At 45.9% G+C, this 288,358-nt stretch overlaps 1 protein-coding gene across 1 annotated transcript; it reads left to right on the plus strand.

Annotated features, from left to right (window-relative positions):
• The first annotated feature begins 2,601 nt into the window (after positions 1-2,601).
• AS3MT (arsenite methyltransferase) lies at positions 2,602-232,874 on the plus strand. The gene is made up of 11 exons (XM_086922705.1): positions 2,602-2,741; positions 19,253-19,307; positions 84,204-84,331; positions 89,304-89,454; positions 109,379-109,515; positions 120,678-120,747; positions 133,091-133,172; positions 156,039-156,170; positions 191,853-191,998; positions 210,085-210,222; positions 231,785-232,874. Exons 1-11 carry the CDS (start codon positions 2,716-2,718, stop codon positions 231,881-231,883), a joined length of 1,164 nt encoding a protein of 387 aa, XP_086778831.1. The 5' UTR covers positions 2,602-2,715; the 3' UTR covers positions 231,884-232,874.
• Positions 232,875-288,358: the final 55,484 nt, after the last annotated feature.

The raw sequence follows: 288,358 nt of genomic DNA on the forward strand, positions 1-288,358 counted from the left end.
TAGAGGCTGGTGCGTTCATAAAGTTCTGTAACAGACTGCGCCATGCCAGGGAGTGCTCCCTAGAGACCAGACTTTGGCAAGAAATATCGAAATACCAGACTAGCCAGAAGTATCTGCAACACCTGTATCACAGCCTACAATTACCATGAGTCAAAGAACTCTGTGGAACATACCCCTCCCAGCCGGTGCTAGAGGTTGCCATCAATAAGAGTGTGAGATTGTCGTCTTTTCATTCCGACAGGGCAACTCTGTCAAAAAGAAAACATGCCTGGACAGTAGTTTCCAATTTTAAACCAGGCGTTGAGTTGCCCCACTTATCAAGCATATTTGCACTCTACTGGAAACAAAAGTTTTTAGCTCTGAGGATGGGTTACTGGCCATTTTTAAAGAACCTGCCTGAATGGCGCCGCTCAGGCAATAGCATCGAATGCAGGATGTGCGGCTATCACTCCGAGGCAATGGAACAAATAGTATGTGCATTCCCCGCTATGCTTACAGACCGATGGTTAATATTGCGGGATGAATGGCTCAGGCTAGGAGTTCGATCATGCCCCCAGGCCATAATGGCTGCCCTTAATCCAGATAACATCAAGCTGAACATTGGGCTTACCAAACTTGTCAACAAGGTGTCAAAACTGTTGGGAGACATTAGTTCCGCCAAATCGCCCTTCCTTCAGCAGGGCAGCATTCAGTCTGCCGGCTTAACAACAGAACCCTAGACTGCTAATAGCAGCCGATTCGTTCCTAGCCTCCCAGGTGAACATTATCTGCCCACAATGTATTTGAAGGTTTTAAGCAATTTACAAGCTCTGTATTTTTTCAATCTATGTTTTTTTCTTTAAATGAATCGATTGTGTTTCCTAAATTGACCATTATCTGTCCACAATGCTATTGAGGGTTTTTACTCAGCGGTCCTTTTTATGAATGAATCAAACATGTTTTTAAATTGTAATGGTTTTTAACCAAGCAATAAAGTCTATATATACACTGAGGCACTAAGTCTAGAAGGTGCACAACATATTTACATACACAACTGCTGTATGGGAATATTACCAAGATTACTAGTAGTGATTTACTGTTGCACACCAACAGATTACCCCCACCCCATAAGTTACAAAATGGACCACTAAGGGGAAGGTTACAAGGGCAAGGCCAAACATTCACCATCTACTGCTGCAGGCTAAAACAGCAGACTAGAGACTTGTGAGTAAAGGCAAGGGCTGGATTGGGCTCATGGTGTGGCTGTGCAGTCTGCATGGAACACTGGCAGAAAAGAGACTTGACATGGGAAAAAACTGGTGAACTGCTGCACATTTATATTCCCAAAACACAACAGAGTGCGAATGGAAAGCACAACCCTTTTGCTAACCCCGATTCAAAGCTAGAACTGCTAACACTACTAGTGTTAAACCTTGGCATGCCAGGCTATGAACTACCTGCTCAGCCTTAAAACAATTTTAGAATTTACACTTTTTGTGACAAAATATGGAAAACTAGGAATCTTAATCATAGCCGCTGTTTTGTACTCTGATATTAAATTAGATTATTTGATCCATATGCTAGGTTTCCCAGTTCAAAAATAAAATACACGAGAGTGCACTAATGCTGGGAGATGCTTCCCCTGTCTGTATTGTTTATTTATTTATTTTTGCACCTTAATATAGCGCAAACTCGAAGGTATTAGTGCGCTTTGCAAAAACAAGCTACATAACACATTCATTTTACGGCAACGGGAGAATCACAGAATGCCTGAGCAGGCACCAAGACTCAAATCTGGATCCCCAACTTCAAAGTCGGCTGCCCTAACCATGAAGCCACATCCCCTTGCGCTGCAGAGACTGAAATTTACTTTCTACTGAATAGAGGAAGGTGAAAGCGACCGCGCTATGTTATAGTAATCTGATCCAGGACCAGCTGCCAGCCTGCGGCCGCTGCTCGCTCCCGAGACCCAAAGGCCATGGGAGTGAATGTTTAGAGGAAAGGCGGGACATGCACCTATCTTTGGCCATTTGCGTGTTTTCTTTATTGAAAGCCACATGCAAAGGCCAATGGAATGTGTGGGAGGCATTCAACCCACATGGAGAAGTCTCTGGGAAGTCTGGAGTGATTCCATAAGGCCCTTTCCTAGAGTAGCGCATGCTAGGCTCGACCTAAAAATGTCCCTCTGTGTTCTTCAGAGGGGAGGAGGTGTGAGATTTAACAAACAAAACGAAAACTATTTCCTGCTCTGCATATATTCCAACATTTGATAACAAGAGGAAGATGATGAAAAATAATCAGGAGAATTAATTTTCCCCATTTACTAACATTTAAACAGAGGGAAGGTTAGGCCGGCGGAGGCAACTCAAATAATGAAGACGGGTTTTTTTCGCTAAAAAATCGTGAGTCTCCCGCCTGAATTGAGACGGTTGGCATGAATGACTGGATTGAAACATCATACGCTTCGCTCTCGAAGAACAACATTCCTGAAATAAACGAAGAGGCAGCATTTTCTTGATTCAGCACTCTAAAACCACCCCGCCAGAGTGAAGTCCAACAACCTTTATCACCACTAGCTGCTTGCTATACAAGTTGCGAGTGACTGCTAGCACCCTCGCTGTGCCTCGCGATGACTCAGCAAGGGCGGGCTCGAGCGGAGCCGGGTGCCATGTTTTTTTTTTATTTTTAAAGGAGGAAGCAGAAGCACGAAAGAAAAGTCCTCTGCAGGGAGCCACCATGTCGCAGTGCTGTCGCCCCTCAAGGTAATTAAAGCGCACTGTGGCCAGCCCGAAGCACCGCAGGTTTAGATAGCGTTACTGCCATCTATCAGCATGCGGCGTAAAGAAATCTCAGCCGCCGCCAGACACTGTGCTGCCGAAGCATAACTAACTTGAATGTGCTTATTTAAAGGGGTAAAAAAACAAGACTTTTAAATGAGGGCTTCATGTCATGTGAATGTCTTTGATTGAAAGGTAAAACTTAACTGAGGGATGATATCGGAAGGACAACCATTGCACACGGCTCAGGGCCAGAGAAGGTTCATATCAGGGGTACTCATAGTACGGCCCGCGGGCCGGTGGCGGCCCGGCAAGCCTTCCTTGGCGGCCCGCCGGACCTTGCAGACATGTACCAATTTAAAAAAAAAAAATCAATAGTTTTAGTAAACACCGGCGTTGATGCAGCCTGACTCGGAGAGGCTCTGCTCTAGGGGGGCTGGGAAATTCCAGCCATAGAGTGGAGCTGCAGGGGCCTCAGAAGAGGTGAAACAGAACAAAGCCTCATTAACGATTTAATGGTCTTTTAAAGACCTGTGTAGTGCTACGGCTGTGTGCGCGCCAGGCAAGCTGACTCATCCCGGGCTGCCACAGAGGAGGGGGGTGGAGGGGGGGGATTGTTGGACAATTACAGTGATCAGGACAAACCCCGTGACTGATTGAACCGAGCCACTTGGAGATCACTCTGCGCAGCCTCGAGTAGCATTTGTTTTATCGACACTGAAGGGATGAAAGTCTGAATCAGCCCAGCCTTATTTGGAATCTCTGCCCTCCGGATTACACCTGATCTCTGCTGCAGTGGTCCAGACAGCTCTCGTGCACCCTCTACATTAGGGAGTCACTAATAATGTGCTGCAGATTTTGGGAAGGCTGGGGAAGGTGGTTCGATGTGTGCAGCAAATAGCTCTTGCTTTTCGTGATATTTCTAATAGAATTAATACACCTTGCCTAGACAGAGATAGGGAGACAGAGATGGAGAGAGAGGGCGAGGGAGGGAGACACAGAGGGAGGGAGAGTCAGGGGAGGTTGAGGGAGTGAGAGAGTCAGGGGAGGGCGAGGGAGGGAGTGAGAGAGGGAGGGGGAGAGTCAGGGGAGGGTGAGACAGGGGAGGTTGAGGAAGGGAGAGTGAGGGCGAGAGAGGGAGAGTCAGGGAAGGGAGACAGAGGGAGAGCCAGGGGGGTGAGGGAGGTAGAGAGAGGGAGAGTCAGGGGAGGGAGAGAGAGGGAGAGTCAGGGGAGAGGGAGGGAGGGAGAGCCAGGGCAGGGAGAGGGAGAGTGAGAGTCAGGGGAGGGCGAGGGAGGGAGAGACAGAGGGAGGGAGTGTGAGGGGAGGGAGTGAGGGGAGGGAGGTAGGGAGAGTGAGAGTCAGGGGAGGGCGAGGGAGGGAGAGACAGAGGGAGGGAGTGTGAGGGGAGGGAGGAAGGGAGAGTGAGGGGAGGGAGGTAGAGAGAGGGAGAGTCAGGGGAGGGAGAGAGAGGGAGAGTCAGGGGAGAGGGAGGGAGAGCCAGGGCAGGGTGAGGGAGAGGGAGAGTGAGAGTCAGAGGAGGGCGAGGGAGGGAGAGACAGAGGGAGGGAGAGTGAGGGGAGGGCGAGGGAGGGAGAGACAGAGGGAGGGAGAGTGAGGGAAGGGCGAGGGAGGGAGAGACAGAGGGAGGGAGAGTGAGGGAAGGGCGAGGGAGGGAGAGTCAGGGGAGGGCGAGGGAGGGAGAGACAGAGGGAGGGAGAGTGAGGGGAGGGAGGTAGAGAGAGGGAGAGTCAGGGGAGGGAGAGAGAGGGCGAGTCAGGGGAGAGGGAGGGTGGGAGGGAGAGCCAGGGTGAGGGAGAGGGAGAGTGAGAGTCGGGGGAGGGCGAGGGAGAGAGGGAGAGAGGGTGAGTCAGGGGAAGGCGAGGGAGGGAAAGAGAGTCGGGGAGGGAGAGAGAGGGAGAGACAGGGGAGGGGAGGGAGGCAGAAGCATAAGGAGGGAGGGAGACAAAGGGAGGGAGGGAGGGAGAAAGAGGGTGAGAGGGAGAGAGAGAGGAAGACAGGGAGAGAGAGGGAGGGAGACAGTTAGAGAAAGGGAGGGAGACAGTTAGAGAAAGGGAGAGAAAGGGAGACAGAGGGAGGGAGACAAAGAAAGGGTGGGAGACCAAGAGAGGGAGGGATACAGAGAGAGGGAGGGAGACAGAGAGAGGGAGGGAGACAGAGAGAGGGAGGGAGATGGAGGGAGGGAGGGAGGAAGTGGGAGGGAGTGAGGGAGACAGAGAGAGAGGGAGAGAAAAAGAGAGGGAGGGAGAAATAGAGAGGGATGGAGAGAAAGAGAGGGAAAGAGACAGAGAGGGGAGGTAGAGAAAGAGAGAGGGAGGAAGACAGAGGGAGGGAGGGAGACAGAGATAGGGAGGGAGGGAGACAGAGAGAGGGAGGAAGACAGAGAGAGGGAAGGAGACAGAGAGAAGGAGGGAGACAGAGAGGGAGGGAGGGAGACAGAGAGAGTGAGGGAGACAGAGAGAGTGAGGGAGACAGAGAGAGTGAGGGAGACAGAGAGTGAGGGAGACAGAGTGAGGGAGACAGAGTGAGGGAGACAGAGTGAGGGAGACAGAGGGAGTGAGGGAGGCGAGAGAGGGAGGGACGGAGAGAGAGAGTGAGAGGGAGGTAGAGTAATAGAGAGAGGGAGGGAGGAAGAGAAAGAGAGAGAGGGAGGGAGACAGAGAGAGAGATATGTGTGTATGCTCGGTCTGGTGGCTCAGTGGACAAAGACATCCGCTGCCAGGGCCTGTGTTCAACCTCATGGTCACAGTTTTTTTTGTCTCTAGCCCCGCCCCCTCTCTCACTGACCACGCCCCCACCGGTGCGGCCCTTGGCCACAAACTACACTGTAAATTTGGCCCCTTAGAGAAAGTTTGTGAGTACCCATGGTTCATATGATGCTGGAGAAGGATGTGGTGCATTTTCAATTGTCATGTTGTGGAGAGAGACAGCCCTGGCTCCTCCGTGCACGTAGCGTTGCTTTGAGTCATTCTGCTTATTATCTCCACTTTAATCCCCGAACTGTCTTTTGTTTGTTTTAATAACCCGAACTCTTCTAAATGTGCTCCTGCCAGGGGACACCTCTGGTAGGAATGGGAGGGTGGCCGTGCAAGGTGTATCAAGGGCAGAAGCTAAGAGGACTTAGCCCCCCCCCCCCCCCTTCCTCCCGTCAGCTGCTGTTGCACGACTGACTGGACTGCAAGACTTCAGGTCCGTCTCATCTGAAGTGTTCCACTGTTCCTCCAAAGAGTATTTTACAGCTTGATAGGGCTGCTTTTATTTTGTTATTGCTTTATGTGCACCCTGTCACCCACTCCCACAGCTTAATTTACTCTCTTGCAAGGTAACGATCAGCAAGGGATAGATCAGACGCACAATAAAAACAAATCACAGCAGTGGTGTCCTGTACACTTTGGAACAGATTTATCAATACTTGCTGTTGGGGTGTTACCAAAAGTTGCTCAAAGTATTGATGTGCACATTACTTTCCAGTGGGAAACGTTTGCTCTGGAACGTAGCCCAGAAATAACCTAAAGCAGTGCTATGAGTTTCTTTACACGACTTTGCTTTAAGGTGGCATGCCACGGGTGGTACTTGGGTAGTCCTGAGCAACCACCTATCAATTTTGACACACTACCCTATCTACTAACATTTGCACAAAAGACTTTGCACAAAAAATGTACAATTTAAGGCAGTCGTTAAAGTTGGGAAATACAAATATTGTTCCCTCCAAACTTTTTGCACGTGTGCTGTACTGAACTGTACAGTATCATTTCAAAGTTTTAAACTATAAGGGTAGAACTTTGTCCTGAAAGGTTATCTTACCAGTAGGAAACATATGCTAGACTTCACACAATTATTACACTATAGTGGAAGGGTGTGTGCGTGGTACAAGATAACCGACAGTGCACCACTGCTAGGAGAGAGAGCAACAGCTCCATATCTTACCAAATAATGTACTGTCCTGCTTACTCCCTATCATGCGTTGCATGAGCAAATCTGCTCATTTGACTACAACAAATTCTGATGGACCTCAAGACTCATGTGTGCCTTTCTGCCAATACCACTCCTTCTAGTTGTCAGGACAGCTTGGGCCAAAGTCATCCAAGTGGTTCTGAACTGGTCACATAGAGCATAGTATCCAGAAGGCTTGGGTTTGAGCATCTATCCTCCGATCAAGCTGCCTTTCCTGGAGCCTCCGCTGTGGGGACAGTGACTCATGTCAAAGAGTCAAGTAACAGACACAGTAAATCACTGTCTAGCCCAGTTCTTGTTTTCAGTAAAAGCAAGAAGTTAAATAACATGACAACAAAATGAAATACTATACAATTAGATAAGCCTAGAGCTACAGGGTATGTGATCTCTCCTAAGGGCTCTTAGTTGAGCACTTCACTACTTATAGGGCCACATGCATCAAGCTATTTAGGAATCGCAAACGGTGCGATTCGGTAAAATCGGCCGTTTGCGATTCCTAAATACCTTTTTACTATGCATCAAGCATTTTTGGAAAAATCGCTATTTTTAGCGAATTCCAGAAATGCGATTGCTCTTAAGGAATCGCAAATTTGCAATTCCTTAAAAGCAATGCATGATTAATATTAAAATTGCGAATTCGCAATTAGGGGGGGGGCAGATTACCACGAGGGTGAACCTCGTGGTAATTTACGAAAAAGGCTTAAAATGCTCAAATTAGCATTTTAAACAATGTCATGTTACAGACACACACGTCCTTAGGACATGTGTGTGTGAAACATCCATTTTAAAATACACTTCAGGGGTGCAGGGGGGGGGGTCCTTTGGACCCCCCCCCCTGCACCCATGGAATGCATTAACATTTTGCGAATTCCAATTTGCGAATTCGCAATTCCCATTGATTCCTATGGGCCTTTTGGCCCATAGGAATCAATGGGAATTGTGAAATCGCAAATTGGAATTCGCATAATATTTGCGATTCGGTAAAAATTGCGATTTTTACCGAATCGCAAATTTTATGCAATTTTATTCATGCATCCTGTTTTGCGATTCCTTATTTGCGATTCTCTAAAAATCGCAAATTAGGAATCGCAAAAACGGACTTTGATGCATGTGGCCCATAGTTCCTTCGCCTACTCCAGGGTGACACCCCAATATCTAGGTATCTAGGGCGCATTCTTATAGATATGGACATTGGTAAAGACAGAGTACAGGTACCAATAAAATGAGAACTTTAACTGCATCGCTGCGGCGGTTATTTTCGCGCTACGTGGCTTTTTTCTAAAAGCCGCGTTAGATGACGAGCTCAGCTCGTCATCCGCACACGCCCCCCGTGGCTGATGACGAGCTCAGCTCGTCATCAGCATCGAAGGGGTTAAAGATACACTCTATGTTATGGCGTAGGATTGTGCGCTTTTCAGGATCTCACTGTTGGTGGCTTTGGTCTCATGTGACGCCATGTGGCAGCCTCACTCGGGCCACTGAGTTGATCAGCATAGCAGACCTCATTGGTGAGAGCTGACTTGCAGCAGGTGTGGCATCCAGGCTACGGGGCAGGTTTTTAGCTTCGGTAGCGATAGTTCTTGAATCATGGGTGGCAGCCCTGATCTTCACTTCACTGTCCACAGAGGTGATCAGCATGGAATGCTTGATTGATGTGTGCTGATCTTCGGCAGTTCTGGCCTCCCAAGTCATGGAGCAAGTCTTCCACTTTGATCGCAATTACAGCTGTTTGAAGGATATGCCACATGTAGGGCGGTAACAGCACCAGTGGTTTGGGCATCCTGCAGGGATGCTGTATGGCACGCTATTTAAGCTTTAGTTATTTCATGCAGTACATCACATTAGCTACATTCAGGGAGACCATATGATGCCTCACAACTCTGACCAGCACCAGCTTTGCTCCTGGAGGCAGTTGACTTCTTGGTGCTTGGCTTCTTGGTGCTTGGCTTCTTGGTGCTCCACTCCAGTAACACGGCCGGACTTCCCCTTCTCGACAGCCCCTCTTTCTGCGGGGCCAGGTACTCTTGTTCTCTCTCTGATCAGAGTAAGTGTTAGGTAGACCCACAGCTTCTCCAGCAAGTTGCAAAGACTTCAGGTTGACGTCCTTTCACTGCATTGAGACTGGCTGTCATGCGGACATGAACTTTGTTGTCACAGCACCTCCTTGGCCAAAAAGTACTTGAATCTAGAGCAAAGTGGGGTGGTTTGGTTCCCATGTTTATGATGATTTTCTAGCCAGGGGATGTGGAGACACTGTCTATGGAACAATTTGGAGTGGTTTCCTTTCAAAGTCATTTTCTTACTGTAGTGCCGACACAGCCTTTGTGCACAGTCATGGCTCCCACATCAGTTAGTGATAATGCTGGCTCCATGCAGGTGTATCCAAAACAAGGGCACTATAAACTGTGCGCCAGATTGTCTTCGGCTTTCCTGAAGTAGCAATTAGGGCCCTGCCTAAAACCTTATGTTCACCAATAACAACTTAAGCTGCTGACTCACTTCCTTCACCCCAACCATCAACTAAATGTCAGTACATAGGAAAATCTAAACAGAAATCACTTGCTAAAAAGGTCCTCTTAAAAGGACCGTCCTGTTTCCATCCTTCCTCATTTAAGTGTCTGGGCTGCCATCTTCCAGCCACAAGAGTGCTTGCAGTACACTGCCATTGCCTGGTGAAGCTGCACCCACCCTCCATCTCGTGGAGGGCAATCCAAAATTGACCCCATTAGTCCCTGCAGTCATACATCTCACATGGAATCTAGCTGCCACTGTGTGCACTTATCCACCATGCATTACTAATGTGGCAGATACATGGAATGTCAGCTCGGGAATCTCAGTGTTATATGGAAATGGACCGTTACATGAGTATGATCGGATGCTACACACACATAGGATGTTATCTCAAGGGTCTCAGTGTTACAAGGAAATGGCACTCTACATGTGTGTGGCCTGTAGGCCGCACTCCCCTCTGACAAAGGTATAAAATCTCTTCAGACCAATAAATTCCATAAAATTGGTATACTGCCATCACTAGTTCATATCATCAATCCAGGTCATTAGCATTAGTTTTATGTTAATTAAAGAGGGCACAGTTGGTGCCCATTTCCAGAGCCATGCAGTTCTGAACGGACTACTGTCAGCAGGCACCATGGGTCCAAAGCACATATCCGTAGAACCACGCAGCACTTAGCGGACTGTTCTCAGGGGACACCATAAGGCTTTTGCTCCAGCCAGAGAGCCATGAGCTCTGAACTGAGATCTGGCAGTGAGCATGATGACCATATTGCAACCTTCAGTTAAGTTGCCCAAATATCTGACATTGTGGGGTATGCAGGATGCACAAACGCTTATAGTCGGCTTAAGAGAAATGCTTTCCCATGACCATTTGAAGTGCATTTAACATGATGGTACATATATATGTATTATACTATATGATATTTAGTTTCTCTGCAGAGATCATATACTTTATTCTAACAATAATCAAATCAAAAATACACCTCCTAAAGCAAAGTAAGGTCACCTCAAAGCACCGAGAGTGGTGCAAGGGGCAGGAGAAATAGAAACGAGAGTAAGGAGGAGAGGGCCGGGAGACACAATAGAGCAATTGATGAAAGGGTCTTGAATGGAGTACAGTGGTCTTTCCTATAACAGAAGAAACAGTGTTCCGTGGTTAGCCCGCCCTATGCATTTGACTCACAGGTAGAAGGGAGGAAAAGGAGAAATAATAGGAAAGAGCAGATGTTAGAATGAAAGAGGAGTGGGAAAGATGTGTTTTTTGACAGTGAGAGGAATTGGGATAAGAGTTAGAAATTCAATTATCGTCCAAGAGATAATGAGGAAGACATAAAGAGTCACTGAAAGAAACTGGAGGCTGTCCACCCGCTCCACAATATTAGCATTGAGTGTCCACATGGTCCTCTCTCTATGACTTACATTTTCCTTTACGCCTCCAGCTGAAGAAGCGAGTGGGAGCTGGGCTGCTGTGAGAACATAGACGACTGGAAAGGAGAGATCAGTTATTTGGCAATGTTTTAGGATGATTAGGGAGAGAAAGTAATCTTAACAAAGTGACGCCATTTCAAATGGAAAATGTTAAGTGCAGGTGATTATTGTGTTAGAGTAGCTGCTTCTATATGAGAATATCCAGGATTCTGGCTCTAAATGGCAAATGCGATTGGGATTGCTGGGCCTCTTTCATGTCCATACTTCCCTGTATGTTGTACCAGGGTAGACGCTTGCATGTCTACAACCTTTTTGAAGAATTTTTTCTTATTTAGTTTAGCCCTAGCACTCTTGTTCAAAGCATGGTTTATACTTTTCCCATTAGTTCTGCAAGTATTTGTTACGCCTCTACAGGGATTCCCCTATGGTTGGTTAATTTGTATTGCTAAAGAATCCTAATAACATACGCTCCCTATACTATCAACATTTCAAAAGCTCAAATTGTACATGATTTGTTCTTCATGTGCTGCCAGCTGGTCTTTGACAGTGGCACTATTTTATATTATTTGCTACCAGCGTTCATGGGTTTGTTGCAAGTTTGGGTATCTGTTGTTGCTGTGTGGGCATTTAGGACACTGACACTTTGTGCTTGGTTTCTGTGCTTCCTGTTGTTTTCCTGCCAAAGTCTGTCCAAATGTGGGTTTGAGTTCAGGACTAATCATATCGCAATCAATAATATTTAATGAGAGCTAAAACTTCTTTTAAAAATGTTTCGTGGATTGTCGGATTTTGCTAGATTTTACACCTGTGCATTGATTGTGAATTTCGGATTGCCACACTGGGTCGGACAAAGTAAAAAAAAAAAACTATTGTGTTTAGTTTAAAAGTAGCAACTTGGGGGGGGCGTGGCTAGCGGCCGAGTGTGATGGCCGTAGCCTAAGTGAGCTCTGCTCGACCCGTGGCTCAATATCCCGATACAGCCTGAAGATCCGGGCAAATTAGAGCCGCGGCGGAGCGATCTAATGCCTGACACCGCCTGGGAGGTTCCGGTGGGAGATTTGCGGGGCCGTGGCCCCCGGGAGGTGATGAGCGGGCTCTTGTAGGGCAACGGGGTTGAACTGCACAAAATGGCGACGCCGGCGTGAGCACCGAGCTTGGGTGCGGCCAGCTCTACAGGAGACCCCTCCTCTCCCTCGGCTACTGATTTTCACTGGTCTGACTCCCTGGACGTGGGGAGGCGACATTGAGGGACGGCGGGGGACTGACCCCATTGTGGACTCCCGGACTCTTTAAGGTGCAGATGTGTTGGCCTGGGGAGCGGAATTAATTGAGGCCCCGGCATCAGGGCCTAGCGCTGGTTGGCACCGGGGGGAGCGCCGAGTGAGGGCGTGGCCGGACTGGTGTGGGCCCCCTCACCCCCCCTCTGACTTGAGGACCTCTTTCCGCCTGGACCCGTGGGCGCGGGGATGCCGCGGAGGGGGGCTGTGGATACCGGCCCCTTGCAGGAATTCTCTCCTGCTTTGTGGAGTCCAGAATTGTTGGCCAGGGGCGCGACACTACTTGCGGCCCCGGCTTCGGGGCCTGATGGTGCTCGGCGCCCGATGTTGTGGGGCTGAGGGGAATTGAGGCCGATAATGATGCAGCGGGGGGCCAGATTTGATGCGATTTGGTGCCGACCTTGATGCACGGGCCCCCCGACTCCTGCAGGGCCCTGGGCGGCCTACCGGTCCCTTGTGGCGCTGCCAGGTTGCTTCCCTGAGATACCGCTGCAGTCGCCTCCCCGGGCCGATGGCTCAGCGCTGAGTGGACTTCTGTGCACTTTATGGTTGTCGGCGGGGGTAGTGGGGCTGAGCTTTTGGGACCAGTGTGCCATGCTACAGCGGCCAGGGGGCAACTGATGTCCCCGCCTCCCCCCCCTACACACCGGACTAGTTTCAGCCCCCTCTCTTGATGGTGACATTCCTTGCGGGCGTTCTCCTACATTCCTGCCTGTGACGGAGTGTTGATCGGTGGGCCGGAGTAAGATTTGGCGGCTTGATCTGTGACGCCAGTGTGCGGGGTGCCGGTGTCCGCCCCCACGTGCTATCTGCGCATACCCTGACGTCGATTGCTACTGGTGAGTGCGACCCGGATCTGAAGTGCCGCAGGTTACCCGACGAATACAACAACGGCCTGCTAAAGGTAGCTATCGGCCCCACCAGGGGGTTGTAGACCTGGTGGACGACTCGGAGGGGCTGGGGCTATTATCATTGTACGTACCCCTGGCTTGCTCCCCATGACGACGAAGAAAATGGCGACGTGGGGCAGAGGTTCCAGGAGTACCAATCAGGCATAGTTGTCTAAATTTGCCTGGAACAAAGGAGGGGACAAAGGCGACTCGCCCAGAGCGGACAAAGAGGGCGCGGAAGTATCGCCCACCCTGGCCAAGGAACCAACGCTTCACGACGTCCTGGCGGCCATAGGGGGAATGCGTACATCAATGGACTCTGTTACAACTGAGGTCTCCCTGCTCCGTGCGGATTTCAAACAAATGAATGAAAAAGTGAAAGAGCTCAAGGTGGTGACGGCGGCGCTACAGGACACCTCTGAGTTGCAACGTCAAGTGTCCGGCCTGAAAAAGAAACAGACTCGCATGGCGTAACAACTGGATGATTATGAAGGGAGGGCCCGTCGGAACAATATACGAATCCTTGGGGTTCCGGATAAAACAGAAGGGCTTACTGTAGACCTCTTTGTGGAGGAGTTGATCACGAAACATCTGAAGCCTAAGGCGCTCTCCGCTTATTTCTCCATTGAGCGAGCTCACAGAGTGCCAGGCGGGCGACCCAAGCCTGGGGCTCCGCAGAGACCCCTGATTGCAAGAGTTTTTAATTTTAGAGATAGGGATAATATTTTGCAGGCTCCAGGGCGGGTCCCCCGCCCTGGATTGACAACTATGAGGTCTCCTTCTTTCCTGACTTTACGGCACGGGTCCAGGCACAAAGACGCTGCTTCCAGGCCGTTAAGCAGGAACTCCGCAGCAGGGAAATCAAGCATGCCATGCTCTTTCCGGCCAAATTGTGAGTGGAGTGGGACGGTAAACAGTGTTTTTTTGACTCTCCTGATGCAACTTGGGAATGGCTGGAGGGATGGACAAAGTTCGGCGACGCAAGAGGTACCCGCCGAAACAAGGCAGATCGGAGGAAAGGTGGGGAACCTGACATTCCGGCGACAGAGGCCGGGATGGAAACAAGTGGCTTGGACGAGCAGGAGTGAGCGGCATTCATGGCCACCTGTCGGACGGACCTATGATGACATTCACAAGTAACGGGCGGGGGGATGTATTGGGGGGAGGGGGGCTACCTGACGGGGGAGTGGAATTTGGGGGGTGCCTGAGCTCAATGTTCCGGTTATGTAACAGGTCAGATTTTGCGATTTTCGTAGACATGTTATGATGTTGTTCTAAAGGTTATGTCTTTAAATGGTAAGCGATATTCTGTTATAGATAATGCGATTGCCACGGGTTGGGGGGAATCGCTTCACCTCTACGTGTTTAGCATGGTTGGGGGAAGTAGAGGCAGTCTGCCATGTTGGGGGGTGGGCAGTTCGAGGTCCACAGGCAGGGGAGCAGGGTGGGGTTGGAGGGGGGATTCTGGGATACGGGAGATTGATGGTATTGACTGCTGTGACAATGTGCGAATTGTGCTTGCAGTGGCGGAGGGGGGGGCAGGGTTTGTTGGTTTTGTTTTTGTTTTTGGCTATGGGGTGCATTTCAAAGTTCTATATGCTAAGTTGCATGATACAGTGATGGGCTCCCAAGGATGTTTTGATTGTGATGGCAGACGAGGAATTGGGTGGCACAATAACAGATGTTAGCGCCCCGGTTATGACCCCGGTGTCTCCTATGACCTTGCTTACTTGGAACGTGCACGGGTTGGGGGATAAAATTAAGCGGGGATTGGTACTGCAATATCTACGCCGTACAGCCCCGGCACTTGTATTGCTTCAGGAGACGCATTTGGGGGCGCGGACTGTAGGGCTTTAGACCGCTGGGGATACACAATGGTAGTTCACTCTGAATTTTCCACTGGCTCTAGGGGGGGGATTTTGGTGTGCAAACGTTTTCCTTTGATTGTACAGCAGGTTTGGAAGGACACACAGGGGCAATTTGCAGCCATCTCCTGCTTGTGGGAGGGGAGGAAGTTCAATGTGGTGACAGTGTACATTCCACCAGCCCTTCATGCTGTTGCATTTCCCGCCCTTAGTGCTTTTTTGTTGACGTTGCCGGAGGGTGAGCTCATACTAGGGGGCGATTTCAATGCGGTTGTAGACGATGGGCTGGACCGCCATCCCTGCAGAACGCCGGGGTCGGGTAAGTCTTGACTGGCTGGTTTAACAGAGGCACTAGGCCTCACGGATGGGTGGAGATTTAAACATCCCAGGGAACGTGGGCACACTTTTTATTCGGGGGTACACAATAGTCTCTCTCGCATCGATTATTTCTTCCTCTCAGCTGATAGTCTACCCCATTTAACGGAGGCACTGATAGGCCCTAGAGGTATCTCCGATCATTCCCCGGTCTCCCTGACCTATTCCTCTTATTTTAAAGCCCGGAGGCGAATTTTCCCGATCTCCCCCGGCTATTTACAGATCCCGCAAATTAGAAAAGAGCTGGTCACGGTTACAAAATATTATTTCCAAGAAAATCTGGATTCGGTTCGCTCGCCAGGGGTCCTGTGGAAGGCGTATAAAACGGTGCTAAGGGGCCAAGCGATAGCTTCTATAACGGGTCATAAGCGAGCTGTGAACTCTGACCTCCGGGTGATCGAGGCTGACCTGGCTGTGCTACAGTCACGACACGAGGAAGACCCTACTGAGGTGGCTGCGCAGCAGTTGCACCTCAAACAGGCTGAATTCACTGAATATCAGCGGGCTCAGGTTCGACAGCGGCTCCTGCGCACGAAGCACACTATTTATGAAGTTGGGGGATAAGGCGGGGAAACTCCTGGCCTGGCTGGAAAGGAAGGACAAGGCCCAAAGGACGATAGCGCAGCTCCGCACCCCAGAAGGTGGGGTAGTCACCACTCCCGCGGACATCGTAGATATCTTAGCAGACTATTATGAGACGGTCTATACCCCCACCGCCCACATGTCAACAGAAGGTGCGCAGACTTTTATCAAGGATATACGAATGCCCTCACTGTCAGACTCCGAAGCCACAGTCTTGGAATCTGAATTCACGAAGGATGAGGTCCTGACTGCGATACATTCCTTGCAATCGGGTAAGGCCCTGGGAACGAACGGAGTCCCTATAGAATTTTACAAGCGAGTCTACGACCTCACGGCTCCGCATCTTTTGAAGATGTTTGTGGATAGCCTGAATAAGGGGGAATTGCCGCGGGACCAGCGGACAGCCACGATAATCACTATACCGAAACCCGGCAAGCCTCCGGACGAGTGCACATCTTATCGACCGATTTCATTGTTAAATGCGGAGGCGAAGGTATTTGCGAAAATGATAGCTAGTCGACTGACCCCGCACTTGGAGGCGCTTATCCACCCGTACCAATCCGGGTTTATGCCAAACAGGAACACCGCTCTAAATTTGAGATGAGTCCACGCGGTAATGGCACAGATACCTAGTCTTTCGGAACCGGCAGTGATTCTTTCATTGGATGTCCGAATGGCATTCAACATGGTCGAATGGTCTTATCTGTTCGCGGTTCTTCGACATCTGGGACATCTGGGCTTCGGCCCCAAGTTTTGTGCTTGGGTGAAGTTATTGTATACAAAACCCCTCGCGCATGTAGTGGCTAATGGCCATATCTCCAGGGACTTTCAACTTAAAAAAAAAAAAAAAAAAGTAGCAACTTGAGGTGTGCTGGTTATTTACTTTGAGCACACATATGGATCTGAGCAAAGGTTGAAAGTGTGCTGCTCAAAAGAAGCTGATGTATTCTAGATTAGTTGTGAAATGACCAAAGATGACTAAAGAGATTTAAAAAAAACCCTAGCACAGCACAGCAATAAAGTTGCTGCACTGTGTTATGCTAGGTCTGGGGGAGAGACTAGACAGCATTATATCTTCTAAGATTGGCACTGCTTCTCTCTGCCAAGTCCCACACACACACACATCTTGGCACAAAAAAACAAAGGCGTTCGTTAATGTGCTTGAATACAAAACCTTTATGCTAAGACATACTTTAAAACTTCAATCATTTTATGTGTGCTGTACAGTGCAGCACACATTCAAAATTTGAAACGTTTGGAGGAATAAAAAAAATTCTCCAAATTAATGCCTGCCTCAAGGAGGCATTGTTTTTTTTGGCTCAAAGCCCTGTCTACAAATTTTGGTACATAGGACTTTGAATAAAAAAAAGTTAGTGCTAGCATGGGAACACTTTTATGCCACCGTTGAGACACCCCCTTAAATTTAAGTAACGCTAAGTAGTGCAATTTACTTATGGGCACAGTTCCAGCTCAAAATAAGTTCTGCGCATCACTGGCGCAAAGTATTGATAAATCTGTCTCTTTATGTCTTCTGTGGAGGGTTATTTTTTGTCTCTGTGCTAATTTTCTTTGATGATCCACTTGATTCAGAGCTCTAATAGCCAGGGCATCCGCATATAATAGATTCGCGATCTGTCTTTTCCCCCCATTTTTGGCTAATGCGCTAAATATTGTGTAGTAAACTACTTCACGGAGAATACAGATAAGACATTTAAAAAAATATTTATTTAGGAAAGGTAAGCCATATTAGTAGATTTTAGGAGATAAACCCAGTGGCAGGTGGCATTTGAAGGCGTTGGAGGGGCCGGGTTGCGGAGGGGGGGGGCAAATAAAAAAAAAATGTAATTCACAATTACCTGTCTGCCACCCGCTTGCTGGCGCTGCCTCTCCTCAGTCCTCTTTCTGGCATCCAGGACAGGAACCTGGATGCACCCGGCTCCCAGCCCCCTGATAGCCAATCACAATGCTGCAATGCAACGTTGTGATTGGTCTGAGCACCGTGGATCGCCGCTCAGCTCGAGAATGGGAGGCTGGGCATGTTCTCCATGCAGGCTGCAATGATGCAAAGTGCGCATGAATGTTGGCTGGGCCCAGAGGACTGGCCAACATTCATGCACACTTTAGGGAATGTAAACCACTCCTCCCCTGCTCTGTCAGCTCAGCAGCCACACCCTGTCCAGCCCGCAAAGCAGCATAGTTACACTGCTTAAAAGCAGTGGGGCGACGCTACTCCTTAGCAGAGGAGCCGCCACTGCATAAACCAGTGGAGGTGGTTAAACCATATGAGTATTTGGGGATGAATTTCAATTTGAAACTAAGTTGCTCCCTACATAGGGAATAATGGGGATTCTTGGGCCCTTTAACCATCTGCAGGGCTTCTGAAATTTAAAAAGCTATGGTCCCCATGTACCGAGCGGAAGTACTATGCCTTAGCTCAGACCCTAATTGGGATAAATTGAAGGTAAATGTTTGAAAACGTATGTGATTACCGAAAGGGGGGCTTAGGCCAGGCTGTATGGATTGAAGCAGTTACCATCCTGGCATTACCTTGCCCCTAAATCATCATTAAAAAAAATAAAAAATGTATTGGTAGTATGCATGTGAGGATCAATGTACAATCGTTAACCATCTGTAAACAGTAGCTTGGCGCCATTCCCAGCTCATAAAACGCGAGCCATAGGAGGTGCCACAAAGGAATTGAAGTTACAATGTAACTTAAGCCATATTGCTTGTACAATTTTCCAAAACAAAACCAAACAAAAACCAACAAACTTCTATGCTATTTGACAGCCTCTGGCGGATGGGCGCCCCTCGCCTCTAAATCATCATTGAGTTTTGGCGGGAATCTCTTTTGTGGGGAAGATTTAAAATCACCTCTCTGTGCCAAAGATATTGAAATTAGGGACCTAATGAGGGCGAGAGAAGTGTGGAACATATTGGCAAACATGGCTCAAAAATTACATATTGTAGGCTATAAATCAGCATAGCCACCCCACCCCAGCTGTCGACGAGGAAGGAAACCTGTGAGAGGAATCCAGGATCAATAACTTCCGCTATTTATCGACAAAACCAGCTCCAATTTATATGTTGGAAACTTGACAGAAAAAAAGGTGGGTACCCGTATTTATCTTCGTCATTCAACCCCCACCTGTGCTCGCTGCTGGTAAAATATCGTGTGGCTTTAAACTTGCTGCTTTTAAACGAGGAACAATATTCGTGCTTTCCTGCAGGACAGAAATGTAAATGTGGCCTAAGGTTCAAACGTTTTAATATGCACTTATTAGTTGACGGTTTCTATTTTCTAAGAAATAGAAGGTGGATTTCAAAACCAATCTTTTTTAAAGTATAACATTCAGCAACGTAGCAAGGCGATTTCACTCATTTTGAATATCAAATCATTTCTTGTTGCATGCTCGGTGGGAAGCTAGGTTTTTAAAGGTTATTTTTGGCTAGATGCGCGAGTTCTTTTTGATCAGCTTGTTTTAAGTACTGTTTTGGCTTATAGTATTTATTGTTTTTAATAGACCAAGGTCTAAATAATCTTTTTATTTTACTATCTGTGTGATAATGCTCTTCTTTTTTGTCTGCAGTGGAGCAGCACCTGGCTGTGGAGCTCAAGGCTCGGAGATATACAACGATGTCAAGGTAAGAGGCCTGACTGCAGATGGTCAGTGGAATGCATGCATGTTATTTCAACCCATAGTGAAGCTTTGGAGAAAACTTACTTTACATTTACGAAAAGTATGTTCGATAAAATGAGTCCAGGTCAGGTTTATGAAGAAAATAAGTATGATTGCGCCTGCTATTTTCTTAAAGTGTTCTTTTTTTAGTTTCTCGAAAATCCTAAAGTGTATGCACAGATAAATGATTTTCAAGCAAGTGCAATGTTTAGTTTAACATTAGCACTACCGATTGTCAGAGAGACCAACATCGCACCCAACAGCTGTCTCGCCGCTGCTGGAGCAAAGTCACAAAAGATCAGCTTATTACCACCCTCTCCAAGAACCCACCCACTGACCCCACCAACCCAGACGCTGCAGCCTGCAACCTCAGACAGTGGATCAACGACTGTGCCAACACCCTCGCCCCACTGAAGAAACCCTCCAACAACCACGCCAGCAAGAGAGCCACCTGGTTCCCCGACGAGCTCCTGGCCTCCAAGCGCGCATGCCGGAAACTAGAGAAGAAATGGCTCCACGAACGCACACAAGACAACCACGCAGCCCTCAAGGACGCCACCCGCAGACACCACCACCTCATCAGAGCAGCCAAGAGATCCTCCTTCAAAGACCGCCTGGATAACAACGCACACGACAGTAAAGAGCTCTTTACTGTCATTGTAAAAGAACTCTCCAACCCCAGCGCCAACACCAACGACATCCCGCCCTCACAGGAACTGTGTGACTCACTGGCCATCTTCTTCCACCGCAAGATCGCCGACATCCAAAGCTTCAACACCACAACTCACCCGACCACGCCAGACTCCACCCCTCTCCCGAACACCAACAGCACCAACCGCCTGACCTCCTGGTCCAACGTCAGCGACGTCGAGACACGCAAGGTCATGAACTCCATCCACTCAGGATCACCGACAGACCCGTGCCCACACCACATATTTAACAAGGCAGACGCAGCCATCGCACCCCAACTACGGAAGATCATCAATATCTCCTTCGAAACAGCGACATTCCCGGAAAGCTGGAAGCACGCCGAAATCAACGCCCTCCTCAAAAAGCCCAAGGACTTCAAGAATTTCCGGCCCATCTCCCTGCTCCCGTTCCCAGCGAAGGTCATCGAGAAAATCGTCAACATGCAACTGACCCGCCACCTCGAAGACAGCAACATCCTGGACCCGTCCCAATCCGGTTTCAGATGAAACCACAGCACCGAGACAGCCGTCATCGCCGCGACAGATGACATCAGGTGCCAATTAGACAACAGCGAAACATCTGCCCTCATCCTCCTGGACCTCTCGGCCGCCTTCGACACAGTCTGCCATCGCACTCTAAAAACACACCTCCAAGAAGCCGGTATCCAAGAGAAGGCCCTCGACTGGACCACATCCTTCCTCTCCGACAGATCCCAGAGCGTCCGCCTCCCACCTTTCCGTTCCGAAGCCACCGACATCATCTGCGGCGTCCCCCAGGGCTCCTCCCTCAGCCAGACGCTGTTCAACATCTACATGGCCCCCCTCGCACAAGTGGCCCGCCACCACAACCTCAACATCATCTCCTGCGCTGACGACACTCCGCTCATCCTTTCCCTCACCAAGGACCCACGCACCGCCAAAACCAACATTCACGACGGAATGAAGGCCATCGCCGACTGGATGAGGAGTAGCCGTCTGAAACTTAACTCGGACAAGACGAGGTCCTCATCCTCTGACCCAACCCCTCAGCCTGGGACGATTCCTGCTGGCCAACCACTCTGGGGACAGCACCGACATCCCCCGACCACGCAGGCAATCTTGGATTCATCCTCGACTCCTCCCTCTCCATGTCCTCTTGCTACAACACCCTCTGCATGCCCTGCAGGATCTACAAGTGGATCCCGACCGAAACAAGAAGAACGGTGACGCAGGCCCTCGTCAGCAGCAGGCTGGACTATGGCAATGCACTCTATGCCGGAATCCCAGCCAAACACCTACGACGACCACAGCGCATCCAAAATGCCTCCGCTTGACTGATCATCAACGTCCCCCGCCGCAGCCACATCACCCCCCACCTGAGAAACCTACACTGGCTCCCCGTCGACAAGAGGATCACCTTCAAACTCCTCACCCACGCACACAAAGCACTCCACAACGCCGGACCAGCCTACCTGAACAGCAGACTCAGGTTCCACACCCCTCGCCCCCAGCTCCGCTCCGCCAGCCTCGCCCTCGCCGCTCACCGCCAAGGCCTGGAACACCCTTCCTACCCACCTACGGCAGACCGAAGACCTACTCGCCTTCAGAAGGCTCCTCAAGACCTGGCTCTTCGAACAGTAGCAAAGCTTCCGCCCCCCCCCCCTTGAGACCCTCACGGGTAAATAGCTCGTTCAACAAATAGATTGATTGATTGATTGATTGATTGATAGGGCAGTGTTTTGCATTGTCATTGTTTGCGCCCTGCTCACCCTCTAAATGTTGCGGAAGTAATGACACTGCGCCTCATTATTGTGAATGCGCTACTCCCAGGGCAGCTGCAACCTCGCGCTGGCCTGGTGGTAGTCAAACCCACCTGTACATTTAAAGGGGGTTAGAGATCATTTCAGGCGGGTGCAGTTGGTGCCTGCACCCGCTTGCAAAGGGATGTCTGGAGGGGTCCATAGGACACCCTTTCTACCTTCCTGAGGGCTGCTCTCAGGGGCGCACTCACAGTTCGCCACCTAGAAGGTAAATTCACGCATCCAATTGTATGTGGTCTGACTAATTTGAATCAAAAGATTTTTTTTATCACTCCATACGTGGATGCCCTATGCAAGTTGATTCTAAAAACTAATTTACTATGGCTCATGACATCGACCACTCTGTTTCCCAATTAATACCTACTTACAAAGGTCATAGTTCTTCTAGTAGAATTTATTTATTTATGAAATATCTAGAGGTTTTAGTCTCCTGTATGTAGAGTTCAAAGTAATCTCCCATTGTCTGAGTGACACCTAGAAGGTGGGGAACTGCAACTCTGAGAGCTTCTTTGCCTTGAGCCCCTGTCTGTATTATATAAGGAAAAACAACGGTTCCTGTGGATTGATAAGATACCTTTGTAATAAAGGAGGCAAAATTGCAATATTTTAGAGGGCACTTCTATGACAGAGGACGAAAGAAACACTAACACAAGAGAATTCATGTAACATTTTGATACATCTTTGGACCAGGATGGTAAAACTGCTTCAATTCATACAGCCTGGCCTAAGCCCCCTTTCAGTTTCACAAGACTGCCCAGTTACATCCTCAGATGTCCCTTCATCGTTAGTCCTGAAGAGACCCCACACTGACTATAGAGTCGAAACGCCGTCGACACACAGAAGAAGCAAACCATTACACAGCATATGCCATTGCATATTGCTGCTGTCTACATAGAGATTATTATTTTCAAATTATGTTTATATTGCTAAATTTTCAGACCAAAAGCAATATAAACATAATTTGAAAATCAAAAAAACATTAGTGCAATGTGTCCCAAGTGAGAACGGGAACCCAAAGTTAAGGGACAGTGTGAATTTCTATATACAAGGTTTCCACAATTTTTTAAGTCGACCATTAACAAAAATAATCTCTATGTAGACAGCAGCAATATGCAATGACATGTGCTGTGTAATGGTTCGCTTCTTCTGTGTGTCGACGGCATTTCGACTCTATAGTCAGTGTAGGGTCTCTTCAGGACTAACGATGAAGGGACATCTGAGGATGTAACTGGGCAGTCTCGTGAAACTGAACGGGGGCTTAGGCCAGACTGTATGAATTTAAGCAGTTTTACCATCCTGGAATTACCTTGCCCCACTGTCCCTTAACTTTGGGTTCCCGTTCTCACTTGGGACGCAATGCACTAATGTATTTTGTTTTTCAAATTATGTTTATATTGCTTTTGGTCCAAAAATGTATGAAAATGTTACATGAATTCTCCTGTGTTAGTGTTTCTTTCGCCCTCTGTCATTGAGTTACCCTCTAAAATATTGCAATTTTGCCTCCTTTATTACAAACAAAGGTATCTTATCAATCCACAGGAACCGTTGTTTTTCCTTGTATAACTATTACCCAGGTTCCATAGTGAGTAGGGTTCCCCTGTTTTCCTTTCATGTCTGTAATATGGCACGGACGCAGAGGCAAAGGAATTCCCTTATTTGCATAGGGCACACCCCCTTGCAAATGAGGGAATGCCCCCTGATGGTAGCGCAGGCCATTTATTTATGCCTGCACTATCAGTATTGCTGAATGGGACACACAAGCGTCTGCGCCCCCTCTGTATTCCGAAAGTTCGCCGGGGTCGCGCAAAGCGGCATAAACGGGCAATGTGCCCCTGCGGAACGTATTGTAATATGTCTCATGGTAGGAGAAGTATTTGATTGCTCAATTACCAGATGGGACAATCCCTTTCAATACACCCTGCAAAAAACGTGGAAGTTTCAGTCACTATGCCACCTTAAATGTACCTAACTCAAACTTATTTTGGTGTAACTGTGGGTGCGAATTTACGTTATGAATACAATGGAAATGCTTGTTTATATCTATATAGTTTAAACTTTTTTGGTGTTCGCCACATGTCTTTAGTCCACTATGCCCCATGGTACATCTATTTTTGTTGCATCTTTACTATAGATGGAAATGAGGAAAGCCTACCCAACTGACAGATTTCCCGTTTCTTAAGTAGGGTACGTGTTCAGCAAAAAGTCCTCATTCATTTAGTTTGTTGGAAAAAGTGTTGTGTAGCGGGCTTCTCCTGTATAATTCCCTTTAAACATCAGCAGTTTATAGTGTATGGTCGTTCTTCTATTTTATCAAAGAGCTTTTGCATGGTATTCTAAGATTGGACATACTGACAACTATCTGTGGCAAGAAATCTCCTGAGTTCCTTTCAGGCCTACATGTACTAAGGGTTGGGTGTACACTGTTGTGGTGCTGCACAGTTTTGTGCTGCTCCTGCAGGTTTATAACGGTAAGTAAATCAAACTTAGATGGTATCACAGGCTTGATTGACTTGGGAATTGCAAAACAGATGCTGGTGCTGACGTACTGGGGGAAAGCACTTATGGGATGGACTCCCATGATCTATGAATCCAATACCTTTCCTCCACCCTATAAAGGTGGAAGGAAGGCGACCCCAGGGGTCTTAAAATTCTATATTGGAAAATTGCAGGAACGAGATCAAAGATATCTAATGCCGACTGGTCGAACACCATTTTAAATTGATGTAGTTTGCTGTCAGGAAACGTGGATGCTTGAAAATGTTTGCATTGATGGGTTTATGTCATAATGCAACCCCTCGGTACAGTCCTCAGCAGGGCGAGGAAATGACTTATTGGCAGTGTTTATTTGACGGGAACCAGTGTAAAGGTGTAAGTTATTAACAGTACTCCGTTGTACCAAATGCTGCACGTTGTATGGTCCTAGTCATTTTAATTTTATTAAAGTTAATTATTATTATTATACTTTCGATGATAGACACACACATGAGGATTTTGTAACTAAGTTTGTGGAGAAATTTAGCTCGCAAATATTTATTATATAGGCTGGGGATTTTAATATTGCATCATGTAAATTCATGCATCCAAGTGTATGTGATCTGACTAATTTGAATCAAAATATTTTTTTTTACAATTTTAACCACTCCATACGTGGATGCCCTATACTAGCTTGTTAGAAGGAGGTTCTGACCATCTGAGCCACCCAGATTTTTCGCTAAGTGAACACCTAATTGTTGAGCTTTTACTGTGGGAGAGCCTCGTAAGTTGGGACTCACCCACAGTGAACTCATGATGAAAGAGACTTCATGTGGATTTTACCGGTGTCCCCCTGGTGAGAATTGTCCACTGCGCTGCAACCGGAGTAAGGTGCACCAGTCTGGTTACATGTAGGCACGTGTGTACATGTGGGTGCACGTGTGTGGGGGCTGCGCATGGAAGATTCCTGGCGTACACAGCCCAGGAGCAGTTACAGATTGAATGGTGTGACAGGAATTATGCAGTGCTGGGTGGTGACATGGAATAGGCTTTATACAATGGGAAGAGACATGTAAGGGAAAGTCAGTGTGCTTTACTGTTTTCACTGAAGGACCACTCCATTATTCTCCTATGAGGATGGGGATCGCATGGGATAGTTTTAATTCCCTAGGGCCTACAAATTCCAGACCCGCACTAAAGTCCACTATAATATAGGTGAGAAGAAGTATTCTGTTGAGTTCAAAACCATTGATGTACTGCTAATGGGCCATCCAGAAATTGTGTATCCCTCGGACTCCGCTCATAACCCAGAGCCTGACTGAGGCTGACCCTGCCAGGCTGGATAAATGACCTTCCTCCCCAAGCTGTAGCGTCAGAGGCCTAGCCCTTCACGACAAGCATTCCAAGGGTGAAGGTCTCTTCTCCAAAAGGGAGAGAAGATCGGTGGAGCTTCACAGTTATCCATCAGTTGCTGTCACCTGGTGCTAGGCACCAAGCTGCTCTGGAGAGAAGGCAGCAAGGGGGTAGGGTCTTTAAGAGACCATGTGGCATGAGACCCCTGGATGACGCCATTTTGAACTAACCCAGAGGCCTGGGCAGGAAGGAGGGAGCAGGGAAAAAGAGGTGAGGTGTTGCTGTTTGATAGGGCAAGTAGAGACTTCCTGCAAGCCCCTCCAAATTCTTTTTAGAGAGCTTGCACAGGAAGAGGAGCTCTCTCTGTGGTGTGGTCTGCTGAGCCTGGCACCATGGACAGCTGGAAGGAAGAACCTCCAGACTGGCCCAGGACCCTGACTTGTCCCACAAGGGGAGACCTGGACCAGGAAGCAGAAGCCTGGGCCTATGCGCAAAGAGAAGAGAGGCCCAGGAGGAGAGCCAGACGATAGGCTGGCGCAGGGAGCCAGTGACGACCGCTCCTGGCTGAATTCACCCTCCTTGAGACCAGGAGTCAAGTCAAGTCAAGTCAGACAATTTATATAGCGCGCTACATACCCAGAGGGTCTCAAGGCGCTTGAGGAAGGGTGGGGAATTATTGGTCGAATATCCAAGTTTTAAGTTGCTTTCTGAATGCTGGATGGTTTTGAGTGAGGCGAAGGTGAGTGGGAAGTGAGTTCCAGGTTTTAGCTGCCAGGTAGGAGAAGGATCTTCCTCCCATGGTGGTTTTGTTGATGCGAGGTACAACAGCAAGGGCTTGGTTGGAGGAGCGTAGGTGGCGGGAGGGGGTGTAGAAGGAAAGTCGTGTGTTGAGGCATTCGGGTCCAAGTTCGTAAAGTGCTTTGTGAGCGTGGGTTAGGAGGCGGAATGTTATCCTCTTATTGACGGGGAGCCACTGGAGGTTTTTCAGGTGACCAGAAATGTGGTCTTTACGCGGGATGTCTAGTATGAGTCTGGCTGATGCGTTCTGGATGCGTTGGAGTTTTTTCTGATTTTTTGCGGTAGTACCGGCGTAAAGGGTGTTTCCGTAGTCCAGGCGGCTCGTGACCAGTGCGTGGGTGACCGTTTTTCTAGTTTCGGTGGGAATCCAGCGAAAAGTTTTTTTGAGCATGCGAAGAATGTTGAAGCAAGATGATGAAACGGCGTTGACTTGTCTGTTCATCGAGAGTGAGGAGTCCAGGATGACGCCCAGGTTTCGTGCGTGGTCCGTCGGGATGGGTGCTTTTCCGAGGGCCTCTGGCCACCAAGAGTCATCCCAGGCGGAGGGGGAGGTACCTAAGATAAGGACTTCTGTTTTGTCTGAGTTCAGTTTCAGACGGCTGTGTTTCATCCACTCGGCTACTTCTTTCATTCCTTCATGTAAGTTGGTTTTGGCGGTGTTCGGGTCTTTGGTGAGTGAGAGGATCAGTTGGGTGTCATCAGCGTAGGAGATGATGTTGAGGTTGTGTTGGCGTGCGATGGTCGCGAGGGGGCTCATGTATACGTTGAAGAGGGTGGGGCTGAGTGAAGATCCTTGTGGCACGCCGCAAATGACTTCAGTGGCCTCTGCTTTGAATGGTGGAAGGCGGACTCTCTGAGTTCTTCCGGTAAGGAACGAGGAGATCCATTCCAGTGCTTTTCATTGGATTCCGATGTTTCTGAGGCGTTGTAGTAGGGTGCTATGACAGACTGTGTCGAAGGCTGCGGAGAGGTCAAGGAGGATGAGGGCGACTGTGTCTCCATTGTCCAGTAGATTACGAATGTCGTCTGTAGCTGCGATGAGTGCGGTCTCAGTGCTGTGTTTTGCTCGGAATCCGGACTGTGAGGAGTCGAGGGATTTGTTGGTTTCGAGAAAGGCGGCGAGCTGGTTGTTGATAGCTTTCTCGATGACTTTGGCCGGGAAAGGAAGGAGCGAGATGGGGCGGTAGTTTTTGAGTTCGGTGGGGTCAGCTGTGGGTTTTTTCAGAAGGGCGCTGAGTTCGGCGTGTTTCCAGATTTCCGGGAAGGTGGCGGAGTTGAGGGAGCAGTTGATGACGTCTCGGAGGTGTGGTGCAATGATGGAGTCTGCTTTGTTGAAGATGTGGTGGGGGCATGGGTCTGTGGGGGATCCTGAGTGGACGGAGTGGCTGGGGCATGCCACCAGGAGCAAGAAAAGGCCAGAATGAGGAAGATCGATCCCTTGGGGGCTGAGATATGCCCCCCAGAAGGTAGGCAACCTTTGACCTCTGAGAAAACCAATAACGAAGCACGTGCGGCTCTGCCGCCGATCTTAAATATGCCCCCGGCGTGGGTCAGGTCCTGGGGGCTGCCCCCTCAAGAAGTTAAGTCGGGGAGCGCCGTTGCGCTCCCTGTGAAAATGCCCTAGCGGGTTGCCAAGAGCCCACCCTGGCCCGAGGAAGAGAAAGTCGGGGAGCGCCATTGCGCTCCCCGTGGAGATGCCCAGGTGGTACCAGGAGCCAACCCTGGCACCCAAAGAAGCGGAAGCCGGGGAGCGCGAAGTGAGCTCCCGGGACACCCAACTCCAGGCCCCGTTGGCTGCGGAATGGAGGGGTGAGTGCCGTCGCACTCCCCCGATTGGGATAAGCTGAAGCTGGGAGCACCGTCGGGCTCTCTGTGAAGATCTCCGAGGGGTCCGGGACCCCCAACTCTGGGCTCCAGTGAAGCCAGGAGGAGGGGGGTCGCCGCACTCGCCCGCTGCAGGAGGAAGGCGGGAGTGCCGGAACACTCCCCTGAGTACCCGCCGGTCTGTATGCAGCCGCCATGTCTGCCCGCCGGAGCAGGCAGACTAGAAAAGGAGCGCTGGCACCCGCTGCCGAACACGAGGGTGCGAGTTGGACCGGGAGCCAGCCGGAGCAGCCAGGGTGGGCTCCCCGGGCTGCGATCACCTCCCATTGTGCCAGAGAAGAACAAGTCTGATTGTTAGCCCCTAAGATGTAGAGGTGTTTACTGTATGGTCAGTATGAGATGCTCAGTCAGGGTTATGTGTCACCATGACAGGTTTGCCCATTTTAAACGCTTGTTGAGATAAGGGGATGGGTCGCCACTGGGATGGTGCCAGTGAGCAAGGCCCTTTCTCCCTGTTATGTTTAAACCCACTGCATTAGGGGGCAAGATGATGTGCATACATAGGAGTGGTGGTACGAGCTACAATGGGGTGATTGGTACCCAGTGACGGACAAAGGTAGTCATGTTATTTGTGCAGGCCTCACAGACACTGCCTCGTTTTCCAACAAAGCTGATTCTAAAAAGTAATTTAGTATGGCACATGGCATCGACCCCTCTGTTTCCCAGTTAATACCTAGATACAAAGGTCATAGTTCTTCCAGTGTGTGTGTGTATATGTGTATATATATATATATATATATATATATATATATATATATATATATATATATATATATATATATATATATATATATATATATATATATATAATCTCTACAGGTTTGAGTCCCCTGTATGTAGAGTTCAAAGTAATCTCCCATTGTCTGAATGATAATATCCCATTGCTTTTGGTTATGAACCTTGATCTGATTGAGGCGCATGACCTCTCACTGAACAGACCCATTCATTTCACAAGTAAAAATGTTCTATGCGCCAATTGGTTTCCACCTAAACCACTAATGTTTTTTTGAGTAAATTGATTTCAGATAATGGCCCTGCTATTGAAGCCTGTTTGTCATCTGAAGAGGATGTCCGTACTAACGTAATAAAGAGAATAAAATGAACATTTCTTGTATGTGTTAAAATGTAATCTAAAACCTAAAACCCTAATGCTGACTTCTATGCACTACACTGAGAGAACATGAAAAGCAAAGCAACCTGCAGTCTAGAGTTTCTTATGGAGAAGAGAAGTAATGCATCCCTTGTTGAGTAAGTAAGTCAATAAAAAGCTCTGGCATCCTTAGAAGAAGCCGTACAGTATATTTCTGTTTGGTGAGGGACGAAACCTTTTCCAGTATTGTGTCAGATTAGATTGAGATTTTATATGGAAGGGCATCATAATTTGGAGTTGGAGTAGGAAAAGCTCCAACCTCCCCATCTCGCTTTATTGATTCTAGGTAAGGCTACCATCTTAGCTGGACTAGAACCGAATGTCACGACCGGACACATGCCAACAAAATATTTTTTTTAAGTATTGAGAGTCGGTCTTGTGAAGCTCTTTGTGAACCAGGGAGAGGGCCTTAAACCTGATCCTCTCACGAACAGGCAACCAATAACGGCCAAAAATGCTTTGAGAGACAGAGTTACAGTTTGAAATTTTCAAAAGCAGCTGCACTGCTACCTTTTGCAGGGATGAAAGTTTATGTGGTAGACACTTCTGCATGCCCATATACAGAGCATTACGGTAGTCAATTCTGGAAATGACAAGGGACAATGACCAATTTTTGCAGATTTGGGGGGATGTATGTAAAGACCTTTTTCAGAATCCTGAGCAGATAGAAACAGAATCCGAAAAACAAAGTTTTCCATCAAACAACACCCCTAAGTTCTTAGCTTTCTGTACAGGTGTAGGAGCAGGGCCAAGATTGGGAGGCCACCAGGGAATGTACCAAAAGGTGGAAGAATTACCAAAAAGGAGCACCTCCATGTTCTCAGAGTTCAGTTTCAGACAATTCTCATGCATCCATGTAACAATTTGCGCCAAGCAGTTGTTAAATTTGTTGGCCACCTCGTTGACATTGGATGACACTGACACTACTATTTGAGTGTTGTCAGCATAGGAGACAACTAAAAAGCTGTGAGATCGAATACGTTTGGATAGAAGGGTGACATAGATGTTAAATACCATAGGGTTTAACGAAGAGCCCTGAGGCACCCCACATGGGATAGAAAAAGGTGCCAAAACAAAGTTTTCCATCAAACAACACCCCTAAGTTCTTAGCTTTCTGTACAGGTGTAGGAGCAGGGCCAAGATTGGGAGGCCACCAGGGAATTTTCCAAAAGGTGGAAGAATTGCCAAAAAGTAGCACCTCCATGTTCTCAGAGTTCAGTTTCAGACAATTCTCATGCATCCATGTAACAATTTGGCCAAGCAGTTGTTAAATTTGTTGGCCACCTCGTTGACATCGGATGACACTGACACTACTATTTGAGTGTTGTCGGCATAGGAGACAACTAAAAAGCTGTGAGATCGAATACGTTTGGATAGAGGGGTGACATAGATGTTAAATACCATAGAGTTTAACGAAGAGCCCTGAGGCACCCCACATGGGATAGAAAAAGGTGCAGAAACACAATCTCCAAAGACAACCACTTGCTCTCTTTCAGAAAGAAAGGATCTGAGTATGGCAAGGGCTGCGCCTTAAATACTGATTCTCTCAAGCTGGTTAAAAATCAAAGAACAGTTGCTGTATCAAATGCGGCTGAGACATCGAGAAGATGCAGCTCAGCCCTTCCTCCCCTATTGCCCATCATTCTGATATCCTCAGTATCACCGACTAAGGCTAACTGCGTATATTGATATGACCTGAAACCATATTGGATGGGTCCAGGAGGTGATTGACATCAAGAAAGGACATAATGTTCTCATTTATAGCCTTTTCGGTACCTTGGCAGGCAGTGGAGGAGGGAAATAGTCTGATAACTCTTCAATCATCAGCATCAAGGGAAGGTTTTTTAAAAGAGGAAGCACTGACTCCTTTTTTCCAGGCTGTCGGAAAGTGACCTGAGATCAGTATGTTATTCAACGAATCAGTAAGAGACTGAGACTGTAGAGAAAAACCTGTAAGACACAAGGAGGGCATCAATCAAATGGAGAGCCTGACTTGAGGGTTTTAATAAATGATGCTACTCTTTCTTCTGAGAGGGGGGCCGAAATTGGTGAGAACATTAGGAGGCAAATCAATACTTAGTATTGAGGCTTCTGAAGCTCTAGGAACAAAGATAGGGCCTTCTATAGAAGTGCCTACTCTGTTGGAGGTAAAGTCATTGAAAATTATGTTCAGTTTTGACTGAAAACAATCTGCAAGCTTATTGCAGAAGGATTGATCCGTAGTAAAGATTTTACTGTTATTAGAGTTTGATAAAGTAGAGACCGTCTTAAATATTTCCTTAGTGGAATCTTTAGAAGTGTTGATTCTTACAGTAAAATATCTTGTTTTTTCAGAAATAATGAAGGCTTTTGTAATCATTTAATGGAAATTTATATTTATTTTTTTCTTCAGGTTGTAGTCTTTCCTCCACCTATATTATTGAGCCATACACTTTTGTTAAAGTTTTTTAGTATCAGGCGAGTACCAAGCAACAGACAGTTTCCGTCTGTGGTTTGTCATTGTTTTTTCAGAAGCCAATAAAGTGACTGCAGAATCAATCCAGTTTGTAAAAGTAGTGGTTGCAGATTACGACTGGAGCTTGTGAAAATGTTGTCCAATTCTATTTTTATCAATTTTCTACTGTGGATGAAACTTAAATGATGTGGAAGAATTCAATTTAAATGATGTATTGGTGGGAACTTTAAGGTTGAGAAAAACAGCTTTATGATCTGGCCAAGTTAATGGTAGAACTTAAGGTCAGAGTTGTTAATGGTTGGCCTGAGGGGTAGGAATATCAACTATCTGAGTAAGGTTGAACTGCAAAGGTAATAAACTAAGTGATGATTATCTCTATTTTCGGCGAGCTCTGAATGAAAATTGAAATCCCCCAAGATAGTGAAGTTGGGGAAATCCATACAGGATTCAGTGTAAGTCTGCAGGGACTAATAAATCTCTCTTTTGGTCCAGGTGGGCAATACACCAAAAGCCATTAAAAGTATGAGTGTTATTACACTTTAAATTAAACTAAGAGCTTCACCATCCAACTGAGAGGCAGGCTGGGATATGGCCTTATGGTGGTTGTGATAGATGATCGCAATCCCATCTCCACGTCTTAGATGCCTATCTACTCTGCAAATATCGTATTCATCTGGAATTTCCGCTTTTAAATCCGAGCATGACATAGTGTCAGACCATATTTCTATTACAAACATTTTATTAAGATTATTGAGATCGACAAAATCTGCAAACTCAATACTTATTTTTGATCAGCGATCTTGTGTTCAGAAGAACACACATCAGTGACTCAGGTAAATGCCTTAGCTCTGCAACTGCAGGAGGTGGGAGGTAAAAATATGTTACCTACTGGAAGGCTAGTAAGATCATGGCTTAACACATAGTTACAGACAGAACAGCAATTTGGACGAGAGCTCACATTAAAAGCATGAATGTTACTATGTTTTTGCCTACCCGAGCAGCGGAGTTCCAATTATGAGTCTCTCGTATACCCCAAATAAAAAAAAAAGGCCAGGGGTCATGGCGGACAGTGCATTCTAGCCGCGAACGGACACAGTTAGCCTTGTCTTTGACGCAACAGCTGTGTGGTCACCACCAGTGTTCAATTTAAGAAGACTTTTAAGCTGAAAGACTAGACCAGCAATAAAACGATATGACGACTGGCACCTGCTCGCTCTAACTGACAAGTTAGTAAGAACTAAAGTGCAGGCGTGCAGTACAAATGATAAAATAAAAGCAGTGAGTGTTTTTAAAAGTATCACCCTGTTTTAATGCCCCAAATACTACTGCAAAATCTTTCTGAGGGATGCGTGGCTGCAGTAGCGTTCAACTTATGTAGACTTTCACGCAGAAAGACTAGACGCCACTCAGCCAATATGGTGACCAACACCTGCTCGCTCTAACAGGCGAGACAGTAAAAACTAAAGTGCGGTGCCAACAATAAAAACATCGAGTTTTATTTTTTAAATTATCACCCCATTCTAATTTACCCCCTGGGGAGGCTATCAAGTGCTCACCACAAAGGGCAAACACACTCTGCGGTCTTACTCCGGGACTAGCCGTTATTGGCGTGAGGTGAGATAAAGCTTCTACGAAATGTGCTGGCAGTAGGTGAGGCCGTCTCTGGCACAATCTCGGGCGATGAACTGGGCGAAGGACCTCTTTGGACAAGTGGTAGTTCTTTTATACTAAATCTTATCAAAAAGTGGAATTTCTGACATCAGTTTAGGAATGTCTGACAAAGACTATGCGCATCAATGGTGTGCCGACCAGGCGTTTCCTTATGAACATAAAAGCTAAAAGATAGTCAATTCAGAATTCACTATTTTGGTTATATGACTGTATATGTTCTTATTTAACCTTTACACACTGAAAAGTAGACATTTGACCCAGATAAATGTTGCATCAGGCGTTGGATCTATGTCAGCAGTTGGATGGCTTGATGATTTCACACTTTTTAGAAACAGAAGGTCATACAACATCTGCATCTAATGGCAGACATGTCAATGATTCTGCAGAAATTGGGAAAGATGGTGACTTCCATTGTTTAAGAGTGACAAGATGGCAGCCTTCATGAAGCAAGATGGAGAAGAGTACATTAGAAGGAGTCAGACCTTAGGGGCTTTACGCCATGTGTGTCTGAATGTGACTTCATAGAGGCATATCTAACAAATAGGGATTTATCCAATGTATAGGGAAAACCATGTGTAAAGTAAGTGCAAACGAAGTTATATCCAAAAAAGGTTTAATAGTAGGTGAAGAGGCACAGAGCATCCAGATAACAGCAGAGCAGGATTAAACTGCCAAACAGAGAATCTGGAACACAGAACCAGGGAGGCTCACGCAGGAGCAGGGTTCTAGTTCCAACAAAGAAAATAAATAAATAACAAGGAACAGCACAGAAAGGAAAGGGTGGAATGCAACACATCTCCTTCCTATAAAACAGACAAAACTGTATGTTGAAGGGGAGAATTAGGACAGAAACCTAGAAGGTATAACAACAGGTCTGGCATTGGTTTTAACCCTATGAGCCACAGACTGAGAGGGTAGAACACAGTCGCTGTCGTCATGAGTAGGACTCTGAGCAGAACTTTTGTCATGAGGAAGTATCTGAACAGAACCAGGAGGAACAGACTTACACTTTGCAACCTTCCTTATGTTCCAGGCTCTACCATCTTGAGTAATGACAGAGTTCCTGAAAACTTTAACAATCTTAATGGGATTGCTGAACTTAGAAAGACCTTTGAGAGTGAACCCAGGTTTCTTGATCTTGACCCACTCACCCACAACAAAATCAGGAACTTTCACATTCATTTTGCGGTCAAACAAAGTTTTCATAGTGTTCTGCTTGGTTTCAACACGATTGGCCACTTGCGAAATGTCCAAGTGGTCAACCTTAACATCCAACTTCTTAACCCACCAAGGACAGATATCGGAACTAGGAGTTCTCCCTCTCAGAAGCTGGAAGGGACTGACCTCCGTGACAGCATGTGGGGTGATGCGATACATCCAGAGTCTTTCCCTTACCACATCCCTCCAAGACTCACCCGAAGAACAAGCAAGCTCCACAGCATTTTTAAGAACACGGTTAAACCTCTCAACCTGGCCATTTTCCCTAGGCTCATACAACGAGGTAGTGTGATGCTTGATACCACAAGAGACAAGAAAATCCTCCATGTCCCGGGAGATAAGTTGAACGCCGTTATCAGTAACTAGGATTTCAGGAGAACCCTCTCTAGCGAAACCTTGGTGTGATAGTCAATTAAAACCAAAGCAAAACGAGCATTCTCAGGAAGACGATGGAATGGACCGGAAATGTCAAAAGCTAATTTTTGCCAGGGATGATTAGGCCAAGGAACAGGACAAAGAGGAGCAGAAGACACCTTAAGCATCTTATCACTACTGACACAATCCACACAGTCACGGACAGTTCTGTCTACCATCTTGTCAAGACCAGGCCACCAAAAGTTGGTCCTAATAAGGCGTTTCATAGAGGACATTCCAATATGAGTTCTATGGGCCAAGGAAAGAATCTTGTTATACAAAGAAGCAGGGGGAATCATTTTCCCAGCCTTAAACAAGATCCTACCAACAGCTTCAATTTCAGACGAAACCTGACAAAAAGGAGCAAATTCAGGCAAAACAGATTTATCTTTAGGCCAACCTTTTTCCAAACAGAGAAAAATGAATGAGAAAATAGGATCCTTCTCAACCTCAGACATCCACTCAACTTCAGAGATTCCCTTGAAATCACTAGAAACATAGTCATAGACCACAGAAACAATATCAATTTCACGATTATCTGGATTGGTACCAATATCAGGGCAAGGCAACCTGGAGAGAAAATCCGCCGTGACATTACTTCTACCAGGAACATACAAAACCTCAAAATCATACTCCTGCAACTTAGAAGATAAACGTGCAATGCGAGCAGTTGAGTTCCAACCGCCCCCAGGAGACAAGATTCCAACCAAGGGCTTGTGATCAGTTTTGAGAATGAACCTGTTTCCCCAAACATAATTGCGAAAATGCTCAACAGCCCATGTACAGGCTAACAATTCCCTTTCAATGACAGCATACCTCCTCTCAGTGAGAGATAGAGTCCGAGACGCAAAAGCAACGCACCATTCTTCCTTGCCTGAAATCTGACCTAACACAGCCCCAAGGCCATAACAACTGGCATCCACGGTGATGATGCACTTCTTGTTAAGGGAAAAGGATCTCAAAGTGGGAGCATTCACAATATCTTCCTTAATAGAACAAAAGGCAGACTCTTGCCTATCAGACCACACAAAGTCTGAGGACTTCCTAGTAAGCTCCCTGAGGGGTTCCATTTTTGTGGCGAAATTGCGAATAAACTTACTGTAGTACTCGCATAAGCCAGCAAAGGAAAGCAATTTCTCTTTGTTATCAGGGGAAGGGGCTTTCACAATGGCATCAACAAGGGAACGCTTGGGAACCACACCATCAGCAGATAACGTGTGACCCAAATATTCCACACTCTTACAAAAGAACTTACATTTGTTAAATTTAAGGGTAAGACCGGCATCACATAACTTGCTGCACACATCCTTAAGATGGACATGATGATCATCCACATTCTTAGAGAAAATGAGGATATCATCCTGGAAACACTTCACGAAAGAGCAAACATCCTTAAAAATGTGGTGCATAGCCCTTTGAAACACCGAAGCGGCGGAGGCTAGGCCAAAAGGCATCCTCTTAAATTGGAAAAGGCCAAAAGGAGTGATGAAAGCGGTAAAATGCTTTGCATCATCAGTTAACTCAATTTGGTGATAAGCGGAACGCAAATCAAGGGTAGAAAAGATGCAAGCACCATCCAATAAACATACCATTTCGTTTATATTGGGAAGAGGGTGACAATCAGTGATTAAATTGGCATTGAGAGCCCTTAGGTCCACACACAATCTGATACTTTTATCGGGTTTCTGAGCCAAAACGATGGGCGAAACCCATTCAGAGGACTCTACTTCCTCAATAACACCTCCAAGAATCATGTCGTCCAATAAGATTTTGAGTTCAGCTCTAATACTAATGGGTACACCCCTCAATTTTTGTTTGACTGGGATAGCACTACTTTTAACTTTAATTCTATGGGAAAAACCTTTAAGTTTGCCAAGTTTTTCAGAAAAAACTTGAGGAAATAACAAAGGGAGATCCTTCTCAAGATCACACACATTCTTGGAAGTTTCAGAAGCAATCATACTATTATCAGACAGAAGAGTATTACCACCACAGGAAGCAGTGTTGTCTAAAGGTGAAGTATCACAAGTAATGGCAACCACAGAAATAGGATCTTTGTTCCTGGGATTTAAGGTAATTCCAAGTCTGGCTTGATCCCTCCAGCCCAGAACATTCACACCTTTGACAGCAATGTACATTTTGATCCAAGCATTATTTCTCCTAAATTCAATAAGGACTTCTTTATAACCAACAACATTAATGTAAGATTCATCAAAGTTTTGTGCAACAATATCAGGTTCACATAAGCTAGTTTGATCAACAAGGTCCCCAAAAACTTCATGGCAATACAACTTGGTAATAATGGTCCACGGAGAACCTGAATCAGCCATAAGTTTGAGTTGTTTTCCTAAAATATTAACAATACAATCCGGAGAACTCAAAGTTTCTGCAGATTTGATATCAAACATATTGCGGATAGATACAACAATACCATGTTCAAGGTCTTGGGATGATGACATACCTTGTGACACAGTAGAAACTTTGCCTTTAGAGGAAAAGGATGAATCTTTTCTAGTACTAGGGTCTTTGCACATTTTTGAAAAATGACCTACACGTCCACACTTGGTGCACTCTTTTCCAATAGCAGGACAACGAGGATACGAAGCAATGTGGTTGGGATTACCACATCTGAAGCAGTAATAATTTTTAGAGTTGGACTGAGTCTTCGTATTGGTGTTAGGCTTGCCATTGGAAAATGAGCCAGAAGGGGAAACAACATTAACATTACCCTCATCAACACTAGAAGATGACTTACTAACAGTACCAGAAGAAGTTTTACTTTCAAGAGTTTTCATCCAACGCTCAGACTGTTCAAGAGCTTTGGAGGTACTGATAGTCACTTCTAAACTGGGATCACCCAAGATCCAAAGTTGTTCTTGAACCTTTTTACTTCTCACGTGTACAATGATTTGGTCCCTGAGCATTTCGTCAGTCATTAACCCAGTTTATGTGCTGTCCCACTGTGTAGCAGCCATTATTCAAAAAGTGAGCATCCAGTGCTTGCTGTGTTCAGATAGCCAAGACTGTATCATGCAGGTTTGTTCAGCTGGATACGTATACTCCATGTTGTCAATTTACTTGTTTTAACAGGAGAAATATGATACTACAGGCAATTAGCAGTATGATGATTGGGAATGCTCCAAAAAGGTTGGAGAACAGAGAATGAAAAAATGACAGAATCAGTCTAAATACTGCTTTAAATCCAGTCCCCAGACCAGATCCAATAGTCTTAAAAAGATACCAGTGGTCACAGACAAATTAAATATTGTTTGTACGATATTTGCAAATTGCATGGGGTATTGTGTGTGTAACAACCTTAGAATTTCTGAAGTAGTTCTGACTGCATATTATAGACTTCAAAGCTGAAGTCAAAGGGCCTTCTTTTTTCAATAGAACAGACAATCGCTTGTTTGAATTGGCACAGCGCATGGATTTCATGCTTATACTAGGGCAAGGGGTGTTCCTAATGATATTTCTAGGCAGAGGATACCAGGTCCTTCAACAACACTGTCTTGTTCCTGAAACTGTTATCAGGTATGGCTGGCAGGGTTCCAACCCACAGCAAGTAATGTTTGTTAAAAATAAATGGTAATGGTTATTCAGAACTTTATGATGTGTGGGAAAGGGGGAAGCAGATAAAATACAACTTAACCCTGGCATCAAAGCACCACACATTCCATGCAATGATATGGTGTCACACAGAACGGAGTGTCCAAAAGGAGTTCTACAATTTGCTGTACTGATATACACAGAGCTGTCTTCATTTTTATTTAAACTGGTGTGAGGAAAAAGCGAATTTCCATTAATGGAATAATTGTGAAGTGTACATGGTTTCATACCAGCCAATGGGTTCATATTTCTGACAGTCATGAAAATAAAAGGTTGTAATGGGTAATGAGATCACACAGTGTATTAACCAGGTAATAGGCGGAATGTCACTGACTGTAAATGGTACATCTTCAACTTGTTCCATACTTAATTGGTTCTATGTAGATTTGTTTGCCATTGTTTTTAGCGTGAGCGTCAAATTATATGGTTCAAACAAGATTGTTTTATTGAAAAGTTGCCACACGCGTATTGCCCTATTTAGTTGTATAATTGCTCTTAACTGCGCCTGCCTGTGTTGGTCTCCTTTCAGGAGGTTTAAGGCTAATGACAACAAGTTTTTTTGGTGAGTACACTCTTTTAGAACGCATGTGCATTCCATTGTCTATAACTTTAAAAACAATTTGCATGTTTTCTATTTGTCTAACTCCTTCTTCAGCTTCTTTCTTTGAATATTTGTTTACTTAATTATAAATTGCATATATTTCTGTGGCAAGCAATCTTTTATTTCTTTTGGGTTGTGGTCCCTGGAGAAAGTCAGAAAAATCCATGTTCTCATTAATTTAGGAAAAGTGTTCTTTCTCGGCTGAAAGACTAGAGTGTTCCAACCATTGTTGGAATAGCTTACTTACACTATATTTGGTAACTACTATAGATAGGTGTTTGTGTATTGTACTGTGGGTCAAGCCGATTAATTTTAGGTCCAGGAGTGTTGGAAAGAAAACACTTCATACAGGTGTTCGAATCATAATGCCATAAGCCTAAACCCTCGAAGGAGCTCGAGTCAAATGATAGATTTAATTATGAGTCATATCATTTTTGTCCATTTAAAACATATTTATTTGAAATTGACAATTACTGAACATGGTCAGATTGATTTTTGAAATTGAAGTTTTTTTTAAGTCCTTCATTGTTCAGAATTCCATACAAGTAGTCTACTGGATAGTTTTTTTTGTAAATATCTTTTTATTGCAGCATAACAGGTGATGTAATCCAACATTTGCATCATTTCCACTGTTGTCTCTTATGCATATAGACCTCCATCCTATGTATAACACAGCCATTGAGCTCACAACCCGGGGGTCGAGCGGCGCAGTAGAGGATAGTGGCCTGTGGTGGAGGATACATCATGGTGCAATGACAACCAGTCAGCTTGGAAATGGCAGTGCCGCTTTTCTAGCCTAACAAACCCCCCTCGTGCACAATGTCCAGTAGGATCAGTAGCCTTTCCTCTCCTTTTCCGAACAACAACCCCCCGCCCCACCCATTCCTCCCAACCCCTCCTGCCCCCCTCTCTCTTCGCCTAGAGCTGCTCCCCCCACCCCTAACCCTGCCTCCCACCCCCCTCAGACGTGCCAGTGTATCACCAGTGCGAGTTCTCATGCATTCCGACTAGACCTGACCCGAAGCAGGCCATCAGGAGCAGTCAACAAACCTCATACAGTCATCACATACGAAGTAGGGGAACAAGGGAGGAAGATTAGGCCATCATCTCTCCAGGTGGGTGCGCTGCCGGGGCAGGGCTATGCGCCGGGGTATCCTCTTCATCCATGCCCAAGAATGTGAGGTCCAAGACCAAGCTCTCCCATGCTCTGGCCCTCTCCAGAGCCGCGTCATTGCTCGCTCTAAGCGCAGCCTGCATTCGGAGCTCTCCCTCACACCGGGCCCATTTGAGAAGTTCGGTCTTCCACTTCTCCACCGCGGGGCCCCTGTTCGTCTTCCATTGGGACGTTATGGCCCGCTTCGCTAGAATTAGGCCTAGGTCCAGAAACTTGCTAGTGATCTTGTTCTTCGATGTGTGTGGGAACCAGTGTAGGATGCAGTGTGCCATGGTAGTTGCAAATCTCTCTCCATGACCTTCCTCAGGATATCCACTACCTCCCGCCAAAAGGGACCCAACTCGGGGCAGGACCAGAACATGTGTTGGAAATCAGCCATGTCCGCCGGGCATCGCGGGCAGGCCGCCGGGTGGGCTGGGAAATATTTATGCAGTTTGGCCGGGGTCAGGTAGGCCCTATGCAGGACATAGAAGTGCACCAGCTGGAACCTAGCGTTGCGCGTTCCGTTTCGGGTCCGTTCCACAATGCCAGACCATGCCTCTTCAGGGATCTCCGTCGCCAGGTCAGCCTCCCATTTCTCCTTCAGAGACAGCAGTGGGGCGACTGTCTCCGAGACCATGCGCCTATAGAGGCACGTGACTGCCTTAACCGTCCCCGCCATCATTACCACGTACTGGAAGCCTAGGGACAGCGGTGGCTCCGTCATGCCCGACCTCCAGTGCTTGCGGATCGCTGTCGTTAGCGCCGCATGAAGGAGGAAGTCCCCCCGCCAGCTCAAAGCGGTCTCTAAGGTGATCAAAAGGCAGTAGTACCCCGCTCTCATACAGGTCCCCCATGGACGTCAGTCCCAGTAGCTCCCAGCTTTCCAGGCCGTGCCACGAGCCCCCATGCAGTAGTGCTCCGCACAGCTTGAGCGGGATCTCAGGTGCATATGGGACCGCGACATAGTCTACTGGATAGTTTTGTTTAGAAAGATCTTTGTTTCTGTATTATACAGGCTCAAACTAAGGCTGAATATTTATATCCTTGAATAGCCAGATTTTTACTAAGCTCATTAGAGTATATCAGCTTGTTGGTAGTGATTCGGTTTTTGGAAACTTATGTGCCTTCTGTGTGAAAGAGAAGGCTGAAGGGGTGTGATCTCTCAGCACTCTGAAAGTAAGGGAATTTCTTTAGGAAATTAGAATGACGATCTGTGGGCGGTGCTTCACAATGTTCCGCCTGTGTGTAATTGTGATTTTCTCTAGGATAGCTAGTCCTAATTATGAAAAAAATTGTGCACTATGGTGCTAACAATACATTTTGTTGGTATTTGCTGAATTCAAATGAGGATCTTCATTATTTAAAGTGAATCAGACATTGTTCATTTAACAGTCGCAATGTCCCAATCATCTGAAATAGAACCATGTATTGTAACATCATTCATTGAAAGTTTTTTTCAAATAAGGCAATCCAAATGTCCCAGTGGGCACCATAATCCGATATATATATATATATATATATTTTTTTTTTAAACTTTATTTTTCAGTTTATACATTATAAACAATGACACACAACTGGCATCAAATCAGTGTATGTAAGCAGATAGACGACCTCATTAGCGGCATTTAGGACTACAGGCGGCATCAGGGGGGGGAACGGACTCATGAGGAAGGGATACAATAGCATACGATTAAAGCGCTGTGAGGAAGGAACCAGGCTTAGTGCTGATGCCGGTGGCAAACATTACTAGGGTCCAACCCATCGCGCCCCGTCAGACCCAGACCCAACGGGCGTATCCAACCCACTGCCCCCACTGTCAGTCGTGCCGTGTGCGGAGAGCTCCTCTTCTGCTAGCCCCGACACACACATGACGCACCAGGCCATTAAGTCGTCCTGCAGCTTCTCATCCCTCTGAGTGAGTTGCATGTGAGTTTCCTCAGCCACGGACCACTCCCGTACATATCTGAGCCAAATGGGCACCTCCGGGGCCCTTTGCCCCATCCAAGTTATCGCCACCCCGCGCCAGGCTAGCACCAGCATTAATTGTAGGAATTTATACGAAAGCTTTTATTTCTTGGGTTTCTGGACTAACGCAAGCAGACAATGCAGGGGTTCGAGTGCCATCCGAAGGCCTGTAGCTGCGACTATTCGCTCCACCACCCCCACCCAGAATCGACTGACCAAAGGGCAGTTCCAGGCTAAGTGTAGGAAGCCCGCTTTCTCAGCGTTATATCTAGGGCATCTGTCTCCACTATTCCCAGACATACGCTGCAGGGAAACTGGGGTTAGGTAGGTGCGGTGTAAAAAATTCAAGTACGTTAGTTTAAACCTTGCATTGCATGAGACCTTGCACATAAGTGAGCCTATGCGCACCCATTGTCTCTGTTCCAGTGAAGTGCCGAGATCCGCCTCGCAGGCCGCCCGGGACGGTGGCACCCCATAATCTGATATTTAAAGTTTTCCAGACTATGCCCTTGTGATAGGCTGTAATGTTCGTAGTATAGAGACGTCTTTCGAGACTGTGTGATGAGGAATGTGGCTGTAGTTCATGAACCACAGGCGAGGTAATTGTTTTTGCAGGAACCAAATATCCATTTAGTAGATTTAGTAGTAGTAGAATGACTGGTATCATTGATAACCACATGAAAAGAAAAGTTCCCAAAATGATCTAGGTGAAAGACCACAGAGGAATCAAATTCTTTTCATGAAACCATTGGCAAGCATGAAGCAATCTGTCAATGAGTGACTATAGAAGGGGTTGAAATATCTCCTGTGAAATATCCAGTCATGTTCATTATTGTCTCTCAAGGCTCTTGAAAAAGTACCTGTTCAAATGATATGGCATCAGGTGGAGTTTCATAGCAAACCATGGTATTTTGTTGGACAGCAACCACTGTCATACTGGCAGCATCTGCTGGATTTGTTACCATGAATGTTTTGCATGGAGTGTTGGGCTCAAATATCCCTGGCTGGGAACTCAAGCTAGATATCTTACTGGTTTGTTCAGGGGGTAGGGTATTCTGAGTAGGGTGAGGCTGGGAGGCACTTCTTGGTGTATGCGGTGGTCAGCTGTAGAGGACTTACCACAGTGCTTTTTTAACATTGTCGATAGACACCGGTCTGCTTCTCCTTGAGTCAGGCAGGTGAGGCAGATTAACAGTTTTATTACCTTTTACCCCAAAAACAGTGATGGGTGATCTGTATGATGGTTCAAAACCTTGCTTGTCGTGAATTTTCTCCCGAACTCGGTCCCTCTTCTTGGGAACCCACCCATCAGCCTCAGTGGTCACCTTCTCTTCACTGGTGGCAGCGTCAGAGTAGTTTGTATTAGCTTGTCTCCGACTTATTGGTAAAACATTGAAACGTTTCTCCAAGTCAAATTTATCTTAATTTGCCACCTTCCCAGAATTATCAAAGCTAGGCACATACATTGGAACTCTAAAGAAAGCCTTATGTGGAGTGCATCCGCCCAATACCTATGTAGGGAAGTTATTTAATGCTCTCTGATTGTGGTACCAACTAACAACTGAACTAGGTTCAGTTGTTTAGTCTAGCAGTCAAAGCTTTTTTAATCATGTCATTGCCCTTCTCTACAACTCTGTTTGATTCATTTTTGAACAGGTTGCTGAAATGCAGAGAAACTCCCAGGGCAGACGTTGAATACCTGTAAACCATAGAGGGGAACAGAGGACTGTTATCTAAATGAAATGAATTAACTGACCCCATTGACACTAGACACTGCAAATCTTTCACTACTGCTAAAGCGCTTGCATTTCTTTGTGGCCAAACCCATAGGAATCGAGAACATTAATCAATCACTCCCAATATGTACTTGTGTCGGCTAGCAGAATGGAGGGTACCAATGAGGTCCAAATAAATCACCCAAAAGGAGATGTTTGAGATCATGAGGGGAGTTGGCGAGGGTCTTTTGACAGTGGAGGGTTTATTCTTTTGATAAATGCCACACTGTCTAACAAAGTTCCTAGCCTGTTTTTATAAACTAGGCCACCAGCAGCGTCGTTGTAGCATGGCTATGGTTACAGTAATTCCTGCATGTGCAGAGGCCAAACCCTCATAGGCTTCTTTGATGTAATCTAGTCTAAACAGACTATTAGGTATTATTCTGTCTTCTACTCCTGGTATTGTAAATACAGCAATATTATCTGAGTTAAGAGTGCGGGAGTATTTGGGATGAAAGCCTGTAGGAGGTTTCAAACCTTGCTTGGTTGCATTCATGCCTTTTAAAATATCTGGCTCGATCTTCATTTGAGATCTGGTTAGAACTGCTACTCTAGCAGTCTGTATTGCAGCTTTTGCGGCTAAGGTCAGCTGCACAGTTCTCTTTGGCGTGAATGACATCACTTTGAAGGCCCAGAACGCCGCCGCACGACTCATCCTGGACATCCCCCGACACAGCCACATCACCAGACACCTGAGAGACCTGCACTGGCTCCCCGTCAGCAAGAGAATCACTTTCAGACTCCTCACCCACGCACACAAGGCTCTCCACTACCTGGGCCCCAAGTACCTCAACGACCGCATGACCTTCTACACGCCCACCCGCCAGCTACGATCGACCAGCAACGCCCTCGACTCCGTACCACGCATCCGCAGAGCCACCGCCGGAGGAAGATCCTTCTCCTACCTGGCAGCCAAGACCTGGAACTCCCTCCCCACCCACCTTCGACGAACCCAAGACCATCTCTCCTTCAGGAAGCAGCTCAAGACCTTGCTGTTCGAGCAGTAACATACCCCTCTCCCCCAGCGCCTTGAGACCCTCCCGGGTGAGTAGCGCACTTTACAAATGCCATGATTGATTGATTGATTACCACACATGGACCAGTGGAAGCCTATTCAACTAACTTTCTCCAAAGCAGTTTATTCTTTATTGGTTTTCCCTTTGAATCCATTCACCCACCAATGCTGCAAATTAACATTGTAACCTTGAAAACAGACAGCTGAGTCTGACACAGTAAGTGTGGGTACTGACGAGTCAGTGTTTTGCAGTGCAACCAGCATGACATGTAATTCTACATGTTGTGCAGAAATGTCATACAGTCACTTGAGATTTTAGTATGGGCATGGTGTGGAATGAATTTACCATCCTTCACTACACCTTGTACTGCTGTGCAGGCTGCGGAGTGTTTGTATTTTGTTCCTACCACAGGTTGGCTGAACCATCTGTATAGAATATGCTCTGGTATGACTCAATCGGTAGCTGGAGCTGGAGCAACATTCTGTTCCTATTGGAGAAAAGCTTGTGTACAAGAGAAGGTTCATACATCCTCTGCACTTAGAGAAGAGACACACTGTACCCATCTCTGGTGTAGGGCACAAAATGAGCATTATGTATGCTTGCCTTATGGCTGCCTCTAGTGCTGGTATGGGAGAAACAATCATGGTATGTTTTCCCTGCACCAAAGGTTGCTTTCGTTAGATAGATAGCTATTTGTATGGCAATCAGGATTTTTTCGATGCAAGCAAATCTTGCTTTAGCCAAGGAATATAAGTGAGACTTGTAAGCAATTGGGGCGGTTTGTCCTTTATTTTAAGTCACATAGGTGTAACCATAGTGACTGGGTATGACACTTGATAAGTAGGTTGGTTTTGCTATCCCTAGTTTGTAAATATTTCGAGCATGTCTGCTTGCAGAGCGTGCCAGATATCTGTATGCGCTTTCAGCCATTGTTTAAGTGAGAGCATGGGAGAAATCAGGTTATACAAGGGCTTTATTCTCTGCATAGTGAGGCAAATAAGTACATCCAAAGTTTAAAAATCTCAACAGGGACTGCAACTTTTTTATTGTATCAGGAGGCTGTAAGGTAACCCACTTCTGAAGGAAGTCTGGAACTAGACCCTTGCCATCACGGGTCTGCTCTTATCCTAGGAAGGTTACCGTCCGGTAGCAATCCTTTAATTATTTTTTTTCATTAATTTTGTAACCATGTAATGTTAATATGGTCACTACTCTGTCTACCCTAATCAAGTATAGATTAAAATCCTCAATAGTTAGGTAGATATCATCAATGTATGACAATACTTAGGGATCTGGTTGTAAGATCGCCATAATTTGTGCTGAAAACAAGCCAGGACTTTTCTTATAACCCAGGGGCAAGCGTCAGATTGAAAACTGCACTCCGTCAAAACTGAAAGCAGTTAGATTCTCACTCTCAGGCACTATGTTCTGACTGAAGAACCCGTTGGACATAGCCAGGATTGTTTTGTATTTTTTTTGCATCAGGTTAGTCATTAAACCTGTGTTTTGCATGTTTTGTACTGCATATGTTTGTGTGAAATCAAATTTCTATAGTCTAAAACTATTCTATAGGAGTCATCTGGTTTAGGGATGGAAAAAAGGGGCACATTCATTGGGAACAGAGAAGGCACTATTATGCCCTGGTACTGTTACTGATCAGAATTGCTATTATTCCATGTTTTGCTTCTAGTTTCAAAAGGTATTGAGCTTGTGGCTCACTGCATATGGTAGTAATATGTGGACTAGAGTGTTCATCCCACCCCGCTTGATTTCTATATAAGGCCAGTGCTAGTCCTGCAGCCCATTCACTGGCATAAATTTCCCTGATATCCTCGGATACTAGGGGAGAGAAGGCTACTCTTATGACTTCCTTTTCCTGGGGTGCTTCCCTAATAAAGACTGAAGGCCAGTCTCCTTCCACCAGGATCATGTCATAATCATCACAAAATTGTAACCAAAATACTTTTTTGATAATTTGTGGTATCTCCCCTTCAATTTGCATATTTAGGTTGTAAACCCTATCCAAAATATTTAAATGTTGATTTGGAGCCTCAATCTGTATAAAGTCATCAGTTGGATTTGCATCCAGAAACCTCAGAAGCGTCTGGTGTACTATTCTGACTTCTGCTGCACTGTCTAGGAGGACTCGCATCTGGATCTACATATTTTTGAGAACGTCTTGCTACTTTCTTCTTTTGGGGATCATTTCCAAACATACCGGCTCCAGGAGGGGTCGTTTCACCGCACCAGCACAGCGCCACTGGGTCCCTGACGTTGTGGCCGCCCCCGCCGCTGTGCAGCGCCATCGCACGGCCGCGGAGCGGAGCGGACCTCAACTCCCAGCGTGCCTAGCAGTTTCCACCGCCCACTTCCTGTTCAAGCGCCAGGAGGCGCAACAAAAGGCAACAGCCCCCTCCGCCTCGCGGACGCGCGCGGGCGGCGCCGGGCGGAGCCCGGGCAGAGGGCGGGCCGTCTGTGGCCGTCAGGGGACGACAGAGGACAGGACAGGCCGGTCCTCTAACATCTCACTCCAGTCATGGGTAAGAGAAAACTCCAGACATCGCTCACAGGGGGGACCAGCAAAGTTAAAATGGCACGTAAAACTAGTGCTCCCGAAAGTATCTTGACATATCTAACATCAGCTGTTGGGAAGCTTAATAAGGAAATTGCTGAGACAGAACGGGAACTTGGTTTGGAGGGAGCTTCGATTGAACATAATGAGCTAAGGATACCCTTAGAGCCCAATATTGTTATTAACAGTGCCGGTGACAACATTCCTAAGGCTCAACAGTCAGTACATCAGGAGCACTCCACAGGGGTATCTGACCCGCCTGTGCGCGCCCAAGCACTAGTGGGGGATGCCAAGGCATGTAAAACTAGGAAAAGAGCGAGATCATATAAAACTTTACCCTCACAATATAGAGCCACTACCAAATCACGACAAACCTCAACTAAATTTGAAGGCTCTATTAAGGATCTGATAGAAAGGGTATTAACTGACACTATTGAATCCACACTCATTAAGATCTCAAGTGATATAGTAGAAACCCTGAAAGAGTGTGTAGCAGGTATTATAACCCGATGTGAGAGGATGAACTCCCTGCTGCTCCAAAAAGGGGCAGAGCATTTAGTAAAGGATCCACTGCATCCCACAGGGCACACCAGCCAACCCATGAAGGTGACCAATACTGTAAATACAATGCCCACAACAGCACACCTGCTGCTCATTCCATCAGCGATTCCTACAAATAATCCCAAAGCTGCTGGAAACACTCTGCACCCCAACAGGCAGAACAACCCGGACTCCAATACTTGTGAGGTAAATGAAGGGGCTACAGACAACACATCTCACAAGAGAACGGGGTATGGTTTGTATCCCAAGCCTATGGTGAATCTACCCCCCGAGGCAACTCCTTTCGTGGCAGTCTTGGTGAATGTCCCAAAACTTAAACTGGGAGAATCAGAAACCCAACTAACTCTTATGGAAAACGTAAAGAGTTGGTGCGACAAAAACTGCACAGGCCCCAGTGATATTTCTGCACATGTTAGCTTGGCGAGAAGAGTTACTTGGTTGGGCCCGACGGCCAAACGTTTCCCTGATGATTGTGTCATCGTTAACTTTAGGAATCCACATGTTTGCTCAAGACTCTTTTGGGATGCGACTGACATTATCCATGGGCAAATACGTGCAGTCCCACTGGGCTTTTTCTATCCTCGCCCAACACAACAAACCATTCGGGACTTAGCTCATAGGAAAAATATCCCAAAACAAAAAGTGCATCTAGCCAGTTGGGCCACTTTACCCCTTAGCTCAAATCCTACCCTAGATAGTCACCACCAAGCAGCTCTGACTCCAGGTCTGGAGCTAAGTAACCGCTTTGATGCACTCACAACCCTGGATACAAACGCCTGACTGGGCACCGAGATGGGGCAGCAGGAACCTTCTGGGTCTAAAGAGGTTGCAAGAACCATGAAGCTAATGACTTGGAATATCTCAGGCCTACAAACTAAAAGAGAAGACAAAGAATGGCTTGAAATCATTAAGCAACATGAAGTGATTGCACTCCACATAGGACCAAACTGAACAGAGTGACTTCCCGCTTCTGGGACCTTGGCCTCATCACAGCCAAAAGACTCATTACGAAGCACTGGAAGCGGGCGGCACCACCAGCGGCGGAGCACTGGCGCGCATCGCTAGATAACTGGGCGAAAGCGGAAAGTATATCATTACATAATGAGGAGACAGCGGGACTGCGTAAATACCCCATAGCGGCGCCTTGGGACGATATGATCCGCTCTTTTCATAATGGACCCCAGGCACAGGGTACTCCTGAGAGACAAACACCCCCAGATGGGGAGCGCAGCGATGACCACCACACCCCAGGTGCCACAGACAGCGGACACAACGCTAGCACACCTGACCCCTAGGCACCCCCCCCTCTGCTCCCCCCTCCCGGCTCAGCTGCCACGCCAGGAATGCCGTCACCCTTCTGCATCGCCAACGTATTTCCCACACATGCAAGATCAGACACGAGACTGCTGCAGCATTGTCCTTAGGTCCTCCCCCCCTCATTTCCATCGCCCCCCCCCCACCGTAGGCCCCACCAGCTGCTGCACCGCACGCCCCACGACTCCAAGTTTGACACCCCCACCCCGTTACGTTTTAATTGAAGTAGCTTGATTGACAGGATACAACAACTAAGACAGCATGATCACGCACTATTTGAACGCTGAAATTCTCGGCGAACTGTTGCGATATACTCTGCAGACTGCTCCATGATCCATGTATGCATTACCTTGATACTGAATCTTCATATATTGAGACTCTGTATGGAAAATGTTTGTATCCTTCTTTTCTCCTCTGCATTGAATAAAGGACATATTTAAAAAAAAAAAAAATGAAGTGATTGCACTCCAAGAAACATGGGACACCGAATGCAACTTTTGGGTGGAAGGATATGTATCCCATTTTAAAGCAGCACAAAAGTCTAATAGAGGCAGAAGCAAGGGAGGTCTTGCACTATTAACCTCAGTACATCATATGGGGGTGATGAAAATTATAGACATCAACTCCCCTAACTGTCTCATTTTAGAGGTTTTGATGAACACAGGGGAAAAACTCCTATATGTCAATTTTTATAATTCAACAGAAGGGTCTCAAGGAGGTGAAAACATCCTAATGTTGACTGATTTTTTAAACAATTATAAGAAGAGTCAAACTACTTTGGTTTATTACATTGTTTTTGGTGATTTTAACACACATCTCTGCCAGCTTAACTGTTATAACGGAGAATTCTATGATGATGACTATTTGACTCACCCGCACTTTGAACACTCTGCTAAGGGGGGCGCTTTAGAAGAATTGTTGATTGATATGGATATGTCTGAACCAGCTTTTGCGAACCCGAAAGAAAGAGTGCCAACATATAGTGCGAGAGGTAGTAACACGATCATCGACTATATTTTTGTGTCACCTAGTATCCTCATGAATGTTATTTCATATAACGCCATTATAACAGCATTTAGTGACCATAACCCGGTCGTTATGGAACTAGCTAACATAAACCCTACTGTAGTAAATTATGACCATCAGTTAACATATCCTACAGTAGTCCAGGCTTACGACCAAGGTAGACGGGTTAAATGGTCTAAGATTAATGTTGAGGAATTTTTTATCAAATTGTGTGACGATTTAAGTGTGGAACTTAACATATGTAGGGATCCGCTAACAACTGGAGGAAATGTTACTAATGCTTTTTGTACCATATGCAAAAGTGTCGCTGAGGCACTCACAATCAAATCATCTGACAAACCGCGATTGGCACAGGGATGGTTCAATACTGATTGCTCAAAGGCGCATAAAAATCTTCTAGAAGCCCTTAAATGTAAGCCTCGAAATATAACTGTAGTGTCCCAATTGAGGAAAGTTTATAGGAGTACGATAGAGGCTCGTAAAAAAGAACTAAAACATAGGGCCTGGGAAGCACTTTATGAAAACCTTACTTTAAAAGACAGTGCAAAATTTTGGAAAATAGTGAACTCCCCTTTGTTTAGCGGTAATGAGAATGAGATATTAGAGGCTAATATCACGGAGAAACAATGGCTAGATCACTTTGAAAACATCTATGGAAGTAAGGCCCTCACTACCCCTTTCACTCCTATAGATTCTGTACCTACTGACATGCCATTAAGGGTTACGGTAAAAGAAGTACTAAATGCAATCGAAAATACTGCCGGCGGGAAAGCTCCAGGCCCGGATGGGGTACCCGCCGATATGTATAAAGCTCATCCCCACATATGGGCAGTAGTACTCGTGAATGTTTTTAATCTAGCATGTATGAATTTGAAAGACACCCCCACTACTTGGTCATACTCAGTTATTATTCCAATTTTTAAGAAGGGGCAAAGGGGTGACCCTAGGTGTTATAGACCTATATCGTTACTCGATTCTTCATTTAAGATTCTTGGCAAAGTCATTTTAAATAAAATCAACTTATGGGAAAAGGAAAATGCAATTTTATGTGATACTCAATATGGATTTAGAACAGGGAGGGGTACTGAGGAGCAGTGTCTTAACTTATACATGACTGTTTCTAAATATACTGCTGCTTCTAGCGGGTCAATCCACCTTGCTTTTATGGACCTGTCCACAGCGTTCGACTTAGTAAATAGGTCGAAGCTGTGGACAATTCTCTCTGAGTTGGGTCTAGACCCCGCTCTGATAAATTTCTTAGCTTTTTTGCACAGCGACCTGACGGCATCGGTCCGGATGACTACTGGTGGCAAGTGCACTAAGGGGTTTAGATCAGCTAGAGGGGTGAGACAGGGGTGTATTTTGGCCCCCATGTTATTCTCCTTGTACATTAATTCCCTGTATTCTGTCCTAAAAACTGCCACCCCAGATATACCTATGATGGGAGGATCACCGTTGCCCGTACTGATGTACGCCGACGATACGGTCCTCATTGCCAGAACCCCTAATGGTCTACAGCTGCTCCTTGATTCGTTTGGAGCATTTATGGAAAAACTAGACCTGGTTGTAAATATGGATAAATCACACGTTATGTCCATAGGGAAAGGAAAGAACACCACCAAAACCCTGCGATGTAATGGAGTGATTTTAACTAAAGTTAAAACATTTACATACCTAGGAGTCATTTTTGACGACAGGGGCACCTGGACCCCACAGGTGGTTAATAAAGCAATGGCGATCCGACGGTCATTTGGAGCGATACAGAGCTTCGCTAAAAGACTGGGGGGTAAACCAACGGAAGCCATTCTCAAGCTGTATAGAGCCAAGACCTTGGCTCTGGCTAGATACGGGGCAGGGATTTGGGGTTTCAGGGATTTGGCCCTGATACAGAAGGAGGAGAATAGGTCCATGCGTTCATTATTGGGCTTACCACAGTCCACACCCATCTTTTCTGTTTTAATTGAATTAGGGCAAGGTTACATCGAAGACACCCTTAACCTGGCCCCACTACTTCTTTGGGTGAAAATGTGGTTGAACCCAAACCTGACGTTAAAACGCCAAATTATTACTGACTGCATGGGGAGAGACAGAGCTAATGATATTAAATGGCTGAGTTATATTAAGGCTGCTGCTACCCTCCTGGGTCGTGTTGACCTGTATAGCAACCCCGAGAGGCTGTGTAATGAAGATGTTACATGGATCAAAACACAATTTTTAGAGTCCAGGAACATGCGGCGAGAAGCACAAGAAATAGAGAAAACAACTGTGAGGGCTCACTATATTGTTGTATCTACCATGTCCATCCAGCCGTATTTAAGGGTAGTGAACAGGCCGTATCATCGGTGGCTTCTCACCAAATTCCGTTTCAACCAGATGCACCTTCTTCTGGGAGAATACCAGAAATGGAATAAACCAAGGGATAACACCCCATGTAAATGTGATTCCTTTTCCGACCAAGACCTGACCCATTTTGTATTTTTTTGCCCCTTTTTTGCGGAGGGGAGAAAAAAATACATACTACCACTGATGAGAAATAGGGGATTCATGCAAGTGAAACCTGCATTGCTGTTTTTACAAATTATGGAGACCCCTATTGTGATGTATGGGGTGGCAAGCTTTTTGGTGGCAGCCATGAGAGCTAAACGTCTCAGATCAATGAATTCCATAAATATTGATTGAATCACGTAAATTTAGGTGTAGTATATTACACAATCCATGTCTGTAGATTTGTATAAATAACTTGCACCATATAGTTTTTTAATTGTTTTCTGAAATTGCCAATGAATGAATTACTTATAGAATATAAATGTGATGTTGAATCAAGGGGTTTGAACTTACTTTAAAAAGTAAAATGAAAAAAGTAAAAAGTAAAAAGGAAAATGGAAAAGTAACACCCGACCCCGATTTCCCCTTCATAATTGTTCTTTTTTAATGTTTTTTTAAAATGCTTTTAAACGTATACCACATCCCTGAACCGTATTGTTTAAATATGAATGAAATGCCATCCCCATCTTTATATTTCTTTATATATTTCTTTATATGTTTTGATATGTCTTATATGCCTTATATGTGTTGATATGTGTTTATGTGTGTTGTAGTATACTTTTATGATTTTAACTAATCGAATAAAGTATTTTTGACTCTGACTCTTCTTTTGTGCTGTTTTTTTTTTAATAAATATTTTTATTTGAAAGATGACAGACACATTCACTGTTACTCATACAATACACAATGCAAGTTACATTTAGCATCACATTAGGAATCCAGTTCAGTTAGACCCACATATTACACGTTTTGCTCCCCATCTCTGTTCCTTCGCACTTCCAATTCCACCACAGGCGATACAGAGATGTCCCCCCTATACAAGTTCCATTTGGACCATTTCCTGTCCCACTTCTTTGGGCACCCCCCTTGCAATAAACACTTCTTTCCCAGCTATCATGCACCTATCTAGCTCCCTCTGCCAAACCGTCACTGCAGGTGGTCGTACTCCACCCCATCCCCTAGCAATTTCCCGCTTAAATAATGAGAAACCTAATTTTACAAACTGCTGTTCTATCTCCGTATGATCAGTCGCCTCCCATATGTTTAGCAGGCCCAGTCGTGGCATCAAAGTAAGCGGCTTCCCCAACGCGGCATGCATATGTGTCGTAATTTTGTCCCAACTGCTCTGCACCATCGGGCATTCCCATATCATATGGTAACATGTGGCTGACTGCCGGCAGCCCCTTAGACAAAGATCGCATGGCCAAGACCCAATCCTCACAAGAGTGTCCCCAGTCAGATATGAACGGTGGAAAATACGGAGTTGGATAAGAAGCGTGATGGCAGCCTCTCTGGGAGACATTAACACCTGCCTCCAATCCTCTTCCTCAATTGTCCCTACGTCCCCCTCCCACTTCTCTTTAAGCTTCCCGAAGGAGTCAGGCAAATTATTACTAGGCTTTCTATAAGTGAGGGAGGTCGCCTTGGTGTGCAGCTGCCCGTCCAACAGACGGTCCTCCAGAGTTGTGCTGGGGTTTTAAAGTCCAATTCTTTCTCTTCGCTCTTTACTGTGATGTCAGTCTCACGTCCTGTGGCACCTTTCCTACTGAATGCCTCTTTTCTTCGGTAGACAAATTGTCTCCCCCTTTCTGTTTTTTTACCTTCGGTGTCAGGAAAAGAACGTGAAGAGCGGATATCAGAATACTGATACTAGTCAGGTTTTTAAATCTAGTTACAACCACCTGTGCGGATTCTCGAGAAGCCGTTGATCCAGTCCGTCTTAATCTTTCTGTTTATTCTTCCCTTCCATTTCGGATTTCTCTTTAACTTAACCCTCAGTGTCATTTTAAGTGTGGCATTATGGGTCGAGTACACAGGGTATGTCTCCTTACAGAAATATATACTTTTGCGATTATTTTTGATAGTTCCGGTCATGGTTTTAAACCAGAACTGTTTTCAGTTTCTGACGTATAGCCAGAACTGAAGGCTTCCCATTAACGTTGCTTTGAATTATAGAGGACACTGTAGAGAAGTTCCCTATTAACTTTGTTCCTAAGTCCAGAGCTGGTGCAGCTCTGTGCGCATTCTGTACTTGTTTAAGTACAACAAGGAGGACTGCCAAAGAAGGCGTACCATGCGTACTGGTATAAATGCATGCAAAGACACTATTCAAAGTGTGTTTGAGATAAAGGCATTGCTGTAGGGTTACTAAAAATCCCATAAAGTTATATGTGGCACTGTGGAAACAGCAGCAAGCCTTATTTCATTATTCACAGTATCACATACCAACTGTACTATAATGAATGAACACTTTTGAGCAAAAGTATTTATCACTGCAAAAACAATCTGTTTTCTCAGTACATCTATAATAACTACAGAGAATAATATAAAAACAGCAAGAAAGCACTTTTAACGAGAATAAAATTAACATTTCTTGCATGTTTTGAAATTTCATCTAAAACCTAACACCCTAATGCCTACTTCAATGAACTTCGCTAAATAGCATGGAAAGCTGAAAAACTTGCAGTCTCGAGTTTCTTAGGGAGATGATATGCACTGCATACCTTATTGCCAGCAAAAACTGGCTTTATCAGCAGAGGTGTGACGAGAGTATTCCCCACGAACGGCAAATTCATGCAGCTGTCTTCCTCCGGAACTAGGCATTACCAGCATCAAGCCAGATGTAGCATCTACGAACTGTACTGGCAGTAGGTAAGACCATCTCTTCTAGAATCTGTGGCAGTAATCTGGGCGAAGGACCTTTCCTAACAAAAGTTAGTCCTTTTATACTAAATCTCACCAGATATTGGAATTTATGAGTAGGAATGTCTGATATAGAGTATTTTCATCAAGGTGTTTGTCCCAGACAATTCCTTATGAACATATAATCTAAAAGAACATCAATTAAGACTGCACTATTTTGGTTATTTGTCTCAACGTGTTGTTATTTAACATTAACATGGTGAAAAGTAGACATTTAGCCAAGGCGAATGTTGCTTTAAGTGTTGCACCGATGTCATCAGTCAGATGGCTTAACACAGTTCTTTAAAGGATAAAGTCAGGCAACATTTGTGTCTAATGTCAGACATGACATTGGGGAAAGTTGGTGACTTCCTTTATCGGAGAATGAAAAGATGGCGAACTCTATTAGCCGCAATCAAGTCTGGCCTATATTTGGTGGAGCCAGACTTTAGGGGCATTTACGCCAATCTCATTGTGTCAAAGCAATGCGGGAATGCTGTTACGCATTAAGCGACCAGGTGATCCTTATCATTGTAGATGGTTTGACAACTCGTGCTCAGAAGCCCACAGAGCTATGATAAAAGGTCTGAAGGAAAGCCTCCCTTAGGTGTGCTGAGGAGGTAAGGAGAGTCCCATAGGCACATAAAACAACATTAGAAGTTAGGAAGGAAGAATTATACGTAAGGCATGGGGTGCTCTAGTAGCAGCAGGGATTGCAAGGGACAGTAGAAATAGTTTGGGTGGTTGTGAACATGCCTTTTTTCTCAAAGTGCGAGGAAACTAAACCTGGTGCCATACTAGTGTGGACAGTTGCGTATCTCATTATAACTCAGTAAATCAATCTTGGTGAGGTGATTCATGACATTAACAAGTGAGTATGCGGTAAAGCTCCTGGTCCCACCGGTGTGCCAGCTGACACTTTTTATGCTAATGTGGATTTATAGGGGCCTTTATTAACAAATGTTTTACATACAACAATAATTGGTGCGCTTCCAGACACTTGAAAAGAGACAATTATTATCCCCATATTCAGAAAGGGCGATAGAATCCCTTTTGTCATCGATCTATAGCTCTACCCGATGCTTCTATTAAAATTTTGTCAGGTTTTATTGTCCAAATTAGAAAAGTGAGCGGAGGACATTAATAACATTTCTGATGATCAATTTAGTTTCTCTGGGGTATGGGGATGCCCCAGCAGTGCTACAATTTGTCCCTGATCATAGGGATATAAGTGAAAGCCAGGGGAGGTACCATTCAAACGGCTTTTATGCACCTCTCCTGTACCTTTGACAATGTAAATCTTGCAAAATTATAGTGCTTGTTTATATCCACAGGGGTGGAACAAGCCATGATTTACCTTTTTCTTGTGCATTGGGATACTTTTGGGAAGGTTTGCTGTTCCCTAGATGGAGACTGTATTTCATGTATTAAATAATTTCGAGATGTTTGGCAGGTATGCAGTTTGGTCCCTTTTTAGGTCGAGTGAAACTCGGACCTATTGTTGTCAACCCCAAAAATTCCTTTCCTAGGATTTTGGACAGTGCACGAGAGTCACGTGACTCCTTGTGGACGAGCATGCCCAGCCCTCCCACTGCCAGCAGCATTTCTCCACGGCCGCCAGGCCACATCAAAGGCTTCCCCAGCGTGCACTCGGCCGGCCTCTGGTATTTCTCCTCCCCTAATTATTCACTTCACTTTGGCCGAGTTTCAAAGGGATCTGCTTCACACTTCACGGCCGCCGTGACTCACATTTCTCCTTCCTTTGTGCCCGCCACCTCTCCCCGCCCCCCGCCGTCACTTATTCACAGCCGCATATGTTCTAATAGAGACGTTAATTATATCACCTACGAAAGCAGTTTAAAAACTTCTGAAGTCTGTCTTAAAAAATATGGTATAGACAAATAAATTGTTTATTATATTATTTCAGTGTGTGGTCAGGCCTTTCCGATGCTGCTAAGAGCCGCTGTCACACGCAAACACCCCATTTTAAGGGACAAGCTTTGATTTTCAGCAAACTGATGTATTTAACCTTTGATGCCATTCTTCCTCTCCGAAGCAACTACAAACACTTCTGACTTGGCTTTATGCTCGTTCACAAAACATTTTGCAGGGAAAGAATGCATTTGAGCCTCATTCCAATGCGGGCGTTTTTCCGTCACTCCCATTCACACATTCTCTCTTTCCGTGGCCCCCTCCCTCTCGCACAATGCACCGCCTATTTGCTTCCAGGACTCGCTAAAGCTCCAATTAGGAGATCAAAGGGACGCGGGGAAGAGCTGATAACAGACCTTATTGTTAAGTGTGCAGAGAGTTGATCGTTAGACATTTTCCTCAGACAGGATTGTGCCGGCCCCAGAGCTACTTTAATATTTCAGCCATTCCTTTCGAATTCCTGGTGCAGTTTATTTATTTTACTTTCATCAGCCCACTCCATATAAGTGTGTGTGTTTTTTTTCTACTTAGTCTCCTCTTGATTGCACTCTCCCTGCCTCCTCTGGCTCCTTCATGCAGCCTTACCCACCCAACCCCAACCCCCGCCAACCATCCCCACAACCCTTCCATCCACCTCCCCAGCTGTCCGTCCTGCTCCCTCCCTCCCCACCTTCCTCAGCGCGGCCTGTTGTGCACATGAGGTAAAGAACAAAATAAGTGCTATGACGGGGGTCAACGCTAGCTGCGTCTTAGTTTTTTTCATTATTAGTACTTTCGACCATGTGCACTGTAGGGGGCAGCAGGTTAACTTTTTTTGTTGCACCTCCAACAGTCTACTTTGGCCTGCCAGCATGAGTGCTGTGCTGACAGTTACTACCCAGGAGATCCAGACACACAGGTTAGGCACATGGATGGTTGGCTAAAGCTCCTCTTTCTCGGTCTATCGATCATCACAAGCTCCTCTCTGTCTCCTGCATCGCCACAAGTCTTGCGATATCATTCGCTGAACATAACTTAGACGTTGGGATACTGTGCGATCTCGCAATGTGCCCGATACCTGATCTTACTGACTCACTCTGCCCCACACAACTCTGGTTTCGCAGTGCCTTTCAGTCGCGTGACCGTGGGCAGGAGGCCCTGGAGCAGATGACCTTGCACACGTCAGCAGTTGTGATGCGCACCCTGCTTCGCTTTCAGGGGCCTCCGTCCTATTATCTAGTTCCCTAGTGTGTCTCATAGCCCTCGACTGTGATTCATACCTGAACCTTTTAATTATTCATTGTTCCTTCTGCGTATCTTGATTTTCATCAGCCCTGTCTTGTGAGCATTACAGTGCCACTGATTCAGCACTTCTTTTAAAGAGGAGCCCAACTCTTAAATAGACGCAGGCACTAAATTACAACTGCCACTTAAAATTCGATTTCCTCTGCAGAATGCTAGGTATTAAGTGAACACAGAGCCTGAATCTGCCTTGAAGAGTAAGCTGGTTGCCTCTCTTTCGCCTTTTGATTATTTTAAAAATTAATCCATAGCAGATTTTAAACAAACTTCCAAGTCCATGTCCAGGCCAAGCAGTAATGTTTTTAGTTGTTGTTTGCCCACTAAAATGTTGCTTTAAGTTGTGTGGTGCACTGGCTTGTACACGTGCACGTTTCCCTCTTGGTGTACAAATCTTGAGGCTTTCTCGAGGCTACAAATTAAATTGGAATTACTCGTATGTTATTGTTTTTTTTTTTAAAAGAGAAAAATTTCCTAATGTGAAATACTGCAAACCGTGAACGGCCTGTTCATTTAAATAAGCATTAAAATATTAGTACCCCTCGTTGGTTTTTGAACACCTATTTCTAACAGTAAAGCATGTTGAAACTTGAGAGGTAATTTTAATGTGTGCGTATTATCAGCTTTCAAGCACAGGCAATTCATTATTTATGTGAGTTTAGAAACCATAAGATAACAACATGTGTTTGTCACATAACACATTTATACTTTCTCACTAGGCAAGGTCACGTATCTGTCTGGGGAAATCTATATTTTTAAAGTTTTTCACTGGTATAAACAAATTCGGCAACAAAAACAAAGCCGGAGGCATGGTTAGCAGTGTTTGCTGCGTCCAGCTGGGATGTGGTTTGTGGCTGAGTGAAGGTGTGTGTGCTCTGCATGCAGAGAAGATGTGTTTGTCATGGGCAGGGACATTTGGGGCCCATTCTCTCCTCATTCACCCGCCCACATTCCACATTTGCCGCACATTCTTCCCAGCATGCATCTGTCCTCGTTCCACAGTACCAATATATGGCCCAGAGGCAGCAAGGGCTATCCTGAAAGTGTTGAGCAAAGCACTTCGAAACCAAAGTCATCGGTGACGCCTGGCTTTTTAGCCTATAGCAACTTGCATTCCCGGATTTCCAGGCCCTGCCTGCTCTCCTCTCTCTCCTATCTCTCTCTCTTTACCTTCCCCATGCTCTTTTTTTTATCCCTCTCCCCATCTCCCCCTCTGCCTGCTCTCCTCTCTCCCTCCCTCCCCTCTCTCTCCCCTCCGTCCTTCGCTCTCGTCCTCCCCCTCTCTTCTTACCCTCCCTCTACCCTCTCTCCCTTTCCCTCTCTCCCTCTCTCCCTTTCCCTCACTTCCCTCTCCCTTTCCCTTTCCCTCTCTTCTCTCTCCTCTCTCCCCGTCTGCGCCTCTCTCTCCTCTCTCTCTCCTCTCTCCCCCTCTCTCTCCTCTCTCCCTCTCTTTACCCTCTCCCTCCTCTCCTTTTTCTCCCTCTCCCCACCTCCCACTCAGCACCACCACAGCACCAATCAGCATCACCACAGCATCACTCAGCACCACCACAGCATCACTCTGCACCAGCACAGCATCACTCAGCACCTCCACATCACCACTCAGCACCACTTAGCGCCACCACAGAACCACCACAGCACCACTCAGCACCACCTCAGCAACACCACAGCATCACTCAGCACCACCCCAGCATCACTCAGCACCACTCAGCATCACCACATCATCACTCAGCATCACCCCAGCATCACTCAGCACCACCACAGCACCACTCAACATCACCACATCATCACTCAGCGCTACCCCAGCATCACTCAGCACCACCACATTATCACTCAGCACCACCACATTATCATTCAGTGCCACCACAGCACCGCTCAGCACCACCACAGCACCACTCAGCACCACAACATTATCACTCAGCACCACCACATCACCACTCAGCACCACCACTCAGCACCACCACAGCATCACTCAGCACCACCACATTATCACTCAGCACCACTCTGCACCACCACAGTGAAGAAAAGTCAGAAAATGACTCACTCTCCCCACCAGGGATCTATCCAGCAGTTTGCAAAATAAAGCAGATAAGGAATTGGAAGCCAATCTGTAAAATTAAAAGACATCTTTATTATAATTGCTGGAAGAAGGCTGTGGTAAAAGCCCTTCTGAAGAAACCGACGCTCGATCCTGAGAACTTAGCTAACTACAGGCCCATCTCATTACTCCCAGGAGTTAGTAAAATCGCAGAAAAGTTAGTCAATAGGAAACTCTCGCAGTTTCTAGAGGCCAATGACAAATTAAAAAGTTCCCAGACGGGCTTCCGACCAGGACAGGGCACGGACATCGCCCTCCTGGCTGCGGTTGAGGAGGCCAGAGCACTATTGGATGGGGGAGGATCAGTGGCAGTGATCCTCCTCGACCTTAGTGCGGCGTTCGACACCGTTGACCACCAACTCCTCATCAACAGACTGGCTAAAGTTGGTGTGGAAGGTACAGCCTTAGCATGGCTTTCATCCTTCCTTGCCCAACGCTCTTACCAGATCTGGGAGAAGAACGCTCGCTCCTCCGAAATACCCCTCCAATGTGGCGTGCCACAGGGCTCCTCCTTGAGCCCTACATTATTTAATATCTACATGTCCACATTGGAGGAGGTCATCACCCCATTCGGAGTGAGCGTCGTCAGCTATGCTGACGACACCCAGTTAGTGGTATCCCTGTCCCACCCTAAACAACAGAAGGCCGATCTTTTTAACTGCCTTACGCAGGTCCATGGTTGGATGAATAAATCGGCCCTAAAACTTAATGGGACTAAAACCGAGGTCCTTATACTTGGCCCCAAAGGAACCTCACTCCCCATGGACAGCTGGCCAAACTGTCTGGGTCCTCCCCCTGACCCTAAACCAGAAGTGAAAAGTCTGGGTGTCTGGATTGACTCTGATCTTACTTTCGCTTCGCAGGCAAAAAAGGTGGCAGGGACCTGCTTTGGTCTCTTAAAATCTCTGAGGAAAGTCCTGCCCCTTCTTCCCCCCAAATCCCAGAAACTATTAATTCAAGGTCTCCTAATATCGAGACTGGATTATAGTAATGTGATGTATCTGGGTGCTCCCGAGTCAACTCTTACCACATTACAGAGAATCCAGAACACCGCTGCCCGGATCATCACAAACACCCCGGCCAGATCGTCCGCTAAACCAGCCCTCAAACTCCTTCATTGGCTCCCCATTAGAGAGAGAGTCAAATTTAAAGCCCTGTGTCTTGTTCACAAAACACTGCATAACCAGGGCCCCCCAGTCCTCAGTAAACTCATTACCTCCTACACACCCTCCAGATCCCTTCGGTCTAACGTGGAAAACCTTGTTAATACCCCCAGATTTAGGAAAACCCGATCAGGAGGAAGACGGTTCTCGGTACAAGCCGCTCGTCTTTGGAATTCTCTCCCTCATGACCTGCGACTTGAGCCACAATACCTGCGTTTCAGGAAGCGGCTAAAAACACACCTCTTCCCATAAACTTTGTCTCTCCGATCTCCGCTCCTGTTTTCTCTCCTGTTTTTGCCCCGCGTGCTCCTCAGATCTGGTTAAGTTAGGGTTTCTTTAGCGCTGGGATACCCCCGGGTGACTATCGCGCTCTATAAAATAAAATAATAATAATAATAATAATAATAATTAATTATGAGGCTTTGTCGTCCAACCGTAGTTTTACAATTGAAAGAGGGAGCCTGCCTGAGCTTTCTCAGGCAGGCCTTTTATACAAAAAGTTTGGCCCTAGGCTCACATTCTTGCTGTGAAACACATCATTGTAGGTCGCTCCCATGGTACCATAACAAAGCAGGCTATAATTATGCATTCCATTCTACTTGCCCAAACTGACCAACCCATCTTCCATCATGAACATATGTCAAACTTCACATATTTTCCTGTGCAGGCCGGAGAAGCTCACAATAGAACTGGTTTCCTCCCCATTGTAAAAGCCCAGAAGCAGAGAAACAGAGCCAGGTGTGGAAGATAGAAATGTAGGATAATGGATGCTTGTGGGTCATAAACCGGCATGGCTACTGTATTCGGCCTTCTAATCTTGCTCAGGCCAATGTACACAACAAGTTGCTCAGATCTTTAATATAGATTGACTAGAGGGCATGGACTGGTTTGGTGAGGCCAACATCACGAAGGCAGATTCAGCCTGTTCAGGTCATGGAGAAGTCAGAGAAAGGTGGACGTGTCCTTTGGATCAAATTCAGCCTTTAATCAATTGACTATATGAGGGCAAGACACAAGATGGATGCCGTGGGCTCAGGACAAGAACAGTGATTTAAGGGTGATAGCATCACTCGATCGTGACGCAAATACACAGGCATAATGTCCTGATCATTACCGGTCTATTGATACCAAATTCGTCGTGGTATGATGATATTTTCTGCACGAGTGTTTAGGCCTTGGTACACCATTATGGCAGGGTCCGGAATTTTCAGAACCACAGACGCTCCTTTTGCCCTTATATAGGCAATAACCTAAACCCATGTCAGTCTGAATCTAGGTCTATACTTATCAGATCATCAAGTGGTTACTGTAGTATTATCTTACTACTTAGCAACTCTCTCGGGACAAGTCTTCTTACACACGTAGTGGTACAAAGGCCATATATGGCAGGACCAAATAGTGAACACCTCTATCTGTAGTATGTGGTATAAGATCACCCACCCAACAATTAGTGGTGTTCTAGTGTTGATGTAGAAGCTGTACAGAAGGGTCTATCAGTAAACTCTGGCCTAACCAATGTATGTTCAGGTAAAATATGAAAGTCATGCGAAGAAACAGTAAAGAAAGAGTAGGTTGAGAAGTTGGTGCAGACGTCAATTATGTAGGAGAAATAAACCAGGATATAGTAACTAATAGAATACATAAAAGTATTAAAATAGATAAAGTTATACCGCACTTAGAGAACAATATTCTATAATGTCTGTTTTTCATCTCTTGCTTTTTATCGTCATTCCTCAATACAATCTCCATTTTCTAATGTTGCTCACGCAATCTTGGTAGAGTACTTCAGCTGTGATTATTAGCAGGTCATAGGGACACTGCAAGTCCTGCAGGCCTACTGCCACTACTCAGGTCACAAACTGAACCGTTGGTACTCCTACGTGACCCTGCAACTGGCAAATGGTAACCAATCAAAAATTTAACAAAAAACCATAATACAATTTCAGAAAAAGCAAGAGAAAAGGAAAAACAAAAGTCAAATGCAAAGAAGTAATAGTAGGAAGAGACATAGGTTGGAAGGTGGGTACAGATGTCAATTCGGTAGCAACAAAAACAATCCCACCCATAAAAGACAATGTCATTTTAGAATAACACTAGAAAACACGTTGTTGAGAACATATAGACCACGGTAGGAAGTAGTGACCATTATTACGAATGAAATCATAATTTTCCACAATCCTAAACAGAAGGCAAATCCTAGAATTATCTAATAACATTCCATATAGCTTCCTATGCATTTCAGTAATCTAATATATGTTCAAGTGAAACAGTGGTGTTCCTGATCAATGCTCTCAGATGAAAAGGGATACTGTTCCACAGAGGGTGGACTTTATTCTGCTTTTACTAAACAGCATAGTACTTTAAAACAATGCCAGAAAATCAGCAAAAATTAGTTTCCAAACTCTAATTCTATGCAAACTCACAGAAGATACCCAGAGTCCGCCAAAGCCTCTCCTTGCAGGCTTCTATTGTCCATCAAATCCGCTTCCAGTGTCTTCTTCGCGTTGGGCCTCTTCAATTCAGGCTTTTTCATGAGAAGACAATACTGCTTAGTAGGAGTGCCCTCCGGGCAAACACTCACAGCTCACTCGAAAGTCTCAATGTCTCAAAACAATGCACCAGTGTCTCTTCTCTGTGACACCTCAGGAAATGTGCTCTTCATAGATCAAGGGCACAAAACATCTTGTGCAGAAACAAGCACCACTTAGCAAAATCAGCAGCACTTTCAGACTCCAACACTCATCATTTAGTGTCAGAGGACGCTCAAGCTGCTCTCTCATTGGCACCAGAAGGTAGTGCCTTTTTCCAAACGTGGATCCTTGGGTGCACTGCAGTTCCGCTGGTGCAAAGCAAAAGAGGTGTGGGTGAGGCCAAAACTCGGGCCAAGGGGATCAGGGGACCGCGCGCTGCCAGAGGTTCAAGCACATGACAGTTTGAACAAATTGCACAAAGTGGATGACAGTCCTGCCATCAAAAGCAGGGATCCTTCGCATCTTTGCACTGAACTTCTGAGGCAAAACAGCTCCTTTTTTCTTTTCTTTTCACAACGCCTTCTGATGAAACAAATGGCTTGCTTAGGAGGTATCACTGGAGGCACGCTGATGATCGCTGACCAGCTTCGCGACTTCCTTGTTGCAGGATTTGTAGAGCAATATGTAGCGGTCACTGATGGGGAGTGGGTTTAGTGTTGATCACAGGTCTGCAGGGAATCACTCTTCCTTTGACTCTGGAAGATCCAGCAGGACCCTAGTGATGTAGCAAGTGTAACACAATTGTTAGTTTCCTTCAAATCAGATATAAAAACAGTTAAGCAAGTGGCCTGTAATCTGCAAAGGAGTGGCAATACACCATGGGAACCTAAATGGATGCCCGACACACAGTGGCATTGTCTAATGGGGTACATTATTTAATGGGGTAAATACATATTCTCCTTAATGATGAAGCCTAGGTGTTCCTAAACTCCTTATCTAGAGCATCTCAAAATAGAGCAATGACATAATACACATTATCAAAGACATGAAGAAGTCCCTTCTTTAAACAATGTGCATCAAATGCGCTATGTAATACAAAGGCTAATGATCAACTGTCGGGACAAAAGGACAAGAACTAGAGAGTCCTGGTATCTGCATGATTAGAACACATCTTATTGAAACAGCAGAAACAGAAGAGGACTGAAAAATTAAAAATAGACATTAAAAATATGTCGTACTAAAAAGAATGTAAACTTGAGATATCTCCTATTGAGATGGAAAATCTCCTATTGAGATGGAAAACTTGTATTGGGTCAATTTAACCAGGCTATCACTATCCTGACAGTCAGTCTGAAAAGACATTTGAAGTGGGCCTAAGGAAAATTCTTGAGAACCAGTCTGGTCACACAAAAGGGAATGGTATGTAGCATAAGGGAGGTTCCTAATACCTCACTGCAGTCTAAAAGTGTGAACATGAACAATACACCCATAATAATAAATGGGCTGACTGGTGAAAGGAAGACGGAGAAGGGAAAAAATGGAAGTAGGACACAACTAAAATCTTCAATAACTAAACATGATGCAACATTGGTCAGGGAAGAAGCAAAAAGAAAAATCTATAGGAAGGACAAGAGTTTGCTTGGGTGGCCTAAGGCATGTGACACAGCACCAAGAGCACGGGGATACATGAAAAGACCAATGTTACACCAATTTAACTCTACCGCTGACAATCTATACCCTACACGGTAATTCTAACTAATGTTCAGTTGTCTCTTCAGGGGAAAAAAATGAATCCATAGGCTTATTCAGGAATCAAAAAATGCGATAAAAAATGCGATATCAAAATTAGGGCACCTTTAGTCAAGGATCTATAATTCCATCCTTAGGCCCAATCAAGGATACATAAATGCAGAGCTGTCTGTCCTTAAGGAAAAAGGGCAGTTAAGTGACTAACAACGGATGGCAATCTTTGATTCAGTATATCATTTTAGTTTTCTAAAAAATAATTACAGCCAAATTTAGGTATGCACTGGAAAAACTGCTACCTTACTCGCTCACAGTATGAGGCCCATATCTGTGAAATTTATCTTAATACAAATTCATCCAATTTATTGTGAAACAATGCATATCGTCATATGCGTTCCTTCACAACACAGGGGAACTTGTAATTCAAAGTAGCACCATAGAACAGAACATACACACAAAAATTAAAAAAAATACACATATCAGGCCATCTCAAGCCATAAGATATACTTGCTGTATATCAGACACAAGGAAAAACAGCCCAGACAAACAAACAGCATATATGAATAAACGGTCATGCATAATACCATGGCACATGCCCTTCTTTTGACAGCAGGGCATCAGGTAATTGATACTCTGCTGTAAAAATATAATGTCGCTGTGTCAAATAACGCGTTTCAGTGGACCAAATGTATAAATGAAACATAAACACACACATTTTTTCTTAAAGAAATTACGCAAAAAAAAAACATTTCTCTTCAACCAGCCAACTCACGTGTCTTGTGAATAAATCCATGAATTATCTGTAGGAAGAAGCAGAAAAGATACACAACACACACATTTCTCATAATACAACATCAATTATAACCCTTTTTATCAGGCTACAAAACATGACACAACGTGACATACAAAAACTTTTCATTACTTACCTGTAACTTTTTTTATGTACCTTACAAAAACGCCCGTTCTCACTCAGGCCTAAGGCCTTTAAGTTGCAGAATTTTGGGGAAGGGCTTCTACTTATTGCCTATCTAAAACTTAATGTAACACTTCGTTTTTCTTTTTGTCAAATAAACTTAACTAAAAAAAATTTGTTCCTAGCATGGAGACACATATACCAGTTCTACAGATCATTTAGCAGAATCTTTGATATTTGTTTTCTCAAAGAAATCACTTTTGCATTTGCCCTTTTTAAATCATGTTCCTTCATTTTACACAGTGCTTAATTTGTAAGACATGAAGTGCAGGTGCTACAATTTTGCATGAGGAATAACTTTCCTATTTGTTTATTATCTCAGATGTGCGCTTTTAACGCAGATGTAATGTGAATGCGGTAAATGAGAACAAGCCAGCCTGCAATGAATGAAGGTTACAAATTTAAATCATATACAATCAACTACATCTCATATAAAGCGCTTGTGTGCAGCATTTTGAAAGCAACTGGGAGCTATGCAAACCACGTGTGGGCTCTACAATCCTTCAGGGTATTGACAAATGAGGCTGCAGTTTTACAAATTAAATAGTGTTCCTTTTATTATTATTAGCGGGATGCAATGCTGTGTCAGCACATATCTAATTGAAAATAAATGTGTTGGTGACATAATTTACCAAGCAACAAGCTTTTTGTGGGAACATGCTGGAGCTATTATTTATTCTTTGGCTAAAATGCAATCATCATTGCTGTACATGTGCCCTGCCTCCGCTGCTCATTTTAGTTCCCAAAAACGAAAATCCCATCCCAGCTAATGTCATATTTGTAACGCTCTAAGAAGATACTTTTAAATTATAAACATGAGCAGGAATTAAATTTATCGGAGCAAGTCAGGCTATTCAAGTGACCTCAGGTCAGGACCGTGGCAGGGGCAGGGATTTAAATACAAAGAGGCAGCTGAAGTTAGCATCAGATGCATGTTTAACCATGTCATTCTGCATTTCACAGGCGAGGCCCTAATTAAAAGGTCACAAATGTCAACAAGACAGCCTTACAAGATAACATCTCAGTCAGCCGCTACTGCTGGAACACGTTATACAGGTTCTGCCAGTCCCCTGCTCGTGGTAACTGAAGCTGACAAGGCCAGTAGGTTTAACCACTTCCACATAACCTGCAATATTTCACTATATTTAAAACAATAATTTCTCTCTTTTTTCTTGCAATTCTATGACACATTGACTCGCTGAATCATAAGAAGGCACAACCTGCAAACATATATATTAAGATCTAAATGTATGTATTTTACTGAAAAGACACTTTAAAAAGGGGCCCTGAAACTATTCAAAACAGTCTATTTATCTGAAAATCGACTTTTGCATTCTGGATACTAAGAAATAAATAATCTATAATTTTATTGCATAATTGGTATTACTAGAATGTCTACTACCCAATTTACGGGCCATACATTTGAAAATAATAATTTATACCTTATAGAAATGAGCTTGTTTGCGCCTAGGGTAAGGGAAATTGAGCACAGAGGTGTTTGGTCATTTTCGTGGTACAACATAACTTAAATCAAACATTTTAATGCTAGGGGGTCATAGTATGAGTGTTAAGCTTCACAAATATTAAAAAACGATTTTTGTAGCACTATGTTTTTAATAATTATTTTTCATAATTAATAATTTTTAACTCCTAATGAAGCCTAATTATTGCTATTTGTGACTGTTCTACATGTAAAACGCTCACTACATCCCTAGCCTATTATCTAGATACATATTAACACACAAGCCTAGGTGCAGCTGCCTAACTGGGACTGCGTGAGATTACTGCGCCACAATTATTTAAAAAGGACTGTTTGCAAAATTCCACCACCCGTGTTTAACTAGAGAGGTGCTAGCTGAAAGAACATTCTTATTAGATATACTACAGCTGAAAAGACTTGGCTGTGAACATCTAACACCGTGCGTCTAAAGAACAGGCAATTTCGTTTTTTCATTTTTTTTTTTCTTTTCTTGGAGCCTTATTTACATCTATTGAACGTGACCCATACACATACATACATTGAGCTCATTCCAGACACAAAACAGAAGGGGGTCAAACACTCAGGACACACAAAACAGCGCGCTCTAACCATTTCTTGTACATAGCGCCGTTCTTGTACATAGCGCCGTCGCAATGTACAACAAAACCTACAAACAACATAGACATTTAAACACACATTTTAACCCATAGGTCAACACTTAGGACAGGGACAAGGAACAGCCTACAGACTGTGTTAAAAAATAACCTGCCAATACTAGTTGTAAACCATATTTACAACAAAAACGTTTTAGTTCCTATTTTTCTTGTTTTTTTTTTTTTTAATTCTTCAACAGATTTCCAGAAGGCTGCAAAAGGGACAGCCTCACAGACCTTTTAGAGAGAGCTCATAAATTGGAGTTCCAACCGGAGGTATCAGACGCGAATCCTCCAACCGGGAATCCTTTGTTGCAACCTAGTCAGTACTAATACAAAACAAAATACCGCGACCAGGCATCTGCGCTCACTAGTCGGGTTTCAAACTTCATGGGGCTATCTCCAACGATATACACGCAAATGTACGTGACCCACGGTTTTTGAATACTGCAGTGTTCAAATAAAACTAAGGAACCAATACTGAGGAAGATTATCCAACGATAATCTGAACCACAGCAACCAAAGGCCTACCAAATGAACCAAATGTACCGGTACCCAAACCAAAGCGTCACATTTCTGCGACCAATAAATAACTAAGGACTCAGAACCAAAGGACTGGGAGCGACCCATTTTTATTCTTCAACTAAAACAGATGGAGAAAATATCTCTTCAACTGCCTATACAAATTGCAATTTGCATATACACAAATATTTGTCCAGATTATAACTGTCAATTCCCCACTGCACTAACAGTCTGTTAAAAAATACTTACAGCAAAAAAAGAATGGGTTCCTTAGTCAGGAGTGACATCTTTAGGAGAGTTTTAAGTCAGAAAAATCGAAAAACATACTGGGCCACAGAGACAGATAATCCCCCAGAAAGCCCAGAGTACCTCTTTTTGGTAGAATTCTGTCTTGTCTTCCCCAGCAGTTCTTCCATCCTTTGACAAAACACTCCTGTAGATAACCACTCCATGATAAGGCCCGAGTTGGGCAGCCAACTGAAGAAAAGTCAGAAAATGACTCACTCTCCCCACCAGGGATCTATCCAGCAGTTTGCAAAATAAAGCAGATAAGGAATTGGAAGCCAATCTGTAAAATTAAAAGACATCTTTATTATAATTAATTATGAGGCTCCCTCTTTCAATTGTAAAACTACGGTTGGACGACGAAGCCTCATAATTAATTATAATAAAGATGTCTTTTAATTTTACAGATTGGCTTCCAATTCCTTATCTGCTTTATTTTGCAAACTGCTGGATAGATCCCTGGTGGGGAGAGTGAGTCATTTTCTGACTTTTCTTCAACAGCACCACTCTGCACCACCACAGCATCACTCAGCACAACCCCAGGTTATAGTTGTCATATTTGCGAAAGTTATAACTATTGGCATTGTAAATGACAAAGCTATTAATTGAGCTATTTTCAAAACCAACACAAATAATAAAATGGTCATTTACAAGACCAATCGCTCAAACTTTCCTAATGCGAGACCTATTGCATTGCAAATGCTTGTTTATTCTTACTTTATATAAACGGCTTCAATAACTAGTTAACAACCTGTGGAAAGGATATGCCCCGAAGTGGGAAGCAACAAATCCCATTTTTTTTTTATATGCCGATGACGCCTTTCTCATTACGAGAACGGAAAATGGACTATAGCTCTTGTTCGAAGGCTTTGCCTCTTTTAAATCTGTTGGAACTAAAGGTATATATGTCCAAGTACTATACTATGGTTTCAGTGCCTCTGAAAACTAAGGTCAAAACACATGTAATTGGTGAATCATCTATAAACAGGGTATTAAAAAAGTATTTATTTGGGGGCGTGGCTTGGCCAGCGAACATGGCGGTCGTGTAGAGCCGGAGCTCCGACCAGACGTTCAATATCCTTAGCATATATCCTAGCCCTGGTCATCTCCTGTGGTTCCCTGCAACCCTGATTGATTCCAGGATCCGGAGACATCTGAAAACTGCGGCTGGGGTTGCCTGCATCCACTCCTGAGGCTGGGAGGCGACCCGGAGGGGGACCGCGAGACGAGCTGTCCGGTGCGGCCTGCTGAGCCGGGACCTCGATTTTTGGCGCGCGCCGCCTGGCGAGAGGGGCCGCGCCGAGTGCTGCAGAAGTGCCGGCCCTGCTGTTTGTCGGCGGATCCTGGGCCCCTGGGGTGGTTGTCCCCGCCGGGCGATGCCGCTGGGGAAGCAGCAGCGGAATACGCTCGGCGAGCGCCGATAACGAAGAGGGCCGGGGAGTCCTGCCGCCATCTTCGGTGAGGGAGAAGCTGCCGCCAGCTTGAGGAGGGCTGCGTCGGCCGGACAAGCGGCTCCCCGGGCCCAGCAAGAGGCTGCCACGAGATCAGGTCAGAGTGGTGCCCTGTGGGGAGACGGGCGGGGTGGTCGCTGAGCCGCATCGCCTTATCGGGGGTCAGGTCGGGCCCCGGGCTCACCTCCATCCGGAGTACTTGAACGGCAACATACCGCATTGTCCGGGAGGCCCGGGCCCCGCGAGAAGGGGGGCCGGACTGGAACGAGCCGGGGGCCACAGCGGGTCTTGATTAGCCCGGCGGCGGGGGCTCGAGGGGTCGGCAGGGTCCCACAGCGTATCGGGGGTCAGGTCGGACCCCGGTGCATAATATTGGAGGAGCAGACTGCGTGGTGACTCCCCCCTGGCGTGAGGCCTAGCGGAACATGCATTGCCGACCGGACATCTTTGGGAGCCGGCTGGGGGGCGACGCTGCTCTCCGCGGGCTGTGGTGCGAGATCTTCTATTCATTGTACCGCCATCTTGTCGCGGAGTGGCTGGCGGTGAGAGACATTTACTGGGCGACCTCAACTGGAAGAGGGCCGGAGGGAGGCCTCACTCCTCGAAGACATCATGACACGGGGTGGAGGTGGAAATCAGGGTAAGCAGGGCCCCATTGATAAATTTACTGAAGCCGCCGGCGCAAAGGGGGCGCAAACTCAGGTGCCGGACAATGCTGCGCTCCTGGCTGCGATCACGCAGTCCAGAGATGTCCTGGATGCTAAGATTGGGGCTGTGGGCTCAGATGTTATGCTCCTTCGGCAGGACTTGCGAAACGCCGTGGAACGCTTAACCGGCGCAGAAACGCGCATAACAGCAGTAGAAGACGACATGACTACCCTAAAAAATAGGGTCGTTGCCCTTGAAAGGACTCAGAAGGGCCTGGTGTCGAGAGCTGAGGAGGCGGAGGGACGCGCCAGGCTCAGCAACCTTCGCTTCCTGGGGTTTCCAGAAGATTGCGAAAAGGGTAATGCGGAGCGTTTCCTGACACAATGGCTGGAGGGATGGATGCCGGCCGACACTCTTTCACGCTGCTTAGTGGTAGAAAGGGCCCATCGGGCGCTGGCGCAGAAACCTCAGGTGAGAGAGCGCCCTCGCCCCATGATTGTCAAACTGTTAAACTATGCCGACAGAGACGCTACCCTGAAACAGGCGAGATTGAAGGGCCAACTTATGTTCGAGAACTCTCATATCCTCATTTTCCCGGACTACATGAAGTTGGTCCAGCAACAGAGACAATCTTTCGCTGCGGCCAAGGCTCGCCTCCGAGGTTTGAAGCTACCTTATGCTCTGCTCTACCCAGCGCGGTTGCGGGTCGTCTTTCAGTCCCGCACCTTCTTTTTTGACACCCCGGAGGCCGTCTTTCAGTGGACGGACGAGACTTTAAGGGTACGCGTCAACACAGCAAAAGGCGGGGAATCTGACTCCTCAACCGGGGGCCCCCCTGGTAGGGGTCCTGAAGACCAGCGAAAGCGCCGAGGCAGATCTCGCTCGAGCCGCATCTCACACTCAAAGACGCGTAAAGATAAGGAATCGCAGGAGGCCAATGAGGATGTGCCCTGAATGTGGGGGGAACTGACATTTGCTTATCCATTTGCTTGATAACATTGACCAGGGCGCTTTGGCTCGGCTGGATGCCACGCTTGCTCAGGGTTGGGAGGGGACGACAGCCTAGTTCTACATGGGCTGTGATGAGGGGATCCATTGGAGGGGGTGCTCCCCGGCTCCCGGTTGGGGCCGGGATCACACCCCGACCACGACAGGTGCTTCCGTGTTTGGGAGGTGCGGGGTGGGGGGGGGGGGATTGTTGGGGTTCGGGATTGTTCTAGTTCAAGGGAAGGGTCTGCGCGCAATATGCTGCTTCCGATCCGTGGTGGGTACTGCCGTTGCTGCCTACAGTGGGACGTGTACAAATTATATGCTTCTGCACAAATGTCATCTGATAATGTGGGATCACGGCTAGGTCCTTGCGGGACACGCATACTGAGTTGGAATGTGCGAGGGATGCTGGATAAGGTGAAGAGGGGGGCTGTGTTTGCTTGGGCCAAGAGAAGGGGAACTGATATATTGCTACTGCAAGAAACTCACCTGTTGGGCACCAAAGCGCTATGCCTTCAGCGAAATGGCTTCACACAGGTCTTCCATTCTGGCTTCACGAGGGGGTCACGGGGCGTGGCCATTCTTGTACATCGTAGAGTCCCCTTTACTCATAAACGCACATGGCTAGACGCACGGTGCAGGTATGTGTTCGTACAGGGTGAGATTGGGGGTGAGGTGGTGGTCATTGGTAGTGTGTATGCGCCGTCCCTGCTACAATGGGCCCTGGTGGAGAAGCTGATGTCTCTTTGGGTGGACATGCCTACTGTTCTATCTGTTGTGGGGGGGGACTGGAACGACATCATGGAGGTCTCGTGGGACAGATGGCGGGGCGCTGCTGGCGCTGGCGAGGTGATGGGGAGGGAAGGGCAGGCAACTCGATTGAAAGCAATGGTCACGGGGTTGGATTGGGTTGACTCCTGGAGGTACAAACAGGGGGCGAGTAGGGAATTCACATACTTTTCCTCAGCGCGAGACTCGTTCTTGCGACTAGACTACATCTTTGTTCCACGGGCAATGGCCAACAGGCTTCTGTCAGCGAAGATTTTACCATGGGCACTATCAGATCACTCTCCGGTCTCTGTCGTGGTCGACACTGGGCGCACCCGGCAGCCATTCAGGTGGGGCATGTCGTCTTGGCAATTATTGCAGCCCTCTTATCGCGCTCCCATGACTTGTGAACTTGCGCACTTCCTGTCCACAAACGCGGGCTCAGTGGAATCCCCGGCAGTGCTGTGGGAAGCAATGAAGCCCACATTGCGGGGAATTGATATCTCATGGTGCACAGCAGCGCGGAAGGAAAAGCGTAGGGACCTTGTGCGGCGAGAGGCGGAATTGGAGGACCTAGAGCGCAGGGGACGGGGGGAGGACGGCGGACGGGAGAGGCGTCAGCTGGTGTTGGCACAACAGCAATACACATTGATTCTGTTGGATGAGGCCCGTCAGGCCTGGCTTGCCACACGTAGCCGCATATATCAGTGGGGCGACAAGTCTTGCAAAATGCTTCATCGCCTGTGTCAGAGCATCATGCATGCCCAGCCACTGCCCCAGATAGTCACCCCGGATGGGGAGCCGCTGTTGGAGCCCAATGCGATTGCGGGTAGCTTTGCCTTATATTATGAGACCCTATATGCGCCCCGGGAGTGCCTGGAAGCGGAAATGGTGCAGCGATTCATAGATGACCTTCCCCCCGAGGGCCGTCTCGGGTGAGGTTCGTGATGCATTAGACTGACCACTGACAGATGATGAACTGGCCACGGCTCTGGGTGAACTGAACTCTGGTAAGGCGCCCGGTCCGAATGGGTTCCCGAGCGAATTCTTTAGACAATATGCGACGCAGTTAACACCCCACTCCGGCCGGTCATTGAGGAGGCGTGTGAGAGTGGTACGCTGCCCCTGGATTGGAGACATGCGGAGGTAGTTGTTTTCTTGAAGCCGGGGCGGCCCCCGGAGAGGCATGAGTCCTACAGTCTGATCTCGTTGCTCAATGTCGAGGCCAAGATACTGGCAAAGGCCCTCGCTAATAGGCTCAAGCCCCACATTACGGATTTGGTTCATCCGGACCAAGCCGGCTTTATGCCACAACGTGCCACTAGGCATAATATCAGGCGAGCTCAAGTTGCGATTTCGGCCTGGCGGGGATTGGGTGAACGGGCTGCGCTGCTGTTGGCAGACATGGATAGGGCGTTCGACTCCCTGAGCTGGATGTATTTATTTGCCCTATTGGGGCGTCTGAATCTAGGGCCCTGATTCCTGGCATATGTACGGCTCCTATACACGGGCCTCACGGCCGCGGTGCGAGCGGGCGGCGGAATATCCCGCTCTTTTAGTATCCAGCGGGGGACGAGACAGGGTTGCCCCCTCTCCCCATACCTATTCGCACTCGCAATGGAACCCCTTGCGGCGTGGGTGCGGATCGACGCTCAACTAAAGGGTTTCCAGTGGTCGACTGATGTGGCGGATAGAATAGCCCTATACGCAGATGATGTGCTGTTTATTCTCACTGACCTGGAACGCTCGGGGCCTCGCATTCTGCGAATCCTACAAATATTTGGCAAAACTTCGGGTCTCTATATGAACCCCGGGAAGTCCACCCTCTGGACTCTGGGGGGCCTGCAGTCAATTGGAGAATGGGCCAACGGGATTCAGGTGGCCGCAGATGAAGTGAAATACTTGGGGGTGTTCCTTACGGAGGATGCGTCCGTGGCCCTGGAGCGTAATATTGCCCTCACGGGAAGATCTCAAGGCATGGGCCAGAATGCCGCTCTCCATTCAGGGTAGATCTGCCATTTTTAAGATGGTGGCACTCCCGCGCCTTCTATATCAATTGCAGAATCATCCGGCGTTAGTCCCACAAGATTGGTTTCGGTGCCTGGGGGGTTGTGCAACTTTTGCATTTCTTTTGTTTGTCTCAACTGTTTGATTGCCTATGAAAATACTTGCATGTCACTGTACTTGATAATGTGCTTCTAGTGATTGTATCTGGCTGTCAGAGCATTACTTGATATGTGTCCACCATGCAACCAATAAAATCTGTTTTCACAAAAAAGTATTTATTTGTGTAATACCTTTGATGAATATCTAAGTTGGACCTACATACAAAATGTAGGAACATACAGTTTCAGAGAGCTTCGAAACAGACCTGTGAACTTATTCACATTTGTAAGGTCAATCGTTCTGCAGTGGCTTTTTTTGGGCCGTTATATGGGTTCATATTAATTGTCCAATATTACAGAGAACTGAGGATGGTTTTTTATGTATATTGTTGGCAGTACTCGAGCACAACTAATATATTCTGTCATGCCGAAGCAGGGTGGCTTATTTAGAGGATTTGATTGGATTGGTTCCTATTATGTTGTGACCAAAAACCCGGGCGTTCACCATACCCATGTTTATCGAAATACTTTTTGATTGATTGTTTAGCTCTTGATAATGTACTCCGAATCCCTTGGTTTATATGTTTGAAAAGTACTTTTTCTTGAGTGGGTGTCCCTCAATTCTGTGATAACCCTGAACTCTTCGATGTAGTCTCTAGGAATAATATGAAAAAAGCATACCTAATATACAAGGCTAAATTCTGTAATTCTAAAGGCAGAATCTCTGAGGACAGTTATTACCCAATCTGTGCTATGTGTTACTATAGGACACGAACCGTACCTGACTCTTTAAAATGTTCAATATAGATATCATCTTACTCGTTTTAGACTTCACACCCTGCATTTTTTAACTGCTTTCCTGGTACAGGGTAAATGGTTTGACTCATTACTTACTACCCCAGCCGCAAAACACGAGTCACTTTATGCGAATTTGTATAATTTATAGTGTTCTACGCATACATTTTGTGGTACCTTGTCTGCATGTGGCCAATATTAGACAACATCACACTGCTTTATTATATTTACAGAAATTAACTTCCCCTGGCATTTGTTATGCTGTTTCAAATTGAACCAAAGTTGCACTGATTATAAGTAAGCGATATGGGACTTCTGCTATGCTATAATTTTATGGTTGTAGTATTTTACTGTATTGATGTCTGTATATGTTTTATTTTATTATTTATTATGTTTTCTGCTTTTGTGGCTTTCATCCGAATAAAGTATGAAGATGAACTTTAGAATTTCAACATTTTGTGTAATTTACTTTTGGTTTGTATAGGAAGAATAATTAAAGCTATTAATTTAAAGGTGGTGCGTAAATTGTAAATTTAAGGATTGACTATAACTTTAGAATTTCTAATGTTTGTGTAGTTTAAGTTTGATTTGTATAAAAAGAATAAATAAAGTTTTCATAACTAAAACAAAGATTTAAGCTTTTTTTCCAGTGATTTATTTTATATTTTTTTTATGTGCTTCGGATCGTAGAGTCCAGTGTTTTTGAGTGGAGTGTCATGAACTATAGTGTTGTTTAGTACAGTAGTGTGGTGGAGAGTGTTGCATAGTGTAGTGTCATACAGTGTAGTGCCATACACTGCAATGGCATGTTGTGTAGTTTATCGGTGTGGAGTGCACTACAGTGGACAGGCATAGTGTAGAGTCAGGCAAACTGTCATAAATTGGAGTGGCGTTTTGTAGAGTACAGTAGAGTGGTGTGTCGTAGAGTATTTGAACGTGTCACAGAGTGGAGTAGTGTGTTGTGCAGTGGAATATAGGGGCATAGAGGGCTGTACAGTGTAGTGTAGGTGTATAGAGAGGAGTACAATGTGGTATGGTGGCAGGGAGTCTTTTAGAGTTGAGTTGCATAAAGTGGAGTAGAGTGCAATAAAGTGGAGAGTTGTTCTGTTCCATAGAGTGAGTTAAAGTGTTGGGCAGTCGAGTGGAGTGGCATAGCATAGAGTGAAGTAGCGTGTTGAAGAGTGCAGTAGAAAGGACTGGCGTAGCCACAGTAGAGTAAATTGTTGTAGAGTGGAATGGTGTCGTACAGTGGACTAGGCTGGCATGTTGTAGAGTGTCGGAAAGTGTCCTAGAGTGGAGTGCCACAGAGTGGATTACCGTGTTGTACTGTGGAGTGGCATAGAGTAGCGGGCGGTACAGTATGAAAAAGTGGAATGGCATAGACTGTTCTAGAGTGGGATAGAGTGCTGCCATACAGTGGGGTGGTGTAGAGGGCAGTAGTGGAATGGGGTAGTGTTTCATAGAGTACAGTGTAGTAAAGTTGGGTGGAGCGGCATAGAGGAAGTTGCATAGAGTGGAGTAGAGTGGTATAGAGTAAAGTAGGATGCTGTACACTTGCACTAATGAGTACATTGTTGTACAGTGGAGTGCTATAGAGTGGAGTATAGTGTGGGAGAGTGGAGAGGCGTAGAGTATCTGAGTGTTGCTGAGCGGAATACAGTGGAATTGAGTTGAGTGGAGTGGCGTACACGTGAATAGTGGCATAGAATGGAGTAGGGTACAATGGCGGAAAGTGGAGTGGATTTTACTGGAGTGGCATAAAGTGGATTGACATGGTTTGGAATAGTGTAGAGTGGAGTTACGTACAGTAGAGCACAGTGGCACAGAGTGGAGTTATGTACAGTGGAGTGGAGGTGACTGGAGTGGCTTTGACTTGAATGGTGTAACGTGGAGTAGCATTGACTGGAGTGGCATACAGGGGAATGGCGTACGGCAGAGTAGTGTACACTGACATAGCAGTTGCATGCAATTAAGTGGTGTAGACTGGAGTGGTATATAGTGGAGTGGCGTATATACAATAGTGTATAGTGGTATGGCATACAGTGGAGTAGTATGAAGTGGAGTGGCATAGAGTGGAGCTGCATACAATGGAATAGCGTATAGTAGAGTGGTTGGCTCAAGCGTTAAGATAAACAATGGGCATCCCTGCCGTGTGCCTTTACCAATTCGTAATGGGGATGCCACTGTACCATACCATTTATTTTGATCCGCACACTTGGCTCACTGCATAAAAATGTTATCCATTTTATTAATGTTTGGAGGATTTCCATTCGCTGCAATACCCTGAAGAGTAATGCCCACTCTATAGTATCAAAAGATTTGGCTGCGTCAAGCAGCACTGCCACTGTGGACTTAGAGGGGTCCAGTTGGTGGAAAAGAGCAAATATGGTGCGCAAGATATGTGTTGTGGATTTGGTGGGTGTGAACCCAGATTGGTCTGGTAATATTATTGTAGGTAATATTTGCTATAACCTAGTGACCAGAATATTAGCTAGTATTTTAGCGTTGGTGTTGTTTAAGGAAAGTAGCCATTAGGAGCCACATTGCTTTGGGGACTTATCCGGCTTAAGCAATGTAATAAGCAGGGCTTCTCTCAATGAAGAGTGTAGCAGACCTTTATTGTACTCTTCAGAGTACATTTTATGCAGGTGTGGCACTAGGAGATCATTAAACTCTTTGTAAAACTCTTTGGTCAGTACGTCCCTACCTGGAGCCTTGACATTAGGCAATGAGCGAATTGCTTCTTGGATCTTTTCTGGCATCATAGGTTGTGACAAATATTTCCGCTGACCCGGGGATAGCCATTCAAGTGCTATAACTTCCAGAAACTCAGCGACTTATGGCACCATAGCTGTCGTGTATGGCTCATACAGATCGGTGTAGAATGCATGGAAAGTTTATTAAATGGAGGGTGTCTCATAGTATGATCTCCTTTGGGTTTCCCTTATCTGTACTATATGTGTGGGTGCCCAGGGGGTTCTAAGTTTATTGGTGAGGTTGCGGCCAGGTCGGCCTCCTTTACCGTAGGCTTTTGCCTCCCGGCGCCAGTTCAAATATTTGATCTCCTAGTCGGCCTTTCCTGGAACACTGACATTTTGCCCCTAACGTCTGCTAGAGTCTCTTGTGTGGGCGTCGCCTCAAAGTGTCTTTCCAAGTCCGGAATGCCCCATTCCAGCCCCTGCTTTTGCTGGTGAATGTCTCTCAGTAGTCCTCCCTGTTTGCCAATGCAGACTTCTCGTAACCTTAAATGCCTCCCACGATATATCTGCCCCCAACAGTAGTGAATTAAAAAGATTCTGTTTTAGCCGTGTGTATCTCCACCCTGAAGACCTGGTACAATAATGGCGCCTCAGGAAATCTCCAGCCAAAGCTCCTCTGCTTACCAGCCGGGACCGCCAATGTTAACCTTACTGGTGCATGGTTGGAGGGCATCCTGGGCATATGGTACACGTCCTTCGTCTATGTATCGTGGAAGTAGCTAACCAGTAATCCAACCTGGTCCGCGTGTTGTGTGTCAATGATAAGGTTCCTTCTCTCCCACCAGGATTTCACACTCTCCAGAGATCCAACAGCCCGCTGTTGGTCATACTGTGTCGGACTATGCGTGCTGCCTGTTTCTCAGGTCGGTCAGAATTCCCTGACCTATCCAGAGCGGATCTAGGCAACTATTTAGGTCCCCACCCCATATGATGGCCGAGGGGGATAAAGAATGTAGTTCGGACCATATGTGCGTGAAAAACTCGAGGTCGTCTGTATTAGGACCATAGGTATTCATTATGGTTAGCATGGTATCACACAATATGCCCTGTACAATGATACTCCTGCCTTGTGTGTCCATTTCCGAGTACGTAACCACAAATGGAGTCTTTTTCTTTATCAACAGGAGTACTCCTCTAGAGTACAAGGAATAAGAGGAGGCCATTTTTATTGATGCCCATCTCGCACCCACCACAGCTTCTGTATGTTAAGTGAGGTGTGTTCTTTGTAAGAGCGCTGTCTGTATAGCATGCTGATCTAAGTATGCCAATACTTGAGGAATCTTGTGAGGATTGTTTAACCCCCTTACATTCCATGTAAAGAGCAATATCTGGTTTGGCGACATCTTCCCGGTTATTTTGGCAGTATTATTCCATGTTGTGCAGTGTGTCTCCCAGAAGTGTCATGTGCATGTTCCTGATAACATCATAATGACCACTGTGAGCTCAGTACTTAACTCCCCAACTAACAAATACCCTCCCACTTCAGCATCCCAATCATGCCAAAGACATCCCATATTATTAACATTCCCAGTAACACAAACATGTCTGTATCAAGACCTGTGCACCTTGGGCCAAGAGTAGTTGAGTCAACATTTGGCGATTTACCATTGCGGAACAGCTAAAGACCCTTCTGATCTCCTGGTGGAAGGGAGGTGGCCAAGAAAACCTATGATTATCAATTACCGTAATCCGATTCAGACAAGTAGGGCATGTAGATTACAGAGAGTTGGCCTTCGCCAAATTCCACCAGCATATAAGTTGGGGCATCCGTTGAAGTACACTTGGCAGGGCAACAGAGGGAAGGGACCCTTTACCAGGCCCTCCCTAGCTGCCTCTCCCTCCCTCAAGCGGCACCCCTCATAAATAGGGCATTAAGAGTGCATCTATCCCCTAGGACCAGCTGGCCACTTATATTAGAGTACTGTTGTTATTGTCATTATGTAGTGGGTGCCTCATCTTCCTCCACATGGCCCCGCTGCTGTGCTGTTATCTCTTTTACATAGTCCATTGCTTCCTTGGTCACAATGAAGATCTTGAAGCGCCGCAGTTCTCTATGCACAGTCAAGCCGGTTACAGCGTGTCATAAAGGATCTTTGCCCGCTGAAGCTTTTTCTTTATTGGGAGGAACTCCTTTCACTTCACCTGAACGCTGGTCATAAAGTCCGGGAAGAAGGTTATGGAGAGTCCCTTATATGTGATGGTGTGTTTATATCTGGCCATTCTCAGAATTGCTTCCCATTCGGTGTAGTTCAACATTTTTGCCATGATATGGCAAGCGGCATAAGAGGCCTGGCCATAAGAAATCTGTACGCCTGCTCCACAACTAGCAGGGATGAGAAGTTATCAGCTCCAAAGACTTCTGTCAGCAATGTTTCAACATAGGTTTCCACCCTCCCCGTGTTTTTGGACTCCGGTACCCCTAGGATGCATACATTGTTTCATCAGGAGTAAGCTTCTAAGTCTTCATTTTTTCCTTGTGTGATGGCCAGTACCTTTTAAATAGTAAGACATTTGGTAGTCACAGTGTGCACCTCATTCTCCGTTGAATATATGTTTATTTCTGCTTCATTTAGGTGTGCTGTGTGCTTCGCACTGAGATGGTTCATCCTTATTCTTAATGTGTCAATTCTCCCATCAATTGACTGCAGGCTATGCTGCATGGCCTGCAACATAGCCTCTACTGGTGATACATCAGCTGGGGTCACTGTGGCATTCCTATCATGGACTGGGTTCTGTCCGCCTTCCCTATATTATCTAAGGCTGTCACCTTGAAAGGACCAGGTGTGCTATATATCTTCAGTAGTGTGTGCCTAGTCAGTCTGCCAATCTACAGGCCCCCGGCAGACGACCAGCCCTCGATCCCTCTTCAGGCCCTGGGGACACACCACCATCCGGGGGAGCCACAGAACCATTCACTCTGCCACAGGCAATTCACTTTCCCCTCAGGGCCACCGGGCCGTAGGAGCTTTCCATGCCCTCACCGATGTCAGTCTTAACATCCCGTGTCTTCCGAGCTTTTGCTCGGGCCTGTGAAACTCGAATTCGCTTTCTGTTTTCAAAGAATCTTTCCAGAAGAAGCTCCCCCCATTTGTGCCCTGGGGAGGGTCAACCCAGACTAATGAGCAGACACAGTGGGTGTGAGCAGCAATTTATACCCGGGGGAGGGATCTCCACCTTCTCCCCATACCGGCTTGCTTGTCCTCAGAGAAGTAATCACGATGGGAGGCCTTTAATATGGTTCAGCCCTGCTTTCCCAGGTCGCGGGGGCTCTGTGATCGACATAGCTCTGGGCCTCACCCTGGCCCCCAGAGCTCTCCGCTGACCTGCTGGCCTCCTCAAGCCAAGGATTTGCGCGGGCTGCTGAGGGAGGGATCACCGCCCGATGGCACCTACCTAAAAGAAAGTTCAAATATCTCTTTGATAATCATTTTTTATTTGGTAAATACAAAAGGTGTACAAATTGCTAATCATAAATATCCACTCACTTGTTATAAAGAACGATGAACAATATTCTCACAATTTCCTCTGGTCGGGAGTAGATATTACAGCAACAATCAGTCAAACGATATTTTGAAGGTATTGGCTAAACACACTGCTTCAGATTAGTTTAGTGCTATATAAAAAAATAAACAATAATAAAATAAGTTCAGGAACTGAAAGTTTTTCTTAGGAGCCTTGTGCTTTAGAATGTCAATGTTGCCTAGTCTTGATTCCACCTCATGACTCTTTCTTTCACCATGCACTTTGTCTCTTTATCGTACTGTTGGAGGTTCTTTTTCATCACTTCTTTCACCTATTGTGACTGTTTTCCTGTCTTTCTCTCATTTGATCTGGTTTGAAATCTGATGTTGAAAAATACGTCCCAGTCCACAGAAATAAATAGTAATGCCAACCAACTTCAACCAGCGTGATAAATTGAATACCCGCATTGGATACTATGGCAACAAACAATGCATATGTGCACAGTATGTAGCATTTTGTGGTTTATTGTCGCTCAACCAAGTACCTGTATTTTTTCAGGATTATTATGGAAAACGTCTCAAAAAATCTGAGGATTTGAAAACGAATGCTTGTGTCACCCCCACAAAATCACTACCAAAGTATATAAGGGATGCACTGGGAGATGTCCATGAGGATGTCGTATCCAGGTAAGCGACGGGGGGAGGGCAAACAATAAAATATTTGTATAATAGTACCTGTAAATATTTCAATGCACCCGTATGAAAGCACGTGTTTTGTGCCTGCTGCAATGCTATATTAATATTTTTCTGTTTATTCATTGATCAATTGAGCAGTTCGTCATTATTTTTCCTAACTCCATTCCTTCCAGTATTTGTCTGTGGGCTGTCAGTTTCTTTCATTTCAGCAAGATTTACATTAGTTCCTTTGTTGCATGAAATTAGATCAAAATGTTAAGGCCATTGTAGAGTCGGGTAACCACCAAAATATGTCACTTCTTGCTAGAGGATGACTTGCAGACTGTGGCCTGTCCCTTTGGATGGACCTAAAAATGATTTTTGCCACACGTTTTTCAAAATCCTTTTTTTCCTCAATTTATATGTTGCATTCTCCATATACAAATTCACCTTGGAAGCAGAAATAGTGGCAAGGAGCAGAGGTTACATGTTCAAGCTGGTAAACAGCCATTACAGAGATATCCCGCAAGTCATTACATCGCATGCATTACAACGCATGCGATGTAACAACGCGTAGCCTTTACTACGCATACTCTTACATCGCATGCGCTTTTACAATGCATGCGATGTAATGGCTATCCACATCGTTGTGAGGAAACTGAGGCTGTTCCGTTTCCTCACAATGACGTGCACCGCCCCTCAGACGACCCTGGAACCAGGAGAGAGGAACCACGAGGAGAGCGAGGTAAGGGTGATTGCGCTTGGGGTGAGGGTTACTTTTTAAGGGATTAGGGTAGTGTCGAAGTAGTGTTGTGGTATTTGTGTAGTGTAGTGTAGGGTAGTGTTTTAGGGTTTAGGATAGTGTTGGGGGGTCGTGCAGGGTAGTGTTTCAGTGTAAGGACCGAACTGGGGGGCGGAGACTGTCGGGCTAGGGGTAGTGTTTTGGGGTTTAGGGTAGTGTTGTGGTGTTTGTGTAGGGTAGTGTTTTAGGGATTAGGGTAGTGTCGGAGGTCGTGCAGGGTAGTGTTAGAATTTAGGGACTGGACTGGGGGTAGGGGGAGGGTTGTGCTGGGGGTAGTGTATTAGGGTTTAGGGTAGTGTTGTGGTGTTTGTGTAGTTTAGGGTAGTGTTTTAGGATTTAGGGTAGTGTCGGGGGTCATGCAGGGTAGTGTTTGAGTGTAGAGACCGTACAGGGGGTAGTGGGAGGGTCGTTCTGGGGGTAGTGGTTTAGGCTAGTGTTTGTGTAGGGTAGTGTTTTAGGTTTTAGGGTACTGTCGGGGCTGTGCAGGGTAGTGTTTTAGGGTTTAGGGTAGTGTTGTGGTGTTTGTGTAGTGTAGGGTAGTATTTTAGGATTCAGGGTAGTGTCAGGGGTCGTGCAGGGTAGTGTAGTGTAGTGTTATTGGAGGGCGAGGACTGGGGGTCGGGGGAGGGTCGTGCAGTGGTAATATATTAGGGTTTAGGATAGGGTAGGATGGAGTCACTTACCTTGCAAACGTTTACCATGAGTATACCTTTACCACGCCTTTGCTTTGTAATGGCATGCGTGGTAAAGGCACAGTCGTGGTAACATTTTGTGTTGTAATGGTATGTCGTTATAATTGACATCGCGTAGGAATACCTGCATTGTAGTGGCATGCGTGGTATTGCTATGCGATGTAATGAGTCATATTCCCAGTTGAATTCAGAAATAAAGACGTTTTCATTGTATTTACAAAAAGATTTTGTTTTCTTCTTAACTCAATCGGGCTTTATCATTTAAAGAACATTTTTTTATAAGTTGGAGCAATTTGAACTAAGCAGATCTACATAGGAAGACTGAGTTAATCAAATACAAATGGTGTAGCTTTTTAGGGAATGCTATTTGCAACAATCTTTGCCATTTTCATAAACTGGTTTAATAAGGAAAACATTTAATGGAAAAGATCGACAACGAGAAATTAAAAGGTATGCTGTATATTTCGCTAATTTTTCAAACCTAAGAATGAAATATTTCTGCAATATGGTTACTCTGCATACTTATAGCTAATGAAAACAGGCATACAACAGGAAGGATTTAAAAAACTACCGTAGATTGGGGGTCTGTAGGGATGTTTTATAGACCACTCAGTGTGCGTTCCCAACTATAAGCTCAACACTAAATTGCACAACTGTAGTCTCAAACATATGTGTGTAACAAATGTGCTAAGTTACCTCTCTCAAAACCGACGTAATACTACAAGAATAACTGGGGGAGACATCCCTTAAGGATAAGAACCCTCACTCACCCAAGGGTGACATGCTTCATCATATGGGTCCTCCTTACCAGTGTAGAAAACCTAGTCAACACTGGGAGCTACTACTCCGGTGTTTAAGGGAGGAGCTCAGAGATGTTTTTTGACGTAAGGATGGTAATCCCATATGTGAGGGAATTGGTGTAGTGAGGTATGCAGCGCTGTGTGAAGGATAGGTGAGTGAATGTAAAACTATCTAAGTGGATACACTATAGTACTTTATTGTTGTGTTCCACTTGACAGGGTTAAAAGAAACAGCACAGTGGTATGGATATAGAACCACTGTCACTTAATGGTCAACATGTTTCAGCCTATTGATCCACACGGTATCATCGGCTTTCTTCAGGACCAGATCAAAAATTGTGAAACTGCTGCTGCGATAATGCGTGACAACAAAGTGAATCTAGTAAAATAAAGTGAATCTACCACTGGTAGTTGGCCATTTCCCATGTGGTACTTGTTCAGTGTGCCCCCAATCGGAAAGAACTCTTGAAATTGACATAGGCACATCAAGACCCTGGAAAATATCAAAGCACACAAATTGCAGTAGTGATCGTTTGATCTACCTAGTCTGGTGTCCCTGCTCACTCCGCTATGTGGGTATGACCACTAGGAGGATTAAGATTTGCATCCAAGAGCACAAAAGCACTATTAGATGCGGCAAACGGTCAACTAAATTGACCAATCATTTCATTGACAAAGGACATCAGGATACTGACTTACACTGGGTGGTTTTGGAAAAGCCTTGGATACCTCGACATTTGACAGACCCCACAAAATTCCTATTTCGTAGAGAGCAACAGTGGGTGTATAAATTGAAAACAGACACCCTAGGTCTTAATGATGATATACCTTGGGTGTCTATAGCATACAACAGGAAGGTGCAGCGTCCTCACCAGTCCGAGATCATGCAGATGAACATGCAACACACAGAACTCATAACTAAAGTCTTTTTTTTTTTTTAACAGCATTCAACTGAACTTCTCATTATCTTATAACCACCTTAACACCTCCGAAATGGTTACGCAATTCTTTCATTCAGTCCACCCACAACCTCGGGATCCCAGCGCTCATAGTCTTGAGACACTTCATCTCCTCCCTCCTTGTTAAATAAAATGTAGTAAACAACAGCAGCATTATAGTTCTTCAATAAGTCGTCTAGTTGCTCGCACTGTTTGGCCATTTCGCATGATATGAGGTAGTTGAGCTTCAACCGGATTGGACACAGAGGGTACAGGAGCTGACGTTTGTGTTAGGCCTTCAGGTGGGGAAGACTCATCTGTGATTACAGTGGCTGATGAAGGTTGAGATAGATGTCCGAAATGTGACAAGTCCCTTGTGAAGAATTTTCTGGGACGTTGCGCTGTTATCATGTGTTCCTTGTGTGTTGCAACTGCCAGAGGCTCAGCAGCAAAAGGAGAATCCGTTTTCAAATTCCTTTTTTGTCTGACAAGAACCCAGTCAACTTCGTCAAAGACGATCTCCTTAGTTCGCCAACACTGATTAACATATGTCTTCATTTGGCATTTATTAGCAGAGTAAGCGGCACAAACCTCATCAGCATTCCAAGTTCGTTCAGTGGTCCACTGTGGTAGTTAGATTTTTATAGCTCTAACAGCAAGGTGGCAGGACTCCCACTTGTGGTGGAGTAAGAAGTGGAATGATGGGCACGAAGGGCTTGACATGAGGCCCCACTCGGTTCAGTTCATTCCATCGACGCATGTTGGATCACTCTCTTTAGGGTGTCCATAAATAGTTTCACAACACCGTTAACTTGGGGCCACCAGAGTGTACCTTTTTGATGCGTGACACTTAGTCCAGTTAGAAATTACATACTATATAACTGTAGTTCCCTCTCAACTCTCTGGTCCAGGCTTGGAAACCACACTTCATCCCTCAGGGCTCTTTTGTTGCCAACAATGCCACGATTTCCTCCGTGAGCAAGTTCAATGACTTGCTGTCTTAGGCTCAGGACTGACTTGCATACAGCTGGGCCCAAACTAAGGTGGCATGGTGTACAAAATAACAACTGACTGGGATGTTGCTCAGAGTAATTGCCAGTGCCTGAGATTAATTCAAGCATTCCAGCCATCACTTTTTGTATACTTTAATATGTCACATTAAGTAGGACGGGTATGCCCAGACGTGGGTCCCTTGCACACTGTGTCACTGGAACCAAGCTATACACAACTGATGAGCCCATAATAAGTGCAAAACTGGTCCTGGGTTGCTTGTGTCCTGGTTCGGTGAGGACCTGTCTTGGCAGTTTGGGCTGGACTGTTCCATTGCAGCAGGGATAAGACTGAATTGCGTATAGCTGGGTCCAAATTGAAGTGTGTAAAATTACGATGTACAGGGATGAGGACCCGAGTGATTACCAGTGGCTGACATGAATTCAAGCATTCCATCCATCACTTCTTGTATACTTTAACTGTAATAGCTAGCACAACAAGTCATTGTCAGCCATTTTATGTGACGTGTAAATATATATTCGCTTTATATCAATACTATGTTAACATGATATCAAAGAAACATATAAGTTAAGCAGTCTGTGAACCATGTGATAGTGTGTGATTGTGAAAGACATAACTATGTGTAATTGAGAAAGTTGATTTAAGTTAACTGTATGGCTCTCAATATGCTGTGTTATTGTTTACTCTGCACATATTGTTATCTATTTTACCGTTGCGCTAAAATGTGTTATCTTTTAACAGATACTACGGATGTGGTTTGGTAGTTCCAGAGTGCCTTGAAAACTGCAGTATCTTGGACCTAGGCTGTGGGAGTGGCAGAGATTGCTACATGCTTAGTAAACTGGTTGGAGAAAAGGGGCATGTCACTGGAATTGACATGACAGACGAACAGGTAATTTTTTAACGTCAGGATCATGATTCAACATTGATAGATTTCACTAGTAGCCTTTAATTTTCCAAATGATCATTTAACAATACAAAATGGCAGCTTTTCCAAACTAGTGTCTTGTTACTGTGTTCTGGTTAGAGGAATTGAGTGGAGTGGTTAATTAGAGTTTCCTAGGCTTGGAAAAAAACAGTAGTATTTCTTTTAATTAATTTACCTTGGTGGTCTTGCATAATCCTTGTTATGACGCACCGTCTTTTTTCATATTTGTCTCGTCTACATAGCCCTGTGAAAGGTTTATCTAAAAAAAAGCTAGCTCTGTCTTCCAGTTAATTGTATATGCAACAAAAAAGGTTCCATGCAAGTGCATATGCAAATTGGTGTTCAGTGTTGAAATGTAAATGTCTGGGCTGACAGCTGGATTGAATGTTGCCCAGTTAAATTATGGCTCTTGTGCATTTCAGCTTTTTTGTAATGTTGATCTTAATAGCTTGATGCAGACGGGCTGTAATGCTGTCAGAACATTCCATCCAATTAGAGTACACTATTGAAAAAATATAAAAAGGAAAAACAGAAACTTACGCTCGGAAATGTTAATGTATAATGCTTATACCAGCCATTATTGGCCCTCTTCCACATTCTCTTCAATAGCTCTCCCAACATTCCAGTGTTCTATTATTGCTTTTCTGCATCCAAGTCTTTTTGCTTTGATCTTGTTTTCTTCCAGCTTTAGAGTTATTTCTACCCATAACGTCGGTTTTATTTTGCAATTTACCTTCACTGTTCAAGTGTGGCCGAGCCTACTAAGGCTCTGCAAGATGCGCCAAGAACAACATTCGCTGTTGTAAAGCACTCTGATACCTTCGTGTCTTGCTAGCGCTACATAAAACTCTCGAATAAATAAATAGATTTTGTCCCACATACAAGGCACTAGGAAGGTATTAGGTTCAAGTGCAGAGTGCAAAAAGTTCTCTTGGATCTGTTAGGCTACTCAGTTTAAATTCTCTAGTGTTGTTAGGTCTGGCACCCAAGTTGCACTACACCCTGAAGACATTAACCTATCATACTATTAGAGTCCTAGTGGTATGACATTGCTACAGTGCACTCTATCCTCAGGACCCTAACCAACCACACAACAGTGTACCCATGTTTACGTTGCTGTCTGTACTACAATTTTAATTATAACAAAAGATACCAGTAGGTCAAACAGAAAAAGAAGTAAACTGTCTCAAAAATGTGTTGGTTAGGGAACAGTCACCAAGTCTATATTTAAATAGTACGTAGTGGTCATCAAATGATTCCCATCAGATACCCATCCTGTGCCGCCCTACATCATTTGGGATCCTTCACCCGAAGGAAGTGATAAAAAACCACTTCAGATTAGGTGGACTGTAACCTAATCAAGTGGAAAAAACTCAAATGTGATGGGTTGGTCTGTGTGGCATAAGGAGGGTAAAAGTATTTGGCAGTGCACAAAAGTGTTAAAGTAACAGTGTTAGAATAGTGTGTGAATTTAAGATTGGGTTATAGAAGTGGAAAAAACTATTTTAATGGTATCCTATCTACACCCAACAATAAAAACAGTGCATGAGTGTATTAGACATATATATCCTCAGATGTATTGAAGGCCAACATGTTTCTGCGGTAGTTGGAGTCTTGAGATCTCCTCCAGCTTCATCAGGACCTTCTGTCAAATGCTACTGCATTAATGTGAAAATTCCAATCAAAAGTGATAAAAATGTCACCTGAAATTCGCCTGCTCAGACAATCACGAGGGACGAACCAACAAATGAAAAACCGAAAAAACACATAATTACAGTTTACTGGACACATAGTGAATGTGTTAATTTACTTAAGGCCAATCATTTATTGGTCAACTGGTCTCAATAAGTAGACCATAAAATGTGGTCGCCCTTTCTAATGTGGGACCTTTTATAAGACATGCATTTATCTTTTACTCACCCAATGTGTGGGGAATATTCACTCCACCTCACCTGGCTACAGCTCAGGTAAAACGGAGCACCGCTCTGAGAGAGAGAAGGAGGAAGGAAATAAAGGAGGAAAGATGCATAAACTTTGAACATAGCATCTGTGTTTTTAGCACGACAACCAAAGACAAATAGTCCATAACATTGAGCTTTTCTGTTTGGAGGTCGCTTAATCAGATACTCGCCCAGTCCTTAGTACCCACTAAACAGAGGGATTTGTAAAGCGGAGCCTTATTGCTCCCTTGCTCAAAGTATTCAGAAAAAAGACCACACACCCCTGCCCTGCTTAGTTATGACACACACAAGGTTGTATTTTTAGATTTGGGACTTGTATGGAATTGCACACACGTCTTGTAAATAAAGAATCTATGCAATGATCGAGGAGCGATCATGTAACACCACACCACTCATGAGAGGGAAGAGCGAACCTTTCTTGCATTAAAAGTCTACCTTTCTCTATATTTTAGGAGAGGACAACATACCCCTGCCCTGCTTACCTGTCCGTTGGTACTCCGGACATCCGTCTTGGCTGTCATGGAGGGAGGTACCGACAGGACAGGAAGCGGGTCTTTATCCTTCCTTGTTGCTGAGCGTCAGAGACGCGATTGGGTGCCCGTGTCACATGGTATTGCGTCTAGAGTGACGCTACGTTTGGGGACGTGGTTGGGTGCCCGTGTCACATGGTATTGCCCGTGTCACATGGTATTGCGTCAAGAGTGACGTTACGCTTGGCGATGTGATTGGGTGCCCGTGTCACATGTTATTGCGTCAAGAACGACGATACGCTAGGCAACGTTTGTTGATATTCATGGTTGCCTAGCAATGAAGACGCGTAGAAATAATGCATCTAAATCTTTCTGAATGTCGAGCCTGCAAGGCGCAATTAGAAAAACGCGTCTTATGGTGTTACGTAGGGCCCCACTTCACGCCATGCAACATACTCGTTGTCGGCTTCGGTGAGAATTGTAGTAGAGATAGGCGAAATAGTATTTTTGTTTTTATTTACAAGATAAGGCCGGACTCTTAAAAGTGGGTTGCATCCCTATGCTATCGTGTATTATGGAGTGGAGCACCTAGGATAGAAAGTCTCCATATTGTCTATATGTTAAATGGTGTATCAGAAATTGTTGTTTATCCACCCTATCTGTACTACTACTATGTTCAAAGAAAATATGTTAAAGACACCTTACATGTAGCTTCTGCTGTTGTATGCAGCCAGGAAGCTGTTCAAAGGGACTGTGGCAACTGTAGGGAGAGAGGCATTACATTTTGGCCTGAAGTGCTGTTTTTTTCCTGCTGTTTTGTAAAAACACTCAACATTCGTCGTTTGTGCCGTAGCTAGAGTTGGTGTGTGCATGCTTGACATATAGTACATATTGTTTTTCTTGTAATGGTGCATGTTACTGTGTGTTGCCACTTGTCTTTTGTACAAAAAAACACGATGCAGACTTATCTTGTACTAACCAAAAAGGGTGCATGCTGTATTAGCTCTGTAATTTCCAGCCGGTCTCCTGGGAATAGAATAACCTTCAGCAGGCTCTTGGGTTGCATACATCTTTTTACAGGCTCCAATTTCATACATGGAAGCTTTCCCTGAAGTTACACATTTCTTACTTGCTAGGGGAGAAACCCATAGGGTTAAAGGGTTCTTATAGGCCGATACCTTCAGAGTGGTCCCTGAGGTTACAGAAATTGTAGGTCAGACCCTAAAACCTTTAGCAAAAATCTCCCAGGCTTTTAACAACAACCCTATAACTCATGCAACACAGATCTTACACGTTAAGATCACAAACAGAAGTCTCATCAGTCAGGTTACACAGGTGTTGCAGACTGGTGAATCTGACAACAAAGATGCCCTCATATAAATTGTTTACGCATTTGAGCATCAGCAAAATTATCACCCAAGTAACACGAAGCTTAGAAGTTCCCATCTCAGACATCCACATTACCTGTGCACTAGTGCTGCCAAATCTAAAAATGGAGCGATCCCTCAGATTACACAGATCTTATATGGTCAGGCACCTGGCAGCAGATCTTTTGGTCTGGTTACGGGCATCTAATAAGCTCAAACTTCAGGCAACAAACCTGGCTTAGGTCATACAGAAATTCCATGCTGAGGTAACTGACAGCAAATCACCCTTTTATTGTACAAAGATCTTACTCTATCCATCAGATTAGAAAGATGCTCAGACCTCGGACAGCAAAGCTATCAATTTTGTTACGTTTATTTTACAGGGTTAGGTATCTGAAAGCAAACATATCTTTCAAATTAGATGAATCTCACAGGCTGAACTGAACCTCTTGCCGTGTAGCTGTGCCTATGGCCACAGAGACCATGCAAATTCATGTCCTTGACAGCTGAGCCATCCGTTGGGTAATAGGGATCTTTCATGCTCAGGCATTTGTCTGTAAATCTTTCCCTTCTGTTGTACAGATTTAACTGGCTCAGGAACATGACAACAAAGCTATGCTTTAAGCCACTTACGTGGAAACGAATTCAGCTTCTTCTGTGAGTTACAAGTTCTCAGTGGACAGTTGTGGGACTCCATTATGACACCAAGCTTTCGTAGACTTTTACGTCTCTAAAAATAGATGAAAGTGTGTATTTATTGTTTATATTATTACAACTGAGATCTGCTGAATCACGCGTATGTTCTATTTTTAATTGTTATCAATTATTGCATGAAGAGCAAAACCAATAATGCATGCCTTTTTATGTGTTTACTGATAAACATTTAAAATAAAAATTAAACGTGCGGTCACTTGGATTGTGTCATTTATTGTTTTTTCAGAGCTCCCTTTGACTTTGTATTCGTTTCTTTCAGGAAATTGTGCTGTAAACTGCACTATTTCGCCTTAATGTTTTCAAATATTTTGTGTGCCATAAGCTCTCCCTACTTTTCAGACCCATGACCCACCACTAGCAAAAAAAAAATCATAACACCCTGTAAAAGCTATGTCTTTGTAGAGAATCTTTAGAGAAATTCAGCAATTTAACCACCTTTTTAAAACCATACTAAGGGGTAGGACCCTGAACCTTAACTAAATGTGAGAGGTCTAACGGCCACATGCATCATTGTTGCCGTTTGCGATTTCTTAATTGCGAAAATTAAGGAATCGCAATTAAGAAATCGCAAACGGCTATGCACCAAGAAATCGCATTTGTTTTCTGCGATTTCTTACATTTCCTTAATTGCGATTCACAATTTGCGAATCGCAATAAAGGATTCCCTTCCCATTGATTCCTATGGGCCTAGATGCCCATAGGAATGAATGGGAAGTCATTTTAAATTTGCGATAAGCAATTTGCGAATCGCAAATTGAAAATGCAATTTCAAGGGTGCAGGGGGGGTCCAAAGGACCCCCCCTGCACCCCTGAAATATAATTTTAAGTGAATTTTTCACACACACATGCCCCAAGGGCATGTGTGTGTGTGTGTAAAATTAAACTTTTAAAAATGCACTTTTGTGCATTTTTGAAAGTTTTCGCTAATTACCATGAAGGTCAAGGAGGAGCTACGCGAGCATCCGAGATGGCCGCGTGAGCACAGAGCTCCCGGGACCCTCACCACTCTTCGCAACTTATCCTGATTACATCCTGAATTTTCAGATGGGTTATTGAAGAGGAACCTCGGCTGATCTCTTAGCTTTTTAAAAATTTTGATTCAGACTCTGGGAACCGAAGCTACGTTGATTAGAACTTTCGAGGCCCACCCTGCGGTAAGCCGGGGACTAGGCAAATTGGCACGCCGGGACGAAGTTGAACAACAACGGCTGAGGGGTCTTCCCCCAGTAGCCCTGCATCAACTTTCAGTTTCGCTTTTGGGTCCTGGCATTGTCTGACTGCGGGACGGTTCCGTTCTGTCGGAGATCTGTCCAGTCTCTATTTAGTTAGAGTGTGACTCTACCCTCCACGCAGATGGGTCAGACTGTGTCTTTGCCTCGGCCACACAAGCCTGCTTTTGTAGACATTTGGTGACTGCCCGCAGGCGGCCATTTTCACTAGGTCTCACGGGCCCCCTCGGGGCTGCCAAGGCCGAAGCCGAGAAACGGAAAACTAAAATGTCCCTTCGTGGGGGACTGGTCCAAACCAACATTATGGATCGGTATACTCAATCTAAAGGATCCCCTGGTGGCGCCAGCCGTACCCCGGAGGACGCCAAGGAAGATTCGACCGCGCCTACTGAGCCGTCTCTTCAGGATGTCATGAGTGCCATCAACAGCATGAAGGAGACCATCGGCCAACAATATGAGGCTCTTGCTCACAAAATCGACACGGTTGCCATCGAGGTCACCCTGATTAGAGCCGATTTGTCAAAACCAACGAGAAGGTGAAATCGTTGGATTTGAAGACTTCTAGCCTCACGGCCGATGTGTCGGAACTTCAAACCGAACTTGGCAATATTAAATCAACTAATGACCTCATGGCTCATCGGCTGGAGGATTTCGAGAATAGGGCAAGACGCAACAACATCCTCGTCATAGGTGTCCCGGAAAACCCCAAGAATCATTCGATGGATCTCCTGGTGGAGGACCTTGTCCTGAACCACCTTGCCCCTTCTGGACTGAGCAAGTTCTTTGCAGTGGAGCGCTCCCTTCGCGTCCCGTGTGGAAAGCCGAAACCGGGCGCTCCTCCGAGGCCCATCATCGCCAAGCTCTTTCACTTCAGAGACTGTGATGCTATCCTGCAGGCCTCGAGGGTGAGCGCCTGGTGAAATTCGAAAACTCAACAATCAACTTTTACCCGGACTTCACTCAGCTCGTCCAGAGGCAAAGGATGGGTTTTCAGGGTGTGAAGAGACGTCTCCGTGACTTAGGCCTGAAATACGCGATGCTGTTCCCCACCAGGCTTCGTGTGGTGTACGAGGAACGGACATTTTTCTTTGACCGACCAGAGAATGTGAGTGACTGGCTGGATTCTCTGCCTGCCCGGAACGACCGAACTGAGCACCCTGGCGGTGCCGAGGGTGGTGAGCCTGAACAGAAGTGATTTTTCGGCCCCTGATATCCGAACACTTGACTTTGTACTGCTGGGTTCTATAATTTTCTTACGCTCGTAGTTCACTGATTTTTGCCCTAGGGTGGCGGGGGGATGAGCCTCTTTCCTCCTCCAGGGTCTTTTTGTAGATTGGGAAATGTTAGGGCGACAGGCACACTGCATGTTGGGGTGGCTTTTTAGTCTACTGCAGGGGTGCAGGGAGGGGGGAGTTGTAACCGGTGTTGGTTGGGGGGTGGGAAGGGGTGTTTGTGGGATAATTTTTCTTTCTCAAGGCACCGTATTGGTTTTCTTCATGCTTCTAATGTTCTGCTCTTTGTGGGGTGAATTCTGCATCACTTGTTGTGATGGGGGTAGTGGATTGAGGTTAATATCCTGGAATGTCAATGGATTGGGTGATCGAATAAAACGGGGAGTGGTACTGCAGTTCTTGCGTCGCCTGTCCCCCGATGTGGTTCTTTTGCAGGAGACGCATCTGGTGGGAAATATGTACCAGGCCATGAATAGGTGGGGTTATTGCCTGGTTGTACACTCCGGGTTCACCACTGGTTCTAGAGGGGTGGGTATTATTGTTCGGTCCTCACTCCCCCTGGAGATTGACAATGTAATCCTCGACGATAGGGGGCGCTACGCCGCCCTCACTGGTAGGTGGGAGGGTAAGACTCTTTCTTTGCTCACTGTATATGTTCCCCCGGGTCTCCAGACCTCCACCTTTTCAGATATCGGACGTGTGATGCTAGAGCTCCCTGATGGTACTTTCCTTATGGGTGGGGATTTTAATTCTGTTGTTTCTGGTACTGTAGATCGTCACCCCCCTAGGGATCTTTCTAAGTCCCAGTCATGGCTTGGCAGGTTTTTGGACACTTTTGGTTTGGTAGACTGCTGGAGGTTGATGCATCCGACGCAGAGTCAATACACCTTTCACTCTGGGGCCCACGGAAGTCTCTCCAGACTCGATTACATTCTCATGCCCGCTGCCCAGTCCCCTTCTGTCAGAGAGATTAGGCATCTGGCCCGGGGTATCTCGGATCATTCCCCATTGTCGCTTTGTATGGATACTGGGGCGAATGGTGCAGGGCGGGTCGCCCCCATTAACCCCTGGTATCTGCGTAATGCCAAGACACGTAACAGTTTGATAAAGTCCCTAGACCACTACTTTCTTGAAAACGAGGGGTCCGTTTCCTCTTCTGTGTCCCTGTGGGAAGCTTTCAAGGCTGTTATTCGTTGTCAGGCCTTGTCCCTCATTTCTGAAGCCAAGAAAACAAAGAATCAAGAGGTTGTGCGTCTTGAGGCTGAAATATCTGAAATGGAGATGACCTAGAATCAGGCGTCACCCAGGAGGGACTCCATGCCCTTGGTTTGAAGCAACTGGACTATAAGTCCCTTGTCACGGATGCTGCCAAAACAATGTACAGGGAACAGCAGGGCAGATTGTATGACATCGGGGACAAGGCGGGTAAATTGATTGCGTGGCTTGATAAGAAAGAAAGGGCGAATCGTGTGGTCCCCGTGATTCGGACTTTGAATGAAGAGTGTGTGACTGACCCAAGTGAGATTGTGGAGTGTTTTTTTTCACAACAATTTTATTGATAAAGATGGGCACAGGAAATAGAGTGGCACCCCACATTCAGGATGATACCACCAGACATTTTGATACAATTGCAACATAGGACTGAGTGTCCAATCGAGGAATCAACGCAAATCAAGGATACAAGGAAACATTTACCCCACCTTTATCTCTTCAGTTTTCCACCTACCCAACTCCCAGAACCCTCCCTGGAACCCGCCCTAACCCCATGCATGTGTGTACGAACTGTGCTAATGTAAGTTCCCGACGTGGCAATTTTAGGCGCAAGAAACGGGCTCGCCGGACATTATGGGGCTAAAGGTCCTCCTCTTGTTCCGCCGGGGGGTCCAGCGTCAAGCCCCTGTAGTCCGCCCACCTCTTCCATACCGTAAAGTGCTTGCGGGGGCATCCCCGTGCTTCAAAGATTGGTCGCTCCAGACCCATACAGAAGTCTATGCCAGCCTTCCATGCACTCAGGGGGGGGGGCCTCACATCTTTCCATGCTCGGGCCAGGTCTCTTTTGGCTACCACCAGCCCCAGGAGGAGCAAGTGTCGCTTGTAGATATTGCCACCAACCCCCTCCAGGATGTGCAACAGACCCAGGCGATGATTACGGGGGAGGGTCCAGCCCAGCACCTCCGACAGGCATCCCCATACACCCCTCCAGAAGCCAACCAGTCTGGAGCACGACCATACCGTGTGGAGCAGCGTGCCCACCTCCACCCCACATCGCAGACATTCCGGGGACTCAATTAGGCCCGCTTTCCACAGACGCTCACGGGTGTAGTAGGCCCTATGGAGAATCTTGAATTGTATTAGTCGAAACCGTATTGCAATAGCCGCTCCCCTCGGGGATTCTAAGGCCTCCCGCCAATCATCCTCATCTAACGGACCGATATCCGCCTCCCAGGTTGTCTTTAGCGGAAGAAGAGTGGAGGAGCAGTGGGTGACCATTGTCTGGTAAATACGCGACACTTTTTTATCCCCAAGGTCGCCCATGAAGACCTTCGCCTCAAGCGGGCTAAATTCAGGGAGTGAGTCAAGGTTGGTAATACTGGGCGTCAGTGCGTGCCGGAATTGTAGGTATCGAAAAAATTGAGATTGGGACATATCAAATTCGGTGCTAAGCGCCTGGAAGGACTTGAGCGTCGTCCGGGACATCACATGGCCTAGCTGCGAGATACCTATTGCGTCCCAGCCATCGAAGCCTGATAGCTTAGACAGTTCAGGTAGTATGCCGTTACGCCACAGTGGCGTTTCCGCGGTCAGCCTGCCCCACCAGCCCATGCGGCGCAAGGCCTGCCGCCATACAGCAAAGACGAGTCTAGTGACCCTCGGCAACGAGCGGCGCTGCCGGGGTGAGTAGAGGATGGTGTGAAGCGAGTTATCGCCCATCAATGTGCGTTCCAGGGCATAGGCCGGATCTCCACCGTCACCATACCACCATTCGTTCAGAATGAGAAGATGAGCGGCTTGATAATACGACTGCAGATCCGAGGTGGCCAAGCCCCCACAGTAGGTGGACAAAAAGCACATACGCAGTGCCACCCTGGCTGCTCCTCCAGCCCAAAGAAAGCGGCCCAAGACTGAGTTGACCTGCCTAAACCACTGGGGTGAGATCGGATAGGGATGTTTCTGTAGTTGGTAGAGTAGGCGCGGGAGTGCAACCATCTTGAAAATCGCAGATCTGCCAAAGATTGACAGGGGCATTCGAGACCAAGTTTTTACATCTGTCCGGACCCGCTCCCAGACGGTGTCCGCCGAGTCGGAGAGAAACACCCTAAGGTACTTCAGACCATCTGTAGCCACCCGCAGCCCTGATGCCCAGGGATCTGTCACCGCGCCTCCTCCCAGCACCCATAGAGTGGATTTATGTAGGTTCAGATATAAGCCTGAGGCCTCCCCAAACAGTTGCATAACTTCCAGTACACGCGGGCCCGAGCGCTGCAAGTCGGTAAGAAAGAAAAGGACATCGTCCGCGTATAACGCAATTTTATCCGACAGGGTGGCATTCCACACAAAACCCCGTATCAGCGCATCAAGGCGCACCCTGGCAGCCAGGGGCTCCATGGCCAGAGCAAATAAGTAGGGGGAAAGAGGGCACCCCTGTCTGGTCCCGCGGCCAATGCAAAATGTCTCTGACACCGCCCCGGCGACCCGCACTGAGGCCGTGATGTCTGTGATTGTGGAGTGTTTTGCGGATTATTTCCGTACTGTGTATTCCCCGGTGTCTGATAGAGATGAGGAAGACTCCCATTTGTTGCTTCGCGATATTGCACTGCCCCGCCTCTCCGAGGAAGACCGAGAGTTAATGGATGCTCCGTTGTCTGGGGATGAGATTGCGATCGCTATTCGTTCTGTCGGTTCGGGCAAGGCTATGGGCCCGAACGGTTTGCCTATTGAACTGTACAAACTGTGACCCGACAAGGTAGCACCATATCTCCGCAACATGTTCCTGGAGTCACGAGACCTTGGCACTCTCCCTTGTGACCAGCGTTTAGCAACAATTGTCGTAATTCCCAAGGAGGGCAAGTCTCAGGATTGCTGCTCCTCGTATAGGCCCATCTCCCTGTTGAACGCCGAGCCTAAAGTCCTGGCCAAAGTTCTCGCCAATCGTCTGATTACGGTGATTTGTGACCTGATCCATCCGGATCAATCTAGTTTTATCCCGCATCGAAACACCGCACTCAACTTGTGACGCTTGCATGGTGTTCTCGCGAGGGCGGGGTCTCTTCAAGAGCCGGCCATCTTGGCTTCCTTGGACGCCACGATTTCCTTTGATACTATAGAGTGGCCGTATCTCTGGGCTGCCCTCGCAAAATTTGGCTTCGGTTCAGAGTTCATAGGGTGGGTCCAGTTTCTCTACAGGGAACCACTGGCTCAGGTGGTTGTTAACGGCCGAGAATCCAACTCCTTCAATCTTGGGAGGGGTACGAGACAGGGGTGCCCCCTGTCCCCCCTACTCTTTGCGCTTGCCTTGGAGCCCCTTGCAGCCTGGCTCCGGTGGGAGCCGTCGATCAAGGGCATTCGGTGGACTCCTGATTTTGAAGATCGGATTTCGCTGTATGCCGACGATATTCTCTAATACCTTACCTCCCCCCGTAAATCGCTTAATGTCCTGTTCGACGTTCTCACCTCGTTCGGCAAGAATTCGGGTTTGGTCATAAATTGGAATAAATCTTGTGTATATGTAGTTTCGGGTGGCCTCCCTCCCTTGCCACGTAGATTTCCTATTCAGGTTTCCCAGACGGGTTTCAAATATTTGGGGATCTTCGTGTCGCTCGACCTTATTGCTCTTTACGAGTGCAATCTTCTCCCCTCTCTCCAGAGGTTGAAGCTTGATGTGGTTCGTTGGCGTAGATTGCCGCTGTCACCTCTCAGTCGTGCCACGCTTTTTAAAATGATGTCCCTGCCACGGTTTTTATACGCACTCCAGAATTCGTTTGACATCATCCCGGCAAGTTACTTTCGGGAGGTGGAAAGCCTACAGAGGCGGCTCATCTGGGATGGCTGCGCAAGAATTGCTCTTGCTAAACTAACTCTCCCCTGGTATGACGGGGGCATGGCGCTCCCGGATATCAGGCGGTACTATTGGGCCTCTCAGCTGTGCGCGATTAACCACGCAATGTATGCACCCAGCCCAAATCCGGCATTTGAGATGGACAAGTATCAATTGCCGGGGGGGAATTACAACAGGGCGCTCTACTCTAGGGCAGCAGGTAGAAATTTAACAGGGCCCACTATGATTGCTGTGCGCGTCTGGAGTGATGCAAATGCTGCCCTGAGCTGGAAGGACCGGTTGACACGTGCAACCCCCTTGTATGCGTCGGAGAGATTGGGATGCCTCTGGACAACGAAAGGTTTTGAGAAATGGGATATGATTGGTATAAGTAGAGTGGGTGATCTTTGGGTGAAGGGCGCGGTTAAGACTTTTGAGACGCTACAGAATGAATATGAGCTGAGTGAAAGAGAGTTTTTTAGGTATGCACAGGTCCGCCATGCCTTGACGTCGGTCTTCGCTGCCGATGCCAATGTTCCTGAGTCCTCCCCATTGGAAGACCGAATACTCGATGGTCATCTGCCTGATAGTACGATTTCCCTAATATATAAGAAGTTAATCAACAATCGGGCAGATCTCCTCGTGCGTCTCAGGGAGGCCTGGGTTGGTGACGGGTTGGAACTGGATGACGAAGACTGGCAGTCTGCTCTGTCTTCCCCGAAGGAGGTAGCCATTCCCGCCCGTCTCCGTCTCGTCCAACTCAAAATTCTTCATCACGTATATGTTACCGGTCCTCGTTTGGTCTCCATGGGTTTCTCTGCAGATGGGTTATGTAAGCGTGGATGTGGTTTGAGTGCTACTTTCCTTCATATCATCTGGGAATGCCGGTAGGTGGCTGCGTATTGGACTCGGGTGCATGCTGAAATGGAGTGTGTCACGGGAGTTGCTCTGCTGCCTGAGGCCCGGAGATGTCTGTTGAATGTGTGGGAGCCGAATGATTACAACGTCACTCAGGCCCGGTGGGCGGCCCTTGGGAACATGATCGCCAAGAGATATCGCGCAGTTATGGGGTTCCCAACGGCCCCCCACTGTGTCAGTATGGAAGGAGAATATGGAATGGTGTATGTTTAGAGAGAAGACTGTGTATTTGGCTAGGGGCAAACCTGGGGCGTGGACTAGAATCTGGGGCCAATGGAACGCCTGTAGAGGAAACATATGCACACCCCCGTTTGAAGATTATCCAGACATCTCCCTATCTCCCTCATCCGACATTCCTTGTGTAGTCTACTTTCCTTCCTGATTTTTGACTTCCCCACTGACTCCCCCCCTGACCATCTCTACCGCTTGCTTGTTTGTTCATCTTGTATTTGAGGGTCCCCCCGTATGAGCACAACTTCATATATAATGTTTCAGCCTTGGTATTTGTTCGTCTCTTTTCTTTGTTCCTTTTATAAAAAAAAATATACTATTATATCCTGATTTTATCCTGTGTTGCAGCGAATCGTATCCTGTATTATTACCAGACCTCTAGGGGATCGGCCATAGTTTTGTGCTAAACAATGGTTGCTTTTACGTGTTCTAGCTGCCGGCCCCTGTGGTTGTAGGCCCATGGTTGTAATCTTAACTAATTGCCCTATAAAGTAAAAAAAAAAAAGAAAAAGAAAAAAAATTACCACGAAGGTCAACTTCATGGTAATTTATCTCTCCCTATTTGCAAATTTTCAAATTTAAAATGTTCATGCATTGCATTTAAGAAATCTCAAATTGCGATTTCTTAAATGCAATCGCAATTTTAGAAATCGCAACGTGATTGCGATTTCTAAAATTGTGAAAAACATGATGCATCCCAATTTTGTCAATTGCATTTGCAAACGGCCGAAAATTGCGATTTGCACCGTTTGCGAATGCAATTGACAATGATGCATGTGCCCGATAGTATCTTATTCACACATTAGCTACAGGGGCACTCATTTCCCATGTTTGCTTCAGCAGAGGTTCCATAGTGGTACTTATGTAGGTGACTTCTCTCACTTACCTTACTCATACCCAAATATAAGAATGGCTACAGAGATTTGTTTTATTTGGTTTAACTCCAAGAAGCTCAGATTGTGGTAGCAACTGTAGTCCCAACACCGGATTCCAACTGGTGTCTTAAGCAGTGGTAGTTGGAGGATCAATTTTATTCCCTGCATGACTGAAAACGATGACTGGATGAAGACATGAAGACCAACTGACAAAACCAAAATTGTGATCTTCTGTAGGAGCGTTTCAGCCTGGGACTCCACTTGGTGGCCAAAAAAGATAGGACTGACACCCACCCCTACCATCCACTCAAGGAACCTCGGGGTTCGTCATCAACATAAACTCGACATGACCGCCTTAGTCATCACTGTCAGGGCCTCAGGATCCCATACTCTGAAGATGCTGAGGAAGATTTTCAATTGGCTGCTAATCAGTATCTGAAAAACCACCACACACACCCAGTCACATGCAAGCTGGGCTATGGGAAGACCCTCTATGCAGTATCAACTCACCAGATCTTTGCAGACAATTTAGAACTTGGCCAGAATCACTGTCCGCCTCCCACGCTGCACTCACATCATATCACACCTGAAGGAGCTCTGCTGGCTACCCATACACAAATAAGCACAATTCAAACTCCTCATGTACACTTTAAAGGGACTACATAACACTGGCCCGCATACTTGGCATCTACTTTCACGAACCTTTCAGACACCTCTGCTTATCTGGACTTGCACATATCCCACGAATACAGAAAACCAGATACGGCGGTTGAACCTTCTCCTACATAACTCCTAAAGCATGGAATGACCTGCCACTACATGTAAAAGCCTCCTCCTCACTTCCTGATTTCAACATGAAGCTGAAGACTTGGCTTTTCGGCTAGGCTGAATCCTGCTCAGTAACAGGTGATAGTGTGCTCTGCAAATCTGCATAACATAATTCATAACATCAGAATGATCAGATGAGAAAAAGAAAATTAGGAAGGGTTTAGGAGGGACAGATATCTGAGACAGAAGATGTCCACGCATTAGTTAGCAGTATAGATGTAGGAAATGTACCGTTTACAACTGACATCAGTGCAAATCATTCAAAAACATTACCTATTATTTACTCTAAATATTAAACTTTTTCATGTATCAGCACTTCTGTAATGAAGTTGTTTTCACTGATTTCAGGAATATGTCAGCTGCTGAGCATAAACAAAGACATGGTGGCCCAGATTTACAAGGTGATGCAGGGCAACGCAAGCCCCTTAGTGGGACTGACTAAGCTACGCAAAGTCACCTTGCATGGTTCTGCGTGGCTTAGTAAATCGAGACTAACACAAGGTAGCGCAAGTCACTGCCTTGCATTGCTCTGCCTTGGGAAGGCATTCCATGAGTGGAGCACGAGCCTTCCCATGCATCCAACCATAGATTTTGACACAACCCAGATTTACTAAGGTTAACCCGTTCCTTGGGTGCGTCGGCCAATGGCCATCGCGAGCACTGCCTCCGTAGTGCTGCGCACCTCCGTTGGCTGACGCGGCCCCCCCCGCACACAGAAACGTCCGCACCGCAGCGGATTCTACTCTGTGCTAAAGGGGTTAATAATGAGGAGATATATCTTTATTTCTTCTTTTTATTTCCTCTTTCTACGTTTATGCAGGAAAGTACCTCCTCCTGCACAAACATCATCCTGCCTGTAACACACCCTTGCACCATGATATGTTATGTTGAATTGTATAACACGTAATCAACTGAGAGGGCATCCATGCGCTTGGGCAAGGTGTGTTATTGTGTGGTCCCAAGGTGCTTATAGAGGGGCCAGGCCTTCAGCTTCTTGTGGAACTCACGAAGTGAGGAGGACACTGATGTGTTGAGGGAGGTCGTTCCATATCTTGGGTGCAATGTAGGAGAATGAGCTACCTCCAGTTTTGATTTTGTGGATGTGGGGAGTGTATGCGACTGCAAGAGCGACAGATAGTAGGTGTCTGGTGTGTTGGTGAAAGTGTATGAGGTTTTTCAGTTATTCTGATCCTGTGTTATTTAGTGCTTTCTATGTGTGCATAAGAACTTTAAATTGCCTGTGCTTGCAAATGGGGAGCCTGCGAAGGCCACCAAGTGGAATCCCTTGGGTAGGTCTTGTTGCTGAAGACAAGTACTTCGGTCTTGTCAGTGTTGAGTTTCATTCAGTTGGTTCGCATCCAGTCTGTTACCATAGTCATGCAGTTGGTGAAGTTGATTCTGTTTGTGTTTGTCTTGTCTGTCAGGGAGAGGATTCATCTAAAAATCCCCTCCCTGATGGTGAGTTGGGTGTCATCGGTGAAGGACATGATGGCGATGTCTTACACCGTGAGTGGGGCCGAGGGACGATCCCTGTGGGACGCCGCATATCAGTTTATTGCTCTCTGATGTGAAGGGTGGCAGCCTGACCCTACGGGCCCTTCACATGAGAAAGGAACAGATCAACTTGAGACCGGTTCTTCATATGTCAATCTTGTGCTTCCTCAGATGAGGGTGTTGTGGGAGACTGTGTCGAATGCCGTGGAGAGGTTGAGCAGGATGAGTTTGTCTGTTTCTCCATGGTCCAAGATTTTTGGAAAGTCATTGATGGCCGCAATGAGTGCTAGTTCTGTGCTGTGGTTCTTTCTGAATCCTGATTGTGTGTTGTCTAGAAGATGGTTGTAAGTTGTTTGTTAATGGCCTTATGAATCACATTGGCTAGTTAGGGAAGAAAGGAGATGAGTCAGATGTTGCTCAACTGATTCGGGTTGGCTGTGGGCTTCTTGAGGAGGGTGCTGATTTCTGCAAGTTTTCATTCATCCGATAAAATGGCGGACATGATGGAGGTGTTGATGATGTAGGTCAGTGTGGTGCTGATTGGTGATGTTCCTAGGTTGTAGATTTGATGGGGACATGGGTCAGTTGAATCCCTGAGTGGATGGTCTGCAGGATTGCCACTGTGTCTTTTCTTGTGAGTGTTGTCCATTTATCCAAGTGGCTGTCTTGTTTGGTGGTGGGTAGGTTAGTGGTGAGTTCTCTGGATTTGGGTTGGTGTGCAACCTTGCTGTAAATGTTTGCAATTTTGCTGTGGAAGGAGTTGGATAGGCTGTCACAGAGTTGTTGGAAGGCAGAAATGTTGTTGTCAGTGGCTGAGGCGGGGTGAGCTCCTTTATGATTGAGAAGATCTCCTGGCACCTGTGGGAGCTTCCTTCAATGAGGTCCACTTGTGCTTTTTTCTTGGTGTCGCTAATTTTCTGGTGATAGCGTCTATGTGCAGCCTTGTAGGTAGTTCTGTCTCTGGTGTTGTGGCTGGCTCTCCATTTCCTTTCCAGCTGTTTATAGTGTTGTTCGGTGTCTCTGAGGTTTTCTGTGCATCAGCTGGCCTGCTTGTTTGATCTGCTATGCTCATTGGGTATGATGGGTGTAAGGGAGTCCACGCAGTTCTTTTATTCCGTTGTTGATGCCCTTGTCAAAGTTGTCTGTGGGCTAAGCTGATTAGTGCTGAGGGCCCAGAGCCAATTTGCTTCTGTGGTTTTGCCCCAGCTGCAGCTTGGAGTGCTGAACCCGGTAGGGGTGTTGACTTGAGGTTTGTTGATTTAGAAGTAGATCAAGTGGTCAATCCATGTGCGACATCTTACAACAATGATTGCAGCACACCACTTATCACAACAGAAATACTCTTTCTCAAAGGGATTGGAGTTTGAAAGAATAATTAAAAAGAAGAAAGAAATCTTTAAGAGCCCAATGGAGTGTCCTATGTTTTTTTGAGAAAGAGTATTACTGTTGTGATAAGTGGTGTGCTGCAATCATTGTTGTAAATTATATTCAATCTTAGGATTGCATAGCGAGAAGTAGGGTGTTCCCATTGGCATTGCAAGCACCCAAGGGGATTACATTTGTAATAAGATTTAGGAGTGTATCTCTACCTGAGCGCCAAGATTCTCCCATACACCCAACGATTAGGACATGTGCGATGTCTGGTGGAGTTGTATTTGATGCTGTTGCTTGTGGTGATGATGGGGTACAGTTATGTCCTGCAGTGTTTGCTGGCACTGTGACGAGCTGGGTGAGTCCAAAATTGCTCAAGCTTTCAAAGAGTGTTGTAGAGCAGGGGTCCTTTCAGTCATCCAAGGTGAAAGTTGGTCACCGAGGGGAATGTAGTCTCTGGAGTCGATGGTTCGCAGAGCGTCAAAATCAGTGATAAGGTTGGTAAAGGTAGCCCCTGGTCCAGGTGGTCGGTAGGTGAGGGCTCCATTCAGGGTGAATTTTTCAGAGATTTGCAGCTTGAAGTGTAGGTGTTCCATGAGTGGGTTGGCGGTCTCTGTGGAGGTTGTGCATTTGATGGATTTTTTGTAGATGATAGCGAGTGCTCCTTCTGGATTGTGAAGTTGGTCCTGTGGAGCAACCTTGTAGCCCGCTTTGTTTGTCATGTGCTCCTTCTGGATTGTGAAGTTGGTCCTGTCGAGCGACCTTATAGCCCGCTTGGATTGTCATAGCAATATCGGGAGCCAACGGTGGGTTGCCCCAGGTCTCTTTGAAGAGGATGCCTGGTGCATCATTGCTCAGAAGGTCCCATATTTAGGTTGTGTGTTTGCTGAGTGATCGTGTGTTGAGAAGCATGTATGCGAGTGGGTGATGACATGAGGGTTTGCTGTCGTGTAAGGTGGGAGTGTAGGTGTTGGTTATTGTGTGGTGTGTGTGTTGGGAGGGGGTGTTGAGAGCAGGTGTTGAGAGCATTCTTAGTATTTGTGTGGTGGTGTGGGTGGGGGGATGCTGTAGAACCTGCAGTGGGTTCAGGTGAGAGCTCTTACCATGGTGTGAGGTGCAGCACAACAGCAGTTGGAGGAATGGAGTCTGTAGACTATCGCTAGGATTTTAAAATATTTTTTTACAAAGTTAGTTCCAACAATGTAATTCCTGCTGAAGACCTTGCAAGCAAGCCTAGAGGGAAGAAATGAATACTCCTACAAATAACACTTGTTCATAGTAATGGTCAGATAATTATTACAAATTAAATTGACATTGGTGAATGAAGTAACCCAGGAGTTTTGAAGGAAGTGCTTCTAAGGTGGAATGGCTGACACTTTCGGGCCGATTACGATGGCGGTCAGACCACACCCAACAGTTCATCGATTAAGGTCCTACCACTATCTGCTGCTGCCGTCTGACCAACGTATTACAATGTGTGTGGTCGGAGGCAGGAGAGGGCCCGTCCGCAGCTCTTCGACTGGCTCAAGGAGACTGACTGTCAGTGCATCAGAAACACTTCTTAATCCCTTAATGATGGCGGCTCCGCCGTTAGGATCATGGTGTCTGTTTCGGACAACCATTCCCTGTCTCCCTTTCCGACATGGACAGGCTTTCGGAAAGCAACATTGGGGGCCCTGCCTTGTGGCCCTCCGATCTGGGGGCACCTATTGTGCCCCCCTAAACATCCCTGCACCGTATGGCAGGCACCATGAGGTGCATGGATGTTTGAAAACATCCATTTTTCAATGGAAGCTTGTGCTACGGGGCTTTTCAGTCCGCCGCACAAGCTTCCATTGAAAAATTGATGTTTCCGACACCCCTATGGATGGTTGAATCCAAATACTGCTGCCAGAACCACCAACCTAAGGTCAGGCGGTTCCCCACCCACAACAGTACTTCCGCCCCACATCGTAATAAGCCCCTCTTATTACAATGTGACCTCTTCCCTTCCGTTTCCTTTTGCCTGTGGTATGCCTCCCGATGGAGAAGATTTGAAGGATGCGCGGCAATCAGATAAGTGCAGCCAACCTATCACTTTTGAAAACCTTTTGTAAAGGTGTGCATGATTTTGAGGTTTAAAGGCTAATTTTGCTTTTACATTTGATCTTTTTGTTTGTTTAGGTTGAAGTAGCCCAAAAATATATTGAATATCACATGAAGAAGTTTGGTTTTAAGCAGCCCAATGTCGACTTTGTTCATGGATACATTGAAAAGCTTGGTGATGCCGGCATACGAGATAAAAGCTATGATATTGTTATGTGAGTAACATTTGTTGTTTTACTACAGGCCACACAATGGTTCAATGTACACATATTTATTTTTCATAAGCCTCTCTTTGCCCTGTGCTATTAGTGTAGGTCTGAGATTATTTGCCAGATATACATATGTCTCTCAGAGGGGAAAAAATAGATCTGAGTTGTCCATTCCTATAGATGCGATATCTTGCTCCCTGTGTAGCTAAGTCCATTTAGTTATTGTCCGCTGTAATGTGGCTAATATAACTTACAAATTCAGCGTTCTATAAGAATAAGAATAATGTCTGTGTAATTTACTTAAAGCAATCTAAATGTGAGAATGGTTAAAACCTCTGCTCAGTTCAACTTATTCAGCAGCGAAGCATCCAAGCCCAAGAAGACATGGAAATGCTAATATCTGGAAAGCTGAGAAGAACAGCAATGTTTTAATGTGCCTTTCAATTAATATTAATTTAAATAATCCAACCTTTTCTCTCGGTTCTACTCCAAAACAGAAAGTTATTTGAGCAAATAGTAATGATTTGGGCGCAGGAAAGGGTGATGTTTATGCTTTCCAGAGATTTAGCTGGTCTAAGAAGTCCTTGTTAGAAAGTGCAAGAATCCTGGTGAAAGATATTCTCATTTGTGAGATTTGACAAAAACTGGTGTAATTTGAGTTGAGCATCTGGCTGACTCCCAGGAAACCCATTTTTTTCCACGTCTTGAATAACTTGCATATGTAGATTGAGGTAAGCTTACTGTCTTATGTAAAGGGTACTTTTGCATTTACGCCAATATGTTAACAACACACCTATTAGATCATGACTACGGAGATCATGACTGAGCATCTGAAATTCCTCCTTGAGGGCTGATAAACTAATCAGTGGTTTTGTAAATCACCCTAGCTCTTAATTTCATCCTTTATTGAAACAGATGGAAGGATGTGTAAGTCAAGTGCCCACAATTTTGTACAGTTTTATATTTTACTATGAATATTTGATGTCTCTAAATGGTGATCCACCAACATTACCTTGTTTTAACATCAATTATCTCTTAATGCTGACTGCAAATTTTCTGGCAAAGGAAGAAAAGAAATGAAACTTTTTTCTGATTTATGGTTGGCGTTGTATTTAAATATATTATGAAGCTGTTGAGTGCTTGCCACCTGAGACAGACCAACAACTTAACACCTGCACTTTTGTCCTCACATTGGCTTCTTATGGAGCAGAGGAAGGAGGTGTGGTCGGAGGAGGAGCGACCACTGAGCCTTGCTGAGGCCTGGTCGCCCCCACGCTCCTCCTGACTACTGTGCCTGCCGCTGCTACCTCGCCGATTCCGCGCCTCGTGCAGGCGACCCAACTGCCGCTGAGCCGCTCGCCCGGTTGGACCCGACTTTCCCGCTGCTGCCTCCCTGCGGCCCGCCCCTGCCAGCCGATTGGACCCCCGCTCCCGCCACCCAGCGGACCCTCCCTCCCAGCTCCCCTCTTAAGGGGACCACTGCCTCACCCTCGGGAGCGACCACTGAGCCTTGCTGAGGCCTGGTCGCCCCCACGCTCCTCCTGCCTACTGTGCCTGCCGCTGCTACCTCGCTGATTCCTCGCCTCGTGCAGGCGACCCAGCCGCCGCTGAGCCGCCTGCCCGATTGGACCCGACTTTTCCGCCGCTGCCTCCCTGCGGCCTAGCCCCCTGCCAGCCGATTGGACCCCCGCTCCCGCCACCCAGCGGACCCTCCCTCCCGGCTCCCTTCTTATGACGCCCACTCCCACGCGCAGCGTGAACGCGCAGCGTTGACGCGCAGCGGGCGCGCCGATTGTGCGCCAAAGGCAAGCCCGTCTGCGCCCGTCCGCGCCTGGACCGCGCCCAGCGCCAGGACCCCTGATCCCAACCGCCGATGCAAGACCACACGACAGATCTACGACGCCGCCACCCTCAACGCACTCAATGACGGGTGGAACCCTGCCTGCTACCAAGCCACCCCGAGACGCACCCACGGACCCTTAGCCTGCCAAGCCTGCCGTTTCTCCTGCTACCGGACCTGCACGGCCCCTGCCAAGCCCAGCACCAGCAGCAACCACCTGAAGTGCATCCTGCTCAACACCCGCTCCGTCCACAGGCACGCCGTGGAACTCTGGGACCTGCTCGACACGACAGCACCGGACGTCGCCTTCCTCACCGAAACCTGGATGAACGCCTCCTCAGCGCCTGACATGGCCATAGCCATCCCGGACGGATACAAGATCACCCGGAAGGACCGCGTCAACCAGACGGGAGGAGGTATCGCCATCGTACACAAGAACACCATCCGCATCTCGACTAACTCCGACGAAACCTTCACCGCCGCCGAATGCACTTCCAGATATACACTGACCCCAAGACCACCCTCCGCGGCACCCTCATCTACAGACCACCGGGACCACGCACACAATTCAGCGATGACATCGCAGACTTCATCAGCCCGCACGCCCTTCCCTCCGCCGACTACATCCTCCTAGGAGACCTCAACTTCCACCTGGAGAACAACAACGACAGAAAGACCACCGCCCTGCTGGACAACCTCGCCAACCTCGGACTCAAGCAACTGGTGAACACCCCCACCCACTACGCCGGCCACACGCTTGACCCCGTCTTCTCATCCAGCAAGCACATCTCCTTCAGCCACGCCACCGGACTCCACTGGACCGACCACAGCTGCGTCCACTTCAGCTTCAAAAAAACTACGACCCACCACCACCCGCAACAGGTCCCCCGCCGAAGCTGGAGCAAGATCACCGCCGAGCAGCTCACCGCCTCCCTCAGCCAGAACACTCCCACCAGCACAACGGACCCCAACGAAGCAGCCAGCAACCTCACCAAGTGGCTGACCGCCTGCGCCGATGACCTTGCACCACTAAAGAACCCTCCCAGCAAACACGGCAGCAAGAAAACCCCCTGGTTCACCGACGAACTCAAGGAATCCAAGAAGAACTGCCGCACCCTCGAGAAAGCCTGGCGGCTCGACCACACCACAGACAACAGGACCGCCCTCAAGCACGCCATCCGCAAACACCATCAACTGATCCGCGCCACCAAGAAGACGGCACTCAAAGAAGACTGGACAACAACACCCACGACAGCAAGGAACTCTTCAGCATCGTCAAAGAGTTCTCCAACCCCAGCACCGGAAACAACTACATCACTCCCTCGCAAGACCTCTGCAACTCACTCGCCTCGTTCTTCCACCGCAAGATCGCCGACATACACAACAGCTTCGACGCACAGACCACGCACCCTACCACCGAACCAACGCCCGCCACCACCACCCTCTGCAACTGGACCCCGATCAGCACCGAAGACACCACCCGCACGATGAACTCCATCCACTCCGGATCACCAACCGACCCGTGCCCACACCACGTCTTCAACAAAGCCGACGCCACCATCGCACCCCATCTCCGAGACACCATCAACTCCTCCTTCCACACCGCCACCTTCCCGGAGAGCTGGAAGCACGCCGAGCGGACCGCCCTCCTGAAGAAACCAACGGCGGACCCCACCGACCTCAAGAACTTCCGTCCCATCTCGCTCCTTCCTTTTCCGGCCAAAGTCATTGAGAAGACCGTCAACAAACAGCTTGCCGCCTTCCTCGAGACGAACGGATCCCTCGACCCCTCGCAGTCCGGGTTTCGGGCCAACCACAGCACCGAGACCGCCCTGATCGCAGCCACCGACGACATCAGAACCCTGATCGACAATGGGGAAACAGCGGCCCTCATCCTCCTGGACCTCTCTGCGGCATTCGACACCGTCTGCCACCGCACCCTAGTGAAGCGCCTCAGCAACATCGGAATCCGAGAGAAAGCGCTGGAGTGGATCATCTCGTTCGTCACCGGAAGAACCCAGAGAGTCCGCCTCCCTCCGTTCAGATCCGAGGCCACCGAAGTCATCTGCGGCGTACCACAAGGATCTTCACTCAGCCCAACCCTCTTCAACGTCTACATGAGCCCCCTCGCAGCCATCGCATGCCAGCACAACCTCAACATCATCTCCTACGCCGACAACACCCAGCTCATCCTCTCCCTCACAAGCGACTCCACCCCTGTCAGAGCCAACCTACACGAAGGGATGAAAGACGTCGCCGACTGGATGAGGAACAGCCACCTTAAACTGAACTCCGACAAGACGGAAGTCCTCATCCTGGGATCATCACCCTCCGCCTGGGACGACTCCTGGTGGCCCCCGGCCCTGGGCACCGCTCCCAAACCAACGGACCACGCACGCAACCTGGGCTTCATCCTGGACTCCTCCCTGTCAATGACCAGACAAGTCAACGCCGTCTCATCCTCGTGCTTCAACACCCTGTGCATGCTCCGCAAGATCTTCAGATGGATCCCCATGGAAACCAGGAAGACCGTCACCCAGGCACTCGTCACCAGCCGGCTGGACTACGGGAACACCCTCTACGCCGGAACGACAGCAAAACTTCAAAAAAGACTCCAACGCATCCAGAACGCCTCCGCACGACTCATCCTCGACATCCCCCGACACAGCCACATCACCGGACACCTGAGAGACCTGAACTGGCTCCCCGTCAGCAAGAGAATCACGTTCAGACTCCTCACCCACGCACACAAGGCTCTCCACGACCTGGGCCCCAAGTACCTCAACGACCGCATGACCTTCTACACGCCCACCCGCCAGCTACGGTCGACCAGCCACGCACTCGCCACCGTACCACGCATCCGCAGAGCCACCGCCGGAGGAAGATCCTTCTCCTACCTGGCAGCCAAGACGTGGAACTCCCTCCCCACCCACCTTCGGCGAACCCAAGACCATCTCTCCTTCAGGAAGCAGCTCAAGACCTGGCTGTTTGAGCAGTAACTTTCCCCTCCCCCAGCGCCTTGAGACCCTCCCGGGTGAGTAGTGCGCTATACAAATGCCGTGATTGATTGATTGATTGGTCAGAGCTGCCCACTCTAAAACTGGGGAACCAGGCTTGAGTTCAGGCACTGGTTCAACATCTTGTGAAAATCACTGAATCTCCCTGTGGCTAAATAAAAATGTAATCTGGTGCTTATGAAAAGAGCCCTATTGTGCTTGTGCTGAGTTTGTGCTATATAAAACTGCAAAAAAGTTAAAAAATATCCTGTGAATTGATGCACTAAGCACAAGGCATAACGGTCAAGAGGCACCAAAGCTAACAAATCACTGAGAACAGCAACAACGTTTTACCAAAAACAAATAATGAAGATGAGCCTGGGTTGCAGTACAAGACATAGGGCCCGATTCACAGAATGAACTTAAGACTCAATCCTAAACTTACTACTATTTTGGTATTCACAGAATGCACTTACTCCTTTTGGCATTCACAGAATGCACTTACTATTTTTGGTATTCACAGAATGAACTTACTACTTTTGGTATTCACAGAAGTTAGGATTTTGTCTTAAGTCTGTCATAAGTCTGTCTTAAGTTTGTCTTAAGTCTGTCTTAAGACAAACTTAAGACAAAATCCTAACTTCTGTGAATACCAAAAGTAGTAAGTTCATTCTGTGAATGCCAAAAGTAGTATGTGCATTCTGTGAATGCCAAAAGTAGTAAGTGCATTCTGTGAATACCAAAATAGTAGTAAATTTAGGATTGAGTCTTAAGTTCATTCTGTGAATCGGGCCCTGAGTGGTTCCCCTGCTATCACAACTGATGCTCACTCTGTTGGTCTTTAGAGAAAGCCAGAGTGGGAGCCAAAAGGCAACCATTAATGCACACACACTCTCATTATTAGGCAGCACAACTGCTTCATCAGTCGTACAGTATTTAAAGCATCTTAGCAAGGCTCCAAATATTTTTTTGTAGGATGAATTCTGTTGATAATAGAACCATTGGTGTCCACATCCAGATCAGCCAGTCGTTGCTTCTTTAAAGGGAGTGACTGAGAGGACCCATTGTGAATGCTTGGGCAGGCCCATAATGTCCAAATGCCATAGTCCTGGACCACCATGATAACACACTGCTCATATAAAATCCCAGCAGGACTAATCTGGTGTCTTCATCCATTGAATAGATGGCCCCGTTGCATGACACGAAAATCTTTTCTTTAGGCAAAAAATATAAGTCCTTACAAGGGTGAGTCCGCCTCTGTCTCCTTCCTTCCAGGTTATTGTGGTGCTAGCATCCTCCTGGAACAGCATGGCTGTCTCTCGTGGTCAATGAGGCCAAGATTCTAAACATTTGAAATAAAATATTACAATCACATGGTCTCTTTATAACATGGTAAGTATTGCTCATGGTTTTATAGCCATGTTGGGCTCCAGTCTAGCAGCATTTCAGTTGTTTCCTCTCTGTCCTACCTATTTAATCAAAAAGGAGGTCATGTTTATGCTGAATCTGGGCAAGGACGAGGCAAAGCAAAATTTTATGATGCACAGGGACCTTCACGGCACTGCTACATGGACCCTTTTCATTGGTCTTTCCTAGCACTTTCTAGCATGGCTGAAGTATTCACCCATTAAAAGGGATTTCAGGACTGAATCCTTAAATTTCCCTCTGATGGGAAGAATCAGCTTAGCCCTCAAGAAATGAGCTGTTGTTTAGTTCTGTCTAGTTGGACCCCACAGCAGGTCAAGGCTTTCCAGTACTTTAGGGGCAGGGCCTTCTTTTGCCCCTCACCCTCAACAAAAATCTGTTTTTGTCAGCCTCAATGTCTGTCCAAGAGGAGGTGCTTCGGGAGGGGGGAGGTTGCTAGTGGCTTCGTTATGGCAGGGCAGGTGGTGGTAGCCATCTAGATCAACAAATAGTTATGCTCTTTGTATCAGCTGGACACACGCCCCCTTCTGACAGCCCTGCAGTCACTCAGGCTAACCTTTGGAACCAGCACTACCAAAGAGCTAGTTTTTGCTTATCTACACCTCTCATTTAAGTACCTTATAGTACTTTTATCTTTTAGGAAATCTACCGCCGATCCCCTTGTTAGAGCAAATGGTTGAAGTGTTGCTACCTGGCCTTCCTTTGAAGCTTCCAGACTTTGATTTGAAGCCTCGGTTAAGTTCCAAACACTGTGGTCAATATTATGATTCTTAATAAAAACCTGGCAGTATCAGGCAGACATCTGCAGGACTTTGTTGGAGGCCTTTGAGACCTAGGCCTAACCCAGTGAGTTCTTTTGTACTCTTTATGTTGTCACCACACGCTGTTTGGAATGCCTCCTGGTTGCTATAATCCCATTAAAAAGCCTTCTATGGCAGAGGTCGATAGCATTTTCCTGTCCCACCTTATGCACAAGCCTTATGATTCTAGTCACCCTGACATGATTTTTTTCATTCAAAATAGCCTTCATGATTGAACTTTAGACCCTTTTTGACTGAGGCAAATTGATAATTAGAATACATCCTGTTAAGATGAGTAGTCGCAGTCAATATTCATAGATCATCTTTTATTAATAACATAACCCCGATTCACAGAGGAGATGCGGACGCAGCCGCCGACCAGCTCTCACCACCCAAACTGCCCCCAACTACCTTCATACATCAGGAATCCCCACCACAATTTGAATAATAGCACATTAGGCAGAGCGAGGATGCACGAGCACAAGAACACAGTTGTGCAGTCCTCGAGCCTAGGAGTGTAAGGAACAGGTTCCTGGCTCGAACACAGCTGTGCAGTGCTCGAGCCAAGAAGTGCAAGGAACAGGTTCCTGGCTCAAGACACAACACTTCTCCCCCTTTACAATAACAAACAAAACGTACCTGGCTCAAGACCAAAGACTCTTCTCCCCCTTCACAATAACAACCTGAGACATAAAACACACAACCACCCCCCCAAATAAATAGGGTAAAAAGATTTCTCCATGCTATACACTCCTAAAAGGTTGCACCTTCAGTTATGTCCCTGTCAACATGTTCCTGCATTGCGAAATACACAATAATAAGTGCGCAAGACCCTGAAGAAAACTATTCAGAACACCCTTATAAAATTATTTGTCATCGTACTCATCACTTACATAAGAAACCACAACGTCACCAATATCTTGCTCCCCGCTATCATAGTCCTCATCGCATTCCTCTACAATACACGTCACCCTTTTATTATTTTTACAAGCCGGTCATTTTGCAATAGGCACATGTTTAACCTAAAGCAGGGCATCTTCTGTCATTAGCCAGGTGTGTTGAACTCCCACAACGAAAACAATCCCCCTTATTCTCAAAAGTTGTACCGTTGCTGGTTTCTCTTGTTACGCCTTTCTCCTTACTTTGGTCAGGATTTCTCTTGGATTGGAGTGTTGGATTGCAGAGCGAGGATGCACAAGCACAAGAACACAGCTGTGCAGTGCTCGAGCCTAGGAGTGTAAGGAACAGGTTCCTGGCTCGAACACAGCTGTGCAGTGCTCGAGCCAAGAAGTGCAAGGAACAGGTTCCTGGCTCGAGACACAACACATCCATCCGTCGTTTCAAATTGAAGTTGTTAATTGAATTACGCCTACGTAAGGAGATATTTCCCCTACTTTGTTGTCTGTATGATTTGTTGAATATTAGTGACGTCAAGCTAATTCTCAGGACCCAGTTTTTATTGAGGCTGCACTACGTGCAGCAATGGACCTATTGCCTACTTATTTCAACTGATACATATCTGGACTCACTGTTATCCACTATGGTGCATGGTAGAGATTTACACTGCATGAGAGCGCTCCTCACGTTATCGACACCAGGAAGGTTCCTATTGGTCCTGAGAGGACTGGTGCCTGCTTTCAGATTTTTCTGAGGGGTGTGCTCCTTTTACCTATTTGATACTCTTGTAGTCCCCTTTAGAACACCGTTTTTGTTGCCTTGCTTTCCCCCCTTTTTACGTTCCACTTTCTACTACAGAATCATATCATTTGAGCGCCCTGATGAAGGTGTAACCCCGGACCGGAAAATCACAGAAATGCGCGTTGGCGCAGACTACAATATGAGCATTAGAATGTCAACACCATATCAAGAAGCCTATGCCAAATGATTACAGCTGTGAATATTAAAGTGTTTTATTGAGGCACCTGTATTAAGTTTCAACATATTGTGTATATATTGGAGAGTTTATATTAATAATCGGAGTTCATATTATATTACAATATTGGGAAGACTTCCTCTTTTGCTGCTCCTGTTATATACTATTTGGTTTTGTACTTACATTGGTGACTCTCAAAAGTATAGTATGAAGAGTGTGAGAGTACTGGGTTGTGAGTAGGAATGGCTGATGAGGTATGGATGTTGTTTTGAGTGGAGAATGAGAATTATTATTTCTGTGCCTTTTCTTTCTTATATTATTGTTTCAAAATTTATCTGGGAATATCTTATATTTATTGAAATGATATTATATATAGTGACTACATTTTGTATTAAATTTGTATAAAGTTATAGTCCACGCATAGTAGTTCATTCTCTTTATCCTTTGTTGGTTCGATAAGCACTTGGGAATTCAGTTCAGTTAAGTTTCTTTATTCTGAAAGTTCACCCTTCCATAAAAGTGCATGCATATAAAACAGTATTTATTACATCCACATAAGTACATCGTCACATTAATATAAATCTGATAAAAACATATCACAAAATGTTAAAACATAATTTAAAAACAAGGAATAGCAGCCAGTCATTACAATAAATGCCACGTTCCCTCAGAGCATGTCTTAAAAATAAGCCCTCATGTAGACAAGTTTCCCTATCGGACAGTTGAGAAAATAATGAATACATTGCTCCATGCTGTCTAATGCCAGGATATCTCCTTTTGAAAAGTGGAAGCGAAAATATCCTGGTATATAATTCATAAAATTTACAAAACAATAAAACATTTATAGTGGTTTATCCTGACTTGTTATTGCACGGGCAGGGAATGGCAGCGAGATTCGATTGGTACCCAATAGGAAAGCACAGTAAATATTTTAACGCATCAGCACGGAATCTAAATAGCAGGGAACGCTCCCATCTCCCACAAGACTCTTCTAAATAGACAGGCGGTAACTCGGAAATGCTCTGGGACAGCTATGCAGTCATCAAAGGTGTCCCTACTACACTATTAAGACTATTTTCACTAGCTAGATTGTGGAAGGCTAAAGCTACTTCACTTTTGTTATAGTTAGGGCATGAATATCTCTTTAATATATGCCAGCCACGGAATTTGAAAGCCCTTATCACAAGAGATACAATAATTTATTATATCTCTTGTGAGCAATGCTTGATCGTTACTCCAATTGGATAACCAAAGTAGCAATGGTCTCGCTCTAATGAAATCAGATATGTATAGCAAATTTAACTCTTTGTGGCAAATAACATGAGGAGAAGAAGGTGGTGCATCCAACAGGCGCCTACAGAACCTACTTTCCTCTGATTGTATGGTTACACAATTCTCCCCCTCCCCCCCAAATGGCAGAACCATTAGTAGCAACAGGAACACATTGTGACATATATATTTGTAAACTTGCTTTCAACTGCCCCCAGGCGCGAGGTTGAGGTTGAGAAAGCAGTTATATAATTGCTTTCGAAAATAGCATTCTACGATGTGCAATGCTAGGTGACCAGACTTGTTAGATGAAAACATAATTCCTAGATAAGGGAAGTTCTTAACACTTGGGAATTCATTATCCCAGTAAAGAGCAAAATTCTCTGCTTTTGGGTACCAGCGGCAGGGGGATTTTCCTTAGTTTTCTTTATTCTCTGATTTTACCTGTAAACAGCAAGCCAGCTCTTCATCCCTTAGGGTAGCACAGACTAAGGCAACCCCGTATGCAGAGAGAATGGGGATGACATCAGCAGGGCCGGACTGGGACCCCAAAGCAGCCCTGGCAATTTTGAGAGACCAGCCCCTACCCCCGTTCACTCGCCCCCAGTAAAAAAAACAGCCCCCACCATTGCAAAATTGGCCCCACCCTTCCAGCCTCCCTGGAAAACACCTGATGCCCGCTATGGCCAGTCCAGCTCTGGAAATAAATGTCACTGTAATGGATCTGAGGTTATCCCCCATGGATACCCCTGACACCTGGAATTGTCTACCCATTACTACCTGGAGACCCATTACTAATATCCAGAATGATAAGCATTGCATGCAAGATTACTTCTAGTTGTAACAAGAGGCATTTTCTTGAAATAAATGTGCACTTCTCATTGTATCACCTTTCTGTACTCTGACGAAAAATATAAAAAAATAATTTGATGAGTCATTGATTTAAATATTTGTATATCTTTTAGTTCCAACTGTGTGGTTAACCTGTCTCCGGATAAGCGAGCAGTCCTTGGAGAGGCCTATAGAGTTCTAAAGGTAATTTAACCTTTTGTTGCCCCTGGTTCTCCTAAATGAGCTTCCTCGCGATGGGGGCTTGGCCTAATTCCCATGTTTCCACCTGCAATGCTATTGTGTGGTCAGTAATTGGATCTGCGAGTTGGTTGTATGTATTTGTGAGTTTCCCCCCTCCCCCACAACATGTCCTGACACCTTACCCATTGTCCAGCTTTACCTTGCACGTTTCATCAAATACAATCAGTGAGTGCTTTGTTCAGTAGAAAATAAAAACCTGTACATTTTGGCTCATTCTAATCGAGCACCAACTGGGCAAGTAATGTATAGTAATGAAACTGCATTTATATAGCACTTACTACCCCTGACATGGTGTTGAAGCACTTTTTCGGCAAGTAGTACGCTACTCCGGAACCCAAACTGAATAGTGGTGAATTAGTAGAGCGCAATATGAAATTAATTTGAGCGGTGGATATGTTAGTCTGTTATTTGGATTGAGAAGAGCAGCGGAGAGATAGAAGAGAGAAAGGTTTGCATTTATATAGCGCTTGCTACCCCTAATGAGGTGTTGTTGCAAGCTACTCCGGAACCAAAAAAAGGATTAGTGGTGAATTAGTCTAGGGAAATATTACATTAATTTGAGCGGTGAACATGTTAGTCTGTTATTTGGATTGTGATATTTATGGTAGTGCATTGGATATGCTGAATTAGAAGCAGGGTAATAAATAAAAGATACATAAATACGTGGATGGTATAAATGTATAAGGAAGGTAATATATGTAGATTAAAGATATATTTAATAAACTCAGACTTTCAAGTGTTGCTGTACTTTAAATGTTTATTTTTTTTGTAATTCAATAGTGAAGCAAATTGTAGATAAAAAAGATGATAAATAATTTACTTATTTATGCAGTCACTTCTATACATGTTAAACATAGAATGATGCAACTATAAGTAATGTGTACATTTGTTAAGCAGAACTAACTATACACGTTTAAACAAAGCAACACACATGTTTAGGTACACATCTGTAGTCCAAATAAATGCTTATTCACAAAGGGATATGCTGTACATTTATGTTTGAGTATGGTAGTTATGTGGGAAAGAGCCAATTCTTGAGTAGTTTTCTGAAGATCAGGTGATTATCCGTGGCTCTTACGTTTGGAGGTAACGAGTTCCATAGTTTGGCTGCTTGAACAGAGAAGAATGTATCACCCATGTTGGTTTTTTTTTCTTGTATGGTGGTAGTTTGAGGTGAGGTGCCACTATAGAGCGGAGGTTTGTTTGTTGAATGAATTTGGTGGTTTTATTCCTGATGAAGAGCGGTCCTGTTCCATGTATCGCTTTGTGGGTGATACAAAGCAGCTTGAATGAGGATTTTCTGCCAACTGGTAACCAATGTAGGGCTTTCAAGGCAGGGGAGATGTGGGCTTGTGGCTTTATATGTAAGAGTAGTCTGGCAGCAGAGTTCTGTATCCATTGTAGTCTTTTCATAGTTGTTCAAAGTGATCTGTGGTAGAGGCTATTGGCGTAATCGAGTTTGGACAGCACAAGAGAGATAGTAGCATCGACCTTGTGTGGAAATCCCAGGTGAGAAAGATGCGTTGCAGAGCTTGTATAATAACAAAGCTTGATCTAGATAGTTTGTCCACTTGGGCATTCATTGATAGTTTGGAGTCTGTGGTAAGTTAGAGGTTTCTTACTTCCTTTGATACTTTAGTTGGGGTTCCCAGATCATCGGACCATAAGGCGGCGGATCATAATTTTTCCAATCGCCACACGTGGGTATTTCCGTTTTGGAAGCATTCAGTTTGAGATGGCTCCATGTCATCAATTGATCCACAGCTATGAGACAACTGAAAATTGGTGAGTTCCCAATGTCTTTGGGGCATTCCAGTTAAGGGAGCATTTGTGTGTCATCTGCATCATTATAGCATGTGAGGTGCAATTGATTTATCAGTGCCGGTAATCACTTCATGTAGATGTTGAAAAGCATGGGTGAGATGATAGAGCCTTGAGTGACCCCCGATTTTGTGAAGTGCAGTTTAGAAGAGAAAGGGGGATATGAATGACATTAGTTCTGTTGTGAAGGTAGAATGTGATCCAGTCTAGAGCAGTCCCCTCTATGCTTCGTAGAGTCTTTGTATCATAGTGTCATGGTCAACTGTGTCAAAGGCAGCTGAGAGGTCCAAGAGAAGTAGTGCAGCCACACCGTTCTGTTCCGGTCAACTGTATTCTTAAGATCATCCCAGATGGCAACGAGGACAGATTCTGTGCCTCTTCCTGGACTGAATTTCGATTAGAAGTCTGAATGCATGGCTTTATTTTCAGTGAATTGTAACATCTGGACGAAATCTGCTCTTTCTATCAGTTTGCCCAGGAAAGGTCCATTTGTAATTGGTCTGTAGTTGTCGGGGTTCAGCGGTTCCAGGTTTGTTTTCTTCAGTAATGGGTGTGTTAGACCTGACACCCTTGGCGTGGTTTACCCCAATCTTTTTAGCCTCTGCCTCCAGTATTTTTTGATGCTGTGCTGGATTTCGTTTTTGCTGGTTTAGATGCTTTGGACACTCTGCCACTGCTGATCAGTGCCAGAGTGTAAGTGCTCCCTATGGAAATTATCATATTGATTGGATGTACCTGATTGGCATATTTGTATCACCACAAAGTCCCTAGTAAAGTGCACTGGGTGTGCCAGTGCTGGTGATGACAGATGCTACTAGTGGGCCTGCAGCGCTGATTGTGCCAGCCACATGAGTAGCCCTAAAATGGTGTCTCAGGCCTGCCACCGCAGTGCCTGTGTGCAGTCCGTGAACTGCCATGTCCTCCAGGTCAGTGTCCCCACTGGCTAGGCCTAACCCTTCCCTTTTTGTGCACATTGGTCACCCCTATGGAAGGCTCAAGGTACCCCCTTGGGCAGGGTGCAGTGTATATGAAAGGTAGAGCATGTACTAGTGCAGGTAACATGCTCTGGTAGTGAACAGCCATTTTGTGTGATCACTGCTGCAAGGTTATCTTGCTCCATAGACTAACATGGAGGAGGCTGGTCCCAATGGCTACCAGCCTATCTTCCTATAGGAACAAGATAGGACATAAGTGATTGATATCCTTGAACTCAGAATTTAATAACACATCTTTTAGGAAAGGGTGTTTTTAAATTCTGTGTTTGAGAACAGTACTTTTAGAAAGTGGCTGTTCTCGTGTCTGACCTTTCTGTGTGCCTGGACCTGCTTGTAAATTGACTGTCTGGTTTGAGGGTGACAGGAGCTGGGGAGCCCCCAGGAGGTTGTCTGAGTCAGCCTTAGGCTGAATGACTGCATCTGCAACTAGAGTGGTGGGAGGGGATAGCACGTGGGATTGAATAGGGCTGTGCCTGCCTGCCACAATGCTGGCTCCACCTCCTGCTGGGCGGCTGACGACTCTGCCCCTCACTCTGAAAAGAAGGAAGAAGCCAGGAAAACCAAGTACTCCAGCAACACCCAGAACTGGTTTAGACCGGGCTCAGGGCCCACTTGCACAAAGCCTTCAAAGACTTTTAGGGGTATAAGAGAAGGGCCCCTGACAACAGATTTTCAGATTCTACAATCAAGAGGAACCTCTGCCAGAAGAAGAACCGCTGTGGAAACTAAGGAAGACTGTCCTTGCTGTGTGCTCTGGGGCTGACCTGTTTTGCTGTTCAACTGAATGAGAGAAGAAGGGGACTTTGCTGTGTGCTGTGACCCCTGCCTGCTTGACCACAAGACTTTGCTGTGTGCTGTGTCTACAAGAATCTCCAAGGGCCTGAGAAGAGCTGGCCTCCTGTCCTGGAACCCAGGGTCAAAAGGTTCCCCAGAAACTACCAAACGCTGTGAAGATCGTGCTGTGTTTGCCCTCAGTGCGTGCTTCTAACTGCTGGCCGTGTGTGGAGATCGCCGTGCTCATCGGCACATATCTGCGGGGGACCGGAGGATCGTGGTGCCTCCTTGCATGAGGAATCGCCCCTAAGATTGTGTGGCCTCGTGGGTGATCTACCGACCACTTGCACCCCAGAGCGGACCTTGCCGCTAATCACCGCCGCCACCCGGGTTCAAGATCATCCCAAGAACACCGTCCCCGGTGCGGAGCTGCGGCCGAAGGAACGAAGGGGCCGCGCTCTGATTGGCTGGCCGAGAGAAGCTTCCTGAGGTGCTGCACTGTCATTGGCGGGCTGCGGGAGGCTCGTCCAGTCAGCCCGCGAGGTGATTGGGCCGCAGAAAGAAGCTGCGACGTCACGAGGGGCTCATCCCGGAAGCCGCACTGCCATTGGCTGACTTCAAGGAAGCTGTGACATCACGAGGGGCTCGTCCCGAGAGCCGCGAGAGGATTGGACAACGCCAGGAGCCGTCGTCCGTTCACCACCGAGGGAGCCGTGTGCATCCACCACCCCCGGCTTGCCGTCCTCGCAACCCAAAGGTAATCCGGCTCCCCGCCGCTCGTAGGATTGTCAAGAGCGGGCGGAGAGCTAGCGGGACCGGCAGAGGTACCGTCAAGGTCTTTCCTACGTGGAGAGACTTCCGAGTGCACACACGCTACCGGCGCTTCACTAGCAGAGCGCTAGAGACGACGTTGAGTTATATTTCAAGGATTCACAGCCTCAATTGAGATTCTTCCCCTTCCTATTATTTTTAAAGACTGAGGCTGAACTGTGATATCCCAAGTAACTTCCTAACCCAGTGCAAAACCTCAAGAAAAGTTAATTGAGTTTGTACCTGTATTACCTTGATTTAATCTGACGGAAACTAGATAAAGATATATTTTTTGATATACTTACCTGTGTGCTGTCAGTTTGTGGTGTATACCGAAGTTATTGTGTGTGTTAAGTGCAACTATCTTACACATTGCCTTGGGGATAAGCCTGTCTGCTCGTGCCAAGCTACCTAGGGGGTGAGCAGGGGTTATCTACAGTGTGTATCTCTCTACCCTGAGTAGAAGTAGGGGTCCCTATTTGGTCAAAGGTACTTACCTCTGCCAACTAGAGACCCCCAGTTCTAACAGGGTGTATGTGTGACTTTGTTTTAGTTCTTCTAGAAATAGTCCCATAGTTAAGGAATGGTTGATGATTCTTCTTACTGGTGTGGCAGCAGAGGTTTTTGAAAAATTCTCTTGAAGGTCTGTGATGGGCACAGGTCAGAAGGACCTGCTTGCTTTGACCAGGTCCATAAATTAATCGTGTGAAATTTGTTGGAAGGAATGGAGAAGCTGGGTTAGCGTATTCTTGGATTGTAGTTTTAGAAAAGGGTTGATGCTGGTGTTTTTTCTTTTTTTTAAAAAAGGAGTACAAAGTGTCTGCTTTTGTTGTATAGCGATTTGCCAGTTTGTCCGTGAAATATTGAGTAATGGGATGAGCTCCTTCTAGTCAATTTGATTTTTGAAATTCAGTGAGAATTTTATAGAATTTTTTTTGCACATTTAGCATTTTGAATTCTGTCTGAATAGTATCTTTTTTTAGCTTATTTGATGGTTGACTTGAATGATCTGTTAAGTTTCTGTAGGTGAAGTTTATCTTCATACTTGTTTGTTTTGAGCCAGGTATGTTGCAGCTTTCTTATTTGTTGTGTTATCTCTTTTAGCTCTGTATTTCTCCAAGGTGCCTAGTTTCTTTTATTCTGTGTGTTATTTTTAGTGGTATTTGGATATCAAAAGCTTCCTGAAGCCCTTATATAGTTTTTTAACTGAATGTATTGTGTCTAGATCTGTACTGGATGTTAGCAGTGTTTCTAAGTGTTCAAAATTGAGTTTGTTCTGCGGTTGATAGGTAGATGTACGTAACGTGGTTTTAGGTGTATTGCTTTGTGTTGTTTTATGTTGTGAAGCAAGCAACTGGTGGTCTGACCATGTGAGTGGAGTTATTGTTTGAAAGGTAACTTGTTCTGTATTTGCAAAAATGACATCTAGGATGTGTCCAGCAATCTGTGTGGGTTTGTGGATGATCTTATGTAGGTTCAGTGCGTCTAGGCCAGTGATTATTGTTTTCAGATAGAGCGTATTGGGTTTGTCAAACCAAATGTTGGTCACCCAGAATGCATAGGTTGGAGTGTAGTGTTATAAGGTTTGAAACTGTGTCTATAAGTGTGTTTAAGAATGTTGCATTGCCAGGTGGAGGTCTGTGAAGGAGCAGGAAGGTACAGGAGGAAGATGGTGTAGGGTTGTATCTGCTAAAGAGGGCCTCACAACTATGTATTGAGACGTTGGCAGCTTTAGTGATATTTCATGTTTGCCTGAACACTATAGCTAGGCCACCTTCTCTTTTGCCTACACAATTTTACGTGATAGCCTAGCCTAGAGTAATGGCTTCATGCAACACTGAAGCCATATCCTCTCCCAACCATGATTCGGTTATGAAGAGTATGTCAGGTTTTTTGTCAGTGAGAAGGTCGTAGATGTGATGCTTGTTTTAAAAGAGGGATTGGAAATGTATTAGTAGGCATTTCAGAGAATGTGCTTTGGTGATAGTGTGACTTTCTTCTGTATAAGAGTGAGCAGTATTTTGTAGGTTTGTAGCAGGTGTGTCCTTAGTGCTGATATTAGCTACATGAGATTTACAATCGTATAGCTATTCTGTATCCTGTTCCTCGTCCAGCAGCCTAAGAAGGCATTTATTTTGATGGGCCTGTGTGTAGGTGGAGGAGAAGGTGGCTGAGAGGGAGTTGGTGAGCTGTGTTGTTTTTGTAGTGTAGCCTTGTGCAGAAGACATGTAGAAGTGAAGTTGTGAGGAGTGGCATGTTGATTGTTTTGTTTGCGTCTGTTCAGAGTGTAGGGTGTATGAGTTAGGGGTAGTGGTGCAGTATTTGGGTCATGTAGTAAGGTTGTAAATTGTAGGTCAAGCAATATATTAGAGCGGCTCCCCTTGGACAAATCAATTTTAGTCATTGTCCTTTGCATGAACTATGTTCTAACACTGGTGATATGGCCTTCCTCACGTCCATACCGGGGTTTCACACAGTAGGCACTCATGTGCAGTCCCATTTGTGCATGCTGTCTCAACACATTTTTCAACAACCCTTTGTACAACATGGAGCTAAAAGTGCCTCTGCCTACCTTCCTGGCTAATAGACCAGCATGTCACATACACAATCTGTCTACTGTGCTATGAAAAACTAGGCAATAGCCGAACGTCAGCTAATTGAGTAACCGTAAATGAAGTAGAAAGGGCTTAGAGAAGCACTCATTGGAGAAACCTCCCTCCCTCCTATTTGGGGTGAATGTGATCTTGTTTGCTGTGGCCTTAGTACAGAGATGCCTAGTTACATAGAAGAGCTTGGGATCAAATGTACACATTTTTCACGAAACACAGTGCAGCATAGTGCGGAGGTGTGCACGTGAGCCTAGGCTTGGCTTTGTACTGGAAAATTACCCCTCCACTACAAAATGCTATGCTTAGAGTAACGTTGTATGTGTGCTTTACAGTGCAACACATGCTAACTTGGAAAAGTTTGGATAAAACAAAACCTTCCTCCTACTTTTCACCTACCTCATTGAGAGATGAGCAGTCATGTAACTGAAATAAAGATTTGATTATGTGATCCTAGAAGAAGGATTTTAAAAAGGCAAGAAAATGAGGACTAGTGTCGCTACATAACCTGGGGACCTGTATTTGAATCATGGCTAAAACGCCGTTCTGAAAATCCCGGGATTATGAAGACTTCATTTAATCTCCTTGTGTCTGAAATTATACATGAAAAATTGTTGTGTAATTTCGCAACTGATGTGAGTATTCTTTCTTTATTCGATCTTCCAAAAACAGATCATAAAAGATACATGAATAAAAACATACAATTAAAAGTCAAAAATATTACAAATATCTACAGTAAAACTGATGTACACATTGAATGCTGTGTCTAATATGCCCCTCTTCCAACTCTCACATTAATGTACATTGCTCCCGTGGTCTCTGGATAGTATTGCGCTATATAAATATCAAGATATGTCACAAACCACAGGTTTTCCTAGAACAGCTGAATATATTCAACAGGAATATAACGCACTGCATCTACAGTGCTCGGCGGGGTGGGGCCTTGAGGCAGCCACTGCTGTTGAAGCCTAAGGTAAGAAGATTCACCACCTCGTACCCCACATGCTGGTAATGAAGGGAGCAAGAAACTGTGGCTCGCTTAACAAATTAAACGTACCAATTTATATTGACTGGTGGCAGTGAACCTTTATAAGTATAGATTAAGGATAAAAATGTGACTACACCTGAGGAGTCTCCAAACGTTATTTGTAAACAAAAGTGTTCTGTTCTAGATGTTTATTGCATTTTTCCAAGTTGTGGCCCAACTTTGCCCTGCCAGTAAACTTTAAAGGGAAGCCGAGCTCTACTGTCACTATGCAGGAACAAAGGGTTCTATTTTTATATAGGATAGATTTGATCCCCCAGAACTTGTTGTCCTTTGTCCACCTATTGGTCAATTTTGGAGCCAGTAAGTACTGCAATGAAGGCTTGACATATACGTCTACGCTGGCAAAGCTTAAGCCACAGGACTCAATATCCTTTGAGCACTAACCCCTTTCCATATAGGAGTTTCTTACTTGGCTAAATACAGTGCAGGACTGCTTGTTGGCTAACTTACTGTAAGAACCAGGGGCATATTTGAGGCTTTTTGTGCGAGCTGGAAGAACCAGCTTCATTTGAGACTAAACGCCTTTAAGCTTTGGTTCTCCAGCCCTTCTAGTCTTCAAATAGGATGGTTTGTCAACTAATCCAAAAAGGTCTCTAGTGAATACCAGCAGAAGCGCTCAAAGAAACCCTAAGTTGTTGCCTCTAGGGGCTGTTCCTATCATATGTTCGCGCTTTATGAAACTTTTCAATTAAATAAATAAATATAGAAGTTGCATGTCGGTTCCAACCATAGTGGTGCTGGGACAGATGTTCTGCAAGATTCTGTTATTCTGGAAATTTGGAAAGAACTACGGGTACAACCAAGTGCCACTAGGATTCAAGCAAGCCGGGCTGAAGACGGCTGAAATGCCAGAAACCGGTCCTCGGAAGCTTGTTTCCGGTCCAGGGAAGGCATGGCTTCGCAGTTCGGGCTGGACTGTTCCCATGAGGCACAGGGTCAGACTGATTTGCATATGATTCAGAAAAGGGGGTGGTGATGAACAAAAACGGTGATGGATCAAGCCCTGATCTTTGGACTGGGTAGGAGTAGCCTGCTTAATTCAGATACTCTGCCCATCACCACCCCCTTTTTCTGAATCATTTTGTCCACCATAAGCGTGGAAGGGTATACTCAGATGTGAGTCCCTTGCTCATTGCACCATCAGGATTCAAGCAAGCCGGGCCGAAGACGGCTGTAATGCCAGAAACCGGTTCCCGGAAGCTTGTTTCCTTCCCAGTATAAGAATTGGCTTCGTAGTTTGGTCTGCCCTGTTCCCATGATGCACTGGGCCAGGGACAGACTAATTTGCATATAGCCAGGTTCTGAGCTGGGATGGTGCAGTGAGCTAAAAAACGGTGATGGATCAAGCCCTGATCTTTGGACTGGGTAGGAGTAGTCTGCTTAATTCAGATACTCTGCCCATCACCACCCCCTTTTTCTGAATCATTTTGTCCACCATAGGCGTGGAAGGGTATACTCAGATGTGAGTCCCTTGCTCATTGCACCATCAGGATTCAAGCAAGCCGGGCCGAAGACGGCTGTAATGCCAGAAACCGATCCCCGGAAGCTTGTTTCCTTCCCAGTATAAGAATAGGCTTGGTAGTTTGGTCTGCCCTGTTCCCATGATGTACTGGGCCAGGGACAGACTAATTTGCATATAGCCAGGTTCTGAGCTGGGATGGTGCAGTGAGCTAAAAAACGGTGATGGATCAAGCCCTGATCTTTGGACTGGGTAGGAGTAGTCTGCTTAATTCAGATACTCTGCCCATCACCACCCCCTTTTTCTGAATCATTTTGTCCACCATAAGCGTGGAAGGGTATACTCAGATGTGAGTCCCTTGCTCATTGCACCATCAGGATTCAAGCAAGCCGGGCCGAAGACGGCTGTAATGCCAGAAACCGGTCCCCGGAAGCTTGTTTCCTTCCCAGTATAAGAATTGGCTTGGTAGTTTGGTCTGCCCTGTTCCCATGATGCACTGGGCCAGGGACAGACTAATTTGCATATAGCCAGGTTCTGAGCTGGGATAGTGCAGTGAGCTAAAAAACGGCGATGGATCAAGCCCTGATCTTTGGACTGGGTAGGAGTAGTCTGCTTAATTCAGATACTCTGCCCATCACCACCCCCTTTTTCTGAATCATTTTGTCCACCATAAGCGTGGAAGGGTATACTCAGATGTGAGTCCCTTGCTCATTGCACCATCAGGATTCAAGCAAGCCGGGCCGAAGACGGCTGTAATGCCAGCAACCGGTCCCCGGAAGCTTGTTTCCTTCCCAGTATAAGAATTGGCTTGGTAGTTTGGTCTGCCCTGTTCCCATGATGCACTGGGCCAGGGACAGACTAATTTGCATATAGCCAGGTTCTGAGCTGGGATGGTGCAGTGAGCTAAAAAACGGTGATGGATCAAGCCCTGATCTTTGGACTGGGTAGGAGTAGTCTGCTTAATTCAGATACTCTGCCCATCACCACCCCCTTTTTCTGAATGATTTGCATATGGCCATGTCTGAACTGGGGTGGCAGAGTGGGCTAAAGAACCGTGATGGATTAAACCCAGATCTGTTGACTGGGTGTGAGTGTTTGATTGGTTCAGATGCTCCGTCATTCACCACTCCCTTTTGTACCGCTTTTCTCGCCATAAGTTGGCAGGGTATGCTCATACATGAGTCCCTTGCTCACTTTGCCACTGGATTCAAGCAAGCCGGGCTGAAGACGGCTGAAATGCCAGAAACCGGTCCTCGGAAGCTTGTTTCTGGTCCAGGGAAGGCATGGCTTGGCAGTTCGGGCTGGACTGTTCCCATTAGGCACAGGGTCAGACTGATTTGCATATGGCCATGTCTGAACTGGGTTGGCAGAGTGGGCTAAAGAACGGTGATGGATTAAACCCAGATCTGTTGACTGGGTGTGAGTGTTTGATTGGTTCAGATGCTCCGTCCATCACCACCCCCTTTTGTACCACTAGTTGAGTCTAGGCAAGCCCAGCAGAGACACCCTCTACAGCTGTCCCACTCTGAGGCAGCAGGTTGAGAGTGACGCATCCATCCCGCCAACAACCTCTGCCCCACACAGATCATTTTCTTCAAATTACTCATTGCCACCAGCGATGGAGAGAACCTAAGTCTGTGATATACATTTTAAATTCCAACTCCAAACCCACTCCTGCTTAGTATCAGATCTCTCCAGTAATCCATCTGGGGAGAATCTACTGAGAGAAACCTGCAGAGCTGATTCAAGAGCTGCTTGTCCCGCTCTAGCAGCAGTGTTTACCTCCGGAAGATACCCTCCACCTCAAAACTGCTTCAGTGCCAGCTGCCGCAGAGCAAGCCTAAAGCTATGGAGCCTGATTAAAGAGCACTCTGGCAGTCTCTTTCTTGAGTCAAGTGAACTTCAAACATTATCCTATACATTGACTTTCCAAAGTCTCCACTATTCCCCGGCTCATTGCGTGGCGTGGTACTGGATTCTGGTCTTTCCAAGACTTAGGCCCTCCTTACAAGTGGCCCAGTGTTTGGCGCGATACATAACCCCTCGAATAAATAACGATACAGGTTTAACCTGCCAACATTGAAAGAGGGTTGTCTGTTTAATAACATCCAGTGTGTACTGGCTGTGGTAAAAACAAATGGTGATATGTTCAGCCGCATCAGTTATAGCACAAATCCGCAAGCATCGTCAGATTTGTAATAAGGGGTTAAGAAGTTTTTCTCTCTTAGATTCAGGCAGTCCCTACAATACATCATTAGAATCCGCACCTCTAGAAACAGCTGTGCCCCCATGAGAGCTGCCACTCCTCTTGAACTGTGCCAGTGCCAGTGACTACTGGCACCACCATGCCTAAAAGGCGTCACTCCAAATGCATCTGTCTTTTTAGGGAGAACCACCTTCCTCCAAACCAGGCCCTGCAGCTTTGAGGTCTGTGCAGTCGATTGTGAGCTCAAAACAGCAGCATTCATCCGCGTGTCTGCTTTGTGGCTCAAATGACATGTTATTGGCTAGAAATATCACTGAAAATGTTCATTTTCTCCAAAGTTGCCTTTAATAGTGTCCTGGTGGTGGCACTGCTTTGATAAGTGTCTGCGGTTCATCTGTGTTTGAAGTTCGGTGCTAGTGTGAAGAGGTTGTAATTCTGCATGTCTTTCTGATCTGTGTTGTGGTCTGACCAGTGTCCCATAGTGTCTGTCTCTTTCTCCCCCATCCTCTCTTATCGGTGCGGCGCTGCGCCAGTCAGATGTTTTGACTAAGTGTTGTTTGGTTTTAGGATGGTGGGGAGATGTATTTCAGTGATGTCTACGCTAACCTTGAAATGCCGGCTGAAATCAGGAAGCACAAAGTCCTCTGGGGTATGTACGTACAACATGTTTATTTTTGTAATTTAAATTGCCAGATACTATCGAAAAAATGCAGCATACATTCAGGTCTTTGCGCTAGCTGTTTAGGCATTTAAAACCTGTCATGTATTTTGTAGTTTTATGAAATGGATACAGAGGTATCGGTTTTGTTTGAGTTCTAAATATTCCCATTTCCTGGGTACAGATACTTTGCTTTGAAGCCCACTGTTTGAAATTATTATTCTATCAGGCACTAAATGCCTCAGTGGTCACTAGTACTTCTGAGTCCTTTCCTCTGTAGGCCACAGTGACCCTCAAGGTGTAGATTCATCTAAACACCTTCATTTTTGGTCTTTAAACACCAATTATAGGTCTCGCAGCTCTCGCTTAAGACATCTTTCTATCTCCTGATAGTCTATTCCACATTCAACTAAGAATACTTTACGCAAGGGGATATGTAAAAGACCACAAACTAGTTTTTTTCTGGGTATTGATTGGTATTTTCTCTATTATTTCTGGCTAACTAGGGCTCTAGCGCTGGCTGCCAGCATAAAGCACGCACAATAAAGGGCTCTAAGGGTATGCGATTCGCTGAAAGCGAGAGTTGCTCTGAGCTTTAGAACCTTGTAATTCTGTGTCTGAATATTGCTTGATCTCTCACTCTTAGAGTTCTGCATGTGCAATGGTATCTATTTGAATGTATTTGCCAATGGGGAGAGTAGGGGTAAAGGGGAAGCAGCACAGGGATGGTTAGGGGTGAACGGTGAAGCAACACAGGGGAAGGTGGGGGAGCGGAAGCAGTACAGGAGAGGGTATGGGAATGGGGAAGCAATATAGGGAGGGCGAATGGCAAAGCAACACAAGGGAGGGTGACTCCAAAGCAACATGGGGGACACACAAAAGAAACAGTTGGGAGACCGCTGGAGGGACGCAGAAGCAACGCGGAGGGCGTAGGGGGAAGCAACGAGGAGAAGCACATAGGCTAGTGCAAGAGGGATGAGGGTACGAAGGAGAGGTGGGAAACATAGAGCAACACCGAGTGCAGGGGTAGAGGTGTCCACGAGGTAGACGGCTCAAAAGCACACACACACACACACACACTAATGGAGTGTTTGACACAAATGGAAAAAGTGGTGCCTGAAAAGCAAGGAGTTGAAGTGGTGATGCCCACCAATCCAAGAGATTGTAAAGAGGCAATTCTCCATGGGGAGGACAAACACAAGATTGGCAAGCTGGGACACAAACAAAGAGCAGGTAAATGAGTTATAAGTCAGCCTATGGTAAGCAGTGGGCAGGCGCCAAGCCCCTCTATGCTCTTGGTAAGCCACATTATGCCCCGCACAGACGCACATGTGCTGTTTAGTAGGTTTGACTTTAAAAAACTCACACACTACAGTACACTGTATCAAAGGGACACCTACCAAACTGTCTTCATCCAAGAGACGTGAATCCACTACACTGCTTTGTATCCTAATGAGACAAACCTGCCACTTGACTTACTATATTGTACTGCATATTAGTACCACATACCCACTGCAGTGTATCCGTAGGACGCACCCCAATTACACTTCACTGCCTCATAACAGCACTAGCCCATCCCACCCTAGCCCTAGAATACTAATGCAGCACATAGCACAACATTCAAGTGGTATTGAGCAATAACGTTGCACTGCATCATCTAGACACTAATATATGGAAATACATTCAATCCTACAATACTGCATCACACCCAAGGTACAAAAGCCCTGCACAATTCACTTCATCCTAGAGCTATCCAGGAATTCAAAGCAGTGGAAATATGAGTGAATGCTACAAAATAAAGGTATCAAAATGTAACAATTAAGGATCACATCTAAAATATTGTAATCCTTTTTTAGGGATGTGTGATAGAAATATATAATTTGGCCACAGATAAGAACGCATAGATTTATCTGTTCTAACCCGTGCATGCCTAACATGCTTCACAGGCCCTGTATGTTGACCTCAATTTCACTTTTGTTTACCAAGTACATGTGTTACCGTAGCCACTTTGAAAAATTGTCCTTTAGCCAGACAGCAGATAAACATCGATGAATAACCAGCAGGCGAGATGAAATTAAACCTTTCATAGAAAGACTCTGAAACGTGTCTGTTTTCAGAAATTGTAAAAATAAAGTAAAGGGAAAGTGAAGACGTCCTTAGGCCGCTATATAATTTATTCTTACCCTACCCACTGGTAATATCTACAAAGATATAAAACAATTTATGATATGTAAAACATTGGAGTATTAGTTAAAGGAAATGGAAACCCACTTCAATTAATAATCACAATCCATGTCACGTTGAACCATAAACGTCACTAAACAAACCTGTGCTTAACCCACTAGTATCCTGGCACAAAGCAGCCAGGCTTAACTTCAAGGCAATGTTTAAAGTATTTATGCAGTACGTACACAGTACTATAGTGAAAACACAGCAGAAGAAGAATTCTAAATCAATTTCGTAAAATAGAGAATATTTTACTAAATGAAATGACACCAAAACAACAAAAATCCAATAAGTAGAACCAGAGCTATGCATTTTTAAAGTTTGAATTAAAAATAGTGCCAAAAAGTACAGAGTGCTAACCGCATGTATCTTGTCGAGTTACACTGGGCCAAACTAAAAAGATTAGGCTGACCACGATGGAGCGCAAGTCGGACACAGGGACTAGGTTACTCTTGGTGGAAAGTTTACCACCTGACTTTGACACATCTATAGAGAAAAAGTAATCGACGATGAGTCGTTAGCAGGGCAAGCTGGCCCTATAGTGGGGTCCAGGGAGGCCTCAACGTTGATGTGATGCTGCTCAGCATGGGCCCTAGTGAAGTCCTCTACATTCAGACTTAGAAACTTTTCTGGAATTCTGCTTTCCTTCAGCAGGGCAAACAAGCAAGTTGACACTGACAAGCGATTTGACGGGTGCCTCGTCGATAGTGACCCCAGTTTCTGTCAGTTCTCTAGGAAGAAAGATGGCAAAAAGTCCTACTTCTTGCAGTTTGGGAAAAGGAGGCATGCATTCTGACACCGTTCACGGGCCCAAGAGTACCACTTGGGGTGAGGACTCACTCCAGCAAAGTTCAGTAGCGGGGTTAAGGGCAGGTCCAATTGGAACTGGTTAGCTGGGCAGTTGCAGAAAGGGAGACTTCTGGAAACTAGTTGTGTCCCTTTATCTCAAACAGGAGGTCAGCCAACTAACCCTTGGAGTCATTTATATATTGTTGTGATTTCAAGGCAAGGCGGTCAAGTCTTCCATCAGGTTCTTCAGACATCAGGGCAGTCCTTCTGATTCTTTACAGGTCCAGGAGTGTTCTGAGGAATGGTCTGCGGGGTCTATTTTTATGCCCAGTGCCAGCCTGTGGGGGAGGGCAAACCTTTGCCCACCCTCTAAAGCAGTTCTGGCTAGTTCTTCCCCTCCCACTGGTTTTGGAGCGACCCTGAGTGGAGCGACAAAAGGAAGGCAGGCCTATGTGTGGGTTTGTTCTGCCAGTAACAAGGTAGGCATCCTTTGAAGCTCTGGAAGGTACTGTGCCTAGCCTCCAGGCCATCCTGTCAAGGAGGTAGTTCCCCTCCCCACAAATATAATAGTGTAAACCAACATTAACGTGTATTAGAGCCAGCGTTGCCATAGTGAATAACAGCTTTGGAGGATTTTCCCTGCCAAGACATGTAAACAATTAAATATACATGTCTCATTGTTTAAATGCCATGCTCCCTGTCCTATATGCTTTTAGGCCTACATCATGGGTGACTTATACATATTGAAAAGGAAGTTTTAGTCTTAGCAAAAGGTTTATTTTGCCTGGTTGAAATGGCAGTTTAAAACTGAATACTTAACCTGCAGTGGTAGGTCTGGAGACATGTTTTACAGTGCTAGTTAGCAAGTGGTATTATGAGTGCTTCAGCCCACTAGTAGCATTTAATTTGCAGGGCATGATACAGGTAGTACCATTTACCAAGGATTTACAAGCAAATTAAATGTACCAATCTAGAATATACCAATTTTGACATGTTAGAGAGGAAGGGCACAATCACTTTACTGCTGTGTAGCAGGGGTAAAGTGCACAGAGTTCTGTGGCCAGAAAAACTGGTTCAGCAACAGAAGGAAAAGGTTTAAGGGGAAGACCATGCAGAAGAGGATAATTTGGAACACGATTGAAGTAAACATTCTGTGTGGGAGTACATATTTCGAGGGGATCTCAGTCATTGACCTACCACAGCAATTAGACATTCAAGAAACTCTAAACATTTACAATACATGACTTCTGCAGAGATGTCCTATTTTTCCACTAGATTAGAAGACCTAGGCAAAGGTGAAATGAGAAATTTAAACCGTTTAAATAAAACAATACTGCTTAATCCACATAGTTCGAGGCATGTGGGCTGCTGAATTCATATCTGTGCATAGATCGCCACCTAGTGTTGGGTCCGGATGATTGCACATTGTTGTCCTGGAAGAGTCTTCGAAGTATCACGAGATAGGTGGCTCCTCCCCTGGACTACAGTGCGCATGGGCATCGCCTCCATCCCCAGATTGTTTTTTTCCGCCATTGGGTTCGGATGTGTTTCGGTTCCCTCTGTCGGAACCGACAGTTGTTCAACTTCTACTCGAGACCAAAAGGTCTTTAGGCTGGGCGTCGGTATAGTTGCGTACGGGTTTTCTTTCTGACTCTCAGCTCCGATCTCTTGCTGCCCTTCCACGTGCCTTCGGCGCGGACGGGCCTACACTACACCTCTAGCTATGGAGCGGACTCCATTTAAAAAGTGTCCGCTGTGTCACTCCAAATATTCACACCTCGACGTGCACCCTGTGTGCAATGCCTGCTTGTCTCCGGATCACCGCGAGGACACCTGCATGGCGTGTTCGAAATTCCGGAGCAAGAAGACTTTGAAGATTCGCCGGGCCAATCGGCTCCAAGCTCAACTATCGGCTTCGGCGCCCCCACCAGAAGACATTTTCCAGGAATCTGTCGAGGTAGAAGACGACGCGCGAGACTCGGACTCTGGTCCCGCGTGCGACGAGGAGACCTACGACGCGGGTGAGGAGGACTTTGACGAAGTCTCCGACGAGGTAGGGGACGACGATCAGGCTTGTGCCACGATGGGGGATAGCTCGGAGGAGGAGCATCCCCAACCAGACTCAGGGGTTATACCCCTTCATACGGCCCAGGTCGAGGGATCGCCTTCGGGCCTTACCCATGATCTAACTATTAGTCCTACGTCCCCGCCTCCGGGCCCGGTCACGGACATTTCGGAACCATCACTTCAGTTTATAAAACCGAAAGTGAAGCCAACTGGTCACGCACCATCGGATCCGAAACCGAAACCGAAAGTGGCGCAGGTGATGAAGGTTCTGGAGGCGTCAACTACAAAGAAATCCAAAATGGCCGGCCAGAAGCGTCGAGCCAAAATGGCCGACCCGATGGCCTCTGGGTCGGCGCCGAAGGCGAAGTCCTCCGATGCGGCTGCGTCGGCGCCGAAAGGGGTCGTGGACCCGAAGACGGCTCCGAAGAAACGTCAGGGCGACGACGCCAATAGGCATGGGCCGCCGGCACCGAAGAAGGTGCCCTCTGTCGTTGTAGATCTCGAAGATGAGGAATCGCTCGAGCCGGTCCAGCCCTCTCCAGCCTTCACAAACAAGGTGGCGGAATCCTTGCAGCGGATTCGAAAAGCCGGGGTGATTCCCGCTCAGGACACTGTAGCGCCTAAGCCTACTGCGGGCCACACGCCTATCCGTTTCACTCTCCCACCCAAGTCGGCGCCGAAGGCCTTCGCGCCGAAGCTGGGCGGGTCCGCTAAGGAGCCATTGACGCCGAAAGCTGCCTTGACGGTGCCAAAGCCTCGACTCCAGCCACTTGCAGTCGAGGAACGTCGTGAGGTATTCATCGACGCCAACACCGGAAAACTGTCGCTTCTCAAGAGGAAGATCACAACAGAGCCGGCGTTGGAACCCTTTAAGATCCCTCTTAAAAACAAGAAGGACTCTGCGGGATCTTCGGCTATGGTGGAACCTGTGTCCCCCCAGGCCCAAGTGCACTCGCCGTCGCATTCGGTCGCAGTCGATGCGGACGAGGAGGATGCCGAGTACAACTATCCGGCGTACTCGGATCCGGAGGAGGAGCCTGTACCCTGGACCACCGGAGCCGACACCGAGGACCCGCAGTCGGGTCAGGACACTCAACTTTTCGCCGCCAAAACGTCCCCTACAGAAGACTCGGCGGCCTTCAATGCTCTGATAGAGAGAGCTGCGGCCAACCACGACGTCGAACTACACTCAGACCCCGTGGATGTGGACTTCTTGTTCGACACCTTCTCGGTGGCTGAAAAGTCGGTCAAGACGCTGCCGATGCTTAAGGGGGTGCTTAAACATGCCGCAGAGGTTTTCAAGGAACCCACACAGGCGCGTGTGGTCAACCCTCGAATCGACAGGAAATATAGGGCAGCTCCCACAGATCCAACATATATCAAGGGACACTTGCCATTGGACTCCTTGGTTGTTGCCAACGCTCGGAAGAGGGCAAACTCTCAAACGACTGGTGACGCTCCTCCCCCAGATAAAGAGGCGAAAATCTTTGAAGCCTCAGGCAAACGGATCGCTGCCCAGGCAGCTAACATCTGGAAGATATCTAACACCCAAGCCCTGCTTGCACGTTATGATGGGGCCCATTATGACACACTAGAGGCCATCCTACAACACTTGCCTGACCAATACAAGGAGGCAGGGGAGATGCTTATTCAGGAGGGTAAACTCATTACTAACGCATCCATCAAATGTGCACTGGATGTGGCAGACACGGCCTCCAGAGCTATCAATACAAGAGTGTTACTTAGACGCCATGCCTGGCTTAGAATTTCGGGGTTCAAACCCGACATCCAGACTACTATACTAAATCAAACAGTAAATCCTGACCATCTGTTTGGCCCTGAGGTGGATGCCTCCCTGGAAAAAATGTAAAAAGACACGGAAACTGCCAAGTCAATGGAGGCTTTACAAAGTCAGCAGTTTCGAAGTGGCTCCTTTCGCCGCTCAAATTCAAAAGGCACCTCAAGAGGACAGGCATCCCAATCCACACAATTTTACAAGGGTAACACCCAAGCCTCGTATAACAACTAGGGCAGAGGTGGTTACAGAGGCAATAATGTCAAGGGCAGGGGACGTGGAAACAATGGCTCCAGGTCCACCACCACCAACAAGCAGTGACGTCTTGTCACTGCCCCCCGACCACACAACACCAGTCGGGGGGAGACTCCAGCAGTTCCTGCCAGCGTGGGAGTCCATCACCACGGACAGGTGGGTGAGGTCTCTTATCCGGTACGGGTACTGTCTGGAGCTTACGTCCATTCCACCGGACATACCGCCAAGAAGCCGTCCTATGTCCGGCGAGCACTTGACCTTGTTGCAGCAAGAAGTTCTAGTCATGCTACAAAAAGGGGCAATAGAGCTCGTTCCATTGCAAGAACGGGGAACAGGGGTTTACTCCCTGTATTTTCTCATCCCCAAAAAGGACGGGTCCCTCAGACCGATCCTGGACCTCAGGCCCCTGAACTGGTACATCCTCTCGGAGCACTTCCATATGCTCACGTTGCAGCAGGTGCTTCCCCTGCTTCAACAGGGGGACTTCCTGGCTACGCTGGATCTGAAGGATGCCTATTTTCATATCCCCCTGCATCCTTCACACAGGAAGTATCTCAGATTCACAATCTTAGACCAGCATTACCAGTTCAAGGTTCTGCCGTTCGGGGTCACCACAGCACCGAGGGTGTTTACAAAATGCCTGGCGACCGTGGCGGCGCATCTCCATCGCCAGCACGTCCACGTCTTTCCCTACCTGGACGACTGGCTCATTCAAGCAAGGACAGAACAGCAGTGCGTCGACCACCTGTCACGCACCATTCATCTCCTGCACGATCTGGGATTCTCTCTGAACTACCCAAAGTCCCATCTCCAGCCCGCCCACGTGCGACAGTATCTGGGCGCGACAATCGACACTCTGGCAGCCACTGCGCAGCCGAATTCAGTGAGAATCGCCAGTATCCAGGCGCTGATCCAACGATTCAGACCCCAACACTCGCTTCCAGCGAGGGTGTTTATGCAGTTGATAGGCATGATGGCCTCCTGCATCTCCATTGTCCCGCACGCGAGACTACATATGCGTCCGCTTCAGGAGTGCCTGGCACGTCAGTGGACTCAGGCTCATGGGCAACTGACAGACCTAGTGTTGGTGAGCGGTCGGGCTTACAACTCTCTGCATTGGTGGAATCCACAAAACCTTTGCAAGGGCCGACCATTCCAAGAGCCTGTCCCACAGATTATCCTGACGACGGACGCCTCTCTCCAGGGATGGGGAGCGCATGTACTCCATTACACTGTGCAGGGACTATGGACATTACAGCAACGGAAGATGCACATCAATGTGTTGGAGTTGATGGCAATCTTCATGGCCTTGAAGGCGTTCAAAGTACATCTGTGCAACAAAGTCGTGTTGATCCGGACGGACAACATGACAGCCATGTACTACATTCAGAAGCAGGGAGGCACACACTCTCCACAGCTGTCTCATCTGGCTCAGAGCATGTGGAAGTGGGCCATTCAGAGGAACATCTTCCTCATGGCGGAGCATCTCCCGGGCAAGGACAATCAAATGGCGGACCTGCTCAGCAGGCACAGCCATCAGATGCACGAGTGGGAGATACATCCATCAGTACTCCAACCGTACTTCCAAAGGTGGGGTCATCCAGAGATAGACCTCTTCGCCACAAAGGAGAACGCAAAATGCCAAAGCTTCGCCGCCAGGTTCCCACACCCGCAATCACAGGGCAATGCGATGTGGATGAACTGGTCAGGCAGATTTGCGTACGCTTTTCCCCCAGCACCTCTGATACCGCTGGTGGCACGCAAGCTCAGGCAGCACTCAATGACGCTCATCCTGGTTGCTCCAACGTGGGCTCGCCAACCATGGTACACTACGTTTCTGGAACTTTCCGTGGTACGGCATCAAAGGCTTCATCTCACTCCCAGCCTTCTGACGCAGAGCCATGGCGACATTCAGCACCCAGATCCGCAACAGCTCAACCTGGCGATCTGGCTCCTGAAGTCCTAGAGTTTGGCTACCTCAATCTTCCTCCCGATTGTATGGACATCATTCGGGAGGCAAGGAAGCCCACTACTAGAGCTTGCTATGCGGCTAAATGGAAGAGGTTTGTCATCTACTGTGCTAACCACAATATTGACCCGCTAGATGCTTCCATTCAAAACATCATCTGTTACCTTTTTCACCTGTATCGATGCAATCTGGCGTACTCTTCCATCCACATTCACCTATCTGCTATTGCAGCATACCTCCAAAATAGGCAGCACCTGTCACTCTTTAAGGTTCCTGCTATCAAAGCCTTTCTGGAAGGACTCAAAAGGGTCATTCCGCCAAGGACCCCACCAGCTCCAGAATGGAACCTCAATGTGGTTCTTACGAGGCTGATGGGTCCTCCCTTTGAGCCACTGCACTCTTGTGAGCTTCAGTTTCTAACTTGGAAGGTTGCGTTCTTAGTAGCCATTACATCGCTACGGAGGGTTAGCGAACTGCAGGCGCTCACCATCCAAGAACCTTTCTTCCAAGTGCATGCTAACAGGGTGGTGCTCCGCACTAACCCTAAATTCCTACCCAAAGTGGTATCACAATTCCACATAAATCAAACAATTGAATTGCCGGTGTTTTTCCAAAACCCAGAGACGCTGGCGGAGCGCATGCTCCACACCCTTGATGTGAAAAGGGCTTTAATTTACTATGTAGACAGTACGAAGGATTTCCGCAAAACCAAACAACTTTTTGTTGCTTTTGCCACACACCACAAGGGAAACGCTATCTCCAAAGCAGGGATTGCTAGATGGATAGTAAAGTGCATTCAGATCTGTTACGCTAAAGCTAAGCGCACTCTCACTATCCCACCTAGGGCCCACTCCACCAGGAAGTTAGGGGCCTCTATGGCTTTCCTAGGTAACATTCCCTTAGAAGATATCTGTAGAGCAGCCACATGGTCTACCACACATACTTTCACTAAGCACTACTGTGTAGACGTGCATTCCAAACAGCAGGCAGCTGTTGGTCAGGCTGTTCTAAAAACGCTTTTTCAGACTGCTGCAGCTGGCACGGGCGGCCGCCGATAATGGAGGGACTGCTATGTATTCTATGCACAGATATGAATTCAGCAGCCCACATGCCTCGAACTGCAAATGCTACTTACCAGTATGCATCTGTTCTTGGCATGTAGGGCTGCTGACATTCATATCGCCCACCCTCCTTCCCGGCGCCTGTAGCAGCTGCAGTATTCATTCATATATACACATATGCTCATAGCATGGTCATCACTCACATTCTTCACTCCATCTCTGCCAATGGCTAAAAACAATCTGGGGATGGAGGCGATGCCCATGCGCACTGTAGTCCAGGGGAGGAGCCACCTATCTCGTGATACTTCGAAGACTCTTCCAGGACAACAATGTGCAATCATCCGGACCCAACACTAGGTGGCGATCTATGCACAGATATGAATGTCAGCAGCCCTACATGCCAAGAACAGATGCATACTGGTAAGTAGCATTTGCATTCACACTCCACCAATCCTCTACTAAAACCAGGTCTGTGGGGGGGCATGGCCAAGATGGCGAGGTGAGCGGTCGCACTCTCTGAGCCCTGTTTTGATGCCGATCTCCCCCCGAGCAGCCTCAAACAGATAGCAGAAGCGGCGGTGCTCCTGGTGACCCACTGTGAGCCCACAGCCACCTCAGCGGGTGCAACGGAGGAGCTCCGCGGCGCGGGCCGGTGCCGACGCCGGAGGCTAGGAGGGCCGAGACCCGGGCCTGCCGGGACACTGGGCAGCGCAGAGACCGGCTCCGCGACAGAAATTGAATAGCGGACTGGCCGACTGAGCTTTGGGGGACGCGGCCTAGAGGCGGAGCGGCCGAAATCTTCACAGCGGGCCAGGAGATCGCGGTGCCGGCCATAGGCAGTAGAGAGGTATCGGGCTGGTGGCGACAAGGAGGCCGGAGGGACACGGGCCCCCTGGGGCGGCAAGGCCCAAAGATCGCTGAGGGAAATAAAGGCCCCGGACAGACCCCGACACAGGCATTCGGCCTCATTGAGACACGGCCGGGTGGGTGGCCGGTCCACACACCGACGGCCGGCAGCGCCCGTGGGGCCCCCCGCGGATGGCCTAGCCTCAGGGAGGTGACAGAGGTGGGGCTCGTGGGGAGCTCCGATGACGGCACACGGCGGAACGACCTTCTGGTAGGAGACAGCGCATGGGGCAGTGGTGTCGCAGAGGCTGACCCCGGACTCGAGGCGACAGCCACGGACACTGGAGCAGACGAACTGGGGTGTGGCGCCGAGCTGGATTGGCACCAGCTGCTGGCAGCAGCGGCAGCGCCACGTGGCTGATAATTCCAAGGCCCGGGAGAGACGCTTCCGAAGGAGGTAGTTCTGGCGACCTGCTGGAACGGCCTGTGAATTGGTATGCGTAGGGCCCGGTGAATACGGGCTAAAGCAGAGACTAAGCCTACACAGGCTCCTAACGCAGTGGAGCAGACCACTTAAAGACAGCAACAGGATCGGAGTGTTACTGAGAGTCAGGTGCTCCGACCGGGCACCTTTATTGGACACATCCAGCACCTTCGAGATCTAGAAAGCGGAACGATCTCATAAGGGAGGCAGGCTTGAGCTGCCCTAAGACTAAGCGGACATCCACGAGGCACGACGGAGAATACACGCGGCAGTTGCACCGACTCGACACGCGGCGAATGCTTGAGTGCTCTTGCGGCCTAAGACGGAGCAGCGCAGCCCATTACACCCTACAGGGGGACCGGTCTGACCATCGGAGGAGGGAGTAGCGGTCTCGCCGGGGTGCCAGCGACCCCAGCGTATTGCTGACTGTCGGTGCAGGCCGGGGACCAGGCGGGCCTCATCCCCAGTAGCTCCTGCATCTAGGATGGCCGGCGCCAGGAATAAGAAAGGAGAACGGACATTGCCAGAGCTACTGAACAGGGGGTCCTCGAAACAAGATAAAGGACAACACTCGCCGGGCCCCTCGCGGAACCTGCCAGAAGCGGGAGGAGGAGAGCCGCCGGTCACAAGGTCCTTCCTAGAGTCTCTTTTCTGCTCCTTGCGGGACGATTTTCAGGTACTTAAGCAGGAGGTGGCCGGAGAGGTCCGAGAGGTGGGGAGAGAGGTCGATAGCCTAGGTGAAAGAGTCGCCAGCATGGAAGAAACCGGACACTCGAGAGATGAAGAAGTCGGGCAACTGCAGCAAGAGGTGCTGCGTTTGAGAGAACAACAGCTGGACCTCCAGGCACATAAGGAGGACCTCGAAAACCGGTTCCGCCGGAACAACATCCGGGTCCGGGGAGTGCCTTCCAAAGAAGAGGGTGAGGACACTGCTGGTTACCTGCAGAGCATGTTCAGGGAGATACTGGCGAACCAGAGGACTTTCCGATTAAGATCGACCAGGCGCATAGAGTGGGCATAGCGCGTCGGACCTCGGCACCTCCGCCGGATATCCTAGCCTTCCTCCCAGACTTTCCACTTAAGGAGCGAATTCTGCGTGAAGCCAGAAAACACCAATCACTGCAATTCCGTGGGCACTCAGTGGCACTTTTCCAAGATCTATCGGCGATCACGCTTCAGAAACGCAAATCATTTAAAATAGCGACTGACTTTCTAAGATCCCATGGAACACAGTATTCTTGGGGACATCCTTTCCGTCTTATTTTTCGGTGGAATGGAGTCCTACACCAGCTTCATTCACTCCAGGACACTTGTGAGGTACTGGGAATCACCGCGACGGATGAAGAAACGCACACACCACGCCGAAGGCGCATCACCAGAGATGGCTGGCAAAGGATCTCTGAACGCTGGTCCTCTGCCTCCTCTGCTCGACCCGACTCGCCTACCATTCGGGCCGGAATGGATGGGGCGCTCCAGGAAACGGCCGAACACACCACCTCGAGTGAAGTCGCGATGACAGCCTAAGTCAACTCCGGGGGGAGATCAACACAGCCTTTTTTATCGTACTGCAGGTTTGTGGGTACTGGGGGGAGGGGGTAGCTAGCGGGAGTGTAGTGGCTGGACGTCCACATCAGTGACTCACCACAGACTTGTCCCTTGAGGACCGGCCTGGGACTATGTTGTTTTGGAACTGGAACTTGTTGAGGGTAGGAGTGGTGGGCTGGGGGGGTGTGTGGGGTGGGTTAAGGGGAGGAGGGGACAGGGAGTTCGGTTGAGAGTAGGGAAGTTGGGGAATAGGGGGAAGGGGGGGTCCGTCCAGTGCACTATGCAGGTCTTAGCCGCATCAACAATGTTGTTCCATAATAATGCCCTCCCAGGTCTATTCGAATATACAAAGTTCCATCCTTCAAGCCAAACACAAGCCTGCTGATTTACGGCTTATTGTGATACACTGCATGGCGGTTTGGATGGAAGAAAATAAGCGCCGTAGTTGCTATGGAATCGAGAAGCGTGGTAACAGGTCGCTTAGTAACCTAATATGACACGCCTACTAGCGCCATGACGTCAGCGGGACCAACGTAATCCCGATCCCCGGCGTGTGGTTTCCTAGCAACGAGGCAACGTCCTCGAGGGTAATCCCGGAAGAAGGTGTAGTAGCGGTTCCAAATTTCCTTCCCCCTCAACATCCCCCAATCACCTGTATATAAGTCACTAATTGTTATGTCACTCAGTCTCAATATTTCACTTTATGTCACTTTTCACTGATTTAAATTGATGCGCCGTTTGTATAAATAATTTCTATGCATATTATAGGGTGTCAGTCAAAAACAAAAAACAAATCATGAATGGAAAATAATTCAATGATTAAAACATTTACTGACCCGTCTCTTTGTTTGGATTTGCACTCTATGATTTAATCTAGATGTCATAATAAGTAGTACGATTATGTCTGCATATATGTTGAAAGATATGTACAGATTTTGAAGCAATTTTGTTCACACCCGACAGGACCGTTGTTGATATCAATATTAGCCGCATCAGCGGCATATGTACATTTTGCCCTGGTCCGGCGGGAATCTTCTGCTATACCTTTCAACACTTCACATGCCTCCTATGTCTCTTAAGATAGTGACCCTGAATGTCCGGGGCCTCAATAATCCAGTTAAAAGGAGGGCAGTACTGTCTTTGTTAGAGAACACACAAGCAGATATCTGTCTTCTTCAGGAGACCCACCTACTACCTAGTGATTCCCATAGGCTGCGCTCCCATAAGTTCCCAACACAATTTTTTTCCTCCAGCAATACTAAAACCGCGGGGGTGGCAATCCTAGTGGCACGACATTTCAAGGGGGAGGTCCTTCATAAACATGCAGAACACAAAGGCAGACTGCTTGCTTACAGATTTAAGATTGGGGGACTCCCGTTCACGGTTGGATCCCTGTATAGCCCTAATGACCAACAAGAGCACTTCTTACGGTCAGCGTTGGTGGACATCACTGCCTCACCGGACAGGCACATTGTCCTTGGAGGCGACTTTAATATGGTTTTCGATTCAGCCCTTGATAGGTCAGCGCAACGTACCCCACAGACCGGGGAATTCTCAGCCGGGAGTAAAGCACAGCTGTCGGAAGTGGACCTTCACGATCTCTGGCGTTGCATGCACCCTACCGATAGAGAGTACTCATACTACTCCCATGCGCATAAGACATGCAAGACTGGACCACCTCCTAGTTACGACCCAGGTGAGGGCATTGGCTTCGACAACCGAGATGGGGGTGATCTCCATATCGGACCACGCCCGGATATTCGCCAAGTTTTGCCTGCCACCGGTGACTTGACCCCCCAGGGTTTGGCGCCTTAGGGACACATTATTGCATAGAAAAGAGGTGGTTGACCGCATAACAGAGGCTACTCAGGAGTATCTGACCCATAATGATAATCCCAAAACTTAATTGGCGACACAGTGGTCTGCCCTGAAAGCGGTACTTAGAGGAGAGTTTATAGCCATCGCATCAGCTGAAAATAGAGAAAGGCAGAGTAAACGGGAGGAACTCACTCAACGGGTCCGCGAACTCGAACAAATACACCGCCGAACGGGGGCTCCCCGGGTATGGAAGCAGCTCAAAGGGGCAAGGAAACTCCTAACGGCTCTAGACATGGACCGCGCGGAATACGCTGCACTACGATTGCGTCATGCCTATTACACAGGGGGAGACCGTTGTGGCCGCCTATTGGCCAACAGGCTGCGGGTGCAACGCCAGCGACAAATGGTAAAGGAGGTCTGTGACCCCACCGGGTCGATGATCACGGAAGATGCCCAAATAGCTGACACCTTCCGAAGGTTTTACGCTGATCTTTACGCAGGGGATCCCCTGAATGAACCGGCAAAGATGGCATACCTGGACTCCGTCACCCTCCCATCCCTAGCTCCCTCGCAAGCTGAACATTTAGACAGGGATATTCGAATTGAGGAAGTGATCTCTGCTATCGCCAAACTTAAGCATGGCAAGGCTCCAGGTCCAGACGGATATACGTCCCTGTTTTATAAAACATTCTGTACATTGCTAGCCCCGTTCCTCACCCACCTATTTAATTTGTTCGCGGACCCGGGGGCCATCCCACCCGACCTCCTGCGGGCCTCACTTACAGTCATCCCCAAGCCGGGGAAAGACCGGACGCTATGCGGCTCCTACAGGCCGATATCCCTCCTGAATGTCGACATTAAATTGTACACAGGGATCCTCGCGGCACGGCTGGCCCCCCACCTGCCGGGACTCATAGACCCGGATCAGGCGGGATTCGTTCCTGGGAGGCAAACGGTGGACAACACCAAAAGGATCGTCCACCTCATTGAGAAAGCCACTTGGATTCCCGGAGAAAGAATGATGGTGGCGGTGGACGCCGAAAAGGCGTTCGACCGAGTGCATTGGCCATATTTAGAACAGGTCCTGCGGAAGGCGGGCATTGGAGACAAATTTCGCACCCTAGTCCTTAATTGCTATAAATTTCCAACGGCGGAGGTGCGGGTGAACGGCTACAGTTCACGGAGCTTTGACATCGAGAGAGGCACTAGACAGGGCTGTCCACTCTCGCCCCTACTCTTCGCTCTTTATATGGAGCCCTTTGCCCAACTGATACGCACTAATCCAGCAGCTACGGGGATACGGTTTGGAGGTTTTACTCACACCATAAGCCTCTACGCCGATGATATCATATTGTCGTTGGACGCACCCCGGACTGCCCTCCCGATCTGCATTGAGGAATTAGACTCCTTTGCAGCCGTCACAGGCTTTAAAATGAATATGGGGAAATTGGTGGCATTGGACGTATCCCTTGCACCAGCCACTAGGGCGTATCTACAGAGCAGGTTCCCCATGCTTTGGTCATCAGACCCCGTGCCTTATCTGGGGATCCAGTTGGCCCCTACCTTGCCGACTATGGTAACAGCCAACTACGCTGCCCTAGGCAGGAAGATCCGGGAAGAGCTCGGGCGATGGAATCGCAGCACCATCTCCTGGTTGGGCAGAATAGCTGCGGTTAAAATGACGGTCTTACCCCAGATACTCTACCTCTTCCGCGCTTTACCGCTCCAGCCGCCCGTTGGGTGGATTCAGCAGACGCAGGCAGATCTTGCGCGTTTTATATGGCAAGGCAGGAAGCCCAGAATGAGGAGATCACTCTCGATGCTAACCCCTGAAGCTGGAGGTCTCGGGATCCCGGATCTCCGCAAGTATTTTCAAGCAACACAGTTGCGCTATCTGGTGGAATGGAGCAGGTGGGAATCAGACAGACACTGGCTCTTCCAAGACCAGGCAGTGGCAGGCTGGCCTTTACAGGAAGTGCTGTTTCTTCGACGGGCTCACCGACCCGCGAATCTTTATGCCTCATTGGTCACCAGAGTGCCCCTGCGGGTATGGGATGCGACCAATACCAATCATAATCTCACCTCGTTTCCCTCGCCACTCACACCAATAGTAGATAATCCGGACTTCACCCCGGGCACTGAAAGGGGAGCCTTTACCCATTGGAGAACGGCCGGTTGCCGGGCCCTATGTCACGTGTACGACTCAGAGGGTGTCATTCCCTTCTCACGCCTCCGACAGGAATACTCCTTCCAAGAGACCGAGAGGCTTCGCTATATGCAGGTACGCCACTGGGCTCTACACCCACAGGTGCGGGACGCAGCGGATAGACAGCTCCTCCCTTATGAGAGGTGGCTCATGACTCGCTCGTCGGACGCGAAACTGATCACGGACCTCTACAAACTATTACAGCCGCCTTCCTCACACCTATATAATCCAGGGAGGGAGCGATGGGAGCGGGAATTGGGTAGAACACTGAGACATAAAGAGTGGGAGCAGATTTCATACAGAGCACGGCACTCCGCATACCACATGGGACTCACTGACACATTGACTAAAGTCTCCACCTATTGGTATTATACCCCAGAACGTATACATGAGATGGACCGGAATAGGGATAGCGCTTGCTGGAGGGGATGCGGACAGGTGGGCACACTGACACATATCTTATGGGACTGTCCTCACCTAAAATCCTATTGGAAGGAAGTGATAGATGAAATTGACTCCCATTTCAACACTGAACTGCTGCGCTTCCCCACATATATATTATTCTATCACGGGCTGGCTTCATAGACTGTGGCATGTGTTGGGGATGGAGAAACTATCACTTACAGTGGCGGGGGACATAGAGCAATTTGATGACCTCTGGCAACCATTCCGGTCTCTGCTGCTCACCGAATTTAGGGAGATCACTTGCCCCAGATACCTACGCCTTTTAAGGCTTACAACGCCTGAAGAGCCAACCTCCTGAATAACTATTGAGTTAGCTTTTCCCGCCTGAAAGGGATCAGGGTGGAGGACGAAGGGCGGACCTGTGCACTGGACCGGGGGAAGGGGGGGGGGGGGGCGATGGGGGTTTGAGGAGGGGGGGTTTTGGGGGGGTGTTTGGGGAAAGGGACAGTTCGTTTCTTGTGACACCATATATCTTTAGGGGTTGCTGTAAAGGGGTTTTCAATTGATATGCCTTTGGACAATTAATGCTGTGTATGCAACCTTAGACGCAATGGCCTGATATCATAAATGCTAAGTATGTTCTGTCTCTTTCTGTTGTGTTAATAATAAAAACACTTAAACTTAAAACCAGGTCTGTGGACTTTGTCAATGTTTGCTTTATGTATTGTGGATCTGACTCTTTGCAGCCTTACTCAACATCTGCGATGTGCCTCATCCAGCATCCTTGATTCTGTTATGTTACTTTTGCGGTTAGCTGTTCCTTGCTTCTAACTTTAGGCAGCCTAACTCCACTTGTAGTGGAAGTGGATGTTGGGTAAATTGAAAGCAGCATGCAGCTAATAAAATATATTTATGTACCTTAATATAGTAGCCAAGGCCTGTGCTTTAGCTGCAAATCCTCATCAGTTCAAATTTCTGCTTGTGTCCTGTGAGCAAAGACTCTAAATCTGTGGTCGCCTCTGTTAGTGTAGGCAACGAACAATAAACTTGAAAGAGGCTCCTGTCGACGTTCTAAATTCACTCTCGATAGGTTCTTCATACTGCAGCTCCTCCAACTCCAAACTCTCTTGGCCTCATTACAAGCTGCAACATTCCAATGATGACATCACATGAATCTTCAACTCTGGTTGGCACTAAAATATTCTGCACAAAATTACCTATACACATACCTGTAATACAGATTGCATTTGAAATTATAAATGGATAACCGGTTATAATGGGGATGTTTTTCAACTCTGTTGGGACAGACGAGTAATGGGGGAACCATACATAACATGCCGTCTTCCCGCCCCACCCTAAAAAAACCTGGCCTCCTGCCAGCCACCCCACCTCCCTCTGTGTTTTCCTTCCCTCTTCACTCTCCTTCGGATGTACTCTCTGCCATCGCTGCACTGACAGGCTTTGTGAGAAGACTGCCAGATCCACCTGGAATTCCTTTATGATATAGCAACAGTGGATTACCACTGTTGCTACAATATTCTGTGAATTCATGGCAATAATTTGACAGACTTTGAATCTGGCATTTACGCCAATATAGATGGGAAACAGTGCATTTCAGGGATGTTTTTCACCGAGGGGTTCTGAGTGACATCAAAGTGGCAGCAAGAGTGAATCTAGAGCTGTGTAATATGGCACTCAGAACGCAGAGATGAGACACCCTCGTAATTCACTTTTTATTTATCTATGATTTTATGAAATGTACGGCCCCCAAAATCATTTAACTCTGTTTTAAAATGATACGCAGTGCAGAGGAGTAATTGACGAGCCACACATAACATTGCTTCTCTGTTAGACCTGTCAGCCCTAGGGTGGTCTTTCCCTATTTTTTTCGCTCTTGCCTCATTTTTTCCCACCTTCTTTTTGTTGGCCTTAGGTCTCTCGGCGCCTTCCCATTGTTTCCCAGTGTTAAGGTGCAGGTGCTCTCTTGCCCTAACATGGCTGCCACTGACCCCTGCTACTGCAGCGCGGTCTTTGTAGACGCACTCTAGTAGCCAGGAGCTGGCTGGAACCCTTAAACAATGTTGCAATACCAGCCTGCTCATAGCTAGAATGAAGGAAGCTCCTGGAACCTTCTAGAACAGGGGAGGTGACACCAACTGCCACTGCCAACTGCCAACTGTCGCTATATAAGGAAAGGGAGGGAAACTTTCCAGTCAGTTGGGGCATCACTGACCTTGGGGACCCACGCAGGAGATTTAGGCGGTAGGGCCTAGTCAGGGACCTACGCCACTGGGGGTGACAGGGCTTAGGTGCTGCCTTCCAAGTAGAGTGAGGAACCCTGAGCTAGTCCACTGATCTGGCCCGGCGGGAGGGGAACCCAGGGATCATCTGAAGTGACCTGCTGACAAGCCTTCAACTCAACCCCCCCCCCCTTGTAAGAAACCAGGAACCTACTTCAACCAAAGGGCGCCAGAACCAACAAGCGCCGAGAAGAGTCACCACTGCGCTAATCAGGACTACTAGGGGATCAACCAGGTACTGGACTGTGCTGCGCAACCCCCTGCCTTCACCTGGGCCTGCGCTGTCCTGCCTGCCTCCCCCCTGCCGAATTACCTGAGAAGCGCTGTAACCTGCTGATCTGATAAGCGCTCTGGCTTAGACTGCCTTTCCTGTCAGAACTGCTGGGTGGGCCCCCACATCGTGTATCATCCGAGCGCTGTAACCTTCCCTGAATCGCTATTTCTCCCATGCGCTGTCCTGAGGTGCTGCATGATCGTCGCGCTGTTGCCCACAACTAATGTGAAGCGCTGTGCCCCCGGAGCGCTGCTGCGGCTTCGCACCCCTCCCTGAAGTACTCACCACCACAACCCGTGGGAAGCGCTGGCCTTGAGGCACTGTGTCTGCCCCCCGGCGGCCCTCGGTGCCAGAAGAGGGCCGCTGCTGTGTTGCTGAAGGCCGCGCCTGGCCCGACTGTGTGCAGTCCCCCCCGCGGCGGCCCCCGGAGCCTTGGGGAGGCCACTGCGATCATCGCCTAGGCCGCGCCGGGATTCCTGTCAGGCTGCGCTGGGCCTGCCAGGCCGTGAAGCCTGCATCCACCTCACGTGACGGGGGCGCGTCAAGCCCCGCCCCCGCCATCGCCGCATTCTGATTGGGCCGGCGCCACACACCCCCCAAACCAGACCTGCCATTGGCTCCCGGCCCTTGGAAGGCTTCGAGAAGCCGGAGCAGCATCAGGACTACCGGGAGGCCCCTAAGAAGAGCGTGGGAGCAGCGCGGGCCTCCCTGACAGTCCACACCTTTGCCGGTGGGGTCCGAGGAAAGAAGGAGCCCTCTCCCTCTTCAGCAAGGGGCCGGAAAGGCCCGAAGAACAAAGGTAAAGCCCTGGGGGAGGGCGGAGGACCTAAACAGATGCGGGGCTTCCCAGGAGTGAGCCGGAGGTCCCGGTTCCGCCCCTCCCCTCTGGAAAAACTATTGCTGGGCCCCGCTGCCCTAATTGGCCCCTGCAAGCGCTCGGAACTGGGCTAAGAGATTGGGTAACCTCCGCCTGGGGGCCAGGTTCCTGCCAGCTAGTGTAGGCCCTGTCGCTAGGGTTATGGTGGCATAAGGAAGTGCTTCTGGCTGAATACTGGGGTATATGAGCCTTAATGAAATGCCAGTTCTCTTGTCTGCTGAGCTGAGGCCTAATCTTCACTGAGATGACATTTATGCTTAATGTAATGTTTATGCCTGTTTAGGATAGGCCCTGGACTGCTGATTCTGACCTACTATCCTGGGGTAAGGTTCACTAGGCTCTATACATGGTTGGCCTGACCACTGAAACTTACTTCTGCTAAATACCTGGTCTACATTTAATGAAAGTCCAGTCCTACCTAATGAGAGGCCTGTTCACTTAGAATGGGATGTTGCATGATCTTTACTGAAATGTTTACCTTTCCCAGATGAAATGCGTCCTTCTGACTAATGCAATATTTATTGAAATGCCTACAGTTATTTAATAATTAATATTTATTCATGTTGGTATTTAATGCCAAGTGATGAAATACATGTGTTTTTAAGGGAAACTACTAAGTTATTGCTTCTGTGAATTTTTGATTGCCCTGATTCTAATCGTATATAAAAGCTTAGTAATTTGAATCAAACACAACGGTGTGGTCTAAGTCCTTGCGTGCACTTATTGTCTCAGTGGATGCGTGTGCTGTGTAGTCGCTTAACACCTGAGCTTTCGGGTGCCTACCTGCTCGTGCCAGGCTACCCCCGGGGAACTGGTGACCCCAGTTCTCACATTCTCCCTGTCCCAAATGTAAAAAAAAAATAATAATAATACTTGGCCTCCTGCCACCCAACTCGTCCACTCCCTGTACTTTCTTTCCCTCATCTCCAGTGGCTGTGCTCACTGGTCCCCAGCGCTGCTCTGACAGGCTCGCAGATAGTTCTGTTACACACTGTTGGTACATCATAGCAGTGGCAGGTAACAGGATGAGGGGAACCTAAAGCACTACACGCTATGAACAAGTGCCTGCGGATGCAATCATAGTTCTAGAGGCTGTGATGGTAAACCCCCCAAGCCCCACTTCAGTTCCGAAATTTAAAATTACTCGCTCCCATGGACAAACAGTACTCTTCAACTTTGTCAAGCACATGTGCAGTTGAAATTATTTAAGAGATATGGAGCATGTGACGTGGTCTGAGCATCCTGGCTTCTTGTATAATAGAGCAAGGACTGAAGCTGCAAGTTAAAGTTCAGGTAGAATGTAGATGTAATTAGGAAACAGGATACAGTTTGGTTAAAAACGTATGTCAATATCCGTACTTGATACAGCTGTAGCCTTTTCTTTCACCTATTCTGTGACCTTTTTTTTTTGCAGTTTTATACAGAGCAACCTCGACCCGTAGATACTGGAGTGCTTTACCCCAGCACCAGTTACATTACACAAGGTCACATTTTTTTAGACATGGGGAGATTAGGTGATGTGCCTAGAATCACAGGATGTTGAGCCAATGCCGAGACTCAAACCTGGTTCCCCATTTCCAAAGTTGCAGCCGTTGGAGTAATGCCATATCATCTCCCCTTTCTGTGCAAGTCGACCCTTTCTGACTCTGTGATGCTGTAACGGATGTCACAGGATGTCAGGAAAATAACATGGTGGCTTCCACTAATGAATGTGGAGCTTCTTAGAAGTCAAAATGGGTGTAGTGTTGGAACAAAGGGGATTTAAGTCATGTACACTGATTCGAGAATGTGAGAAGAATAACTGTCTTTTTTAGGCATAAAAGCTAAAACATATGGTAGAAAAATTAACTAAGAAAGCAAATGTCAATTTTGACCAAATAAATAGTTTAGCCCTACTCTTTGAAATTATTCCTTATAACATCTGGTCTTCTGTGGTGTAGGAGAGTGTCTTGGTGGAGCGATTTGGTGGAAGGACCTGCTCATTATTGCAGAGGAGGTGGGGTTCTACCCTCCACGATTGGTCACCGCAAGTGAAGTAACTGTGAACAACAAGGAGCTGGAACAAGTTGTTGGTAAGTCTTATGGGAAATATCTGTTCATTCATGTGAAAATGAGAAACTCCAGCATCTCCATGAAAATGCGGTTGTGTGACAATTGTGTTGCGATATCAGGCAGTGTGCAAGATCTGTCAAGGCACCAGGAATACTGATGGCCCTTGCATCTGTAGTCCTTCTCTCTTCTGCGGTCTTTACGCTATCTCAACACTGTTCTCCCACACCCTGGAATGCAGTTCCTTGCCATCTGTTTACTCGGGTCCTATCTTTTCCTTGACACATATCGCATTTTCCTTGATTGTCCCTGGTGGTGGAGTACTTGCAAGCCCCAAATGATTTTTCAAGTACATTCCTCTGGAAGAAATGTCTTCATTAGCTCGCTAAGGCCTCTTCTGAAGGTTATAGTGAAGGACGCTGGCTTATATGGTATTCCTCAAGGATAGATTCTTTCACAGCAGTTCCCTCTAAACACTAGAAATTAAACCTCTTTATTTGTCTAATGGTAAGAAAAGAATATCGTTTGTTGTTCGTAATCCTGATCAACGTTGACGTGTGGGTTTGTTTAATTCATGTATTAGAAATCTATTTAATGTAACACACTGCGGCAGAGTGCTTTGAAGAGTATGGGGTCTTAGTATGAACAAGATGGCGCCTCTGCCAAATTTGCTTTTCATATCTGTTTGCACAGGTGCGTCTATGTCTCCGTGATTTATGCACAGTGTAGATGTGCTAATTACATTTTTTCATTAGTTGGTGCACGTTTTATGACTTTGTTTCTAATTGTGAACAGGGCAAATAAATAGCGTGCTATTTTTGCCATATTGTCACATAAAAACTTCATAAAATGTGCACGAACTGATTATGTAATCTGTGTTAACTGTAGAGTGCACACACACAAAACAATTGAACAATCATAATATTTTCTGAAAGCATACATGAACAAACATGTTTACCCATATAGATTTAATTGTGTCAAGACGCCACTCATTGTGAATAAGCTCTCTATAAAAGAACACCATAAATTATATAAACAATTTTTTTTTTTTAATTAAATTTGTACTTTATTGCATATCCAACAAAAGCACACAGCACTCTTCGCCCACAACCCGGAGGCCGGCGGCAACAGTAAATAGTATCCGGTACAGTGTTCAATAGCATCATACACAGCCTTAGTGCCAGCATCCCGGAGGCCTGGCGGCGCAGACAGAGAAATTCTCGTGCATGGATAGCACTGCCAGTAATGTGCAAGTGCAGTGCAGCTAGAGTGACTGTGCGGAAGAAATCCTGAAGTCAATAAACAGTTTTCACTAAGTAACAGTACAATAAAACCCATACCTAAACAAGACCCCTACCCCCCAAACAACCAGCCTACCCGTACGTGTGTCTACCTACCCACCTGCCATATCTGCAGAGTCTGAATGCTAACAGTGTGCCTACAGCCAGAGACCCCATAGACCCCATGTGTGCGAGTATCTCCACTGAAATAACGACCGAGTACTAGCCTCCCTGTGTAACCTCCCCGAGAGCAGCCACCCCCCATAGCACAGCCAACAGCACCAAGGGACCAGGTGACCACCTCTCAGAATGGGACAGTCAAACGTGTAGTATGTCTCTCTCCGACGCCTCCACCCCTCCCTCCTGTATCTCATCCAACTCCTCCCCCTCAGGTTCCGACTCCCCGCCTTCCTTGGCACACAGATATTCCCTATATAGCCCCCAGAAATTCTTAGGGCGACTCTTCGGGGGCAGCAGTTCGTTATAGACCTCCGACTGCGTGCAGCAGTACAGTAAGTCCACCTCCCACCGCCTCTTAGTTGGTATCGGCCCCCTCATCCAGCACAGTGCAACCAGGCGTTTGGCAGTCAGCAGCGCAATATCCGCCAAGCGCCTCACCGCCACCGGCAGTGGTTTGGAAAAGTCTAGCAGTGCCGGGCACGGTGGGACGTCCATTCCCAACATCACACTAAGTTCCGAGAATACCCTCTGCCAGAATGTATAAATGCTAGGGCAAGTCCAGGCCACGTGTAAAAAATCAGCCGAGGGAAAGTGGCACCGCTCGCACTCCGCCGAATCCCTCAGTCCGTACCTGTGCAGTCTTTCTGGGGTGTAATAGACACGCTGCAGATATTTAAAATGTATCAATCTATGCCTGCTATTAAGCGAAATCTTTCTAGTATTCATGCAGCAGTATTGCCACATCTCATCCGTGTCCGTCAACTGGAGATCGTCCTGCCAAGCTAACCTGGCCTTGGAGAGCGGGTACTGCTTGTGTCGGTCCCCCAGTTTCTTAAGATTCGTGACCAACTTACTGGACGATGGGTTTCTGAAAACGTAGGTGAGCTCCGGCACCTCCAGGGGTTCCGACATTTCCGGGCCCAATAACACCTGTAGCGCACCACGGACCCTATGATATTGAAAACTGTGCAATAGCGTCTTCCCAGGTTGGGATTGAAGGACCTGTTGCAGCGTCTTTACAGTGCCGTTCAGGAAGAGATCCCCCATCTTCTCTATGCCCAAGTCTCGTAATGCCTTAAGGACCCCCTTCTCTGTCAATGGGGCTAACCACACCGCCCATTCCACGCGCATGAGGGGCGAGTACAGCAGCTCGCTATCCCGCGAGCGGACTAGCTCATGCCAGGCGAGGTTCGTAGCCGCAATGGAGTCTAAATTCCCAACCCTGCGGTCAACTGGGCAGCATATTGTGGCTGGGAGCGGGGTGGGATCCGCGAAGAGGCGTTCAAGTTTCACGTGTGGAATACCGGGGTCCCCATGGACCCAAGTGTGTAGATGAGCTCCTGCGCTATTCTATAGTACCGCTCCAGATCTGGAGCCCCCAGTCCCCCTCGTTCATAGGGGAGCATTAAAGTCTGCCATTGGACCCTAGGTTGTTTGCCCCCCCACGCAAGCCTGATAAGCGTCTGCGTGAGCTGCCGAAAAAATGCCTTTGAAAGCACCACGGGGATATTCGCAAAAAGAAAAAGAAACCTGGGGAGGACCACCATCTTCATAATCGCTATCCTTCCCATCAAGGACAACGGAAGCCTGCACCACACTTCCACATCATCCACCAATCTAGAGTACGCTACACCATAATTCTCGCGTACCAAGGTCTTGGGATCAGTGTGTACACGTATCCCCAAATAGCGAATAGAGTCCGTGGTCCACTGCAGCGGGTACTCCGAGTCAAACGGGTGGGTCACCGGGGTCAGAGGTAACGCCACGGACTTGTCCCAGTTGACCCGCAAACCAGATAGAGCTCCAAACCTCACCACTTCCCGCAGTACAGACACCAAGTTCTCCTCCGGTTCCCGAACATATAGCAGGGTTTCGTCGGCGTACGTCGATATGCCGATCTGATAGGTAGGAAAGTTAATCCCTTCAAACCCATGGTATTCCCTGATAGCGCACGCCAGTGGTTCCGCCACTAAGGTATATAGAAGAGGGGAGAGGGGGCCACCCTGTCTGGTGCCTCTGCTGATCTCAATCGGGGCAGTGACCGAGTTCCCTATCTTCAACCGGGCCGTCGGCTTGTAGTACAGGGCCCCTAGCATCTGCAAAAAAGGCTCGCCCAGCCCATACTTACGCAGGACCCTGAGCATAAATGGCCACTCCACCGAATCAAAGGCTTTTTCCATGTCCAAGAAAATAGCCTTATTCTCTTGCCGGACATGTTGAATGGTGCCTAACACAGTACGGATGTTATATGTTAAATTCCTAGCGGGGACAAACCCAGCCTGTTCCGGGGCAACCAAGTCCGGGACCAGCAGAGCCAGACGCGCAGCCAGTACTTTCGCATACAGTTTGGCGTCTACATTAATCAGGGAGAGCGGCCTATACGAGCCACATTCGTTGGGGGGTTTCCCCGGCTTCGGGATTGTAATGAGAAGCGCTTCCCTCATAGTTTTCGGCATACTACCCTGTTGGCACATGTCATCGAAAAGCAACATCAAGTGTGGTATAAGTTTATCTTGGAAAGCCTTATAGAAAGCCACCGTAAGCCCATCAGCCCCCGGAGCACTGCCTGACCTCATTCCCTCGAGTGCCTCCGAAATCTCCTCTTTCTGAATCGGTGCCATAAGAAATTCTCTCTGCCAATTGGCTAGGAAGGGCATATTGATATAGCTCAGGTAGTCATCTATTTCCTCCTCTAGGTGACCTGACCGTGATCTGTACAGTTCAGTATAGTAAGCATGAAATTCCGCCAGTATATCACCTTCCTCCGTGACCACCCCACCACTAGGTGTAAGTAACACCTCAATCACCAATGGCGGTCTGCTATTACGCATAAGTTTAGCCAGTAGGGAACCAGGGCGGTCTCTCTCCCCATAGGTGCGTGCCGTGGCATATTTCCCCATGTGCTGTATTTCCCTATCCGCCTCCTCATGGAATTCTGCTATTAAGGATTTGATCCTCTCATCCGTGTCAGTGTCTCCTGCACGCCCTGAGTGTCGCTCCAGATCAGACAGCTGTGTTTCTAAGTACTTCAACCACTGCCTAATAGCTTTGAGCACCCCTGAGTGTTTGGCCATCGTCATACCTCGTATGTACACCTTGAACGCATCCCAAAGAACCTGCACACTATCCACCGACCCCACATTAGTCGCAAAGTAAGTGTCAATGTCTTCCGCTAATTCCCCTCTGAAAACCTCATCCAGAAGTGAGTATGGGGGGAACCTCCAAGTGAACGGGGGAATTCTCCTAGCCGGCGCTTCCAGTAGCATGAGCAGTGGTGAATGGTCCGACAACGTGCGGGGCAATATTACACATCCCTTCACTGAGTCAAGGAGGGAGTGGGAGGCAAACCAATAATCAATTCTCGTGTGTATATTATGATAGGCTGAGTAATGAGTGTAACCTCCCTTCCCCGGGTGTCTATGGCGCCACACATCCACCAGATCAAGCTTTACCATTTCCGCCTGCATAAGCAACGCCGAGGCCGCCAGGCATCTGGAAGCGCCAGCCGACCTGTCCAGCTCCGGGTTCAGCACAAAATTGAAATCGCCCCCCCACAGCAGCCTGGAACCCTCATACTGTCTACATAGATCCGCTAGTGAGGAGTAGAAGGCAGGAGTATCATAATTGGGGCCATATACATTCACAACCATCAGATCCTGACCTTTCCCAACACAGCGTGCAATTGCATATCGACCCTCCGGGTCCACAACCATCTGCAGTAACTTCAATTGCGATTTGGGATTAGCCCATGTAAGCACACCCCTTGCATGTGTAGTAAACCCCGCTGCAACGCAATTGCCTCCGAGTCCTCTAGTCGACAGCATAGGGCTGGATTATATAAACAATTATTAACACAAATGTTAAACTGTCAACATGCAGGATGACAGTACAGAATAATATATACATTGCAAACTATGCAAACATACAGTATGAGTATAAGGCTAACTTGCAAATAAGAATTGGCAAAGTCAATAGGTCTTTCATTAGCCACAAGCCTGTTTGACTTTCTCAGTGCTTGATTTGTCATGGATTTCTAAAAATGTATTGTTTCGGAAGCTACCGTGCCCTCATCAATCTACTGAAACAAAAAAGAAAATTGTCTATGAGCAAAAATATTTTGGGCTCTCAAACAGCTCACATTGCCATAATAGTTCCTGTCACTTAAGTGAATTATTTTTTGTGTGGATGTGCTCCTTATGAAAGGGCAGAATGCCATCACTCACAGTGAAGTTAGTCAATGGTTGAAACTGCCTTAGTCATTGCTGTGGAGAGGGTGGAAGAAAAATGTGAATCACACAATAACAGACCACTGGATGAAGAGGGCTGGCTGAAAGCCCTTATAAGAACATGTATTATGCATGTTATTTTAGTTGAATTTAAAAGTCTTGGCTGGAGCCAAATCTAAAAGGTCAATACCTAAATATACTAGAACAACACACTGATCCTTACTGCTGGGAAAAGAATTAATCTTAGAAATCATCTTGCTATTGGAAGAAATGCCTACGGCCATTCTGCAGTGCTAAAAGCCTTTTGTGGAATGTACTAGAGGCAGTCATCCAAAACAGTGGTTCTTAACCTTTTAACTTCTGTGGATCCCTGTTGAGTCACGAGCCAGGGACTCCAGACTCAGCAATTTGTAGGATTTCAACCTCAAATAAATACACAATCGTACAGAAACAATTATACATCAGACAAATACACAAATTATGAAATATATTCTATAATTCACAAATATCAAATAATCAACGTTTTAATGGGAAGGGTAGAGCTTTTCAAAATGTACTTTTATATTAAAAGATGTGCTAGACTTTAGCATATCACTTTGTCTTTATTTTGCTCCTATAACATCCTCTGTTTTTGTCAGCACATACTAGCACTTCAATTGAAGCCGCCAATCGTGTATACCACTGATAGCTCGATTCGTGAGAGCAACAAAATGTAAGCAAATAATACCAACCTACTTTTTAGCCTCTATTTTCAAATTAGTTCACATTTACAGAGCATTTTTATATGTTTAACTTTAACTTTGCATTTTTACATGTGCATACTTTATTCATCTGCTATGATTTAATTTTTTGAACAATCGCGGAATTCATTAATTTGAGTTGTGGATCCCAGGGGTCTGCGCACCACAGGTTAAGAACCGCTGTCCTAAACGGATCTCAAGTGGGAAAAGTCCTGTATTAAAAAATTGCATTATGCACAACCCACTGAGGACCGGCTATCAATGTATAGTATATGAAAAGTGTCCTCAAGGGTAATTGATTACATACTTAACTCTATATCCCAGTAGAAACATTATTTCTGTGAGGAAAGACTAACAAACTATTCTTTGGCACTCTATATAAAGTACTTTATTGCATGATTAGTTCAAACCTTTGCAACACAAGTAAATGGCATCAAGTCCAAATTTGACATGTTCCATAAAAACATTGCCTCTTCCTAAAGTTCATACTTAAAATACAAGTTACCAATAATTGAGATATTAAAACCACTTGCGCGCGTAGTGGCAAATGGGCATGTCTCCTATGAAATCCCCTAGGGGTGTGGAACGAGTCAGGATTGTCCTTTGTCACCGCTCCTCTTCGCCCATGTATTGGAGCCTCTGGTGTTTTGGATAAGAGGAGATTCTATATTCCGCGCACTCAGGTGAGCAGGATTAGAAGACCCATATCGTTGTACGCCGATGATGTCCTATTATATATCAAAGAATCAAAAGAGGGCCTTGACTCATTACTCAGAAAGGCTGAGTCCAACTAATACTAATAACCAACAAAAGAGCCAAATCTGAAGTTTCAATAATTCAATGAACTGGTTTAAATGAAGGTTGCTTTGATTGAAGCAAACAACAACCGATTTACTTATTAAACCGAGCAAATTTATTTAATTTTTGCAAGCATTCTATTTTTCTTTTTTCAGCACATTATTCGTTGTGCGTGGAAAATACAAAATAAACAATGAAATACGTTTTATATACAATATATACAAACATGTAAATACACCATTTCATACACACTTGGCCATACATTCATACACGAACCATACAAAGCAAATGATAATACAAAAAACACTGTGTCCAGGCATCTGCAAATAAATCAGTGGAAAATATTTCTTTTCATATTTAGCAATGTCGTTGTAATTATCATGAGGTCACTCATGAACCCAAATTAATGAAATAACTGTTCCAACATGATAGTGGTAACCAGATGCTGGACTTAAAAAGCTGGTCGACGCGTTTCAAACCCCTAGGAATTGGTGGGGTTCTCCTCAGGACCGGGTTTGGTTCTGAAATAATAAAAATAGCTAGCTTGAGCAAGATTTCACGGAGCCACTGACAAGTGGATTTAACAAGGGATCGACTACCAGAGCCCAACTGACGCTCCCTACCTCAATCCAAAAGTAAAACCGACAACTTGAGGGTTTCCAATCTGAATCGTATTTCCCAACGGGTGTAGTTACAGCAGCTGTGCAAGGAAACCTAATCCACGCAACAACATTTCAGTGTAGTGTAAAGCTTTCAGACATCATTCATACCGCTTTGAGAGGGGCGCGTAAACTTACCCGCGGGCGGGCAGCTTCAGTCTCGCTGCTCTGCTACTTTCTTGGGCGGCCGCTCCTATTCTGTAGAACGGGGGCGAAAGCGTTTGTTAGTTGTATGGCGGTTTCCCCGAGTGCGAGTAAATTCTGTGTCCATCGAGTTCACATACCGAAGCGGGAGCGAGGCGATGATCCTACTCCTTAGCTGGTGTGCATAGTTCATCCGGCTGGAGTCCTCGAATGGAAGTGTAGCCTCAGTACTTCCTGGTTAGTGTTAGAAAGAAAGGAGGGCCCAAGAATTCTGGGACTTGTAGTTTAGAGACTATGTGATGGCGAATTGGAGTCATAAAGGTCAGCTGGCTTAAGCATTCGGCTTATAAATTTCAGATATTTCATTAAGTGCTTCACGTTGTGACAATTTTGCATCAATGTCACCTCCCCTGGGGTCATTTTCAATTTTAGACAAGACAGTCCAACGCAAGTCTGTGATGACATGTTTACACTTAGTCCAATGATTGACTAAGGGAGCATTCTCAACCCCTCTACGGATGCGCGATTTGTGTTGCGTAATCCTGGTCCTGATTTCCTGTGTTGTTTTGCCAATGTAGACTGAAGGGCATGGGCAAATGATTGCATATACCACGTTTTTTGATTTACAATTCGTAAAAATCTCATGTTTCCAATGAGTATTATCGAATGTGAAAACTGTGTCTTCAATGGTTTCAATGCAACAAGTGCAAGTCCCGCACTTGTGGTGTCCTTTAGGTGGGGGTAATCCAAAGATGCTTTGTAATGTGGGAGCCCTCGTCATTGGTAAAGCTGCCCTGACCACGTAATTGGCAACACTTTTGTCCTTTTTATACGCAAAAAGTGGTGGGGCCGCGAAATCCTCATGCAGGTTTTTTAATAGATGCCAGTTGGACAAAATGAGCTTTCTGTGTAAGTTGGCTGCCGAACAGAAAGTGGTGACGCAAACCATCCTTTTGACTTCAGGTCTCATTCTTTTTTCTAACAATGTCTCTCGAGGGGTCCACCACGCTCGTTTGAGTGAGTTTTTTAGTAATTTTTTTGGGTATCCTCTCTGAATCAGTCGATTCTTTAAAAATTCAGCATGAATGAAGTAATCCTCCTTACTTGAACAATTTCGATGTATTCTCAAAAACTGCCCATAGGGCAGATTTTGTTTCAAGCTGCGGGGGTGGTTGCTGTTAAAATGCAACGCTTTGTTCCTGTCCGAAGGTTTCCGGAAAAGTGTTGTGCTTAGGCCTCCCTCAAAAGGTGCCACTTTCACATCCAAATAGTTGATGGATTCGTTAGATGCTGAGACAGAGAACTGGATGTCTATTGTTCTCGAATTCAGCCAGCTTACAAATTGACCAAGGTCTTCATGTCCGCCAGTCCAGACCATGAATATATCGTCAATATATCGCATATAATGCGAAATGTTCTTGTCAAAAGGATTGGTTTGGTAGATGAATTTCTCCTCAAATAACCCCATGAACATTATGGCTAGCTCCGGGGCAAAGGGGCAACCCATCGCCACCCCTTTGATTTGATAAAAAAATTCCGAATCAAACGTGAAAAAGTTCTTCTGTAGCGCAAACCGTGCAAGGTCAAGGATGAACTTGGTGGGGACTCTTACTGGTCTTTCCCTTTTGTCCAGAAACACTGTCAGAGTTTCCAGTGCTTGTTCTTGAGGGATCTGGGTGTATAGGGACACCACATCGAGTGTCACTAGGAGTTGGCTGCTTTGGTCAAATTTGATGGTAGAAATGCGATTAAGAAAAGCAGTGGTGTCTTGGAGATGAGCAGGGATAGTCTGGATAAAGGGTTTCAAAAAATGGTCAATATATTTAGCCACAGGTTCGAACAGCGATTCGCATCCTGAAATGATAGGTCGCCCTGGAGGATTTTTCTCGTCCTTATGTAATTTCGGGAGCACATAAAATACAGGCGTCCTTGGGTTTTTGTTTTGTAGGAATGCGAGCTCCTTAGGTCCTATAATCCCTTCTGCAAACCCTCTTTGGATAATGTCAAATAATTGATTCTGTAATTCAGATGTAGGATTCTTCCCGATGCGTCTATAGCAGTTCTGATCGTTAAGTTGACGGTGTACTTCTAACTTATATTTGTTGATGTCCCATATAACCACCGCTCCGCCTTTATCGGCCTGTTTGACAACGATGGTAGTGTCATTCTTCACTGCTATGAGTGCATCTTTTTCTGCTTTGGAAAGGTTGAATTTAACAAATGACTTCTTTTTTTCAATTGATGAAATCCCTGATAGCACAGTGGTTTCAAACGTTGAAACTTCCTTTGGGATTTTGGGTCCTTTTGGACAGAACGTAGATTTTTTCTTGAGGCCTGTAGTTTCTTCATGTGTATTTTCAATGGTATCTTGAAAAAAAGTTTTTAGACGTATTTTACGGCAGAAATCCAAAGTCTCTAGTTTCATTCGAGTGAAATCCGTAGGTCTTGATGGGACATAGTTGAGTCCCTTAGTAAGAATGGAGATCTCTGCTGCCGATAGCATCCTATCTGATAGGTTGTAGATTGGTGAAATTTCTAGTTGTTGTAGGATTTCTGACGCGTCCTCATTTGCCATGGTTGTGTGTAACGGACTCGGCCTCTGGATTTCTGTTGGCCCCGTCCTAAAAAAGGCTGTTGAGTTTGGCCTTGTTGTTGATACTGGTTTGGTCTGCTTCCTGTTCTGTTTTGATTTGGATGATTACTATTATCTGGTTCGCTCCCAGAGGAAGATGTAGTGTCTGAAAAGGTTAGAAATTTACGACGTGATCGTCCTTGGTTGTCCTGCAAGTAACGTCGTGAGTCAGAGTGTGTGTAGAAGTCTTTATTAAGATATGGGTATATAGATTCCAATGAGAAGTTTTTTTTATCCAATTCAAATTTATTGTTTTTTTGGGTTACTGTGAAGTCCTTGAATTCTGATATTACCTTATCAATTTTTTCCAAGAGGGATTTTGAATCTGTGATTAGTTGGTTGGTTTCAATTTCTTTCGTTAACGTTTCAATCTCCTCTAGTTCCTTTATTGATGTCCTATGCGCAGTCTCAATGGTGAGGACCATAAGATCCCTGCTGCACTTAGTCTCAACGCCACTGAAGGCTTTTCTGTACACCGGATCGTCCGTGAAAACCACTGGTATATTGCGAATAACAAGGCCCGCCGGAATGGTGCCGGACCGAAGGTGTTGCAGTAAAAAATGACCATGTAGGTCTGTCCGAATTTGTTTTTTGCGTAGCCAAATAAGTTTGTCAGACTCGTTCTGAGTGCTAGCTGTGAGGCTGAGAGTCGCAGAGGCGAACACTGGAGGATCCCTAATCAAATTCTTGATGTGCTCTTCGCTAAAAGATACTGCATCGCTTTCAGCCATATCATACAAGTGAAGCAATTAGACACAACACACATAGACAGTGTGAAAAACGTGAGTAAAAAACAAGATGGACAGAGTGAAAAAGTTACCCGCTGTGTGCCCACACACAATAACCCAAGCTGGGCAAACCTAAATCTAAACAAACAGATAATACCCTGTGGTAGAGATTACTACCTTAACAGGACCTCGCGAGCAACTACCCGCTCAAAAGTCAAAGAATCAACCAAACCAATCCTTTTGACAAGAACATTTCGCATTATATGCGATATATTGACGATATATTCATGGTCTGGACTGGCGGACATGAAGACCTTGGTCAATTTGTAAGCTGGCTGAATTCGAGAACAATAGACATCCAGTTCTCTGTCTCAGCATCTAACGAATCCATCAACTATTTGGATGTGAAAGTGGCACCTTTTGAGGGAGGCCTAAGCACAACACTTTTCCGGAAACCTTCGGACAGGAACAAAGCGTTGCATTTTAACAGCAACCACCCCCGCAGCTTGAAACAAAATCTGCCCTATGGGCAGTTTTTGAGAATACATCGAAATTGTTCAAGTAAGGAGGATTACTTCATTCATGCTGAATTTTTAAAGAATCGACTGATTCAGAGAGGATACCCAAAAAAATTACTAAAAACTCACTCAAACGAGCGTGGTGGACCCCTCGAGAGACATTGTTAGAAAAAAGAATGAGACCTGAAGTCAAAAGGATGGTTTGCGTCACCACTTTCTGTTCGGCAGCCAACTTACACAGAAAGCTCATTTTGTCCAACTGGCATCTATTAAAAAACCTGCATGAGGATTTCGCGGCCCCACCACTTTTTGCGTATAAAAAGGACAAAAGTGTTGCCAATTACGTGGTCAGGGCAGCTTTACCAATGACGAGGGCTCCCACATTACAAAGCATCTTTGGATTACCCCCACCTAAAGGACACCACAAGTGCGGGACTTGCACTTGTTGCATTGAAACCATTGAAGACACAGTTTTCACATTCGATAATACTCATTGGAAACATGAGATTTTTACGAATTGTAAATCAAAAAACGTGGTATATGCAATCATTTGCCCATGCCCTTCAGTCTACATTGGCAAAACAACACAGGAAATCAGGACCAGGATTACGCAACACAAATCGCGCATCCGTAGAGGGGTTGAGAATGCTCCCTTAGTCAATCATTGGACTAAGTGTAAACATGTCATCACAGACTTGCGTTGGACTGTCTTGTCTAAAATTGAAAATGACCCCAGGGGAGGTGACATTGATGCAAAATTGTCACAACGTGAAGCACTTAATGAAATATCTGAAATTTATAAGCCGAATGCTTAAGCCAGCTGACCTTTATGACTCCAATTCGCCATCACATAGTCTCTAAACTACAAGTCCCAGAATTCTTGGGCCCTCCTTTCTTTCTAACACTAACCAGGAAGTACTGAGGCTACACTTCCATTCGAGGACTCCAGCCGGATGAACTATGCACACCAGCTAAGGAGTAGGATCATCGCCTTGCTCCCGCTTCGGCATGTGAACTCGATTGACACAGAATTTACTCGCACTCGGGGAAACCGCCATACAACTAACAAACGCTTTCGCCCCCGTTCTACAGAATAGGAGCGGCCGCCCAAGAAAGTAGCAGAGCAGCGAGACTGAAGCTGCCCGCCCGCGGGTAAGTTTACGCGCCCCTCTCAAAGCGGTATGAATGATGTCTGAAAGCTTTACACTACACTGAAATGTTGTTGCGTGGATTATGTTTCCTTGCACAGCTGCTGTAACTACACCCGTTGGGAAATACGATTCAGATTGGAAACCCTCAAGTTGTCGGTTTTACTTTTGGATTGAGGTAGGGAGCGTCAGTTGGGTTCTGGTAGTCGATCCCTTGTTAAATCCACTTGTCAGTTGCTCCGTGAAATCTTGCTCAAGCTAGCTATTTTTATTATTTCAGAACCAAACCCGGTCCTGAGGAGAACCCCACCAATTCCTAGGGGTTTGAAACGCGTCGACCAGCTTTTTAAGTCCAGCATCTGGTTACCACTATCATGTTGGAACAGTTATTTCATTAATTTGGGTTCATGAGTGACCTCATGATAATTACAACGACATTGCTAAATATGAAAAGAAATATTTTCCACTGATTTATTTGCAGATGCCTGGACACAGTGTTTTTTGTATTATCATTTGCTTTGTATGGTTCGTGTATGAATGTATGGCCAAGTGTGTATGAAATGGTGTATTTACATGTTTGTATATATTGTATATAAAACGTATTTCATTGTTTATTTTGTATTTTCCACGCACAACGAATAATGTGCTGAAAAAAGAAAAATAGAATGCTTGCAAAAATTAAATAAATTTGCTCGGTTTAATAAGTAAATCGGTTGTTGTTTGCTTCAATCAAAGCAACCTTCATTTAAACCAGTTCATTGAATTATTGAAACTTCAGATTTGGCTCTTTTGTTGGTTATTAGTATTAGTTGGACTCAGCCTTTCTGAGTAATGAGTCAAGGCCCTCTTTTGATTCTTTGACTTTTGAGCGGGTAGTTGCTCGCGAGGTCCTGTTAAGGTAGTAATCTCTACCACAGGGTATTATCTGTTTGTTTAGATTTAGGTTTGCCCAGCTTGGGTTATTGTGTGTGGGCACACAGCGGGTAACTTTTTCACTCTGTCCATCTTGTTTTTTACTCACGTTTTTCACACTGTCTATGTGTGTTGTGTCTAATTGTTTCACTTGTATGATATGGCTGAAAGCGATGCAGTATCTTTTAGCGAAGAGCACATCAAGAATTTGATTAGGGATCCTCCAGTGTTCGCCTCTGCGACTCTCAGCCTCACAGCTAGCACTCAGAACGAGTCTGACAAACTTACTCGGCTACGCAAAAAACAAATTCGGACAGACCTACATGGTCATTTTTTACTGCAACACCTTCGGTCCGGCACCATTCCGGCGGGCCTTGTTATTCGCAATATACCAGTGGTTTTCACGGACGATCCGGTGTACAGAAAAGCCTTCAGTGGCGTTGAGACTAAGTGCAGCAGGGATCTTATGGTCCTCACCATTGAGACTGCGCATAGGACATCAATAAAGGAACTAGAGGAGATTGAAACGTTAACGAAAGAAATTGAAACCAACCAACTAATCACAGATTCAAAATCCCTCTTGGAAAAAATTGATAAGGTAATATCAGAATTCAAGGACTTCACAGTAACCCAAAAAAACAATAAATTTGAATTGGACAAAAAAAACTTCTCATTGGAATCTATATACCCATATCTTAATAAAGACTTCTACACACACTCTGACTCACGACGTTACTTGCAGGACAACCAAGGACGATCACGTCGTAAATTTCTAACCTTTTCAGACACTACATCTTCCTCTGGGAGCGAACCAGATAATAGTAATCGTCCAAATCAAAACAGAACAGGAAGCAGACCAAACCAGTATCAACAACAAGGCCAAACTCAACAGCCTTTTTTAGGACGGGGCCAACAGAAATCCAGAGGCCGAGTCCGTTACACACAACCATGGCAAATGAGGACGCGTCAGAAATCCTACAACAACTAGAAATTTCACCAATCTACAACCTATCAGATAGGATGCTATCGGCAGCAGAGATCTCCATTCTTACTAAGGGACTCAACTATGTCCCATCAAGACCTACGGATTTCACTCGAATGAAACTAGAGACTTTGGATTTCTGCCGTAAAATACGTCTAAAAACTTTTTTTCAAGATGCCATTGAAAATACACATGAAGAAACTACAGGCCTCAAGAAAAAATCTACGTTCTGTCCAAAAGGACCCAAAATCCCAAAGGAAGTTTCAACGTTTGAAACCACTGTGCTATCAGGGATTTCATCAATTGAAAAAAAGAAGTCATTTGTTAAATTCAACCTTTCCAAAGCAGAAAAAGATGCACTCATAGCAGTGAAGAATGACACTACCATCGTTGTCAAACAGGCCGATAAAGGCGGAGCGGTGGTTATATGGGACATCAACAAATATAAGTTAGAAGTACACCGTCAACTTAACGATCAGAACTGCTATAGACGCATCGGGAAGAATCCTACATCTGAATTACAGAATCAATTATTTGACATTATCCAAAGAGGGTTTGCAGAAGGGATTATAGGACCTAAGGAGCTCGCATTCCTACAAAACAAAAACCCAAGGACGCCTGTATTTTATGTGCTCCCGAAATTACATAAGGACGAGAAAAATCCTCCAGGGCGACCTATCATTTCAGGATGCGAATCGCTGTTCGAACCTGTGGCTAAATATATTGACCATTTTTTGAAACCCTTTATCCAGACTATCCCTGCTCATCTCCAAGACACCACTGCTTTTCTTAATCGCATTTCTACCATCAAATTTGACCAAAGCAGCCAACTCCTAGTGACACTCGATGTGGTGTCCCTATACACCCAGATCCCTCAAGAACAAGCACTGGAAACTCTGACAGTGTTTCTGGACAAAAGGGAAAGACCAGTAAGAGTCCCCACCAAGTTCATCCTTGACCTTGCACGGTTTGCGCTACAGAAGAACTTTTTCACGTTTGATTCGGAATTTTTTTATCAAATCAAAGGGGTGGCGATGGGTTGCCCCTTTGCCCCGGAGCTAGCCATAATGTTCATGGGGTTATTTGAGGAGAAATTCATCTACCAAACCAATCCTTTTGACAAGAACATTTCGCATTATATGCGATATATTGACGATATATTCATGGTCTGGACTGGCGGACATGAAGACCTTGGTCAATTTGTAAGCTGGCTGAATTCGAGAACAATAGACATCCAGTTCTCTGTCTCAGCATCTAACGAATCCATCAACTATTTGGATGTGAAAGTGGCACCTTTTGAGGGAGGCCTAAGCACAACACTTTTCCGGAAACCTTCGGACAGGAACAAAGCGTTGCATTTTAACAGCAACCACCCCCGCAGCTTGAAACAAAATCTGCCCTATGGGCAGTTTTTGAGAATACATCGAAATTGTTCAAGTAAGGAGGATTACTTCATTCATGCTGAATTTTTAAAGAATCGACTGATTCAGAGAGGATACCCAAAAAAATTACTACCCCAACTAAGACAGTTTCCCCGTCCATCTTATGAGGAATTCTGCAGCTTGGCACAAACGGTTGCCTCGGGCTCTCCGCTCGACCCACTACCTCCCAAATTTTGGAAGATCTTCCATGCAGAACTTTTTCCGCCGTTGCATGCCATCTGTCTCCAGTCTTTGGAGTCGGCTTGGGTTCCTGATTGCTGGAAGTTAGCAGTGGTATCTCCACTGCTCAAGAAGCCAACGTTAGACCCTGCCTGTCTCTCCAACTACAGGCCTATCTCTTTGCTCCCATTTCCTATTAAGATCATGGAAAAATGGGTGACCCGCTCGCTCTCTGGTTTTCTTGAAAACATCGGTTGGTTTGACGAGGCACAGTTTGGCTTCCGCCCCGGGCATGGGACGGAGTCAGCTCTGGTTACCGTATTGGACAACCTCCGGACGCGTGTCGACAGTGGACGGGCAGCCTTTTTAGTGCTGCTCGACATGTCGGCCGCGTTCGACACGGTTTGCCATCAAACCCTCATCAGAAGACTGGAGGAGTGCGGGGTCACAGGTAGCGCAAGAGATTGGTTGGCTTCTTATCTGGGTAGCCGGCAACAGCTGGTCTCGCTTCCTCCTTTCCGCTCTGAGCCTCGGAAAGTGGGACAGGGGGTTCCACAGGGCTCGGCCATCAGCCCGATACTTTTCAATCTGTATCTTCGCCCCCTAGTCCAGCTTATTAAATCTTTCGGTGTCTCGGCTTTTAACTACGCCGATGACACCCAGCTGGTCTTTTCTCTGGAAGGTAACAACGCGGTCTCACTGGAAACTTTCCATCGCTGTATGGCAGCTACAGCAGATTGGCTTCGAGCCAACTCCCTCCAATTTAACAGCTCTAAGACGGAGGTGCTCCACTGCTCCAGTGACCGAATTCCGCGGGCTCTTCCAGAGAACTTCTGGCCCACTGCTTTCCCGGAACCAGTAGCGGCGGCGGAATCAGCCCGCAACTTGGGGGTTATTTTTGGCCCGAACCTACAGCTCGACCTGCACGTAAACAAAACTATCTCTACGTGCATGATGCTGTTACGCATGTTGCGCAAAGTTCTGCCCCTTCTCCCCGCCCAGGCCAGGCCAGAGGTAGTTCGCAGTACTATTTTAAGTCGCTTAGATTACTGCAATGCGCTGCTTCTGGAGGCCCCAAAAATCCTGGTGGGGAAGTTACAACGGGTGCAGAACATGGCGGCCAAGCTGGCTCTCTCGCGGGCTAGATCTAGCTCTTCCACTCTGGCTTTAAGAGACCTGCACTGGCTCCCGGTGCATTTGCGAGTGATGTATAAGGCCGCGTGTTTGGTGTTTAAGGCTGTACACCAACAGGGCCCAATACCACTTCGCGACATGTTTGCTTGGTATGCTGCTTCGCGGCCCCTCCGCTCATCCTCAGCCAGCTTGTTGGTGGTCCCGAGGTTCCAGAGAGTCAGGATGGGTGGCCGCTCATTTAGTGTGGCGGCGGCCAGACTATGGAACTCCCTTCCTCTCTCTCTGAGAAGCCGTAAGGATTACCTACCATTTAGGAAAGCGCTGAAAACGCATTTGTTCCCGAAAATTGTTTGAGCAGTGAGTTGTGTGTCTGCCGAAGTTCAAAGCGCCAAGATGCCCTCTGGGTGATAGGCTGCGCTTAATAAGTACACAAAATAAATAAATAAATAAATAAATAAAAAACTCACTCAAACGAGCGTGGTGGACCCCTCGAGAGACATTGTTAGAAAAAAGAATGAGACCTGAAGTCAAAAGGATGGTTTGCGTCACCACTTTCTGTTCGGCAGCCAACTTACACAGAAAGCTCATTTTGTCCAACTGGCATCTATTAAAAAACCTGCATGAGGATTTCGCGGCCCCACCACTTTTTGCGTATAAAAAGGACAAAAGTGTTGCCAATTACGTGGTCAGGGCAGCTTTACCAATGACGAGGGCTCCCACATTACAAAGCATCTTTGGATTACCCCCACCTAAAGGACACCACAAGTGCGGGACTTGCACTTGTTGCATTGAAACCATTGAAGACACAGTTTTCACATTCGATAATACTCATTGGAAACATGAGATTTTTACGAATTGTAAATCAAAAAACGTGGTATATGCAATCATTTGCCCATGCCCTTCAGTCTACATTGGCAAAACAACACAGGAAATCAGGACCAGGATTACGCAACACAAATCGCGCATCCGTAGAGGGGTTGAGAATGCTCCCTTAGTCAATCATTGGACTAAGTGTAAACATGTCATCACAGACTTGCGTTGGACTGACTTGTCTAAAATTGAAAATGACCCCAGGGGAGGTGACATTGATGCAAAATTGTCACAACGTGAAGCACTTAATGAAATATCTGAAATTTATAAGCCGAATGCTTAAGCCAGCTGACCTTTATGACTCCAATTCGCCATCACATAGTCTCTAAACTACAAGTCCCAGAATTCTTGGGCCCTCCTTTCTTTCTAACACTAACCAGGAAGTACTGAGGCTACACTTCCATTCGAGGACTCCAGCCGGATGAACTATGCACACCAGCTAAGGAGTAGGATCATCGCCTTGCTCCCGCTTCGGTATGTGAACTCGATTGACACAGAATTTACTCGCACTCGGGGAAACCGCCATACAACTAACAAACGCTTTCGCCCCCGTTCTACAGAATAGGAGCGGCCGCCCAAGAAAGTAGCAGAGCAGCGAGACTGAAGCTGCCCGCCCGCGGGTAAGTTTACGCGCCCCTCTCAAAGCGGTATGAATGATGTCTGAAAGCTTTACACTACACTGAAATGTTGTTGCGTGGATTATGTTTCCTTGCACAGCTGCTGTAACTACACCCGTTGGGAAATACGATTCAGATTGGAAACCCTCAAGTTGTCGGTTTTACTTTTGGATTGAGGTAGGGAGCGTCAGTTGGGCTCTGGTAGTCGATCCCTTGTTAAATCCACTTGTCAGTTGCTCCGTGAAATCTTGCTCAAGCTAGCTATTTTTATTATTTCAGAACCAAACCCGGTCCTGAGGAGAACCCCACCAATTCCTAGGGGTTTGAAACGCGTCGACCAGCTTTTTAAGTCCAGCATCTGGTTACCACTATCATGTTGGAACAGTTATTTCATTAATTTGGGTTCATGAGTGACCTCATGATAATTACAACGACATTGCTAAATATGAAAAGAAATATTTTCCACTGATTTATTTGCAGATGCCTGGACACAGTGTTTTTTGTATTATCATTTGCTTTGTATGGTTCGTGTATGAATGTATGGCCAAGTGTGTATGAAATGGTGTATTTACATGTTTGTATATATTGTATATAAAACGTATTTCATTGTTTATTTTGTATTTTCCACGCACAACGAATAATGTGCTGAAAAAAGAAAAATAGAATGCTTGCAAAAATTAAATAAATTTGCTCGGTTTAATAAGTAAATCGGTTGTTGTTTGCTTCAATCAAAGCAACCTTCATTTAAACCAGTTCATTGAATTATTGAAACTTCAGATTTGGCTCTTTTGTTGGTTATTAGTCCTATTATATATGGCATCTCCCAAACAATGACTACATATACTATTAAATATCTGCGAAACATATGGGAAATACTCTGGGTATACCATCAATTGGGATAAATCAATCATATATGTTTTGCATGGCCCACTGCCAACATTGCCTAAGGGGTGTGAAGTAAAGACAGCTTTAAATACTTAGGGATCTATATCACTTCAAACTCAGAAGACTTTATGAACAAAAACCTCCTAGTGCCCTTGCAAAGATTACGCTGAGATGCCAAACACTGGCACTCATTGCCACTGACATTACTGGGGAGAGCGGCACTCTTCAAAATGATGGCACTCCCCAGATTCCTTTATGCCTTACAAAACACTCCGATCTTAGTTCCATCATCTTATTTTCGTCCAATAGAATCAGACTTGAAAAGCCTCCTTTGGGGTGGGAAACCAGCTTGAATATCAAAGAATAAATTAGTCAAAAGTGGGTACGACGACGTCATTGCACTTCCAAACCTACGATGGGCCTCCCAATTGATCGTGATCAACCAGTGGCTTCAGTCCCCCAAACCGACCCCACTTTCCGAATGGATAGACATGCCCTAGGAGAGGGAGGAAGCAACCGAGCGCTTTACAACAAAACCTGAAAAGCAACTTTCCTGGGACCCACTGCGAATACAATTCACTTATGGTACACAGTGCTCAGAAAACTGGGCTGGGAGGACAAGATAATGCAGACCACCCCACTTTGGGATACCAAAAAACTGGGTAAACTCTGCAACAGCAAAGAATTTTGCCAATGGGATGCAATTTGGATATAAGGGTTGAGAGACCTTTGGACCAAGGGGAAGGTTAACACATGCGCTCAACTACAGGATCAATATGAGATGACACCCACAGAAATGTTTAGTTATTTACAAATCAAGCACACACTCAAGGCAGTCATACCACCGGACGTTATCCATCCGGAGGCTTCTCCATTGGAGAATAGATTACTAACTGAGCAGATGTATAGTAAAGCCATATCCCTAACCTACCATAAAAGTATAAACAACCAAACCGACCCTACACAGTCATTTCGGGAAAAATGGCAGTTCAACATAGGGCAACTAGACGACACCGACTGGCAGGAAGCGCTTGGGTCCCAGCGAGAAGTGGCCATATCTGCAAAGTTACGCCTTATACAACTTAAAGTGCTACACAGAGCATACTTCACTAGAACGACCCTACATAAGATTGGAAAAACCAACAACCAACTCTAGCTGCGACAATGTGGTACAATAGGCACATTCTATCACACAATATGGAGCTGCCTTGCCATTTTAGCATACTGGGAAGCGATCATGAACACAATAACACAGATTAGTGGGGCCCCTGTACCAACAGAACCCAAGCAATGCCTTAATATATGAGATGCTACAGATCTCACCCACGCAGCCCGAGAATGGGCAACCCTAGGAATGACGATAGCCAAGCGTAACATTACTAAGCACTGGGGGGGGCGCAACAAACTCCGACCCCAGAGGAATGGTGCGGAGATATGGGTAGTGCAATGGTTGATGAAAAGGCTATATATGTTCACTGAGGATGTCCTAAGAAATAGGAACGGTAATGGGGAAAATGGGGGCATCTGTGCACTACCACTAACAGAACCTCCATTGGAGGCTAGCTAACAACCAAAGACAAAAATGCGAAACAACTTATTGTATATTTTATGTTACGGAAATGGATTACTGTGGCCAGAACTGCAAACTGAAAATATTAATTTTATGTACCCAAGACTTTATTGTATGTACTAACCTAACAAGTCATGTACCCAATAAAAAGAGTAAAACATAATAATAATAATAATAATTGGGACATAAAAAAGTAGCCGGATTGACATATTGCTAACAGTCTAAATAAATAAATAATACATTTGGGTGGGTGTGAATTTACTGAGTTAAGGACCAGAGACAAGTCAGATAAACAACTTGAATAAAGGAGGTGCGAGAACGCAACCTTGTTTGAGGCCTTGCGTGGTGGTTATAGGCCGTAACAAGCATGGTCCGTCCCCAATTTTTATTCTGACCCATGTGTTGTGGTGCAGCAATTGCAGGGCCTTAAGCAAGGGATCCGGAATGTTAAGGACCGCAAGTTTCTGCCAAAGCTTCCCCTATCGACCCTGTCGAAGGCAGATTTTTAATCCATGAAGCCCATATATACAAGAAAATTGTTAGATTCTGCCTGGTCAATCAACAAGGAGAGTGCAATGACGTTCACTGTTGTCCCTGTGTGCATTATGAATTCAGTATGGCACTCCACTTTCAGTGGAGCTCTTATAGAGTCAGATATGGTCTTTAACATGCACTAGTTCAACCCAGCCCAACTCGGACCCAGCAGTCCTTTTAAAAGTGTTGCCATCAATGCTAGCTACAACTTAATGATGAGAACGCCCTAGGGAAACTTAAAAGGTATGAAAGGGTGATTCAGGCAAAAACTGAAATGAAGCAATGCGAGTTATTAACTAGATGTCTCACCTGTAGTCCAGTAAATACTAAGTAGTCTTTGAAATTGTGAATATTCGCAAGCCCAATTATGAGAATTTTGATGTTCTTGAATTGTCAGATTGGATATATCACCATTCAGCTATGGCAGACTTACTGTTTAATTCACCAAAGACCATATGGCAAGGTCACAGTAGTTCTACTGAGAATGTAAAGCACTGCAATTGTATTGTCCATGGCTATAGAGTAATTCTTATAGTAACTGCAAGTTCACGGTGATAGTATTCCAGTATGTCAAAGTCAAGACCAATTACTTTGAGTTAGACATGCAAGATTTTGCCATTGATGTAAGAGTTAGAGTCTGCCTTCAGGCTTTCTAAATAAACCCAACGTGTTATACAGGTTTATACCGCAGAACAAAGATAATGAACGCCTAAAGAAGACATACTAATCTTTAACTGCTGCTTCCAAGATATAAGATTTTGGGTTGGTGATGTGAATTACAGCAGCTCTACGAGCCTTCTATTTAATGTGAGACCCAGAAACAGCAGTAAAGGTTTCACTAAGACACCAGGACACTGTTAGAAACAGATTGACTAGCAGTGAACCTTTCGGTCCTGGAGGTTCTCTCACGAAAGTTGGCAGAGGTTGCTAAGTCTGTGAATGCAGAGACACTTGAAGTAGTCCAGCCACAAAAATTACCCATGCCTGTACCAGTACAAAAAAACCCTGCCTACGAAATAAATCAAAAACATATAGCTGCTTCCGCAGAAACCCAACTTGTGGCGAGTTTACACTACAAATACTGTGGATCCCTAATTACGCCAAAGCAGTGTTTGTGTACAGTGATCTGTGCCTTGTCACCAAATAATTATTCTATATAATCAGCATTCATTTTGAAACTGGTTCCGGATTGGGACATGCAAACTGTGTATTCTGGCATACAGCAAGTTACAGCAGAGACAACACACATAAAGTTAAAGTTGGTAAACAAATGTATTTAGTAATTTGCAAAGCAGGGAAGTAACACTCATTTTTTACAACTCATACCTTTACCTTGCATATGCCTTTATCACACATATGCCTTTACAACGTAGTTAAGTATAACTAAGTAAGGTAGGTAGGTCCCAAAAAAAAAAAAATATATATATATATATATATATATATTTGGGAGGGGAGAGATTCCCCACTAAACCCTGCCACTTTTTTTGACCGCATCATTGCTCCATCAAATTCCCGTGCTGTGCTGCAATTTTAAAAATCCCTTGGCAAGGTCAACTCGTCGAACGCACAGCACAGGTAACACCCATGACGAGTTGACCTTGTCACAAGCATCGAAGGGGTTAAAAAAAATCAATTACCTGAAAAATACCCTTACCATCCCTTGCCCCTACCCACTCCTAAACCCTAAAATACCCTTATCAGCTATGCCCCTACCCACCCCTAAACCCTAAAGAAACCCTGTTTTACCCTATACCCTTGCCCACCCTAAACCCCAAAATACGTTACAACCCAATACTATTACCCACCCCTCAAACTCTAAAAATACCCTAGTATCGTTCGGCCTAGTTCTAAAGCAGGAGCTAATAAGACTGCGATTGGGCTTCATTCCGCTAAAAAAGTATTGGTATGGCCGCAGAAACTTCGGAGAGCATGACAGACGTTGCCTATTCTGTGCAGTGCAGGATGAATTATTAACCCATATCACTTGGGTCTATGAAAAGCTACTCCACCTTAGAATATTATGGCTGTGCCCAATATGGAGTGCCCTAAGCATTAGAATTTGTTGTGCAGCTGCTGAAGCATGCCTGAAAAGCTAGTCATCACAGCTGGCAGCTCGAGTCTGACGTTTCTGAAAACAGTTTAAGCATTACCAACATGTGCAACTGATACAGCGCCGCAATAGACTGCTAAAGACATCACACTCTTTTAATTCTTAACTTCGCTAGTGAGGCCAATATTTTTACCCTTTTTATTTTGGATCCACAGAAGGACTACTAGTGATAAACCTTGCCCCCTATGATCCTCTGCGTATGGATAAGCATTTTCTTGACTAGATTACCCTCTTGACTAGACCTCGTGTCAGGTATTATTCTAGAGAAACCATTTTGCAGATGCACTTTAACCTGGGCTCCGTCAAGTTGTACTGTGTATGGATAAGCACCTTAATGACTAGACCCCTGTCAGCTTTTGTGGCCAGTTTAGAGGCACTGTGCACAGCTATGGGACCAAAACTGTACCCCATCTAGGGGTATAAATTACACTTAAGACTTATTGTGTATCTTAATATCCGTACCTTATATACATGCAGTTTTAAAAGGCACAGTGACCTTTTTAATCATATTTTTCAAATTTTAGCAACTTCCAATTTGTCCAGGTTTTTTCCCCTTCAGGCCTTTGTTAGCACTGCTATATTGTTGATATTTAAAAATGCATCTATTGCTTTTATTGTAATGATTTTAAATATTTACACAATAAAGAATGTATCTAAAAATACCCTTACCACCGCATAACCCTAAAATACCTTTACCACCCTGTACCCCTACAGATCCCTAAACCTAAGCACATACATGTATGTGTGTCCCTTCACATCCCTAAAACTCTACCCAACCCTAAACCCAAGCACATACATGTGTGTGCGTATGTGTGTGAATATATATATGTATATGTGTGTGTGTATATATATATATATATATATATATATATACACACACACATAATGTATTAGGATCTTAATGAATTGACATTTCAATATCACAATAATGCACTTGAGCGCAATTTTGAAAATGTTGAATTGTGTTTTTAGCGTGGCAATAATGGTCATGTGCAATATATGTATCCATTACAAAATCGCGCCCGCATTAGAGTTTGTGCGCTAGTCCTTCCTTTATTATGGTTGTTTTCAGTGTGATTTAAAAACATGGCGTTTCACGGTGTGCCGGTAACATTGACAAAGGCACTTCCGCCGAAACGTGTCTGTTGCTGTGAGGTCTGTCAATAAATGAATTGAACTTGCCCCCGGAGTGCAGTACTTTCTTTCTGTACCTGGAGTATGACGAAGGAGTGGAGCGCGATATTTTGAGCGCAACCGCTCAACCTGCACCCGCCTACGAGTGCCTTTTTTTTCTCTCATTGTGGGATTGGAGCTGGCTTTTTGATAAAGGCACCGCCGCATCTGCAAACACGCTACTGGGGATTCCGGCGATCAAACTTACCACCAGGAAATAAGATAGACCTCTTCCATGAGGCGGTAGTGGAGGAATTATATAAAATGAAACCAAATACAGGAAGGAACAACGTAACCACTAAACAAAGAGAGACATTGAAGAACCTGCAAGATGACAAAACAATAGAAATCAAACCAGCGGACAAAGGGGGCAATATTGTCATCCTCAATAAAAAGGAGTATATAGAAGAAGCCAAACGCCAACTTTTGGATGCAGAATGCTATCAAGCATTGAATAAAGATCCAACAAAAGAATTACAAAAGGAGATTATGAAATGTCTCAATGAGTGGCGACAAAAGGGCTTAATAGATGATGAGGAATATCGATATGTGGATAAAAAACATCCAACCACACCAACATTTTATTGGCTCCCCAAAATACACATTTGGACAAACCACCGGGCAGGCCTATAGTCTCGGCGAACAACTGCTTGCTGGAACCCACATCAAACTATATCGACCACTTAAAAGAACACTCATAAAAGACCTTACTTCCTATTTAAAGGACACAGCAGACCTTTTAAGAAAACTAGAGCAAGTAACATAGGCTTCAACATACAAACTTATAACCATGGATGTGGTATCACTGTATACAAACATAGAACACTCCATAGGAATAAATGTCTGCAAATACTATTTGGGAAAACGGAACATCAAATATAAAGCACATAACGTCATGCTGAATAGGATGATCGCATTATGTCTACACAATAACATCTTTTTATTTAACAAACAGATGTACAAACAAATAAGAGGCTGTGCGATGGGGTTTTCATTCTCCCCCAACTATGCGAACCTCACAATGGGATGGTTCGAACAAAACCTGGCATGGAACACGGAAAACTATGAATGGAGAGAAAAGATCATACTATGGCTCAGATTCATAGATGATCTGCTAATTATCTGGGACGAAACTGAGGAGGACTTTGAAAAATACTTTTAGAAATTGAATAACACTGAAATTGAAGTTTACATTTGAAATCAGTTCAGAAAAAATAACATTCTTGGATACCGATATCTACATCGAGAACAACTCCCTACAAACAACATTACACAGAAAGAGTACAGCTACAAATGCAACTCTACATGGAGAAAGCTTCCACGATGAGAATCTAAAGTGGAGCATCCCATATGGGGAGTTCTTAAGACTCAAAAGGAACTGTTCAAATTAAGAAGAATTTCTTAAAAATAGCAAGAAAGCCAGCAATCGATTCCTCACACGCAAATACCCCAAAAAAGTAATAAAGTGTCTAAATAGAGTCATGACTCTAGATCGGAGAACAATCTTGCAAGAGAAGAAGAAGGGTGAAAAAAATGACAACAAGATCAGACTCATAACAACATATAGTGCGGAAATCAAAAAACTAAGTAACATCATCAGAAAACACTGGGGAATCTTAAAATTAGATCCAACCATGGCAGAACTAATAGGAGACCATCTAAATATCACGTTCCGGCGAGCCAGAAATATAGGTGACCAAATCGTCCATAGTCATTTCAAAGAAACTCCAAACAAAACTTGGCTTCAGAGAGAAGGCTTCTGGCCTTGCAATCAGTGCAAAGTCTGCAAAATAGTGACTCAAAGGAAATCAAAATCTACAAAGGCATGAAATGGAAAATACGGCCACACCTAACATGTAAAAGTTCACATGTAATCTACATGATAGAATGTCCATGCCAAAAAAGATACATAGGTAGCACCATCTTTGAAGTCAAGAAACGCATTTTGGAACACATCCGTGCCACAACCCACAGAGATCGCACGAACGCAGTGGCCAAACACATGGAGAAATACCATGACAGCAATTGGGAGACCTTGAAATATTGTGCACTGGAACAAATACCGGCATCTGAAAGAGGAGGGAATCGGATCAAAATGTTCTGACAGAAAGAATCAAAACACATCCTCAAGTTCAGAACTTTGGACCCTAGAGGACTGAATCAGAACGAAGAGCTTTATGTCCATTTGTAAATAACATCAATAAAGATTGAAAAATTAACAACAGCGTTATGGAAGAGCGGCAAAAATGAACGCAGCATACAAGCTCACTAGAGAGCCATGAAATGCAGAGCGACGAAATGCAAATATGAAAGAAGAATAAAAACTCACTGGTGAGCAATGAAATGCAAAGATATGGAACTTTGGACATTGTAATAAAAACAACAAATTCCGCCAATACAGTGAACAATAAATAATGCTCACTAGAGAGCTATAAGTGTGAAATCAGTAACAAAAAGCATCACTGTAAAGAAATGCTTACATACAAATTAGAGTTTTTAAAATGCACCTAAATCACCTTGAGCACGAGCACTGTCATGAAGCTAGAATAGCTGTAGTAAGTCACAAACTACACTGACCACAATGCACCTGACAGTATCACAGGAAGTCACCTCGTGTTAAAAATAAAAGAATTCCAACTAACGAGGTTCTTATCCAGTGAACAAGCCTTATGTGAAGGTGAAACGCGTTGGGACTTGGCAATATTGTCTAAAATAAAGACGTTGTAATTTTCTTACCGAACACGAGTGAGTGCTTTCTTAACTTTCCAATCGATTTAGGATTCCTTTGTTCATATGCATCGGCTGGATCCTGCCGAAAAGAAACGCACCGTGCAGAAGGTCAAGCGCCAGCGCAAGAAGGATCAAACACTGTTTGGATATATATTATATATATATATATATATATATATATATATATGGAAACCAATGTGAATCTTTCTTTCAGTTCTATGATTTCATTTGTCACGTGATGTATCACGTGACGCTTGTGCACTTTAAATGTTTGTATGTGTTTGTTGAACTTTAATCGTGACCAAGCCTGCTGGGTCAGGCGAAATGCGTTGATAGCGACTGAAGAATAAAAGAAGGTTTTTCACCACGCTGTGTCGTCTCCTCTTCGAATGGTTTGTCGAGGTTTTGAGCTCGTAATATATATATATATATATGTATATATATATATATATATATATTCCCGCTTGAAATCCTTATGTATCCGTACAAAGGAAAAACTGCAGTTTTTGTAAGGATACATAAGGATTTGAAGCGCGTCACCTCCCTGGAGTGCCCCAGATCTGGCGCAACTTCTAGCAGGATATATATATATATATATATATCACAACGAAAGAGATGCCTGCAAAGGAGGGGCCCACAAGAGGTAGGTAATTCTCATTATTTTATTGAAGGTCGCCGTATGTGGAGCATGCCTGACACCAAAATCACCCTTCATACTCAACGCGTTTCATGCACCTCAGCATTTCATCAGGAGCAGGGCTTCGTATCCGCAGGCTGGCATACCTGTTTTTAAAGCACCTGAATAATGTTTCAGTCTCCGCCTAAGTGGGCGTGGCCACTCCTGTGGCCTCTTGGTACTGTTAGTGCTTTGTCTCTTACCCCAGTGGGTCAGATGCCAGCTGTAGTTGTTATTTCAGTGTTTTCAAGTGGGTGGCGCCAAACAGTATCATTCCAACACCGGCGTCTTAGCACCCTCAATATTGACTTCTGTTCCCAATGCGCACGTTGTTTAACGTTACGGCAGGTCTGTTTTCCACAGCAAGGCCTCCTCCGTGGCTCAGGCAAGCCGCTTAATTCCACAACGAAAGAGATGCCTGCTAAGGAGGGGCCCACAACAGGTCTGTAATTCTCATTATTTTATTGAAGGTCGCCGTAAGTGGAGCATGCCTGTTGACACAAAAATCACCCTTCATACTCGACGCATTTTATGCACCTCGGCATTTCATCAGGAGCAGGGCTTCCTAACCGTCGGCTGGCATATCTTTTTTTAAAGCACCTGAATAATGTTTCAGTCTCCGCCTCAGTGGGCGTGGCCACTCCTGTGGCCTCTTGGTACTGGTAGTGCTATGTCTCTTACTCCAGTGGGTCAGATGCCAGCTGTAGACGTTATTTCAGTGTTTCCAAGTGGGTGGCGGCAAACCGTGTGATTCCAACACCGGCGTCTCAGCACCCTCAATATTGACTCCTGTTCCCAATGCGCACGTTGTTTAACGTTACCGCAGGAAACACCTTTTCTGTAGGTGAAGCTCCGTTCCAGGTGCAATAATGTACTTTTTTCTTACATTTACCACCTGATTTTAGCAAACATATGGGAGTGGGAAGGGCTCCCGGGTGCAAGGCGTCCTCCTGCAGTGCTGTTGAGTTTCTGCATGCTTCCTCGTCGGTGCTGCAGCAGGTTGGATGGAGCCAGGCTTTGGCTCCACCCACAGTCCCTGTCCTGTGCTGCATGCCCATGCTTTCAAGGGCTGTATGTAGATCCATCCCAGGCTAAACTGAGGCACTGTGTTCTTGCACCAGTAATTCCTGGTGAGGAAACATCGGCAACCTGTAGCTTGGCGCACCAATGCCTCTGGGATTCATAATATTCAGGCCTGGGCGTAGTTCACAGAGTTTGGCTACGTGAAACTCTGCAAAGTGACAAAAAAACTCCGTGGAGTGCCGCAAGAGGCGGAGTGCAGTGCAGACTGCCATTCGTCCGGCTCGGGTAGAAAATCTACCTGGGTTGTGACTCGCGCTCGCCAACTTACCTTTTGCGGGCGCGGAAAAAATGCTGCTGCACTGAGCGGAGTTTTCTGCGCTCCATGAGTTCTGCGGAGTGCAGAAAACTCCACGAACGGAGCGAAGTTCACAGCCCAGGCCCAATAATAATGGCCTTGCTGCTCAGTGGGAGCACTAGGTCGCTATGGACTGGATTAAAGTTTGGCACTATTGTTCCACAATTGGAAAAGATATTCATGATAAAGAAGTACAGTTGTCGGTAAGAAACTTTTGCTTAGTAGTTCGCTATATCAGGGCCAGCTTTAGCACTGGTGGTGCCCATTTCGACAATCTTTTTTAGCGCCCCCCCATGACCTCCTCCTCAGATTACCTTACTACCACCCGGCAAAAGGGTCCCTCATCTCTCTTGCATACATTTCATTTGTTTTAAAGCTCTGGTAAAGGCTGGCTGTACTAATCCACTCAACTTCTGACTTGAAATACAGGTTTGTTCTTTGCAGCAGGCATATTAACACTGTGCACTACTTTATGGTGAGTCAAAACTGCCACTAGACAAAACTCCCATCTCTCTCTCTCTCTCTCTCTCTCTCTCTCTCTCTCTCTCTCTCTCTCTCTCTCTCTCTCTCTCTCTCTCTCTCTCTCACAGGAACATTAATCACTAGAGTTATCCTGACATTTTTATTGGTGCCTGAAATCTGGACGCACAAGGAACTCTGCATCAGCTGCTTTTAAATCCTAAGTTATGGCTGCACACCGTGCCCCCAACTGAGGCCAGCACCACCCCTCCAAGTCAGCGCCCAGTGCTTCGGCACCAGTTCCTCTGCCCTAAAACCGGCATTGCGCTATATGATTTCTATTGTACTCCAGTTTCCATCATAATCAGAACCTTGTAGATGCAGAATTGCTTTTACTGTCCTTAATGTATTCTTTGCACCTTATTGTATTGTCTTGTGCTTTTCTTTCTAATTTTAAATAAAAATGATTTGAATTTTTAAAAAAGTGAAGGCATGCGAATCATGACATACACCAACCAGTGCTCTGAAAGTGGGCGGCATCTGCAGGCTGCATCCCATCCATAAGCACTGAAGATTCTAATAACACTCGCCAAGCAGCACATACATATTGCTAAATACACTGAAGAAGTAACGAAATATAAATCGTGAATAGTAAAATACCACCATAGGACATTTTGCTCATTAACCAGAGCAAAGGAAACACTCGCAGCATGGAGCAACGTATAGAACATGCAGTTAACATAGCTCGGGGGATATAAGAGCTGGCAACTGAGTATAGTGCCCACAGCTCCTCACCAGACATTGAAGGAGAAGTAAAAGCCTTGTCTGCGCACTCCATCAAATGCAAAATGTAGGCATGAAAACAGCTGCATATGTGGCAGGCATCATAATGACTTCTGCTGCCAAGGCATGGCCCCTGCCAACACCCCTAACCATCCACCCTGAGTGCAGCAGGACCACTGCTTCAAAAAGCCACTTTTTTAGAACAAAAAATAGAGGCAACAAACAAGTTACACTTGAATAGAACAAAAACTTGATCATCAGTAGACTCTTTTCTTTTTATTGTATTGAGGTACCAGGTTTTTAGGGACCCGGCGGTGCCAGTGGGAACACCCAGAGACCTCTTGAGTTCTTCCTGTTTTGGACCACAGAAACACAGAGTCTTCTAGGTGATGTCAAGGATCGAGTTTTATTGGCTGCAACCAAGTAACAAGCGTCCTAGAAGTACAACAGCACGGTGTGTATATTCTCAGGAGACTGTTCGTTTTTACAGAACCAGCCTTCTCCTTTTATACAAAAATATCAGCTTCAGGCAAAAATTCTTTGTTTTACGGTTCAACCATATACATATTTTCACAACAAAGAAAAAGCAAAGTCATGATGGCAAGCCCACATTTTCGTATGTCCAGTTCGTGATAGATTACCCAGCCAGGCCCAGAACTTTCATCAGATATCGATGAACCCCCAATAAAATCGGGCACCTCCTCCTTGTAAAACTAGCCATGAAGAAGAAACAGGGACAGGTGTGTGTATGATAAAGCGTGGTTTGTATGCGGTGAACGGTTTATGACATGTTGTGCCTTGATGCTAATCTCGCTCGGCCATTTGGCTTGAGGCAGTGGAGTCAGCTCGCCCAGGTCACAGAGGAGTCATGAAAGGTGGACGTGTCCTTTCAGATCGAATTCGGCCTTGGTCAATTGACTATGTAAGGGCAACCACAAGATGGATGCCGCTCACAAAATGGAACCGAGGGTTCAAGACAGAAAGTACGATTCTAAGGTGATTGCGTCACTCGATCGTGACGCAAATGCATAGGTATAATGTCCTGATCATTACCGGTCTGTTGATACCAAATTTGTTATGATACGATGATATTTTCTGACACGAGTGTTGGACTTCGGTACCACATTATAGCAGGGTCCAGATTTTCAGTACCACAGAATGTTTCCAAAAACTGCGCATCCAACACGTTTCACCTACAAAGGCTTCATCAGGGCTGCAGACTTAACAAATACACACATAAACCATACATCCGACCGCATAAATACATATCTATTTATAAGCAGACAAAGTGGTGCCGCCTGAAGCGCACAGGCTGCATTTTCTTTTTTTCAAAAAGCCACTAAATGGAGCCAACCAGATGTTGGTACTGGCATGACTGAATTATTGCTCTGTGGTGTTGACTGTATATAATAACTGCTGTTGTAGGCGGTCAGGCGTCCCCTCAGCTGGGAGGGAGGGAGCACCTTTAACTCCCATCCCCATAAAAGTACTACACCCTCATTAACCGGCTGCATAATGAAAGCCAGGAGTACTTTCTAAGTGTTGTGCACTGTATGTATAGCTTCCTCATTCAAGGACTCGTGATACAGGCAGAAGCTGGCACCTATTACAAGAAGTAAGTGTTTAACTAACACAGCATCCACCAGAAGAAGTTCAAAGGGTGGAGTCCAAGGAAGTAAATACCGACAGGTCCAAGAACCAACGCCCTGACCCTGCCATTAGGGGATAGCCCATAGACCTACACAGCTGCATCAACCCCCACGACTGAAACATACTCCTGCAATTTTACTGTTGAGAGGGTGCACTTGGTTAAGTGACGCCTCACCTGCTTGCTAAAGAGCTGCAGTGCGTGAAAACAAAAGCCTTCGCATGACACATCTTGTAGCTTAGTTATGAATCATTCTGAGATAATGTGAAAGTACCTAAATCCTTTCCGACAAGCGAGCCACGGGCTGTGAAGCTCTTTTTTTGGATAAGCAGGGAGGCCTAATGTACTTCCTGATGAAACTATATTATAATGTGAGAAGTATCCCAGCGGAAAACTGCGTCTAACCTTAAACTAGATTGTCAGGATATCTGTAAGCATAAATTACCTATACTGTATAGTGTAATTACGTTCTATAGTCCTTAAGCAGCATAGGAGTTATTAAGCTAAAATGTAGCCATTTTAAAATGGCACTTAACAGAGAGCTTTTTATATCCTATGAAGAATTTTCAGTGTGTGTGTGTGTGTGTGTGTGTGTGAGGAGCAAGAAACAAATATTATAGGTGTTCTATAGCTGCAGACATACTCAGTGTCTTGGGCCTCAGTCACCAGGCTCATAGCTTGCTGGAGCCCAGCACCCACCACCTCAGCCAGTGCACCGGGCTCCTGCAGCCTTCTCCCCTCAACCAATGGCAGTGCAGAGTCTACCGTCTTCTGCACATGGCGACGACTTCTTGCCCTCACTCCAGAAATTAATTTGTGACCGTGGTTGCAGGTGGTCGGTACTGGCACTCATTTTTGGGAGTTCAAGACTTATTTTTCACCAGTAGACTGACCCAGAGCAAGAAAGAAAAACCCGCCATCAGGGGATCTTTTATGCTCTTTGAAATGCAGGGCGGGCGCCACCTCTGGTATGAAGGACGGAGTGACTGCTTCAAAAACCCAGGGCAGCAATAGGTTTGCAACGGCCCCTGGTGCACAGCATTATCTGTAATAGCGTGCACTATACCTACGTTCATGCAGTGATGCTCTCCTCCGAAGATTAAACACTACTTTGAGAAAAAAATTAGCTGGAAGTCTAATAAAATACTGGAGCCAGTGGAAGGAAGTACAGTTCCTCCCCTCTCCTGCTGAGCCCTGGTGCTACTACACCAGCCGCACCTTTGCTACCTACATCCCTTCAAATGCCCTTGTAATTATGTCCTTAAAGATCAAAATTCAAGACACCTGTCTACAACCATAAGCCCTCAGTACTCCACTGCCTGGTAAACTGGCTGCCACCCCCTCCTGGTAGAACCATGCTCCCACAACTGCCACTTCCAGGAGCAAAAGACATGCCATCTGCTGTGTCAGCTTTACGTCTTACGTTCACTTACCACATCTTGTGTTTCCAAACGCAAAACATACTACATCAAACATAATACATACAAAAAATGTGTAACAGTTGTTGACACCAGATCACGTACATAATGGTTGATTAGGATGGCGGACGGACATGCGTCCGTCCGCCACCCCCGAGGTGGAGGGACCGACCGCAGGGGCAGCGGCGGTCCCTCTGTAGCAATTAGGATGTGACCGCCACCCTGGCGGTCACATCCCATATATTTTACATTGCAGCGGGTGCTGCTTTGAGCAGCACCCGCCGCAATGTAAAATATGCATGTTTAACTTTGGCATGCACAACTTGGCAGGCACGGCGTGGTGCCTGCCACCTTGTGCATGCCAAAGCAGGTGGGTACCATAGGTACCCCCCATGCGCTCCCCCCAACTCCCTGGGGGCTCGCAACGGGCCCCCAAACACAACAGACCACATGCTTTTCCACGGCGGAAAAGCCGCAGTGGAAAAGCATGTTTCCTCATGAATCATAATATGGCTGGCGGTGTCTTGCAGACACCGCCACCATATATGTGTACACACACCGCGGATCAGCGGTGGACGGACTTGCCATCCGCCGCTGATCCCACAGCCATCCTAATGTGGCTGGTGGTGTTGTCGCAGTCCAAGGCGGTGAATCCGCATCCTCCAGGCCGGCGGTGGCTTCCGCCGGCCCGGAGGATGCGGATTCCCCACCATCCTAATCAGCCCCATAGTGTTTGCCCATACGTGGCGGTAGGGCATTGGTAGAAGGCAAAGACTCAAAGGTGAAACAAGTAGGTCCTGTTTTTGAATCATTGTTTTCGTGTCTCCTGTTGAAAAACCAGATAAAAGCATGAAAGGTCACGGTTCAAAATAATTTCCCTGATAAAAAAATAGAAACTGATGTGATTGCACATTTCTTGTGAGAAATGAGCAGGGGAGTGGATGTAAAACTAGAATTAATTAAACATTTGGACGTTCAATAGTCCGATTGCTCCCTCTGTTCAAGAGTGATGATACTTGCCTTTTGTTTTACTGATCAGTATGTTTAATTGTAGAATAGGCAGGATGATTTGCTTGAAAATGAGTTTCAGAAAGGGCTAAATCTCGCTCTGGTAATGTCTTCATGTACAAATCTCTAAGGGTTCTACTGTAATGTCATTGTTTTACTTCTAGGGGATTATAAATTTGTTTCTGCAACATTCCGTCTCTTCAAAGTTCCCAAGAGTGTGAAACAAAACAAGAAGTACCAAGTTGTTTACAATGGAGGAATCACCGGGTGTGAGGCAGAACTGCAATTCGATGTCAACTTTACATTTCAGGTAAAAACCTACTTGTTTGTTTAAGAGGCAGGTTTGTCGTGAGTCCATTTTCACGCGTGCATTCACATTATTGCTTTTATCATTTAATAGCCATTTATTTACAAAATGTAAGTTTGTTTACACAAATTTGCGTTTTCATCAAATTTGTGGGCGAACAACAGTTGCATTAATTTATTATATATCTGTAGTTTTGTGTAGTGCTTAAATCATTACATTTTGAAGTACTGCAACGTAAATGCCCTTGTTCCAATGCAGCCTATAAATGGGCGCCCACTTGTGGAAACAGCATGAAGCCATAATGACATAATCTGTGGATATTACCCCTGATTTAAAGGGTTTTAGGGGAAATGGGAATTAAAATATGGAAACCTCTTTACTGTGCATGCTAAACGTGTTTTCAACAGCAATTGCCACAGAGATGATAGCTAGTTTAGCTGCTATCCAATTGGAGCAACTTGTTCCATCTCCAACGCATGTTAAAGGTCATCTTCTAGACCCAATTTTCAGCAACTGTGATCATCTCAAAGTGGGTACCATCAGCTGTCTCCCCTGGACAGATAACTTTTTGATTCCTTTCACCTGGACTACATACAAATCTCCATCTTCTACCTCTATCTCCCGTAAAACCCGAAATTGGTCCAAACTTCATGTAGGTAATTGGACCAATACCCTCATCACCACTAGACCTGCACCCTCCTGTGATAACCTATATAATAATTGGATCACCACTTCTTTGGACTCCATACTCCCTCTTCGTACCTCTGGTTTGAAAAGAAAGCAAAAAACTGTACCTTGGTATACGGAAGAGCTCAGGGACAAAAACGTCTCTGTAAGAGACTGGAGAGAAAATGGCGCATGACTTATGACTTCACGGATAAAGCTACCTACAGGGAAGCCATTCGGACCTATAAATCCGCGATAAAAACCATACAATCAGCCTACTATAATGAAAAGATAACATTGGCTAAGTCTAAGCCTAAAGAGATATATCAGATAATAAAAACTCTGATAAGGCCTCCATCTCATGCGGCTGGCAATTGCAACTCACTTTCTCGATGCAATGAGCTGGCTGACTTTTTCTTCCATAAAGTCAATACACTCTATCTCTCCTTTTCGGACCCAGTTGTGGAATTATCCACCCAAAATCCTGATTTGGCCTCAGATACAGAAGTTCCCCTTCAAAACAATCTAGACCACTTCCCTTTGCTGAATCTGGAAACACTTGAGACTTTAGTACATCAAATAAAATCTGGCTCCCCGTGTGACCCTGCTCCCCCAGGCACGTTGGTTTTGGCCAGCAAAGCCATCCTTCCCACACTTATGGAATTGTTGAACTCTTCCATCTTGAGTGGGACGGTACCTTCAGCCTGGAAGCATGCCATGGTACGGGCATTGCTGAAGAAACCTGCTCTTGACCCGGGCAATCCCAGCAACTACCGCCCGATCTCCTTGCTTCCCTGGGTAACCAAGATCCTCGAGAAACACATTAACATCGCTCTAACTCTCGAGGATAACCATCTGCTTGATGTCTCCCAGACGGGTTTCCGCCCCAAACATGGGACTGAGACTGCCCTGCTGGCTGTGACAGAGGAGGCGAGGCGGATCCTGGATCGGGGAGGATCGGTGGCAGTGATCCTCCTCGATCTAAGTGCCGCCTTTGATACGGTAAACCATAAAATCCTCATAAACCGTCTCGCCGACCTGGGTATATCGGGAGATGCCCTGGTCTGGTTCAAGTCTTTTCTAACTGATCGAACCTTCCAGGTCTTTGATGGTATATCTGTCTCGTCAAGCAGGCCTCTGGGCTGCGGAGTGCCACAGGGCTCTTCACTGAGCCCTACGCTCTTTAATGCATATATGAGACCGCTGGCTGGGATTGTTTGTCCGCACGGTATTAACATCATTTCCTACGCGGACGACACCCAGCTAGTGGTCTCCCTTGTGCAGAAGAGTGGCCTCCAACCACTGCCCAATTTAACAACGTGCTTGGAACAGGTCAAGAGCTGGATAATGAAGTCCTGTTTGAAGCTCAACGACAATAAAACAGAGCTTATGCTCCTGGGCCCAGCAGCCCCCTCCACCCTGGAGCTGCTGTGGCCTTTGAGCATGGGTACAGCTCCCACGCCCAGAGATAACATCAAAAGTCTGGGGGTATGGTTAGACAAATCACTGACCTTCAATACACAGGCTACCAAGGTGGCGGCAACCTGCTTTGCCCTCCTTGGGATGATAAAAAAGATTCTTCCACTCCTTCCTTTTGAGGCCAGGCAGATAGTCATACTTGGCCTTATTCAATCTCGCCTTGATTTCAATAATGCCTTATACCTTGGGGTGCCAGAGTACAGCTTGCAAAAACTTCAACGAACCCAAAACTGTGCAGCTCGAGCATTGCTTTGAATTTCACGTAGAACCCCAATAAAGCCTGGGTTAAGAGCTCTGCACTGGCTCCCCATTAGGGAGAGAGTGAAGTTCAAATCTATGTGTATCGCTCACCAGGCTTTTTGGAAATCGGGTCCAGAAATTAGCCATTCCTCGATCTCACTCTATCTACCCAACAAAACTCTCCGTTCATCATCTGCGTCCCTGGCCAAGGTTCCCAGAATTCAGAGAGCTAGAGCAGGAGGTCGATCTTTTTCTTATAACGCCTCTAAGTTATGGAATACTCTCCCCTTGCTTCTGAGAACTAATCCCAATCTGCTGAGCTTTCGCAAACAGCTCAATACCTTTCTTTTTGATTAATTAGATCCTTGTTCTCTTCTTCTTGAAGGCACCTTTTTAGTCTTAGCGCCTGGACGCCTCAGGGCAGCTGTAGCGCCTAATAAAATCCTTTTTCATTTCATTCATTTCATTTAATTACCATCAGCATGTTGCTGATGGCGATAGCAAAACGTTTTTACATAAGCTGCTTGAGAACAATAGACCTCCCCAAAGCACACTTGTTTCCACTCATCACCAAGATCAAGACCCCTCTTCCTCTCGCCATTTATCTCCTTATATTTTTCCTTTACTCTTAAAATCCTCGCATGGACATTTCACCCACCATTCCTCAGGAGTGATGGCATAAAACAGGCCGCTGCACATAGAGGGGGGGGGGGCCTTATTCATGCCTTAACCCCCCATTTTGTCTAAGGCCTATGAATATTTGAGACATGGGAGTTTCATGGGACTCGCAACTTATTTTGCAGGCAGGTCCCCTCATTTTGTTTACACCACTGCTCAGGAGCCCATTAGCTCCATGCCCGAGCTGAACATAGATACGTTGCCTCATGAGTAGGGTGACCAGATTTACAAAGTCAAAAACCAGGAAATTTGGAAAAAACAGGACTCAACTCAACAATATCCGAGGGACACAGAACAGAAGTGCTCATTAACATAGAAACACAGACGAGGCACTAAGAAAATAAATAAAATGTTATTTTTTAAGCCCAGTAACTTACATGTTATTTAATTAGCTAAGTCGTTGTAACACAACGCTGGGAAACCCGTTTGGGTAGCCATGCGCCTTATAAAAAGTTATAACAATGCTAATTCATAAAAAAATGCCTTGACTGTTTTCAGACAGCCCTTACTGAAAACCGGTACCTCAGCCAAAATCTGTCGTGATATCTGGTGGAAAACCAGGACTGTCCCGACAAACCCTACTAGTGCACTCTCCAATCCTAACCTCTTCACAAACACATGACAAACATGTGATACTTTTAGAATGGAAATAGTTGCTTCTCTCTCGTTCAAGGCCACCTCTTAATTTCAATGAATCAATGACTACCTTTATTTATCTTAGATTTTTAAGACTTTCACTTTCTTTATTTGTGAACAGAACAAACATACAGAACAAAACATACCACACAGCAAATATAGTTTACATATGGGTTAAACAGAGATCCAACAGCAGTCGACACCAAAGCCACCTCTTGCTAAAAATATTATACAGAGCTCATTACATTTAGCTGGAGATCATGGTGCTGACAACAAGACTTATCATGAACTAACAACACATACCAACATCCACCACCATAGACAGAACACCTCCCATACACACTCCACTGCACAGATATCCATTAAGATGGGTATCACTGGTCCCAAAAACCCATAATTAGACTTCAGTGGCTGCAAATCCAAACTGCTGCACTTTGCCTTGACCTCTGAAAACTCAAAGATCAAGACTCTAGAGCTCTTTCAATCCAAAACTGAGAGCAAGGCCCAGTCTGCACCTCAGATTTCTTTAACTGTCCACAGCAAAAGATTTCTGTCCACCACCATCATCTTGGCTCTTACTGATCGATTCCTTTGTGGAAGGAGACAGATTGTGGCTATGCTAGCATTTAAGAGACAGTTTTCCCTTAATTGTTACATTGTGCACAGAGATAATGCTTCAGCAGCAAGGCCAAGACTTACTCGTATTAAAATATTTGCACCACTTGACCGACAACGAACACGGGCAAGGAACCCAATAGCCATGGCAGAGCTTGTGCTGCAGCTCTCTGGTGACTACTTAGTCTGACTAATGGACTCATGTGCTTTGTGTGCCATCCCCACACAGTGCTGACCCCAATGCGATGCCTCCAGGGGCAGGATAGCAAATATGCAAGGCTAAATTGAAGAGAGCAATTGCAGCAGACAGTTGTAAAAGTATACATTTGTGTTTCAACATTAAGAAAAAACTTGAGCTCTACAAGAGCTATAGAAAAACTTAAACAAGTCACCAGGGTACACCTTGGGGAAAACAGCTAAGTCAGCTATTCAAATGAGACAGACAAAACAGAAAGTGAGAATGGGAAAAATGTATTACCTATTTTCTGGGTAAAGACTCATCATGCTTGTTAGGTCTGTGATGAGGAAGTTTGATGAGACTGGTAATGTGACAGATGCCTTCATCTACCCTGGATCACCACTCTCATTTTTTTTTTTTTTTTGTAACATCGTTTTTATTGCAGCACCAAAATAATTATACAGACAATATATGTTTATGGCATATCCATTAAACATAGCAGGAAGACACATTATCAATTCTCTCCCCCCACTATACCAGGCACGTCTCCAGAAAGAAGACTAAGCTGCCATCGTGCTGAGTCCATTCCCTGCTGCATAGTTCAATGTCCGTGGTCACATTCACAGGAAGAAGTGGATTGCTTTTGTAATTTTCGCCCCTCCCCCACCCCCATCATCACCTTCCCCCCAACTTCTTACAGTCCCGAACTCCCCCCCCCCCCCCCGTGGCAGCGCTGTATGATAATCCCAGTCAGATTAAGGTCTGGTGTGTGCATGAAGGTCCTATACATTCACTAAGGTGTGTTCCTAGGTGTGTTGGTGGGGTCAACTGCCACCTCCTCCTCCTCCTCTCCTTCCTCCTCATCATTATCATCCCGGAGCGCCTGCACCATCATTTCCCATGATGTTGCCCTCTCCATGGCTTTCTCATCATCAGTCCTCCTAGCCATCTGGTACCTCAAAGTGCTTTCACGGGCTGCCCAACGCAGACATTCACCATACCACCGTTTATACGTGGGTCCCACTTTTGACTTCCAATTCCTCGTTATTTCCCTCTTTGCCAGGATCAGCCCCAAATCTATAAATCGGCTGGTGTTTTTATTTTTAGACGTGTGTGGAAACCAATGTAGGACCCCCACTGCTTTGGTGTACTGTATTTCCCTATCTGTGGCATTATTCAGGGCCCTCCCAACTTCCTGCCAGTATTCCCCCAAGGCAGGGCAGTCCCACAGCATGTGACCCAGATCTGCTCCAACTGTGTTACACCTGGGACAGGCCGCCTGTTCCACCGCAAAGTATTGCCGTATTTTCCCAGGCGTGAGGTATGCCCAATGAATAATATAAAAGTGTATGAGCTGGAACCTAGCGTTCCTTGAGCTTTTCCGCGCCCTTCGCAGCAATTGGCCCCAAGTTGTATTAGGGATCTCCATTTGGAGGTCCAACTCCCATTTAGCTTTCAAAGCTGCGAGTGGCTGTAAGGCCTCCCGCAACATTCTGGAGTACAGGCAGGTTACCGCCTTAAAGGTCCCGGCTGCCATCATCGTATATTGGCACGCCATGGATGTCGCAGGTTCTTGCAAACCCTCACCCCAGTGGTCTTGCATGGCGCCTGTTACCGCCGCATGTAACAAGTAATCTCCTCGCGGGAGGTCGAACCGCTCCTGCAACTCCTGAAACGGAAGCAACGCACCATCCTCATACAAGTCGCCCAGCATTTGAACCCCAGCCTCTTCCCAGCCTAGTAATCGCGACCAGTCCCCCCCATGAGGCAGGGCTGTAACCATTCCCAGCGGAATTTCCGGAGCATACATATGGCGGACACCTGCTCGTTTGCGCGCCCGGTTCCAGCAAAGTCGGAACGTCTGTTCCTCCACTGTCAAATCTCTAACCAGGAGCTTCTGATGCAGCGTGATATATGCCAGCACATGCCGCGGGGTGCCCTCATCTCTAGAATGCTCCGGGCCTCGATACACCCTCGCAACCTCCTGAGTGAAAGTCTGCAGCTGAGCCGCCAGATAATAGCCTTCGAAATCGGGCACCGCCATGCCTCCCTCATCCTTGGGTCGCAAGAGGGTATCCAGCGCGATTCGTCGCCTGCCCGTGCCCCAGAGAAACGCTATGATCAATGATCTCAGGCGTCGAAAGACGGAGCCCGGAATCCATACCGGAAGAGTTCTAAAGTAATACAACAGCCTGGGCAGAGCCACCATCTTAAGTAGGGAGACCCGACCAGCTAGTGAGAGTGGAAGAGTGGCCCAGAAATCCATACACCCTCTCAGGGCAGTAATACAGCGATTAATATTGCCATCCAGTATATCCATTGGGGTATGGTAGATGTAAACGCCGAGATAGTGCAGACAATGCGGTTCCCATCGGAGTTCCTGCGCCGTGAGAGGGCACGGCTCTCCCTGTCTCAGAGGGTATAGACAAGATTTGGGCTAATTGACCCTCAAGCCCGACAGCCGCCCGAACAACTCCAACAAACGTCTCGCCCCCAGTAACTCTGCTTCCGCATCAGCCAAGAACATTAGTAGGTCGTCCGCATACAAGGAGATGACATGCGGCCTGTCCCTGTATATCAGCCACGTATAATGGCGGCCAGACCTGGCTTCCGCTGCAAAAGGTTCCATTGCCAAAGCGAACAAGAGGGGAGAAAGGGAGCACCCCTGCCTAGTGCCTCGTCGTACCGGATATTGCTTCGATATCAATGAACCCACTCTAACTCTAGCTGTGGCGTCCGTATATAGGACTTTGGTCCAGTTGATATACCCGTCCCCCAGCCCAAACCACCTCATCACCTCATACAGATAGTCTCATTCAAGACTATCGAAGGCCTTCTCAATATCTATAGAGAGCACGAATGGCGTAGTGGCTTCCGACCACTGGGCCCCCATCAGCCTTGTAAGCCTGCGGATATTGTGGGTAGTGTTACGTGTCGGGATAAAGCCGCATTGATCCTTATGAATCAGACCGGTCATGTGGGCCAATAATCTATTTGCCAGGATTTTGCTCAGGATCTTGTAATCCGTCGTGAGCATAGACAATGGACGGTAGGATGAAAGGGCAGCGCCCTCTCTGCCAGGCTTTAACAATGGGATCATAAGGGCCTCGCACATGGAGCTCGGGAGCCTACCTCGTGATTGCGCTTCATTATAAACCAATTGCAGTTGCGGAGCCAGATACTCCAAGTATTTGCTATAAAACTCTATCGGGAGACCGTCAAGCCCCGGAGTCTTATGTCTAGCCATCTGCTTCACTGCACTCCCTATCTCCCCAATCGTTATAGGCCGGCCCAGCTCCTCTTCTTCCGAGTCCTCCAATCGTGGTAGCTGCAACCCTTCGAGAAAGGTGCCCAGCTCGTCCGCCCCGCCCGTCTGTCCGCTCTCATACAAACCCTCGTAGTACGCCCTAAACCTATCCAGAATCCCGTCTTGGGTGTGGCAAAGCCCCCCCCCCTCCGCCTGAATCGCCATGATCGGCGCGCCCCGCCTGATCGGGTTGGCAAGCCACGCCAGCATCGACCCCGCCTTATCACCTTCCGCATGCGCCTTTGTCATATACGCCTTATGGTCGAAGCTACGCAGCCGCTCCAACTCCACCGCTAGCGCTTCCCTGGCGCCACTAATCCCCTCCTGAAGCTCGGGGTGATTCGGGCGTTCCCTCCATCTCCCTCAATCGCCTCTCCGCCTTCTCGAGATCATCTAGCAAAGTTTTACGAGCCCCTGCAGTGTTCCCAATACAGTGACCCCTGACCACCACCTTAAACGCGTCCCACTCCACAGCTCTAGTAGAGGCGGAGCCACTATTCTCCTCAAAGTAATGCGCTATTCGCTCCCCCAAGGCCTCCCTAAAGAGCAAGTCCTCTAAGGTGTCAGGTTGCAGCCGCCATGTTGGTACACAGTTGATTTCCACCATCCAGTTCAGAGACAACAATAAAGGGTTGTGGTCCGACACCGTGCGAGCCAAATACTCCGCGCTACCCACTGTTGAGAGCATATGTGACGAGCACAGAAACGCATCCTGTCTAACATGCAGGTCATGTAAATGTGAATGAAAGGAATAGTCCCTCGCGGTGGGTCCTGCTTGGTGAGATGCGTCTCTTGTAGGAAAGCTATATGCACACCCCTACGCTTTAGATACGCGTGAACCTTGTGTCTACGCACCATAGTATGGAGACCCCGCACATTCCAGGTCACACATTTCAAAGCCCCCGTACTAGCCATGTCCTCTTGCACATACAGACAGAACAATAAAAGCCATCGACCATGCGCTTTTGCCAACAACGAGCTGCCCCCCCTCCCACTCCGAACAAGCGAGCCCCCCAACCCCCCAAAAACAACCTGAGCGTCCCCAACTACTCTCGGTTCCCACCCCCCCAGGACAGGCCCCCCGCAATTGGAAGCAAACCCATCCAAACTATCACAACCAACTATCCCCTCAAAGGAAGGCACTATTATTAGCAGTCTCCACTGTGATGACCATAAGGGCCAGTAGGGCGCGGACCGATGTCGAGAGAGTTCGTTAAAGCAAATCAATCCCGCTTTGCCCGCCCCATGATCCCCTCATGATAGACTCACGAAATCCCATACAACAGTAATCTGCGCTCACGGGCACAGCGCCCCAGTGTCTGACCAGTAGGCCGCTCCTCCAGTCCAGCGGTTCATGCCTCGACTATCTCCCCAGATGTCTGCGGTGTCACTATAGGGCCTTTGGCTCCACCAAATTCCGAGAGCCCCGTCTCCGACCCCGTGCCCTGCTCATCAGAGTCCGTGCCCTTCCCGGATTGGCTTCCAGTCGCGCCAGATAGGTCCACAACCGCCTGTAGGGCCGCCTTCCTCTCTGTCTCTGTCTGTGACACGGATGGTTTTCCAGTTCTCCGGCGATTTTTACGAATCCGTTGCGACTTCCTAATCGGCCGTGTCTCTCTAGCCTCCTCCGCCCTGGCCTTAGCTCCGTCCGTCCCAGCTTTATAGGTGTCCCACCAGGCCCAAGCATCCGCCGAGGTCGTGAAAAAAAGCAACTTTTCGTCCACCACAACTCTCAGCTTCGCTGGGAAGAGCAGGGAGTATTTTATGCCCTCTCCACGGAGCTCACGCTTGAGGGACAAGAAGTTGGCCCTGAGTCTTTGGGTCTCAAAAGTGTAGTCCGGGAACATGGTGACTCTGTTGTTATCAACTTGAAAGGGTCCCGCTTCCCTCGCCCTCTGTAGTAGCCAGTCCCGGTCCCTGTAATGGAGCAACTTGAACACCACCGGGCGAGGCGGCAGGCCCGGGGCCGGAGGTCGTGGCGGAACCCTGTGGGCCCGTTCCAGGGAGAAGAAAGGAGATAGTCCTTCTGGTGCCACCTCAGTGCGTAGCCAGTTGTCGAGGTAGCCCACCATATTGTCGCCCTCAATTTTTTCCGGTAGGCCCACGAGGCGAACATTATTGCGCCTGCTCCTGTTTTCCGCATCCTCGGCCCTCCTCTCCAACACCTTCAGCCTATATAGCGCATCCGCCATCTGCGCTTTCACAGCTGCGTGGTCCGGGGCCAATTCCTGAGCAGTGATCTCCACAGACTTGACTTTGTCCTTAAGTTTATCATGGTCCGCTTTCAGGAGACCCAAGCCCGTCGCCACCTGGGCGATGTCCTGCTGCAGGGCATCTTTCGTGGTCGCGATGGCCTCCAGTATACGATCCTGCATGCGCTGGAGAGTAGACTGGTCGCGATCTGCTCCATCCGCCGCCTCTGTGTCAGTCGCTCCGTCCCCCTTCCCTTTAGGTTTCACCATCTTGGCTGCAGCTGTTAGCGGCCCCTAGGGTCCCTCCGTCCCCCTCACTGTCTCCGCGCTGCAGAGCTTCGCCACTGGATAACTCCCCGGGCAATAGGATCAGGGACCTAGGATGTCCTCAGGGCATTGGACTCTGCTCCGATCTCACTAGATGGTTCAGTTCAGCTGAGCCTCAAGGTGCCAGATTGTGCTCGGATAATCGGGACCGTCGTCACAAAGCCGCCGCCATTTTAGGACTTCGTCGGCGAACGTAAGTATGGTCGCGTTTCCCAGCAGCTCGCACCAGCGTGAGGAAAGATCACCCGTGCCCGCCGAGAAGGTCAAGAGGGGCCCTCCAGTTTAGTAAACACTGCCAGTAATAGATCAGCAGGAGAATCAGGCCTCGTACCCCCGTCGTTGCTTTGTCCAGGCCTCAGGGCGCCATCTTAGATCGACGGCATCACACCCGGTGCTGGTCTTCAAAGTCAAATTTCAGGACAAGGAACAGCTCCAGGTCGTCCACTCTGAACGCCGTAGCTTCCGTGATGACTTCAGATTATGGATTATCCCAGTTTTACTGGAATCCGCACGGATAATCAGGATGATATTCGGGATCGGGCGCGGAGCTCCGGGCTCACGCTGCCTACCTCCTCGGCATCCACGCCCCCCTGGATCACCACTCTCATGCAGTTTCTCTTGGTCCAGCCACAGTAGTCTGAGACCCAGCCATCTTATCCGAGAGCTTTCCATTAAACCTTTTTCCCGACATTCTTCTACTTGTTTTTGAGAATTCACCTTTGTCGTTTCTTGTATATATGTTAGTATTGTGCCTCAGCATTCTATTTATCTATTTCTAAGGCTGAAGATGAGTCCAGAAGGGGTGCCAGTGAACGTTGAGAATGGTGCCCACTCTGTTCCCAATGACAAACTGGATGATTCTATGAGAGCAGACCTCTGTTCTTCTACTTCAAGAATTATCCTATAATCTGGTTTTCTATAATTATCTGTTGGCACTGTCCCCTGCTGCCTTGCGCCTTGGCTTTTGCTGTTCCATTCAATCGCTGTGGTGATCTGCCACTGCAATTGGTCTAAGTTGTATTCAGTAATGTGAACCTCCGACTAATGTTCAGTCTCTGACTTGATTGCAGCAGTTTTGTCTTATCATTCTCCTCCTTTGTAAATCTGTCATCAGACATGCTGACTTGATACTGCACAAAATTCCTGCAAAGTTGATAAATCCTGACCACCCCGATCAATAACCACATGCCCCAGTGTGAAAAATCTGTTATCGACTGGATTAACATCTTCCATATTCTGTTTATACTTATCACAAACTCTATGGATAAACAGCCAGGCCAACTGTCACACATTGTGCACTAAACACCTTAAAAATAATGTAAATAGTCATGTTTGACAAAACACCAATAGCAAGCCAAAAACAGAAGTGCAACACAGTTCCAAATGGATACATACTAATATAATTCATGGAACATAAGTAGTGGTCTCAAACTAACCCACATTCCTAGGTCTTAAAAAGGTGGGTTTTCACAGAACAAAACGCAAAACACTTAGTTGCTCTTCTCACAAAACACAGTCCTACTCAAGCACATACAAATGAAACTGCTGCAACAGCGGTGCCCAGTTCACCCCCCTGGTGTTGTGTTAAGGGTGAAACACCAAGCCTGTGTGTGGAAGCACTTGCATGTCATGAAGAAGGACAGATACACTGCGTACAGTAAGCAGATAAGAAGGTTTTTGCAGATGCCACACTGGGCCTGGAACTATAGAATGGAACTAGAATTAACTTGAGAGAAAGTCAGATGAAGCTGCAGTCAAGTAAGAATCATGGCTAAATTCTGCGCTTCTGCTAGGGGTGTACATACGTTCGGTAGGAATCTTCTCAGGAACTCAAGGTCTCTGTGCAGATAACTCTAACATAGCCACACTGTGTAAGCCCATCAAAGAGGTCAGTAGGACTAGATGCTGTGTCTGGATTCTATTGTACAAATAAATGTAATACTTACACAAGACACAAACCCCTACTAGTCCTGCAGAAGATCGACTGTGTCTCTAAATAGAAAAATGTTTCACAGTGTACAAGGGACTTGCCACCTCCCAAAACCCAAGGGTTTTTAAGCCCTTTAAGGACTGTAATTAACAAATGTCTGTGACAGCTCCTCATCTGATTTTCTGGGCTCGGACCATGACTTGAAGCCCTGCTGTTACTGCGCGTCTATAAACGTGACGGTCATATGAGACTACAAGGCAAAACTTTACATCACTAAGCAACGGAAGACTCTGCAACAAGACCAGTCCAAGTTGAAAAGCTCCATCCCGGGCCCGTTCGAGTCACAGGTGTTGTTCCAGAGCTTGGTTGAACAAAAAACCCAAGAAATCTAAGCGGGACTTGGACCCTTCTTGCCACTCACACTCCCTTGAAAAGGTATAGGGGCAGCGCCATAAATCCCGATCTTGCTTCCGAAGGAATTTAGTTTGGAGTCAATCCTGCAACTTGTTCTGTCACAATCAGATTTTCTGTGGCCATCCGCTGCTTCTAAACAGATCAAAGTATTTTACAAATACATGCTCCGACTCTCTGGATCCTAGCCGCCTCCCTCTGGTAGGCCTGCAGGCCACACGGAGCCAAGAGGTCCTCCACCAGGATGGCCACCGGCAGGTTTGCCCTCAGCGCCAGCTGGACCCTTCAAGCCCTCTAGAGGACTGTTTTTATCTAAGCACCCCTCTAATGAAAACTTGGTGATGTAGGTACCTGCAAGTAAACCTAACCCCATTACTCACCACTCATGCGGGAATCACACAAGGTGGAGATGTTCTGGAAAAGGGTCTTCACCTCCACCAGCTTGGTGTTTTGATCAGTGAATGCCAACTGCCTGCGGGGGCACTACTCCAATGCCCTTTGGGATATGGTGGCTAAAGTTCTCCAAGGGGTCGTAAAGAGCTTTGGCCTGTCCTCATCCAGGCCAGACAGGATGATTGTTACACTGCGAAGTTCATGAATTGTTGTGGCTTCAACACTACCGATTCCATTGGGTAGGCCATTGGCACCAGTGTAGCCATTCAAATCACATTTGGCTGTGGTCCACCGTTTTTTAAGGGATTTACAGTCATCCCTCATGGACGTGCAGCTCGTTTGGATCTTGCCTATTTGGGGACAAGGCACACTCCGCTCTTGAATAGGTCAAAGAGAACAGGGCCATTGTTCACTCCCTAGGCTTCTCTGCCCTGCCTCACCAACTGCATCAGCCCTGTCACTCCTTTTGCAACATCTCAGAGGTGCCCCATACCGCCAGCCAATCCAACCTCAACAAGTTGCCCAGCAGTTTCGGGTGTGAGGCCATGATGCCACCACTCCTGCAGTCAAGGTCCGTCGGTCACCCAGTCAAGTACCCCCCTTGCAGTCCCTCCTGCCAAAATCCTTTAACATGCCATTGCAGAGCACAGACACCCGGTGGGAGGCAGGATCCAACAGTCTTTGCCAGGCCATAACATCGAACAGGGTTGTACAAATTGTTCAAAGGGCTATGCCCTATCCTTCCTTTCCAAGCTACCGCACCTTCCACGTTCCCCCAGTGCCTTACAGTGGGTCATCTCTCTGTTTTGCAACAGGAGGTGCAATCCCTTCTGGCCGAAGGTGCTGTTGAACAAGTGTGGTGCCAGAAGTAGGACTTGGTTGTTATTCCTCCTACTTTCTGGTGCTCAAAAAGATAGGAGGCCTTTTTCCTGTTTTAGACCTGTGTCCACTTAGTACCTTTCTCGGCAAGGATACATAATTCAAAAGGTTCACTTTGGCCCTGATCCAGTCGTGGAGACTGGATGGTGTTGTCAGACCTACCAGGCGCCTATTTCCATATACCCGTCCTGGAGGTTCATTGGCGCTACTTGCAGTTCCTTGTGGGACAGGAGCATTTTCAGTTCAGTGTGCTCCCATTTGGTCTCACTAGTACCCCTCAGGTGTTCATGAAAATGATGATGGTTGTGATAGCACACCTTCAGATGTCAGGGGTGCAAGTTTTCCCCAGCCTTGAGGACTGGCTGTTGAAGGCGCACTCACCCCAGGCAGTCGAAGGGGCACCCCCCCAGGCAGTTATCAACTACCCCAGACTACGGCAAACCTCCTGTCATCTTTGGGGTTCACAGTCAACATGCCAAAGTCACACTTGATTCTTTTTCAGATGCTTCCCTTCATCGAGCCATTCAGGACACAGTTTGGCTTAGTACTCTTCACTGGGGAAAAGAGTGCAGGACATTCAGGCTGTGATCTCAATCTTTCAGACTAAGGCCTGTATTTCAGTGAGGTTGACTCTGAGGCTGCTGTAGGGGTATCTGCCGTCTCAGTGGGTCCAACATCAAGGGGACCTCTCTGACCATGTTCATACTACCGGACCCCAATTGGGTCCGTAGCAGAACCCTCTCCCTACCCATCACGGTGCTGGAAGTGTTGATAAATGCATTGTTTCTGGGTTGGGCTGGCCATTTGGGAGAAGTGGATATTAGAGGCATCTGGTGGAGTGCCGGCTCCATATCAAACTTTTGGAGCTGAGTGCCATCCGCTTGGCGTTGAAAGCTTTTCTTATATTAATCATGGGGAGGCTGATACAGGTACAGAAACCACACCACCGTCATGTGGTATTGCAACAAGTAGTACTGGGTGGAGTCACAGACCCTGTGCCAAGAGGCACTGTGCATCTAGTTCTGACTGGAACACCACAGAATTTTCCTAGTGGTAAACCACCTCGCAGTATCATTGAATTGCAGGGTGAACGAGCTCAGCCATCGGTACCTAGTGGATCATGCATGGCAGTCACACCCAAAGGTGGCCCAGGGTCTTTTCCACAAATGGAGAGGACTTTGGCTAAGTCTGTTCACTACTGGCGAGAACACGCAATGTCAGCCCTTCTGCGCGTTGAAGTTTCCAAGACGTCTCTTCCTCTGAGACGTGTTTTGCCTCGTGTGGGACTTGGTACTCCTGTATGCCTCTTCGCTGATACCACTCCTGCCCTGAGTTCTCAAGATTAGGACCGACTGGGTCCAAATCATCTCAGTGGTTCCAGTTTGGAAATGTAGAGTATGGTATCTAGAACTCCTGGGCTTGAGCATCTGTCCTCCTATCCGGCTGCCTCTGGGTGGACCTGCTGTCAGAGCAACGGGGCAAGTTTATGCACCCGGGCCTTCGTTGTCGTCACCTTTATGCTTATACATTGAGCAGCGATAGCTGAAGACCTCCAACCTTCTTCTGGAGGTGGTTGATGTCATCTTGGCAGCTCGGCATCCCTCAACAAAAACTGCATACACATGTTAGGACAAATTTGTGGGTTGGAGCGGTATTCTTCAGATTAGTCTCTTTATTCCCCTTAGTCTCTTTTAGCTTTTTTGAGGGTGCCGGAGCAGCCCTCATTGGTTAAGTCTCCAGTTGTTATGCGCTTTTTGAAATGTTTACCACATTTGTTTTGTTCCTGTACCAGAAGGTAAGTAACGAGTTTATCGCTACTACAACTCCTGATGCCTGGTACCAGTTCCCCTAATATCCGTTAAATCTCACCTAACACTTATTTAAATACAGCCAAAACACATACCCCTCAAAAGTCCTCTGCAAACTACACACTTACCGATAGGTGTCCCTCTCCATTATTCTCACTGGACATGGTTTTGAATTTTGCTACGACAAACCTATATGATCTCCCCAAACACACTCTTACCTCACATTAACATCACCATGTCTTCTCACTACTCACCAAAACCCGAGCACCAAACAAGTTACTAATCAATATATTGTATTACTTAGCTGAAATCCTCCACAGATCCACATTTCACTGCAGTCTTTGCCAAGCAATCCAAAACCTACTTGTTACTTCCAAAACACCTTTCGTGGACTTCAGCATTGGAACTCACTCCCTAATTACACGTGATCCATCTCCTCACTTTAAGACTGCTCTAAAACACAGCTCCTCAAACAAACAGGAGAGAATGACTAATCTGTTACTTCCATCAATCCTGTATTATATCTTCAATATTGTGTCCATGTAAATACTTATTCAAATGTTTTTACTGTATTGTATTGTGGATTCCTCACTCGTTATAATGCCCACAATCACATTTATATTGGTATTGCCTCACAACTTGGAAAGCAGCACTTCTAAAACTAACAATTATTGGTTTCGAAAATACTTTGAAAAAAAGAGCCCTTTTCAAAGTTATTCTTCCCAAAATATATTGAAGTATGGACAGTAGGAATGGGGAATAAGGATTTGAGGTTAGAGGGATGGGGTTTAAGGGTATAGAGATTCGAGTTTGGGGATAGGAGTTAATGATTTGGGGTATAGGGATATCGGTAGAGGGTTGTGGGTATAGGGTTGTTGTTAAAGATAGGCGTTAAGGGTTAGAGTTAACTGTCTGTGTTAAGAGCATGGGATTAAGGTAGAAATTTAAGGTTTGGGATATAGAGTCGAGTATAGGGTTAGGGGCATGGTGTGTAGGAGTTTGTTGCAGTTAGGGGTATGAGGTTAATGGTACAGGGTCTGGGAGTCTCCGGTATGGAGTTAGGGGTTAAGGGAATATGGTTTAGATCTTAGGGGGATAATGTTAAGAGTTCAAGTTATAGGGTTAAGTGTTTGTGGAATAGATTTAAGGATTTTGGGGACAGGATTAAGGTTTAGGGTGAAGGAGATAAAGGGCGAAGGTTAAGGGTATGGGATTATAGTAGATTTTGGGATATAGGTTTTACGGGCATATGGTTATGGTGATAAGGTGTAGAGGTTCAGGTTTAAGGATATGGGTTTAGGGGTTCGAAATTAATGTTTAATGTATAGGGTTAAGGGTTTGGTGTATATTATTAAGGATTTGAGGTATACAGTTACAGGTTTGAGATGTAGAGGTTCGGGATTAACTGGAAAGGGTTATCCTTTATAATAGCATTAGTTTAATGTCACAATTGGAAAAGTGTTTAATTAAAGGTGTATTGATGAGTTACTTTAGTCTGTACAAGGAAAATAATTAGGCGTTGCTTTCCACAATAATCCTGTATTTAATTACTTTCAACGAAGTAAACTTCAATTTGAAAGTGATGCAGTTAGAAGTGTTAAACATTGACAATGCCAATAGGTCTGGCTTCAAAGGAATGTTGTATGGTGATAGGAATTATTACCAGTAAAGATCATGGGAATGGATGATGTATTTGTGTGGAAGCAAAGACCTGTAGAATACTATTGGTGTTGGATAAAAGGCCAGGTGACATTTGCACTGTCAATCCAAACCTAAACATCCTTCCCGGTTAATGACTGTCCTCCTCCCATCTATGCTCCAGCCAGGGTAAACACCACAAATTATCTAAAACACTTTAATAAAATTAGTGTCATGTGTGTGCCCTTGAAAGTTCAAACACAGACAGCTAGATAAATAAACAAAATGATCACAGCTGTGTAGAGGGCAATCACTTTATGGTGGAATGACATAACTTCTGCCTAATTGAAACATGTACTCTTTGCCCCCCAACATGTGGGCGGAGCTAAAGTCCCTCGCTAGTGATGCTCACAGCCAGACCATGGCTTGCACTATCAAGCCAGACCATAAAAAGTGCTGATGCTATTTCTCATCAAAACAATGAATTAACAAGGCACATTTGTTTATGTTATGCACCCAAATCCTTCTTGCTGAAAGGCTCATGCTGCTGCCACTTCATAAATAAATACATAAATGGTAAAAGCAGTTTAACCTTAAGAGGGTAAAGAGAACAAAGTGTATACACTACAATACCTAAATGTCATTTCTTCCAGCTGAGAAGATAGCCCTTCCTACTTACTGTACTTTATTTGTATCTTTGTTCATAATATAGGAAGGTGAAGTTGTTGAAGTTGATGAAGACACATACAACATTCTGAAGAATTCCAGGTTTGCCCAGGACTTTCTGATGCGCCCGGTTACAGGGGAGGTCACATCTAAAAATGGAGGATGTTGTCGTTCAGAAGCAAAGGTGAGCATTAGGCCCGTTTTTAGTTGAGGGCTGATAGCATTTCTGTCTGCATAACCTATTCACCATAATATTCATACAGAGGGGTCTGGACTAGCCTGCTTAAGCCACCGCTGGTATTTTTAAGTCTCCTTCTTTCAGCCACTGGCACAGAGTATTTCTCCCTCACCGTCCTGCTATTTTCTGTATTGTTTACCTTCTAAGTCTGGCAGTACATGAAGGACTATTTCACATCAAAAAAGTACACCCCACCAACACTGTCACATTCACTTCTTTATCTCAAACATGCATTATATAAAAGTAATTATTATTATTCATTTCTATAGTGGGCATTTCTGTGAAATATTTTGTCATGACCTGAAGGCAAACTTAAACCTAACATGGCCACATAATTTCTTTGTTTTTCACTTCCGGCCGGCCATCTTGAAGCCAGGCCATCTGATGCTGTAAAGAAAAATCAGTTCGAATAGCCTGCTCTCAACTGATGTGTAGAACCTATGGCCTTGAAAAGACACTGCCAAAATGGGATGTTTCCTTGACCCTGGATTTTCAGCGTCTAAATACTCTTTAATGTTTTGACTTGGAAGAGTTTCATACCAGAGCTTTCGATTAAAAGATCCTTTACAGAGTCCATGACATCACTTTGCTATGTCTAGATGGTCCCTGTGTTGGTGACTGGGAGTTTTCTTTTAACATTCCACCTTCATAGACGCTTCTTCTCTTCAAAGGCTATGCTACAAGGTTTCTAGGGCGTAAGCCAAGTGAAACTTAGAAAGAAAAGGTAATTTATATTATCAGAGGCCTTTACCCCTCTACAACCCACAGCATCTCTGACCGGTCACGGTTGTTTCACTTGGCACTCACTTAGAGCTGGTATAAATATCAGGTATAAGTAACATTTACATTGGTCATTCTCAGAGTTTTTGCAGGCGATTGAAACTTGTATTACAAAAATTGAGAATAATGTGCAAACCAGCACATCCTGCATTTCTCACTCGATGTTAACACCAGCTGATTGCTAGTGTTTCTACTGAGCTCACAGCTAAAGTAAACAATTAGCACTGCCCTAAATTGGCAAAAACTTTGTCTTTTTTTTTTATTGCGACGCAGACCACTAAATAATACCACATCTCCATTTTCCTGATTTTTTTTTTTGTAGCATTGAGTACTAACAGTTATGATACAAGGTTGCTATTTTGGTAACTAACTCATTCATATTTTCATTTGGTAACTTTTAGCTTTATCTGTTCATTATGGTAATTAGCACCCATGTTTAGCAAACGATATGCCAAATTGTGTTTTTTACGTTATAAATGAACAACAGGCTATTTTGACATTCTGAGGCTGTGCTGCAGAAACAGACTGAGGTGCAATGCATATTTGAACATGGTTTTTGTACCCGGCAACTACCCTCAACCACCTGCCCTTTGGGCTCTTTGGTATTACAGAAAGGGCTGCAGACACTTGTGCAACTTCTTCTGTGATGCAGTGGCATAGTTAAAACTTTTGCCGCCCAGGGCAGTCCCAGAGTTTTCCGCCCAGCGATGGCTAGTGCAGGTAAGAGCGCCCGGGAGAAAAAACAGACAAAAGCGAGTGAAAATAATAATAAAAAAATAAGAAAACCACTTACCTTGCGCTCACCGAAATTGCTCACCTCATCCGCCGTCCCCCAAAAAGTGCCGCCCTGGACAGACCGCTTCCCCTACCTACGCCACAGCTGTAATGTGCATTGCACTGGAAGACATTTTGCACTAGCGGTATCTCAAGCGATCATTTCCATATTTGCCTGGGTGTGTGGCCCCATGCAAATAGGAAAACATCTTTGCCCGTGCACCTCCACCTTTTTTAGGTCGAGCTGATGTTGCATTCATGCGAAGCATGAATGCATCAGCTCGACAACTTATGCTGCCCGTATTTAGGAGAGCGGACAGCTACCAGACGCGCGCTTTGACGAGGTCGGATTTCACCTCGGGAGCGAGCGTCTGGTAGCTGCGCATGCGCGAACCAAATCCCTTGGTCACACACAGACACAGGCAGCCCCCACCCCTCTGCATGCACGCACGCACACACACACACACACACACACACACAGGCGCGCGCATGCACACGCAGGCATACGGCACACATACAGGCACACATACAGGCACACTATCACCTACCTCGCATTCTCTCTCAATCACACACAGTCACGCATGCGCACATACATTCCCTCGCACGCACACACGCGCGCACACACTCCCCCACCCCTCCCAGGCATACACACAGGCACGCACGCACTTCACTTCAGCCCTGGGCCCCACTCACCGACTGCGCTCTTCCGGTGGGCTCCTCACGGCGCGGCGCGTCTCGTCTCCTCTTCTCAATCGGGCTCGCGGACCTCGGGAGGCGGGACTTCCGGTCGGCCGCGACCGGATTCGCCGGCCAGCCAAGAGCTTCCGGGTCGCCGCGGGCAGCGCGGCGGCACTCCTTAATATGAACTTGTTAGTATTACCTTTGTCTATTGACAAAAAAAACTCTGTGCATAAGAAATCACAATCAAGTTCGCCTACAACCCAGCGGGCCGGCGTTGAACCTTTCTACTTTTTAAACATTCTAAATAAACACTTGCAAATATACCTATACTACGTATCCTGCCTTCGGAATAGCCTTGTGAGAGCCCACTCACTTACAGTTTATGCAGGCATACGCAGCACACTTCCCCCACTTCAAATAAACTTCAGTTCGCCTAATGCCAAACTTTTAGCACAAATGTGATCTCGACTGCCGGTGCTCCTTGTAACATAAACAAGTTGTTGTCACAAAGCTTTACAGGAACCAGACCACCGACGCCATGTGAACAGCAGGCAGCCACAACACATCTCCCCCCCAGTATTCTTTTCTCCAGGCCATGTTTTGTTCCTCAAACGCTTCCTTCCAATATCTCATGTTTCCACACAACTTAAAGCACTTTCATAAAACAGAATGGAACACTTGCCGTTTCATCTTCTCTGCCCTCTGCCATAGCGCAGATATAGAAACCTGTAACCTACCCAATCGCTGTTTATCAAAATCTGTGAATGAGCGAGCTCCTAGCAGACCTCTTGCGTGACTGACCACGGGTCTGATACTTTGACGGGACAAGGGCTGAGGTGACATTTCGCTTCCTGTTCCGGGCAATAAATGGAACACTTTCTGTTCTGACGTAGCTGCATGCTTAGCGCGGATTGTAAACTTCACAGGAAAGGATGTTAATACACATCTGCTGTGAACGGTCATCGCTCCACAATTGGCAGCTCGGAATCACAGTTGGGCTGTATCGGCATTTCATCCTTCTGAGTTGCGGTTATCAGGGAGCTCGATGTCAACAGGGACACAATTTTCCAGTTCTCTTCTTTCCTTTAATAACGTTATTCATTTTGGGAGGTGTAGTCTTTGTGTCATCAACCCATCTGAACACAATTATTTCTTTTGTAGGGAAAGCCCAAGCCTGTAACATAGTGTCCATGATGATATGGACACTTCCCGCCGTTTTCACCATGCTCCCCCCTCCCCCACCGGTGTCTGCATTTCCTTTACTCTATTAGCCGTCCCACACCGTGACTCTGATCGCTATTTTTCTTAATTGGGTTCATGCATGACACACCATGTTCACCTTAGCACCGAGTTCATTGAAACCAAATACATTCTAAAGCAATCACCATATCCACCAGAGCGCTTAAATAATAAATTGAATAATAAAAAAAGAACGCAGTATTCTTTGTCGGAATCAACAGTTCAGCCTAACAAAATTCCTACAAGATTGCATATGGGCAGAAATACAACTGTAGGTGGTTGGACAAATGCGCGAACTCCCTAGGGGGTACTTTGCATGCAATTTTAACTTGAAAACAAAACAGCAGCCACAGAGCTCCTAAGATTCCGAGGTTGTGGTTTTATAATGGGATACACTCAGCTACAAGTCCCAGAATGCAAAGCAATAACCTGGACTGCATGGCATTTCGAGAGCTCTGCATACATTCTCTGCCCCCCCCCCCATGTGCACCATATTTATTGTGCATATTTAGAGCCAACAAGCTTGACACAGCCTTGATTTTAGTTTTTCTTTAAGACAAGAACAGTATAGCTCACCACTGGCAGTGAGTCATTGTGTGACTCTGAGCAGAATCAGTTTTTTCGGCCAACATCAGTGAGCATGGTGGGTCTTTTAGGCCTATGGTTGTAAAGGGTATGTTAAACATGTGTAATACTATTGGCCGAAATCTTCAGACATGTAAAACAGTTCTGATATAACAATTATTTGTTTCTTATAATACCCCTAACTACAAGAAACACCAAGAAGTGCCACGCAAATATCCAACAACATAGTTGCCAAGTTTCCTAGGTGTGACTAGTTACTTAAATCCAGTTTCTTTCTTCGAATTCTGAGCTAGCCTCAGTCTTCCACTTCAAAGGAATCCGCCCCCCCACCCCTTGCCGTTTCTGGCTTTGCTCGCTGAAGGCTGTCATGCCCAAGATCACACCCGATTAAACAGCCGAGGTAATGCGTCCATAAATTATATTCCTGCTACTTTGGTGTCACCTCCGCTTTCATCATTGGATCCCAGTCTTTTGCTATCTAGATAATGTAAAATAGACATGAAAGGTTTAATATGTCCTGATTAGGGTCAATTTGGGAAAGTCTTACAGAAACTACACTGTACGCATTCCTACCCGTCCTGGTCTTGTTTCTTAGAGGATTATGGTGCTGTTCATTCACACTTGCCAGAGATGCCGAAAGAGCTCTTTTGAGCTTCTAATTTAATTATGTGCTAAGAAATGTTTTATTGTATACTATACCGTGATGCCAAATTATGTGTGGAGTCCGTGCATTGCAACAAACGCCTAGAGGCGCTGCTGAATTTTGCACAGCCTGCTGGCAAACTCCTGCAGGGTTACCGCCACACCCATCTCCACCACCACCACATCCACCACCACTACCACAGCCACACCACCACCACATCCACACCACCACCACATCCACACCACCACCACATCCACCACCACATCCACCACCACATCCACCACCACCCCCACATCCACCACCACATCCACCACACCCACCTCCACCACACCCACCTCCACCACACCCACCACAACCACCACCACGTCCACCACCACCACACCCTGCACCACCACCACACCCAGCAGCATGTCCACCACCACCACTACCACCACCACGTCCCCCACCACCACGTCCCCCGCCACCACGTCCCCCGCCACCACGTCCCCCACCACCGCCTCCACCACCACTACGTCCACCACCACCACCACGTCCACCCCAACTACGTCCTCCACCACCACCACGTCCACCCCAATTACGTCCTCCACCACCATGTCCACCACGTCCTCCACCTCCACCACACCCACCTCCATCACCACCACGTCCACCACCACCACGTCCACCACCACCATGTCCACCACGAGGCCACCTCACTCTACCTATTTATCGCCCTCACTCTATCTATATGTCACCCTCACTCGATCTATTGCCCTCACTCTATTTATCTATCTATCTGTCGCCCTCACTCTATCTATCCATCTGTCGGTCTCCCTCACTCTATCTATCTGTCTCCCTCACTCTATCTATCTGTCGCCCTCACTCACTCTATCTGTCGCCCTCACTCACTCTCTGTCTGTCTGTCTCCCTCACTCTATCTATCTGTCGCCCTCACTCTATCTATCTGTCTGTCTCCCTCACTCTATCTGTCTATCTGTCTCCCTCATTCTATCTATCTGTCTATCTGTCTCCCTCACTCTATCTATCGGTCTATCTGTCGCCCTCACTCTGTCTGTCTGTCTATCTCCCTCACTCTATCTATCTATCTATCTGTCGCCCTCACTCTATCTATCTGTCGCCCTCACTCTATCTATCGATCTGTCGGTCTCCCTCACTCTATCTATCTGTCTCCCTCACTCTGTCTATCTGTCTATCTGTCGCCCTCACTCTATCTGTCTGATCTGTCGCCCTCACTCACTCACTCTATCTATCTGTCTGACCCCCTCTATCTGTCTATCGGTCTGTCTCCCTCACTCTGACTGTCTGTCTGTCTCCCTCACTCTATCTATCTGTCTGATGTCGCCCTCACTCTATCTGTCTATCTGTCTGTCTCCCTCTATCTATCTATCTGTCGCCCTCACTCTATCTATCTATCGCACCACCACAACATCACTCAGCACCACAACAGCATCAATCTGTACAACCATTCAACAACTGGTTCAAATAGGTTCTCTCAATTTTTCAAGCTTTATTAAAAATGTCACAAAAAGATGTTAATATTTCACTTCTGTTCTTGGATTTTATTCACAATAAAATACACTGAACATAATCTTCACAAAAGTTATTTTAAAAAGTTTAAGCTATTGCCATACTGAATTTTACAATAGCTTTTATTTCGGTATTAATTATTTTAAAAAAATAAAAGCCATTGTTATTTGTAATATCAATACCTCTAAGTCAACTAAATACAACACATATTGCATTACAAATGCTATAGGTGTCACATTTGCGAAAGTTAAAACTATTGGCATTGTAAATCACAAAGCTATAATTTTGCTATTTTCAAAACCAACCCATAAATAAAAAATGTCATTTACAATACCAATAGCTCAAACTTTCCTAATGCGAGACCTATTGCATTGCAAATGCTTGTTTATAAATGCGAGCACAGGGGGCAACTGGCCTTTGGGAGATGCACTGATTGTGTGCCAATTATTAAGTGGTACTCAATGTAACTCCACCCCAGGTACCCCCCACCAGTGCGTGCATTTACAAACTTCACCCTCCTGTGGGCAGAATCTGTGCCTCCTCTTCAACATGCTTCTGGTCTCTGTGTTTTGAAATGTGGTTAGATGGTTTCAAGCGACTAGTTTACCATTCACTGCTGTGCTGTCTCCAGTACAAACACAAATTTGCAGCAACACCGGGAGCAGTACGTATTATAGGCAATATGGTAACTGTCCCTTTCTGTAGCGGGTGCACCTGGCTAGTGAGACCAGTTACCTTGTGAGGTGAGAGATAGACTTGATGGATGACTTGCATACAAGGATGATCTCAGTTTGCTGACAATTAAGAGAGTCTGTTTTATTGCATCAAATTGTAGGTTTGGTTCAAGCAACTCCCATTATGAACCTTAATACCCTCGTCCACTTCATTGTGAAGCTGTGTGCCATCACTCAAGAGTTACCATGACACTGCCTAAAGCCTCTGTTTTCTGGCCTGAGTCACAACACTTATGTCTCGGAAGGAGAATTTGTTTGATGTCCACATGTAGGTTGAGTTTTGGAGTGGCTGCTTTTTAATAATTGGATCACAAAGGTCAGAGATCCTTTTCACCATTATGATGACACCTCCACCAGGGGGGCTGAAGGACTTGAGGATAGCTTCTGCATCGTCTTCATTGCATGGGTATCCTGGTGTTCAGGCAGTATCAATAATTCTCAAGGAATGTGTGCATCACCTCATCACTGACTCATATTGGGAAAGGAATGACTATCCCAGACTAGGATATGAGCTGCTCGCTGCAGGTTCATCAGTGTCTTCAGCTGGGTATCTAGTACAGCATTGTGCTGAACACATTGCCCCATAAACATGCCCTGGCACTCCATTTGTTGCTCCTTTGTTCCTATCGCCTTTAAAGAGGATTCAACACCTGATAATTTCATATCCCTGGGGTGCATGTGGGATTCTACCACCAAGGATGACTTCTTCACCTTCTCCAAATTGTTTTAAACTGTCCCAGTGTGCCCTTCATCTCCCTTTGAGCCACTGAGCATTTCCAGGATTCCCTTTTTTATAACGATATTGGCATTTAAAAATAATGGCATCATTCAAGATAACAGCACATAAACCACTATAAATTGGCACTGAAATATTCGACGATCCATGATGTACATGCTTTTAACACTGTAAATCCCTCACCCCCTTCAATTAAACTCTAGATTTGTACGTATGGCTCATAACCTATATGTCCATTACCTTGTTGGTCCTCACCATGGTGTGCCACCCTTTTTCTCCCTCTCTGCCCCAATACAGTATCAATTTTCCCCATATTGTCCAGTGTTTTGGGGGGTAGCCTCAAGATTCATAAATCTAAAGCACAAGAACACACAGGTATTAAGGTCAGCTTTCCACTTAGGGACAATAGGGACTGCCATCTTCCTCCAGTTTTGTTCAATATCTCTTTTTGCCAGCACTAGCCATAGCCCCATTAAGGCTTGCTCTGTTCGTGTGTAATGTTCATCCTCTAGGATATTCCAGTTTGCGGGTCAAGTTAACCCGGAGACCCAAGACTGCCTGGAATGTGTCTGCTATGGCACCCCAAAAGGAGCAAATGATTCTACATGACCAAATGTAGTGGAGGCAATTGCCTTCATTAGTCTGGCATCTGAGGAAGATCAGAGTAAAACCACTTCTGATATGCCTTAATTGCTGCAAGGTAAGATAGGCCATGTTTAAATCATTGAATTGCAGCAGGAAATACTTAGTCAATATCTCTGCCTTCTTGAGCACCATTAACAAGAATATACAGTTTTCACCCCTAACGGGAACACACCTATCTCTCGTGCCTAGTTGAGTTTCCCAAATGTATCTGGTGTACTTATCACAAGGTTTCTGTAGATTTTACAGATCTTACCCTTTGCCCACAGCCGAGACATGGTGATTTTGACTTCCAGTGGGTTGAAGGTGGGCATCTCTTCTATGGCAGCCAGGTATGGCATTTCTAAGCATTAGGCTGTGGTAGAAGTCAGGGTGCATCAAGAACCCCCCCCCCATATCTGCAAAAGACCAAACCTGGTTAGAAGAGGTTATTTCCTCTACTGTGGTGACCCCATGCTTGTCCCTTCAAATTCACCCCTTTTTTGAGGCATCTATGACATGCTACTGTCTTTAAAACATACTTTCCCACATCACAGTTTGAAAGGTATCACATTTATATGAATAAAAGGTGAAAGAATGAGTCTCCACTGTTGTTTTTCATAGTTTTCAAATACTTCTGTCATCATCCCATTTGACTTATGCGATAACCCACAACGATGTCCCTTTGTTTCATCTGGATATTTAGTTATTTTTTGGTTTACAGAAAACCATAACATTATTCACACCATTGACGCATAATAAAATTCAGCCAATTTAATCAATCGTCATAGATTAAAAGTAGAATTTATTAACATAAAGTTTGCCAATGTTTCCTTTTTTTTAAAATTACTTTTATTACGTTTTTTTTTTGGCATCAGCAGAGATGAAAAAAAAACCAGAACGGTATTAAGAGTCAAAAACCATAGCAGTAATACATTTCAGATCCATAATATCACAAAGTTGACAGAACAGTAGGTCAATTGCTGTAAACCATGAAAAAGAAAAAAGAAGCGAAGAAAAGAGCACAACACAGATGAAAGCTAAAAGCAAAATACATCTCAATTTCCTATCCAATTAGCAATTGGAGACCATAAGTTGCGACCAAATGTCTTCTTACTTATACCCTTCAGTTTATATAATGCGATTTCAAGATAGTACATAGATAAAAGCTTATTTCGCCACAAAATAAAATTCGGTGGTTCTTCATCAAGCCAGCCTGATGTTATGCAAAAGCGAAAAGCAGACATGCATATAAACACAAATCCAATGTCTGTGTCCGAGGTCAAGTTAGCCGCATTTTCTTCGCAACCGAACAAAACCAAAGATGCTGTTAATTTGACTGCGATGGACTGCTCAGCTATAAGAAAATGCTCTACATCAACAATAAATCTTGCCAGTTTCGGACAGTCAAAAAACATGTGCACAGCATCGGGCCCATATAGATTACAACGGCTACAACTTGTCCCACGCCCTGCACTCCATTTAGCTATCTTCCCTGGTGTATAGTAAAGCCCGAAGACAGACATAAAATGCTGACTAATGAGTGATCCATTCATCAAAACATTTCTAGCAATTGCTAAACTTCTCTCTATATTTACCCATTGGATGTTCAATTTATTCTGCCATTTATTCGCTGTAGCCTCTAGATCATCCTCCCTCTTTTCCAAGATTAGCTCATTCAGAGGCCCAATTCTTCGCCGCTGCTTAATCACTTCTAAAATTTCAATGTTCCCCAGAAAGATTAAAGATTGTGACATCTTCTGTAAACAAAAGCTACGTACCTGAAGGTATTTAAAAAAATCAGAGCGAGGTATATGATAAGTGTTCATTAAATAATCAAATGGTACAAAATCCTTCTCTATAAATAGATCCCCCAAATTCTTAACGCCTAAATTATTCCACCTATGCATTACCCCATCCTGGAATGTCGCTGGCAAACAAGAGCAATTTTGCAAAGGTGTATACTTCGTTAAGTTAATGATAAGCCGAAATTTTCTTTTAATAGATCGCCAAATAAAAAAGGCTGTATCAAATATCTTAAATTTAGTCTTTTTATAATAACTCGGCTCTATAATCCGGTTTAAGCACTGTTTCGCCTGCGTACCCAGGAGCATTTCATAGATCGATGGGGTCAAAAAATCCTCTATATAATTTCCGGCAATAAAAGTACACCCATGTATTGCATTATTGTCATCCAATGATACCATTGAAAGTTTGGAATACCCCATCCCCCTCTATCTCGAGATAACTCACAGCTTTTCAGCGCTCTCCTGGCCCGGCGGTACCCCCATAAAAATCTAGAGCACATTCTCTCTAAACGGGCAAAATATCCTGACGGTATTAACAGCGGTATGGCTCGAAATATATATAAAAATTTTGGGAAGATGAGCATTTTTTTCAGATTGCTTCGAATTATTAACCCTTTCTAAGATTCTATTGGAGGATGCTATTACAGGATCTAAATTAATAGGAATAATATCCTCAATGTTGGCGGTGATTTTAATCCCAAGGTATATGCCCTCTTTATCTATCTTCATATTCTCTGGACGTCCTACCACAGAGTGTATAAGCTGGGTTTTATCGATATTCAACTTATAACCAGAAAAGCGACCAAATTCCTCCGCTAATTTTACAATATTAGGTAATCCCGTATTAAGTTCCGCTGTTACCACGGCAATATCGTCGGCGTATGCGCAGACTTTTAATTCCCAACCATTTAGCTGTACTGGTTTAATTGCGGGATTCCTTTCCAGATTTCTGATACAAGGATCAATATATAAAGCGAACAGCAAGGGGGAGCAGGGGCAACCCTGTCTCGTCCCCCTTGCTATCTGCACCAACCCCGACAGGGAACCTGAAATCCGAATGACCGCAGTCGGTTGAGAATAAAGTGTTCTTATTGCCTTAATAAACTCCCCGGGAATCCCCATCTCCACCGCCGCCCACAAAAAAGCCCAGGTGACCCTGTTGAACGCTTTTTCGGCGTCTAACAGGGCCACCCCGACCGAAGAGCCGGTCCCCTGCACCCAAACCAGCAAAGATATTATTCGCCTAATATGGTCTGTGGTACCTCTGCCCTGTATAAAACCATGTTGTCTTATCGAGACGATCCCTGTCATTAGATCGTTTAACCGGTTCGCTATAAGCTTCGAATAGATTTTACTATCGGTATTCAGTAAAGAGATTGGCCTATAAGACCCCATCTCTTCTGGATTTGTTCCTTTCTTCTTAAAGATTACAATTATTGCTTCCGCCCATCACCGTGGAGCTTTCCCCTCAAAAGCTTGATGACTTACTTCTACCAATTCTTTTTTAAGTTGGATTCTAAATGTTCTATAAAATTCCAGCAGAATATTGTCTGGCCCTGTGGCCTTACCCAGAGCTAGCCCTAAAATCGCTGTCTCTCTCTTCCCATTTAGGGGGTGCCAAGAGATTCAATCGCTGAACCTCCGATAAAGTTAGTGAACTCGTTTCCTTTAAATATTTATTCGGTTCAGCGGGGTCCCCTTCCTCACTATAAATTAGTTGATAAAACTCTTGGAAGGCCGTCAAAACCCCTCCTTTAGTCTCCTGTATAACTCCCTTTAAATCCCTAATTTTCAGAATGTCATTATATACCTGTTTGCCAATGTTTCTATACATAAAACAATAATTAAGTAAACAAATATCTCGCATTATTTCCACTATATCATTATTTTTTACTTGGTTTACCTAGTTCAGAATTGAGGTAACAAATCAATCCTTTTGATGAGGCAGGACTCTACAATTAATCAGTGGGTTGCTATTTCATTTTTGGATAGACCATATAAAAGCATAACCCCTGATGTAAACCAAACCAGGTGCCTCCAGAGTCTGACCCCCACAATCCTATTCTGGGAACCTCTGCATCTCCAGAGCAACCTCATATGGTTCAACCACTTAATAATGTCATCCTCCACAACAAGGTTAGGCATCAGATCGTGGGAATGTGGACCCTCTTGTCTCCAAAGGGCACTGCAGGTATGCTGCCACCATTACTCTGCCTGCCTGGCTCTGATGTCCAGCTCTCTGAGGCTCCTTTCATTAACCAGCCACTCCAAAGCAAGTTTTAACTCAATGACCAATTTCTGGGTGATTACTCTCTCAGCAGTATCCTTTCTCTTCTCTGCCTCAGCCTTTCCCTCATCCGCTTTGAGTTTGGCCAGCTGCAGTTTGCGCTCTCTTTCAGCCTTCCTCTCCTCCGGTTCCTCTGGGGACAGTCCGTTGGAAGATGTACTGCTCCCTGTCCTGAGAGGGAGCACCACTCATGTGGGCATTTTGTCCTGCCCTTCCAGGTGCTGCAACTCAAGACATGTGCCCAGGTCCTCTACTTGCTCCTCCTCATCATCCTCCCACTCCTGGTCCACAGCTGCTATCAATGATTGATGAACTTCCACCCAGGCTCTCGTATCCTTCTAGCGCTCCAGCTTTCTGGTGTTCCTCTTTGCTGGAAGTCCCCTTTCCTTAAAAAAACTAATTGAGCTCAACCACAGTGTAGTTATCAAGATTGCCACACTCACTCCATCCTTACAGATGTTGCCTCTCGCATAGACGGGTAGAATGCGGGTGAATTTGGAAAAAGCAAAAGAGATAAACAAGGAGAATTTATAAGAAACTCGTATTGGAATCAAATTATTTATCTGGGATTTTAGTGTTACACAGGATCACTGTATGGTACTGCACAAACATAAGTCTTAGATCTCCCTGCTGAACACCAACATAGGAAATTGGGTTACCGGTTTAGGGGGTAAAACCCTGCCCAGGCAGTAACCACAATTCTGATCAGGGTGAAACACAAGCAAACCCAAATTAACCTGTGGTCATCCCTCTGGTAGTTTGGCAGAAAATCAGTCCAGCTCAACTAAGAGTCAATGTGTAAAGTATTTATGCAGCACACAAACAGTAATACAATGAAAAGACTACACAATAAATATTCCACACCAATTTAGAAATATAGAGTAAAATGTAATGAATTATTTGACGCCAAAACAACAACAATCCAATTAGTAGAACTGAAGATATGCAACTTTAAAAATTCTGTGAAAATCAAGTGTTAAAAGCAAAAAGCACCAACCACTGTTATCTGGTCACAGTAGGGCAGGTCCAAGTCAGGCTGACCATAATGAAGCGCGGGCCGAGACAGGATTAAGTTCAGTCAGCTTACAAAAGCACCTTGTGGCCTGGAAGTTGGGATTTTTATCATTAAAAAGGGTTTTATATTACAATTATTTATTACACAAACCCCTCATTCCTACCTGCTCCCAATTGAAAGTTATCACTTACTAAATGTAATAAGGTAACCCAATGTTATCTTATGGGAGAGGCAGGCCGTGCAGTAGTGAAAAACAAGTTTCAGAGTTTTTCATCACCAGGACATGTAAATGTTAAAGGTACATCTCCAACTTTTTAAATACGCTGCACCCTTTCCTATAAAATGTTTAGGGGCTGCCCTATGGGTGATTTATATGTATCAAAAAGGAAGGTTTAGGCCTGGTATAAGGTTTCCTTTGCCGGTCGAAATGGTAGTTTACGACTGCACATGCAGGTTGCAATGACAGGCTTGAGATAGGTATGGATGGCTACTTAAGTGAGCGGTACAATGAGTGCTGCGAGCCTTCTAGTAGCATGTAATTTACAGGCCCTGGGTACATTTAGAACCACTGTACTAGGGTCTTACTAGTAAGTTAAATGTGCAAATTAGGTGTAAGTTAATTTCACTATGTTTAAAGGAGAGAGCACAGCAAAAACGAAGTCGGCAAAAACAGGAGGATTGGAGATAAAATATTGGGGGAACCTCACTAATGATCTCAGGTCCAACAGGTACATACTTTCCTCAACCTATGGCACTTATGGGTAGTCTACAAAATGTAGATATTTCAGTTACATTGACAGGTATTTTTACCTGTGGTGGGTCATGCCTGCATAGCGACCGCTATGATGGGGGAGAAAAATTTGTGGCGGCCTGTGGAACATAGCCCCATGCTACACCCATATAATTCCACCATGTCACCCCACCAAAACTCAAGCCCCTTGCTGCCATTTCAACTCCTCTGTGATTCAACCATTTCTGCCATTAGGACCCAGCCTCATTTCATCAGCAACCCTGGCGAATCAACTGCTTGTTACCATAAAAGACCTCACACCGATGTGGCTTCACCCTTTGCTACATTTCTATGACCATCACTTGCAGTGTTCCTAATGTGCTTCACTTGTACAGCTTTCATGCAAGGACGCTGAGGCTACTATGGTGTGTTTATTATGGTGAAGCTGACTGCCGATTCCACCACAAAGTAGAGTAACATAATGCACAAGAGGTGGATGGACAACTGCCTTTTTTCTGTCTCATCATTGTTCTCCTGTAAATGAGGCCCTTAATCTTGAATAAACACCTCGGCCCAGAGTTACTAACACTTTGCGCCAGCTTTGCACCACAAAAGTGACACAATTTAGTGCAGCATGGCAAATTTGAGATTTACTCTCCATCCCAGATACGGATTTCTGACAAATCCTCACACCACCTTGAGACAGGCATACCTTTCGTAAAACATTTTATTTACTTCAAATGTTTACAACCTTGCTGTACCAAAAAGTTCGTAAATGTGTCAAACTTTGTGTAAGCCTAGTATTTTGTACTGGAAGGGTACCATTGAAGTAAAAAACCTATGCTTAACACCATTCACACCTGCTTGCCCTATGAGGAAAGGGTGTATACAATGGTGCAAGGCAGCCAAAAGTGCACCACCAGAGGGAGAGAGAGAGAAACAGAGCCATATCGTATTTACATATGGCACTGTTCTTGTCTCTGCCTATAACACAATGCAGCACAGCAATTTTGGTTGCTGCACGGTGTTGTTTCACTTTTTAGCAAATTTGCACCCTTCAGTTTTATAACAAAATATAAAAAACCTTTCCCAGGCTAACACCCTTCAACATGAGTACAGTTGAATTGTCCAGTGCCATGAAAATGTTTGATCAATATACACTCACTAAATGTTCTAATGGAAAGAATTATGTAAGTGGATCAATCACTGTTTTGAAGAACCACACTATAAACCTAGCATGCCTTTGAAAGCAAAGCACCACAAGTTAAATTAGTGCCTGGGTAGGGCTTGCATTCATTGCTATGCTTCCCAAAGCACCAGCTCATTAAGAGTTGTATCTTGTTGCTCGGTGGTGAGCAAGCATCATGTTTTTCGGGGTATACCCCCTCATCAGCCAGGCTACCTTGACTCCAGCGACATGGTGAGCACATTATCCACGTCTGGGCATACCCATCCCACTTTGGGTGACAAATGCAAAAAGTCCAATTGATGGACGGAATGCTGAACAATTCACTTCCTTTAGAGATATCTTTGCCTAAGTCCATCATTTTTTTGCTCCCCATGCCGTTCCAGTTTGGACCCAGCCACAGGCAAATCAGCCCTGACCCTGTTCCCCATGGGAACAGTCCAGTCCAAACTGCCAGGCTATGTTCTTCCTGCACCGGAAAAAAGCATCCTGGGACTGGTTTCAGGGTATCACCCCTCATCAGCCAGGCTAGCTTGACTCCAATGGAATGCCGAGCACGGTACCCATGTCTTGGCATACCCGTCCCACTCAGGGTGACAAATGCAAAAAGAACAATTGATGGACGGAATGCTGAACATCCATCATTTGTTTGCGTAGGCTTTAGCCTTTAGTCTTGCAATCCTTGTTTCATCAGCATCTTATTTTCACAGAGGCCACAGAAACCACAGTCCTCTCAAAAGAACAAGCTGTCCTTATTGGCAGTGTACCAGACCACATGGTACAGAGCCATCAGCCAGATGCCCCCCTTCAGAAGACTAGCCAAGCAAGAACCTTGAAGCAAAAAGATATTCCTCTCCATCTAGTTTGGTCTTATACAGACCCCATGTTGTACGTAATTTTCTGTTGGCTCTTTGTTGCCCCTGTGATTTAACGTGTTTCATTTTTTCACAACGTTTTAATTGAGTAATTATTTTGTATTGGGCCTTATTCACAAAACCACAGAGACTCTTATAAAAGGGCAAAATGTTCCACCCCTAAGTGTGCGCATGCAGTTTCTAGGCCCTCGTTTCGTGATTCACAATTGGGATTGTGGTCTATAGGCATGCCGGACCCTTCATGCATTACAAAGCTGCTGGTGCCTCTGCACATATCCTAATCTAAATTGCCTCCCGTGAGTAACTTGTCCATGGTGCCAGCAAACTCCTACCCCTTGACCATGTGACCCAGGAGCAAGCACTGACATGTTGACGAGGCCGTAGGAGTCAATGCTGGCATTTGCATTTACACCCCTGATTTAAGGATGGGATATGAATCTGAATTCTAATGCTCCTGACTTAGGAACAGTAGAATGTGTTGTCTAGAATGCAAACTGGTGATCTTTCTGAACACAGTAGAACTTCCCTGTGGCTGCCATTGGGAAAGGGGCTGAAGATTTCAATGCACTCCTCTAACTCAAGGGTGTCCTGGAATTTATGCTCCTGGAACAACCTTGAGCACACAGTGTATGAATGTAAGTGGTACTTGTCAAGCAGAAACCTAGCCAATGGCAGAAGGGCGCTGTACAGGATCAAACGCAAAGGATAACGTCAGCACGTGGTTTGAGAGGCAGCCGATTTGGGGTCTGATACTGAATCATGATGTAGTGTTCTTTAAAGAGGTGAATATTCAACTCTTTCTTGAATTGAAGCAAAGTTGAGGAGACTGATGGACACGGGATGTTGCTCCAGACTCTCGGTGCTTAAATGGAACGTTTAGAATCGCATCCTGTTATGTGCAGGTGCAAACTCTCTTTGAGAATTAAAGCATATGTTAGCGCATCAAGGAAAAGGATTATGATCATTTTGTCTTATGCAGTGCTGAGTGCTTCATACTTGCTAAATATGTTACTTTAGTCGTGTTTTATTCATTTATCATAATTTAATTTCTCTTTGCTCAGCTGCAGCAAAAGATGTGATCCCCCCATAACAAACAAACCCATCTTTTTACATTCAGAGTTTATGTTTGAGGGTGTAAGGGGTAGATGAAGGTTACAATATACATTAAAAATTGGAAGAGAAAAACTGTCCAAACCATAAATGCTACATTAAGTAACCTGACAGACCTATTCTGCTCAAGAACTTTATGCAAACTCCTTGCTGGACCATTATACCCAGAAGAGGATTGACTGCCATGAGTGCTCATGGGATGTGTAATCGCTGAATGACCATGAGATTATCAAGCAGGGAAGGCAGCTTTGAATGTTTTTGCAGACTGACCTTCCGCCATCAGTTATCCATGCTGCTCTTGTGCCAGAGCAGTCGTGAAGGCAGAACGAGTCCACGGAATGGAAACAAGATATGCGGGGGCATGAAGGAATGCAGCCCGGCCACAGCTGTGTGTCCTAGAAAGTCACCTTGAGACATGTGCCACGAGGCAGGGAAGACGCGCACATTAGATAGGCGTTTGTGTTTTATAAACAGCCTCACTATTATAGCATCCTAGTAAGCATGGAAGGTTCCTGTTCGGTTGGAACATAATCTCTGTGCGGATGAGAACTCGGACTGTGTTGTTAAAAATGAAAGATGTTTGAGCCCTGGCTTCTCTCGAGTCCCCTCTCTCTTATGCTCACTGCCACGAGAACACTTCGGTGGTCAGTATCTTGCATATACAATGCCCTAAATTAACATATATAATTACATTTGGTATGGTGGATGGATGATATTGTATTCCAATAGATGAGACAGTACAAAACTGTTGCAGCGAATAATGCAATCAGATATCCCAGAAGAATATGGTGTTGTAGTAGGGCCTGGTGGTAGACGATATTTTGGGTGGGATGTTTATTACAGTTGACCAGACCTTTCACTACAACATTATGAAGTGGTGATGCATTTTCTATTTTCCATTGGCAGATAGCCAGTCGTATTCACCGAGCCTTGCTTTTCTCGCAGCCTTCTGTGCGTTCTACCCAGCATCTTTGTCAAATATCACTAAAATGTTAAAATCCTCAAAAACGTCCTCCACCCCTTTAGATCTATGGAGCCTTCGGTGCTGAAGCTGTGCCTCCCTGCCCTAGCACCATCACTAAATCAGTCAAAATCTTGCACAGAGAAGGGACAACCCCCATGAAGCGGAAGAATGCCTCAAGTTACTACATGGAAGGATGAATGTGGATTTGAAGTTTTTTGTCCACTACTGCTTTATCGCCAAACCTTATACTAACCAAAGCCCTTACCTCAGTAGTCACCAAAGAACTGTTTTTGCAGTTGGAGTTGAATTCGGTGACTACGAGCCTGTTTTTCACCATAGCTGTGGAATGCAATCATATACACATATTAAATACCCATCAGCACAATGGGGCTGTGAAAAACAGCTGATGTTTCGACATAAAAAAACATTGTTTCTTGACAGTGCATAATAATGATTTATGTATCACAATGTTGTCTATTTTCTACTTTTTGTGAGGCGATCTACTTCAATCCCAGGCGTAGAATTCTGAAAGCAAACACCAAGAGGGGTAGAGAGGAAAAAATCATAAAGTGATAGACATGTATTGGCACAAATTGTGTATTGGAAAAACAAATGTGTGTGACATGCTTCATCATCGGGTCTGCTTACAATACCATCCCAGAGTAGCCAGGCACATGATGGAGCATAGGAAGGGGGAACACAAAACAACATAAAATACAAACAATAATGTCAGGGTATCTATCCCCTGGTGACCGGGTGCTGTGGTAGAAAAAGTGCAGTTTTCGAAGTGCTTAAAACTGACTCATGGGTGCCCTATCCAACCCTTTTATTCCTGAGCCCCAAGGCCAGGATTAAAAATAATACAGGATGGGTGTGTTTATAGAGGATATAAAGATCCCACATACACCCCTCCTGAAGCTGTTCTTGTCAACATGCTTCAACCGTATGATTATGCGCCAAAACTGGTCACGTCGGTCTTCATTAGGACTTCTATCTGTCTTAGTCTCTACCTAATCTTACCTCACTCTGGTAAATATTAGGGTGGCACCAGGACCCCAATGGATCCAACACAAGTGGAGGTAATTCCCACCAACACAGGAAACAAATGCTAAAATGACAAAACCAAACATACATGGGCTTGTCATGCAGAGAAAAATGTCTCCCTTTATCATCTGTAATAGGCAGTATAATTTTATGCTGTCCACACCACTTTGAGCTTCTGGGATATTCCAATGGTCTCAAATATGCTGTCAGAGAAGTAAAACGACCATCACTCCAAGCCGTAACCATGAATTAAAATTCTAATTAAAGTTTAAAAGAACACCTATTTCCTTAGCGGGCATACTGTTAATCTCTGTCCCCCAGAAGAACACAAAGGCCCACATGCATCATTGTGTCATTTTGCATTTCTTAATTTGCGAAAAATAAGGAATCGCAAATTAAGAAGTGCAAAATGCTATGCATCATTTTTTTCGGTATTTCTTTGTGATTCGGTAAAAATCGCAATTTTTACCGACACCAAAGAAATACCGAATTCTTAAGTTAATTTTCGCAATTCCCATTGATTCCTATGGGCCAAAAGGCCCATAGGAGTCAATGCAAATTGCGAGTGGCACTTAGAAAATTTCACGAGTGCAGGGGGGGGTCCAAAGGACCCCCCCATGCACCCCTGAAATGTATTTTTCGCATCATGTTTCACACACACATGTCCTAAGGACATGTGTGTGTGAAACATGAATGTTGAAAAAAAAACATTTAAAGCATTTTAAACACTTTTTCCAAATTTACCGAGTGGTTCAACCACTCGGTAAATTTGGAACCCTAATTGCGAATTTCCACTTGTCAAAGTAATGATGCATTGCTTTTAAGAAGTCGCACATCTGCGACTTCTTAAAAGCACCCGCAATTTTAGAACTCGCAACAATGTTGCGAATTCTAAAATTGCTTCATGCATCCCAAAAAGCACTTTTGCATTCGCAAACGGCCGATTTTAAGGAATCGCACCGTTTGCGAATGAAAAAGTGCTTGATGCATGTGGGCCAAAGAGAAAAACAGTATCGCACTCACCGAGTTTAACACAATGGTAAACACAGACACAGGTGCGATAATTGAAGCCACATGTCTCGCTGTGGCACGTGCGCGCACCACTCCCGGGCTTCTTTCTTTTTTTGGATCCATTTCACGAGGAAGCAAGTAAATGAAAGAACCTCTGAAGTCTTGTTTTTTTTCAGGTCAGGCAAATTATTGCCAGCCCTTTTAGTTCAGAAATAAAAGGACTTGCACATATTTCATTTTCATAGTTTTTTATTTACGGATGCATCTCCGAACGGTCAATTAAAAAAAGAAAACGGTGCCTAGCGTCACATGCAGCAAACAAATGATGGACGGAATGCTGACAATGCAAACATTCTCCCACAGTCAAAAGATCTGGGTTAAATCCATCGTTCTTATGCCCACTTCACCACCCCGGTTTAGACCCATGGGCTCGCTTGAATCACATGCAAGCACCATGACGCATGGAAAAATAACATGGTGGCTAAATCATACCTTCTTTTGTTTTGTTTACGTGCTGAGTGACAGTACTTCCATGCATAACATGTGGAGTGAATGACTTCCCACGACTAACAAGAATTGGCCCTGAAAATAGTTATTGCTCTTCTTTTAGGTAGCCATCACAAAAAAGAAACAATGCATACTGTGCTGCTGCCCTCATATTTCAAACAAGAAATTAAAAAGCATAGATCTACAGAAATTTGAACTTCCATATAACTTTAGGGCTTTTCGATCCACCAGCTAGAAAAATACAGTTAAGTTTTGAGGATGGTCAACAGATATCACATAATCAAATTAATTATATGTAAATTTGCTTCATACATATATTTATTGTGGAAATCCTGAAGATCGACTGAGTCTTACTAGAAAGTGTGTGGACAGTCCCAGCCATCAATCTCATTTTGGTATCTGTACATTGGGACACTAGATTTACACATTGAAAAAAACATACTGTTTTGTTGGATGATTTAATGATTTTTTCAAAAATTACTCAAGTGCAAAAAGCCCAGTCCCAGCTGCACTCACACGCCTACCCCAAGCACCAGCGCTGTCAAATACTTTTCAAGTGTACTTTACCTTTAATTGTTGGTCCATCTGACGAACGGAATGAGAAACTCGCATTTCTTGGATTTGTAACGTGTCTTGCTTTTTTTTTTTTTACAGGAGATAACAATTGATCCGTTTAAACTGTTACAACAACTAAAAACGAAAAATACCACATCAAAGGCTGCTGATTGCGGCGGACAAAGAGGCTGCTGCTGACATCAGGAGAACCCAATGACCAAAGGATGAATATTAGCCTTGAAATTAATGAAGTTTGTAAATGAAAAAATTACATTGCTGTGGTGTAGCATAGTGTAGTTTGTAAATTTAAAATTCAAAGATTACATTGCTGAATCATAGAATTTGCCTCAGAAAGTGGTCATCTAGGCTGTCGAGATGCCCTGGGGCGTTCGCACACTTTTTATGGACTTCGGCTGCTTATTACCTCCGAAAACGAGCTGGAATTCCACTAGTTGTAGTCGTTTTCAGCTCGTTTTCTCTGCCAAGATGTGATTTCGTGTGACTGTGTGAAGGGAGCTGAAATCGTGTGACACACAGTGGCACCGTATGAGTTGGCAAGTCTGTAAGGGTAACCTGAGTTGAGGCACTTTGCTTTTAGATACAATTGTTTTCCATGAGATCAGAGATTATGTAGCAAAACCACCCAGTGAGACCAATACAGATCAGAATGCTGGTATCAAGCGACAGCTGGCTACGCCAACCTGCGGCAGCCGCTTCCTGAAGCTCATTGTTCTTCTAGAAGATTCGTAACCCAGTGTCAGGGCCGGACTGGCCATAGCAGGCAACGGGCAAATCCCGGGGCGCCGCATGGGTGGGGGCTGGTTTTGGGCCGTTTTTGTTACAGGGCCGTTTTTGCAGGCCGGCCGAGCACTTTGCCAGGGCCGGTTGTGGTTCCCAGTCCGGACCTGCCTAATGTATGAAGTACATTTCTGGTAAGGAGGCGGATGGACTGTCTATTGACAGTGCTCTGTGCAGTACTGTGATCCTTCTAATACGGATAGTGCACGCATAAATACTTTAGTTAGGCGGACTTTAAAGCAAGATGACCCATGACGTCACTTGGAGTGTGACATCAGTTGCAAAGAACGCTGACAGAAAAGTTCAACTAATACTTAGCCTCCAAGGCCAATTGCAGTACATGTAATTTAAAAGTAATTGTATGTAATTTATTAAAATAATTTGCAAGTTATTGTTGAGCATTTATTATTGGTTAATACATTATGAAAGAGCTGCACCGTATGAATCTGACTGCTTGCCCTGTAATGGAGTTAACCCTTCCCTTGATGAGCTCCACTGCAGTGCGCTGGATGCCTTTCCGGGGTGCAGTGTGGGGAGGCTGTTGTACCGAATGCTGCAGCCACAGAGCAGTTATAAGGCGCGGGTTGAGTGGGCAATTGCACAGCCTCCCCATCTTTCAGGGGCTTCTCGATAATATATAATTTTGAGTGTGAAAAACAATCATTTTGTAAATCTAACACCTGGGCATGCCTAGCCATCGCCCTCGCTCATAGGCAGGTGGTGGCAATTTTATGAAAGTCTTTCTGTCTCTCTTTCTTTTTCTCTTTCTCTCTCTCTCTCTCTCTCTCTCTCTCTCTCTCTCTCTCTCTCTCTCTCTCTTCATGTCTTTAACCTCCTCTCTTTCTCCATCCATCTACAATTCTATGTACGTAGTCCTTCTATCTCAACTCTCACTATCTCACCTTTGTGTTCTGCATCTCTCGATACCCTCTTTTTCCCCCTTTCTCTCATCTCTACATCGCTAAATCTCTACCACCATCACTGTCTCTCGATATAATTCCTCTCTCAGAAACTCACTGCTCTGTTTTCATCTCCCCTCTCTGTATCTTTCCTCCCCTCTACCTTCACCTCTTTCAAACTCATCTTTCTTAAACACACCTTTTTTGTATATTTAAATTTCTCTGTCACCTCTTTCTAGCATCCTCTTATGTCTCCCATTTCTCTTGCTACCTCATTTCTGTACCGAACATCTCACTACCTCATTTCTACTTCACTTCCATCTCGCAATCTAATCTCACAATTTTCAGCACTCCTTGTTTGCTACCTCATCTCTCCACCTTCTCTTCTTTCTTTCTGCCTCTGTAATTTAACACTCCTCTCACTCATCACCACACTCTATTCTTGCTGTCTTCGCACCAGTAACAACAGTGGCCTTAGACCCAGGATGTCTGCGTTGCTCCTGAATTCATAAAGTATGGACACTTTGACATTCTCCCGAACAGTATGTTAGAACTCCTTTCTATGGGTGACGGGGCACACCGGGGTTGCTGGACCCACTGTGGAGGTTGAGGCATTTTACTCAATGTCCCTGGACCTGACATTCACAGACCACACATTTCCTTCTTGAGGTCGGTACTCTGATGTTTTATTGGTAAGTCCCTGTCCTGCTCGTTCCTCACAATGTGTTTGGGGTTATTCCCCATTCACTGGTGGCTGCATCCAGGGAATTGTCACTAAGGGCCCGATGTAGGTAAATCTACATTTACCACTTCATAAATACCGAATCATACCGAATCGGTATTTATGAAGTGGTAAATTAGAGGGGGGGAGATGTAGGTATTTCCCGATAGGGCCCGATGTAGGTACCAAATACCGGTCGGAAACGGCCGATTTCGGCCGTTTCCGACCGGTATTTGGCCTACTGAGATGTAGGGGACCTTTTTTTGTCCGATTCGGTATTTTACCGATTCGGTAAAATTACCGAATCGCAAAAATACCGAATCGGTAATTTTACCGATTTTTTTAAATTTGGGATGTAGGTGGGACTACTTTCAGTCCCACAGGCCCTTCAGATTCGGTATTTTAACACCCAATCCAATTGGGTGTTAAAATACCGAATCCAGGTGTGCATGCACATGTGTGCATGCACACCTATGCCATGTGACAGACAGACATGCCCTTAGGGCATGTCTGTGTGCCACATGGCTCACATGCCTGTGTTGGGGGTGCTAGAGGGTGTCAAAGTGACACCCCCTGCACCCTTGCACAAATCGGTAATTACTGAATCGGTAATTACCGATTCGGTAATGCCCATTGATTCCTATGGGCTTCAAGGCCCATAGGAAGCAATGGGGGATACCGAATCGGTATTTACAGAATCGGTAAATACCGAATCTTACAGATTCGGTATTTACCGAATCTGAAATACCTACATCTCCCCCCCTCTAATTTACCACTTCATAAATACCGATTCGGTATGATTCGGTATTTATGAAGTGGTAAATGTAGATTTACCTACATCGGGCCCTAGATGCCTTATCTGAAGATTCCATTCTAATACAGTCAAAAGGGTCAGCGCTGCAGCACCTTCAGCAGCTAGTCCCTCACCCTCCGCCCCCCCCCCCTTCCAGCTCAGTAGTCCTGTAACAAGTCTTATTCGGTACAGAAGGGAGGACGCATGCCATGCCTTGAAGGTGTTCTAGCGACAGGCACTCAAAAATTCTGGTCCTGCTCTGGTGTGTCAGCAGCACGCGGACTTAGCCATAGTGCTTGGCAAGCGCAGGCCGTCTCCTTAGCCACGCAGTCGTTCTCCGGCCGTGATCAGAGGAATTTCTGTGGTCTTCCTGCAGAGTAAGTTTCCACGCTACCGCACAGCAATCATTTTACAGGGTTATCTTCACAGCGGCAGTCTCCTGGCATATGGGGTCGCAAAATCTGACCTGCACATGGGCAACAACCCGATCGGTGATCTCCTCACACCTCTCAACGGGAGGCCACTTGACAGGGCTTTCCACTGTACTTCGCTCTCTACAACCATCTCCTCTTCCTCACAGGGCACCCTGGTCTTGGCCCCCAGTCCAGGTCACAAGCAGAAGTCGTGCAGAGCTACTCCCATGGTCAATTTGGCAGATGACATTTTTTCGGGTTTCAACCTCCTTTTCTTATAGTCTATTTCCAGACACCAAATGTGATTCAGGGCCTGGGTCTTTGACGTTTTATGTTGGGATTCTGGTTCTTTTGCAGTACATACTTCTCACCCTGTTCGTCTTAAAATCTGTCTGTCACAACAGGAGAGACTCTGACGCTGATAGTCCCACAACACAGGCCATAGGACTGACTACAGCTCACATCTGGATGTCAGCCACATTGATATTTTCATCAAAAGGTTGATCTTGGGCTCCCTGTCTGACGCTATATGATTCCCTTATCAGCCCCACCCATCTCCTTACTGAGATATGTCTAGATCCAGTCCTTGTGATCACTCACTAAATCAAAGAGCAACCTTTGAAGTGTACAATGGGGAGTCTCACTCTCCCTCCTCTAGTGTGTCCCAACCAGCTAATATCTACCTCTTCATATCTTTACAAGGCAGACCTGGGCCACCAAAAATAGAAGCCAGGGTCCTCCAAGTAATGTACCATTACAGGCACACTTGCAATCAGTGTATGTAGTCAGCACACACACTGCCCACCAGTGTTACCATATTGTATTGTATTGTACCACCACAGGCACACATTCACTCAGTGCACACTGCTCAGTACTGTAGCCTTTCTTTATTGTGCCTCTTGCAGGCACCCCTCTAGCTACAGTACACAATCACCATCCATGCTCTGCACAGTACTGCAACCATCATGTACTGTACTCCTTGCAGGTACACTTACACCTAGTACATGCACACAGTGCATAGCACTACATCTTTCATGTGCTGTACTACTCACAGGTACATATACACCCAGTACATGCACTCACCATGCACGCACAGCACTGCTCTATCCCTGTGCTGCACCCTTCTCAGGCACACATACAACCAGTGCAGAGACACCCCTCTTGCACTGCACAGTACTTAACATCTAACTGATGTAAGTCAACTGTGAGTTAAGAACACAGCTGTAGAACCTTAAAAAATGAGTGAGGCTGTAGGCCTCATTCCAATGACACAGGTTAAAAAGGACCTGTTCACTCCTACTGATCAGTACCCAGTATGCTGCTACCACTGCACTTGTGCTGCTAAACTCCTGGTGAAGGTAGTGACCTTCCACCACTATGAAGGTAGCACTTTGATTACCCTTCCCAATCCAACAGAACTGCAATCAATGAGACAGGCCCATGTCAAGTTGCACACACATGATCCACGTTTATCTATGACAACAAAAATCAGCATAGGGGATCTAGACAACAGTACAGTTGGGCATCAGGGCAGGGGTGCACGTCCATTACCCTGCAGAGGACTTTTCCGTCCCAACAGTATGAAAATACCCAAGGCATTGGAGAACACCTCATAAGAGAAGTACCTATATCAAGCAGAGGAGAAGATTGTCTGTCAGATAAACAAAGCCATTTACATATGCAAACCTATGTTAACAGGCAGAAATTGTTCCATTGGAGCGAAGAATGACTTCAAACTGAGCAGATGCCTTTCAAATGTGCTCCATTTCTACCCAGTGAAAACAAGGCAATTAGACCCTCCGCCAAGTACCACAGGGATAAGTGAATGGCTATTCTAGAAATGTGCTACAGGATCCCGGTGGTTCGTTGCTGTCGAGTGTTATGATTTATTTACAATATAATTGCCACTTATTTGTGATTTTATCAGGCTTTTCTTTTTTTTCTTTGAGGTGTGTGTTGCAATGCTGGTGCCTCCCTTTCTGGCTTGTGCTCCTGCCCCTATCAAACTTCTTTATGTTTTTTATTGTTGCATACTTTTATCTGCCTTCTATCACAGGTATTTGGACTGGAGTGCTGTGTCTGCTGCATGTACTAATAAATGTCACTTCCCTTCATGATGAGCTTTGTCTTCTTTCCTTGGAATTGGAGATGTGCATGCTGGTCTTCCTCTCAACACTACCCTTATAAAGCAGGCACAGGAGTGGGAGTAGACCAGCCTACCATTCAAAGTTTCTTCCGGAACCTTTGATAGTCTGGGTTTCCCCCCTCTCCCATCTACTGAATTCCTTCTGACATGAAATCTCGGACAGAAACAGGAAGTACTGGGAGTCCTGGCTGAGGGTAAAACAAACATGTAAACAGGGTTACTTTAGAACAGTGCGGATAGTACCATGGCACTGGGCATCAAGTTCGCGGGGGAGGGTGGGAACCTAAAGCACACGCCGTTTGGAGCTATGTTTCCAGCAGGTGCATGCCTGCTTATGCACCTTACTCTCCTTTGCACCCAGAAGCTGTGGGAGCGGTACGCTGGATGACTGACAGAATATCGGAAACACAAATATCACAATGTGTACAGAATATTGAAGACCAAAATACCAAGAAGTTAAGTATAGATTTACTATTTTTAACTCCACATCTACTTACCTTAAAGATATATGTATCATCAAGGTGCATATATGTGGAGTTATATAGTAAAACTTTGTTTAACCAGTGGTGGCTCCTCCGGTATGGCAGAGGAGCGTTGCCCTACTGCTTTTAAGCAGTGCGAAGTACGAAACAAAATGATAATAATTATGCTTCGTGCTGCTTTGCGGGAGGGCGGGCTTCTCTGCTTTCAGAGCAGGGCAAGGGAAGAGTGGTTTTCCTACTCCTAAGTGCCTAATGACTGTTTGGTCATCCCTCTCTGGCCACCCAAACCAGTCATGCACACTTTTCCTGTTCTCCATGCAGGCTGCATTACAGCCTGCATGGAGAACATGCCCACATCTCCAGCCCCTGGCTGAGCGCCATGGCACTAAGCTCAGACCGATCACAACACTGTTGGTTAGGACAACTGCGGCAAGTTTTTTTTTTATATATTGTGCACGCCAATCTCCCCAACCGTGTGACTCCTCTCCCTCCCACCGCCTTGCCACCCGCGAGCCATGCCAGCCGCCACTGTGTTTAACCATAGAAACTTACCTTCACAATATCTTTGTCTTCAATAACCTTGACAAATATTTTGTCAGCATACCCTCACCCCACTTCATGGCAGGAAAAAGATTGATAACCACAGCAGCTTGTCATTTAATAAGACGAGCAGCTTGAAAGCTTGTCTTTCTCTTGGTGAGCAGCAGGTTAGCCAAATCCAGTGGGGAAGAGGGCCTGAGGTGCTAAGGCCTGTGATGGGAGCAGAAGGCCCCTGTTAAGGCCTCCAGCTGTACATCTACCTTGTGGGGATTTTTTGCCCACTGAGACATGCTCATCAGAAGAGCCATGGCCATTGTCAAAAACCTACTTTGAAACAGGCATGTATAGCAGTCCCTATACTTACATCATTAATTTTTGCTCTTCAAAACACTGATCAATTTCTCAACAATACTGTGATAACTCTTAAGGTAACGTCAGCGATGCCGCCCCTGTTTACTTTTTACCTCATCTTAAACCAACTATCAGTGTTTACATTTTATTGATGTGTTTCTGTAGTTTTTTTCATGCACCAAATGACTCTTGGATAGGGCAGATTCTGAATTGGGTCACTTCTAAGTGTCTGCGTGATTTCAGGGTGCGATTGGGTATTCATGACTAGGCGCGATTGGGAGCTGTGGAATTCAGGCGAAAGAAAGTGCATGTTCTTCAGTGCATGTTTGGTCATGAAGTTGTGGAGGGACTAAATGCTCATCCTATCATTGGTGTCTCTGCGAAGCAATGTTCATTTGTGTGCTGATAGTAATGCATACTTTATGTGAAAGTTGGTGATTGAGGTACTCTGTTGGGGAAGTATGGACTGCGCCAAAGGAAGAGAAAATTCTGCATGTGTAGGTGAAGAGAGAGAGCGAGAGAGAATGATTGTGTGTGTCTGAGAACTTAGTAATGTTTAATTCAGTCTCTTATTTTCAGAATGGATATATTTTCAATTTCAATTATTGAAAGCATTATCATTGATGTTACTCCTTATATGATACTGCTAATAAGCACCAGCAAAGCCATTAGGTCTGGCTTGTGTTCAGCACATGTTTGTTCCTCTGTGATCTATCAGGATGCGATTACAGACAACTCAGAGAGGCACAAAATACCTTTCAGGTGGCACTCTGTCTAAAGAACAGCATTCTAGTTCACATATTTTAAGTCACATCATTAATTAAACAGTCCATGCTTTTTGGGACCGATTCCTAGTTAGGCTTCTTTGGCCCTGTTCCTCTTGGAGACAGCCCAACCCTTTTTCCATCCTTCTTAAAGGACTGAGGGGCATATTAGCAGGGGCAATATCGCCACTTTAGCCGCACTTTTTGCAGCTAAAGCGGCAATATTTTTATCGCCCTATCCGACAGCTTTCTGGCAAAAGCAACTGTTTTGGAGGCTACTTTACATGTCAGCAATATTTATCGCTAATGACAAGCAAAGTAGGCGTACCCGACTAAAAGACCACGGAAATAGCCGCTAACAGACCTAACGCCTATTAGCAATGAGGCCCCGGCCAGCGATGTAAAAAGTCACGCTAACCGAGGTTATCGCAGGCATTTTCACACCTGCTAAAATCCTGATTTAGCCATTATTCTCAATGGGAGGTGGATTCTAAGGCTGAATCCTCCCCTGCCTATTAGCAAGGTTTACGCTAGCGATAAAAGTTTTATCGCTGTTTTACTTGTGTTTTTGGTGGATTTTGCTGCTATTGCTGGATCTTTTATCGCATTGGAGAAAAACGTTAGTAACAACGCGCTATCTCCACGATAAGATCCAACAATAAAAAAATATGCGCTAAGCACGATTTGCGATCTTTATCGCACACCCATGCTAATATGCCCCTGAGAGCGGGAGAATAAAGGGGCAACCGAGATTCATAAAAATGCATCTTTAAAAGAAGCATTTACTATTAAATTTCTGACTGAGGGCTTCATGTTTTTAAAGGTTCAACGCTACATGGTGCCTTCTGTACACTCACGGAATTGTGCCGTGAAATGAAAAAGAAACTTCCAAAATATTGCACAAGACATCCTGATCGTCCTCCCCCCCCCCTTAACCATGTATGCTCGAAAGCTGTAGATACTTAGTGGGATTCAAACAGATGATCATTCTCAATGAGATGCAGATCCAGGCATATAAACCCCAGATTTGGAAAAGATTGAGGTTTGAAGTGTATCAGAAAGTGATTGGATAGCATTTGTCTCTAAACCTGGTCCTGCTTGGAGATTATCTATGGGCATGTTTTCAGCAGCAGTTCAGTAACTCGAGGCCTCCCATCACTGTCTGTATCTTTGTTCTGGTTTTAGGGCAGTGGCGGCTAGTGACATCTGAAAGTGATGGAGCAAATCAACTGTTGAAGATCTTGGGGCTCACGGCTAGCGCATACATGCCATGGAGACTGTGACGCAATACCAAAAGAAGTACTTATCAACATCTGTTTCCAGGACCAAGATCCGGTTGGTGAAGGCACTGTGACTGTTCCCAGACACCCCCACGGAGGGAGGTGAATTTAGTGAAGAGTGGAAGAGCCAACAAAAGTAACCAATCATAGAGCTGCTCTCATGCAGTTTTCATCATGAGAGTCGCACCACGAGGGAGTGGGCGTGCACAGCTCGGAGCTCCCGCCTGGCAATTCCCTTATCATCGTGCTTCAAATATTGCAACTGCCAAGGGCACATAATTCAAGCAGCGGATCCCCCCCTAACCTACTGCATGGCATACCTGGCTGGGGGTGCTGTGAGGAGGAAAAATGAGTGCTCCGGCGGCCCGCTGATAGAGCCGCCAGTCAGCCGCTTTAAGATGGTGAATGAGGGTCACTCAGCCTTGCTGCAAGAGCTTATGACTGGGCTCCTGAGTAGACGCACTCGAGCCGAGCAACTATGATGGGCCCGAGCAGAGGGGCCTCCTGCCGCCATGGCTGAAGTTGCAGGCCTGAGAGTGGAGCGAGCTTCTGGTTGGTGATCTACCTGGCAGATAAAGCGGCAGCAAGGAGCAAACAGCGGGGCCTAACGACTGCAGACAGGAGATAGCGGCCAATGACATCAGTTACATTATGTAGGACCCCCTGAGGTCCTGAGCGCTGCCCACTGACGGGAGCTAGGACCTCAAGGCTCATCTGCACAGCGGAGATGAGGGATGCTAATTACCTTGCGAGGCCTGGCTGGTGGCCTGTTATGATTGTAACTGAGAGCTACAAATTATCGACTGCAGGTTTTCCCCTGATCCACACCACCTTTATTCACATTAGGTGGTGAGTACAGCTGCTGAAGGAACTGCTGCGTGGGTGCCATGTGCGTAGCAAACTGCTATTAGCTGCAAACTGCAGGAGGGGGAGTGTCATGGAGCATTGTTGTTTGAGCCTCTGAGGCATGACGACAGGCTGTGGGGACTGTTGCCTGCTGCCTTCATTGTAGCCAAACCAAGAGCTGGGGCCTGGCTGACACTCTGAGGACCCCCTGTGGCTGTGGGCATGTGATGAGCCATGCCTGACCCCATGAGCCATACGACTCTGCACAATTGGCTAGTGGCCTGCAGAGGTGAGCCGTAAGGAGCAAAATGTTGCTTGCAGTACACACAACTCTATTGGATCCTTCTTTGCGAAGTGCAGTGACTTCTCCTTGCCCTCTCTTGGTGGGGGAACTGCTGCCCTAGCCAGAGGGCCTCTCGGGATGAGTGGGGGCACCTGGTGATGTTGAGGCCCCTGAGGCCTGGCGCTACCACCTGTTGGCCTGCAATCCGACTTTCTGAACCGTACAGGGAGCTCTTAGACACTGCCTGACTGACTGCTGGTGTGACCAGGGGGTTGCGGCTGCTGAAAACATGTTGCAGCGAAACACCATCCGAGTGATAGAGCTGCTGGACCACATAGTCCAAGATGTAATGATTAGAATAGAATAGAATTTCTTTATTCGATTGTTTGCATGTAACAATCATAAAAGAGCATTTCATACAAGTTAATCCATACAGTAATAATAAAATAGGGAGAGTAGTATTACAACAAGACATTCACAAGCATATACACAATAATATGGTTAAAAAGAATAAAATACATTAGAAGTGAGAGTACAATCAGCAGCAGAGTTAGTTACCCTTCCATGCTTTTTCTATGTTTAACTGCGAGTTTTAAGAAACTACATACAAACATGGTACATTCACTATTTAGCATTTGAAGGTGACACAGTGCAGGTCTGAATTGTACAAAATTCAGGTGCTTAAGTAAAGGTTTTAAAAACAGGTTACGGGGGAGTGTATAAAACTGACAGAAAAATAAAAAGTGTGCCAGATCTTGCGGAGACTTATTGTCGCAGCCGCAAGCTGGCAACACTTGTCCTCTATGCGCTCCACTTGGTACAGCTAATAAAAAATGGAACGTGTTAAATCGGAACCTTGTTAATAAAAAACGGTCATAACCGGACATGGGCCAGGACAGGTAGGGTTCCATATATAAACAGGTTTTAGTTAAGGCATACTGTCTCACACTGCTTTTCTTGTATTCATTTTCCTCCCGTGTCATGCACCTGGACAGCATAAAAGTGTTCCTAACAAAGGTTACATCAGTTTTGGTTATTGTTTCGGGGGATAAAAATAAATCTGGTCGGCCTAATTCAAAAAGCCACATTCTTACGTATTTTAACCATGGGATCTTAAGTCTACCATCCCACTGTAGTGCCTCTTGAAGAATGTTTCTGGTAAGAGGTATGGCTGTGTTTAGCCAGCTATTCAGCCAGCATAACAAAGGATTCACGGCCAGCTTATCACTTAGATATGGGATGCCAAGTTCCTCATGTACCGGGAAGTTGGCCGTCCCCCTGGGTAACCTTAGGACCTGTTTTAAGAAGTTATTCTCAGTAACTTCAAGGGCACCTAATGATTCTGATCCCCATATTTCACTTCCATAACGTGCAATTGCGGTGCTTTTGGCTTGATATAACTTCAAGACAGCAGCCACCGGACTATTGCCCATTTTTCTAGTGAAGTCCAGTATTGCCGCGTTGGCCCGCACTACCTCGCCCTTTTTCTTTAGTATTGCTGGTGCCCAAGTTAATTTGTGGTCAAAAAGAACACCAAGGTACGAGAAGGTCTTAGTAGTGGGTATTTTATCTCCGTTTACAAAGTGAGGATATATTTTTTTGGGAGATACACCTGTCATCATTGTAAAGGATTTCGAGTTATTAATGCTCAGGCCACGGGAGTTCATGAAGTCATTAAAAGAATCTAGCAGGATTTGGAGACCGAGCGCCGTTCTAGATATTAGAACGGCGTCGTCCGCATATAATAGGACCGGTATGCCCTTCTTGCCAATGTAAGGAAAGTCTGTACCAGTTTTTAGTAGGTGCTCCTCCAACTCATTAATATAAAGATTAAAAAGAAAGGGGGCAAGGATGCACCCTTGTCTGACACCTCGGGTTATTCTAAAATCTCTGGTTACCTTCAAATCATGGGTGTAACGGACGTTTGCTCTTGTGTCCGAGTGGAGGTCAACAAGAAAGTTGACCAGGTTTTGTTCCACCCCCATTTTTAACAGCACCTCCCATAGCCTGCCTCTGTCTACGCAGTCAAACGCGGACGATAAATCCATAAAGGCCATATGGATCGTCCCTTTTCTTGCTAGGGTGTATTTACTGTTTATTAAATATAGATTCAGACATTGGGTTATCGTGGAGTGGCCTGGTCTGAACCCATATTGTATTGGAGACAGTATGTTATTATCATTGGCCCAGGCTGTTAATCTGTTTAGGATAATACCCCCCACCACCTTTGTGACTGAGTTAATCAGGGATATGGGTCTGTAACATGTAACACTACCACGATCACCCTTCTTAAAAACAGGGACAATGGTGGAGGACCCCCAGGCTTTTGGGCAACCAGCCAAAATACCTGCATTTACAACTGCGGTGATGACTGGTGCCCATAAGAGAATGTTTGATTTGAATAGGTCGGGTGGTATACCATCGGGGCCAGGTGCTTTGTTACAGGTTAATCCTTGTATCCCCTTTTCTACCTCCCCCACTGTGAAACACAACACATTTTCATCAGAAGATTTAAAAACAAAGTCTGCTTGCAAATTATCACTTTTAAAAATTGTGCTGTAATGTGACATCCACTCTTCCTCAGGTATATTGGTCCCGACAATAGAATTTAAGGGGACGTCAAACATAGGTTTGTTTACAATGCTCCAGAACTTGGAGCTATTACCCAGAATTGCAGGATCACATAACTTCTCCCAAACACCGGCTTTTACTTCTTTTTTCCGGGCTGCCAGGACTGTCTTGTAGTTGGATCGCAGTGACTTAATAAGGACAGGGTCTCTTGGGGTAGCCTTGAGTGCTTTTTTTAAGTCTCGTCCGGCCTTTGAGCAGGCTTGATCGAACCACCCTGGTTGGTGTTCATGTTGTCCCTTTATTGGTACTGACAACATTTGGCCAATTTTCTCAACAACAGCAGCAAAGGCAATCAGAGTCGCTTCGGGCAAAGTAGATGGAGAAACACAAAGATCTAGGTCATTACCACAGCTAGTGGTAATTGAATCATACAAGGAATCGCTGTTAACCTTTGACCACTTCAGGCGACGATTTCCGTTGATGGGTTTTAAGACACCGTGATCAGGTCGAGGCTTCCTATGATCAAAAAGGTCACCTCCAATCCTGATTGACAAAGGGTTATGGTCGCTGAAGATGCTTGTTAGAATTTCAAAGTCAGTGGCTAAATCAACTAGATCTCTTGAGAGGAATATGTGGTCTATGTAGGAGCCTTTACCGTGGCCTTTGTACGTGGGGACATTAAACTGGTGTGAGTCCACCAGTGTGGTCATTGCGACGGTTAGATTCATACCATCTATTAAGTTATTAATACAGGTGCCTCGGGGCGAGTGATCAAAATGAAAGCCAGACCTCCTGTTGCAGCCTAAGAGGCCAATAGGTGTCGTTTCGGGGTTGCCACAGGGGTAGGCGTTAAAGTCTCCAGCGATAATGATATTTCGAGGTAGACTATCCGCTTTTATTTCTAAGAGGTTTTGTAATTTGAGAATGTTACACTCCTTGTTTGATAACACGGCATTATAAAAATTAATAAGTGTCAGTGCCTTTTTACCATTCCTGAGCACTAAGATTTGAGTATGTTTGTTGTCCGATGCTCTGATTGTGACCTGGCAGCTGAGTGCAAGGCTTATGTAAGTTGCCAGGCCCCCTTTGGATCTTCCGCTATTTGATGGGGTTGCTGGTAAGAAGAAACTTTGAAAGCCCTCAATGTATGCATTTTCATCTGCTAGCCAGGTTTCTTGAAAACATAGAATGGTATAATTTTTTATATAGGCTAACCACACTGGATCATTAACCTTAACGGCTAAGCCGGCTATGTTCCAAGATAAAAGATGTATGGAGCGTTGTTCGGTGAGGCCCAGGCCTGCTATCTGGGCCTGGTCTGCGGGAGGAGAGATTGCTTGAACCCCATGATCCGTTATTAAGTGTTCTTGCGATACATTACTAATGGTTAGAGGGTTTTTTACTCCACTGTGCACTATGCGTTGAGTTAAATTGGTGGAACCTGAGTGGCTGCGCCCACTCACGTTCAATGTGTTTTCTTGGAGTTGTACTGAAGGAGCTGCCCTAGGCGCTTCACTGGCCTCCGGGGAGGAAACACTTATGCACTCTGGACAGATGCTTGATACTCTATAAAGGGGAGCTACCTTAGTTGGGGGCTCAACAGGGATAGAGTAGGAGGATGGAGATACGATTTGTCAATCGATCTCATCTAAGTAGTCGATATTATGAAAAGCATCAAACCTATTAGAAATAGGTACCCCATATTGTGTGTCTAAGTATTGGGGATGTGAGAAAAGCTGCTGCTGGGGACGAGTAAAAAGCTTGCTTCTCTCCTGATATCTACTAGGATGGTTGCTAGGTCTGCTCTGCCATGGCTGTTCATGCCTATAGTCGATATGATTTGGTCGAGTATATGGACCAATAGGCAGTGTATAGGCCCCTGATTGATTATCAACTATTGGCTCAAGCAGCCCCTCCTGTCCGTAGGTTGACTGCACTTGTATACGACGATGACCATGGTTATTTGGATAAAAGTAACTTAAGGCCATGGTGCGGATCAGGCTATTTGTCACACCGCTTTTCCAGCTACTTATAAAACTGGCAGCACGACTATCCCCAAGGGTTACCACTATACAATCACCCTCAGTCGATTTAAATCTGTTTCCCACCCAGTCTACTCTTCTTACCTGTGCAATATGACCATTAATATGTTTAGGGATCGGTCTATGAGTTGTGAGCCAATGGCTCACCTTATTTTTTAAGTCCCCATGTGTTTCTACCCTGTCCCCCGTTAATTTAGGTACACCAATCATTACAATGGTGTACGGGCTACATTCAGGCGGGAGGTTAACATGAAGTGGACTCTTTACTACCACCGATTTTGTCGTGGTAGCACCTAATTGTTTTGAAGATATGCCCTGTTTGGGGTTTTTGGTTGGTCTCGTTTGTTCTACCTGGGTAGTTGCTATTTTGATTGGGGAACTTTCAGCGGCCCATTCACAATCTTCTGTCTCTGCATCATGTAAGGGTTGAGAGCTACTTGGTATGGCTGCCACTGGGTGGGATATGATGGTACCTCTATCTTGAGTTGTCGCTGGGGTGGTTAGAGGAGTCTTTGGCTGATTTTGCTTACTAGCAAGGGTAGGGTTAGCTATGGCTTTTTTTACCCTAGGGTTTTTGTTGCTAATCAAAGTAAGGGAATTACTGGCTGGTGTGAAGGTAGAAATTGGTTGTGATACCTTCAATGTTTTAAGCAAGGTGGATGTTGCGTCATTTTGGGCCCTTTCAAACTTCCCTAAGGCATTCTCAATGTTAAGGACTCTTTCACTGATAGGTAACAGAAGGGACTTGATCAAGCTTTCAAGGTCACTCAAAAGTGATTTTGTATTTATCGTTGTCTGATCAGCCCTGGCTGTGGTGTGTATAGACGTGTTTATGGGTACTGTCGTCTCTTTATTCAAGAACAGGTCTGGGTTTTGACTGCTTATGAAAGGACATAAGGTCCCCTTCTCTGGGGCAGGTTTAGCCAGTCTAAATGTAGACCAAATGTCTTTAGCTGAGCTGAGGTGTTTGGCCTTGAGGTGAGATTTTTGTTTTTTTACAATAGATGACTTGGGTTTGCCTCGTATGCCAGTAGTCCTGGTTTTGCTCTTTACCAAGCGACTGACTTTAGTAACCGGTTTCGTCGTTGTAGATGTAAAACCACCCGAGGAAGGGGCTACTGAGTGTAAGTGAGCTATAGGTGACATATGGGTACTACTGCTGTTTTCACCGGTAGGTGCAAGACTGTTGTTCCTACTGTTGCCTGAGGGTGAGATAAGCAAGGCTGTTTGCGTGTTGTCTCTTGTTTGGGGACTAGGAAGCCCTGTAAATGACAACGTTAGAATAGACTCCTCAGAGTTTATAGTGTTATCCAGAATGTTTATGTTACCTGTGGTGTGTAAAGAGAGGTCGGGGAAACATAAATCTGGAGTAAGTGAGAGGCGTCTTTCGGAGTCCTGAATTGCATCCGCCACGACATTGATCGTTTTTTGTAGCATTAAGTCTATGGCGGTTATTGTGGGAAGAGGGCTGTTGGTGACATCTTTCAATCTGGTAGCTGATCTTGTGCTCACGGGGGTATTTCGACTTTTACTCATCCTCGCTTAGTTATTTTCAGCTGTAGGCAATATTGCTGAAAAAAGAGGTAATAGGTTGCGAGTGCGGATGATTTAAATTCGCATTGGGCGTTTACCTTAGTTGATGACAGCTAGGCAGGATCTCAGGGGGGTAGCCCCGTCCCGGACTCCTCGGTCCCCGGAGGGCCACAGAGGGCCCGCCCTTTGCCCGGGCTTAGCCTGGCGCTGCCCCGCGCGCTCCCGCGACGCGGGAGTTGAAGGCTGCTTTTAAGCGCCTCCTGGCGCGCTCCGCCTCGACGCGACTTCCGGTCGCGGAGGCTGCTGGAAAGTGTAGTCTTTCCCTCTCCCCCACTCAGCGGCAGCGCAGTTGTTGTGAGGCTGCGGCGGGGGGGGGAGGTACTCGACGGTGGAGCTGCAGCGAGGTCGGCGGCAATGGTGCTCCTGGGACGGCTCCGCTGGCTGGAATGGCGACTCTGCTCCTAGTAAGTTTCTGGCGTTTAGGATATGACCCACTCCTTTGAAGTTTGAAGGCTGCTTTTAAGCGCCTCCTGGCGCGCTCCGCCTCGACGCGACTTCCGGTCGCGGAGGCTGCTGGAAAGTGTAGTCTTTCCCTCTCCCCCACTCAGCGGCAGCGCAGTTGTTGTGAGGCTGCGGCGGGGGGGGGAGGTACTCGACGGTGGAGCTGCAGCGAGGTCGGCGGCAATGGTGCTCCTGGGACGGCTCCGCTGGCTGGAATGGCGACTCTGCTCCTAGTAAGTTTCTGGCGTTTAGGATATGACCCCCCTGCACAATTGGCTAGTGGCCTGCAGAGGTGAGCCGTAAGGAGCAAAATGTTGCTTGCAGTACACACAACTCTATTGGATCCTTCTTTGCGAAGTGCAGTGACTTCTCCTTGCCCTCTCTTGGTGGGGGAACTGCTGCCCTAGCCAGAGGGCCTCTCGGGATGAGTGGGGGCACCTGGTGATGTTGAGGCCCCTGAGGCCTGGCGCTACCACCTGTTGGCCTGCAATCCGACTTTCTGAACCGTACGTGGAGCTCTTAGACACTGCCTGACTGACTGCTGGTGTGACCAGGGGGTTGCGGCTGCTGAAAACATGTTGCAGCGAAACACCATCCGAGTGATAGAGCTGCTGGACCACATAGTCCAAGATGTAATGATTAATTATATTTATGCCCCGAATATAGAACAGGGGGCGTTCTTTGTGGATCTATTTTATTTATTTTTATTTTTATTTCTTGTATAGCGCAAGAATCGACCCCATACGGGGTATCTCCGCGCTTTTGCTCGCAATGTGGCATGGCAGGTGTTACAAAAAATTGAAGTTATCGACTGATAGTTAGTTATTTATTCTTCCAGGAATAAGCTGGTTTTTAATTTTTTCCTGAAGGCGGAGTGGTTGGGGGTTTGTCTAATGCAGGGGGGAAGGTTGTTCCATAGGTTAGGCCCTACCAGAGAGAAGGCTCTGCCACCTTGTCTGGTTTTTTTTACCAGAGGAGTTTTTATTAGCAATTGATTGCTTGACCGTAATGCTCTGTCAGGTTTGTAGAGTGGTAACTTTTGGGTCAAATAGTTGGGGGCTTTCCCGAACAGGCATTTGTGAACAATGCAGCAGATTTTAAATTTGATGCGTTGTCGTATAGGCAACCAGTGAAGTTCTTGCAGCAGAGGCTTGGAGGGGGTTCTGGGGGGGGCATTCAAAATCAGTCTTGCCGCTGTGTTTTGGACTACCTGGAGGCGGTTTATGGCATCCTCGTTGGCTTGTATCAGGAGCCCGTTGCAGTAATCAATTTTGCTTATCACCATTGTCTGCACAAGGGTCTTTCTGTAGTTATCTGGTAAGTATGGGAAGACCCGTCTTAACAGACCAATTGTGTGGAAACATGCCCCAGCAACTGCACTCACATGTTCCTTCAAGGTTAGATTTTGATCTAACTTCACCCCCAGGTTCTTTACTGTTAGTTTTGGGGTGGGTACTGGTCCCAGATCTAAGGGCCACCAGTCAGGGGACCATAGTATGGACGCTTTTCCAAAGAGCATCACCGTCCTTGTCCTCCATCCTGGTGGGCTTAGTCAATATGGGCGGGGATTATAATTGTGTAGCAAATTCCATGCTCATTCATTCCCACCCCCACTGCAAGATTCCCTAATTTCTAGAGAGGCCCAGTCATTTACTGATTAGCAGTCAAAATGGGGACTTATCGACTCCTGGTGCTTGACACACCCACTGGTGTGGGATTGCTCCTTTTTCTCAATTCTCCATAACCTCCACGTGAGAATGGGCACGTTCTTTTGCACCCCAGATATACATGGGTTAGTATGTGATATTGAATACCTTCCTCACTAGGACCATATTAGACCATAACCCGGTCCTTTTATACTTGAGATGGGTGTGATTGAGTCCCTGCATCCCAACATGGAAACTGAAACCGGAGTCCCTAGAAGACCTGTTTTTTAGAGATACCATAGGGGATAGCATTCATCAATACTTTGAGGAGCATGCTGGCACAGAATCGCTTCCACAGGTGGATGGGATGCCTTTAAGGCTGTGCTCAGAGGGGAAGGCACACTTTACTGAATGAAGTCTTATCCTTGGAAAAGGATCTGAATGATGTGGAACAGCATAAGCAGGGTCAGGCCTGTTAGAAGCCAAGGAGAAAGTTGCAGAGCATATGGAGAAACTGAGATGCTTTGATTATATAGCTTGTATGAAGACCGCATTCAGTCGCTTTTGGCCTGGCTTGTGAATCCTGTAAAATGGGGCTCGATAATTGTGGAGCTCGAACTGATATGCGAACTAGGCTATACAGACAAGTAGATATTAATCAGGAATTTTGTAGCTACTACTCTGACCTTTACAGGAGCGATATGAATAACGGATTTTAGCATTGTCCTTTTTAGGGGCACTCAATGGTTTCAAAGTTGTAACATGCAAATCACACCAAATGTCATCAGCGAGCAGTTAACTATTTGATCAATCTTTTAGGCTTTTTGGGATTAGAAAAAAGCAGGATGAACTGAACATTTTGTCTGGCAGAAAAGGAATAGGTCCAATCACAGATACCGAGCCCTCTGCCTTTAGGATTGATAAGGCCTGCCATAGGAGTGACGGATAGGTTTATATGTGTCAGTGAATAAAGGTAGATATAGGTAACCTATATCTTAGTACGGGTTGCATGCACCACCTTACCCAGGCTGCAGAAGCAGTCCTTTGGTGCCGTTTTGGAAAGCTTCCCAGGAGTGGCATAATACATTCTTCAGCCCCCGGTAGGGGTCTGGGGTACCTATGCCCTTAGTACCTAGTGTACCATATACTAGGGACTCACAAGAGTAGCTCAGTAACCAAACAGGGGTGTACCTAAAGTACATGCAATCAAATGTGTTTATTCAAAGAAACTTTATTCGGATATCAAAGTATCCACAAAAGTACAAATACATCAAAATTACTGCAAGATTTAAAAACATCATAAGATCATGAGATGCATACAAATTCATAGTCTGTCTAGCTCGAACGGCTACTTGCAGAAAAGTACTAATACGAAAAATAAGTTCAACATCATCCATAGTTAATATCATTAGATAAGCATTTTCCAAGCTAATAGGTTTACGTTTTTTAAAATACGAAGTTAAGAACCATTTAATATATTTCATATAAAATTTACAAAAGAATAAAAAGTGCAATGCAGATTGACCACTCAGGCAATCACATGGGCAGGGCGAAGAATCAAGTTCATTGTGGTGGCCGAGGGGTAAACAAAGTACAAATGTAATTGTGCCAGCCCTTAAACGGAATAATAAGCCCCGCACCCAATGACTCATCGGAAGTGTCAAATAACGAGGCATGGGTACAGTTAAAAAATCATGGGCCAAATATGTAGAGACAGTAGTCTTTGAAGATTCCCTGCATAATACAGTGTGTATAGAGCATTTCTTAATTAATTTTTATGTGGGAGATCATTTGCAGTATAGTTGGTAAAAACACTCCCTTGATTAATGCTACAAAGGCTATTATTCACTCCAGAGAGCCAAGGAATATCCAAACATTTATCATAGTCCAAACAATCGATGATGATGTCTCTAGTAAGTGATGCCGCAGGGTTCTTCCAGATAGCCAAGGCAGGACGAGCACGAACAAAATCTTCGATAAAATTCAAATTGAATTCCTTCTGACAAACTTATTGTGTGGTGGAGATAGGGGCGCAGAGCGTCTTCCTGAGAAATCTATTCTCTTCAAATTGGATGGGTCCGCTCTTAGCCACACCCCAAACCTCCGCGCCATAAGTGGCAACGGAATACACTGGGCTTTATACATTTTTTAAATTGCAAATATGGTACCAGTATTTTTGGGACGGGGTAAGCTGAGGATTGAGTTAATGGCCTTTGAGAACCTACCCCTGGAGTGAGCAATATGCTCAGTCCAGGAGTTGTTCGCAGCAAAGACCACCCCTAAATAGGGAAAACTATTAGTAGACCACAGCTTATCAGCTCCCGCCGAGATACTACCTAACTGTCATTTCTTAGGGCCACAAGACATAATAAAAGATTTCTTAAAATTAGTTTTTAGGTCAAGAGACTCCATTTAATCAGCAAACCCCTTCACCAGAATACGTAAAGCATTCGGGGTGCGGCCCATGAGGACCGCATCATCTGCATAAAGCAGAACGGGAAGAGATTTGCCCATAATTTTCGGCGCTTCATGAGATAGATGGGTAAGGACTTTGTGCAGCCCGTTAATATAAATAATAAAAAGAAGAGGGGCTAACACAGTACATGCAATCAATTTAGAAAGGGAAGCAGCTAGGCTGGGGTCTTGGATAGCCGTGGCCCAGCCAGACTAAAGTAAAAAAACAGTGAAACACCAGCAAAAAGTGGGGGTAACCATAGTAAGCAGATGCTACTCTCCTACAGAAAGGAAATACAGTGAAGTGTGTAGTGTAGCAAACCACACAGAGAAGAATATCAATTCTATTTAAAAAATGGAAAATAATAATGTATACATGCTATAGTTGTGGAAGTTTGCCACACATGCACATATATAAATTGGGTCCTGCTATGGCAAAAGATTGTGGGCAGCATTCTGCTAGGATGTGCAAAGATGTAAAAATTAATGCAAAATAAAGTGTGGCTTGTGTGAGTTATACCTATGAGGAGGGTGATCTTTGTTGTGAGAAGAAGGATCTAGGTATTGCTTTGGCTTTATCTGATGGTGAAGCTTTACTCGATTCTGTTGATGGCCCGCCTAAAAACCTACAAGAGTGTCAAGTGCTAATCTTGGGAAAGGGTATCATATTAATGTCAGACTCTAGCCCTCCATGGACTATAGTTACCAAGGAAATCATTTTAGATGCTTTCCACTGAAGGATAAACCTAGAAGATTTTGGGCTTGATTTAGATCTTGGCATTTTTACTGTTATTCCTCTGTGGCGGCAGGCCCAAGCCCTCGGTTGAGCTGACGGCGGTCCGCCGCTGTATTTAGATGTTGCGACGAGAGACAGAAAACCGCCACGGTGGCCATCTTCTCTACTGCTCACAGTATTCCGGCACCATCAGGCCGGTGGTGTTGTGCCTAGCCGATTTAGATGTTCCCTTTGGGCTGGCGGCAGACTTCTAACAGAGTGAGGGTTATGGGGGCGTGGAGACAAATTAGTACAACTTATTGATATGTAATTACACATATGTGTCATGTTTGCATGCAATGATATGTAGGCAATGAAGGCCTTCGTGTTACATATTGCTTGCCTCACACACAATAATAGCCTAAGATGATCACCAACATACAATACATAGGGCAATAGTACAAGTAGTTTACATGAGATGTTGGCAACAACGGAGTCGTTTGGCATTGTGCTGGAGTAGGAGCAGCAAAGGAGGGACCTCAACGATGGGGTAGAGGACAGAAACAGAAGACGAAAACAGGTAATAAGGTAAGTTCTTACCTCTTTTCCTTCGAATCCAGCAACTTGATTTTGAAGGTCTTCCAGCCACAGTTGCCTCGGCAGGATTGCACTATGTAATCAGCACGGCGGGACTCTTGGCTCTAGTCCCGCCATCCACAGCTTGGGTTTCTGATGCGGGCCAAGATTTCTGATGAAGGCGGCAAGACTCCCTCCAGTGACCCGCCAACATCTAAATCAAGTGGGTGGACTGCCATGTTGGTGGGCGGGAAGACCGCCTAAAAGGCGAAGGCGGGACCAGTCCCTCCAAGATCAAAATAAGGCCCTTAGAGTCAGACATACGACCTGAAGCATTCAAGGGTCAAGCTTTGACATGTTGGAATTTTGTAGTGTGGGGAACATTTTCAAAGGCAGTGCTGCAGACATTAATTTATATGTAGCAGTGAAAGGTGATGATGTCCTTGGAAGGAGGAATCAATAGGAGCCTGACATAGTTCTTAGTCCCCAATAGAGATAAAAATTACATTGAGTGAATTAACCTCTTCCATGCTCATGATGGAACGGTTCCGTCATGAGCATCGGTTGGCCTGTGCTCATGACGGAACCGTTCCGTCATGGTTCTATAAGCCCAATGGAACGTTCAGCACAGCGCAGGAATTTGCGCCTCGCTGAAGGGGTTAAGAAATTATTTCCAAATGTTTTCACAAATAGACTATGTAAGTTGCATAATTTTTCACATTGTATTGAACTTACATTGGGTCACAACTGTTAAAGTTGAGAAGAGTCCTATGTGTGTGCGAATGGAGTTAAAGGAAACTTTATTAAAGCTGGTGCAGGAGGATATCAACAAGAAAGTTAAGTCATCAGAGTTGGCGTCCCCCATAGTTTTGGCACAGAAAAGGGCAAACCTTTGAGGCTGTGTGTCAACCTTAGTACTTTTAACACTAATATTGTTATTGACTGCTGCCCCGTACCCAGAATTGAGGAACTAATCAGCACCTTAGAAGGAGCCAATCTCTTCTCCACAGTGGATCTAAGGTCAGCCCACCACCAGATAGTACTGTACCCCAATTCGAGATCTTTAACAGCTTTAATCACAATATTTTGCTTATAAAAGTTTAAAAGAATGCCATTCTGCATAGCCAATGCATTTCAAAGGGCAATGTATATCATATTTAAACACATGAGGCCAGATTCGTTAATCTTTCATGCAACGCAGCAAGTTAATTTGGGTAGTGGATAGTTATAGTTAGGATTGTGCTTCCATAGTAAATGCCTTTTATGTATTGCTATTAACTTTGTCCCGGTTTGACAGATATTCAAAAAAACTATTTTTTTTAAAGTGCTACTTTATGTTTAGTTTGCACATGCAAAGTTCAGAGTGATCCATTCAAGCAAGGGACGGGAAAAAGGTGGGGGGGTCCCAAAATGCATTTCCCCCATTTGTTTTTCCATAAGAACTTTAGGCACAGCTACAGCCCAAATGGCTGAATGGATTTACATTAAATGTGGCCAACATCTAGATTGTTGTCCAGAAAGAGTTATTATTGTGATTTCGAATAAATCAGTTCAGTAGTTTTTGCTGAATTAATGCTCAAAATCTTTGTAAATATCATGTCAGGCCCACACACTACCGGATGGGTAGTGTGTGGGCCCTCCCAGGGCCATTTTTTGGCCCCTGAGACCACATCCTGCAGGAGTCGGTGGGGCCCCGAGTCCCTAAGGCTCCCAGCACAACCCCCAACAAATGTATTTGTCTGGGGTGCCCCGGATGGGCACCGGAGTACCTCTTAAATAAAAAAAAAGCCGGCTCTTGTGCCGCCCCATAGATCTGCTTGCTGGGAGCCGCGGGGTTCCCCCACAGCTCCCTAAGTGAAAAAAACTGGGCAGAAATGAATAATAAATAATAGCCGCTCATTTCTTATTCACTGCTCCTTTAATACCGTGCAAGGGATATATATATATATATAGATATATAGATATATATATATATATCACCAAAAGCAATTTCCAATATGGAAAAATCTCATGGACGCCTTGAATGGGTTTGCAGGTAATTTATTCATACAAAGACTGCACAGCAAAGCGTTTCGACTTTCGTATTGCGCATCCTTATACACATCCTTACTAAACATAAACAAAGGACTAGTAAAACACCGTGAAAAACATAGCATACATTGAATCAAAGGTGAGTTACGGCGCCGCCATTTTATCATGGTCAACACTGTCATGAGGTGTTCAATAAATACAGCTGGTGTGAAACAACCGATGCCTTATATACAAATTCAAAATGTTATGGCAGACTAATAAACATAATATTGTCTTAATAGATTTTATCACAAAATTAAAAGTTTTATACCATACTAGACTGATCTTCAGTGAAATAACATATTTGAGCCTCAAAGCTGCCTTACTTGGGCAGCTTTCTGTGGTACAGGAGGTGCCTTTACTTGTGGGGTGCTTGCGGGGACATTGGCAATCCCTTTAACACTTTTTTTGCATGCGAATGGCGGCGGCGACCCACTTGGGTTTTACGGAACCACCAGTCCCAGAGAGCATTGCTTCAGGTTTTACACCTGTGCATAATTACTGAGGGTATTTACTGGTGCCTGCAGCTTGCCTTCATGTCACATGTGCTGCCACTGAAGAGGGCGTTGGCCCGAAACGCGTCTGGCAGGAGGGGGACTCTGTTCACAGCTCGCGCCCTTGCGCTGGCATCAATTCCTACCTGTAAGTGCATCCTCGCCTACTTTTTCTTTATATATATATATATATATATATATATATATATATATATATATATATATATATATATATATTTTCATGGAAAACACAAAGGTTACAGGGGCATTATAGTTAGACTCAGATTTCACTCGCCCTAGACCATAGAAATTTAGCAGTTATAGTCACCTGAGCTGTCGCACTCCCACTCACAAAGCCATACAGCCTCCTATACACTGATACAGACAGTCACCCCCTATAGAAGGGACAACAAGACTACCTCCAATCTTGTCCACATTCCTAATATTCGCTTGACCCGCATGGGGGACGGTCCTTCGGGTTTCTGGGTGCAGGGGCGTTAAACTGACCAGCCGCCTCGCTGAGAGCCACTCCTGACCTGACAACCTTTAAGAAACATCTTAAAACTTGGCTCTTTAAGGATTAGTTTGTGTTACTGAGTCCTGCCACCTGTTCTTTTCAGTGCCAGGCACTCTTGTTGAGTAGCTGCATGCTGTATGAAATCCCTATCATTCATACAAAGAGGTAAATCTCAACCAACCAAGGGTACTTCCTCTAAGCTACATGACATAAGTGCTTCTTTGTTTGGTGGATATGTCCTTAAATTCCTTGGTAAGAAAGAAGTGTACCCCAAATCAGCAGGAAATGCACTTGGGCCTTTTGGCAAGCTGTCCATCATCCGGGCAAAAGGCAGGAAAACCTTTCCATACTACTAAGGTGGGCAGGGAGCTTCAATAGGGAAGGGGTCTGCATGGCCCCCTCCCCGGGCCACTTTCAACTCCCGGGGCCTAGCTTTACTTCATTGGGGAGGGGAGGGGGACTGCACGACCCCCATCCTTAGGCTGATTTCTGCCCCTAGGACCCCAGGACCCAGTCAATCTCACTGGGTATCTTAGTCCCACCCAGGGCACCCAATCTGTATGTTTGGGACCACAGAGAGAGCCACAAAGCCCGCGGTCCCATCCCGCTCTCTGCCTTTTGAGGAGCCAGGATTGCTCTTGCCCACAAGGCGCTGCTGGAAATGCAGCTCCAGGCATGCCAGACCAATATCTTTTTCTCTGCCCACATGTCTGTAGGCATGGAAAGAGATGAACACTCAGCTTCCAGCACGGGGGATCAGTTTGACAGCTCCCGCTTGCTGGAAGCAGAGCTTTTCCTTGGCCAGAGCGGTCTTCTCCTGTCAAGGAAAAGCAAACACCTATGTCCCGGGATGGATACCCAGGAACATAGCAGTAGCAAGCCCTGGTGGGGGGCGGTCCCCAGAGCCAATAATGGCTCCAAGAGGGGGGCCACATGGCCTCTTTCCTTCTGTTTACATGGCCGGCCCCAGGAAGGTGATGGACCCCGGGGTTGTATATGGCCCAGGAGGATGGATGCGTGGTCCCCTTCCCACATGTATTTTAATTGCTGGCCCCGGGGAGACAGTGGTCCCTGGGGAGCGGGGGGCTTTCATGTGGCTTCTACTATTTGTTCAAAGCCCCGGGGAGGTGTGGATCCCTCCCATGGAGGGGAGTCCATGCGGTCCCCCTCCGATGTATAAATAAAGCTCTGGGGAGGTGGTAGTCCCTGTGCTCAAACAACCTTAGGAGGGGGCCTGAGACCCCTCCTTTTTTTTAATATATACCAAAGGTTACAGGGACGTTGTAGTTAGGAAATAAAATTTAAAAAAACCTTACTAATTCACAGAAAAAACAAAGTTTACAGGGATGTTATAGTTACATATTACATCACTCATGACCTGTTCAGTGACATCACTGATGACATCATCCAGTGAGTGTAAGTATGCTGTAAGATTTTGATTGTTAAACATATATACTAAGGTACTAAAAAATTTAAATTAGTATACTAGGTGAACTACTGAGTGACATTATTTATAATATATATGATTGGGGCGTGGCCAAGATGATGACCGAGTAGGACGTGGAACTCAGTCTTTCCATCCTCGGTTCCACCTGGACTCCCCGTCAGCCTGGATTAACAGTGGAGGGGACATAGAGGAGAGTGCAGAGCGGAGCCGTGGAGGCCCCCCCCGGGCACAGGGGTGGACCCGGAGGGTGTTCTGAGCTCCAGTGAGAGGGGAGCGGCTGATGCCTGTATTTGTCGGCCTAGTGGCGTGAAGCATAACCTAGGCAGGCTCCCAGCGTGGAGCGAGTCGAGCTCTCTTCCGAGGACCATGACAGGAGCAAGGGGTGGAGACGGTTGGCTGACTCCTGACCCTTCGGGAGCTGGCGGGGACTCCAGCCAGTGAGAGCGGCGTGGCAGGTGGATCCAATGCGGTACATGGGGAGCAGTCAGCCCTAATTGAGATGAGGAGCGGCCACAGAGAGGAGCAGAGACCCCAGCGAGAAGACGGTCCTGCCTGCTGAGCCAGTGAATATGGAAAGTTCCCCGGGGCCCCTGTGGTGATGGCCAGATTCTCCTGAAGGCAGCAGGGAGGTGAGTGGGCCTAAGGGGACTGAGCTGCTCTCCCCCGAAGATGAACTTGCGGTGGTTGAGAGGGGCAGCATGCTGAGACCCGACGCTGCCTAATCGTGAGGAGGGTCCCGGTGTATTATGTGCCGGGCGGCCCAAGCACCAGAGGCGGCAGAGAGCAGCAGCATTGCAATAAAAAGTGAGTGGTGGGGCACCCAGGGGCATCTGCTGATGCCCCCCTCGATGAACAGTGCAGGGAGATCAGCGTGGACAGAGAGTAGCGGAGCAATCCAACAACGACCTGCTCTACAACATGTGGAGGTCCTGAGAAGGTGTGCATAGGCCCAGTGGGGGGGGGCGATCTGGACATTTGAGCACAGGAGGGATCCCCCAGAGGGGGCCATGAATTTGGGCGGTGTGGAGAAGCCAACGGGAGAGGTGGCGGAACAGGGTTCTCGCCCCCCCAGAGAAGAGGAGTGGGCTTTGCTGAAGTCAGAAAGCTGCTTGAGGTAGAGCATAGAACATTTTGACCTCGGCTGCAGGCTTGGCGGTTGCATCTAGATGGCACCATCCCATGCAAAGAAAGGAAGCACCCTCAAAGACATGGTCACAAAACCCTCAGGCCCCCAGTTTGGGGAGACTCAGAGGGTTGCCGGCAGAGCGACCTCACCACCTGGAGAGGATCTAGAGGCCCCGGTCACACGCTCCTACATGGAGACTCTGTTCTCTGGACTTGCTCCATAGCGTCTGGACTTGCTCCTTAGCGGTCACTCCCCCAGCTCACTGCTTGCCAAGAGACGCTTTCTCCACGTGCTGACCACTCCGCCTGCCTGACCGAGCTCCTGGACACCCCCTACATCGCCTACAACTTAAAGCGCTTCGACTTACATAGCGCCTGGTATCGTTTCGATTTAAAAAAATTTCATTGAGTCCTGCACGTTGGCCCTGCATTGCGTTATTTACTAAGTACAGGAATAGTGTTTACTTTGGATTAATGTGCTAATTTTGCTCCGCTCTCACTCCGACGGTGCCCCTGCTCCGATCACGCTACCTCTCTGCCATTTTGTTGTGTTTACTTGTTGCCCATTGTCTCCTCCCCGCTCCCGCCTCCCAGCTGCCCCTCCCACGCTCCGCCCCCCCCTCCATCCATTTAGATCAGATGTCCCAACGCGCAGCGTCCACGCGCTGCGGGCGCGCCGAAGGTGCGCCAAAGGTAAGCCCGTCTACGCCCGTCCGCACCTGGCCCGCGCCCAGCGCCAGACCCCCTGGCCCCCGCAATCCCCAGTCCACCCGCATTACATACGACGCGCAACCCTCACTGCCCTCAACCTCGGCCGCCCACCAAACTGCCACCAAGCTGCACCGGGACACACCCATGGACCCTTCACTTGCCTCTCCTGCAAGTTCGACTGCACCAAGTCCCACTCCAAATCCACAAACACCAAACAGAGATCCGACACTAACCACCTGAAGTGCATCCTGCTCAACACCCGGTCCACAGACACGCCATCGATCTTTGGAATCTACTCGACACCATTTCTCCGGACGTCGCCTTCCTAACAGAAACCTGGATGAACGCTTCTTCAGCTCCAGACATCACCATAGCCATCCCGTACGGCTACAAGATCATCCGAAAAGACCGCACCAACCAAACAGGAGGAGGCATCGCCATCGTCCATAAGAACACCATCCGCGTCTCAACCAGCTCAGACGACAACCTCACTATCGCCGAACATCTTCACTTCCAGATCCACACCGACCCCAATACCACACTCAGAGGCACCCTCATCTACAGGCCACCAGGACCCCGCACACAATTCAGTAAAGACATCAATGACTTCATTACCCCACATGCCCTCCCTTCCGAAGACTACATTCTACTGGGAGACCTCAATTTCCACCTGGAAAAGAGCAACAACAGCAACACCACCACCCTTCTGGTCAATCTCGCCAACCTCGGGCTCAAACAACTTGTAAACACCCCCACCCACTACGCAGGACACACACTCGACCCTATCTTCACCTCCAGCAAGCACATCTCCATCAATCACACCACAGCTCTTCATTGGACGGACCACAGCTGCGTTCACTTTGACTACAAAAAGACCACAATCCACAACCACCCTCAACCAACTCTGCGAAGAAACTGGAACAAAATCACCATCAACCAGATCTCCACATCGCTTCTTCAAAACCCCCTTGCCTATTCGTCGAACCCTAGCCAAGCAGCCATCAACCTCACACAATGGCTAACCCACAGCGCCGACAACCTAGCACCCTTGAAAAAACGTCTAATCAAGCTAGGCAGCAAAAACGCCCCCTGGTTCAACGATGACCTTAAGAAATCAAAGAAACTCTGTCGTTCCCTTGAGAGAGCCTGGAAAAAAGACCCAAACACTAGCACCAGAGACGCCTTCAAAAACGCCACCCGTAAACACCACCAACTTATCCGGTCAGCCAAGATATCCGCATTCAAAGACCGACTAGACAACAACGCCCACAACAGCAAGGAACTATTCAACATCGTCAAAGAGTTTACCAACCCCACTGCCAACTCCAACGACATCACTCCCTCTCAAATCCTTTGCGACTCCCTAGCTTCATTCTTCCACGACAAAATCGCCGACATCCATAACAGCTTCGACAACCAACCCGGAAACCAACCCACCCAACCTACCTCCGAACCTAAACCCCCCTGAACATCCTTTATGACTGGAACCCTATCTCCACTGAGGACACCATTCACCTGATGAACTCCATCCACTAAGGATCCCCCACAAACCCATGTCCCCACCACATCTTCAACAAAGCAGACTCCATCATCGCAACCCACCTCCGAGACGTCATCAACTGCTCCCTCAACTCCGCCACCTTCCCGGAAAGCTGGAAACACGCCAAGCTCAGCGCCCTTCTGAAAAAACCCACAGCTGACCCCACCGAACTCAAAAACTACCGCCCCATCTCGCTCCTACCATTCCCGGCCAAAGTCATTGAGAAAGCCGTCAACAACCAGCTCGCCGCCTTCCTCGAAACCAATAAATCCCTCGACTCCTCACAGTCCGGCTTCCGAGCCAAACACAGCAACGAGACCGCCCTCATCGCAGCAACAGACGACATTCGAACACTACTGGACAACAGAGACACAGTCGCCCTCATCCTCCTTGACCTCTCCGCAGCCTTCGACACAGTCTGTCATAGCAGCCTTATACAACGTCTCAACAACATCGGAATTCAAGGAAAAGCACTGGACTGGATCACCTCGTTCCTTGCCGGAAGAACTCAGAGAGTCCGCCTCCCACCGTTTAAGTCAGAGGCCACCGAAGTCATCTGCGGCGTGCCACAAGGATCATCACTCAGTCCTACCCTCTTCAACGTATACATGAGCCCCCTCGCGGCCATCGCACGCCAACACAACCTCAACATCATCTCCTACGCTGATGACACTCAACTGATCCTCTCACTCACCAAAGAACCAAACACCGCCAAAACTAACCTACATGAAGGGATGCAAGAAGTAGCCGAATGGATGAAGCACAGCCGTCTAAAACTGAACTCGGACAAGACTGAAGTCCTCATCTTAGGTACTTCCCCTTCCGCCTGGGACGACTCTTGGTGGCCAGAGGCCCTAGGAAAAGCACCCATCCCAACGGACCACGCACGGAACCTGGGCGTCATCCTGGACTCCTCACTCTCGATGACCAGACAAGTCAACGCCGTTTCATCATCATGCTTCAACATTCTTCGCATGCTCAAAAAAACATTTAGCTGGATCCCCACCGAAACTAGAAAAACGGTCACCCACGCACTGGTTACAAGCCGCCTGGACTACGGAAACACCCTGTACGCAGGTACCACCGCAAAACTTCAGAAAAAACTCCAACGCATCCAAAACGCTTCAGCCAGACTCATACTAGACATCCCGCGCAAAGATCACATTTCCGGTCACCTGAAAGACCTCCACTGGCTCCCCGTCAATAAGAGGATAACGTTCCGCCTCCTCACCCACGCACACAAAGCCCTCTACGAACTTGGACCCGAATGCCTCAACACGCGACTATCCTTCTACACCCCCTCCCGCCAGCTACGTTCTTCCAACCAAGCCCTCGCTGCTGTTCCACGCATCAACAAAACCACCATGGGGGGAAGATCCTTCTCCTACCTAGCGGCTAAGACCTGGAACTCCATTCCCATTCACCTCACTCAAAACCACCTAGCCTTCAGAAAACAGCTTAAAACCTGGATATTCGACAAGTAATTCTCCACCCTTCTTCAAGCGCCTTGAGACCCTCCGGGTATGTAGTGCGCTATATAAATTACTTGACTTGACTTGACTTCTCTTACCTAAGAGAGGACCTGCAGTACGTCAAGCTAGACCTACAGTCAATAAGGAAGGAGGTGACAGACATTGGCAATCGAGTGGATGCTTTGGAGGGTCATGAGAGCTCGTGGGATGAGGAAATAAAGCAACTGCAGCAGGAGATAATATGACTCACAGATCAGCAACTGGACCTGCAGGCCCATGAGGAGGCCCTCAAAAACTCCTCCAGGCAGACGAACATCCTTATAAGAGCGGCCCCTTGGGAAGTTGAAGCCTACCGGGCAGATCTGTTCACCCAGATTCTGGGAGACAGGCCGGCAACCAAGATTCACCTGGACAGAACCCATACTTTGGGCCATGGGGGTCCTGGACAGCCGCAGCCAGGAGACATCTGAACTTGTGTACATAGCTGTCCCCTGAAGGAGTGAATCATACAGGTGACCATGTCTTCATCACAAATAGTCTTCTGAGGACACACCATACAGTTTCACGATCTTGCTGCCTCTACGCTCCAGAAGAGGATGGAGTTTCACCCGGTCACAGCCTTCTTGAGAGATAAGAAGATCTTCCACTTATGGTGCCACCCCTTCAGACTGATTTTTCGCTGGCAGGATCGACTTCATCACCTCCTCTCCTTGGCGGAGGCATGTGAACTGCTACAGATCGATGCCCAGGAACTGAAATACTCAGGACCAGGGGAGAGGAAAAGCCGAGCAAGTGGGCACCAGAGGTGGAGGACTGTGCCTACTGGTCTGGGGGCTCCAGACCGGATTCAGAGATCATCGCGTCAGAGAGGAGGGCTTTGCTTGACAAGCTATCAGAGGACTCTGTGGCTCAGGGCCATGCCTGAAGATGAGCTACTTGATATTTTGGGTGGCTGAGCCGGGAGGGTTGAGGGGGCGGCTGTGACTGCACTTTTTCCACTGGACTAAGGTTGAACTATTCCAACCATTCTTTAATGTTTTTGAATTGGGATTTGTGTCTGGGTGCTCATCACGAAGTCACATATTCGCAATGACACAGGTAGTGGTCAGGGGGGGTCCCACTGGGGATGGGCAAGGGGAGGAGGGTCATGAGGGCTGGGCGGCCAGAGCGGGCAGCATTTCCTTTGGCATCCTTGATAGGGGCCTGAGGGCTTATTAGCCCAGTTAAGAGACGGGCTATTCTTTTGTACCTGCAACACTCTCAGGCCAATATTTGCCTACTTCAAGAGACTCGCCTACAAGCCAGTGGTTGGTATATACTTAAATCCAGAGCTCTCCCCCAGCAGTTCACTGCTAGGGGAGACAAAAATCACTGAAATCAAAGGCCGTCTACTGGGGTATCAAATACACTTTGGGCAGCACTTCCTGGTCATAGGCTGCATCTATGCCCCCAATGAAGGTCAGGAACAGTTTTGCATTGGGCGGGGGCGGAAATTATGTTGACACAGGATCGCTGGGTGATCCTCAGGGAAAATCTTAATTTAATTTTCCACAATTAGTTAGATCACTCATCACAGCGACAGGGGGTGGTGGGTGCCATATCAGCGGGGATCCCTTTGGCTTCAAGAGATGGGTCTGCGGGACCTATAGCGAGAAAGACACCCTACTAAAACTTCTATTCCTACACACATAAATCTCATGCCTGTCTCGACTATTTCTTAAGCTCCTGCAATGTACTGGATGCAACCGCATCAGTGGAGATAGAGCCTTGCGCTTTATCTGACCACTCTGCGGTCCTCTTAGATCTTTCCCTCCCTGGACTGGAGATTGCGGGAGACTCTTCTTTGCAGACCGCAAGTGGGGCGTCCGACAGTTAGAGTAATTGAGAATTATCTGAGTGTTAATGATACGACAGATGTGAGAATTGTGACTGTCTGGGAGCAATGAAGGAGGTGCTAAGGGGGAAAATAATCACCATCTCTACGGCTGATAATAAAATCAGGAGGGATAAGTGCACACAGCTTCAGCAACAGGTGCGAGAGCTTGAACGTATCAACCACCGTACAGGGTGCCTAGAGTATGGAGAGAACTTGAGGCCGCTAGAAAACAACTTGGTGGGCTAGACCTAGATTACACAGAATACACACTCTTACACCTTAAACATGCCTTCTATGTTGGCGCAAATAGATGTGGGAGGTTATTGGTAAACAAACTCAAGGGGCAACGACAGGCCACCACGGTTGACCTGTCATGCCCCGAGGTCCCCATCGAGGCGCCAGGTGTTCCTTTACCTGCTAATGGCCTTGGCTTCTATTTAAGGAGCATTGATGCACCAGAACGCTGCTTTGCGTTCAAGCTATGAGCGCCTTTCCTGTTCTTCCGTCCCCGTAGCGGTTGCCTGACTTACGGTTGTGTGTGTGTGTGGTGTTTCCGGCCCTAGCGTCCCATCCTTCGTACCGGCGTTCGGCTCCTCTGAAGCCCGTTCTATCTCTGGCGGTTCATTTACTGCGTGGTGTGTGGGGCCTTTTTTGTGTTTCCCTCGTGGGATTTCTCGGAACACGTTTGCTGTAATTCGTGTTCGTTGCACTATTGTTTTCTCCCGTTTTTTCCCCTCTGCCCTGGTGCTCCGCCTGGCTGCTGGGTTTCACTCCGTAGCCCGGCTGGGTGCTGCTTCATCCACTCTCCCCTATCCTGGTGCTCCGCCTGACTGCCGGGTCTCACTCCGTAGTCCGGCCGGGTGCTGCCTTCTCCATACCCTTTGCCTAGCTGCTCCGCCCGACGGCCGGGTCTTACCCTGTCACCTGGCCGAGTACTGCCTGCTGCACATTCGAATTAGGTTCACTGGCCGGAGCTGCCTCCCACTTAGTGAACCTCCCTATTTAGCCTTCCCTTTGGCCGTTTGCTGTGATCCTTCCTTCGGGGCACTTGCGTGGACCAGTGTTTGGTGTGTTGTGCTTCTCAGCTACCAGAATCACGGTAACAGCGCGCAGCGCTGCCTCTCTTATATTCCTATCAGTGGTGATTGATGGATGTAACAAGGTTGTGATACTATTGGCAGGTACGCTGTGTATATACATTGGAATACGGTGAGGTCCTAGCCAAGTGTTCCACAAAATTCATGTGGTGAGATTTACAGAAATATTCTTACACATACTAGCCTATGTTCGAGGACGAATGTCATAATTTTTGCCTTTTTTATTGCACAGGGAGTCAACACCAGATTTACCCACCTTTGACATTCCAAAACTCAGACTATTACTGTGGTAGGTGTTAGATATGCATTTGAGATATATACAAACATATAGCAGAGTATAGGTTGTAACCTTATTCTTTCCTTACAGCCTGTGTCCTCATCCAGAGTCCACACGGAGGTGCCACTTTCAGCATCTACTATCTTTTTCCCCTACCTTTCCTTGTTTTGTTTCCCTGTTTTCCCCTGGCGTGCCAACCGATACTCTAGAATCTATTGGACTCGGACGGCACATGGGGGACGACTGAGGACTACTCTCCAAGTTCCTGACGCTCCTGCGGAACCAGTCTGGAAACCATTACATGACCTTGGTCATGGGAGACGAACAGGTGGCAGGGAGATTTGGGTCCTTTTACACAGCCATGTATACGTCACAGGACCTCTTCCCTTCGGGCATTAAGACCTACTTGGCGGAAGCTAGGGTGACTCGTTTAACGGAGGATCAGGCTGCCAGATTGAAGGCCCCGATCAGAGTGGAGGAGGTTATTTCTGCTATCTCAAGGCTGAAGGCATGTAAGTCATCCAGATGGCTTCCCGATGGTCTTTTATATGACCTTTTGTATGATAATAGCCCCCCTACCCACTAGAGTTTTCAACTCTATCACGGGTCCGGCCAACCTTCCTCTTTCAATGGCAGAGACCTCCATAACAGTCATAGCAAAGCCGGCTAAAGACAAAAGACAGTGCGGGTCCTACCAGCCTATCTCCCTCTTAAACACCGACCTGAAGCTGTTTATGGAAATTCTTGCTGCTAGCCTTGAACACCTCATGCCCAGGCTGGTGGATCTGGACTAGGTGGGGTTTAACCCAGGTAGACATAATGCAAATTTTGCACCTGATAGATAAAGTTTCCCACTCGCGCCTCAAAGTAATGCTTTTCTCAATTGATGCTGAGAATGCGTTTGATCGCGTTCACTGACCTTATTTTGCCGAGACGCGGCACGTTTCAGCCTGGGAGAAAGATTCCGAGCTTGGGACCTGAGGGGCTACGGGCACTAACAGCTTCTGTAATAGTTAATTGTCGAAACTCAGACCGCTTTCCTATCTGTCGGGGCATGTGGCAGGGATGCCCCTATCCCCTTTGCTATCTGCGCTCTACATGGAGCAGTTCGCTCAGAGGGTTATGGACACTCCAAGGGTGACAGGAGTGCACTTCGAGGGGAGGGGCACTTTATCACACTGTACGCCGACGATGTACTGTTTGCGCTAGATGTCCCAGGGAGGGTGCTTTCGAGCTTCCTGGAGGAGGCGCAGCAGTTCGGGGCAGTCTCGGGATTCCATATAAGCCTCACCAAATCGCAGGCCTTAGATCTTACGGTTGCCCCCGAAACCAGGGAACATCTCTCCCAGGCATTTTCGATTCAGTGGGCCCCGAAGTCCATTTCATACTTGGGCCTCCAGCTTGCCCCGACTATAGCTGAAGTGATGACTCTGAACTACCATGAATTGCTTGTGAGGATGAAGGCGGATTTAGTACTGTGGCAGAGGTACCTGCTGTCGTGGGTTGGACAAGTCGCTGCCCTAAAAATGATGATCCTACCTAAGATTTTGTATATATTTCAAAATCTTCCACTGCAGCCTCCTAAGGGGATGCCTCGGAAGTTTCAGCGGGTGCTACAGATTTTTTTTGGGCAGGCTGACACCCTCGGGTGAGCCATACGCGAAGTTGATGTCTGCCCCTTGAGGGTGGACTAGGGGTCCTGTATTTGTTATGCTACTGTCAGGCCTCGCATCTCAGATATTTGGTTGGATGGTCTTGTCCAGAGTCCGAAAAGAGATGGTTATTTATGGACCGGGCATTGGTAGGAATGGCTTTGTGGAAGGTTCCGCTTCTGGCTCGCGCACACCACCCAGTGAACCTCTGTCTCTCTGGTCTTCTTGGCCACATTGCAGGTGTGGGACACAGAGGCGAGTCAAAGGGGTTTACCTTGTTTCCCTCCCCCTCACTCCAGTGGTGGTGAACGGGACTTCACCACAAGCCTAGACGACACCGTGTACAGGATCTGGCAGCGGGCGAGGTTCCGATCGCCGGGGCATTTCTTTGACAAGGTTGGCCCCATCCCGTTCAATGCCCTACGCGTCGAACTTTCTGTACCAGAGGGGAGAGATATCGCTATAGCAGATAAGGCACTGGTCGAATGAGCCAGCCATGAGAGAGGTGGTGAAATGTCCCCTGACTAGATTTGAGAGGTGGCTGCTGAGTAAGGACACAGATTGGCGTTTAATCACTAAACTGTAAGGGTTACTTGGGGATGGGTAGCCGAGCAGAAATCCCCTGTACATCTCCGGAGGGAGCAGGAGATAGGTAGACCAATATCCCCAGGCGAATGGCAAGACATTTACTACCGGGCGTGACACACCGCCTCTAATGCCTCCAGTATGGAGAAGGCTACAAAAGTCACCACATACTGGTATTTAACACCGGTATGTTTACATCGGGGGAACCCAGAACGTAGTGACAGGTGGTGGAGAAGTAGCAATTCCCAGGGGACACTGGTGCACATACTCTGAGAGTGTCCTAAATTGAAGTAGTTCTGGGATGAGGTTCTGTCATACATTGACACGCATTTTGACACTCAGCTACTCCGGTTCCCCTCCTACATAGTGTTTTGTCTCCCCAATCCACTCACATTTCCACTTTAGTCTAGTCGGAATGGCATATCTCTTTGGCACTGGGGGTAACACATCAGTCCATATTAGCTCTATGGGGAACAGACAGGGTGCCGTCTGGGCTGAACTTGCTAAACCGGTTATGGCATCTTTTGGGGATGGAGAGAATTTCCCTGTCACAACAAGGGGATTCATACCAAGAGATGTGGCAGCTGTTTCTTAAGCTCCTCCCCCATGAGTTCATGGAGCTCACCTTCCCCAGATATCTGCAACTGCTATGCTTAACAGCGCCACCGAAGTGACCCCTTGGCTGCACTTCAGTGGATTTGATGATGAAGTTCTGTGGCTATTTTAATTACAGCATTTGTAGAGCACCCAGAAGGGGGGAGGGATGTTGGTTGGGGGGAGGGGACTGGGACAGAAATGTTGCTCAAGAGGCATAATGCAGATGCAGTACGACATTGGTGTCATGATGACTGTATTGCCTTCCTTCTTGTTCTAAGAATAAAAACTAATTTAAACATAATATATATTATGTAAGTGGCAGTGTGACTGTATGTATCCTTGTGCTAATGAGTGTGTGAGTGGGTGTATAAGTAGGTGTTTGAGTAGCTGTGTGGATGAGTGAGATATTGTGTGAGTGGCTCTATGGGTGGGTAAGTGGGTCTGTAGTGACTAAATGGGATGCTTGATTCCGGTCTGGGAAAGACATGGCTTGGTAGTTCGGACTGGACTGTTCCCATAAGGCACAGGGTCAGAGCTGATTTGCATATAGCCAGTGTCTAACCCAGGGTGGCGTGGAGTGCAAAAAAACGATGGATTTAGGCCCAGATCCTTGTACTGGGGTGAATGTATGACATTGTTCTACATTCTGTCCATCAACTGTGTTTTTTGCAATTATATGGGTGAGTGGGTCGGTGTCTGAGTGGCTGTATGAGTGAGTGACTGGGTGTGTAAGTGGCTGTATAGGTGAATGACTGGCTATTTGAATGGGTGTTTGCATAAGTGAGTTGGTGAGTGAGTGGCAGTATTAGTGTCAGGGTCCGTCTAAGCGCCTGCATTACATTGCTAGGAGGACTGTCAGATATGTAATTCAGATTCAGGCAGGACAGACTACATTTCCCAGAAGCCTCGGCTGAGGCTACTTTAGACTGTGAGACACGCTTCCTGTTGCGTGTTATTCTGGGTTTGGACTCGAGCGGAGAAGAAGGTCTCTTCCCCGCTGTACTGTGGAGGACGCCTGGGGCGCTGTCGTTTGGATTCATCGGCATTAGGTAGGAGCGGTTCTCCGCTTTTCAGAGACCGTCATTGAGCGGGGCGCTGTGGTTGCTGCCACGCATTGCCGTTTCGTTGTTGCGAGCAGTGAAGGAACTGCCGCGCCTTATCCTTAGTTTGGTTCAAGATAGAGCGGAGCGCAGTGGTATTTCCGCCACACGCTGCCGTTTCGTTATTAGTATCGGAAGATACTTCCTTATGTTGAGTTCATTGTAGAAGAGCGGAGCGGAATGGTAGAGGGCACCACACGCCGCCGTGTCTTCTTGTACTTTGTGTGCTATCACGTTGACTTTCACATATCCATAACTGCTTTGAGTAGGTGGTGCGCGGTGGCGGTCGCAGCTCCGTGTAACCAGAACAAGCGTCTTGTTACGGTGTGAGTGAACTTGCTAAACCTGCATGCGGAGCGCGGTCGCAGCTACGCGTTGCCGTGTGAGCAAACTATGGATTCTTGGGATGTTGTGTTCTTATGGTATTAGTCTGGAATAATACTATTCAACAACATTCCGTTCTTTCTTTTGGACATCTTCATTTATGGTATCTGTGGGTTATTTGCTGACTTGGTAGAGTACAGTGGATTAAGCAGAGCGGAGTGCTGTGGTTCTTGCAACCCACGCATTACCGTGTTCTGTGTTTCTTCTTAAGTGCTCATATACTTTCTCTCCTCAGTCCATTTTCTATTTCATTGGTGGAAACCCACCTCAGGAACCCCTTATACAAAAAGAGTAACTACAGACCGAAGGTAGGATAGGGGGAATCTTACCTGGTCCGTTTGCTTCAGTTGTAGATATGATAATGGTCTTACAATGTTTATATTTCATATAGGACACAAGCATTACTGCCAAGAGGGGAATCAGAGAAGCCTATTTCCGTAGTCCAGCTTATACACACAGGTATCTGGTCTATTAGGAAAGTACATTGGTGTTTGTATTGCTGAATGAACGGTGTTCTTATCCCTGTATGTTTTGTCGTTCCAGGTACTTCCCTTTCCCTGCTGACCCCTTCCTTTCCTTCCCTGTTTATTATTTTGTATTTACCCCTCACCTAATGGCTCAAATACTCTGTTGATATATATCGGAGTGTTTGTGACGTTTGGAGGTGGGCTTTATGATCATCATCCGGATCCTGTGGAGCGTATATGACAATTAGAGAGTAAGTGTCTGTGGGAGTGTCTGTATGGGTGAGTAAGAACGTGTGTGTGCTTGTATGGACGTGGGAATAGGTATGTAAGTGGTTATATAGTGTGTGATAGCTTGTTTGGGTGAGTGAGTGGCTGTGTTGAGAGGCTAATTGGGTGAGTGGGTGTCTGAGTGACTTTGTAGGTAAATACGTGGGTGTGTGAGTAGCTGTATGTGTGAGTGTGCGGTTTTCTGACTTGCTGTATCGATGAGTGACTGGTTGTATGAGTGGCTGTATGGATGAGAAGGTGGGCATGTGAGTGGCTCTATGGAGGAGTTAGTAGGTATGTGAGTACTGAAATGGGTATGTGAGTAGTTGTGTGGGTGTGTGAGTGGGGTATGAGCGGTTGTATGGGGTGTGATTGGGTGTATGAGAGGTTGTATGGGGTGTGACTGGGTGTATGAGTGGTTCTGTGGATGCTGTCATCAGTGATGTCACCAGTGATGTCACTGACCATGTGTCATGAGTGATGTAATATGTGAAGTCATTAGCAGTGCATTTCAGGGGCATAAGTGACACTTAGCTCAGGTAAGTATAACTGCAGAATTTCACTGTTTTTTTTAATTGAAATTTGAGCCTAAATATAACGTCCCTGTAATCTTTGTTTTTTTCATTGAATTTCTAAGGTTTTTTCCAATTTTATTTCCAAACTATAACGTCCCAATAACCTTTGGTTTTATAAGTTCATTTCTATATTTGTTTAACTGGTAGTCTCATTTGCAGAGTGGTGGAGTAAGGGGGCGGGCCTCCAACCAGCTCTCAGGAATCCTGCTGTGTTGTACTTACTGGAGGTAACAGGAGTGCTTGTTGACCCTCTGTAGCCACGGGGACTGCATCCCCCAACCAGAAGTGCACCAGCTGGTGTGTTTGCAGAGTGTTGGAGAAAGGGAGTGTGGCCTCCGAAATCCTCTCAGCAATCCTGTTGTTTTGGACTTACTGGAGGTAACAGGAGGGCTTGCTGGTCCCCAAGGACCCTCTGCAGCTAAAAGGAGGTGTCCCTGGGGCATTAGTAAGCCCCAGGAGGGGGGGTCCATGCACCCCCTCCCCTGTAATATTCAAATGTCCCTGGGACCAGGCCCACCTGTGGGAAACCGTGCTTCATTTTTTTTAATAAAACAGTTTTCAGCAGAAGTCATCGATCCAGCGCGACTCCTGCTAAAAATATGCAAAAAATGAAAAAATGCTTTTTTTTTTTGCCCCAAGAGGCCAGTAGGTAGGTATAGTTAGGGCCTTGTTTACACTTTCCATTTAAAAAGGGTTTCTTTTGCCAATACCTTTGTTGTCGTTTGACGAATCTTCGCGAAAATTCCAAAACTAATGGGGCACTCCGGTCAGCTCCTGTCTTGAAAGTTTCGGGGTGATTCCTCAAGCAGGGCATGAGAAAAAAGGGGGTCCCAAAACACGTTTTCTCCATGTTAATTTCCATAGGAAACTTTAGCCGCGGCTACAGCCCGAACTGCTGAACGGAATTTCACCAAATTTAGCAAAAAGGTAGCTCTTGGTCCAGAAAGCACTCTTTTCAATAAAGGGTGTAAATCCTTTCAGTAGTTCCTGAGAAATTCACATAAAAAAGTTTTTGATATCTGGTGACCACGGTGGTTCCGCAAACCCTCCTGCTCTTGAGCCTGACTCTTATTGGCTGCGAACACTTTAAACAAGGAAGTGTTGGCAGCCATCTTGTGACTCGGTTGAACCCAGTCACAAGAAAAAAGGTGAAAAAAGTATTAAAATGAAGAAAAGGGGGCAGGGTAGAAACCCCCTAGGCCTTCTCAGGGGGTCCCACAGTGACCCCGATTGCCCAAAAAAGCTTTTTTGAAAAATATGTTTGGCAAGATTTGCGGACCAACAAAAATATGAAGCGCAGTCTCCTGTGCTTCATTTAATTAAGCCCCCAGGTGGGCCAGGTCCCGGGGGCAATGCCAGAATATGATGCGGGCCCTGTGGGGCCCCCATAGCCTTGGGAACCACCACCTCTCTGGGCCAATTTAATGATATGAGCGGCATGTGGCCCCCCACAGCCCGGGGACCACCACCTCTCACCGCTCACCCCATACCTTTTTCATTAAAAAAGGTATGGGGGCTCCTGCCTGCCCCCATACTTCCCCGAGGACCACCACCTCCCCGGGACATCCATCAATTATGGGTGGGGGCCAAGCCCTGGGGACTGCCATCTCTGCGGGGCTTTAAATAGTTTAATAAAGTGTGGGGGGTTTTGTGCCCACCTCCCTGGGGCTTTCATCTTTTAATTCAGGGGGGGCCTCGTGCCCCCGCACCCCAGAGTATCACCACTTCCCCGGGGCATAGATTATGTGAATACGGGGTCCGTTGGAGACCCCAGCCATGGGGACCACCACCTCTCTTGGGCTTAAAATATGATGGAGGGGGGGACATGTGGCCCCCCCTCGTGGAGCCTTCCATGGCCTTGAGGACCGCCACACCCCAGGGTGGACTCTAGCAATGTCCCGGGGTGCCCCCCTGGGACATTGCAGTTTGCTATGGCAAGGCAGGATCACTGCTCCTGCCCTGCCATAGCAAACTTCTGCTTCGCTTCATGGAAGCAAGAGCAGGAAAACTGCTCTCGCTTCCATGAAGCAAAGCAGAATTGCTTTTGGACAAAGGGAGCTACATGTCAATAGCTCCCCTTCTCCAAAAGCAATGCAGGAGGCAGGTAGCTGGAAGGGACCGCTGGTGCATTGGGGCTCCCCGCGGTTCCCAACGTGAGGCCAAGCCCTGGAGGATGGGGTCCCTGGGCCTAAAATGGCCTGGGTAGGGGTCCCTGCAGGACCCCCTACCCATTTTATTTTTAGTATTGGCCATGACCCTGGTGATGGGGTCCCTGGGGCTATATAGGCCTCAGGTGGGGGCTGCACGCCCCCCCTCCAAAATGTAAAGGTGCTGGCCCCCTATTCTTTAAAAAAAAAAGAATTGGGCTGGTTGTGCCAAGCAGCCTCTTATCCCTTTTTTTTCTTCTTTTAAATGGCCTGGCCCCGGGGAATGGTTCCTTGTGGCTGATGTCGGGCAATGTAACGGGGGGCATTACATTATTGTTTTTTTGTGATAGGAGTCGCGACCCCATCGCGGCTCTCAGCGCAGCACCCCCGTGTAACTTTGCAGAGGATTCGCAGATCCGCCTTAAATAAATAATTTCATAGTATATAATTCAGAAGGTGAACATTGTCTATAGAGCAAGTGAGATTGACATTAATAATCACATTTCATAGAGTTAGACATATTATAAAAAAATGAAAAATAAAAGTTAAATTTGAAAAGTGTATTGCGTTGTTTTACATTGAATTTGCAATTTTGTTTTGCAAATTTGCGACATGATCGCGATTCCGGAATATATTTTAAAAGAGTATGTATGTTAGAAGAAAAAATAAGATTCACTTATAGGGTGGCTTATAGGGTGCCTCTAAAAAGAGCCTTTATTTTCGTTATGACTTTGTTGGAGCACATGTAAGTGTAGATGCACAGCTTAAAGTTGTTGAGAAAAACTCTGTTTCCTTCATCTGTGAAATTAACTCCATCACTTCTGTAGATATCATGCATATCAAAACGTAGATTGTAGTTATAGATGAAGCCTATCCTATACTCTCTGAGGTAAGCAGAAACCGGTTTATTGACATTCTTCCTAGCTTTCTCAATCTGTTGACAGAATTGATTTGACCACTTCCCATTTTGTCTTTGTGACAGGTTAGATTACACAAAGACAGTTTGAGGCAAAAGCAACATCAATTTTGCAAAGGTATCCTTCATTAGCATTTCTAGCCCTACCCCAGTCAATGTGCCTAGGTCATTGCCGCCACAGTGCACAATCATGAGGTCAGGGGGTTGGAGATGCAAAAAGGTTTAAATCAAAGGCATCAATTGGTGGTACTTTAATCTTCTCTGTCCAAACCATTTAATATCCACATTCTGCAAACCTAGCTCTTTGTCAAAACCTCTGTGTTCAGCATACATTTTGCACCAGAAAACATAGCTGTGCCCTACAATCCATACTGTAAGCATTTTGAATGGATCTCTGGAAGGAATCAAAAGATGTCTGTAGCAGAGGTAGTCAGTTGGTAGAAGGAGAGGTATCTAAAATGGTAGAGAAGATTCTGTTTTTGAAAAAACCGATAACTGATTGGCTGATCAACAACATTGTGAACTCAAAAATAGGATGCATATTACTTTACTGAAGAAGCATGTTTCTGATTGGGTATTAAAAAATGTTTGAAAGGTACAGTAGATCGGATAAGGTAACATTGTGCAAAAGTCAATCACACCTGCTATTTGCATTTGGAAGCTACTGTGCTGAACTTGAAAATATGGTGAACTTGTGATCTGCCAGTACAGTTGAATGTTGCAGAAACTGTTACAATGAAAACCTGCAATCAGAATGGGGGAAGGTTTGAAACTTATCTGTGGTTTTAAAATATGAAATGCTAATTTAAATCTAACTGATATACTATTAAAGTTAGTTTTCCCAAATCCGTAGTATGTTTAGAAGTAGTGTGTTGTTAAAAAATAATACTAGTATTATTGGAAATAGGTTTTTGAACTCCCGTAAGCAGCTACATCACGATGCTACACTGCGGCACCGCGAAGGAGTCGTGACCCCTAAAAATTACAGAACCAGTTTGGGCACTTTCAGAAGGCACTAAGAAAGGGTTAATATGTTTAACCAATAGAAATGTGTGTCAGAATTTGAAATAATAAATGAAGCATTTTGATTTGTTACTTATTTGTGTGCAGAAAGAGATGGGAAGTTTTCCATTACTGGTTTTTATCTAGTTGAGATTGGTACATACATTTATTGTGTGAGAAAGAAAATCTTTTATCAGTTTCTGATATTTCATATTCTGTAATACTATTTCAGAGGTGAGTTACACATTTGGAAGGTGTGTTATATATTGTGAAGTAGTGCTTCAGTCTTTGTAGTGATTCTTTTAACTTTGAAAAGCATTATTTTCAAAGTTTGCAAATTATTAGACAGGTGAAGTGCAAGAAATATGTGATGAAATGTACAAATGTGCATTGTAATTTGTTTTATTGTAATCAAATGAAGATTGAAATAAGTTGTGCATACTAATATGTGTGCTTTGGTAGATGTATTATTGAGTATGGTTCTTTGTATGAGTCTCTAGAAAGGTGTAGTTGAAGTACGCCATATACATTTAGGAGTCTGCTTGAAATGAGAAGTGCAGTCTGTCAAGTTGAAAGGACTGTATGGTCTTGTGACTGAGGTATGTCTCTACTTGTATATGTGTTCTCACAAGTGTTATGAATCTGAAGATGCTAGACCTATAAAACACAGGTATACATCTATTTGTCTTTTTCTTTGAAGTATGAAGCCACTAGCAAAAGGCACAGAGGAATGCATGCATGCTTTCAGGAATATGGCGAGACTCATAACAGTGACATGCAAAGGGTTGCTGCTTTATATTTGGCCAGGTCCAACACTCTTAGTAGTCACTGAATAGTGAAGTTATATGAGCAATGTGAGGGTTAATACATCTTGGCAGAGGGATTAGTGATTAGGCTACTTCAAATGAGTCTGTGGAAAGGTACACTTGAAGTACGCCGTATACATTTAGGTGTTTGCTAGAAATGGGAAGTGCAGATTGTCAAGTTGAAAGGACTTCATGTTCTTGTGACTGAGGTATGTCTCTACTTGTATATGTATTTTCACCCGTGTTATGCATTTGAATATGCTAGACCTATAAAACACAGGTATACATCTATTTGTATGTTTCTTTTATGTATGATGCCACTAGCAAAAGGCATAGACATATGCATGCATGCTTTCAGGACTATGGTGAGACTTACAGCAGTGACATGTGAAGGGTTGCTGCTGGCCCAACAGTCTGAGTAGCCGCTGAATAGTGAAGCTGCAAGACAAAAGTGAGGTTTAAGACATGCTGGCAGACGGATTAGTGATTAGGCTACTTTGTATGAGTCTGTGGAAAGGCACACTTGAAGTACACCATATAAATGTGGGTGTGTGCTTGAAATGGGAAGTGCAGTCTGTCAAGTTGAAATGACTGCATGGTCTTGTGACTGAGGTATAGCTCTACTTGTACATGTATTTTCAAACATGTTATGTATCTGAAGATGCTACACCTATAAAACACAGGTATATATCTGTCGGAAAGCAAAAAAAAGATTTGCTAACGGCAATAAATACAAAGGATAGAGCCAGCATAAAGCAGTGCCGACTTGGGTATAAACAGGCCATTACTAGGGGAAAGAAAGACTGTGAGGAGAAAAGATGGGAAGAACTCAGATGAGCACTTTCTCGCAAGGACTCCAAGGCATTTTGGGCCATTGTTAGCTCTGGGGTGAGCGGGGGCGGACCAGCCCCCATGTCGAATAAAGCTTGTGTAGTTTGGGAAGCCCACTTTGGAGCACTCTATGCCAATTCTACTGAAGAGACCACCTTGCTCCCTATCCTTGAACCACTCCATGAGCATAGATTGGAGGCGTCAATGGATTCTGTGTTGGAGGAAGCTGTAGAGACCCCCCTGCTGGCTAACCTAGGACCCCGCCATAAATTTCGATTGGCGGGGCCCTTGGATGTTGAGCTGGGTGAAGACGTCTTGGTCCCCAGGCATGAGCAACAACTGGATGGGCTTGAGTACATTACCCTTATGGAGGTGGAGTCCGCAATAGCTCAACTATTACCCAATAAGGCCCCTGGTTTAGATAAGATGCCTGGGGATCTATATCGGTCTCAACCAAAAATCTGGGCACCGTACCTGACTGTTCTATTTAATGCAATACTTAAGGGGAATGACCAGCCAGATACCTGGCTTGGAGCGGAGATTGCCCCTATCCGCAAAAAAGGTTGTCCGTTAACCCCATCCAACTATAGGCCCATCAGTCTGATAGAAACCACACAAAAACTGATGGGCAGGATAATTTTAGATAGAATCCAGGGGTGGATAGAGGAAAATGAGATTCTGACCATATTCCAGGCCGGGTTTAGGACGGGCATTTCCACTTTAGACCAAATATTTAAGCTCCAGTTCCAATTCTGAAAAACGGTGAGAGTGGAGGGTGGCAGCCTCTACCTCATCTTTGTTGACCTGCGGGCAGCTTTTGATCTAGTGCCGAGGGACAAGCTGTGGAGAGTTTTGGCAGAGCTGGGTCTGCCGACCTACCTTTTGAATATCCTGATCAGACTCCATACGAATAACTATGCCCAAGTTAGATGTGGGAGACATGGTGATCTATCGGCCCGTTTTCCTGTGATGAAGGGGGAATGCCAGGGGTGCGTCCTGGACCCAACGCTATTTTGTCTTTACATCAATGGCTTAGTAGATCACCTACTTGGTGTAAAAGATAATGATGCTCCAAGGTTACTGGGCGGGTGCCCGCTCTGATGTTTGCAGACGACACCTTACTGTTGTCCAAAACATCAACGGGCATCCAGCGCATCCTGGATGGCTTTGCAGCCTTCTGAGCTTCGTGCGGACTAGAGATAAACTTGGATAAGACTAGGTTTATGATTTTTAATCCCACGAAGCAGACCCGTCCTAACCCTCTTTTGAACGGTATTCCTCTAGAAAGAGTCAAGACATTCGATTTTCTCGGTATCACTCTGACGGAAAACTTCGACTGGGGTTTTCAGACCGCAAAGGCAGCCCTTAGATTAACCCAAGTAGCGGGGGGTATTAGTAAAGTCCAAAGAATTTCGGATTTTAAACCTGCAGCTCCGGTCGTTGAAATCTATAGACTGCAGGCCAGAACGACTCCAATGTATGGAGCTGAATTGTGGGGCCATCAAAGCACATCTAACCTCATGAGGGTAGAATATGGCTTCATGAGGAATTCTCTTGGCTTACCAGCAAGTACACCGCTCATCCCCTTGCAATTGGACTTGGGGCTAGAATCAATAGAGGAGCTAGTAGCAGCACGGCCTGTTCTTTACTGGAAGAGGCTTTGGTCAGTGCCTGAATTGGTTTCCTATAGAGAGGAATTTATAGAGGTTTGGGCTCTTTTAAAAAGTAAGAACATCCCGTGGCTTCTACATATTAGGGCACTCAGTAATCGGATTGGCTTATCTGAGTTGTGGGAGAACTCTGAAGTAAGCTGTTCAGGGATAACCAAATTAGAGCTCTTGCGCCATCTGAGGTATCAGAATCTAGTAGCTCTACAAAGATCCACTACTGTGTGAAGACTGACGGTAGAGTTCCTCCAAGTAAAAATCGAATCAAGAATGGAGGAATTCTTAGATGTAATTTATCCTCCACTTGCGAGGAAACTCTATATCCAGCTTAGGCACGGTTACCTCCCACTCAGAGTATTTACCTCTAAATGGGCTAACACAGAGAATATTGCGTGCCCTGCATGCAATTACAAGCAAGAAGATGTAAGCCACGTTCTGTTTTTTTGCCCCTCATACCAAGCAATAAGGAAATGCTGGTTGATTCCACTATGTAGGAACCGAGGATTTAGACACTGTGTTCATGCGTGTAGGGTCTTAAGGTATGATACTCACCCCCCTATTGTTTTCGCTGTATCACGGTTCCTATTTGGTATGTGGCGCAGACAGAAAAGTTTTGTATACTAACTGTGTTTATTCATGTATTTTATACTATTTATTTTGATAACCATCTAGTTTAATCAGCTTTTAGGTCTAATGTATGACTGGATCATTATTTATTGTTTTATTTTTCCGTGCTACTGTGCATGTATTTTATTTGCACTTTTATGGTCTGTTGACCGAAATAAAGTTATCAAATGAACATCTATTTGTATGTTTCTTTTATGTATGATGCCACTAGCAAAGGCACAGACACATGCATGTATGCTTTCAGGAATATGGTGAGAGTTACAACAGTAACATTGCAAAGATTGCTGTTTTTAATCTCTGGAGTTCTCTTTCTTCTTTCTGCGCTTCTCTTGTCTCTTTCAGCATCTTTCATGTCTGTTTCTGTACCTCTGTTGTTTCTTTCTGCACCTCTTTTGCTTCTTTCTGCAGTCTTCTTTCCTCTTTCCCCTTTCTGGAGCTCTCTTGCCTCTTTCTACACCTCTCTTGCGTATTTCTGCACTTCTCTTCCGTCTTTCTAAACCTCACTTTCCTTTCAGTGCATCTCTTGATTCTTTATGCACTCCCCTTGCCTTTTGCACATCTGTTGCTTCTTTCTGCATTTGTCTTGCCTCTTTCTGCATCTCTCTTGGTTCTTTTGGCACTCATCTTGCCTTTTTTTGCACCTGTGTTGTCTCTTTCTGCACCCCTCTTCTCTCTTTATGCACCACTCTTGCCTCTATGCGCATCTCTCTTGCCTCTTTCTGCACCTGTCTTGTTTCTTTTTGCACCCCTCTTGCATTTTTGTGTACCTGTCTTCCCTGTTTTGCACTTCTCTTACCTCTTTCTGCATCTCTCTTGCCTTTTTGTGTTTCTAAACCTTTTTTTGGCCTTTCTTTCTCTTTGAGCACATGTTTTCCTCTTTCTGCAGTTCTCTTGCTTGTTTCTACACATTTGGTTTTTTATTTGTATTAAAGAGAATAGCAATATAATTGTAAGTAATTGCTTACTAGTTATTATGAATATTGATATGTGATTAATTTAAAATTGTTATTTCATGTAATAAACTATTGAAACTGTTCTTTGTTTTTTAGAAAATTATTTTGTTTGGATCACAAATTGAAGATGGCCAAAATAACATGTAAAAAGAAGAGAACAAAAAAAAACAGAACAACTCAAATAAAAATAAAAAGACGAAAAAATTACTAAGGATAACGTCTGTTCTGGTAAGAGCACTAAACAGTTTCTTAAAACAGTTGCAGAGAGATTAAAGAAAGACAATAATAATTAAAGGTGAAAGAAAAGTTTTCCAACAGAGCACAAGAGAAGATGATTTTTAGTGGAAAAAAATTGTTTTTGGCAAAACATGTTACAAGAAGACAAAAGCAATATAAAGAGATACGTATACAAATGTTTCGATGTACAGTAATTCAAAATTTATTAAAACATTGTAAAAAGTATAAAAGAAGATCAGCATAGTATAAGAAGAAGCAACACATTGAAAGTGTAGTTGATACTGCTTTTGAATTGAAACAAAAATTATTTATATTAATATTGAAGAGACTGAGAACATTGGATAAAACAATGGTATTTATGAAAGAGAAAAAGAAAAGAAAAAGACTTGTTAATAGAAGTAACTTTTGTAAAACTTTTACTGGTGAATAGAAGCACACTTCTGGTATTGAACCTTTCTTTAATGAAGAAAGCTACTTTCAACAGAACACATTAGTACATGCAGTTGATACTAGTGGTCGATGCTATGAGATGAAAGATGATTGTCCCATTCCAAAAGAAAAAATGGTTGTTAGGAGTGTGGAAGAAGTAATAGCTGAAGAAGTTCAAGGGAAACGTACACAAGCTCCTGTTTATAAGTGGGATTGTAACAGTATTCAACAGGAATCTATTAACATATTGCGAATTGTTTAAAGAGACATGCAAAAAAAGTCTTAAACAGAAGATTAAGATGTTACAAGGACTAGACCCATGTAAAATAATAAAATATAATAGGTTGCAGGGTCATTCTCTGGCTTGTCTTTCAAGAAAAGTGTGTAAAAGTACTTTTCATCATTTAAGAATGTTAGCAGTACAACACTCAGAAATGCGGAAGTTAGTAAGGAGACTCTACTATGTAAAAAATCCTGCATTATGTTTAAGTGAAATGAACACAGCTCTTTTGCACAGTTTAGTATCAGATGTACAAAAAGTTTGTGATGATATACAATTTTGTTTTTTTGGTTCACAAGAGAAGTGTGGAGAAAGCGAAAGTGTAGGTGCTGAAGAACACAGGCAATACATTAGCATTGATGAGTTTGCAGAAGAAATAACAAGGTTCAACACAGTTTCATGTAAAAAACGAACTATGTTTGTATTTGTTGTTGACATACTCATTATAGAAGTCATACTAGGAATGTTGATGTATATTTAAAAAATAAAAAGTAAAATAATAAGTGGCAGCAATTTGGTGCTTATTTGTTGGTAGAAGGTCAGTTTGAAAGTTATTTGAAAATATTTTTACAACAAATTAGAACATAACAAAATGCTAGCTAGGGCAGTACATAACAACTTAGAGTTGGTAACTATTCCTCAGGTACTGGCAGATTTGAATGCATATGAGTCCATTCTTATTCAATCTGTATACCCTTTTCAAGACGTAATTCATATGGAGCCCAAAACAGGTAAGCTGCCACCAACAGATTTACAAAGAGGTATGAAAGGAAGAGTTGTGTACTTACCTTTAGATTTTAAGAAAAATATTGAAACTGTTGGTGTAGACAGGGAGGAAAATGAGCCAGTAGTCATTCTAATAAATGGTGTACCAACAAAGAGTCAAAAAATATGGCAAGAATTTGTAGATGTTAATAAACTTCAAAAGGCTACATTATATCTGGTACAAAATAATATATATTATAACAATGTAAATGTTGATGAACAGGTAATATGCTTAGAAGATGAAACAGAAAATTCAAGTGACCAAATAGAAAAAAGTAGACAAGTCCAGGAGTGAAGAGATGTATGAACATTACATCCTCTGCATTCAAAGGAAGTGATAGGAAACAGAATTGAATTATTTCAAATGAAGGAAGCAAAGGGAACTCCCATGAGTGTATGGGAAAAAAGTTTAGAAGCTTGTTTTCCACAACTTTTTCCCACTGGAGAAGGTGGACGATTTGATGAGCGAGTTGTATGGATTCTAGCTTCAGAATACCGCTCGACAAGATTGTACTCTGAAGATCCAAGATTTCGACAGTGCATTCCATATATATTTCATCTTCTGTGTAAAAGTGATTTGTCTTCACTTTCATATGCAGTGAACCGCATATTAAAAACAGGAGTTCATCTTCCACATGTTTCTGCAAAATAATTAATGGACAAAGTTCAACAAAGAGATGAAAATTTAGAATCACAGTTATTTAATTTGATGGCATTTCAACTTGGTACCAATGAATATTGCATTCATTGACATGGTGATCTTAAATGTATGTTAAGAAACCTAGGTACACCTACATGGTTTGTAACACTTAGCTGTGCTGAATATGCGTGGGAAGATTTACTTGAATAGCTAGAAACCGTTCTCAAGATAGTCAAAGTTCTGGTCCACTGAGTCAAGATCCACTGGGACAACCAATAATCAAAACTGAAGCAACAATAGCTATGAATGAGGTAGCTATTGCAATGCAACAAACACAATAGGATATTATTCAGTTGGAAAAGTTAGAAGAACAACTAAATATTTAACAAAAAGAAATATATCTACAAGTTGCACAACAGATACAACATGGTTTGCTGCATGAAAAAAATGCCAATGTTCATCATTTAAACCTATTCTAATGTACATCAGTGGTCAAGTTGGAACAGGAAAACATTTTTTATTAAAGTTTTGAACAATTATGTACACAAAACTACATAATCACATTTATCTTGTGTTGTAACAGCTCCAACTGGATTAGCAGCACACAACATTAAAGGGATAACTTTACATAGATTACTTAAGCTACCAGTTGAACATGATAATACAATTGAATATCAGAAGCTATCTGGAGAAGCTGGTTATGAAGTGTCAAGAGTACTGAAGAAAATCAAACTTTTAATCATTGATGAGGTGAGCATGGTCTCAACAGGCCCGGGCCGTGCAGGGCGTTATACCGGGGCGGTGACGTCAGGCAGGGGAGGGTCAGGGTGGGGGGGTTGTAAAATGCAGGATATTGACCATTACAGGTAAGTACCGAAAAAATAAAATAAAACGAATTTAGTTGCCCACGCTGCATCACATTTTGCGTTGCAGTGTGGGCAACAAAATTCGTTTTTTTTTTTTTTCGGTACTTACCTGTAATGGTCCATATCCTGCATTTTACAACCCCTTCCCTGCCTAACCTCACTGCCCCGCTATAACGCCCTGCACGGGCCTGGGTATCAAACTTAATGCTTGCCCTTTGTACACGTGAGAATGCAGCAGATTTTAAAAACAGATTACGATGTTCTGTTTGAAGGAAAATATTTAATTGTATTCAAGACCTACTACAACTAACTCCTGTAAAAGGACAACCTGTTTTTAAAACACTTGTCCATAATGACACAAGGAAATCTTTTGGAAGTATTGGAAATGTGAACATTTGGTTACATTTTGAATATAAAGAACTTGTTATGAATATGCCACAGCAAGTGATGAAGATTATGGAAATATTCTGCAAGACATAAGAATCGGTGTCTTGACGAAACATGGTAAACAAGCTTTAGAAAGTCGGCTAATAAGGAAATTGTTTATAACTGGAAATACAGCGGCTGAAGTAATGTACAATAAGCTTGGAGAAAAGAAGTCTATAGTTTGCCTAATGCCTACACTGCAAGAGTGTTCTACATTTAATCAAGAACTTTTGAAACTGTAATAACAACAAATAGTGAAAATTGAAGCTGTTGATAAAATTGAACACCAGGGAGTGACTATTCTTCTTACAGAGAAACTACAGATTAAATTGCATTCTTTGGGAAAATCTGTATCCAAAACTACAGTCTTAGAAAATACTTTACATGTATCTATTAGCTATCGGGTAATTTTACGGTGTAATGTAAATGTAGAAGAAGCTTTAGTAAATGGAGCAATGGGAAAAGTTGTTAATTTTTGAAATTTCAGAACAGAGATGGAATAGAATTTTTAATTATAAAATGATATCAGATTAAAGAGGTAAAACAGATTGAGTGTTGTGTTGTACGATTTTTTCTTGTAAAAGATTTGTATGTTCGCAGAAAACAGTTTCCTCTGACTTTAGCATATGCACTAACTATTCATAAATCTGAAGGTTTAAGTATCGCCAGTACTTTTGTAAATATTGGAAGTACAGTGTTCAAAGAGGGAATGGTATACATTGCATTGTCTCGAGTAAAAATATTGCCTGGTTTGTATTTGATAGATTTAGATGAGAAAAAGGTTAGTGCTGATGCAAATTGTGTAAGAGAGTATAATTGTTTAAGAAGACTTTATACACCTGATTTAGGAGAATATCCTATATATGAGAAACGTGTCCAAAGAAGTATGTCAAACATTCAACAGAGGTTCAAAAAAAGAAAACAATTGAAGAGAAGCTTGAAGGCATAAAGCAAAAGAAATTGGAAACTGTTGATGGCATTGTAGGATACCAGTTGGAAAATAGTCCAGGTATCAACTGTTATGCTAATGTGATTCTGAATGTTGTGTTTTATCCACAAGATCTTCATCATGAAATCATGGGAAATCGTGAAAAATTTGTTTTCTTCTTTACTAGATTATGTATTTCAACAGTTGGTAACTGACAGAAATATAATCCATACTGCTTCTGTCATTCGGCATCATTTGGATATTTGTTCTGATTTATCATTACTAATTGGCAGTGGAGTAGAAGCAGTGAAGTATGTGTTAGCATTAGTATTAACGTTGGTGTTAGCAGCTTGTAGCTCATTATGTCCTTTATTCTGGCTAACACGCTTCGATAGTGATTTAACTTTGCCGTCTACTAGCTCCTGAAATAGTGCCTGTACCTGCCTAAAATGACAGCCGCAACAAACCCTCCTGCGTCTCTCCTGACCTTATCTCACTCCTCCCCATAGCCCCTACCCCTCCCCACTCTACTCTTCTCCACTTACCTGCTACTGACCTTTGCCCTCACCTGTTCTGGCCCTTAATCTCCACCTTGTTTACCTGTGAATTTTCCCTCGTCAATTGAGATCTAGCTATTTTGTCTGATGCCCGATGGAGCTACCTGGTTTAGCTATAGGGGATCTAGTATCAACAAAAGGGAGAGAGAGAGAATATTCCTGTGGAATGGATTTGTTCTCCCTAAGATATGCACTTTTAACAAGAGGAATCCATTAGGAGGGGGGAAAAGAGTGTCCCTACTGTGGTTGGGAACGCACTTGTTGTTTTTGGGTACCCCTCACACACCAACAGGCCCCTTGGTGTCATGCTTCATCAACGGGGTCCTTGCATCCCTCTACGGGATGCGGCGTGCTGCGACCGACGGTTACGTGGGAGCACTGATAGGACTATGTGTGGTGTTGGTGAGGGGGTGTATAAGTGAGTGTAGTGGTGGGGTTTAAATAGTGAGTGGGATTAAAAAGTGCCTGGCTCGTGGGGTAGCAAAAAAACTTTATTTGGCCCCCGGGCTGGTACTAATAAAAAGGGAATTGGAGGTGTTGGCGTTAGTAATGTGCGCCACCTCCTGTGTGTGTCAACATGTTTCGATGTAAAAACATCTTCTTCAGGACTGGGGTACACAAATCCCCACCTTACTCACGTTTTTCTGTTTCAACCTTTTAATTTAATAAAGAAAAGTGAATTTTACAAGTGCAGGTGTATCAATGTACCTACAGAACAACCGCTACTTAGCTGACCTGAAAAGGAAAGGACAAACATTTTTTTGTGGTGATCCATCCCTTAAGACACCATGGGTTTAATTCCCCGTGGATACAGTCATTAAAAAAATTGCGTTTTTCCCCAAAAAATCTTTGGGTTGTCTAGACACGTTTGTGTCATTCTACACATGTTAAACGTTCCTAAGGTGAAATAATTATTTATTAAATACAAAAACCACACACCAGACAGACACCCATGCAACATAAAATACACACTCTATTGTTCCATGGATTAAACCAGGTAGTAGTCAGCCCATACGGTACTTGTGAAGTCCTAAACTTATTGTGAACAATAAGAAGATTCTAAGCAAAAGCTCCCAATGGGCATAACATACTGTTTAGTGATTGGAGTTTGTTACTCCATGAGTCCGTGATAACGTGGGGGTTACTTGTGCTTCCTTGCTGCCTGCGAAGAAAAAAATGTACCCGTTGCTATTTACCATGCTACTTACATTTTGGCAGAGATGATCAGTTCTTTCTAAGTCATTACTCACGAGTCTATCAGGAGAGTCCCTCTTCACTGCCCCTCACGCCGGCTCTGTTGGGTTATGTTGGTGTGAATGAGAAAGGGCTGTATATATACTTGCCTTACCCCGCCCTTAATTAGATTATTGGTAGAGTATTGGGCCGGGAACGCCATATATGGTTTGCCGGTATTTCGCTCTCAATTAGTTTTTTTGTAAAGATTGAAGTCAGGGATATTCATATTAGGAACGCCGGTAATTGGAATCATTTCAGTTTACTATTCAGGCTGCGCATGCGCTATGGGTAGTGACTCGGGGTTGCGCATGCGTGCTCGGCTCCTGAAGTTTTGGTGTTGGTTTTCAATTGTACCTCAATTTTTTGTATGTCCAGTTTTAATTCTTGTGTTATTCTTGTTTACCTCAATAAACTAAAAACATCTGAGTGCACAGTTTTCCACAACACAAGCAAGGTAGAACAAAGAGCCATTCGAGAACTAACCAGCAACCAAGATATCACCATCAAACCCGCCGACAAAGGCGGAGCTACAGTTATACAAACTACTACAGCGTACAACCAAGAATGCCAAAGACTACTGTCAGACAGACGTAACTACACGATTTTGCCTGACGACCCGACCGAATCCCTGAGAATAACCATAGGAGGAATGGTAGAGGAAGGTCTGGCGCACAACTGGCTCTCCAAAAAAGAGTCTGAGTTTCTGATCCAGGATAACCCACGAATCCCATACTTCTACTGCATCCCTAAAAT

Source organism: Lissotriton vulgaris, chromosome 5, assembly GCF_964263255.1.
Source record: "Lissotriton vulgaris chromosome 5, aLisVul1.2, whole genome shotgun sequence".
Lineage (NCBI taxonomy): Eukaryota > Metazoa > Chordata > Amphibia > Caudata > Salamandridae > Lissotriton > Lissotriton vulgaris.

Coding starts and splice junctions, on each gene's coding strand:
- AS3MT (XM_086922705.1), top strand. CDS start 2,716: ATGTCGCAGTGCTGTCGCCCCTCAAG. Junction 133,173..156,038: donor GAAGCACAAAGTCCTCTGGG/GTATGTACGTAC, acceptor TCTGTGGTGTAG/GAGAGTGTCTTGGTGGAGCG. Junction 156,171..191,852: donor GGAGCTGGAACAAGTTGTTG/GTAAGTCTTATG, acceptor TTTTACTTCTAG/GGGATTATAAATTTGTTTCT.